The 243536-nt window shown below is 39.7% G+C and overlaps 5 protein-coding genes across 12 annotated transcripts in view; 3 read left to right on the top strand and 2 right to left on the bottom strand.

Moving 5' to 3' along the window:
* cpne7 (copine VII) overlaps positions 1-21741 on the top strand; it is a 29604-nt gene extending 7863 nt beyond the window's left edge. For all 4 annotated transcript variants that reach the window (XM_068730482.1, XM_068730483.1, XM_068730484.1 and 1 more), the window contains 12 exons: positions 1384-1458; positions 4965-5048; positions 5136-5225; positions 5428-5526; positions 5729-5815; positions 6187-6246; positions 6905-7038; positions 11195-11249; positions 14636-14687; positions 15224-15357; positions 16370-16606; positions 17876-21741. In XM_068730482.1, coding sequence (XP_068586583.1) covers positions 1384-1458; positions 4965-5048; positions 5136-5225; positions 5428-5526; positions 5729-5815; positions 6187-6246; positions 6905-7038; positions 11195-11249; positions 14636-14687; positions 15224-15357; positions 16370-16606; positions 17876-18028 — 1260 coding nt within the window. In that variant the 3' untranslated portion in view covers positions 18029-21741. The remainder of the gene's footprint in view (positions 1-1383; positions 1459-4964; positions 5049-5135; positions 5226-5427; positions 5527-5728; positions 5816-6186; positions 6247-6904; positions 7039-11194; positions 11250-14635; positions 14688-15223; positions 15358-16369; positions 16607-17875) is intronic.
* Positions 21742-55008: 33267 nt separating this feature from the next.
* Positions 55009-57490, top strand: zgc:162592 (uncharacterized protein LOC561993 homolog). Its single transcript, XM_068731107.1, has 2 exons — positions 55009-55823; positions 57195-57490. The coding sequence occupies exons 1-2, from the start codon at positions 55022-55024 to the stop codon at positions 57488-57490; spliced, it is 1098 nt and encodes a 365-aa protein (XP_068587208.1). The 5' UTR covers positions 55009-55021.
* Positions 57491-62119: 4629 nt separating this feature from the next.
* cyb5b (cytochrome b5 type B) lies at positions 62120-68142 on the bottom strand. Of its 2 annotated transcripts, none has more exons than XM_068730960.1 (5): positions 67670-68142; positions 66575-66703; positions 65543-65569; positions 65402-65433; positions 62120-63551 (listed from the first exon to the last, which is right to left on the bottom strand). In XM_068730960.1, the coding sequence occupies exons 1-5, from the start codon at positions 67865-67867 to the stop codon at positions 63458-63460; spliced, it is 480 nt and encodes a 159-aa protein (XP_068587061.1). In that variant the 5' UTR covers positions 67868-68142; the 3' UTR covers positions 62120-63457. The 2 variants fall into 2 exon arrangements, with proteins under 2 accessions (XP_068587061.1, XP_068587062.1); XM_068730961.1 differs by having other exon boundaries at positions 62120-63548.
* Positions 68143-71471: 3329 nt separating this feature from the next.
* On the top strand, positions 71472-90648 carry dhx38 (DEAH (Asp-Glu-Ala-His) box polypeptide 38). Of its 2 annotated transcripts, none has more exons than XM_068730351.1 (27): positions 71472-71746; positions 72470-72792; positions 73177-73361; positions 73715-73864; positions 73962-74124; positions 74706-74824; positions 74907-74983; positions 75084-75239; positions 75352-75513; positions 76133-76240; positions 76683-76807; positions 76942-77079; positions 77210-77396; positions 78684-78869; positions 79045-79185; positions 79610-79720; positions 79941-80057; positions 80151-80258; positions 80434-80546; positions 81802-82010; positions 83982-84136; positions 84806-84961; positions 85274-85408; positions 85834-85959; positions 86055-86150; positions 86456-86577; positions 89446-90648. In XM_068730351.1, the coding sequence occupies exons 2-27, from the start codon at positions 72473-72475 to the stop codon at positions 89525-89527; spliced, it is 3747 nt and encodes a 1248-aa protein (XP_068586452.1). In that variant the 5' UTR covers positions 71472-71746; positions 72470-72472; the 3' UTR covers positions 89528-90648. The 2 variants fall into 2 exon arrangements, with proteins under 2 accessions (XP_068586452.1, XP_068586450.1); XM_068730349.1 differs by having other exon boundaries at positions 73174-73361.
* Positions 90649-106769: 16121 nt separating this feature from the next.
* LOC137887812 (uncharacterized) lies at positions 106770-228626 on the bottom strand. Of its 3 annotated transcripts, XM_068731030.1 has the most exons (14): positions 228476-228626; positions 227560-227705; positions 203010-203113; positions 150785-150929; positions 144301-144471; positions 121217-121291; positions 120522-120583; positions 117085-117201; positions 112784-112938; positions 112007-112111; positions 110328-111282; positions 109694-109758; positions 108498-108617; positions 106770-108396 (listed from the first exon to the last, which is right to left on the bottom strand). In XM_068731030.1, exons 2-10 carry the CDS (start codon positions 227568-227570, stop codon positions 112076-112078), a joined length of 876 nt encoding a protein of 291 aa, XP_068587131.1. In that variant the 5' UTR covers positions 227571-227705; positions 228476-228626; the 3' UTR covers positions 106770-108396; positions 108498-108617; positions 109694-109758; positions 110328-111282; positions 112007-112075. The 3 variants fall into 3 exon arrangements, with proteins under 3 accessions (XP_068587131.1, XP_068587132.1, XP_068587133.1); XM_068731031.1 differs by lacking the exons at positions 106770-108396; positions 108498-108617; positions 109694-109758; ... (1 more) ...; positions 227560-227705; positions 228476-228626 and having other exon boundaries at positions 112012-112111; positions 117048-117201; positions 203010-203147; XM_068731032.1 differs by lacking the exons at positions 106770-108396; positions 108498-108617; positions 109694-109758; ... (2 more) ...; positions 227560-227705; positions 228476-228626 and having other exon boundaries at positions 112790-112938; positions 117044-117201; positions 203010-203147.
* Positions 228627-243536: the final 14910 nt, after the last annotated feature.

Here is a 243536-nt window from a genome sequence, read left to right as displayed (position 1 = left end):
GCCATGGCGCTCCATTCATGTTAAACCTGCCAATGCACACAGAGATGCAAGAGGAAATGATGCATGTATATGAAATCACATGTGTCAGATGTGGAAAGAAAAGCTGTTGGTTCATTAACCACAATCTTACAGTTAACAAGCCAGTGGTGGTAGCATATAATAAAAAAACAAGCCAAGCTAGATTGTGCAGTCTTTCACTCTACCTTGTTTGAGAAAACATAAGAGAGACAGGATGTGGACATGATAAGACGACCTACAGCACTTTTATGCAGCGCTATTATAGATAGTATTGGATCCCTGTGCTGAAGGAAAAGTTGAAGACAGACTCCTGCCAGACTTTTTTTCAAACCAACAAAGACATTAAGGTCTTTGGACAACTGTGAGAAATCTCACAAGGGGATTTCTTTTACCATTTCATCTCCAGAAATATAAATAGTTCAGTGCACCATTGTTACGTTACGTTTTTTTCCGAGCAATTATTTTACACATCAATATATTTTTTCAAACTGTTTTTGTCATGAGTTGTTTCACACAGAAAGCGAATATTATGTGGCAAAAAAGCAGAAAACCTTTTGCCCACACCTTTTATAAAGATGTTTCCCTGAACTTGGTACCTGTCAGGACAAGCTGTCTGATAAAAAGTCCAAGTTTCCTACTTTGCCAATCATCACTGTCAAGGCATGTCAGGCCATGGCTGAGCCGACACTCTGCAGCTGCAGTTCTGGCAGTTTGATGCAAAGTTTATGGCATTTTCAAAAAGAAGAATGGAGAGAGAGAAAACTTCTGTTCTCTGTGAGTGGGCCAGAGGGAGCAGCATAGGATGCTCGGTGATTCTTTGTAACTAACACACATTCATAACTAGGTCTTATACACAAAGCAGCCACTTAAAAATGTTAAAGCGCTGTTACAAGCTTTTACTGTTGTACTGTATGTGTAACTTTTATGTTCAAGTTGAGACTATAAGCTGTAACAGCGGGGGCCCATTAGCTGTAAGCTAATGGGGCTCTCTACTCTAATGTCCAGCATCCCGAGTTAAGTAAAAGCCACTTCACTTTGTTAACTGCTTACCACAGTGCAACCACTACGAAAGTCAAACTTACTTGGCGTACATAATAAAAAACTCACAAAAAAAGCAGTTTGTTTAAAATAATGGCACATAACTACCTTTACATTAATATTCTACATAATAATAATCTGACTCTGCAACCAAATGTCATTTGTCAAAAATATATATTTCTAGAGTGGAGTATCAATTCCGGTGACAACAGTATAGCTTTTATGAGATTTTTATTTCCTGAAACATAAATCATGTGGTTGGGATTTCTTGCTACAAATAAATCCCATAAGCACAAAATATTACTGACAAATCGTATTTCCTCTCAGGTGCACGCTGAGGAAATTTCTGGCAACAACGGGTATGTGGAGCTCTCCTTCTGTGCCAAGAAGCTTGATGACAAGGTGAGCGGAGCACATGGTTTTGATGGTAATACCAACACAGTTCATATTTTATTAGATATGGTTTAACAGAGATAGTAGTAGCAGTAACGTGATAATCGGGATGCTGTAGGGCAACTTCAGAAAGTACCCACAATGCATCACTGGCCTTGAAGGTATAAACATGTATGCTATTATTTTCTAAATCATTATATAATTTCATGTTAAAGTGAGAGAAAAAAACGGATAATAACACTTAACATCACATCTTTATAGAGACATAATGCTTCATGTGATATGATATCCATGTGAAATATTATTTATTTTTTGAATTCATATGGCTTTACTTGGAGTCTGGATATCACTGACCTTAACTGCTCCTGTTCTTATGCTGTCAAACTTTACTGAAGGCATATTTCAATCAAAAAGACAGCGGGAGCTTACATCCAATTACAACTCTGATGATCGGAAGTCACTCCATGTTCTTGGGAGCGAGCCTTAGGATGCCACACTCACAGTCTGCCCTTAATTCCCAGAGGTATTGGGAGAAAAATTCAAATTTTCTGCAGCATGTACATTTATTTTTGAGATTGCAGTTTGCAGTTTCCTGCTACTCTGACAGTGAAATTGAACCTGATCTTACACAAGGGAAATTATAAAAAAGTGCATCTTCCCCTGCATGTGATATTTGCTTCATCTATCCAGTGTGCTACTGGAAGTATTGAATTTCTGCCTGGAGAGTCCTCCCGCTTGCTTTGTTTAAACTGATTACAGCTGTGGGCACATCGCTGTGCAGTGCTGTGTAATCATGTACCACAGAGACACAAAAGTGTTCATGTTTTCACTCTGAACAAACATTTCAGCAGCTTATTTGGAACAGAGTTTGGTCCTTGATGCCAAATATCACACAACACTGATGTACAAAATGATAGACACTGTCTTTGTTGATGCACACAGATACTTTTTTTCTGGTTACATCCCCTCCTTAGGTGAAGGATTGCAAACAATATTTGATCAGAATAAACCATGAAAAGCTGGTTCTGGGACATCTTTTTTGGCATTCTCACTAAATTTGGGCTCATTTATGCATCATCTCTCAAAGATTTAGATGTGATCAACAAACATGGGTGTGAGCTGTGTTTGCTGTCACTCATGCAGAGTTAGAATTAAGATATAAATATATTTTGGCTACACTAATGTGATTTTTTCAGTAGATACCTCCAAACTGTAGGCGTGTTAAAGCTTAGTGTCTTGTTTTCCACTACAGGTGTTAAGGCGTTAACACACCGGGGACAGGACGAATAAATTACATAAAAACGCTCTAATGGGTTTTTGGTTAGATTTAGATTTTTTGCCACTTAATGCTACACTCACATGGAATCTGGCAGATGGCAAACCAGATATCATGTTACAGGACAAGAGCAGGACAGTACAATTAGGCGATAATACCAGCAATGGTAACGGCATGGCCGTCCAAAGTTAATGATGATGTTTTGTAGTTTAATTTAGTTACTTGTTAGCAACTGCCTTTTTAAAGAAACTTAAAAAGTCACGAGACGGGTAGCCTTTTCTACTGACGTATTTTATACCTTAAAATCTCTCAAGCGTGTGTTCACCACATACCTCCTTTCAAGTGTCCAACCAAAACCCCATTCAACCCATTGAATTTGAGATGAAGGAAAGTGCGAAAATGCTAAATAATTTCCCGGTTTTGGAGCACATTCGTGCACAACTCGATGCCATTGGAGTGTAGCTTTATCTGGTTAATTCATGCAAACAAAGATGTTGTACATGTGGGTGTCAACAGGTCACACAATAAACTTGTTTAACATTATTATGATCAAGTTCCCATTATTTGATTTCATCAGCAATCAGGTTTAAATCATGCTCATTTTCTTAACAAAGCAAATTAGAAGCCACTAATCTGGCAGGTTGATGTCGGGCGTTGCAATTTATCAAACAGATGATGACTGAGGCAGCGAACTGTTTCTAATTAGCTGCTTGTTGTCTGTATCACTTCAAACTGCTGTAGATATTGAAGGATCATATTACAGATGTTGATGAACAGGAGGACCAATGATGAGATATCATAACTGGCCCAGGATTAGATTTTGACATCTGCGTCTGTGCCGCTGATGACTCCTGGCTAGTGGTTGCCAGGACAACAGAGAGAGGATGCTACGTCCCTTTTTGTTTGACTCCCTCAGGAGATGTATCTGGCTAATGTGGCGGGAAATGCAGCATTAACTGTCTCATTTGGTGCGCACAAAGCCCCCTCATCCGCAACCCCTCCTCCCCTTCCAGCCACCACAGTCTCACACACACACACACACTCACAGGCACACACACACACACACACTCACAGGCACACACACACACACACACACACACACACACACACACACACACACACACACACACACACACACACACACACAGAGCAATCATTTGTTTTCCTCCCTGAAGAATCAATTGACCTAAATAATCAGTGTTGCTCTGCTCTCAGACGCCTGTACTTGAGACTCAAAAGGTGATTTAAGGCTAGCCCAAATAACCGTAAAGAATGCAAAATCTCATGCATGTTTTCAACTTATCACGGTATTTACTATCACTAATTATAATATGGACACAGCCACCGTTGAGTTAACTCAAATGCAAGATGTTAATAACAACTTGAAGCTGGATGATTTCAGATGCATTTTGCACATCGAAAAGTAATTGAGTGCAAAAGAAATATTAAATTCTTTGCTAGGGAGCTTCAAATATTGGTTGAAGAAACCAATAATGATATTTCAGAACTGCAATGAAGACTGTAAGGAAGGAAATAACGGGTCATTACAAGTTATTGGCTCAAGAAAAAGGTCAGTGATTGAGGAGTAACCAGGGAATGGCATGAGCTGGAATCTTATAAGATATTCTTAATCTTCCTTCTTACCAAAATGTTATAAAACACACTCTTTTTTTCTCAATCTCGATGGTGTCTCCTCCAAAAGAGCCCCCCTGCTGTGCTGTCGATTAATGCTTGCTTCTCCTTGACCTTTAATCACGGAGTTAATTACCTATGCAATCAGCAATGATAGAAATCAGTGTCAACAGCCATTTGTATAAATGTATAATTTCCTTCTATACAAACAATCCGAAAAACCCAAGAAAGATAATGAAATAACCCAAACGTAGATTTTTTTAGGTAATGCTTTTCTCAAATATTGCCTGTGTTAAAGTTCAACACAGCCCCATAACAGCCGACACATTAGCTTCAATACTGTAAATCAAACTAAGTCAAATCTTAGTGTTAAATGTGAGGCTTTATGTGTAATTTGTTCTCATTGAATAGATCTTGATCTTAATTAATGAGTACTGCTGTCTTTTCCTTATTTGATTAAAAGTGATTTCAGGAAGAAATTTGACCTGATGATACCAGAAGCAATACTTATTAATTAAACTTTCAAATCTTTCCTATAGATCAATTGTTACAGGGTCCTGTATTAACATTACGAGTCAGTAGTTTTGATATGCTGTTTTCTCTGCAGGATCTCTTCAGCAAGTCTGACCCATTTTTGGAAATATACCGAATCAATGACGATGAAACTGAACAGCTTGTGCACAGAACTGAGGTAAATTCATCATATACACTCTTCAGTTTAAGCAACAGCTTTTTTCTGCAACTTTGCTTCAAACGCAATGTGTTCCTACTCTAACAGGTGATTAAAAACAACCTGAATCCTGTGTGGGAGCCCTTCAAAGTGTCTCTCATATCTCTGTGCAGCTGTGATGAGGACCGGAAGCTCAAGGTAAGGGAACTTTAGCAACTAAGTCCTCATCAGTAAAAACCACAGGGGTCAGAAACTTTGCAACCAGGATTTAACATCAGTAGAATAAAAGACTTTCATTAAATATGTTAGGGATAATTGAATACATTTTGTGAGAATACTGTACGTAGGGGCAAACCGACAGAGAGAAAGTAGTAAACAGTATTGTCCCTCTGTGCCACAGTGCCTAGTGTGGGATTATGACTCCAGGGGGAAACACGACTTCATCGGCGAGTTCTACGCCACATTCAAGGAAATGCAGAAAATTTCCAGTGGAAATAAGGTCAGTGAATGGAGAGGCGGAGCAGAGCACAGTGGAGACAGCCGTGTAACCGTTTCATCCATTTTCAATATGCCTCTCATTTTACTCTGCTGAAATCCATCCCAGATGAAACAAATGTCATGTTGATTAAGACATATCGCCAATGTTCACAAAGCTGCTGTTTTTTGCTCCTGTTCTTAGTCTTCAACTTGCTTTGTTTAAGGTTACATGGGATTGTGTCAATCCCAAGTACAAACAGAAGAAGAGAAACTATAAAAATTCAGGAGTTGTCATCCTCACTGACATGAAGGTAGGAATCAGTTGAACCAATCAGTGTTTTATCCTTTTATTTTACATTATGAAACAGGAACAAAAACTTGTCCCAGAAGCTTTTTGTTGTAGGAAACAGTTGCTTAGAATTTGAAGAACAGTATGAATAAATTGTAATAATAAATACTTTTATGCATGTATGCTCTGTACATAGAAACAATCTTGTTTGATCTCTCGTACTGTACAGCTAAATGAGAAATTTCACAGCTACCTCAACAGAAGGCGTTTTTATATTCATATCGCTTTTTTTTTATCCTTTACTGTCAACAGATTTGTTGAGTTAATTCAGTTTTAATGACCAGATGCCTCTGGGGTTTTGCCTTAAAGAAATATGATGTGTTTTTTTTGCAGCTTCACAGAGTGTACTCCTTCTTAGATTACATCATGGGAGGATGCCAGATTCACTTTACGGTAAATTGAGCAGTCCGTGTTTAGTGATGCTGTCATTGAACTTGTAACTGCACCTGCACTGGCTGGTTATATGAATTACCTAATACTGTCAAATTGCTTATTTTTTTAAGACCATATTGCTTGTAGATAAACAGACTTTGGTATGGCTTTTTTTTGGTAGTCTGTTAGCATTTAGTATGCAGCAAATGTTACATTTTCTGATTGTGAAAGATTACACAGTAATTAAAATATGTTATCCTTGAAACATGGTGTTTTTGTCCATCAGTTAGGTTTCTTGTAGGCAGCTTCGTGGACCTTCAACTCTTGCCCTTTGGTCTGCTCTCTGTTGTGCTACCTCTCACTCTCACTGGATTACTGAAGCAATGAATATTAATTATGAGGAATTTGCTGTGGTACATGTTGTTACCCCTTGTGGAAATAGTTGTCTACTTAGATCTACAGTGTACTGGAGCTGTAGCTGTTTCCATCTATGTGGGTGTAAAAAGCGAAAGTTCTTGCCTCTGATCAGATAATTTATACTTCCATTATGCATATTTCAGGCTCGCTCATGCAGAATTATTTACAATATCATAAGCAGCCAAATAAAAATGTTAAGCAGCAAAATGAAAACTTAATTGATTCTGTCATATTGTTCTTGCTTCACATTTCTTTCTACCAGGTTGCCATTGACTTCACAGCCTCCAATGGAGACCCCAGGAACAGCTGCTCTTTGCACTACATCAACCCTTACCAGCCCAACGAGTACCTGAAGGCTCTGATAGCAGTGGGGGAGATCTGTCAAGACTACGATAGGTTTGTCAGTCTTTTGTTTCTCAGTAAAGGCTCTTTGGAGCCTACAATGATTGTCAGTGTCTCCTTTTGTAAAATAGAGATGCAGAGTGTCCCTTGCACGCCATTGTGATGGGATCGCTCACACTAAAACGAGCCACTCTATCTGAATCACAGCAAAAGGATTGGAATGGAAATCATGGAGTACTGAAACAGAATGGCAGTAAATCTCGCAAGTTATTACATTTCTGTTCACAAGTTTGGTTTAGAGCTGATGGAACTGAACTGTCCCCCATCTTCGATTCATTTTTTTACTGAAATGGATTTTGTGCAGGAAATAGCCTCTCATTGTCAAAACAGCAGCCGGTTACCTGCAGCACAAATACAGTATTGTTGATTGTCGTCATCATGTTCACATTGGCACATGTATTTTAATCTGTGTTTAACCATGGCAAAGTAATGCATGAGAAAGTGTTTGTACCTGGAAAATTAGAGCAAACTAATTTGGCCTTCACTGGCATTACTTATGCATGAGGCTAATATGGGGCTGAAGCTGGTGCTTGGTAGCAGCAGTCAAGAACACTGACACAATATACTGGACACACTTGACAAACCATTTTGTCAAAGTATCCATCACTTTACAGCTTTTAACAATCCATCAAAAAGATAACATTTTGACCTTTATAGCCACATGCATTTAAATGCTGTGCAACATCAGTTTTCTCACTGACTGACTTTTGGCAGAGACTTCTAAAAAATGTTTTTTTTATTTTTGTAATCTGTTCTTGCATAACAGTTTGAAAAATAGATAATGACAACAAACACCACATCTCTCCCGAATTGAATTTAGCAAATAAGACAACAAACCACAGTAAAAAAAGGATAGATGTCTCTGTCCTTTCCTCTTCTTTTTTCTTTTCTATATGCCCTGTGTCTTTGCTGTTTCTAAGGACAGTGCTGTTGCATGTAATTCACAGTGTCTATGCTCACAGTGGTGGCTGCATGTGCTTTCTTCTGTGGATAACTCAATGATACAGTTTTCTTTCGGCATCTGTTGCAGCTACTGGCCCCCGTTCTTAGCTTGCATGGGCTCATTACCCTGAACTACAGTCAGACACATGCAGAGACAGGGGCTAACACCAGGATAGCAAGCACTTCAACATGAAGTGGGAGGCATTATGGGTGGTGAAATAACAGCGTGGCGTAGAATCAGATGTAGGTGCAAAAGGAGGCCTGTTTAAGGAATCATTAAAGACACTGAAGCTAATAATAAATATAATAAAATTAACTGATACGTCCATGTGAGAATACCCGTTAATCTAAATATAAAAACTATAAAAGCTGATGAAAATGACTGATTGACTGTTGTTGTTGAAAACTAATATTAAGTGCAAAACATTTTTTTTATTGCAGGCAAGCTTGTAGGTATTTGGTAATTAATGGGAAATCATTTATAATATGATATGTGTCAGAAAAAGACCTTCTCATCTGTCAAAACTAAGCTAGATGAGGATTAACACTCTGACTCCTGATTTATGCAGATCCTTCTATTGAATATCAGGGGAGCACTGTCTGGCTAATTATAGCATTCAAGAGATAGCACTGGAGACACTGACAACCTGACGGAAAATGAGCAGCTCATTCTTGTAGCTTTATCATTTTCCTGTTTACTAAACAAGAGCCTCATACAAGGAAACATGCCTCTGGATGAAAAGTGACAGCAAGTGTAGGCAGCCATTCCCTCTTAAGTTGCAATTGTTATTGAGGTGTAAAACTACGTGGGCAAGCACACCTTTTAGCCTTTAGTGAATATAGGTGATGTGGGATTTTAGAGTCCTTGCAGAGGAGTGCATTATGGAGCTGGAGTGACGAGCTTTTGTCTGTGTGGGCAGAGGCTCGTTTACCTCGCTGAGAGGGCTATTATACCGGGCACATCTCCTCGTGGCTTTTCACGTGTGCTGACGAAGAAAGAAAACAAGGACCACCATGAACTTAACAGCACAATTCATGTAATGAAAATGACTTGTTAGTCTTCTCTGCCCTCTTGTCTGGGCTGCTGATACTGTATAATAACTCTACACCTGGTGAGACAGTAGGCAATTTCTTAAGAAATTTGTAAATTGCGCTTGAAAATCAATTCATTGAGGCTTCAAGAGCAAATTTATAAAAGTATGGAAAGAGTAAGAGGTCGAGATAATGAGTGCTGCACAAAACATCTCAGGATAAAATTGGCTCAGCGTGAATCACTCCTTCCCCATAAGAATATTTTCATTAAAATTCTTGCTCTACATTGGTAAAACCAATATAGTACCAAACACATAATTTCCTATTATTTTGAATCCATACAACATACCCCTGTGTGTTTGAAAGTTCACAATAGTGGGAGTAAGGCCTGTATTCAGTGGATGGAGAATGGAGATGGGAAAATGGATCAAACAGTGAATCGAAAACATGTAAATGTTGAGGTGAGTGTAGAGGAAAGACCTTTTGTATGCTGTTGTATAAGTTGCAGAGCTCATTGGACACTGAAATCTATTCATTTGTTTGGAACATTATTACTGGAGTACGTTTATATCTGGCTACAGTACAGCACATTAGCCAGGGCATGTAGAGAGGTTGCATTACAGAGAATAAAAGTTGGACTCATTCAAACATTTTTTTGGAACAGAGGATAATGATGTTAACCAAATATGTGCTCAATATGGCTGATGTAAGATATTCAGCGATGTCTTCCTAACTAAGCCTACAGGCTGTTGCTGTTACCATTTGCAGCCACTGTAAAATAAACAATTCTGCAAGGTTATGCAAAAAACACAAATTATCTTTATTTTCATCCAACGTCCTTGGATAGGAGGAGCAATAGTAATACAATTGCAATATTAATAAAACATCTCCTCATCACCTCCTAGTATTAATAAAAATGATCAATACTACTGCTTCTACTACGGCTACTACTGCTACTACTACTACTTACATTACTACTACAACTACTCATTGTAATGATAATAATAATAATAATAATAATAATAATAATAATAATAATAAATTACTCTTTTTGGTGTAAGTGTATTACTACTCTATGAGTGGACAAACAAGTCTCCAATCAACACTTGTCAACAAACCAAACAAATCAACATTTATTAACAGTGTACATTTTGCTGTGTACCCTCCCACACTATCTCCAGAGTAAATTAATCAAAAACATAATTTTGTGATTCTGTCGAGCTTGAGATGCTACTTGTGATTGCACTTGGCTGGAGATTTGGGGTTGTTTTGCCAGTCATATATATATATATATATATATATATATATATATATATATATATATATATCTCAACTACACTTCCCATAATGCAACTCTTTTTAAAGCTCCTCCTTGCCTGGTGAAAGCGTGTGTCTTTCAAAAAGGAGTAGATAAAGTAAGTGAAATGAGTACAGCAAAAATTGCTCAGAGGAATACCGAAATTAGATTTTTCTAACACATGTGAATTTTAATGTGACACATTGCATTGTGGTACTTTTAGCAGAAAGTAGTGCATATGCCATGGACAGTCCGTTTTTTGCTACATTGTGGTGATTTCTAAGGGCACTAGAGTGGTGCAGGGATGACATATTTTTGTAGACATATGTCATATTGTAGAACAAAAACGTTAAAATATCTTATTCAAAATAAACCATTGTCTTCATGACAAGGGAACCAGAAGTTCAAAAATACTAACTCATTTCCGGGTTGAAGGAGTCATTCCTGCAGCACTCTATAGTGGATATATTTCATCTCTGTTAAACAGGGAGGGTGAAACACAGCTTTTGTCTTGTTATTTACACACGTCTGTGCAGCCAGGGTATTAAAAAGGTGACCCTGGCCTTTGACAATCCAGCATAGCAGAGCCTCTTAAACTAATATCTACCCATTTATATGGTACAATGAAAAATGGAGAGTAAAGACTGTGAGAAGCTTATTGAACAGGTGCAAGCGCTGGCTGCAGGGACAGTGGGACAGATTTCATATTTTAATTTAAGCTCTTAGCATTTATGAAATGCAAACAAGCACAGGGTTTGCCATTGTAAATGTGAACATATGGATAAGCCATCAATATTTTTTTTAGATCACTGTCAAAAGCTATTCCATAATTAAACTGTAGTAACTGTTCACAACTGGTTCATTTGCTTATCTTTACAGTGACAAAAGATTTTCAGCTTTGGGGTTTGGTGCCAGAATCCCTCCAAATTATGAGGTGAGTATCTCTCTGCATATCTCTGCCCTCCTTGTTTTTCATTGATACTGAACCGCCCCTTTTTCTAATCTGTTCCATAACACTGTCCTTCCCTTCACATGAACAATATTATGCACGTATTATATGCTTTTTCCACTACCCTGGGACTTTATGTTAAGCATTTCCATGACCTGTTTTATGACTCAATTTGTCATTCTGTCAAAATTTCAAATTTAGAACTACTATACTTTATTTTTATTCATAAGCCCCATGCCTTAAAATATCAACTTGTCTTAATAAAATGACATGCTCCAAAGAAATAAAAGCCCCATAGTGTTGGTGCTCAATTTACATAAGAATTCATGAGTGCGAGAGCATTTGTTTAAGCAAATTGGACTTTGAGAACCAAAAGCCATCAGTGATTCTGACTAAAGCCCTGGGGAGACATGTGACATGTGAAGAGTGAGTGCGCACACACACACACACACACACACACACACACACACACACACATGCATGGTTGAATCACAATGCTGTTTGATATTTAATATCTAGAATGGCATATTATTATGTGAGATTGTTCTTTACTATGTGCTGATGTGAAACACTGATAATTATCATTTCAATCATGCAAAGATTTGTGGCTCAGTAAATACAAACTATTAATTTCTGAATTTACCATGACAGTGACATGCCCTGCAGCAGTCAAATTCATTTTACTTCATTCTGTTGCCACATTGTGGTTAGTGGTGCAGGTGAATGCTAATTAAGTCATTAGACTAATCATGGAATGCATCTAACTCATGTAGGCTACACCTGTGTGCAGGTTTGATGGACTGTTTCTCAGTATATGCTGCCTGTTATGCACACTAATTGCGATTTGCAAACAAATTATAAATAAAGATCCAAGATGTTCATTTGCCAGCCAAGGACGCATCAGATAGTGAGTCTTGAGAATAAATGTTAAGCCTCACATTTCATTGCAACGACTATGGCCAATTGTGTTTTTTTAATTTAATGCCTCTGAAAAATTTCACTCGTCAAAGCTAAAGTTTAGAAGAGGACATCACTTCCCATGAACTATTGTTTATCAAGAGTTTAAGGGTGCTTTCACACCTAACTTGTTTGGTTGTGTTAAGATGGACTCTAGTGCGTTTGCCTGTTTAGTGCGGTTTGTTGGTTGCTGGTGTAAAAGCTGTCCATCGAACTCTGATGCGGACTTAACAACCACATCAAGAAGGCCTCGTTCAGGCGGTCTCGGCTCAGGTTTGCTTCCATTCGGACTCTGGTTCAGTTCGTCGGTGGTTTGAAACTAAATGAGGAAGCAAACCACAGGATTCTATGATAATAAATATGTGATTTTTGCATGAATTTAAGCTACAGTCATATTCATCTGCTGGTTTCAAACTGTCCAGGAAGGGATGTATATATTTATGCAAATCATTTCGTAGCCTTGGTGACGCCCTCTCCTCTTCAAACCAGTGAGAAAAACACAAATCTCAATTGCTCATAGTAAGAAGACAATGAAGACAATAGGTTTTCAGGGTCTTTAAAAGGAGTGTTGTAGTTTCACTGGTGCTTGCTTAACCGCCAACATTTTTTTTTCATGTACTTGGGGAAAAAAGGCAAAGCTAGAAAATAAGGTTGTAATATTGAATGGCAGGAAAACATAGGTGAAACTAATAATAGTACAATTCCATTTAAGTGTCACTGTAAGCTATCCCATTAAACCACCACAATACTAGAGCTTCACGAGTGGAAAAGCTAAATGAAAGACAGACATTAACAGACATGTTATTAGTTACACCTGTGGTTTTCGTGTCAAAAAGGCCTGCTATGAAACAGGCCTGTTAAATGAGATACAAAACAAGTGGCCCAATACAGAAACCAAACCAATACAAAAACCAAATGGTGGTCTGTATGATTAATTTCTCTAGGACAACTAATATCTTTCTATACACTGTCTGAATGCAGGCTCCTAATCACATTAAAGACAAAAATGACTTAGAAGAAAGTAGCCAGCTGGAGAGGAGTCAGCTGTCACTGATCTGGCTGACAGTTGGTGCTTGCGGAAAAAAACGGTTTCTTGTGAGGGAGGTATCAAGAAGGGGATTTTATTTTTGCCAATTTAACAGCTTTGAGAAAAACAAAGTAAATATGACTTTTGGAATGGACCAGAAAAAGGAAAGGGGTGGCAATCTCTTTTCAGAAACCAGAATTTAAGCATATAGTGCATGCTAAATGCTCATTACTGTATAGTGTGATGAAGTGATGACACATAACCAGGTCTCACTGTAAAATACCCCTGAAAAGGTGAGGCATTTTTAATCAGTGATTGAAATAGACATTATTTTATTTATAATTAAATTTGGACTATCTTAGCTTAAATTATGTGCAAACCCTAAATACAGTTAACACACCTTTGCTATTAGTTCCTAATTAAATATTTTGTTTCTCTTAACATAGTATTAGCACCTGTCCTTAAGTCGGGAGGCGATCATTTGTGTGTTTCTGTGTGTATGTGAATGTGTGTGTGCATCTGTCTGTTTGTCCACAGCTAATCTTGCATACTACTGGACTCATAAGCTTAATATTTATTGTGGTCATTTATTACTGTATGCTCAAGGACCTCTTGTGGTGGTATTTTATTGACTGTTTTATGTTTTATTTAGCATTTTTTTTTTTGTCATGGCTCAAAAACTGACATCCATAGAACATTTTGGTCCCGTTGTGAGACTTGTGAGATTCAACACTTCTTGGTTTGGGAGGGGAGCTGGAGACACACCTGGATCTGCACTCTACTGAGTGGACTTTTCTAGTTAGTTTACATCCAAAACTAATCATCTGCTGAACCAATGTATCAGTCACTATTAAAATAAATATACCTTCTCTCACTTATAGCCTTATAAATGTGTTGTAACTGTATACATACATACACCTAAGGCAACAATTATGTCAGTGCTCTAGATATGCATTAATCTAGTTTTCTAATTAAAAAAATGACTGCCTAACTAATTAACCTGCTTAGTTATGATCTGACTCCCTGTATCATTTGATGGTAGTAGCACTGTTGTAGATGTCATCAGAAATTATTCCTCACTGTCAAATTCACACTCAAAAGCTGTCAAATTTTGTTGTAGGATCCCTAACATTCCACAGTTTCAGTTCAGGTCATTTTTCATTCCCTTGGTTTTGCTGAGCTCTTAGTTGTTTCAATCAAACAGTATTACAAAGATGATTTCTTCTTAACAAGATTGTAGTCAGCGATATCAGAAGAAAAAAGAAATCCAGGCCTTCACGGATTCCAAACATGGCAGCCATTTTTGAAACAACATTGAAACGTTGAGCAAAAAGTCTCCTTGCACACCTAATAAGTATTTCACAATGTCCTCTTTTTTAATCCACAGGTGTCCCATGACTTTGCCATTAATTTTAACCCAGAGGATGATGAATGTGAAGGTAAGGAAGGGCTTTGTTTCCCTTAAAAGTGCATCACCTAGTGATACTAGAGTTAACATCTGTAATTTGACAACACAGCTGCTAAAGTATCAGTATTACTCAGTTGGTCCCCCATCCCAAATGTCAGGTAAATTAATACATGACAGATCATATTCATAACATCCAATAGTAAAGAAGAAAGCCAACACAGATTTTTGTGAGCATTTCGGTGTGCATCCTTTCCTAGTTTTTGTACCAGAGTCATAGTAGTGTTTATGTTTGATTGTCTTTATGGATTTCATAATTGATTAGTACTTAAAATACACATGAACAAGCCGAAATCTGAAACTTTGCTTCTTTCAGAGTATTTAACTTCTTTAACTTGAGTGAGGCAGAAAACCTATTCAGGCCTCTTTTTTGGAGACAATAGTGATAAACAGATAATTCATCTGACTATACCTTTTTTAGTTTCCAGTGGTTTGTTTGATGACATGAATGAAGTGTTGATAACTATGTTGATGTGTCCTTCACTTTGTCCTGTGCTTTCTTTTGATCAGAGATCCAAGGAGTGGTTGAGGCATACCAGAACTGCCTTCCTAAGATCCAATTGTATGGCCCAACCAATGTTTCTCCCATCATTAACAGGATAGCCAAGCTGGCAGCAGGCGACGGCAACATTAAAGATGCTTCTGTGAGTGACTCTTTATACTTCATTAGAAATGTATGGATGTAATGCAAGCTTTGTTGTAGTGCTTCCCACTGAGTTCCCAGAGTGAGTAGCCTCTGGTTCACCTCTCCATTTCTAGTGATAATGTCCCGCGGCTCAAAAAGGAAGAACGGTCCCATTATAGAACAAATTAGTATTCTTTTAAGTTATGGAGTAGACTCATACAGTACCGTATTGCTGTTGTATATTTTATATATATTTCCATGTTACTGATCCTTTAATGTGTTACAAATTACCTCATTAACTGCTGTTGAATGTGATTTAACACGAGTGGCAAATAGTTACTATGCTCCTTATCTCTCCTTGATATCCCTTTGGGAGTAAGTCTTTTATCTATTTCTATTTCTTAAATTACCACCGGCTGCATGGACATTGTGTTCGAAACTATGACACTCTTGTAATTGCGCTGACTTTCATTTAATTATTTACTTCTCAATGTTAGTCCTTATTTTGATCAGTAAATGAGCTGCAGTCAACTATTAGACTTCCAGGGAACACACTAGAAATGCACACCCTTAGGACATTGAACACATAAACACAGTGACAACAAACTAACTACTACTCATGGGACCAATCAGAAACCATCAATGCCATGGTCATTTTCTTGTAATTCTTATATTCTCATATTATAGTGCTTAGTGGACACATACATTAATTTCACACATACTCACATTCACATACACAAGATGTCTCTTCTGTGGTTTGTGATTTGTGAGTACTCTGTCTTTTGTTTTTAATATCCTCCTTTTTTATCTGTTCTTGATCCCCTTGTTTTCTATGTAACACTTTATAAAGTGACATACACACATACCCTTATCTGCTCAGTGGAGGCTGTAAAATTACGAAAGATAGCAGGAGAGGCCTTTAGACCACAGCACACACTGAGAGGTGTTCTTGCTTATAACGACACTATGCTGTTAGAATGGGTTAATGTCCCTATGGATTAATACACACTGAAATTCTTATCTTCTTCCAGCGGTACCACATCCTGCTCATCCTCACGGATGGTGTTGTGACAGACATGGCAGACACGCGTGAAGCTATTGTGCGAGCCTCCTACCAGCCTCTCTCCATAATCATTGTTGGTGTGGGCAATGCAGACTTCACAGACATGCAGATTTTGGATGGAGATGATGGAGTTCTACGCTCACCGAAGGGCGAGCCAGTCCTGAGGGATATTGTGCAGTTTGTGCCCTTCAGAGACTTCAAAACGGTCAGTTTGTCTCTCCGTCTGTCAATCTTCACTTGTTTTCTTTCAGCTTCAACCACAGTCCTTCTGACTGCTGATGTTCATGGACATAAAATATTTTTTACATAATGCCCCCCTCACTTGTTATTCTAAAGAGCATGCGACAAGCTTTCGCTGACTTTGCCAGTAACACAGATGGACATCATGGACTGAAGGAGATCCAAAAATTATTAAAAAACACTCTTCATGTAGCTACATGGAATCTGCAACATTTCAGCTGTGCAATTATACTGTCTGTTGCAGATTTGATGTCTCAGGTTCTAAATTGCATGATAGTAGGCCTATATATTTTCTTTAAGGGTGGCAAATTTAAGAAAAAAAACTGAATAAATGAGTGGAGAAACCTAGCAAATGCAGACACCTCCATACAGGAAACAAGGTGATGAGAGGTGAGGAGACGGGTATAAAAATTATGTGAATCATATATATGTGGTCTTCACAGTCACTAGCTCTCACACCAATTAAACACCTATGGGAGATTTTGAACTGATGCATTGCACTGCTTTTTCACCACCATCATCAAAACACTATTTAGGATGTTGGTCATCCCTCCGGTAAAGTTGAGTCTTACAGAATTTATGCAATCTAGAGGCTCCTGGTGGCCCATTTTCTTAAAACACATGTTGATTTTTCCTTGAAGTTGAAACCCATCTGTAAAGTTGACCTGAATATTCTTTTATGTAAATCACCCAGAGTTTGAGGAAACACTTACATTGTATAAAATCTGCAAAATTCATAATTGCACTCCCCTTTTTCACAAAGTAGTAATTTGTTAGAATTCTAAAGTGATTTATTGCACAGAACCGTGCATGTGTAATAAATTATACCCTTATGTAATGAGTTTTTTGTACTGAAAATTGTTTTTTGAAATATGCTTTAACAACAGAAGTTTATGCAAACTGGTTTTAACAAATACATAATTAACTCTAAAACTCTGCAATGCAAACACTGCAAGACATATTATATATTTTGATGTAGCTCTTTGGAAAGAAGGAAGAAGGGACTTTTTTCAGAGTCATGAACAGAACAGTTACACTTGAATACAATATCTGACACTGACATACCTCTTTTAATTTGTTTGAAACAATAAAGGTAGTCCTGACACCGTTGGTTGTCCCTTGATCAGGAATAGAATAACTTAAAAGCTCCACATGAAAATGTTCTGTATCTCAGATTAAAACAATATTGAACAGTTGTTTTGATAACTCCAGCTGTTCTCTGTCTCTATTGCAGGCTTCCCCTGCAGCCCTGGCCAAATGTGTTCTGGCGGAGGTGCCCAAGCAAGTAGTGGAGTACTACAGCCATAAGGCCATCTCCCCTATGATTCCGATGAGGGACTTACTGACCCCCATCCTCAGCCCTGTCACCACCACCCCAACAGAATAACCATCCTTCCTGCTTTTGGGACCAAGCTTTGACCACAGCATCAGTCCAGCAAACTGAGAGGGAGAAAAGACGCATGCCTTGCGATTTTGGAGAAGGACTGGAGAGAAAATCTTTCTAAATGTGTTGTTTCTCATTTATTTAATTCTTCACACCTATCAAAGTGTTTACACAAGGACAGTACGACAGAGGCTGTGGGTTAAATTTCTCTGCTCAGTGTGCATCCAGCGCTTCTCTCTGGCTGTGCAAACCATGACCATCCAGCTGGTTCAGCATCATGAGTCCTGGAGGCTTGTGTTGTTTTCCCACCTAATTTTTATGCATGCAGGCCAATCCCTCAGGGCTGATCCATCCATCGGATGAAGGCTTATTATTCCTTACTGGCCTTAAAATTCAGCACCTCTGTTTTTTATGTTACTGTTTCCCTTATGTCATATCTTCAGATAATTTGAAGATGTACTGTATACAGCAATGAAAATTATGAGCTAAAAAATACTGACAATATTCAAACCAGATTGAATTACAGGAAGTATAAATATTGCTGGCGATGCTGCATTCAGACCTTTTATTACATTGGCCTTCCCTCATGTACCTAAGTCTGTCCATCTACAGGATTGGCTTTATTTTGGATTACAATGAGACAATATTTTCAGACACACACAGGTCACAATTTCAAATCAAACTACCATGAATTGACATTGGAATGGACTAGTGGCAAATCATGAATTAGCTACAGTATAATCGATTGCTAAAATTGGAAGCTCTGTTTCAAAGTGCACAAGCAAAACCTCAACAAACCCCAACATGTCCTGTCTGCAACAGCATGAAACATGAGTGACACCACCCCTAATACCTAGCAAATACAAAAGCAAGCAATGCTGACTGTGTTCGGCAGTTAGCAGGTGCAAGTTGCCAAGCTAGTGTATTCTATGTAAAATAATTAGCTAATCACCCAGTAATTAGGCCTTCTTAAAACCAGTTGAGAAAACCGCAGCAGTGGAAAAGTATTTGTTCAGTTCTGATGTGTCACCACTTCAGACGTGTTCAACTCATACATATGTAAAACTGCAAGTGACATAACTTCCGCAATGTGATATATTTGCTATAGCTTGAGCTCTTTATGCTTCTTTCAGTTACACCAGGGAGCTACTAAATCATAGCAAGACAGAAAATACAGTCAGGTCATCAGCTGACAAGTTAATGTAGGATATGTGTTTGGGTTTCTGCCTTTTCTGAGGTTATCGCCGAACAAAGCCCGAATAACATTTTCCTCCAAGGGAAGATGAACAACAGCACCCCATTTTTGGTCTTTTGTCAGGTGGCTATGGTATAAACTGTGAAAATCTAAATTATTTGTTATTGTTGTCATCCCTGAGCCAGCCGACACACAGGTAGCATTCTTCACGTTTCTGCAGTGTGTTTCATTATTTTTTCCTTTGAGCTGCTTTTTATATACAATATAATTCTACTCAATGTTTCATAAGGGATTTATGAGCACAGTTTAAAGCCAATGAAAGCACAAAAACGATCAGTTAGTGCTGTAAAATACGTGTTATATCAGTTACAATTATATCAGAAAATATGAAAAATGTATAATTATTACCAAAATTCCTCAGTGATCATTGAAATGTTTCTTACCATACGATAAGTATTAAGGGATTTCTCATCAATGTGCATCTCCAGAACAAACTGTTCTGTGAATCTATTCTTTTCATTTCTAAGAAGCTCTTGCCTGCAAGGACCCCTGTTTACTTGAGAGGCTGCATTTTAATTTTCTGTTTTTCTATTGAGCTTTACAATCTTCATCATATTCAACAAGATACAACCTTCACTTACCTTGAAGTGTTTTCTTTATCAAGCAAATAGTTCAAAAACACAGATTGAATTTTGCATTTATCTGACATGATATGTTTGTGCCCTGAATGACGCTGAATGGCGACTAATTCAATTGGCCAAAAGCCATTAAATGCATAGGAAGAATATCTAGTCTTCACAGCTACACTAACATGCACATATCCACCCCCCCAATTACATATATTAATCTGACTTTGATTTGTGCTCTAGAGCTTCACCATTCGTCCCCAGATACAGACTATTGACTTCTCGTGAATGCACCTAAACACAGCTCAACAGCTCTGGTGTTGGCTGCTCTCTGAATTCCTCTGAAGATCAGTTATTGAGGAGTCACAGTATGAGCCCTATTGATTCAGCAGGCCTAGATTCGGAGCCATACTCAGTCACTGGAATGTGAATCATCCTGGAGGGATTTTGGTCTCATGGTCCATCGTAGGTTGGAGTTGGAGTTATAAGTGAAAAGGTTATTTATTGAGAGACCTTGTTTTTCCTGTATGGTGAATAATTCGTTTTTGTATTTACTTACTTACTTTGTGTTGTAATTCTTTTAAAAACCAAAAATCCTTAAAAAGAATTCTTGGTTTTTAAAAGACTTACAACATAAAACGTTTTAGCAAAAAGTTACCAATCTCAAATGATAACTATCCTAGAAAACTAAAACATTTAACCAGCTTTTTGCTTTCCCACAAACCTTTAGTGGCTACCTATTCTGATTAAATGAGTCAGGATGTGCAGATATCAGCCAATATTTCTGTTCCTTGAGAGCAAACTAGCTCACATATTATCTAAAATGCATCTGCACTTCTTTTTCTCCTATTACCTGTGTCCATGTATTGCTACTTTGCCTGAAGTTACGAGCTGCACCAGCTTAAATTGTTCATTACCCTGTACTCTTAACATTTAAGATGTGATTTTACAATTGACCTGAGAAAATTCAAAATTGTAATCCTTTAAAAGTATTTTTCAAATAATTTTATTTTGTTATTAAACAACTAACACAATAGTTAATAATAGTTTGTGTTCAAACATGAATACAATAAGCCATTCAAATGTTTCATGCTCTTCTGGGGTTACCTGAATTACAAAATGTAGAAATCTTATGGTAGTACATGTTAAACAGCATGGGTCTTTAATGCCTCACCAGATTAGCCCCAAACAAATAACTCTTCAGACCTGTTTTGAAAGTTATTTTTAACTCTTTCTATTTTTCATTAAGTGACAAGTTTCAATGCAATTAATAATGTATGAAATATACAATGTCTATCATTGTGTGCTTGTGTGCAAGAGCTAGCTGGACCCAAGTGCACAGCAATTGGGTGTCTTATTTACTTTAAAATGTTTTTACAAAAACAAAACATAAAAAAAACATTCATGTTTTAATGGGAAACCCTCATTTGTACCACAGTGGTGCAACAGCAGCGAGCTGAAACGCTGGAGACATTAAGAGCACAATTCATGTGGCCATCTTGCACTGCGGATTAAAAAAAAGCTGGGAAGAATTAACTGAGCTGCTTATTTCCCCTTATCTATACTTGCACCATTGTCCGACAAAATTAACAAGTCGTAGGTTTTACACCACACTGATGGATTTGTAATTTCTCATAGACACTCTTTCTATCTCTCTCTTTTTCCCATCCACTACTAATCAGGACAAGGTTAACAGCCCATAACCATAATATGCAACTGGTATAACTGCAGGCCGTGTGGGGGAGAAGCAACCCATGCATCAATAGTAAATATTTGATTTCTTCGAAAGGAAGAAAGGGATTTTTTGCATGCTTACTTTTATTGTTAAGCTGTGCTGTTCAGTCATTCCTTTGGGTCTTATGATGTGCTTATATGCAAGCCTACTTTTACACAAACCTCTGTTCTTGTATTTTATGCTTGCAGTTAAGTAAATAAATCTCATAATTTAACTGAAACTGTATCTGTTACTTCTTATCATATTAAATTAAGTTTTGATTTTTTTTTTTTTGAGGGTCAAAAATTGTATATCACATTTTTCTGCTTTTGTCATCCAGTTTCCTATGATCCTATTCACTCATGTCACATTTTTTCATTGCTCACCGCTGTACAGGACGAATTAATAGAAATAAGAAAAAGATATTGATGTGCTTGATGAAATGCTGGTTATGCTCTCATGTATACATTTTCACTGTGTGGCTATGCTGCGGATGCTGTGAGTACCTATTACATGGGAAGAGGGTCTGAGCCTACTCTTTAATTCTATCAGACAGCTCCTTTCATTTAACTGCTATTGTTGAGAGCACTGAATAACGGTTGTTTCCATGGTGACACCTACTTATGGGGAGACATAGACCTTCATTTTTGTCAGATTCAGGGACAAAGATCCAGGATGTGTTGAGGGCTCTGGGAGGAGGCCATTCACGCATTATTATGAAAAAGATGAGGCTTTGATTGTGATGGCTGCTGTCCTTCGCAAGGCCACTAAATGTCTAGCGGGGCTATGAGCCTCAGGTGAGCTTTGTGTTCAACATAGACACTCCCTCTCTCTTACTCCCCAATAACCCCTTTTGTGCCCAACCAACTGATTTATGGCCACAATTAAAAAACACTCACCACCGCTTAACATTCACTGGCAATGAAATCAACAGAACATTTGCACACTGGGACACGGTGCTAGTGAAATCAGCTCATTGCCTCCATGTTATCAGATTACCTTTAATGCCTTTAAACACAGCTGGGCTTCCCTAACACTGGTATGCCTTGGACATCTAGCTCGAAGCACCGTAAAAGGGAAGACAGAGGATTCATTGGTTTTATTTTCAGTGGCTGGTTACCTATTGCCTGCCTGTAATGAGGGAATGACTAATAAGAGATGGAGAATGGGAAATCTCACTAGTAATTAGCTGTCTCCTCCTTCCCCCGGGGGAGCAGCACATACCTTTGAAATGCTTCCAGCTAGCTCCTCTGATGTTGACTTTCACGTGCTAGCTATCTCCCAGTTACTTTGTACATTTACTGTACATCACATACATGTATATATATATATATATATATATATATATATACACACACACAAACACACTGTGAAGAATAAAGTTGAGAATACATCTCTAATAATAAATGAGGCTTTTGTGACAAGCCCATTGCGGAGTGCATTGTGTCACATATAGAATAGCTTACTGTCTACTTTTGGCGAGCACAAGGCAGAAATGCAGCAACATTACAAAGAAGAAAATTTGCTATACATTGCAAGCATTATAATATTCTGTTATTTGCATTCAGAAAGCTGGAAGCTAGTCTATTGAAACATGTAAACAGATGAGGCATCTAGAATCAAGACTCACGCGCACACAATGCTGAGGAAGCAGACATGGCTCAACAGAGGGGACGGTAGTTGTGATTTTTAGTTGAGTTAAAATGACCTTCCGGGACCACTTAGCCCCATCAAGCAATGTCATATCACAGCCTTGCATTGTGTCTCACTTGCTGTCTCACTCTCCTGCTCCCTCATGCATTCCATTCACATCCCTTCTCTGTTCTCTCACACACACATTTCAATACTCACATTCATTTTGTGATTCAACTTCGTCATTGTCACTGCTTGAGAGTGACAATGACAAAAAAACATCTCTATCAGCATTTATTATGAGCGTTGCCATGACATGGGTTTTTAAATACATTTCCTCAACATAATATTTTAGGATATTAAAAACAAGACGTAAGAGTTTTCGGCCATGCTAGCAGCTATATGAGGCTCAGGGACGTGCAGTCAGGGGAGGCAGAGCCTCACCTGTCATCATGAAAAATAAAAAACAAATAATGCTAAAATAAAATAAATATTAATATTGCTCTACTGATCTGTGCTAGAGATGTAATTTCTGTATGATTCCAATCATTTCACGCATTTTTATAATCAAAATCACTGAATTAGCGCATGTCCTGTTCAAACAGAGTAATATTTGTAGACACTTTTATTATATGTCCTTTCTTTACATAGAATAGGTAATGTATTTCACGTCTGTGTACAACATATTTAGTATTGCTGATCTGAAATTAAACCGCAGTGAAAAAGCACAGAGGGGCAAACACTACTCTGCCTCAAAGAAGAGGGCGTGCGAGAGCCAACGGGTCGGGTTCATGCTTGTTCTGTCGTTGCTCTTCTTCTACACTTCTCTTCTTCTTCTTCTTATATTTAGCTTTGACCACAAGAATGTAAGATTAATTATCCAAGCTTAAAAATGTCTCAAAAAACAAGGAAATATGAACAAATCAACAGCAATTCAACGTCGGACAGGTAAAGTAACCATTTATGTGTTTGTTGTTCTCTTTATAAATCCGTGGCTGTTACGCAGATTATCGCGGAATCTCACGATTTTCGCGGGTGGCGCCCGCGAGCGCTCCGCTTCTGAAACGCTCCCGGTGGAATCAAATATGTACCTTACCTATGTGTGTGTAAAGAATGCTGATATGAAAAACAAGGCTGTACTTTGGCTCAGTGGTGCTTTGGAGATGAATGCTAACATCAGCGTGCTAATATGCTCGCAATGACAACGCTAACATACTGATTTTTAGCAAGTATGCTTACGATTATAACCATCATGGTTTAGTGTTCAAGCATGCTAAATATGCAAACTAACTAAACAAATAATAAGAGCAGAGGCTAATGGGAATGTCATTAGTTTTGGAGGTATTTGGTCATTCACAAAATTTGATTTGGACCTGATAATAGAGCAGGACATAATTTCATGGCAATCCATCTGACACTCAAGACATTTTACTCAAAATGGCAATGTATGGCATGTATATGCCCAGTATAATGTGCTTGCAAATTCCCCAATAACGATTATGCACCCAGCAGGAAGTCAAACTGTCTGTGTATCTGTAAACATGTATCACCATACCATTTTTTTTATTTCATTTCAAAATGTAAGCCAGACACGTTTCAAGTGGGACACAGTAGCAATGTTCAGTGTTACAAGGACGGTCTCTAAGGAAACTACATGCTCTGCTGGAAGTGGGACCACCGTGGAAGAATTAACAAGCTTCTCAGACTGCAGGACACGCTGTGACTTTGTACCTCAGCCGCAGCCTCCTCTGTCTATGTCTCTGACACCCACAGATATAGTTATTTAATTAGGCTCTATGTGTCTAGTTGACTCTCTAGAGGACAGAAATACATACAGACAGACACTCTTTCCATTTTTGTTTGATTGTTCATATTCATGTTACCAGACTAATTGCTGAGCATGACTCTCACAGCAGTGCTCATTTGCTGCTTCATGAACCTCCTTCCGTAACTGCACAACTTTGACTGTGGGCCTGTCCCACTGACAAAACCTCCCACTCTTCTCCACCTCCCCTTGTGTCCCTTGACTAATATGAAATTAGACCTTTAAATCTTTCATGCAGCAGAGCCACATAACCTGGCTGTAATTAGTATAGAAACCAAGCGGGCACCCCGGGAGTTGGATTGGACATTCATATGACAACATATTCTGAGTTGCACTTACAGCCCTAGTCCACTTCTCTGGTTTCTGATGGAACAAAGCAGGCAGAAGGTTTGTGTTTGAGAAATCATCATCATCATAATTCTTGAGGATATAAGACAATACGCCTGTTAGAGATGAAATCCATAACTTTGTAAATAATCCTCATTTCATGCCATCTTCTTTGTCGAGTTTTGTTAGATGTTAAGACATATTTACTTTCGTTTGAATTCTTTGTGATGCCTGATAATCATTGTCATGGCTCAGTGCAGCAGCTTGCTAATTTCCTCGCTGACAATACCAAGAGAGGCTGTGCAAACTAAAGCATCACACAGAAATTATGTTTAAATTGGCAAATCTGTGCATCTAATGCTGCTTTGGTGTGTTATTTCACCAATTTAGCAACAAAAAAAGGATGAGGGGTTGTGACAACATTTGTGGCAGAGGGCAAACACATTTATTACACAAATGTAGTATGTATGTGTGTATAAATAGTGTGTGTTAAATACATTTTATAATAAAAAATGGGGGGTATATCTGGCTCTTTAACTGCTAAATGCTCCACTATGTTCCCCATCAAGTCGCTAACTGTGTTGTCTTTCATTTGGTGCTGAGCATGCGTACAGTAGAGTTTTAGAGACATAACAGATAATGAAATTAATGTTGGTGGTGCAGTTAAACATTTGGGTTTCATGAATAATTTTCACTCAAGTACTCTAAATTTGTTTGTGACCTATTGAACTGAAGATTTGGGTGAAATGACAGATCTTGTGGTGTGGCAAAATAACACTTTGCAACAATGAAAAAACGACTTAATACCACTGTATATCCTCCATCTTTTAGGTCCTATGGAATAAGATAATCCATGGTAAGTGAACCTATTTATATTACCATTCCCATAAATAAATGAAAAAATAAGATTTTTATCCTTGCCATTTAAATTTCAAAGGCAATATCATGATGCAACTGAATATATACATAGGGAATTACCCACTACCCCCCCCCCCCCCCCCCCCCCCCCCCCATACACACACACACACACACACACACACACACTCTAAATAGGATAAGCATAAGCATAATGGTTGGATGGATGGATGGATGTTTTGGTGTCATCAAACGTGACATGTTGCATACCCATTCGTAACAAAAAAATAAATAACCACAACACATCACAAAATAATTCCTTGAAATGGACATGAAAATTGATAATAATAATAATAATAATAATAATAATATAGCACCTTTAAAAACAGAGTTCACAGAGTTTATAAAAATAAAAATATTAAAAAAAAAAAATATATATATATATATATATATATATATATATACACATATACACACATACATATACAAATATACACATATCCATAAATACTGCATATATACATACACACACACACATACACACATATACAGCTGCACTCAAAATGTTTCAACCCCCACCGCAAATCAGGTCCATCTGCAAAATCTACAAACCCCCAGCCACTCCTAAAAAACAACCCAAACAAGGACAACCCAAACAACTCAACACAACCAATGCCACAAGCGGTCTCCCCAAATCCAACACAAAGTGCCACCACCAATGAACACCGCAGTCCCAAAACCACTCAACCCCCCCATGACAAGCACCTTCAGTACCAGAGCACCCCTCCGCTGCTACAACCCGATGCAAACGCGACGCGTTTGATGATATGTAACAGTGTAGGATGTAGAGACTTTATTTCTTTTTCGCAGAAAAAGTAAGTAGAAGAACTGACAAAGTCACAAATAACAAACTAGTTTAATATTTTATCCCTTGCAGTCCAGTCAAAGTCCGTCTAGACAGACAGTGACATGTTTTTTTTAAAGAAGAGACAAATTTGTACATCTGCGTCAAGTAACAGTAATGTTGTGAGTAAACTCCAAAATACAGAGGTCATAAGTGTGTGATGTCATATCAGAAAATGACATCTGTTAGGGACAAAATGCTATTATGGGACTTTCAATTCAAGATAAAGGACAGTGTGCATCTGTGATTCAGCATAAATCTGCCAAAGACAATAACAAAAGCTTCTTCTTTTAAGGTTAATTTGCTATTAAAAAAAGAGCATAACATTGAACACAAGATAGAATGGAAACTTTAGAGACTTGATAATTAGACAGGTTGATGCATGCGTCAGTCTAAAAAAATACTTTAAAGTTGCATGCTATGTTAATTGAGTCCCTCCACCTCCTGATGGGCTGTATTGATCGTGAGGTCAAATTGCAATACAATATCTTACATGTTTGTTGATCCCAAGCTGTATTTACAAGAGTAAAAGTTATGCTCATGAGAAGAATCCCAAAACAACCTCAAGATGTGTTTAAATTGGATTTGTGAAGATTTTGTATTGATTAGTGATGCCATTGGTGATGTTTCCTGATGTTGTGTTGAAATGTTGTCTCACTTTCCTTTGGAGATGGTTTTCTATTGATTAGTAATACCATTTAAGATCCTAACTCTTTCCTAATGTTGCATCAGTGTTCAAGGTGGCTAAACTCCTGAGTTAGTTATCTATTGATCGGTGATGTCTTTTAAGAGACAAGACTGCCTTTGTCTGATGGTCTGTTTTTTTGTAATCAATGTAATCTCTTGCTTGTGATCTCATGTTTGCATTCTAATCTATGACATTCTAACTAGGGATGCACCGATCCACGTTTTTCACTTCCGATACCGATACAGATATCTGAGGTTTAGTATCGGCCAATACCGATCTGATACCGATCTAATAGAGAAAAACAGTGCTGAATCAATTTAAAAAACGCAGCCGACGCTACGCGCCCCCAGGTTGTCCATCGCTTTTCTCATGTTGCTGGCGTTGTCCCTCAGAATCACGTGGATTTTGCTCAACTGAATTTGCCACTTGTCAAACATTTCCTTCAGGCTAGCTGCTATCGCTTCGCTGGTGTGCGACCCACGAAAGTTTGTTGCATTTAATATTGCACTGTGTGGCACAAAAGTTTCATCCAGCCAGTGTGCTGTTAAACTTAAAAGTGACACAGGGGAAACGTCGGAGCTCCAGATGTCTGTCGTGAAACTTATCGATTTGACATCTTTTATCTCCTTCAATATGTGTTTGCACACTTTACCGTGCAGTTCAGGTAGCGCCGTCTCCGACAAATATTTTCGGCTTACCATGTCGTAGCGTGGTTCCAGGTGGTTAACTAGTAGCCGGAATCCCTTATCCCCGACAACTGAGAACGGCTGCCCGGTTCCAGATGGCTGATCCTTTAGCTCGCTCCATTTTGAAAACAATCTATGCGGCCAGTTCGCTAGCGCATGACGTTACGCAGAGCACAACGCATATAATTGGACTGAATAGATTTGCCTTTATGGATCGGTCACATTGTCACCGATACCCGATCTAGAATTTTTTCCTATATCGGGACCGATACAGATATTGATATCGGATCGGTGCATCTCTAATTCTAACTGATGCCAGTGTTTTATTTTATTCAAGCACTTTCCAATAATTCCAATTTAATACAATGTAGATGTTGTTTTTATTGTGTTAGCCATAATGTTTTACTGGTTGCTTAACCATTATACGTATTTCTACTGGTTACTATAGCATTGTACTCACCAATGTTACAGAGATCTGTGAAGCATGCGTGAAAGAAGTATTCAAGTATGAAAGGAAGGATTTCAGTGTTGTTGGTAGACAACTGCCACAGACAGTGATGTAACCTGTAGGCAGATTAGAGGTGACTCAAGAAACTAAGATTACTGTCCAGTCTTCAGTCTCTTTCAGTCAATCAGTCGATCAACTTAATCAAAACCGCAAGTCACACTTAAAAAGACATCTCAATGAATTTATGCTTCCCCCTACGGTTCTTTTCTGGGCAGTTTTATTGGTGACTTTATGTTTGTGTATTCAGTATCTTTCGTACCAATGATACAGAAGAAAGGGGTCTGGCTGCGTTTATTTTTGCTGTTTTTTAACTTTTACCAGTAAGGAAAATTAACAGATAAAAAAACGAATGTGTTGCAACTCAGTCTCTTTATTTTTTAATAAGCCAACAAAGAGAGGCACCAATGTACAGCCTCCAGTGGCTCACTGTCTCTGCAGGAGATAAATGGACTTAATTTTCTCTAGTACTCAGCCTGCATGTATCTATTGCCAAACCAACAAAAGCAAGGCACAAACTACAAGGAAACAGGTACTGATATCAGTACCTTTTTCTGAAAGGTAAAGATATAGAGTTAAATTTCCCTTTCAAAACTTTGAAGCAAGCAGTCCTATTCAGACTTAGAATGAATTTACTATGTAGCTATACAATTAATTTTATCATTCAATCCTGTTAACCTCATGTGTATTTTTCTACGTTGATTAGCTTTTTCTTTCCCCAAAATAATGTAAAGTCATAAAAGTGAGCTTTAGCAGTGGCTCAGAGACGAGATGCCCTTAACGACAGCTACATATGAGTAATGATGAGAATAATCCAAAGCCATTAATAGTTAAATAGCCTTTATTATTAACCTTGGTAGAAATCAATGTGTTCGACTGAAATACCGTCTTTGTTACTCAAATTAAAACCAATAACCATCAAGTCACATACAAGAAAGCCAACTAGTGACATAAAAAGGACCCACATCGTTGTGGTTACTTCTGTGGGTCAAAAAAAGTCTCACAGAGACAGAAACGGAAGATAAAAGCGCAGGAAAAGCATCTTTCCTCATTCAGGCCTGGAGGAGAAGTTGCCCCAGGTTTCCCACTGGAGGACACATTTGAGTTTGTCAAACCGTTTTGACAAATTTAGGTTACTTCAATCACCAGAACCTGAATATACCTGAATTTAGTTGTGTCCCTGTGGCCTGCACCTTTTGAGTGTTATGATGTGGGATAGTTGATGTCTTGAGTTGTAACTGGGCATTATATTCTGACAATTATTGGTTATATGAAAGAGGGGGGTGGTAATTGTGACACTGTAAGTGGAGGTCAAATGTACTTTTTTAACGTTATTATGAAGCAAAATATAGTCAAATGTAAAAAAAAACAAAAACAGACACCTTCAAAATATGTTATACAATAAACAACAGTATACATATATTTGACTTATTGTATAGTACAGTGCTCATCAAAGCAACTGCAACCACTGCAGGAATCTCCTCTTCTGCTACGTAGCCAAGATGGTGACCATTGATGGTGAGAAGTGTCCACATGTCAACTTTTTGACTGCTATATGTACACCCTCCGGCTACTCCCAGTGCACTGCATTTTGCCATACTTGTCGGTGTGGACGTACTTATGCACTTAAAATAACAAGTTAAAGTACAGGATTTAGACGCAGTACTAAAGACATAAAAAATGATTTGCACAGTTAAACAAACCAGAAGTCTGTTACAGTATGTGACTTGAACTCTGACCCAAATTGTTCATTCTCAAATTCTACTGGTTAGATAATCACAGGCTGAAAAGCAATTGGCTATTTCCTATTTGATGATTAACTTTTCTAAATGATTCGGCTTCACTGAAAACTGAGATTACTGTTTATTAATCTCGTTCATACTTAAGTGCTACTGCCTAGTTTCTATCCAAGCACGTAAAGAGGAAAAGCCTGCTTGATCTTGGTCATAACAGTTAAAATGTAATTGAACATTATGAGTACGGGCAGAGGTTCTTCATTGTTCTGCTGACCTTTTTTGATTAACATTACTGTATGTCTGCATTCTCTTTGGCAGCTTTTGTGTAGAGGTATAATCAACCTTTTGTCCTATTGTCTTATTGTACTAAGGATATTTTATCAACCTTTTGTCCTTATTCTACTAAGGATGTATTTTATCAACCTTTTGTCCTTATTGTACTAAGGATGTATTTTATCACTTGACTGTGTTTTTAAACGCTCTGTTTAATAAGAAGTAGAGAAATGTCAAAACACTAGGTAAATAAGATAGATAAGACTTAATTGATCACCAGGGCGAAAATTCACGTTACAGCAATGTAATGCAACTCCAGCAGCCTTGTGTGTATGTACAGTATAAGTATATCGGTTTGAGTAATAGATACAATATACACTACATAATATATATATATAAATAACAGTTAACAGGGTTCCCCTCTCAATACACTACTCAGTGTGTACATAACACACTGCTAATAAATATGTCCCGTAGATCTCAAGAGCTTGCACTCAACACTTTGTGTCCTCCACTGTGTATCGAGGGTCCTCAGCAATACACCCGCCAAGTGTGAAGTCGATTGGATGAACGACTGTCACAAAAATTGAAGGACAGAAATACATACAGACAGACACTCTTTCCATTTTTGTTTGATTGTTCATATTCATGTTACCAGACTAATTGCTGAGCATAATTATTTATAGTTGCAGTTACTATATTAGATTAGATATTGAAATGCCATAAGCTATGTACTTTGTAGTCAGACTTTTAAAAGACTTGGCACAGAGTGCGTTACTGGTGGCCCCCAACAGTAATCATTTCATCAGAGGAATAAGACTTAAAGCTGCAGATAGAAAAGAGAGAGAGACAGAAGAAGTGAGTGTTTAATTGGTTTTCATGTATATAGATTAACATGCATGTATTTAGATCCCATTGTTATCAGCCGTGAAAGAAACACTGGTATAGTTTTCACCTTGTGAGTCTGTGTCAAAATGTGGTCCTGCAGACGCCTACTGTAGCGGAAACTACCATAGAAGTAGTACTTGGCCAGGTTTTGAGACCGCCACAACCGTGCCAGAAGCAGTCACTGAACTACACTATAGGTGTGTAGTTGAGACAAAAATGAAGGTTGAGTTCAAAAATGGATGTGGTTCGAGTTGGGGGGGGGGGGGCCAAGGGCCAGGAGCCCCTCTCTTTTCTACCTAACTGTATGTCCCTGGCCCGATTTAGGGTCACGAAACATTTTGCAGATGTGTAGTTGAGATCAAAATGAAGTCTGAGTTCGAAGAAGGGTGTAGCAAGGGTGCTGGAAGTAAGGAAAGAGAGTGGTGAAGAAGGGGTCATTGACCCCCTAACTTTATGCCCCTCGTCCAATTTGGCGTCGATGCTGGCATTATTCCATCGCAAGACAGTCTCTGGTCTAGAGTTTGTCTTTGTCAGATGTCTGATTAACGGTGGACAGTTGTCGTCTGTGCTGCACTTTCTAAAACCATCAATCAGAAGGACATCAGCAAAATAACCAGAAAGAGACTAATATTTATTTTGTGCTGTCCACAAGACAGAGCAGTCTGTCATCGCCAAGCACATCCATTGTGGGAGTAATGCATTGCTAACATCTTTCCCTTAATGTCCCTGAACAATGTGCGAGGGGAACTTCAAAACAAGACATTTTATTATATTGGCCACCAATAGTATCTGCCTCTAACTGCAAACTCATGACAGAGGTGCCATCTATCAGAACTGACAAAGTGGATAAATACATCTGTCACTACGTCTCTGTGGAATTGCCACATGATTGATTAATCACAATTCTTCACTCGATCACAGAAGATGCTAGTAGTTATTGCTGCAAAAAAAATTATAAAGTACATTTGAAAAAAGATTTGGAAGAAATAATGTGTCAGCACTTCTTTTCTCACAGTCTGAAATTATCCTCAAAAGCATTTGAATAGTGGCAATAACCATTAAAACTATTTGTAAGACTATCGATTACGGCTGAGCTACTGAGTGGGCCATAACATTAAGATGATGTTGCCTATGAAGCCATTTGGGCCAGCCATGGCAGTTTAACCTCATATAATGTAGACACAAGGCTAGGGTCATGCCTCAGAGTATCTGCTCTTTACTCAGGTGAGAATAAGGTTTTAAAGGCAGCGTCAGGGAACAGTGTCACCTGTCAGAAGGCCCAGTAAATTTCTGATGGCACAGCCTGATACCCAGTGCAGGGCCTTGAAGTTAACATGAATACTTCACCCAACTTTTGACACATTTTACTGTGTATTGACAATATTAGAATTATGCTTTTTATTATGTGGATAGTGTGTTCAAGACTGAAAGTAGACTCAACATGTCACAATCTGCTTCTCTATCCCTCCTTCCAGCCACATTCCCACTTCTTCACTGTTCATGGCCATTTTCTACGTGTCCACCATATGTCCTTTGACTTTGCCTCAGCCATGTCTGACTCCAGTCACTTTCTGCTGCCCTTCAGTAGCCTATTTCCCTCCACTTCCAGTCACCTGACCTTCCCCACCCACCTGCTCACCTGCATCCCATTTTCCCTCATTGGCCCAGTAGTAAATATACCAATTCACTTCCACTTGTACCCTGACAATGCATCAAAGTTGCAATGCTACACTGTTGATTCATGTCTTTGTTTTCTGGCGACCTATACCAGGGCCTGTATCTACACCTGTCCCTGTCCGTCTCTCTGCCGCCTGTCTGTCTGTACCGACAGCTGATTTCTTCAATGAATCACTGAAAATTCGATTTTTTTTTGCCAGCACAATCTGCTTTTTGGTCCTTCCCCTGTTAACTCGCCAACATATTCTCACACCAAAGCGTCAAATAATTTGAACTTGGTCATGCAATAAGCAGTTGGCATATTCTGGCATATATGCGTACATATTCTAAATGAGCATCGACGGAGCACTGACCAAACTGCGTTACTTGACGCCTTGGGAGTGAAAACGGCTTGAAAGGGGTTTCAGTTGTAGAGGGATCTGACGTGTTTGTCTGCAGTCGGTATCGTGTGGTGTCATTGACTGAAACTATAGAGGCAATATTTCCCAGCATGCCATGTGTGCTGTGTGGCTTGTGTCCTTTCGATTTTTTGAAGGAGACCAGATGAGTGCAGGAAATAGCTAAATAGATTTTTCCTCATAATTCACTAGAGCAACTTTATGATACAAAAACCTGAAAAAGATATGCTATGTTACATTAGAAATAAAAGGTTATATAATGGAACTGTGCTTTACTTTATGCCCCTCTATTAATCTCGCTGTGACAATGACAATTGGTTGTAAAACTAGACGCTTTATAGAGATGAGATTCCTGGTATTAACATGTTTGTTTGATTAATCCCAAAAGCATGTATTTAATTAAACTGGGCCACTTTGACTGAAGATTTATCATACTAACAGTCATACATTATCTGGGGAGGAGTGGGTGATGCACAGAAACAGTTTATCGTCCATTAGGAGCTTGATAATGGTTATGTTGGCCTATTAAATATTTGCCCAGTGTGGACAAAGTCAAAGCTTCTGCTGGGACTGACTGTCTGTTATGAGTTAATGCCATTGTCCCTTCATTAGTACACCACAGTCATGTTGATCCTGTTTCAGTGTTTTGCAAGCTCAAAATTCCCTGATGGGAGTGAAGGGGTCCGAGTCCCATTTTAATTATAGATTAATCTGGAGGCCAGAATGCGCAATTTCTCTTTACCCACTGTGATGTGGATGCTAAATGTTAATGTGCCGTTATTGCCACTACGTGATAGTGCATGATTTTGTACTCTATTCTACACACACACACACACACACACACACACACGAATGCCCACAATTAGTTTTAAGAAGAGTTGAAGGACAGAGACAAACTGTCAGAGCGACTTTGCTGACTTGTGTTATTGGCAGTGAGTTAAATCTCCCCAAATCTGTTTTTGAACACCTGGTAGTGATACATTTTGGTCCTGCTCTTCAGTGTGTGTTCTTTATCAGTATACCTAAGAGATTAGTTACCAATCATCAGCACATTGTATGCTCAGCTTTCTTTCTCCATTTGGGCTGTTCCAAATGTGTTAACACGCGTATAGGTTTATGAAATGACCACCATTATTTCAGCTTTGTTTTAGACATGTTTTGTCCATCACTTTGGCATGGCGCATGGCTCTAAATACTTCTATACCCACGAGCCTCGGCCACCGTTGCCATGTAGAAGAAGACAGTCATATAGGTGAGAATAAGTGCGGTAGCAAATCAAAAAAACGCTTTGTCTGGGAAGTTGAGAAAACAACAAAGTGTCATAGTCTCTGAATTCATCAAAAATGTACCCAGGGCTTTGTCACATGGGGAAATGGTGCATAGTTACACAATCATTTTACCTCAGGTTAATAGCAGACCACATCAAGGTGTCACTCAGAGAGAACCAGGGCATTCTGATGTAGCATTTCAAAACTAAAGCCCTTCAAAATCACTATAAATCCTGTCCATGAAAATCAGAAACAGAATCGGTGACCAGGGACGACTGTGGCCAAGGCCAACACCCACTGGAAACGTGTTTCAGAAATAGAAATATTTGAAGGAATTGATATTTAATTCCATCAATACCTTTACGCAAAAGATGTCTTTAACCGAGAGAGTTTAAGCACCAGGAGCAGTAACTAATGTTACGTTATGCATCATATTTGTAATCAGTCAGGATGTCGTGATCTGTGCTGCAGTTGACATGACTAAACAACGTGGAACGCAATCTACAGGTGGATTTATAGATATGTGTCAAAGCCAACTGAGTTCAAGTAAACTGATTGTTTAATGTTTTCTCAGTATAGAATAACAAAATATTGTCAACTTTCTAAATTACTGATCACTGGAGCATATAGAAAATAAATCATATTCTAAAATCATGATTTGACATGACGAGATCAATGTTAGTGAAACAACGGGTAACTTCCAAAAAACAGACTGAAAAAAGTTAAATAATGAATGACTTTGAGAGTGAATGCGGGAGGAGACTTGAATTGGAATGAGACAGGAATGTGAGCGATAGAGCTGTCTGCCACTGACCAATGACTGCATGATGATGCAGGAACCCTAATTATCAGACAACTCATTTAGTCTGACAGAATGATTCACAGCCACTAGAAATATATGTGCTGTATCCATGGTGAAACTCAATGACACACACACACACACACACACACACACACACACACACACTCAGCACTAAGTCAAACACTGCTACTATATTGATCAATGTCTGCTCAAACATTGAGAACTAGTACATTTTCTTTTGGTTTCTTGTGTCTTTCTTTTTTATCAATTAAAGAGTCTTTCAGTAGAGATCCATAAGTTATTATACAACTAATTATATAAATATGTAAATGTTTTCAATGTTTGCTTTGTTTAGAAAATAATCAAAATTTGCAGGGGATCTTTCTTTCCCTTCATTTCACTTCATTTAGTCGTCTCTAATGTTGGCTATCTAGTAAAAGACATAATATACCCAAATAGATCCATTAACCATTTTCAAACAACAGTTTTCCAATATGTGCCTGCAATTGTGGGAAATGTCATTAACTTAGCTTGACATTTTTAATTTTGGCAGGTAATTTCATAATAGATGGTCAGTTTGGTATGCATGAGCACTCTCTGAAAGAAACATTCAAATGTCATGTGTCGTGATATTTATGTGTAAAACAGAATGTGTTTCACTTGTTTACCTGTTGTATTTGCATAAGAGAAAAGAACATGCACTGGGATATTACAAATGCTCTGTAACTGTTATTCTTACAGAATTCAGATATGTGTAAGAAGGAGGCTGTACGTTTGCTTGGTTTTTAATCAAATACAAACATAGAAATTATTGTTGAGAAAAGTCTGAAAGAGATAATTTCATAACTGGGTTTTTCAGCCAATGACAACTCAATTGTGCTAATTCAAAAAACACGGTTGTAGCACCGGCAGTGATTAATAGCAAAACGCTGCTTTTTCCTTTTTTTCTCTATCAAAGGTAAACACGGCACTGAGGAACTCGGATAACAGCACACACACACACACACACACACACACACACACACACACACACACACACACACACACACACACAGGGAGTGTGACTTGATTCTCTGCTCAGGGCTTCACTTCACTATATCTTTACATAGCAAATAGTTGTTTGCTGCTTTTAATGCTCTATATTTCAAATTTAGCACCTTTTATGTATTCATTGAAAAAGTTTATTTCATGTTAAAATGCAAACCTCTACAAACAATTGTCCTATAAGGTTTTTAAATAATATGCTCTGACTATAAACCAGCGTAAACTGATCGTGACATTGTGTTTCCTTCCTTTAATTTTTCTAGCGTCTCAGTCCAAATATAGTCCACGTCTCAGTGTCCTGACACAAGATTGGAAATTGGCATAATCTTGGCGCCATCCCTTCAGACAAAATATGTGGCAGTGATAAAGCGTCAGTCAAACATTTTAAAATGTCAGGCACATCGATACGAGGCACAGCGTAGGTGGAGGTCTGTTTGTGCCAGAGGGAGTATAAAAGAGAGAACTTCAGGGATGGATTTTTAAACTGCTGGAGACACATCACACTGCCTTTTAACACTAAACCATGGCCTGAATATCTGAAGAACAAGAAAGCAAAAGGAAAGAAATGGTATGATACATAGATAAATTGTTATTACCATTCCTTGCTTCAGCTGCCCAATCTATTGTTATATAAACTACAGGCATATTTATGAACAAAGTGAAATAGATAGGAAACAAGAATTTTGTGTTTTTGTCAAATCATTGTGATTTAAATATATACATACATTTTTCTGCCTTGAGCTGCGTTTCAAAATTGAATCTTTCGTTTCCTCGACAAAGAGCCTCATTCTTCTCTTTTCTTTGTGGAGTTCTGCTGCAAACTTTTGTTCCGGTTCTGTATACAATCTTCAGCACGTGTATATTTATTTAAGCTCTTTGCTGTTTTTCTTGTGTTTTTGTCATCGGAGCAACACGTTCTCACTCCCAACTCAAATTACTCTGCTTGGTCAGTGTCGTAAACGCCTCACTTCACACGCTTTGGGATAAGCAACCTAAAATACTGCGCTCCTGAATGAAAGTCCTGTGTTTGTTTGACCCATCCACCACCGCCCCACGCACTAAACAGACTCTTGCGCTCTTTATACTATGACACATGCTTTTATCGTCCACTAAGGCCGCAGGAGGGTTAACATTGAAGTAAATGGAAAGCCCAGCGCATCCAATCGGTAAAGAGGGCCCCCGTGTGTCGATCTCCAATGCAGAAGGGCACTGACAAAGCGGTGTTATTTGACAAGCAGGAGTGTGGAGAGGTTGATCTGGGGGCTCTGTGAGAACCTTCATTTCAAGGTGTAGTTGTTACAAGGCTTTGTCAGCTTTGTGGTTTCTTCCTTCACCTCTATTAAACATGTCTCAGCATCATCCCAGTCTCCCAGGCCTGTCTTTTCCTGGAGTGTAATCCATGTGTGCCGACGATGTTTAATATAAGGGCTTCTGTCTTCTTCCAGATATGGCCCTCTGTCTCTCTCCTGCCTTCCCAGGTCTCTTTCTGGTTTGTGGAGAAACTGTATTTCTTACTCCTGTCCCTCTGCCTTTTTTTTTTATGGCGCCATCTTTTCCACCGTAGAGTCCTTGAGCTTCCTGGCCAACTTGAAGGCACCCCACCTCTGACTATCAGCCTTGTCCTTGATGTCCTTTATGTTTGGCTGGGAGATTCAAAGTTTCTCTCTGAGGTTGCTGTCTGCAGTGGTGTGTCTTTGTTGAAAGCGTCGCCTTATTCGTCGAGCTGATGATGTTTAACCTAGTATGGTCTTGTTTTGGGAAATGGTGTTCCTTCAAGGCAACTAAAGCTGAAAAGCTTATTTGACATCATCAATATTAAATTGTGCTTTAAAAGATTACCATCCTTATCTAGACATATTGATTGATTGTCATTGTGATTTTGAGTGGGATTTTCTTGCATTTGAAGGAATTTCCAGTTTCACTTAAGCTCTCTATATCACTAAAGAATAGGTGAATGAATGGCATTAGCCAGAAAGTACAGATAAATAACAGTAACTGTTGCCCTCCTGTCAGTGTATGATGACGGGTGCACCAAAGAACAGCAGCAGACACCTTGAATACAGTTTAAACAAATGTTTTATTGAGGGTGCCTGTTCTCTATGGATTTTTGACTAACTAATTGTATATTATCGTAATGTGTGTTATAGTTAAAACGGCCAGCAGGTGTACAATCATTGTAATACCACTCTATGTATGTAGGAGTAAAAACAAACACAAAAGGTTACCAGTGTAGTTAAATGTCGAGACGAGTGGGGGAGAGTGTGAGATAAATGGATTTTTGACTAACTAATTGTATATTATTGTAATGTATGTTATAGTTAAAACGGCCAGCAGGTGTCGCCATCTCACCACTAGGGGGGTTGTCTGTGCATGGTATTCACGCTTCCTTGTAAAGTTTCGCAGAAGAAGAACAGCAAGAGAAGAGTGTAACGTAGACTACAGGCACCCCTAATAAAACATTTGTTTAAACTGTAGTCAAGGTGAGATTTCGAAAAGATTTAAAGGCACACATTGTTTAGGGAAACTGTTACGCTTGTTAGCTAAGGCTAGTAATAGATCGTAAGTCGTTGTTTAGTAGAAAACTGTTGATAAGGCCGTTATTAGCATTAGCCTAACAAGCTAACCCGTTGGTGAATGTGACCGCATGGTTATTTTGGTATTGTTTTTTAGTTTGGACATTAGTAAAGTTTCCCAGAAGAAGAACAGCAAGAGAAGAGTGTAACGTAGAGAACAGGCACCCTCAATAAAACATTTGTTTCTCTACGTTACATTCTTCTCTTGCTGTTCTTCTGCGAAACTTTACAAGGAAGCGTGAATACCATGCACAGACAACCCCCCTAGTGGTGAGATGGCGACACCTGCTGGCTGTTTTAACTTTAACACACATTACGATAATATACAATTAGTTAGTCAAAAATCCATTTATCTCACATAATACTTAATAGAATATCATGTCTTATAACAACTTTGGTGTAGAAAGATTGAAATAAACTTGTGTGCACAGAGATTAAACTCATATCAATCTGATCATCTAAGTTATATCTAACTTAAACAAGCATATTTCGCAAAATGTCAGATTGCTTCTTTAAGGTTAACAGTGTCTAATCATCCAATCAAATGTTATGCACTGTGTACTGAACATCTTCTGACAGTAAGATCCTCTGATGGCTCTATATCATTATTACTCATTACTGTATGAACGGTCAACAATGAAAGTGTTTCTTTTCAATGACATGAGTTCAAATGTTTTTTTTACTTTGATGGCAGGATGGTAAACCTCACTGAAAGTCGCTGAAGATCAAAGGTACTCATTTCAAAGTACCGCTCCCTCACTTACAGAAATGACATTTTGGAGGATTTCGCCATCTGTATTTTGAAAATTTTGACTTTATAGATGAATTAGAGGAAGGATAAAGTGTAACACATGATTGAAAGGAGTTAAAATACGATGATTTTAATATATTCCCCGGTAAACCATTGAATGTCACGGTTGTGCAGAGCTGTTGTGACTAAAGGATTTACTGAACAAACAAATACCATATGCGGTGTCTCAAAGCATATGGCCGTTGTAATTTCAAACAAACAAACAAACACATCCTGATACTCATAAGGGTGATAATGAGCATTGCACATCAGGAAATATAAACACATATTAAACTCAAGAAACTTTCCAGTGTGAAGTTTTATTATTCACAGCAGGTTGCTGAATGTTCATGCCGGTGAAAATTTCTGACCGGGGGTCAACCTTGTCCCAGCTGGCTTCTGCGTTGTTACTGTGACTCTTCCCTGACCCCAAACAACCTGCCTGTCAAATGACAAAAAAAGAAGAAAAATAGATAAATACAAGACAGCATAGTTTAATCACAAACTCTGCCGCATACCCAGTGAAAGAAGAAAAGTACGCATTTTATCTTTATCTTTAAGAAGCGCTATGTCTGCCTGATTGTTATTATCTCACTACAAAATCAGAGGTATTTTGTTATGTTTTCCAATAGGAATCTTCTAGACCATGGAGCATAAAACATGGACTCCATTCGAGACTTACATCGATTTTCTTCTTTCCACAGAGCCGTTATCCATTTCAAGACACTACAACACTAAACCAATTTGCAGAGACATGAAACTTGTCACTTTTAGCCTTTTGTTATATTACCACTAAGTGCAGGTAATTGTGTTGTCCACATGCTGTACATAAAAGCATTGTTCAAGGTAACAGACTATTATTTTGAATTCAAAGCTTCATAACAATGTAGATAAATGTGTAAAAATGTCCAAAGAATCCTCAAGAGGTTAAAAATCACCTCACAGCATGTTTCTCAACAAAACGCACATTTTCAAGGTATATTTTAATTAGCTATTTCAATAATACAACATTGTTCCTCTGCATCTGTGCGTTGATTAGATTTTTTTAAACAAGGATTTTGTACTGGAACGACACTATCTGTTATATGATCACTTTAATAAACTACTATGTTGTTTTCAAGTGAATTCATTACATTGATTCTATTGATCCGTGTAATTTGCTGGCTACAGCTCAGGAAATGGAATAATACACAGAGCACTCTTTCACAGCGACCAACAATGTCTCACATAATGGAGCTGCTTTATGCCAAATGGAGGCTGCATTCACAACCTGGCAGCTTGGTTTTTTTTTCATTGTTTTTTTCAGGGAGTGAACTGTGGAGGTCATTGACTGTTTAGACCCCTGAGGATGCCTGCTCTGTGTGAGTTCAGGTGGATGACAAAGCCTGGAGCAACCACAGCGTTCCAGCTCAAAGTCACCCATTTAAAGACTTTTTACCGTCACCAGTTTGACCAGGAGGTTTAAGATGTCTGATGCACTTTACTGACTGAGGCTGAGTGAATATTTCCTCAGTGTAGCTGAAACACGGACACTATCCAAATGCAGTGCAGTTTTCACAGTCACGTTTTTGGGTTGGACGTCAGCTTTTTTTACTCAGATTCAGTGTGCTTGCTTCCTGACAAAGAGCTCAATACAAACAACAACAACAAATATATGTAGTTGTATCAGATAGTCTGTTTGGACAGCACAGTATACATGTGGCTTTACAACCTCACACTTGCAAAGAACTGCCCAAACGTTCAATGAAGCTGGGGAATAGTGATAGCAGAGAGACACAGGAAAAGGCATAGTGTGCTCACTCCACATCTGATCTTCAGAACACAGTGGACCTGTGGAGAATCAATGGCATTGATCACAGCATTGTTGTACAGACCAGGGTTTTTAGGAGGAATCAAGAACTTGACCAATATGCTGCTCGGCTGCCAAAAAACCCAGCTTATTTAGCCCTGTAAAAGTTGCTTTCCCAAAGATAGATAGACAGACTGTGTGTGGAGGAGGCAGCCCCACATCCCTGTTAATCAAATACTCAAATTAAGTGGAGCACTTGTGAATTATGTTGGTAGGTTTTACCACTGAAAGAAAGCTGTCATGGTTCCTTTAGTTTATGAAAAAATGTGCTGAGCATTAAGTTTATGATATGCTCCTTTACAATCTCAATTATTCCCACCTTAAAGCATTTTGTGGTTGGACAATTACCCTAAAAATCATGTCTCTTTGATGTTGTGCGTATTTTGTCATCAAAACCTTTTCTTTGGGATGAGGTTTCACTACATCTACACAAAGTGTCTGATTTCATGCAAGGGCAAATGAGAGCTCTGAAAATTAAATTAAATAACAGTGGGGAAATGGGGGATGTCAGAGGCTTGTGAAGGTAGTTGTCATTCATCCGTGCAGTCTGTCGGGGAGTAAGTAAAGCACTGAGGCTTAATCCAGGAAGTGCAAAACTGCAGAAATTTCACACTTACTCTCTCAGCAATTTAGTGCTCTGACTGATTCACTATTTTTTCTTCATCTCTAAGCTTACTGAGATAAGAAGGAATGCCTTGCACCTGCTGTTAATCAATTGTCCAGAGTAAGAAGAAATTTGATCTATAAATTGTCCTCAATAAAACACAGCCAAGTGACAGCGACTGAAGGCATGAGAGTGTTAGTGATAGTTACTGGGGAACTGGTTATCTGGGGTTCTCTTCTTCTGTCTCGTTGCCATGTTGCTGGACCAGTTGACCTAAGTCACAAATGTCTAAAAATAGTTATTGCTATCAAGCAGAATTTCAAAAACGAGACCACACCTCAGCCGTGCCACTTAAATACCCATAAATATCCGCCTAACCCACTGCTCCAGTTCCTCTCTTGTATTCTGTGCCCTTCCCTCCCTCCCACCCTGTTCTTCTCATCTTCTCCTCTACGAAGGGTCCTGAGGGGGTTCGTCGTGCCCGGGTGCTATCGCGGGTTCCCTGACAAAGCTCTCCACAACTCCCTCGGCTAAGCGGATGAGTTGACGGAGATTGTGAAGGGCGTTAATTTTGAAATGCTACATCAGAATGTCCTGGTTCTGTCTGAGTGACATCTTGAGGTGGTCTGCTATTTACCTGAGGTGAAATGATTTTGTAACTATGCACCATTTCCATAATATCTCATCTAACATTAGACAAATTGTCTCACAAAAGTGATTTGAAGTTAGCTCATGCGTGCGATTTTGAATGGCTTTAATTTTCAAAAGCTACATTACAATGTCCTGGTTCTCTCTGAGTGAAACCTTGAGGTAGTCTGCTATCAACCTGAGGTGAAATGATTTTTTTAACTATGCATCATTTCCTCTAAAATATAATCTGAAATTAGACAAATTGTCTCACCAACAAGAGAGAACCAGGACATTCTGATGTAGCTTTTGAAAATGAAAGCCCTTCAAAATTGCATGCATGAGCTAACTTCAAATCACATTCATGAGACAATTTGTCTAATTTCAGATTAGATTTTAGAGGAAATGGTGCATAGTTACAAAACCATTTCACCTCAGGTTGATAGCAGACCATCTCAAGGTGTCACTCAGAGAGAACCAGGAAATTCTGATGTAGCATTTCACAATTAAAGCCATTCAAAATCACATGCATGAGCTAACTTCAAATCACATTCATGAGACAATTTGTCTAATTTCAGATTAGATTTTAGAGGAAATGGTGCATAGTTACAAAATCATTTCAGTGGTTCTGTTGGCTTAATCAGATTGTGACCTTCAGCATACGGAGCACTTTGCAGCCAAGTGTGAAGCAGTTGGGACGAGAGTCACTACTGGAAAATGGTGAATTGTGCCCTCCAGGTTGAGAGTGAGTCACTGCCCCAAGCGAGGGAATTCACGAATGAGGGTACAATAGCGTGTGAGGTGGACAGAAGGTTTGGTGCTGATGCAGGCATTGTACTGGACTGTTGTAGTAAAGAGGGCCGTGTTTGCACTCTTGATTGCTTTTCTGTTAGGAGGTAGAAAAACACATGGGAAGACAGTCAAAAATACATGATGAAGAGTTTATTTACTTTGTCAGTTTACCATTTGTCATGAGTCCACTCGTGCTCTGCAAAAAAAAAACAACACAGTAAGATATTGAGCGGACAGAGACTCTGAATATCTAATCACTCATATCTGAATCTTATAATCTCTTTCGTATTCAGGCTGCAACGACGCTTCTTTGCCCAATAGTTGGGTAATTAACTGCAATTTTCTGAATTCAGTTTGAATTAGTGAACATTAAATACTGTAGACGAGATCTGCAGACTAGAGTTTCTCCTGCCTAATTTGTGTGGAGAATTAAATTGAATAATTAAATGTGACTTGGAGAGAACACAGGGTGATTTTTCAAGGGGAGCATTCTGTTTGAGAAAGCTTTTAACTCGTTGTATTCTGCATGAGTAAAATCTATAATTTAACTGACAGTTTTGAAACCATAGTTAAGAAGTACTCATTTGCATTTGGAAAATATGGAGAAATAATTCTCACCAGGCTTTACACATTAAACATGATCTCAGAGCAAAGACTAGAAATGTGTTATTTACACACAAATGTGTGATGTTGATAAAAAACATACTGTGCTGTGATGACTTCACCTGTTGGTCTCAACCCAGTCTTTGGGAATGACAGATCCAGATTCAAGTTCAAGACTTGAAAAAACAAAAACATGAAAACCACTGAGTCTAAGCCTCAGCCAGTATGTTCTGTTCATAAATATGGAAATATGTTGTGATACAAAAATGCAAAGTGTTTGATAAAATCTGTAGCAGTTGAGCCAGTGGTTGTCTAAATATTGATATGTTGGTTTTATTCATCAACCTGGCAGAACAAATCTTGTTCTTCGCTCATTACCACCATTGTACTGGACAGCTTCCAGGTGTGAATGTGTTTAAGTGGCAGCAGGGTGGTTATGAAAAATAAAGCATTGCTGTCATTTTCCTGATTCAAATTGTAGTTGTGTAACAGATCTATTGTGAAGTAAATCTCAAATTGATTAAAAAACAACCAGGTTTGCATTACAGATATTTGACTTGTCAAAATGACATTAATGATATTCTCTACACCTGTTCTTTTATATTCAGGTGTACAGTACCAGCAAGCCACACCAGTGAGCTACCAGTCTTTCCTTTGCGTTCATCTGTTGTTGTCATATATGTCTCGGTCTGATAAGAACATTATGGATGAAATGTGGTTATTTTACAATAGCTGTTCCGTCGTCTGCTCTATTCTGCATTATTGTAGTGAAGAAATAGAAAAGAATAATTTTATTATTGTGAGCTTCACGCCATGATCTAACTCTACTTGTATTCGGTATAGTGGATATTTTCTCTTGTCTCAAACTAATCAACACATAAATGTAAACCAACATACGCAATTTTTTTTGTTTCATCTCATATTCCTTTTGGCGAGCACAAGTGGAAATGACAGTAAATCGAGGGGATGAAAGAGAGTTGTCAAGTCTGTGACACATGGGATGCAACAGCAGCCAAAAAACACATTTCTTGCTCTGTGCCAGTATGTCCATACTGAAGCCTCCATTTGACAGAAGTGATTCTGCCAACATCCATATTCATTATCACCTTGGCTGCCACAGCATTTCTGCCTTAATGATTCATAAATGGACTCATTTGTGGATTATCAACCTATATAAGGCCTGTACATTACCAGTCCATATTAAAGCTGCTAGATATAGTTGACAGCAGATAGTAGAATAGATGGGGAAAATGTATAGTATGTTGTGTTGTGTTGATGTTCGTTACTGAATTAACTGACCAAGAAGTGTATAAATGGCAGCCTTGATAAAAGAAACTAGTAGAATTCTCTACATTTTGAGAGAATCTAATTTATTTGTCCTTTGAATTTGAATAAAGATTTGGATTTGATGATAGTATGTATGTGTATTGTATGCATTCCAGCTGCATGCTCATTCAGTCAATTGCAGGAGTTTGCAGCTAATAGAACTACCAGTGCAATCAGTTACCTCTCAGATGTCTTGCATTCATTCAACCACACAATGCAGCAGTGGTTGCAGACACACCTCGAGGACATCATCGCTCTACTGAGGGCACCTTTCTAAATGGATTGACATTGTCATATTCTTTTTTAATTCACCAGAATAAAGAAAATATGTATTCAAAGAGGTTCTCTTGGGATTATTTAGTTATGTTGTAACAGTTGAGTACAATATTCCATTAGGAACACAATATACTTTGTATAACAAGCTATACAACCTCTGAGATTTGCGAAATGTATTATATGAATGTATGCAATCTCTCTACACAGTGAAATAATGTATTTACCTGTGGTTCGTTTGCATGGAATACCGCCCATGCTCTATGACTCACCAGGGTCCCAACAAACACAGGACAGCCTGTTCCCTCCACAGGTCAGACACAGACATCCTGTACTTTTGGTTTTGTGCAACCTGAAAGTGAAAGATAGTGGTTTTGAAAGAATGGTGGGGAGAGAAATAATGACAAAAACACAATAAACCCAGTCTTATTTATCAAGCAACAAGGGAGATATGGCAAAAACTGCATCATACTGACAAGCTACCTCTCAGTAATGGGCTGACAACTCCATAATATATATGTAACTGTCAACCACATGATAATGGGCCACAGTCAGTTCAGCTTTTATTCAGTGAATATGCTGCGTTTTGTAATGTTTGGATAACAGAAATCCATTTTCCGTATTTCTCCACTAGACACTAAGGCAGCAAATACACACTGATAGTGAGCATGGCATGAATGGTAAACAAGCTTCATACAAAGATGAAATCCTGGGGGATTCTTCTGCAAGCACCTGCTCCTACTTAGATAAAGAGCAGTGAACCCCCAACAGAAGGGGATGTAGATTGAGGGGGAGGGGAAGAAGAATAGCGAGAGTCGTATGCCATGAGTGCAGTGCTCTATCATTCAACAATGGCAGTTTGAAAGATGTCTATATTGTAAAATGGATAGAAAAATTAACAGCGCTCAACATCCGAATATTTTCAATTTGCCCAGCAGTGAGGAGCCAATGAAGTGGCTGTTTTCTCATTAATTTCCAGATGTGAACAAATATGGCGTGAAACGAGGTCACCAAGGTTACTAACACGTTCTCTCCCCATTGCCTCAAATAATGCAGCTTGGCTACTAAGCTTCAAACTATAATGCTCTACCTACCCCTCTAGCTTCAGTTTTGGACGTGTCAGTGATGGTGTGTCAATATACGCTTGATACATTCATAGTGTCTTTTTGAATCAAACTTACCTCGTCGCAGGAAGATAGGTTATAGCAACAAAACCACTTAGGTTTAGAAAAGAGTTAGAAAATGTTATGCAAAATTGTCGTAATTATGAATTTTAAGTTAAAATCAGATCTCGATTGTGTTTTACAATATGATGGCCACTGGCAGGAAGGATCTCCACTGCCGCTCCGTGGAATTCCTAAATCTTTGGTTGAAGACGCTTCTCTTCTCAACTAGCATGTACCAGGTTCTAACAAGCATCCTGCAGCATCTTGTTGCAGATGTTGAAGCCTCTGCGCCGCTGCAGAAATTAGAGACACCGATTATTCAGTGCTTGGATCCTCTGGCCTCTCCCTATTGACCGACAACAACCTCGCTGACTTCAGTAGATCAGCTACCTAGAAGTCTATTACATTTTTAAAGTTATGGCCACTTCATAGAATTAACTGCCTCTAGTTATTATAGTATTTTAGTCACATATACAGAAGATTTAATTAGATTAAGAGAGTCTTAATTTTCTAATGTTATCTAATTTTGATGTGGGTGACCGTGGCTAAGTGGAGAGCAGGGCCGCCTTTCAATAAGAGGGTCGGCGGTTTGATCCCCGGTTCCAGCTAGTCTCATGTCAATGTGTCCTTGAGCAAGACACTTAACCCCAAAATTGCTCCCATAGCTGCGTCTACAATAGATACTGAATTGTAAGTCGCTTTGGATAAAAGCGTCTGCTAAATGACTGTAATGTAATGTTTTACAACTCTTCAAACTTTAATTTAATGCATAGAAAAATTAGCAAACTACTCTGGGTGTAGAAATGAATGACTTCTTTTCCATTATGCCGCCACTACAGAGAATACATCAACTCTGATGGCACCGCCTGGAAAAATCTTTTAGATGCTGCTATGTGCAATAAAACCTCTGTTGTCTGACAACACCATTATTGAGTCTTGACAACGACTGGTACCATACTATCACCTAATAGAGAAAATAACGTTTTTCCTTTTGAGTCTGCAGATGAATCATGATTATGACTCTTATCACAGTCTGGTGCTAAAGACACAGGCGGCAGAGGAGCATTCTTCTGTTCCGCCAGTAGACGTTTAGACGTGTTTTTGTTTTCTCCAGCAAGATTTCATCTGTGGCAGCTATAATCAGATTTTCTGTTAGCATGGTAAATAAAGTAATTGTACCAAACAGACGGATCTAAACAATGCTCATTATTAAGCTTGACAGCTGTCCTGAGGCTTGAGATAAAAAGTTGGCGGCGTGTGCATTACATTGATCTTTTGATCTTTATTGAGGTCTTCAAAACGTGAAATAAACCATTCTGGCCCCTCCACCATCCTTTAAGTGCAGAGCTGCCTGTGAACTAGTGTGTGTGTCTGTATACAGTTACGGCATAATAGATAATGGGCATACTATTTACCGATAAAAATAAATTGTTAATTCAGCCACAATAGTGGCATGGCTCTACGGATGTCAATGTCACTCAGTTGTTCCACCACTTTGGTCCAGACTGAAACGTCTCAATGACTTTTAGATTGTCCATCGCAAAAAAGGATTCTAATTTACTTTTAAATTGGCATTGTTTTCATGACTAGAGACACAAACAAAACAGACAATTTGTGTCTCTGAACATGAAAACAATAAATTACATTTCGTGACCATTTCCCAAACTTCCATGATAACGGGCTGCTAATACCTACAACACAAAAGACATTCCCATCAGCTTCAGCTGCATTTGTTTCTAATTTGCAATTGTTAGCATGCTAACACGTACAATTAAGATGGTGAACATAATAAACATTACACCTGCTAAACATCAACATGTTGATGCACTTCAATAACTGCTGAAGTGTTTTATTTTTCCGTATAGGCTGGGACTCAGAAGTAATCAAAATGATATACCAAATACAACACAGTCATTTTGAAAACACAAATGTTTGGTGATGGCTCTCTCATGATATCATCATATTTTGTTAAAAACGTGTTATTGTGATATTATTAGGCTGTTAATAAACTGCATTTTTTTAAGGTGTGTAAAGCTGAAGGGGAAAAAACGAATGCCATAACTGTAAGCTGCAGTCCTTTCAGCCACTCAGCGGCTCATTGTCATTCTCTGCATGTTACTCAGCATCAGACCTTTGACGCACACATGGATGACGTCAAATAATAAACATTTCTCTGCACAATCAACAGAAACCAACTTTTAAAGAAAAATGCATCAGCTTTGCAGAGAGGGCAATCACAAACAAGACTTTCACTTAAGCTGTGAATTGACACAAGGTCTTAATATTGCAGTTACACAGCAGTATGTTATATTTATCACAATTTCCTCTGGAGTGGAATGAACCAGGCGGGTCGGGTTTTAGAGAAGGTACAGAACTAGACTGTAGAGCAATTGTGACCTCCGCTAGCACAGTGAAAATGGTCATCTCAAGTTATGTCCTTCTGGGGCCAAGTGTACACGTGTAAATTTCAGTGACTAAACAATGAATACTAAAAACATATGGGCATATTTTTCACTGATCTATCACCGTTCTATTATTAAAAGGAAACATATTTTATTGGCTTTTCACACAAAATTGTTGAACGTCATGTTTGCCAGTGTTGTAGACTACAGCTGCAGCTATATCTTATGTATGCAAGTTGCAACCATTGGCAAAACATTAAAGATCAAATCAATGGTTCCAGCTTTTCTGGACCCAATGATTTTATCTGTTAAACAGCTTACAATTTTCCATTTTAGAAACGTTTAAGAATTAAAACACATTACCACACACACAGATCACTAAAATCCCAGTGTTAAATGTGTAGAACATTTAATGAAGAGACACTCTGACTCACATTCACACTTTTATTATAATGCTAAATGCACAGCAGTACCAAAGCAGGATTTGCCCTGTCTGGTGGGTCACTTTTCTAGCATCAGACAAACCTTTTTCTAGGAGAAATAAGAGAATAATACCCCTGTTGCAAAATCTCACTTCAATGGTGATTCTCTGAAAAACATATTTTCAGTGGTATTCAATACCCAATGCTTTTAAATTACAGGTGAATAGCTGTTATGCAAGGCTTAAATTCTAGCCTTGGTGTAGGTCTGTACAAGGGAGAGAAGCAGAGGCACTATGACATACAAACATTGTGTAACAGGGTCAATGTGTGCTGCTTAAATTATCCAGGAGGTTTTTTTTTAGGAATTTAGAGCACCAGATTGATATTTTTCAGTCCACAGACAGCATTTAGGAAAGTAGCATGTTTCTCTGCAAAACCAAAAGCTAAGCTTGTTTTCATTGACTGAACTTAATCACTACAAGTTGTCTTGTTGCGTCTCTCTCACCTCTGGTATAAATTCTTCTAAACACAAAAGGAACCTCACACATGTTGTCCCCATTAAAAACATTAAAGATTGGGTTGGAGTCACTTCTTTTAGATTCAAGCATTTAGTCCAAGAATGGGAGGATTATACAGCAGCAGAGCCATATGAATATTGGCATATGAGTCAAATCTGAATATGATTCATCTATATTTCTTCTGTATATATTTGATGTGTAATGCAGAATTATGCATAAGCAGTCCATGTAAAGTACCCTCACCGTTCAGCTTCTGCACAATCCATGTAATTCTCTTCCTTATTTGAGTCCACAGGGAGGACACATTGGTATGCGGGCACAAAAAGAATGTATCTTAGACACCACTTTAATAACTTCCAACCTGCCAGGTTGGTTTTGTCTGCGCTGATAGCTTCCCGTTATCAGTTAGACAGACTGTCAAGACAAACATCAAGTTTTCACACAATCACCCATCAAACCCCCATGCTATACTATATCTCTTAAACATCATGCAACAACCCTCACTGGTAGAATTAGATAGTGTTGCTGCCCACACAAACACTCACACAAGCACACATGCATAGACAGATACAATCAATGGCTACCTTCCTCCACATCAGGAAGTACTGTACAGTAGCTGTCCAATGGAGGAGTCAACCCACTCACAGGATATTCAATTGCAAGCATGTACAAATTCATCCTCTCTCTATCTCACTCATGTCCGCATGGGATCAACTACATTTACACATACACCTTTGGCAAGTAGTGCTTTGTGTGCACACCCACACATGTAGACCCAAAACACACACACACACACACACACACACACTCCCTCTCTGTCACATGAAAACATCTCACGATTTGGGCCTCACAAAAATACTCAAAAGGCAGCTGTATTTATGAATGAACTGAAAGGATAAGAAAATGGCTCAGAGTGCACTTCCTTCTTTTTTTCCAAAATATGCATTAGGCTACTCTTTTAAAAACAAACACTGGCTTTAAATTGGCTGACAAACCACCTGAATGGTTGTGAATCAATTATGTAGCATCATGAGGACAAGCAGTGAATATCGTACAACTAATTCAATAAATAAATGGATCTGGTTTTAGCCTCGAGCAAAAAAAGTAGGTTGCCATTCACTCTTTGCACTTTGGTAATATATGTAGCATCTTGTGCTATATCTGTGACTGTCTGGTGCTTCCACATCCTTTCAAAATGAGTTAAGGAGCATGCAATTGACTGTTCAAAGAACATGAAGGAGTACAAATGGGGGAGGACTGAGAATATTAACCTGAGAGCCTGAGTCCACCCCCTCCCCCAGGCCTCGTGTTAGACATCACCTAGAAAAAAATCTGCTCATTAGGACAGCGAGAAACACATTTATTAAACGCAGATACCTGTCAGTTCTCCTCTGGGGCATCCAACCGTGGTAGCAGAACAGTAAAGCTGTGTGTCTTAGATCCATATACTGTGGACACATGTATATTTACGGTCAATGTGTGTGTGGGTGTGTGCTGTATACTATTTGTTGGAGAAGTTCCTCCCATGGCACACTGTAGCAGCTGCTACTCTGCTGTTACATTCTGTAACACACTGTGGGACTCTGCAGAGAGACATCTTCAGTTGAAAATATTATTTCATTACCTGAATTCTACAATACAAATATAACATTTTGTTGTTGATGTAAATGTTTTCTGCATAATGTACAACTGTGTTTGTTCATTCTAGTGATGTATAAATTAAGTAATGTTCCACAAAGGCTATTTTTCAAGGCCATAGGATGTATTTACTGTGATATCAAGGTTTAAAATATTCTTCATTTAAATGGGAGCCACTAGACTTGTAACATTGTTTGATTGTCTTTTGGGGTAACAATACATCATCGGTGGTATTACTGTTCCTGGGGATGCAGGAGAGTACTGAGCCTTGGAAGAGTGTGTTGTTTAATGAACTGACTGTCACACAGAATAATAACGCTGAAACAGATTGTTACCTGAGTGGGAAAGTCAGTCAGTGACAATCTTCCCTGCCCTTTTCTTTGCCCTTGCTTCATGTAGTTTTTTTTTTTTTGAAGGAGAGAATATGGCAGCTACCACTCAGCAGTGCAGACAAAAACTCTTCAAACAGGAGGTGAAGTAAAGCCTGACACTGATGGTGTGTGATCGGGAAAATTGGACCATGATTGGTTGTAAGATGTCAGGCTACCTCGGCTGTGACAGAGCATACATCTTCTGTGGCACCTTAACAGTGATGAATTGTTGACTGACTCATTGTTGTTGTGGGTGATCAAACCTGCCAAGGTGGGCTGCCCTGCAAACCTGAAGCTTGATGGAAGGGGTGGCTGTGGATACAGTCAACAGTGGCATTTGTATTTCCACTGGACAACTTGCAATAAACTGAATAATTTAAACAGCAATGCTGATTGTAAAAACATTAAATTAGCTCTGTTTTACAAGGTAAGTTGTACTACAATGTTTCTGTTGTATTACTTATTCATGAGACATATGATACATAGTAGTATTTACATTAGAGGCCACACACTACACTCACATCCCACCTTTATTAATTACAATTAATCAGACAACCCTACCGGATGCGATGAAAGTCCTGCAGGGCTGAAACTGTCTTGCTAATTGTATCTAATAAAGACACACAGAGAGCTTTCAGGTCAGCTTCTACTTAAGTGTGGTTAGCCCAGCACCCATGTGTATTAAGCTAATGGTCAGAAAAAAAACCTCACTGCATAGATTGCTTTAGAAAATCCTGATACCCACCATATACTGTACATCAATAGCATGTCACAGAAACAGAAGAACAGTGTGATTGTGTGCCTAAATACTACCTTAAAGGATAGGTTCAGATTTGTTCTATTAATTTTTTTTCTATTTCAATACATTAGTCACATGCTATGAGTGAAAACTGTGAACTTTGTTTCCCATCTTCCAGAGAAAAGTCACACTAGAAAGAAGAACAAGAATGATTACAGTGAACAATAACTAAACGTACTTATGGACTTATGGCTAGTGAATTTGTATTAAGATGTACCTGAAATAATACAAACCTATCCTTTACACCCATCTATCACAATATTCCTTCCTGCCCCTCCCTGAGAGAAGGCCTACTATTGGCCCCACTTGTTTTATACTTGTTTGAACCTATTTGCCATAAAGTTTCTGTAGACATATCTCGTATTGGTTGCATATCTAACTTACTGTGTATGTGTATGTGCACATACACAAAGACATGCACATATAAGCATATTAGTATATTAACATACCAATACATTGGCTGATGCGTGCCACTTCACAAATGCAGATATCAAAAAAACAGGTGCATTTTGGATCTAAGGACATAACATGAGACCAAAAAAGAGAGAGGTTAGACTTAGTACTTAGCTTTGTGATCAGTAAGTCATGACCAAAAAATACAAATGCACACTGCTTTGCAAACATTTTGCCACCATAAATAAATTAACTTCACATTTCAACTCAGTCTTCCTCATAGCATGTCACTTTTCATAAAATATAATATCTCTCAATTGCCTTTTTAAAAGCATTTTTATTATATTGTACTGAGTCAATATCATGTACAACAGCAAGATTACCTTAAAGTATCTTATTGTAGAAACAACACACAACTGCCACTAAGAGACCTATATATATATATATATATATATATATATATATATATATATATATATATATATATATATATATATATATATATATATATATATATATATATACTATACTTTCTAAAATTAGTTAAAATTACAAAGCAATTATTCTGATAGCAGTTAAAGATATGTTGATACTGTTGCAGTGGCTGTTTGGAGAAGACTGTCGCCACCCAGCCCTAATTGCACCAGGTGTGCCTCTGATTGTCGAGGTAAACGGCTACAAGCAGCTGCAGCGCTGCTTTCGAGCGTAACCCCAAACCTTTGCTTTGACTTTTGCGTCTTTCAACGGATTTGTTTGCCTCGCGTGCTTTATGTTTTGGTCGCGACCATGCCACTGTGAGAAAAAAAGATGTATTCATCGCTTAACTTCTCAACTTCTGCCGACTCCACCCTGTCAGGTGTTGACCCTCAGAGACTACAGGAGCTGACTCACCGCTCCGTCAAAGTAAGCATTATTATCGTTTTGGGCGTGATGATCACTTTGGGAAATATTGCAGTTCTCCTGGTTATTACTTCCTCCGTGGCTGGTTGGTCAAGAAACTCTCGGTACTTTCTCCTCTCTCTCACTGCTGCAGACTCTGCATTTGGACTGCTGGTCATGCCCTTGAATCTCTGGGTGAGTCTGCTAAAGGACTACACCGAAGGGCCAGATGCGCTTTGTCACGTCGTGGCCTTTTGCAATGCCACCGTCTACTCCACCTGCATGTATACACTGGCCACGATAAGCCTGGAGAGGTACGTCGCAGTGTTTTACCCGCTGCAATATTCGTCTCTGATGACAAGAAAAAGGACACTGCTCCTGATTGCCTTCGCCTGGTGCTTCCCTCCCGTTCTACTGTCGCCAATATCATTTCCAGATGGCATTATCGAGGTTCATTTTTCAACTGCATCCCTGGTCTGCAATCCGTCCTACTCCACAAATGTTGGATACTCCCTAAGCTTGACATGCTTTATATTTTTCCCCTGCTCCATCATCATGACATACGCAAACCTGAGAGTGTGGTGCGCGGCAAAGAGGCAGAGGCTGAAACTGCGCAAATACGACTGTGCGCGTCGCAGGAGACACAATGTGGCATCCAGAGTGCTTGTGCCTGTGATGGCAGCCTACTACACTTGTTGGACACCCTGCATGGCAGCTATGATCTACAATGGTAAGCAATAAATAAGCGGAAATAAACATTTTTCAGGAGGGGAATCTTGAAAAGAAAATGAAAAAGCCTGCAATGCTATCTATCTATCTATCTATCTATCTATCTATCTATCGAGAGAGAGAGAGAGAGAGAGAGAGAGAGAGAGAGAGAGAGAGAGCTTCCCTTTTCTTCCCTAATTCTGTTGATGACACTCTTATTGAAAATTGCTTTTAACATACAGCAGCCTTTTTTCTCAGTGGATATTGGTGGAATATAAATAATGGATCGATGGATGTCTGAGGCTGTCCTACAGACCAATTTGAGAACATCTTGTTAGCTCATTTTCACACATTTCATTAAATAAGTGAATTTAGCCAAAATGAACACAAAGTTGTCCAGAATCATCTGAGGGAGTCATATGTTGAAGAAAACTCTAGAATATTTGTATCTCTTTGGTGTATACTGGAGGTATTAACTGTTTTGAAATGCATGAAACATTCTGTTTAATAATACAGGGCCGTTTAGGGTTTTAGAACTAAAGCTCCTGAGGTCAGCCCAGCTGATTGTACAATGACTGAAGAAGTGTAAAATAACTGCAATGGCTACTTGGGCACATAAAGGATATGAGGTGTCATTGTGTATGTTTTGGGTCAAATGTTTGTGAATCTAAGTGACAACGTTCAGAGTCAGTCTTTGTTGATATTGCAGTATTTATGCTGAAGTCAAACATCTAGTTTCAAAGGTAGCAAAAAACTCAGAAGTAAGTGAAGATCTACTGAAAGATTATTTCACAATTAATTGAATTAAACATACATTTAATGGCTATTTCCCCTCTACTCATTTCTCCACCAATTTCAGCTGTGACTGTGCTGATAGAAATAGCTGTCAAAGTTATTTATGTAATTATGGGCATGAATATACTGACCCATGGCCAGTTTTATGACTCAGGCCTTTTTTTTTTTTTTTTTTTTTTTTTTTTTTACTTTTTCTCATTTACCCCAACCCCATGCTGTCTTGGAGTAATCGAGACTGGAAATGGAGTCAGTGAATATTTTTAGAAGTGAAGACCTTTTCCAAAGAGGGCTGTAATTCATCTGATATGGATGAAAATCCCTGCAAAATGAAGCTGACAGTCTTAACTTACACTTCAAAGTGCTCTGCTGTCCAAACGCTAGTGAGCCTCAATGTAAAGCGGTTGCCTTTACTCCACCAAATCTACCAATTCATTTTGTACTTAAGACTATAAATGTTGATGGCTTCATATCATTGCTGTCAATGGAAAGACTGTTTGTTCCTTTTGTGACCCTGTGAACTGTCAGAAGCTGCTGTCTTGTGTTGGCGGTTGCTGTGAATACTTGCTCCACTTCAATCGCCATGTTTTCTGCCCCACAGCAGTCTCTGGTAGCAGTGCACCAGAGTGGATTGAGTTCGTGGTGGTATGGCTGCCGACCTCCAATGGTTTCCTCAACTGCATCTTCTACTTCTGGGTAAACCGAAGCTTCCGCCGGAAATTCCACCTCGTCCTCCAAAGGCTGGCTTTGGCCTTCTGCCCCAAACTGGCCGACACCCTCGGATGCCGCAACACTTCAAAGACACATTTTGTGTCAGGAATTCTGGATAATAACAACAGTGTTCATGAGCGTTCTTCCAGTGTATCGTCCACCTGCACCCTGTTGAGTTTGGCTTAGGATGTCTGCACCAGAAGAGCACCACTGGCATGGTAAGAGACATCGTCGGTGACCTCTGTGCTGTCTTGTCTTGTCCGGCTGAGCAGGTCAACTGATGTCAAATTATTGACATATCTCTAAGTAAGGTATCGGGGTAAGATGTGGGTCACATGGGTTGCAATGCAGACAGATTGGCACTAAGACAGGCTATCATGACAAGTACTTGAAATAACCAGTCTACATCATTGTGATTTGAGTTATTGATCATTGTATATTTTTCTTATTTTATTTTAAACGATGTTCAGTTGAGTGGAACATAGGCTCAATTTATAACTTATTTGGATTTTTGTTTTGTTTTACCCATGCACACAGATTTGACATGCCAAGATTTGATTCACTGTCAGAGACGGCATCTTAAACCACCTTTTAGTTGTTTTATAGTTAGTTGTCAGCCTTGTCTGTGACCCAGAATTGCCTACCATTATTTTGCATATAGCTATATAACCGATCTTTTATTAGTGTCAGCTGTTGCGTATTTAGACTTGTTGCTTAGGTCAACATATTTCACCTCAGACATTTGAGGTTAGTCAATTGGATCATCACAAGAAACTGAAATTTAGACTCCTATTCATATGACAAATTTGTGAACTAACATCACTATCCAATTACAAACGCTTAGAAAGATTAAAGCCATCAAACTCTCCTTCAATTTAAACAGTGCGTCGAAGACCTTGGCATATAACAGCTGGGAGAAGTTAACCTTTAAGTCATGGCATTTCAGGGTATGCAAGGAGAAAAGTAATTATGCAGCTACACTGTAGAAAGGTCACCACATTTGTGCCGGAAAGAGATAACTTGGGTAACTTCTGAAGCTGCGGTTGTTTATTTTAAGATATTAAGTCCAAGATCATCCTCTCAGTATCTTCTAACGCAGTATGGACTCAACCTGGCAATGCCAATGACATGTTTTTCACTGAATAGAGTTAACTGTCATGGTGAAGATTGATTTAGATTTAAAGTTAATCAGGTGTAAGAGTCTTTCCAAAAACATTCAAAGAAACCGAAATTCAGAAACATTTTATGCAACTTCTTTTAGCCTTTGGTGCTGATGAATGATGTCATCAGAATGATGTCTGATGCACAAACATCATTCATGTTTGTGCATCAGAAGGTCTGTCACTAAATTATGCAAAAAGATACCCAACTTGATAATGACCTTTTGTATGTATACATTTTGTTATGTTTCTAAATTCCTAATTTTATAAAGAATGAACAAATAACAATTAATAATGTGTTGGTTTATGGATGATCTATGAAATAAAGCATTATGCCTTTTGAAGTGTCTTCACTTGGTCTGAGTTCAGTATTTACAAATACATCATTTGTAAAAAATAAATGACGTTAAAGTGAAAAGTGTTCACTATCAGCTGTATCAAAATGCTCTGCCGTTTGTTCTGCTGCTCTCCACATTACTAAATAACAAAACAGACCTGTCAAAGGAACCGTAAAGAGCAGTGTAACTTACTCATAGCAGCCAAGTCGTTCTTCAACAGTACAGCATGTTATTGCATGAGCTGCTCTGCCTTATCAGACAAAGCGTGGTTTGCTTCCAGTGAACATCTCTGCTTTAGTATGCTCTGGATATATCTGGGGGCAGGTGTGTTGTAGGTCTGCAACACTTGTAGATGCTGTGGATTTCTTTTTTCTGAAGATTGAATTGGAAAAATTCCTAGTAGTTTATGCTTGAGCAATTTAATACAGTAATATAATTCTAATATAGAAATTGAAGTTTGGTTTGTTTCACATGCCCAGGCTGTTTTATAGTAGACCACATGGTGTGTAGTAGTAGTAGTAGTAGTAGTAGTAGTAGTAGGTCAAAGCGTGTGTGTGTTTTTGGAGTAGACAGAATAATTTGATTTGAATGTAGTGCCTAGTCTGCTGTTGTTACATTTGGCATTATATATCTGAAAAGAACACATTTACAACATCATACACTACAGAGATTAGATGACCAATAAACTATTGGAACAGCGGAATGTTAATTTACATTACTAAACAATCTGGGTTTGCTATATGCTATACACTGATAAAGTGTTTTATGATGAATCACTTGAATTGGATTATGCAAATTACCGCCTACCAATGCCATGTTGGATGAAAGGTTGAGGTGTGTGTGTGTGTGTGTGTGTGTGTGTGTGTGTGTGTGTGTGTGTGTGTGTGTGTGTGTGTGTGTGTGTGTGTGTGTGTGTGTGTGTGTGTGTGTGTGTGTGTGTGTGTGTGTGTGTGTGTGCGTGCGTGCGTGCGTGCGTGCGTGCGTGCGTGTGGTTTTGCAAAGAATGAAGTTAGAAAGAAACAAACCATGACAGACACTTCCGTAATACATGTGACTACATGGTTTAATTAGTAATGAAATATTCATATAAGGCAGGTGTAAGTACATGGGCCAAGTTTAATTTGCTCAGGTGTATACATTTTAAAGCTTTACATTTGACATTACTTGTACTGATATTTAGGATATATTTTTCATTAACTCATTGATGTGGTGTGAAGCAGAGCCCCAGGCTCAGCAACGTGACTCGGCAGGAACTTTGACATTATTTTTTTCTGGAGTGAATGTATTCCTTTCACGGGTCTAAATCCTTTAGGAAAAAAAAGTAAAGTTGGGGATGTTTTTACTGTGAAAGGTGGGTGTTTTAGTGAACCTTTTAGGCAGTTGTCAACGCTGCAAAACCCTCTCAGGATTTCCTCTGCAGACAGAAAATGTGACACTGACATTGGTTGTTTCTATGTGCTGCTGTATCTCTGCTACAATATTATGTCTGCATGCATGAAAAAAAAGAAGGAATTTAATTTGAACAACATCTCAAGTAAAACAAATAACTAAGTAATCCACGTATAGGTGACTTTTTGGACTAAGTCAATCCACTAGTCAGGCATAATGTTTGTTCCTGCAGCATCCATAAGTGTTTTTCCAGCCATTGGAGATTTTTGCCGAGCAGGTCTCCCGGGACACTGGAGTGTTGTGCATTAGCAGCCTCAGCTCTCCTTGAGGATGACTGCTGATAGAAATGACAGGCGATCCAGTCATGGGGAATGATGTTTATTTGAGGACTTCATATACTCCCACAAATACAATATGCTGTCTCATAAGAGCTCATCATTTTGTCTGGTCATAACTGCTGTCACTACTGATGTAAATGTAAAGTGTCTTTAATGATTTGTAGGACACCAACTAAGAGTCCAGATATGTTTTGTCAGTATAATGTCTCTAGATATTATTTCAAATAATCTGATTGCACACAGTCTTTATCAGCCTCACACTGTCACAGTAATAATTGTTTTTTTTCATTGCATAATGTATTTGCCACCATGTGTGACAGCATTGTTTATTGAGTTTACTGCTGTTCCATGCCCATGAAAACCTGGAGATAAACATGGCAGTATTCTGAGATGAATTTATTAGAGTTTGTGCACAAGTTAGATTTGCCATGTTTATATGTTATTTTAATATATATTTTCGCTGTTTCCGGTAAAGGCCAAATTTACATACATCAACATCTTGAGGTTGTAGTGCCACCCTGTGTTCATTTTAAGTAAGGCATGACAAAATCTAATACATCAATAAATGTATAATTATTTCTGACTGGTTGTGGTTGATGCTCGGAGGAATTGCTAATTTTATTCTATTGCATGAGTGTTTTTGTTATTAAAGATTTTTCCATTTTTTTTTAGTTGCTAAAATTGAGGAGTTGATGCACATTCAAGACAAGTAAATGTAATATTGAAGCCTTTTTTTTTTTTTTTTTTTTAGATTAACTGAAACACTTTCTTTTTAAACAATTAATACATCTTTGTAACGAGAGGACATCGAGCTCTTGATACATCCCGTCTGATTACATTAGAATGCATCAATGGGTGTTGATTTGTCCTTTCTGCAGTTTGCTGTTCATGGGCACTCTGAGGGCTCTTGTGGACGATGCAGATGGGAAGTCTTTAATTTCAATCACTGCTTCCTGCTCCTCTCCACAAAACGAGTAGATGAGGGGAGCGGGCATATACGGACTCAAATCAGTGTACAAGTGCATTACCACATTATCAGATGGACTACATTAATGCCATTGTTACATTAGAATTTGGATTATTCAAATTATTGGATTATTGCTCTTTGATGCTCACCTCCCTGTAAAGCATGACAAGTGGACTGACTTTCTCTTTGCTATTATAGATGTTGCGTACCACCATGACAGTACAAATATAGAAATAACATGTGCAGCTGTTGCCCTAACTACTCTGTATTTGTGTTTTGGGCTTATTCCTTGTTCCCAGCATCACCCTGTCATTTCTTAACTTGTTTGTAAATGGCCTCAACAATAATAGAGATCAGACTTTTGTCTTTTGAGAGCCTGCTGCACAGTTCAGAAGCTTGCTACCAGCAATTAAGGTATTTCAAGATCAGAAGTTAGTCTGTCTGTCCTTTCTGGCTCGCACCTATCATTGTGTTCTAGGTTGACATTATTTTACAGGTTGTTTTTTTTCTATGTTGCATTTGTCTGACAATTGACACAAGCAGGGAGGGAATTTTTGAAAGGACAGTTAACTAAACAGACATATTGTCAAGAGTGATAACACATGTCCTTAAGTAGCACACCATTTATACATCTTTTGAAAGATTAATTTTATTCAAAGAGACTTAATGACAGGAAATGACAATTGAAATGCAAAAAGATGGCAAATATTTATTGTTAAAGCCAAACAACTAAATGTTGACATCTGCAAGTTATTTTGTAGTCACATGTAAAAATAGCAGCAAGTTCTATTCAGTGTTGAAGGTTTTTAATTGATAGGTCGTAAACGGAATTAAAATTGTTATGCTTGTTTCTATAGTCACAGTAAATACAAATCATTTTAGAAATGCTTTGCAAAGATTTTTATTTATCATTACATATTTAACATTACCAACAGCTGAACAGCAACCTCGAGAATTAAAAGATGTTGAGTAACTAAAATCGATATGTATGTAAATATATATGCTGTGGCCTGAAACACACACCAGACTTCAATACAATTCAAACCGTCTGACAGCTGCAGTACCACTCACCCAAAACATACAATTAAGATGCATTCCAATGAAACAAAGTTGTGAAAAAGCGCCAGTTAAAAACAACAAATAAATAGTTATTCTTTCAAGGGTATTCACTCATCGTTGTCAGTTATTCTATCTAGGTAATACAATATTACTGTATTACATGCATTTATATTAATATATGGTTCAGGCAGTTTAAACATTTACACAAATTCGATAACAGAACTGTAGAAAAATAGTCAGAACACATTCTAACTTAAATAATCACTGATACCATATAACTAACATAAGAGACAAAATATTTGACACTGCAATTGGAAATATAATGTATTAACAACCAAGTGATCGATGCAATCAAGCAATTTTAAACTCCTGATTCATATTGTAAGGTAGCAGTAACATTTTTCACTTTATTAAAACAAAAGTAATGCATCAGAAATGATTATTCAGTGTAAAAAGTAGAAAGGTAGCGGTCAACTATCACCCTGATTTTATCACCATTCTGCATACTAACATCTCAATGTTAAATGAATCGGTGAAATGATGGTGCAAGTATACCAGGCAGGTAAAATAACGGAGCAGACAAATGGGTAATTAAAGTATTGACAAAACTGGGTAAAATGCATATGAAAGTTTAAGTTAAGGACAGCATTAATGACAACAGGCAGTGACAAAGAAATGCAAAGAAACTGAAGGCAGACAATTTAATAAAGTCCTTGCCCAACCTCGTCTGTTTGGTGCACTCTGAGGATGGACAAGGACAAAAGTACTTTATCAAATTGCTCACCTCCTTTTCTTGTTACAGAGGATGCAGACACTCCTAATTGTGTGCGTTAGTGTGAGGAGGTTTTTGGTCAAACATTTCAAGGCCCCCAGATGAAAAGAGATGAAAACAGCATGCCAGCTCAAGAAGACTTGTGTTCAGACAAGTAGTAGCGATACATGACACCAACGACAATTGCTGCAATAGCAGGTATCAACCATGTTGTCCAGGAGCTGCTGGAAAGAAATAGAAATATATGTATATATTTAAGATTAAAATGAACAAAACTAATGAAGATGAAGATATAAACTATATATTATTATGGCCCATTGCCTCTTTTTGATTTGCAACTATCAATGTTTTTTTAATCTCCATATTTACAGGTATTCATGTACAGTGGCTTGCAAAAGTATTCATACCCCTTGAACTTTTCCACATTTTGTCACATTACACGCCCCAAACAAATATATTTTATTGGAATTTTATGTGAAAGACCAACACAAAGTGTCACACAATTGTGAAGTACAAAGAAAATTATACATGATTTTAAATTTTTTTTCACAAATAAAAAACTGAAAAGTGCAGTGTGCAAAAGTATTCAGCCCCCCTGAGTCAATACTTTGTGGAACCGCCTTTTGCTGCAATTACAGCTGCAAGTCTTTTGGGGTATGTCTCTACCAACTTTGCACATCTAGAGACTGAGATTTTTGCCCATTCTTCTTTGCAAAACAGCTCAAGCTCAGTCAGATTAGATGGAGAGCGTTTGTGAACGGCGGTTTTCAGAACTTGCCACAGATTCTCAATGGGATTTAGGTCTGGACTTTGACTGGGCCATTCTAACACATGAATGTTTTGTTTTAAACCATTCCATTGTAGCCCTGGCTTTATGTTTAGGGTCGTTGTCCTGTTGGAAGGTGAACCTCCGCCCCAGTCTCAAGTCTTTTGCAGACTCCAACAGGTTTTCTTCCAAGATTGCCCTGTATTTGGCTCCATCCATCTTCCCATCAACTCCGACCAACTTCCCTGTCCCTGCTGAAGAGAAGCACCCCCAGAGCATAATGCTACCACCACCATGTTTGACAGTGGGGATGGTGTGTTCAGGGTGATGTGCAGTGTTAGGTTTCCGCCACACATAACGTTTTGCATTTAGGCCAAAAAGTTCAATTTTGGTCTCATCTGACCAGAGCACCTTCTTCCACATGTTTGCTGTGTCCTCCACATGGTTTCTGGCAAACTGCAAACGGGACTTCTTATGGTTTTCTTTTAACAATGGCTTTCTTCTTGCCACTCTTCCATAAAGGCCAGATTTGTGGAGTGCACGCCCAATAGTTGTCCTGTGGACAGATTCCCCCACCTGAGCTGTGGATCTCTGCAGTTCGTCCAGAGTCACCATGGGCCTCTTGGCTGCATCTCTTGTCAGTGCTCTCCTTGTTCGGACTGTAAGTTTAGGTGGACGGCGGTGTCTTGGTAGGTTTGCAGTTGTGCCATACTCTTTCCATTTCCGGATAATGGATTGAACAGTGCTCCGTGAGATGTTCAAAGCTTGGGAAATCTTTTTATAGCCTAACCCTGCTTTAAACTTCTCCACAACTTTATCTCTGACCTTTCTGGTGTGTTCCTTGGACTTCATGGTCCTGTTTGCTCCCCAATATTCTCTTAACAAACCTCTGAGGCTGTCACAGAACAGCTGTATTTGTACTGAGATTAGATTACACACAGGTGGACTCTATTTAGTCATTAGGTCAACATTCAATCATTCAGCAGTCATCAGGCAACTTCTGAAGGCAATTGGTTCCACTCAGAGAAAAGGGGGCTGAATAATTTTGCACACTGCACTTTTCAGTTTTTTATTTGTGAAAAAAATTTAAAATCATGTATAATTTTCTTTGTACTTCACAATTGTGTGACACTTTGTGTTGGTCTTTCACATAAAATTCCAATAAAATATATTTATGTTTGTGGCGTGTAATGTGACAAAATGTGGAAAAGTTCAAGGGGTATGAATACTTTTGCAAGCCACTGTAAATCAGCAGAATAATTAGCATTAAACAATGAGTGACACACGATGTTCATCATGATGACTCACCTGGACTCTCCTGAGTTCGAGACATTTTCATCCTGTAGCAGAAAGATAGGACACAAATTAGAGATGTATAAATAATTTAGCCACAAACCAAGATCTTTGTATTGTCTTTGTTAATTCTGTTTCAGTGACTTTGCTGCTTACCGTTGCCTTCTCCTTTTTTCTGTCATCCTGCAAAGAAAATCCATAAATCTTAATCATAATGTGATGGCTAAGACAAATTACACTCATAACCAAGCCAAGAATTAAAAGCAAGTCAGTTTATCAGTCCATAGTTGGTCAAAAATCAGATGTATTCAAATTAATTACAAGTTTAATATTTACAACTGTTGACAAAATCTAAAAATAAAGTAGATATCGGTTCTAACTGCAGAAATCAGTCCCTGGAGAGCCAGAGCAATAATCAGACAGCAAGGAATGTTTCCACCCTCAGCAGTCTTATGAATCTTGTAGTTTATCTTATTAATCTGTATACACTGATTGTTGCAAAGCTGTGTGTTTTGAAAAAGCAAAACTAGTGATATAGCAACATGAAACTGAACTAAAACACTATTGGGGGCCATGCAAAAAAAACTATTAAATGAGAAGAAATGTGCTGCTTTCACAATTACACAGTAATTATCAAATTATTACAATTTTAACTAAAGTAAAGTTGGAAATTTAAAACTATCTTTGTCACTCTTTTTGTCTCCTCTTACTCTCTTTCCTTGGGGCTGATAGCCGTTAGGAGAGGCTCCCTTTGGATTCACTGTCAGTTAAAAAGGATCACACATTTTTAAGTCAGTCTTCAACCATTTGCTTTGTGCCCATACATACAATAAAACAGGTTGTGCTCAGCAAGCAAAACTGCCTTTTTAATATTAATATAGTCAACTGACTTTTTTAAGACAGACTTGTGAACCTTTCCTTGAGCTATGCTGCACAGTTCCCAACATTTCCATTTGATTGAATGTCATCTCCCTCAATTTGCTAATAAGCATGTGAACCCCAAACTGTTTTCACGGCACCAACTTGTGACTCCGAGCAACTTTTGTGAAACAAATGGCTTCTTTTTTTCCTGGAAGCAATTTGGTGAAGCTGATTAATTACTCTGCATGATTAATGTCAGTATTTGACCGAGGGATAAGGACACCATGAAAAGATACTACAGGCAGGGAATCAGAGACCTGATCTTACCATGTGAAGCTCCCCAACGTAGTACTGCAGGAGCATCTCCCTGGCATCGGTGGAATGACCCACATCCTCAAAGCTCTCTGTGGCGTCAGCACCCGCCTGCTCTAGCAAAACCTCCTCGCCTCCCGGATGCTGAAATACAAATACAAGTGTTGAACTTGTCAATTTACTTATATTCAACAAACTCAGAATATCATACAGGTTTTTTTTTTTTTTAATGCTTCATTAAAGAAAAAAAAAACACTTGAAATCACAGGCAAATTTATGAAATGCACCAATATGATCAATCAGTTATGGAAAGAAACTAAGTACATTCAGGTTCAAGTCTGTACTCGTGCAATTTTGAGATGTATAACTGTACTAAAGTATTTACATTGTATTCCCCTACAATAGACAGCTAAAGCTGCCAGGTACCTTACAGATTGTGATATACATACGCCCACCTTCTAAAAACTATGAATTACTTTAGTTAACATCCCAAGTGTAATACTTAAAATTAGCTCCACTGCAAGCAGCTCCAGTATTAAACTGTTGCTAATATGATGAAAAAAACGTTAATAAAATTGACATCTTATGTTAAAACTCGAGTAGCTTCCATATGAATTATGAGACAAGTAACTTTGAGTTATAGTCATATTATTGAGTTTACAACTTAAAAAGCACGTGAACGTGTGTAGTGACTCCTTAAGGATCAACTAGTATTCAGGTATGTCATGCATCTGTACTTAGAAGCAACAATAACATTATGACAAGCGTTGGCATCAATGTCAGTTGTTAGGTAACGTTAGCTACTCGTTTATGTAACGTACAAGTAATGTTGTTAGAAGTTTTCACGATAGTTTAAGCAAGAGGCAGGTATCTTGTTCAACCAGAGCTAACTTGAAACTTTTAACTTTAAATACCGGATGGCGTAGATGTTCAACACCTTGAGGGAATACGGTCAGCAAACGTCACACGTCACATTTTGGAATTCCAGGAAGTAATCTTAGCCGATATAGCTAACGTTAGGTTAACCAAAGACTTAAACTCAAAGCACAAACTTAAAATAGGACCGAAATAGTTGCTACCGGTTTGCATAAAGTGTTTCTTATTTCTTACCTCTTCAAGGAAACTTGTGATGTCATAGACTTTGTCGTGGACGATGAGCCAAGCGTCACTGCTCATGCTATGCACTCTTATTTCTTCTAACGTGTAATATTTTACACCTTCTACTGTTTCGCCGTTTTCCTCTGTATTGGTGTCATTAGCGGATACACTACCCGTGTGAGTCGGCTCGTCGCTAATTTCCTCACCCATTCTAAATAGTGTAAATAACCCTTATGTCACTCTATACCGACAAAGCTAACGTTAGCTTCCGTTTTCCGGGTGTGCACGTAACGCTAGCTAGCTAGCTAACGTTACGTCTAAAGTCAGTTTGCACCACGTTCGAATGAGGTTAGTTCTGCTCAAATAAAGCTCCTTTTGACACCGTAGAGGAGAGATGACATAAACATCAGTATTACCACACTAACTGTAAATTACGGAACAGAAAAACTCCGTAACCCGGCACATCAGCAGACATGTGAAACCGACCAATGACATGCATGTCGAGTTACTATGAGTGGTAAACACGTGAACTGACCAATGGAGTTGTGACTTTAGGAGTGTTGCCCAATCAAAATGTACCACGTGATGATCATGAGACTTGGACATTTGCAAAGGTTGTCAACTGTGCGCTCTCGTTGCGAATCTTTGTATGACATAACGTGTCTTTTTTATATCTTTTTGTTAGACAATCTTTGTTTTGACACAATATAGGATATAATGAATAACATAAGATGTATTATAATTTAAATAATATTCCTCTTTCAACTCTAGACCAACACACGAGTATGGAAAATAATATAACACAATTTAGAAATTTAAATTAAATGACAAAGTTTTGATGTTTTTTTCATTTTCTGATGCAATATTAATAACATGCTCCATTAATGTTTCATCCATTCAGAAAATGAATTAAAATGAACTAAAATGTGTTTCTTCAGTGTTCAACTATTATAGTATATATATTATATAGTATTTGTGCCCTCGGCAAAAATATTAAACTTTGGTAATTATACATTTTGAATAATGGGAACTTTATGTATTGATGTGCCTATGGCTGTGCTCATTGAAAACCTGTGAAGCATATAATACTGACCAACAGAAATATACTTTGCCAATGGTTCATCATATACTTTACATATAAAGTCTGGATTTCATCACACTCAGGTATATATAAGGCTTTCAGGAGACTTAAGTCTAATTGTCTCAGAAGACACTTAAAAAAGACAATCTTTTCAGTAAGCAGCATAAACTTTGGTCTGACAAGCCCATCAGATAAAAACATATCTCATGCAATAGCAGCAAAAACACTTGTTGGTTGTATAATGCTCAAACCCTGTCACCTGTCACCTGTATACCTTTGTACACAAGGTTACAAGGTTATTTATTGTCATTGTACAACAGGGCTGTGCAACAAAATGCAGTTTTTAATCCCATTTTGCGTCATAGGAAAAACAGCAGTGGTTGGTGTTGTCTTTTAATATAAATTTGCACTCTTCTCAGACACCTCTTGTTACTAATATCATTGATGCTTAGTAGATGGGTACTGGTGATGTTCTGGGCGGTATTAATCACCTGCTATAGAGCCCCCCTGTTCTGGGCCGTGCACATCCCATGGCAGTTTGTAATGTTTCCAGTTAGGATGGTTTCTATTGATCCCCTGTAAAAGTTAACAAGAACTTGGCATGAAAAATCCTATACCCGCTTTGCATGAGTCTTTTAATGCTGAAATAAAGAATACCAAAAACCAGGGGTTGTCTTTTGAATATTTATTCTCTGTGCAGAATCATCACAACAGAATGCGTATAGTCTCAGTGAGGAAGAACCAAGTGTAAAGTGAACGCACTTTCTTTATACAGAAGGAGCACAAAGGGTGGGGGCCAATGTTAAGACATTTTGGACTGCTAGAAACAACAATGAAAAACAAACGGCCAGCAAGCAAAACTAGCGGCCAGATGGCCTTGGTGCTGGAACATTCTCATACAACATAGTTACAGTTATCTTCGCGTGTCGGCAAGGGTGAATTCTTCTTTGCAACAGCAAGATACATTTGAGCACATATGCTAACACAAAGGGTGAAAGTCTACTGAGTTCAGAGCAAAAGTACAAGCACTTAAGCATTTACACAATATACAAAGTAGAAATGTACCATTACAGCAGTTAGCTGCATTCCAAATCAAGATTTAGCACATACTGCAGCTGCCTTTACAAAGTACATACTGTTGCATGCAGTATGCATTCAGTTGGGACACACTACTTCATTATAACTATGCACCTTGAACTTTAACCCACTTGCTTATATAGCTGCTGTGCAAAGGATTACGGGTCAGAATAGCCAGAAAAGCTGCAAAATGTGCAAAATGTGACTGGATGCAGTAGGACATATTGGTATTTTTACTACATTTCACATGAGCTGCGTTCCAAATCGCATACTTTTTCTTTTTACATTCATACTGTAGCTGTCCTTACTGCGGTTGTGGTCGAAAAGGCAAAAAATTACATCCTACATCCAATGTCTTTTTCCAACCGCTTTGGATATTTAATGGAAAATGTCATGTGGTCAAAGAAAAATGTGAAGAAGAATTCACAAGAACTTAGAAGAAGAGAATCCGACTGTACTTACAGGCAACAAAATGATGATGCGATGGCGGATGATGTTGCACTTTCTATTCATTTCTCTTGTCATTACAGTTATTGTTGTAATCATTCAGTGCACTCTATAGCTTTAAAAAGTTATATTTATTGTTCACATTTATTGCCCCTTAGTTACCTGTTTTATTAATTCTGTGTGGTTACATAGATGCTTTTTTTCACCCCTCTTCCACTATTTACATAACCTGTTGAAAAACAAGTTTATAATTGTGGGATTGTGTACAAGGGCAGCAGTGTATATACCCCATGACTATTGGCAATAGTATTGGCCCTGAAGTGGATAGAGGAGAAGGAAATGAACAACACTGTTATTGCATTAGACAGCTTTTCAACACTAAAAAGAAGAAAACAAATTGTCACTTAGAACTGATATGATCAATTACATATTATGTAAAGGATAGAGATTAAGGGCATGGGTACACACTTCTGTGAGAGCTTCCTGCTAATGTTGGTGTGGAGGAAATAAGCAGGTGGATATTATGACAAAACAGAACGGAGGAAAGTATGAGACTATAGCTCAAACGATTTTGAAGGCAGGAAGGAAATGGGACCTTGCGGTTATTCTTGGGACAGTGGGAGATGGGGTGCAGGCTACACAGAAAGGAGTTGTGGAATATTTGAAAGAGAGAATATATCAAAAGAATATATTTTTTTGTTTGTTTTTTATAGATATTTGTTTTTTAATTATCAACAGTATACTACATTAATTATTACTTTAATTACATAACTATATGAATTTATCCACGGACAATGTCACATACTACATACTTAGATACAGTGGATAGCGGTATGCACCTCATATGCAACGGTTATAACCCGCAAATAAAGTACAAGAAGAAGAAGAAGGACAGTAACAGTCCGGTCCAGGCGGGGCGGCAATGAGCCTTTACATTGGTTGGTCAACTCCCAATATACACCAAAAAAAGAAGAAGAAGAAGAATTGTGGGATTGGGGTTTAATATCCAGAATATAACTTCTATATGAAGTGTTTGTTATTTATTTATTTATTTTAAATGTGTTTTATGTATAATAATAACAATATTATTGTGTTTAAATGACAATCATCATAAAGTCGTTGTGTTACACACTCCGGCACAGTAGGTGGCGGCTTGCACCTTAAACGTTGGTTTGTAGTCCGCCAATAAACTGAAAAGAAGAAGAAGAATTGTGGGATCGCAATGGCTGCTCTCTTGTCTGTAAACATATGCGTTGTGTTTACGAAAGTCGCGGTTTAGATATTTTCCAGTGACAGCTATACATCCTCCATTCTCTGGAGTACTTACCCGTGCATCGGTTGACCTCAAATCGTTAACTTGATGTGAGAGTTTCTGCATCTCAGACACAGAAACACGCGGCATATTCCCGCAGTTTGCCGCCCGGCCTTGTCGGGACAGGACCTGATAGCTCGCAGGCTTGTTGACGCTAGCAGCTCTTTGTCAGGTAAGCAATAGTTCCACTTAATCTAATCCGTTTTTAATAAAGGGGACATATACTAATTTTACTTACAAATACACCAATGCAATACAGTTACTGCATCAACGTAGTTTAGATTCACTACACGTTTCCTCCTCTGAAACGGACCAGTGTTGACTTAGTGGCTGCGTGTCATTTGTAACGTTAAGGTTAGTTAACAACACAACAGGTCACGAAAAGCAAACGACAGGAGAGCTAGCCAGTATGAGTCTGGCCCTGTTTGTGACTTTGGATACCTTAACAAATGGGGAAACTAAAGTTGTCGCTGTCTTGATGGGTTGTTTCTGAGTAAGTAAATATGTTACTAGACGTTTTTCCTTTGAGCTGGAAGTAAAGTTTGATAGAAAACATATCTGTTCTTATGGAAGATGAAGATTAAAGCCTATCATTTTACACCCCCATTGTGTCAAGGGTCAGAAACATACACACATGTTGTTTTAGAGCTGAATTGATAGTTCAACAAATTTGACAACCCGTTAATTGTAGCAACCAAGTGTTTTATTAATAAACGATAGCAAACCTTTTCTTGTTACAGCTTCTGCACTGTAAGGATTTGCTGCTTGGGTTTTTCACTGCTGGTCAGACAATAGGAAGAGGCCACCTTTGACTCTGGGATCTTGTATTTGGTTCATTATCGCCAAGATCACATAGATCACAAGATCTTTATCACATATCATTGTTTCCCCACAGATAATGGACGACGATGTGTCCATGCATAGGCTGGAAGGGACTGACCCAGATTCTCAAGTTGGTGGACTGATGGTGAAGAAGAAGAGTGCTGCTGCAGAGCCCCATGTTTTTCGAGCACCAACTCCCCGCACCTCGCTGCTGGGCTTGGATCTGCTGGCGGCCCAGAAAAGAAAGGAGCGCGAGAGCAAGGAACAGGCAGAGGCCGATGACAGCAATAGAAAGAAGTCAAAGGTTTCCTCCTACAAGGACTGGGAGGAAGGTAAAAGTGACTCTGGGTCTGATGAAGAAGACGATGATAAGGACAAGGATGCTAAGAAGGAGAGGTAAGTGTTGGTGATAATACTTAAATTGAAAGTTATAGATAATGCATAAATAGACGGACAGCACCCATCCCTCATGTTTATTCAGATTATCATTTTATACTCCTGGACCGCACTGTTTGAGAAGTTTTAAATCACATCTTTGTGAGGACTTTAGCCCGAGTCCTTTCAAGGCAAAAGAGCAGCTCACTAAAACAGTGCAAGTATTAAAGCAGGACTGTCACTGTGAGTCATTGCAGAACATCAATGAGCGTGGAACGTTAACACCCCTTTCTTGTAATGTTCATGTATTCCTTGTATTTGTGTTGTTGACCTTTTTACTCATTGGTTATTTTACTAACTATAGTATGACTTATGTGTAATGTTTTATTTACATTTTTCTAGCAGGAAGTATCGTGTGACTGGCTCCGAGACACCCTCAAACCCCGGAGGGGTCAGTGAAGAGTTCCGACGCCGACACCAGCAGAGAGAGAAAGACAGGCGGGAGCATGGAGTCTACGCCTCCTCCAAAGAGGACAAGAACAGAGAAAGAGACAAGGAAAGGAGCCGAGATAAGGGAAGAGACCGAAGAGGTGATTCTAAAGATCGCTCATGTTACATGTAGCTTGTGTTGTTTGTTTTCTAATGCAAGTAGACTTTTGGTTGTAGTCCAGAATCATTTATCAAGGATAAATTGCAAACATTGGCTTGTAATAGCCTCTCAAATGGAAATCTTCTGCATCATATTATGGTAAATTAAATACATTTTGTTTTTTGACTGAAAAGTAAGCAATTTTATTTTGGAGTAGGACAACATGTGATGACAGGTGGTTCATTATTTGACCTGTTTTTAAAGTGGATGAACAAAATTGGTACATCATTCAATAATGAAGGCAAAATGCTAGATGTGTCAGGGCTGTTGAGATTAACTTCCTCTGTGTGTCAGATGAGCGAGAGGGCAGTCGTGGCAGCAGCAGCAGCAGCCGGTCGGAGCGCGGTGAGAGGAGTGAGCGCTCACAGAGAGATGGCTTCTCCGATCGCATCAGCAGGGGGACGAAGAGAGAAGAACCCCCGACGCCACAGCAACGCCCCAGAGGTATTGTGTTTAATTCATCTGATTTTATTTCAATGTGTTGTTCATTGTTTACCTTGTACTTAATTGGTTGACTGAACTTATTTTGTTTTCTACATAGATTCTTTCACACCCTCACGCTCCAACTGGGAGGAGGATGACAGTGGTTATTCCAGTTCACGGCATTCCCAGTGGGAATCTCCGTCCCCTGCCCTGTCTCACAAAGAGATGGATCGCTCAGAGAGAAGCCATCGCTCCGGCCGAGAGAGCGAGAGGAGAGACAGGTAGACAGCTGTCAATTGTTTTACCTCACATTTTTATCCTCCTGACCCAAAGCCTTGGTTGAAAAATGTACTTATAGTAGATAGTAAAGTGATTGTTAAAGGCACTTAAAATAATAGACTGAAAAGAAACATTCATCAGTAGGCATACAAATTGTAAAAGCAATATGTTTTAATTGTGCTTTGGATTTTTGGCAAAATGCAAATAATAGTTTCTATTGAGTGAATATATCCCTTCTTTTGCGAGACAGACACTTGCCTACATAAAACTAAGTTTAAGAAAGACGTAGGTGAGATTGTCCTCATAAAGTTAAAGACCAAATGTTTGAACATGGTTGGGCTAAAATTCTCCAAACACCTTATTTCTCCAACACAATGATAATGAAACATTGATATTTGTATGTGATATTACCACATTTCTCAGCTTTATAATCACATTATAAAGCTGACACCCTTTCATGTACTGTCACTGAGACATGTAAGAGGCTTTTATAAATCCTCACTTTTAGATCTACTCTTCATATTTGACATGAAATGCTGATGCCACGTGATCCTCGCATAACGTCTGTCTGCTGTGTGCTTAGGTCAGTCAGAGGCCGCTACCCTGATGACACACCCCTGCCTACCCCATCATACAAGTACAACGAGTGGGCCAATGACAGAAAGCATTTGGGTTCTACACCTCGTTTATCACAAGGAAAAGGTACTACTCTAAAATCAGGGCTCACATGCAGGATTTAAATACTGTATGTCCCAGAACATTTCTTAATCTGTCTCTTCTTCAGGTAAGAAAGAAGATGGCGGGGGAGGATTTATGTTTGATAACGAGGATGAGAAAGACCAGTGGGAGGAGGACCAGAAGGTGAGTGGACCACAGCTATCTCTCATTTATGCCTCATAGAAGCTGTAACTGTTTTCTGTGTTCACTTTTTGACATTCGTTATTGTTTCACGGTTTTGCAGCAAGCGGACAGAGATTGGTACATGATGGACGAAGGCTATGATGAGTTCCACAACCCTTTCACTACCACCTCTGAAGAATATGTAAAGAAGAGAGAGCAGATCCTTCAGAAGCAGACTCAAAAAAGGATATCTGCCCATAAGCGACAGATCAACGAGGTACAAACACAGTGCTTCATATCAGCCTTGAAGCACAGACGTCTACGCTGTATGTGCGTGCTATACTTGTTCGTTGGGCTGTCTTTGTAACAGGCTGTGTTTCTTGTCTCAGGATAATGAGCGGTGGGAGACCAACCGTATGCTGACCAGTGGTGTGGTGCAGAGGTTGGAGGTGGATGAAGACTTTGAGGAGGACAATGCTGCTAAGGTTCATCTGCTGGTTCATAACCTGGTTCCTCCCTTTCTGGATGGAAGAATAGTCTTTACGAAGCAGGTAAACAAGGTCTAAACAGTTCATGATCAAAGATCTCTACAGGGCTCAACAATAAGGGTCGTTCGCTTGCTCGGGTCATGAAAAATATCACGTCGGGCTAGTAAATCTAGCAGCTAATTAGCTTGATCGGTCAAGGGGTAAAAAATGACTCGAACACGTTGCTTTTTCTGTAGCTGGTAATGGTAGACTTAGCTGAGGAGTGTCGCTTCCTTCTCATCTCTGTGTAGAGAAGCACAGGAGCAGTACCAAACAGGCGCCCGCGAGAGAATGGCGGACTGGGAAGACAAAGTTTATGTGCTGAAGCGCAAGCATTTCATTTATCCTGGAAACAGGAGTTTACTTGGGTGGCCTTCGAGAATGTGGCCGAAACTCTAACTATGCATTACACAGATTGCCACATTTCATTTACTTGAATACAGACTGAACATGACAATTCAATGATATTTGATAACTGCTAATAAATAAAACGATCTGTATAGGGGCAAGCCAAAAACGTTGAACCCCCTAGTCACTGGGTTTACGGTTGAAGTTGAATAATGACTCAGATTTCAAATTTTTGCTAAAACTAAACTTGAAGAGTTTGTATCTGAATGTCCGTGTGTTTCTTTTCCTGCTACAGCCGGAGCCTGTCATCCCTGTGAAAGATGCTACCTCTGACATGGCCATCATTGCTCGTAAAGGCAGCCAGCTTGTCCGTAAACATCGTGAGCAGAAAGAACGCAAGAAGGTTGGCTGGATTAACAACTAAGACTGTTGTTGTTGTTGATGTACAGTAGATGTGTTTATAGCTAAAACCAGTGAGGACTTTAAATGAATATGTCGTTGTTATATTCATCTGAACGGAGAAATGTGGAGAAGTGCAGATATGATCTTCATACTCTGCTGTTGATAAATGTCAATGGGGTTTGTTGCCGTGCACCTGTCCGGTTGATAATGCCATCGCTGTCTAACTTCATCACTTTAGTAAATAATTTATTCATAATCACATTACCTGGTCAGCTGATGACATTTTAACTACAAACCACCATCCGTCAGGTGAAACACCAGATGCTCCGTGTGTGTGTGTGTGTGTGTGTGTGTGTGTGTGTGTGTGTGTGAGTGTGAGTGTGTGAAGTTACTGACTGAAGCTTATATCTTCTTATTCATATGATATAATTCATTGTTTTCAGGCACAGCACAAACACTGGGAATTGGCAGGCACCAAGTTGGGAGATATCATGGGCATCAAGAAGACTGAAGAGCAAGACTCCTCTGGGGGCAAACCGGTGGGAGAGGACGGCAAAGTAGACTACAGGTGACCAGACTGTCCATGCAAAGATCTAGATTACGTTTCACTTTTTCTTTTTTGATAATTCACCGGCCTGACTAGATGAACTGTAATGTCTACCATATTAATGTTTTGGTGATTCCTCTCTCTCTGCATTACAGAACAGAGCAGAAATTTGCAGACCACATGAAGGAAAAGAATGAGGCCAGCAGTGAGTTTGCTAAGAAGAAGACTCTTCTGGAACAGAGACAGTACCTGCCTATCTTTGCTGTCAGACAGCAACTTCTCAACATCATAAGGTATTTTCAGAGTGCATTGCTGTCCTCAAATACAGTTTTATTCCCAATTTTCTCCTAAAAAGTCTTTTACGTCAAAACTGTGATGAGTTCTACTTTGACTGTTTTTTAATATGTTAACTGGCATCTGCAGGGACAACAGCATTGTGATTGTTGTTGGGGAAACGGGCAGTGGGAAGACTACGCAGCTGACCCAGTACCTGCATGAGGATGGCTACACCAGCTATGGCATGGTGGGTTGTACTCAGCCCCGAAGAGTGGCAGCCATGAGTGTGGCCAAGAGAGTCAGCGAGGAGATCGGCACTAACCTAGGAGAGGAGGTGAGACGGCTGCTCAAGCAAACAATCACTACATTTGGTATTCTGTGTGCAGTTTTATTTCTGATTGGGGAAACCCTTGTGAACATCAAATGTGAATAATTAGCTTTTGATACCCTCAGTATTTAATTAGTTTAGTTCTTTATTTGTGTGTTTAGTAAAATGAAACAAAAGAAAATAAATATACATTGACATCAGAAAATGTGTATCAAAAAGAAAGAAAAGAATACAATTTCCAAACAAGAAATACTAGCGATAAAAAGACCAGGGAAGAAAACGGATTACAATAACAAGTACTTGCACTGCTGCCCCACACTGTATCATAAGTCATTTACATAGTACTGTACTCTACTCCGTCAAGATGGCTTAAGATCTTTTTTTCATATGAAAGGATAAATCAGAGTAATATAGAAATCAGAAAGCTTTTTTCTTGACAAGATTTGTCTTATGCGTAAAATACCATTAATAACGTTGTTTGACACTTGATACTTGTTTTCCAGTTAAGTTGATCAGCAGTGATTACACCTAAGAACTAAACATGGGAAATGTATTCAAGACAAAGATGATCTGACAAGGTTTTATTTTTTATGTGAGAATTATTGTTATTAATTATTATGAGAATGTATTTTATTTGAACCAGATATCCATCCTATCTACAACATTGTCCATATGAGTTATCAACCTATGTTCATCTTACTCTTCAATTTCCCCCCTAATGTATGTTGGGAACCTTGACTCTTATGTTTAGTTTAACTAATATGGTTAAACTGTGGACTTATTTGAATCCTGTCTGATCGCTCAAGTAGTTAAGTTGCCCCATGACTTCTAAGTAGAGACAGAATGAGCTTGTGTGTGTGTGTGTGTGTGTGTGTGTGTGTGTGTGTGTGTGTGTGTGTGTGTGTGCGTGTGTGCGTGTGTGTGTGCGTGTGTGCGTGTGTGTGTGAGTGTGAGAGAGAGAGAATGGTCCTTAAACTACAGTAACTTCTGTATTGTGGGTCTGAATGTTCTCTTGAACAAACTCAATAGCAAGTCATGTGCTGTGTAACAATGCCATCTAGTGGTTTAAAGGAAAACATCACGTCTGTTGCTGCCTGGGGTTTGAACTGAGGAGCAACAAACTATATACTGGAGCTGCCTAAAACTATAGATGGAGATCAGCAAAAATTGCCGTGTTGCTGCAAATATTAATATTAGGTTGTATTATAATGAGTTATGATTTTATTTGTTTTTGTAATCCCTACACATGTCATATAATAGTATTTGCTGTATGTCTTAAATTGTTGCCTGCAGGTGGGCTATGCAATCCGTTTTGAGGACTGCACATCGGAGAAGACCTTGATAAAGTACATGACAGACGGTATCCTGCTCAGGGAGTCATTGAGGGAGTCAGACCTGGACCACTACAGTGCTGTTATCATGGATGAGGCTCATGAACGCTCCCTGAATACTGACGTGCTGTTCGGCCTGCTACGTGAGGTCAGTACAGCTACCTAACACCCAATAAAGATAGATTTATTTTCAAGAGATACACACAGCTGCTTCTGCTTCTACATGATAAATTACCGTGTGAGGTTGATGTTTCCGTTACTGATTTCAGTGTAAATACACTCAACTTAAATATTCCACTCAACTGTCCACTGTCTCCCATCAGGTTGTATCTCGACGTACTGATTTGAAACTCATAGTTACCTCTGCAACTATGGACTCAGACAAGTTTGCTGCATTTTTTGGCAACGTACCCATTTTCCACATTCCAGGAAGAACATTTCCCGTGGACATCTTATTTAGCAAGGTATGTTTCTGTTCTGTGTTCATTTAGAGACACTTTCACTTTATCATAAATACATTAAATCATTGCATCCTTTTTAGTAGCTTCAGATCATTATTATTATTATTATTATTATTATTATTATTATGCCATATTTCAGGAATTACTTTTGATTTATAATGTTTCAAAGACCGTCTTAATAAGACCAACATATATTTTCTTAATCATATGAGATTGTAATGAAATCTATAAAATGCATTTATAAGAATAGTTGATACAACAGACATAAGCCCAGTAAAATGATGTATCACATTCAGTTCTATTTTGTAATACACTGTGTTAATTGACATTAACTATCTTTTGGCATATAAAAATAAAAATAGTTTTATTTTAGTTGTTGTAAGGTGGTTTTGTTTTGGACTGATTAGTTGTGGTTTGTGCTGTGTAGACTCCTCAGGAGGACTACGTGGAGGCAGCAGTGAAGCAGGCCCTTCAGATCCACCTCAGTGGGTTGATAGGAGACATCCTCATCTTTATGCCGGGGCAGGAGGATATTGAGGTGAGGGACATGGCTGCTATTATCACTCAAATGGTTGTTGCATACAATTTTGGTATAAAGGACTGATCTAAATTTCATGTATAAATGTACTGTAGAATAAAGTAGCTTTTTTCCCTTCTTTATGTATACTGTCAATATATTTTGTCAGTTGACAAGGATCAGGAGGTTCTTCACATCTTGTGTTCCCAAATCTAAGCAAGGTATATCTTTGTTCTTGCAGGTGACGTCGGATCAGATCGTGGAGCGGTTGGAGGACTTGGAGAATGCTCCTGCTCTGGCCGTGCTGCCCATCTACTCCCAGCTGCCTTCTGACCTCCAGGCCAAGATCTTCCAGAAGGTTTGTATCTGTACACTTCACATCTATGAGTCATTGTTGTTAACACGAGTGAGAAAACAAAGCTGACTGCCTTTTGAATTTATCCTCTGCTAGGCTCCAGACGGTGTGAGGAAATGCATTGTTGCTACAAACATCGCTGAGACCTCCCTCACTGTGGACGGAATCATGTTTGTCGTGGATGCAGGATACTGCAAACTTAAGGTGTGTGTGTGTGTGTGTGTGTGTGTGTGTGTGTGTGTGTGTGTGTGTGTGTGTGTGTGTGTGTGTGTGTACTGTATATATTCAAGCTGCAGTTTTAGAAAGGTCCTTTCTCAATGCTCAAGTTTAAACCAATCTGACATTGTTATATTACTAATTATTTTTTTTCTGTCAACAGGTTTTCAATCCTCGCATTGGAATGGATGCTCTACAGGTTTATCCCATCAGCCAGGCTAATGCCAACCAGCGTTCTGGCAGAGCAGGGCGTACAGGACCTGGACAGTGTTACAGGTAATGGCCCTCGTCTTCTCTCTGCATGTGTTCACAATCACACGCACATAGCCACAATCAATGTTGTGCTGGATCCGATGCATGTTGAAAGTGCCGTATTCAGATTCCTGCAATGCTGCTCCTAAACTTAGCTTTTAGCTGGCAATAAGGGGTCTACTGATTCTACAAATGGGAGGCTATTTTTATTTTGTCACTCGTTTTACATTCTCCTGGTCGCAGAAACATACATTATTTCCCAGCTATCTTAGTTCCCATTCAGAAATAAACCACCTGAATATGATATTTCTTTTCCTTTCCTGTTTTTTTCCCTGTTTCCCTGAGAGTGTAGCATCTTTTTAGTGTAACTGTTAAAGTGTGTTCTTCCTTCAGTTGTTTGATATCAGTGCTGTCCTCGGATGATTTGCTCAGGGCTCTGGATGTGTGACATGACCATGCTTTCAAGACAGTCAGAGGCAGGAAGAGGGCCAGAACCCTAATCTCCAAAGGATTTCATGCAGTTTAACTCTGTTTATGGCGAGGAAATATGCCACAAAAGACCTCGTCAGAGGTTTCACTTGACCTCTCCCACTTTGCCATATTCACTTAAGTAAAGATTGAGTGACGGTGACACACACAGGGCGATACATTATGCATTGCTAATGAGCTAGCATGCTTATGAAACCACATATTTCTGGAGTAATCCTGCCCACCTGCTCTTACACACAAGCTCACACAAATCTATGAAGAATCGGTTTTGGAGGAGCCTTACACTTAGTACTGTTAAGGTGTGTGTGTGTGTGTGTGTGTGTGTGTGTGTGTGTGCGTGCGTGCGGATGTGTTATAGAGCAGATAGAGTGAGTCACGCTGGTTCGCTCCGCTTGCGTGGAGAATTCCCCACTCAAAGACCCTTTTAGCTGCGACTGCAGGCACTCGCTCTCAAGCTCAAAACCTCCATATACATTCAAATCATTCTGTAATTATAAGCGCATATCTCAGCTGTAATTGTTGCGAGAGCTTTGTTAAGTAAGGTCCTTTACTTTAACTCAGACTCTGGATATCCCCCTTAATAAATTGTAGCTTCCTGAATTTTCCTCTGCAGCTGAATTACGTCTGGTGCTTACTGCTTATTTAGAATCCCACGGACATGTCGGCACATATTAGAGAACATAACAATTTCACTCCCAATAATTTCATTCTCTGTCCCAGAAATAATAAATGTCCAATTCATGTGTCTGTCTCTGTCCACGTCTGTCTTGGTGCCCTCCTCTCCGTCCAGGCTCTACACTCAGAGCGCCTATAAGAATGAGATGCTGACTACCACCATCCCAGAGATCCAGAGGACCAACCTGGCCAACGTAGTCCTGCTGTTGAAGTCTCTAGGTGTTCAGGATTTGCTCCTCTTCCACTTCATGGATCCCCCACCTGAAGACAACATGCTCAACTCCATGTACCAGCTGTGGATCTTGGGAGCTCTGGACAACACAGGTGTGTAGTGAACAGGAGTTGGAATAACAAAAGGCATCATGATATAATGTTGATAATATTCTTTTTTTTAAATTATTAGTTATGTATTTATGACTCTTTTAACATGCTATGAGTATTGTAACATCTTTTAATTTATTACCTCTGTGAAAGTGTATATTTAAACTCGGGCTGCAACAGTTATAGTGGAAACTTATAGTGAACACAGTTACAGTAATCAACCGCTCATACGGATGAACAGAATCATTCCTATATAGATGATGTTTGATTAATTCACTTATAGTAATCAAGTAGTTTGCTTACAGTGTTCACTGTGGGTGTTTTCATACATGACAACATAAAATATAGTAATTTTTTGTGTATATATATATATATATATATATTATTTTTTTATTTATTTATTTTTTTTACTACTATGATTCTTCCTCGCGCTAACTCGTCTGCTTCTGTCTGGCTACCTGAGGCTGCTGCTCTATGCACAGTAAAATCATGACGGGGAAGAGGAAGTCATTTTATCTGAATGACGGCTTATGCCAGCCAACGAGATGTAGCAGCGAAACTTGTTGTTCTACTCAAACAATGAGATACAGTCATGGCTGCTAGTAATGGAGACAGAAACTCAATGTTAGCGGGTAAAACACTTGTGGTTGAAGCCGTCCTCAAGTGGATTGATAATGCCGGGCCACTTAATTCCCCCTTGAGTGGACCCGTGGTGAGGGGAAAAACGGTAAAATTCTGTAAATAACAAAGCTTTCTTTCATTTCTTTATATTCATGTAATACATATGTAAATAAGATGATGTTCTGCATGAGGAATAAAGAAAATCAGGGAAAAAAAGGTTATTTTAATCATCCACTTATGATGTTACACTATGAGAGGTTTTCACTGTATTTAACTGATCTAATGATTTTTTTTTTCTCTATTGATCTGTAAAATATCCGCAAATTGAGAAAAATTTCCATCACAAGTGTCCAAAGCTCAATGTGCTGTCTTTAAAGAAATTCAGTTCACTGTCAAATATTCACATTTGAGAAGCTGGACCCTCAAAAAACTTTTGCCATTTTTTGTCAAAAAAAGATTTTATTTACTAAATGAGACAATTAGTTGTTGCAGAGCTAATTGGAACATATTTAAAGAAAAAAAGATTAATACTAGTTCATCATGTATTAATAACATTGTGCAAAGTATCCTAACTATATGTGTTGTATCAGTTCTCTTTTCCCTGCCTCTAGCTGTAGGCCCATAAAGTCCTAGACAAGTCTTGTATACAGAGGGGCCAAAGAACATCAATAATCCTCCTGTTGAGATGAAGATGATGCTGTGACGGAGAATATTGGGTATTTCAGGGTCGTATTTCCCCCTCAGCGTTGCTTTGAGCTCCTACATAGGGAAGCTGACACCACAAACACAGGCAGGAGACTATGCTGCAGTGATGATGCAGACACAGCAAACAGGCCTTGAGGAAGTAGTTGTGAAGTTTAGCCGGTGGAGTAATTGCCTAGTAACTGATCCTGTGTTTGATTTGACTGGTCGGGTCTCATTTCTGTCTCATCCTTAGCCAGATTCCAGGGGATTTAGGGATTTGGGGATGAGGAGGGACTTTTGATGATTCCCTGTATGGTGTGTTAACAGCAGATTATCTCTGATTAAGGCTTACCTGCCCCAAACTGGCTGCTCTGCCTCTCTGCTTTTCCTCCTCATAAGCTTCTTAGACTGTCGTCTAATCATTTAAATCAGAACTGGCAAAGTTTTTGATCTCACTCTTTCTTTCTTTTTTTCCCTCAACTATCAGCAGTTCATCCTCACTCACGGTGATAGACAAATAAGTGTCACATTATGCTGGCTTCTCCCTCACGCCAGCAGGCTTTTGATGGAAAAGGAGCTTATCACTCGTCTTATGTTGTTCCTCCTTAATTCTTCACATTGCATGCACTTTTATAATCTTCACGACTAACCTCGTAATTGTGTCCTCAGGTGCTTTGACACCGACGGGGCGTCTGATGGTGGAGTTTCCCCTCGACCCCGCCCTCTCCAAGATGCTGATTGTGTCCTGTGACATGGGCTGCAGTGCTGACATCCTCATCATCGTCTCCATGCTGTCTGTGCCGGCCATCTTCTACAGACCTAAGGTACATCCCATTTGATACAGTTGCTGTATAATTGAAACGCATACTGTTTAGTACAGTATTAGTACCTGGACCTACAACTGATAGATAATTAAGAATTATTAAATTTTGCTTCTACTTTTACCGGCGCAGCTTATATAACCTTTACGGTACTCGTTCAGCGGTCCAGGAAGCACACTGACCAATTGCGTGCGTTGTAAATCATTTCACGTGATGCTGCTCAGCCAATCAGATATGTATATTCTCGAGCGACATATAAAAACAGGGGGGAGAGACATTCACTTCCCAACAATGTTGACGGAGAGGGGAATAGGGCCAAAACTAGTGGTTTCCATAACCACAGATAAAGTCCCTGCACAAACAAATTTAAAGCAAAGAGATTGTTCAAAGTGGTAAACCTACAGAGAATTACCCGCTGAATCTGCAGGTCTATAACTAAAATACTTTTCCAGGCTACCCACAACCCGACTCCAAAGGAATGGTCTGTAACTGCTGGATGTGGGTATCATAGTTACCTTTTTAAGCTGAACACAAACAGTTAATCTATGTTGTGTTCACAGCTTGTTTTCAGCTGCATGGCCAAAAGATAGTTAACAATATACACTTGAAATAATTTATTGCAAAAATAAAAATCCCAGTGATGTATGTAAAACTTGATTTGTGTGTCTGCAGGGTCGTGAGGAGGAGAGTGACCAGGTGAGGGAGAAGTTCTCAGTCCCAGAGAGCGACCACCTCACCTATCTTAACGTCTACATGCAGTGGAAGAACAACAATTACTCCAGCATCTGGTGCAACGACCACTTCATCCACACCAAAGCCATGCGCAAGGTCAGACTCCCACTGCCTCACCTGTTCTCTCTATCAACACCCTCTGGCCCTGGATGGAAACCTGTCACTCAGTTTTTAATTGGATTCCAGCACATCAAGTTTAAATTGTGCATTCTTGCTTTTAATTTGGTGTTTTAATATGTATAGCACATGATTCAAGTCATTTGAGGCCTATTTACTATGCTGCTGAATTATTTTAAATGTGGTAGTTAGCCTAATAGAAATGTTCCCCTAAAACAATTGATTGCGAGCCAACAGATCGGACGTGTTTTCTATGAGGTTCCACTTCCGATACATATTGTTTTTGTGCAGGTGCGTGAGGTGCGCTCCCAGTTAAAGGACATCATGGTGCAGCAGAGGATGAACCTGATTTCCTGTGGGTCAGACTGGGACATCATCAGAAAGTGCATCTGTGCTGCATACTTCCACCAGGCTGCCAAGCTCAAGGTACTTCCTGCACTTTCCTCAGTTAATATGTTCCACCTTGTGGCAACTGGTTGTGGCAGATTTATAGCAACATAATTACAGAGTGGTGAAATATCCCTTCTGGCCTCACATTAATACAGCGCTAAGATCTAAAAGGGAATTTGAAATCATGACTGTATAATCAAGGTTCTCCGTCTGACTTATGACTATCCAGCTAACCCACGCAATTGTAGCAGTGTTGGATATGCTTCAAATGTATTTTCTTGCTGTCTAAGCCAGGTGGAGAAGCAAATTAGCTTATATGACCTGTTTTGCGGGCATGAACACACACATTTAGACCAACACACAGTTAAACTGCAGCACACTACACACAGGGTCCCATTTTCCTATCCAGAAATTCTGAGTTGCACATTTAATTTGTTATTTATGCCTGTGTTTGCTCCCAGGGCATTGGTGAATATGTGAACGTGAGGACAGGCATGCCATGTCACCTCCATCCTACCAGCTCCCTGTTTGGTATGGGCTACACCCCCGACTACATCATCTACCACGAGCTTGTCATGACCACCAAGGTAAAAAAGTGTGCCTGCTGCAGAGCCCAGCAAGCATTACAACAATTAATTATAAATGTGTTGTTCATGTGTAACCTGCTGCTTTTGTGTTGTAGGAGTACATGCAGTGTGTGACTTCAGTGGATGGAGAGTGGCTAGCAGAACTCGGACCAATGTTTTACAGCGTCAAACAGGCAGGAAAAAGCCGACAGGTAAGACCATGCTGCTACCTGCTTAATGCACATTAGTTTCATTCACAGCACAGCCAAAAGTATGTAGACAGAAATGTCCTCATATGTCTGTTTACTTTTGGTCTGGAGGTGAATTTATAATTTTTGGCTTTGTTACTAAGACCAGTGGTTCCCAAAACTTTCTGGCTTGTCATCTCTTAGAATGAAGAAATGACTACTTGTGACCTCTTGTCACTGGTTGCATATGTCTGAACATGCAACAGCCAGCAGTTTAAAGTGGCTTTTTTCCTGTATACCCGTCTCATCTGTTTCTGTTGCTTTTCCAGGAGAACCGTCGCCGGGCCAAGGAGGAGCTCACCAACATGGAGGAGGAGATGTCCATGGCTGAGGAGCAGCTGCGAGCGCGTCGAGACGAGCAGGAGAAGAAGACCAGCACTGGCATTGTTAAGTAAGTCGGCGACTATCTCTCCTCATTTTGCCTCCTCATCACACATGGGTCCTCATCTAACAATAGTTCCCCGTGGCCCTCATTTTCCATACACAGTCAAGATAGAAACATTTAATTTACCTACCTCACTGCCAATCCATATCTCCACCCCTCCTTCTCCCTCTCCTCCTCTCCCACTCTCTCTACTCCACCTCTCTCACTCTTCATGATGAGCTTTTCTCACCTCTGGTCCCTGCAGACGAGACAAAAAGAAATAATATTGACTCCTGGCTGACCCCCATTACTGCAGCAATTTAAATTGTGCCTTAGCAGAGCAGAGAAAGGAGGGGAACGTTCAATTTCAAATTAGACCAAAAAAATTAATTTCACACCCATTCGTACGCTTTACAGAGAGAAATAAGGTTATAAAGACACATTTAAAAAATAACTTTTATTGTTAATTAATCAGCTGGTTTATCTGAGTTTGCGTGACCACGTCTGTAACAGATCTGTTGAATATAATCACACTGGAGGTATAGGATTAAGAATTAGATTCAGGCAGAGGAAGCTGGATGTGTGATAATGAATGTCGTCTGCTCTCCTGGGCTCTCGGCTGCCTTTGTCCTCCGGCAGGCCTCGCAAATGTCTCCTCCATGAGTTCAGTGTGACCGAGATGAAATATTTCTTTGGGTACGCCTTCATGTGCCGGCTGCATATCACCTGTCTCCCTGCTCACCAGCACAGATCAGTGGTGTGAATTAGTAAATGACCCAGTTGGTTGTTTTGTGTTTAAAAGTGGAGGTGTGAGAGAGTGTTTTTGGAACCACATCAGTGGTAAGAGCAAGAAGTGCTTGTTTATTTTCTTATGAACCACTTAAAGGACAATACAACAAGTTTCAGCTTCTTAAGTACAATCATGTATACTTAAGGCTGGCTATCAAACTCAATACTGTTGTGGATGAGTAGAGAACTGCCAAACTTTTCTTTGGTTCCAGCTTTTCAGTTGTGAAGATTTTCTACTTCTCTTTTGTCATACATTACTGTAATTTGAATATCTTTGTGTTTTGGACAGGAGAAAACAAGACATTTTAAAAGTGAACTTCTGTATTTTTCTACCTCATCCTATTCTTTTGTGTCTAGCTAATAGGGATAACAATTTCTGAAATTGTTTCGATATTGAGTGAGAGCTCCGCAGACAGCAGCCTCTCACAGGCTGCGTTCTAATCATATTAAGACAATTTGGCACCGTAAATTTACGTCCACTAAAAGTGCTTGTTTTTGCCACTGACCCTGGTTCTGATTGTTGCTGTAAGTGTCTGACAACTTCATGGAAAGAGACTCACTCAAGAAGGCTTGCTCTAAAATTTGACGAGGTGACGAGTTGCCGGAAGACGGTGTTTTTTTGTTTTTTGAGTACAGAAATTCTCAATTTTTCAATTTCAATGTCATGGCTAAATATTTAGAATATTTCGACCACTGTGGATGAGGTCCTTGATTTCGATGGCTGCCCGTTTATATTTGAGTATACGTATGAAGAGCGAACATGTTGTGACACTACGAGGCCCACGGAGGAAGAATGATGTAAAGAGAGGGACCTTTTGCTACCCGGGACTTGGACACAATAACCAACTGATCGGATCAAGGGAAAAGTAAGGAATAACGTTTTATGTCTCCGTAGATTCCTTTCCTTAAAGTTGACAGACACTTATAATAACAATCTGAGCCAGTCAGTGACAAAAACAAGCACTTTTAGTGACATAACATTACATCCACAATTGCCCTTACAGCTTGTTTCGCAGCTGCCGGTTACAGCGTACTTCCTACTGGCTCAATTTAAAGAATTGTTGTCCCCATTGGTCACTTAGACACCAGCCTGGGAAAATAGGGTCCAGGTTGAAAAATACTGAAGTTAACGTTTAAGTCATCACTTCGGGGTTTAGGAAAGTGTGATTAGTCGATTAATCCAGAAAAAGTATGGCAGCCTTAGAAAGACATGTTTTATTCCTGATAGAGTGCATCACATGTTCCTTCATTTTTGGGAAAGTTGGGAGTACTGTTAAGGTACAGATGGATTTGCAAGTTTTGAGAATTGGAGATTTTCTTGTTCTACAGAAATGAATGAATACTAGTGGATACCTAGATTTGTAGCACAACAACATTCTGAAACGCAGCAGCATGATTTTCTGTATTGTTTAATGCAATGAATAACGAGGAATGCTCTAAAACGAGCAAAACCAATGGTATGGTTCATTTAAGGCCCTGCAGGGGAAAATCCGTTTAAATTCAAGAAACACTCCACATGTGTGCATTGTCCACCTTCTTGTATGTACAGTAACTGTCTGCATTTGTGTGCGTTGCTGATCAGAAACTACTGGCAGCTTGTGTATTGAGGGAACCACAGTTCTTTTTTTCTTCTGAAGACCGTGAGAATGGGACACAGTGACAGAAGGGGGTTATGGCCTGATTGTGTGTGTGTGTGTGTGTGTGTGTGTGTGTGTGTGTGTGTGTGTGTGTGTGTGTGTGTGTGTGTGTGTGTGTGTGTGTGTGTGTGTGTGTGTGTGTGTGTGTGTGTGTGTGTGTGTGTGTGTGTGTGAGGAAGAGCGAGAGAGATGAGGGAAGTGTGGGCAGTGTCAGGGTGTCGCACTGCTGTAATTAAAGATGATAGATTGTGCTGTCAGAGGCGTCAGGCGCTCTACGTCCCAACACTCTTCAGCTTGCCTTTTCAATCTCCTGCAGGCCTGCTCCTTTCATGCTCACATTCAGGCCAGTCTTCCCTCACCTTCAGTCTTTTTCAACCACAACTGCTTGCCTAATGTAAGGCATGTTTAGCCTAGACTGAACAGAGCAAAGAGAAATGAGGCTTAACAAAGACTTTTTTTTCTGATTCAGGGCTCCGAAAATCTGCACACCAGGGAGGAAAGAAGAGGCCCCCATGACGCCCAGACGCACCCCTGCCCGCTTTGGACTGTAGAACACCCCCATGGAGGTTAAAGCCCATCAACCTACCATGTTGGCTCCCCTAGACTCATTATCATCTTGACCTGGACCACGCCAGCACAAGCAAACAGTGTAATTCCAGCTGCCATTTGTCCCTCCCAGCATGGCCAGAATCAACTGCAGTTCATGTACAGACCACTAGAGTGAGAACTTGTATAAGGCACAAGACTCAAAGATGAGCCAGGTCCATCAGAAATCAGAAATGCCTCCCTCCACCTTTATCAGCCGCTGGCTGTTACCATGATGCATTTTAAGGGATAAAGGATTGTTTTTTTTGTATGTTTAGTATTTATATGTTGTCATTACTGAAGTGTTTTTACAGATGTCGCTATAGAGTAATGTTTTTACCTGAGCTAGAAACATTACATTTTTCTTTGTTCTTTTGCATTTCTTCAATCCTGAGTGTATTATCGGAGGGGAACTGGTGAATAGTGATCTAATTTCAATGTTACTTGTCTTTGTGTCCATGCATTTACTAGTTCTTGTACTGTCGTGGCTTGAACAGCGAGTGTGCTGCCATGAAGTGCTCCTCTACAGACTGAAGCACTATTCAAACTGTACTTGTGGCACGAGTGTCTTCAGCCTCTAGAGTTGTATTGTAATGACCCCCAATACACACACACACAACACACTCGTGCAGGCTTAGGCAATTGACCCTTTTCTACTTTCTGTTAACCTTGTTCCACCAATGTAATGTACCACAGCTTTGCTTCATACAAAACATTGTCACGCTGGATTAAACATATCAACTGTTTTATTTTCATGGTCCTTGTGTTCAAAATAGCACTCGGTTTCCTTTGTGTTTTTTCCCAAGGAAATGTTTGCAAATGTGTCTTTTAAATGGATAAATCCAGTTTGTTGATGTACGCCCTCTCCTGCCCTCTCAGCTGATCACAATACCTTGCAGCTTCAGATAGACTGGTCTATCTGTAACAAAACAGTTTAGTGAGGGCCATGTTTGGATAGTGACAGTGGATCTGTTTTGTCTTTTTTTTACTTAGATCTGAGACAGCAGAAGGACTGCTAATGGATTTTTTTTCTCTCTCTCAACATCTTTTGTAAATGAAGCAAATAAATGTTAGTTTGTTTTTTTAATCCAAGGTGATTTCATTTGATATTGTAGTCACTAATGTCACATTATGTGTCTGCACTGCAAGTGCTTAACATAATTATGTCATTTAGATGCACATTTTTAAGTAAGTTTTGCAGTGGCAATGATTTATTGCCCAATAAGGGAAAATGATGCATATTAGGTTAGGCTATAACGTCTCTATATGTGGGCATTGGTCTTCCTAACGAAACAGTGGTGAATGGATAATTTAGAACTTCTTCAGCTGTGCACATACACTATGTCTACAATTCAATCATTGTCTACACCCAGAGATTTGTAAGGCAATGGAAGTGAAACAAAACTTTAGAGGTTCAACAAATGATTATTATTATCTGCCTGGATTAATATTTTTTTCCATAATATTACAGAAACTAGTGAAATGTGCACTGTAATTTCTTAGAGCCCAAAGGGATGTTTTTAATTTAGGGATGCTAATGAATATTTTTAGTATTGATTAATCTTCTGTCAATCATTACATAGCCCAAGGTAACATCTTAAACTGGCTTGTTTTGTTAGATAAACAGCCCCATACCCAAATCTTCACGCTGAAGAAGCTTCAACCACAAAACAAAATGTTGGCTAAACAATGACTGAAATGATTATCAAAATTGTTGCAGATGAATTAGTGTTGATTGACTAATTTAGCTCTACTTCAAATTGCTATTTTTGTTTAACCAATATCCGAAGATATTATGTATGCTATTGTATGATAAAGAAAAGCAGCAAATCATGACATTATAGAAGCTGGAACCAGGTAATGTTTGACTTTTTCTTGACTGAAACAATAAATTGGTTATTAAAATATAAAAATAGTAATAGTTAACTTTTCTGTCAATCAGCAACAAAACTTGCACATCCACATAAGAATAGACGATGGAGACATTGAACACTTGGTTGGGAAACAGACTGCCGTGCATTAGATGAACTTATTCTTACAACTAGCTTGAGGTCAGTGAGGTCATGGGTCTTCATAGCCCAAAATGTAAATGTGTATATATGTATATATATATGTGTGTGTGTGTGTGTGTGTGTGTGTGTGTGTGTGTGTGTGTGTGTGTGTATATATATATATATATATGGAGCAACTCAAATGCAGCAAAGTCCTGTGAACAACATAACTGGAATGGTCTTAATGAAATTCCCAGAATGGGTGTTTTCATTGTCAGCTCCCATTTGCGAGCTGAGGCGAGGGAGACTGATCAGAGAGAAACAAAAAGCCTGGGTCTGTCCCTCCCTCACTCAGACACTCGCACCCACAGATGTCACACATCTACATGAGTGATCCCTGGGCTTTGAAACCCCTCAGCTGTAAAGACGTTGATGTGCTTTAGATGAAGAGCCAGGCTATATGTGGGTGGATTTTGTGTTTGGCTTTATTGAAGCTGTATGTAAATCTCCAGGTCACAACACTGTTGAACAAAAGCTTGGATGGTGTTCCAGTGTCTTCATCACGGTAAGGTTGACATTTCTTGATGTCTCTTAGCTGAAACTGCTCTTACTAGCTGGCATTTGGAGGGAAAAGACAAAACAGAAGCTGGCCTGCCTATGATTTCTTCAAATGTAGTGTGCAACAACTCCCAGTGTTTTTCTCCTTTCTAGTTGGTCAATGATAGTCCGTCTCACTGGAACCCTCATGCAAATAAGCATGATTATGAGCGTTCCCTCGACTCTCTCAATTCTCCAAGTCATCTTGATTGAGTGTGGCAGGCGGAGGAGGGAATGGATATAATGGACTCCACCAACTTTAATGAGACAAATCTCAGCGATGGGCTGACATTTTGAAATAGTCCTTGTGAATGACAGTGTCAGCAGTCACCTTTACCAAAGCTTTCCAGGGATTGTCCCTGTAATGATGGAGAGAATTAAAATGGCCTCCAAGGCGGTGGAGATGGGAGCCACGGGATTAGGGTGCAAAGCCACACCTCTTAAATGAGCTCTTCAACCACACCCCAAATAAAGTACAGCTCTCCTGCGACGACTACATTTCATCACCCTGAGATTTGATGGAGGGATTAGGGGGAATGTTCGTTGTTGACCACTGTGAGATTTGTTGAGATGAGCTGTCCCTCACATTAACTGCCCCGCCCTTGCCTCCCTCTGAGTCTTCCCCCTTGTTGTGCGTCTGGTGGCAGACAGGGACAAGCTCTGGTGTCATTACAAACTTAATAAGAGCAGAAGTGAGATTGATGAGAAAAACAGAGGCATCAACTGCTCTTTTAATTAACTCTTGTCCCATAATGGTGCTGGACGGAGGCACCGAGCAAAGAATGAGACATTTTCTTTCTCTTTCCATCCCTTTCTGTTTTGTTGCCTCGCTCACCCCCGATAATGAACAGCCTTCTGGGACCCAATTACATCCAAGGCTGCATTAGGAGCACAGCAGGCCCAGTGGAAACTTCAGCTGAGTTTCCCCTCATCCCCCCTTCCTCCCCTCCACTCCCTGTTACCCTGCTGGAGATGGCCTTCACTTGATTGAATTTTGAATGTTACACCCCCACGCACATACACACACCATCTTCTGTAGTCCCTTACCTTCACCAGTTCTGAACCCACATGTTGTTTATGATGGAAGCAGGAGGCCATGTATGCTTGTTGTTGTTTGTCCTTCACTTGATAACAGCTTGTGCTGATAGAGTGGCTTTGGATACAATGTGTGGCATGAATTGGTTTGTGTGTTGTGTCCCTGCAACATAGAATTGTGAAAAGAGATTAGAATCAGTTAGTTGTGGTCTTTTAAAACGGAATAAACACTGATGGGAAAGGTTTTAAAAATCTATTCAAGTTAGTATTGTAGATTATGCTGAGTCATTAAATAATCATTGTTTTTTTTTATCAAAAGCAAACTCAAACATTAACATTTTTACCTTTTTATTATATTTATATTTGCTGTGGAAATGTCAGTGTGTCAAGGACACAAAAGCATGTGCCACCATTTTAAATCACATTTAATGTAAATAATAAGTCACAACCAACACAATTTACTCCAAGGTCTAAATAGCAGTCATCAAAAATGTCTGTATAAAATGTCATGCTAATCCTTCCAAGATAATTTAGTCTGGACCTAGCGGACATTGCCACACCTATCACCACACCATTAGCGTGGCTAAAAATCTCACCAAATGTCAACTCTACAGTCATATCAGGCATCTTGGAAAAAAAATTATTATCTTATATTGGTCATCATTTTTTTTGTTAATTGAGTATTCAGACTTCACTAGAGCCTGGAAGGATATGTGATGGCTGAATGTCTGTTAGATAGGGACTGCCTCTAAATGCAATGCTTGGGGACATCCAACGCATTAATAACAATTATTGGTGTTCTTTAGTTTCCTCAGACACCTTAAGTGTGGCGTATTGACTGCTATACTGGAAAGAATGTTGCCTATTGATCCGGCCAAGGCAGAAACCGATGGTGTCTTCTTCCTGTGAGGCTTGAATTAATCCTTACATGCTGCCACTGAGTAAATAACTTACCTACTGTGACCCTGCGACTGGAGAGTCACTTTTTGTGTGAGCACACGGTATATCCTCACTGACGCCTTCTGAAAAGTCAAACCAAACAAGAGATGGGCGCAACCAAATACATGGAATGATAGGATGCTGCAAGAAAAAGTAAAACAACGATAGCTCTAACTGCTCTAACATTTACCATTCATTACAACGCCTGCGAGAGAAGAATGAATACTTCCAATATTGTTTCTTTAAATCAATAATAGGTTTTTAAACATAAACTGCCATTTTTATGAACTTTGTTTTTGGTCTGTATAAAGTCAAATGGAATTTTACTAAACAAAACAGCCACAGTTTACTTCTGTTAGTAAATGCAAGAAATGTGTTGCAGCATGCAGTAATGTTTTTACTGGTCCATTGTCTTATCCCTAACCAACACTTTGTGTATACTGTACTACCATGCTTGGTCTACCTCCCTATGGACTGTACGGTTACTAACAGCTCATCCACTATTGCTTAGGGGTCTTATTTTGTTCTAGAAGAAAGACTTTATACTGTCAAACTCAGAGATCCCATGTGATTGAAGGCCGATGGGCATGGAACTCTCAGAGCTGCCCTCAAAGCTGCAACAATGCCTGCTTTCACACAGCCAACTTGTGGTGGGTGGAGTGGAAGAACAAAGGCGGACTTGTTAGGGTTTAGATGCCTTTATTATTTTTTATTTGGCTGCAATTTCTTGTCTATCTGCCCATGTTCATTAAGATTTGGCTGCACTGGCTTGTGGGGTCTGTGGCTCTAGGAATTGTTACTGTATGTGGCTCAAAACACATCAAGCGCTTTACTTTTCTTTTGTTCAAATCAGAAACTTTAGTAAAAAATAGATCAAAATTAATTTGACCTCATCTTGTATTCAACTTGCATATGCTAAAAACTAATGAAATCAAAGCTCTGATGTGATTTAGGGCATATGGACAGAAAGCTATCTGGGTAAAGAATTTAAAGCAGTTTTCACCTATAGATAGATAAGGTCCTTTGATTATGTATGAAGCAGAAACATTTTCAATTACAACTAGTTCAAGTTTAGTTTTTTAACCTTTATTGTATACAATCTGACCGTATAATTACAGCCACATCTGGCACTTATAACAAACACATATCTTTTAAATCAAAACTTCATGCAACAAAGAAACAAAATAACAAAGCTGTACTATACACTCAACTACACACACAAGTACTTGAGTGAAAAGTACAGTAAAATACATTCTTGAAAACTTGTTGAGGTTTATACTCCTTTCTAAGTGCTTTATCATCAATAGATAAATGTCCGTCCCTGGGATTGGAAAGGTGGGGTCCACCTTATCAAAGTAACGCCCAAATTTCTTCATTATGGGAAAAGCAGGATCCAGTGTTTTTAGAGCTTAGAGACTAAAAGACTCACCTGAGTCCTCCAACTTTATGGAAGTGCAATACTAAATTGCTGAAGTTCCCCTTGATTAATCAAAAGAATAAAAAGTTCTCAAATACTAAATGTTGTCAACCAGCAACATTTAATATTTATTTCAGTATTTCAGTACCCAGTCCGATGAAGCCTCATATGTATGATGTTAGTGACATTAGCCATTCACACACTTTTTGTGCCTGTCACTATCTCAAGTCTCAGTCTGAATTGACCTACCAGTGCACTGAGCAGGTTTCCAGCAGCTGCTGTGTCACTGAGGCCTGGTCGATATACAATAGCTGGGGGGAGAAAACATCTACTGTCAGCTGGCAAAATCACAAGGGCTAAAATCCTGCCGTAACAATTCTACCCAAATCCCCCATCAGCAATTACTTGTTATGCTCTTTTCTGTGTCAAAACACCCCCTTATTACATGATTGATGGCTTTTTTATTTGTAAAACAGGTCTCTAACCAGATGTAAATTTCTAACAGAATGCAAATTTGCTCAGTTTATTCTGGCCAAGCTTCCACAGTGTCCCAATCCCTCTTAAGCTTCTTGTTGACCGCGTCTGCCAGCTTTGTGTACACAATTGGCTCCTCAGCAATTCCAACAGCATCGTTAATGTCTGCCCTTTTGTGCTGCTCAATTCCACCAGAATAAACAGAATCACACATGCAAAATTATTTTCTAACACAGATAATTAGCCGAAAGAAACAATCCAGAGTATGAATAATAATGCGCCTCTGCAACATTATAACTTTTAAGCATGGGAAAGGGAGGTATATGAATGCCAAGGGAAATGAGCTTATCAAATAAAGCTTGAAAATGTGCAGTGAATGAAATGAGTCAATCATTTTAATGTGAGATGGGAGCCCTGAGGAGAATAAATAAGCAATCGTCACATCATGCAGGGAGAACAAATGAGCATGGTATACAATTAGACAGGGTCACATTCTGCCAGAGCTGTGAGCGTGGGATGGGCTAATGAGCTGTGTGAGCAAGTGTGTGTGTGTATGTGTCTGTTTGTGAATGTGTATAGGAAGAGAAAAAGGAAGTAAGAGATGAAAAAGCTGATCTCTAAGCCCTCAAAATTCTGATGTACAGACTAAGACAGCCAGACACACAAGCAGCAAGTCGGGCGAGAAACAAAGACAAAAGTAAGAGGGCATTGGTGGAGAAGAGGTGGGCTATCAGTTGACTTGGCATCTGGAGCAGGACGTGCAGGCAGACAGGGCAATGGGCAGGTACATCAGCCAAACAGACAAAAAGAAGAGAAGTGCCTCAGAAGGACCAACGGCACAGAGCTTTCAAAGGCGACTCATAGTTATTAACTATTCAATCACATAAAGGAGAGCTGAAGGCGTGAAAGGTTGCGGACTGAAGCACTTTTGCTTCAGTGCATTAAGAGCCTGGTCCAGCACTCTTGCTGCGTGAAAGAGAAATAGATTGCCTCCCAGGAAGATGACTGCTCAAATGGGTTGGCTTTTTCCCCTTAATAACAGCAATCTGCTGTGAAAATCTAATCCCAAGTACCATTTACACTGAATCTAGATAACTTCTGCTCAGAAAAGCATACAAAATGAATATTTCATTCCCACAGCACAACAGGAAGACCAAATTGCTAATGAACATCATGCTGCTAAAAAATGCACACGTTAAAATGGCATTGTGGATATGTTTTAAAAGTGGCCCAAATGAAAATACAATTCTTCACAAAAGCGTAAAAAGTATGATCTTATAGACATGGGTGTGCATGACCCGTTCATAAAAAGGCAAATCTTCAAGTGAAACACTCACAATGTTGATAACCTGAGTGACATATAACAACAAACCAAGCATGAACACTGTCCCTCAATTGAAGTAATAGCTCCATGTTTGGCATTTAAGTCAGATATGGATGCACCCTTTAAGCCCCCCGCTCTCCTTCTCGCTGGCCTAATTCCCCCTCCTCAGTGGTGGATAAGAGGGATCAGAAATCCATCCATATGCATGGCCAACTATCTGTAGAGGGGATGTCAGGTCTCAGCCTGGCCAGCTTTCTGAAAGTACTGGTAATGACACTTAATGAAAGCTAGGGAGCTGAGCTCTGAGAGGGAAAGCCTGCACTTGTAGTCCCCCAGCCCCCACTCGGCATCCAGACCAGGCCTTCAGACGCCATAAATAAACAAACGTGCTGCGTGAGAATAGATGTGCTATTTCCCTAGCTTCTTTCATGCCATTCCATCCTCTTATTTATCTATTTATTATTATTCCCTGGATCTCTGGTTTGCTTTCAGCCCACCACTCTACTTCTGGCTCCCTGCAGGCGTTTCAACGTCCCAAAACATTAGCTGGATGTTGCTCCAGTCACCCTGCTGCCCTTAATGGGCTGAGTTTGCACCAGCTAACCAGTGGTCTCTACAAATACACACACTCTAAGAGCTGTCAGAACACGGTAAATCCAGCAAATTTTCAGACATGCCACATATCTCCTGCTATTAGCAATCACACTGCTTATTCCACTTTCCCTAATGGATTAACAAACTCCACCAAACCTCTTCTAGCCCTTGTTAAGCTGTCATCTTTTCAGTTGGAGTAGTTTGGCATACAAAGGAGCACTTGTTCCTTCGGTGATGCAGGTGATATGGCTAAGCTAAGAAGAGAAGAGTGAGGAGGGCCCTCTGGTTGCAGTGATGCCTGTGTTGAGAAGGGTGGTGGGGCTCAAAGTAAACAGAAGGAATGAGGGGATAGAGAGGCTCTTCCTAGCGCAAGCCCCTAATCAGTACAGTCAACACATGGCAGATTGGGTTCACATCTTTTCCCCCTTGCTCTCGCGCTGCCTCTGTCCCTCCACCACCACAACTTATCCATTCAATCAGCCCTATTTTCCCTGCTTTCAATCTGAGAGGATACCAGAGAGGAATGTGTTGCTGGCAAATGCCAGGTAACACAAATCTGGCTTACTTTGAGGCATGGTGGTATTGGCTGAGAAAAATGAGATGGCTTTTGCTGTGGGACACTATTCCATCAACAAATAACCCTTTCTCAAGCAACACACAATTTTCCATGGTGATGCTTGAGTGACATGTTAAGTGTCTTGTGTGGTCTTGGTGAACATTGACAGCTTACATTGTCTGCCTGGTCAGAGGAGAGAACGTTCTTGGGTCAGTCGGGTGAAAGGTTTGCTGGGGAGGAGGGACCTCTTCCTCTGCGGTACCATGTACTGATCGCCAACTCCCTTTGCCACCCTCAACATTTCCAAGCTAATCGCACAAATGTGTTAACAAGCTTTTGCCATCAGTTGGGGCGGAGACACACAGGTGGGGATGACCCAAGCCAGCCAGATTGCAGTGGAGGTCATCCTGGGTGCAGGAGGAGAGGAGTGCTAAACATGGTTGTATGTAAAGGAGAGCTTCCGCTTTGTGAGATAGAGAGACAAAATGTGCTGGGGCTGCATTAGCAGCAGGACCCAGAGGCACAACCCAGGGGGTGCGGCAGACTTCAAACACTGATGTGCAGGCTGTTCAGGGCTCTCAGGCTGCTGATTTCACAGCCAGAAAACACAGACCATTAGTCACACAAACACACTGAGGCCTATGCTAATCCCAGAACAAGCTAAATCAACATGACAGCCGATAAAATCCTGGGAGTTATGCAGCAGCTTTGCTTTTCACTGATACTGTCTGTGATGTGCTGGTGAGTGTTTGTATTGACCCGTGTTTCAGATGAGCCACTCCAGAAACACTCCCGCTCTGTCTGAAAGCTCACTGCTTTGTCACTGACACGGTCTCTGGAGTCGGCCAGAGCAAAAGCAGAGAACATGTAGTCACAGAACTTGTATAGATTTGCAGCCTCCTTTGGAGGAGAAGTGTCTTTGCCAGGACTATAATAGTTTAACAGAGTAGAATGATCAAAGACAAAGTCACTAAACCATGTACTGGCTCAGGTCAGAGTCTGCCATGTTGCACTCGATAACTTGGTCAAAGGATGCAGAGGGAGCCACACTACCAATATGGATGATTTTTTAAATTTCATCTGTAAATGGACAGTTTACAAATATAAAGGTGTAGTACTCTGTTTTAATACAATAAATCAGTTTCATGTAAGCTAACTGAAATATTTTCTGTCTGGAATTAACACCACAAACACGTGGGAGCAACCCATAATAATGCATGAATAGTGGCGGATAGTGCATGCTGTTTTCCAGACAATTAATTTATGGAAAACTTCACATAAAGCATACAAAGAAATAAATAAGATCATATTTTCAGAACAGAAAGGTATCTTGAACAGACATTAAAATGCCATTGTCATAGAACAATTAGTATTATAGGCAAAATAGATTGTTTAAGAAATATTTGATCAGTGATGTAGAGCAACTGCAAATTATTTGTTAATAATGCTAAAATATTGATTTTATGCTCAAACACTTTGTTAAGGCTTCATTGAGGCTTCTGTTTGTGTGATGGCTTATTTAAAATGAAAGCAAATGTACAAATTTGACAATGCACAACAATATTTTCTATATTTGCCCAGTGACTTTATTCTCTGTACATACCTGGATCTACTCCTCTTCCATCCTCCTCTCATCAAGCTCAGCTTTAAGTCTCCTGACCTCAATTTGCTGAGCTTCCCACCCTCCTGCAGATGGATTCATGTGTGCCTGTACATAGACACACGCACACACAAACACGCACATAAACGTAAACAAAAAATACACCGTATTTCACACACTGTTGTATTTGAGAGTAAAGCACATACATATACGTAACTCTCCTCTGTCCACTTTCTCTTTTTTGGCAGAGATGGATGATATTCATGCTTTGCTCTTTTATTTTCAGTGCCAGTTTTTCATTTGCTTGCCTGCAGCAATGTAGGGATATGATAAAATGTGTATTAGCTTTTGTTGGGATAGAAACCAATTATTGTGCAAGTGCCGAGAGACATCAGCAGTAATGTGGTGTGTGTTAAGGCCTTACTTACGTTTCAGGAGCAACTGGTTGACAGTGGAGAGCATCTTGTGGACGCAAGAGCCGTATGACCGAACACAAAACCTCCACCTTGGACTGGGACAGAGTGGGAGGAAGAGAGAGATAGGGAGTAAAGAACAGATATTCAAAATATTTATATATTAAAAATCCCATATCTACAACATACAGCTGCTGCTCTAATGTACTTCTGTTTTTACAGACTCAAGCTTAGAGTATAAAGCCTAAAAGGAGCAAGAGGACATTTACAAGACTAATTACGATGTTAGACCGATGGGGCCTATGTATGTGTTTTTGTTTCTCTGGGACTACCTTAAAAACATAGCTATCCCTGAGAGATACCACCACTACCTTTATTTATATTAGGACAATACAATCTGAGCCTTCTAGAAATGATTGTAATTCTTGATGAGAATATGATCAAATACCTACACTAATCAAAATAAAACATGTTCGTACTACATATACTACACATACTGAGATCTCTTTATGTACTTATTAGGAAGTTGCACATCTTGAAGATGTTTTGGAAGAAGTAACTTTAATTTAGCAGGGACGACAAATTTGATTGTACCACAGTTCAATCTGTCACCTGATGCTGCTACCACTACTAAGTCCTCTTGTGCACAGGGGATGCAATAAGGCAGAAACATGTCCCTCATCCAAGGGCCGTCACCTCTTCACTGCTTCCGTGCCAAGATATTGCCAATTCCATTAACACTGCCTGCCCAGCCCCACACTTTGTCAGGCGATAAAGCCATTTTTAATAAGGATTATGCATTTGCCTAACTTAGCATTCCACTCAATATCATAGTTTGCATATAGCTAGTAAAGATCTACATTATTATCTGTATCTCTCCCACTGAGGCTAACACCTTATGACACGTTGGGTGGTATTCTAAAATATAATTCTGGTGTAGTCTCACTTCATCGACTTGTTTTGAAAAAATGAATAATAGACTTTGTGATAAAACAGCCTGTCAGTTCCTACCTTGTTGTGTGCCTCATTCCTCCAGCGTCAGCCCCACAGCCATTTCCTGCTAGTCAGGGAGACGGAGGCTATGAGCACACCACCACCATCACAGTGACCTTTCCACAAGCCCAGGGAGCACGCAATGCAGAGGAGAGGCAATAAAAGTAATGAAAGAAGCAAAGGCAATTAAAGTGGTGTGTGTGAGGGGAGCGTGGCGGAGATGAGCCTAACTGGAGGCGGCCCTGGAATGCACTACAGCTCCACATCCCCCATAATCCCTGTGTGATCGCAGAGCAACCCTGGTGTGCTCCCAGTCTGATCATCCTCTCGCAGCATTCACCAGCTAATCCGTGCAAAAGGACAGCCATGCACATACATTGCACAGACACACACACACACACACACACGCACACACTCACACATGTATTAAAGACATTCAGAGATACACACATTTCTGTACTCACTGCTTTCGTAATTGTTATAGGCTGCATATCTACTGCACGACAAAATGAGGACACTACTAAAAATAAATTACCAAACACAAACACATTCAGGCACAAATACACACACGTTTAGTTCTAGAAAATGAGTTGCTCTCCTCCCGCCTTTGCAGAGCAGTGTTTTCTCGCCGCCAGTGAGAATCATTAATGCCCTTCCTCTGATGCAGCCACACAACCAACAGCAATTATTTCTAAAAGCAAAAAGTGAAAACAGACAGCGAACGCACAAATATACACGGCACATAATCATTATTTTTTGGTTAGGCTGGCTGTGTGGGGGGTGAGGAGAAGGCAGCAGCTTGGACTTCATTTTCTCTAGCGGAGTTTACTGACCGCAAAATGACAAGGATGCTTTTCCTAAACCAATTAAGAGACTGCAGTGCTGCTGTTACCATGTGACATTGACAGCACTTAAGGAGGCTGACGCCAGGCCTTAGAGATGAGCCAGAGATGTGCTTTTGGCTCAAGAGTTAGCACACACACACACACACACACACACACACACACACACACACACACATACATATATACAGAGAAATACACGTGTGTGCAATCATGCATGCACAGTCACACACATCAATTAGAGGAATGGCACAGTAGAGCAAAGAGCAAGTAACAATGTGTACACCTGGAGCTCCAGACCAAAACAAATATATAACCAAGAAAATGCTAATACATGAGGTTATAGTATTGAGGTCTGTGAGTGGCTAAAATAGAATTAAAAAACTATCCAGCTGGTATTATCAGAAAGCATTAAATACTACTGAACATCCAGGCCTTTAGTGCGGAAATATACCTAATCATCGTTAGGAATACAGAGAGAGAGGGCAAAGCAAAGTCTTCCCTTTTCTTGACAACAGAATCTGATCTTGACTGTAACGTAGAATTAGTAAACAGTGTGACCTCCGGAGGTTGAGACTCTCCCTGAGAAAAAGGTTGCGTGGTCAGTGCTAATGACCACAATGGGGGGATACTGGAAACAGTTTTGGGCAACAACAAGTGAATATTCTGAATCTGCAACTCATCATGTGACTTTCTGCTAGTGGCCTTTAGACTGATCAACTCTTTGGTGCTTAGTCCTCTCCTGCTGTTCCCTCTGTCACCTGGAAAATTGATCTTTGTTTGTTACGTTATTTATTTTCCCATGTGTTTATCTATTCTGGTGACTTTCATTCATTTTTTACATTGTATTGCTATTGTTGCTCTTTGGAGTTCAGCCTGCATCATTGTAAGAAAGGTGCTACACAATTAAAGTTGAGTTGGGTAACAGTTGGTAGACCTACACTACAGAGCCTATGCACCTACATGTCATATAAAGTAAACAGAGCAAAATAAAGTGCATATGAAACGAATAATAGCCGATGGAATAGTAGTTTTGAACTCTCCTGGCTGGTTGACCCCTTAAAATGAACCACTGCGTGCTTGCACATCATCACAGGCATGTTTAATGCAGAATGGTAAGTAGTTGTATAATTTGATATCAAAGATCAGAAAAGATTAAAAAAAAAAAATTAAAAAAAATTCACTTCAATAAATATTTGTAGTGGAAATAAGCTCTACTTTTGGCTCTTGACTGTTTTCCAGCTCTGTTTTGCAATGCTGCAGCTGAACCATACATGCCTCTGCTCTGCAGCTCCGTCACACACTCCTGGAGCCTGCTTACCGTCCTCCACCAGCTACAGAGAGAGAGAGATAATGGGCGGCTGTCAGTTACGCCCCTCTGTCCTCATCTTCCCTAATCAGCTCCCCCATCTCATGGAGCTGCATGGGTGTTGGAGTTTCACGTAGGACTAAGTTTTACAGTCACGTTCTATCCTAATTCTGTGGAGGAGATTTAAAGCACATAGGTGGGCAGATGAAAGATACCCCTTATATGCATGAAAGAGATCAAATTGGGATTAAGGAGATTAATTTCAGATGGTAATTGAGAGAGAAACTTTTCCATCAGATTGATCAAACTTTCTAAAAGATGTCATATGTGGTGTGATTTAATTTGCTAACAGATGAATGGTTGGTAAATTGCTGTGCTTCAGGCTTGCGTCCCTTTGGTTGGTGTAAATTCATAAATCGTCAAATTTCATGACTTGTGAAGATCTGACTCATTTCTTTTGGCGTCCTCTGGGGTTAAAAAATAATTACTAGTTTTGAAACACAAATTCAAACTGAAACTAATTCAATTTGTGAGCATGGCTGGAGGGTGACTCTGCATGGCGTATAAACGTTATAGCGAGGCTTCAATCAGAAGACAAGCATGGGGAAACAATCCCCCTTCAGAGATTACAAAATGACCTTGGAAATCACACAGTTCAGACTCTCATATGGGAACATGAATTCAAATCATGATGCTCATCTTACAGTCTGGTGCTGCTGGATGTTGTAAATATCAACAGATAAGCACTAACCAGAATGCTGTCTCCTTAGTAATACAAAACCTACATGTGCATTGATGTGTACATGGGTTCCCTACTATACTATGACTTTTTATATGAAATACTTTATGACATGGTCAACATGACATTGTGCCAATATGTGGCGCACCTAAGATAGTTTGAACACATTTATGTGATAAAAACCGAGAGTAATTATTGTTATGCTAATCATTTAGGGTAATGGTATGCTTTTATGTTTGTACGTTTATCTATTCTTCATTGCACTAATGGAGTGAGCAATACAATTTTGCAGTAGTAGTGAAGCGGAATGTTCGTGTTCGCTCCAGTTGCTTCGGTATACCGATACGCACCGGCACTGTGTCCTTCATGTTCCAGTCTCTACCTGCTTCATACAGGTCGGTAAATTGTAAATAAAGCCATCAACCTTATAAGGTAAAGCTTTGTGAACGTGACTGTTCAAGTGTAATGATTTTGACATGCATAAAAGCTCAAAACCTTTTTATGATATACTGTATTATGACATTTTGTATTTTCGACATACTATACTCTTTTTATGACATTTTTTTTTACATACTCTACGATGACTTTTTGATTATTTTTTCAACACGGTATACTATACATTTTTTTAACAGACTATAATTTAATTTTAGGACTTTTTTTCACTTACTATAATATTACTTTTGTATTACTTTTATCGCCATACAATAATATGCAATCCAATATACTCTACTGTAACCTTTCTTTAGACATACTATATCTTTTTTTAAAAATATGATACTATGACTTTTTGCAACATACTTAAATGCAAATTTGTTGACATACTATATTATATCTTTTTAAAGGTTTTTTTCGACCCACTATACTATGACTTTTTTCGACATATTTCACTATTTTATTCTCTGACTTATTTAGACAGAATATAACTTTTTGAGACGTACTATACGATGACTTTTTTTCCGATATACAATACTATGACAATGACTTTTTGCAACATAGTGTAATACGACTTTTTGATAACTTTTTTGCAGACTATACCATGACTTTTTTATAAAATAAAATAATCGACACACTATACTATGACTTTTTTCATAATTTTTTTTGACATACTATATTATTACTTTTTGTAACATACTATAAAACGAATATATATATATAACATATAAAAGAATAATTTTGTGAGACTATAATATGACTTTTTAAATACACTGACGTTTTGCAACAAGACTTTTTAATGACTTTTTAGACATACTATACGATGAGTTTTTGTAACATACTGTAATATCACTTTTTAATGATTTTTTTCAACATACTATACTGTGACTTTTTTTGACTTGATAGGACATACAGTACTATACTTTGACTTTTTCATTACTTTTTTAGAAATACTATACCACAACTTTTTTATTACTTTTTTCCCTCATACCACAAAATAACTTTTCTATGACTTTTTTGGCCATGCTATACTATTACTTTCTTAGGGCACATTATTCTAATGACTAAACTACTTTTTTCGACATACTGTACTGTGACTTTATTTTCGAAATATGATACTATTGTAGGAGCGCCGGAATAAACAAGTACAGCAAACTTCTCTTTTTGGCTGCACACCTCTTTATTTCCACCCCCAAAAACATGACAAACTCAATACTGACTTCCTTCTCACCTTTAACTCTCAACCTGACGTTGCATCACCATGGTTACTCTCATTCCCTTAAAGGGAACCCGTGAATTATGTCCTTAAGTCCACTACACTATCAATTTTTCATCACTTTTTTTTGCAACATACTATACTATGGCTTTTTGCAACATACTGTAGTGCAACTTTTCAACATGCTATATACTGTCTTTTTAATTGCTTTTTTTGACATACTATAATACGACTTTTTTAAAACATTTTTCAACATACTATCCTTTGAATTTCTTTCATAATACTATACCAATTTCTTTGTGACAAAAATGACATTTAGCAACATACTAATGACTTTTCCATGACACATTATACTATAACTTTTTCATGACTTTGCTTCGACATACTATACTATGACTTTTTGCCAAACACCATAATGCAACTTTTTGCAAAATACTATACTATGTCCTTTTTTCAACATATATATACTATGACTTCTTTTAGACTTAATGTACCATGACTTTTAATAACTTACTATAATTCAACATTTTTACAACTTACTGTACCATGAATGTTTTTCTACATACTGTAATGATTTTGCAACATATTATATACAATTACTTTTTTTTAACACATTATACTGTGACTTCTTGCATCTATAATATGACTTTATTTGACATATTTTATATTTTTACCACATACTATGCTATGTGTTATGAGAAGTGTAGGTCGACCCAAATGCAGACACAGACTCTAACTGGAAATTAAATAAGGATTTATTGTAAAAACAAGGGGTGAATGACTGAGCAGAGCTGATCCAGTAAGACTGATTGGAATAAAAGCTTGGCAAGAGCTCGGAGTTATGTTGTGGCAGGCAGGCTGGAGGAGGTAAATAATCCTGGAGAAACAGGGAATTATAGGTAAGTTCACAAAAAACAGGAGGAAATTGCTCTTTTTACAGAAAACAAAGCGACCCAGAGCGACTATCTACCACTGTGGTAGCAACAAGAATCTGGCGAAGAGTGACTGAAGAACTGGAGTTGATAAACTGCATGGTGATGAGCTTGATGGAAAGCAGATGTGGGTCATCAGCAGGACTGGAATCCAGGAGTGAGCCAAGAGAAGAGTGTGATGCCAACTGCACAAAGTCACAGATAGACATACACAGGAGAAGGGAAAAAACAATGGGAAGCACAGAAACCCAGAATCACAGCTGTGTCCCTGACAGTATGAATATTTCATGGCTTTTGAGTCATACTATACTCTGACTTTTTTGACGAACTATACTATAGCTTTTTCTTACATACTAGAAACGACTTTTTCATGACTAGGACTTTTTATGACATGCTGTGGCTTTTTCATTACTTTTTTTTCAACATACTATACTATGACTATGTTGACTTTTTTTGCCACACTATACTATGACTAAGAAAGTAATGAAAAAGTCAGAATATAATGTGTCGAAAAAAAAGTCATAATATAGTATGTCATAAAAAAAAGTATTTTTTTAAGACTTTTTAAAGAATTTTTTTGACAGATTTTACACATCAGGATATTGAATTTTGAATTACTTTTTTTTGACATACTGTATTGATTACATCATGACTTTTTTCAACATATCACACTATGCCTTTTTGCGACATACAATTACTTTTTTTATGACTTGTTTCGCCATACTATAATATGACTTATTTTCAATTTACTATACTATGACTTTTTCCAATGTACTACCCTAAGATTTTTTTTGACATACTATTATGACTTTTAATGACATTTTTCAACAAAATATACTATGCCTTTTCGCGACATACTATACAATTACTTTTTCAATACACTGACTTTTTCCACCACACTATACTAGACCTTTTTCAGACTCTACTATGACTCTTTCTATGACATACTATGACTTTTTTTTTCGCCATATTATACAATGACTTTCTTAGACTTGTTTCACCATATACTAGAACTTTTTGGAATAAATTATAGTTGAATTGATAATTGATTTGCTTTGACAAATTATACTGACTTTTTCTTTACTTTTTACAACATTCTATACTTTATAAAACAAATATATCATTCTATGACCGTTTAAAAATGTTTTGCCATACTATCCTATGACCTTTTGCGCCATACTGTACTTTAACTTTTTATCGACACATTATACTATAACCTTTTACATTACTTGTTTTGACATTCTATACTATGAGTGGTGTAGTTGGACCCAAATGCAGATATGGCCTCTGAGGGGAGAGTTTAGATTTATTGTAAAAACAAGACGTGAATGATTGAGCAGAGCTGATCCAGTAAAATTGATTGGAATGGAAGCGTGGCCTCGCAGAGCTCGGAGTTATGTTGTGGCAGGCAAACTGGAGGAGGTAAATGATCCTGGAGAAACAGGGAATTATAGGTAAGTTTTACAAAAATCTTACAACAACAGGAAATTACTACGTATACAGAAATCAAAGCATCCCAGAGCGACTATCTACCACTGTGGTTGCAACAACGATCTGGTGATGAGAGACTGAAGAACTGGAGTTGATGAACTTGATGGAAGGCAGATGTGGGTCATCAGCAGGACTGGAAGCAAGAGAAGAGTGCGATGCCAACTGCACAAAGTCACAGATCGACATGGGGAGGTAAGCAAAGAGAAAACCTAGAGTCACGGCTGAGACTGTGACAGTATGACTATTTTATGACTTTTAGGTCATGGACAAGGACTTTTTTCGAGAGACATTGCAATTACTTTTTTTAACATACTAAACAACAATCTTTTCGACGTATTATAATTATTACGGCCCGCTACATTATGACTATTCATGGTGCGCTGTATTATAACTTTTTTTGATATGCTATATTGTGACTTTTCTTGACATGCTATTTTATGGCTTTTTTCAACATGCTATGTCATGATTTTTTTACTGACTTTTTTATATTCTATATTCGACATGTTACACAATTATCTTTTCATTACTTTTTTCGACATACTACATGATTGTCTTTTCATTATTATATAATTTATGTTTTATATAATTATCTATGACTATTATATGACTTATTTGACATTCCATGATGTGCCTTATTTCGACATGTGACTTTTTTAGGACATTCTACTATATTATTATTTTTATTTCATTATAAGAATTTTTTGGACATTCCATTATATGACCTTTTTCGACATACAACACAATTATCTTTTTATTACTTTTGTGACATGGCTCTTTTTTCATTCCATTATGTGACTTTTTTTGTCACCCTACTAAATAATTTTTTTCGACATTCTGCTACATGACTTTTTTCGGAGATTCTATTATACTACCTTTTTTTGGACGTTCCATTAAATTACCTTTTTTCGATATGCTATTATATTACTTTTTTGACATGCTACACAATTATCTTTTTATTACTTTTTTCGACATACTATAAAATGACTTTGAATTGACTTTTCTTGACAAAACATTATACAACTTTTTTTTATTAAATATAATATACTGTCTTTTTTAAGACTACTTCTGACAGACTTTGACTTCTTAAAACTTCTGCCGACAGACTATACTATGACTCTTTTTTTGGTACCTTTTTCAACATACTATACTATTACTTTCTAATTACTTTTTTTCAACATTCTTTTGGCATGCATTACTATAACTTTTTTGACATACTGTCACTTTTTTTTTGTACTTACCATATCATGACTTTGTATGGCATAATATTGTAACAGCTGATGAAAACAGCACAAGTAGGGAGAACCTAAATGCAGAGTCAAAGACACATTAAATGTAGATATATATAATTAAAAAAAAAAATCTTACAAGTTCCCAAAAAGGCAGGCAGGTACAGCTGGCAGATTACAAGCAAACAAAACTGTGGCAACAAAGTAATTAAAACAAAATAAAGAAAAAAGGATCTGGGCTGAAATATGTAGTGAATGACTGACTGGGAAAGCGAGAACGGGTAAGAAGGAGGTCTGGTTAGTGCAGGGCTAACGAGGTACAACTCAAACTAATCTGGAGGGGCAGACATTCAAAACTGGCGGGAAAACACAACAGAAGTGAAGTGATCTGAAATGAGAGCAGAGGTGAGTAACAAACTAAAACACTAAACATGAGTTCATAACATGAAACAAACAAAACATAACCTTAGAGCAGAGCGGGACATGAGAATTATACTATAACTGTTATGTCATACTATACTCTGACTCTTTTATATGACACAAGTTTGATTATTCCAGTAAAACAGCAAAGTTGGAGGTACAGGCTAAAGTTTAAGATTATTTTTGGATCTGTTCTGACATGGCTGTGAGCTGAGTCAAAACTTACCAGTCACTCTCTATCTGCTCCCAATGAAACTTTGCTGTTGTTTCTGCTGCCTGGATTGTTGTATGTCCATGAGGCAGTCTTCAGGTTGCTTTTAAAGCTCTTAAAGGCACACAGACCAAAGGCTTCACCATTTGTGCAAACTTCTAATTCAAACTGGCTTGCAGAACCGTGAGCATTTACATTACAAGGATGGCTCAGAGCCACTAAATCAAACATATCTAATCTTTGTATGCAGAACCTTTAAACATGTGTATGAAATGGAAAACCAAAATATATTATTAACATTATGTCCTTTACATTGTTGTTATTTTTCATTAGGTTGTCAAGAATTAACCGAACAAATCAAGGTAGAGGGAGTGGAATCTTTGGCTCAAAAGCCGATAGTGCCAGGATTAAGTGAGTTGAAGATGAAAAGATTTAAACCTGATAAGATTCGAGCAGATAAAACATGCACAACTGAACGACCATGTGTTTACAGAGCAGTACACTGAGACACTTGCTTCAATCAATATATTGATGTTTTGTAATAGGCTCTAAATGACTCAGGTTAGAGACTGCTGCACAGCAAACCTTTTTTCTGCTTATGCAATTCATTTCAGCCCAAATATGAAACAACAGCTAAGATGGCAGAGACAAAGTAAACTGAGTCAACCAGAAAACATTTTAAATCCATGTTTTGTTGATCCAAATAAAATACATGCAAGTAGCCTGTGGGTTTGTTTCCACATTTGTCCTTCTACTGCCATGTGAAGCAACTAATTCAATATCAGATGGCAGGCAAGCTCTAGGACCACAGCCACGGGTTAGAGCTTACAAACTCAGGGAGGTGAAAAGAAAAAAAAAAAAAAAGCACAGTAGTGAGAAAGATGGGTCTGGGTAGAAGGTGGCACTTTATCAGTAGTAGTGAGCCATCTGGAAAGCCCTTCTTCTGCTCCCAGTTTCACCTCTGGACTGCCTAAAAGAGAATAGAGTTGGTTTACAGATATGGAGGAGGTACAGGGTAGTTTAGAGAGTGCTTTCATCACAACATGCTGTGTCACTGATACTGACTGTGCATGCGTGTCAGGAGCTGGTGGTGGTGAAGGATAATGTGGGAAAAGCCTGGAGCCTTTCCAATGCTCACCTCCCTCTTCCATTGACAAGTGAGGTGCAGTAACAGCTAATCGATGGCTAGTGAATTCCCTGTGCACCCCCTCGCCAGGCTGATCAATATTCTTGGCAATTAGAATCCCCTATCTGCATGGCTGTAGGGACCTTGGGGTGGCTTGCCAGCCCACAAACACCCAATTTAGTCCTCAGCCTATCACTTAATTACTAAATCCTCCCTAATGCCTATTGGCAGGTGGCAGGCGTACTCACAGCAGCCCCAGTGGCTGAGTGAACATGAGACCTTTGGCAAGGTGCTGGTTAAGATGCTCCTGTCCCACTTCAGATGGCCAGTTAAACATCTGATTTCACACAAGGGCCCCGACCTGTAATGATCTGCTTATTGAGCGCCTGGCCCACACACAGCCCAGATGGATGGTGCGGAATGGGAGGAATGAGAGTCACACTGTAGTTGTGTCTGTGAGCACAACAATGTTTTTAAAGCCCTAACAGTCGAATGATTTCCTCATGATAATTCATATCTTAACAGCTCTGAGAGATGCAAATATTTCATTAAAGGGAATATAGTATACCTGTAGTTTTGTGGTTACTGCTCTGGAGATGCTCCGTCTTCACCACCTCTGCTGGTGCCCACCTGCTGACTAAAAAGTCCTCTCCTCCTGCCAGCTCCTGGGCATCTAAAATGAAACATACAAAACAAAAATGTAGGGTTTTTTTTTTTTTTTTTACACATCTTTTCTCTAACTGAAACTTCACTTTTTTTTCCTGTATTTACTTTTCTGCAGATCTTGTTTCTGTGTGCATCGATATGTAAATATTATTTTGATATGCATGGTGGACTGTTTAGTGTGAGCGGGGTTTTGTAAGTGGGTATGTTGTACAGATTAATGGTGTGTATCACTCAAAAGACCGAGGGCTGTGAATTGATGGGCAATTTCCTGGCAGGTGAGTGGCTGAGGCAGCTGCCACATCACGTACTCAGGTGACCGTCTCACGCAATATATTAAAGCCAGCACTGAAGGCTAGCTGACCTGACACGAAAGCCCGTCACTGTCACTCGCACACAACCGCTGAGAGCTGTATGACAATACTTTCTCAGTCAGGTAGAGAGACCAATTTTTCTCATACCCAAGTCTTTGCAGTGGTCTTAGTCTTCCTTGAGCTCCAGTTTACGCTGCTATGCCTTCACAGCCTCTCTCCACAGAGCTTCCTGGGTTTGCTACAGATCTATCTCTGCCCTTTGCAGTAATCCATCACTTTTCTGCCCGGCTGAAGAGAATATGGGAAGACATACTGAGTATGTATGTGAGGCTTCTACCTGTAACATGGGTGCATGTCCCAGCTGGTACCTGCTTCCTTTCAGTGGTTTGGCTATGAGCAGCCTTCCGGTCTTGCTCCAGTTTGGTAACCCTCTGGTCTCGAGCTGTTATATCCTGCTGACTGCACCGGCTCCTGACAGGACCTCCGCCTGCAGCCGATCCCCTGCCTCCTGAAGGTGCAACATCTAAAGACAAGAATGCAAGCACTCAGTCAGTCAAGTTTACGGTATGTGGAGATAAAAAGTATCATTTGGAAAACGTTTTTTATTTTTTATTTTTCTGGCAAATGCCAGTCTACCAGTCAGAAAGACGCTTTTGAGCTGGTCGAGTCTGGACACCCTTACTCCGTTGACACACCTCTTCACAATGCATACTCAACTCCTGGATGCCTTGGGCACACTGAGGGAGAGCCTGCCGAAGCGCACACACACACACACCTGTCACTTTCCTGTCACATACCCATGGAAATGGCCTGAGGTGAAGTAAGGATAGGTGCCCGGAGCTTAACAAATCCTCTTGAAGGACAGAGCAGAGGAGCGCCAGCCTTCCTCCACCCCCAAGCTATCTCCACACCTGCTGCACTGCATGCACTCGGCTGCCTGCCTCTAATTTGGTATTTTCACAAAGATGACATATGTATCAGGCGGAGCGGGAAATGTCCTGGGTCGGGAGAGAACGGCTTCCTGACAGGTGCCACCTTCAATCTGCACAGGCCTGCCTCTGATGTGTTAACTATTCAATTAACCAGCATATCGCACTGAGTGGGTGCCAGCGCCTAATTACCTCTGAGACCTTGCCTGTGAATGGAGTGAAATATGTGAGTGCGTGTTGATGACAGGTCACACATCATGTTACTGTTAAGGATTCTTCTCACTCTGAACCAGCTCGACATTCACATATAGAATATGTGGTTTAGAGTTTGTGTCTGAGAGGGGTAAGGTGTTCCCTTCCATCCTCAATCACTTCTTTCCCTATTTCCATCTCTTGGGACAAACACCACAAGAAAAAGGTGTTTAGCTTTGAGTATAATGAGGGCAAACATTACATTAAAATAAAAACAGTATAATTTAGCCATGTTTGAAAATGACTCTTGCTGTGGGGCCTCTCTATCTCACACCATTAAAATAACAAGGTGTCACTGAACTCTGCTTCCATGTTGACACCCATCAAGACAAATCTATATTTCATGGCCACTTACAGATGTATAAATAGCCAAATGAGGTGCGCTAACCATCTATAAAACGGCACTAAAAGGTTGCCAGAAGATGGCGAGTGTCGTGAGCCAGTTGCGCTGGTAATCAATCTGGGGAGAGAGAAGAGGAAAGGGAGGAGTGGGGCTGCAATGCGTGGGTAAGAGGCAAGGCACAGCGCGGTGCAACAAGCAGGGCAGTAAATCACATTTGCACGGCACGCTCGCCCCACCGACACACAGCCACTTCAACTGACATGGGGCTTGCTCGACAGCCTGATGGATCACCACACTACACTCCATTAAAGGCAAACGGGCACGACAAGCACTGACATAACAAACAATTAGTCACTGCTGTGGGTATGGACTTTACATGCCGAGGGCCTGCCAGGTGATGGGCACTCACCTCCTTCCTTGGGCACTAAGGTATTTTAAGTCCCTGGTTATTTTATGATAATAAAAGGCTACGTACAGCTACAGTGTTTCTTTTTTTTAAAGTGTCAGTGGATTTCTGTTTTAACTTTCTGTCCCCAATTTGGAGTGGAGGGGTCAAGAAGAGTGGGATTTACAACTAATAATTCCTTCAAAGTGACATGAAGGAAAAATCTGAAGATTTTCATCAAAATAAAAGAAGATTCGCCTGCGTTTTATTTCTCAGTGCGATTACTTGTTTCAATGCCAATGTTTCCTTTTTCAGTGCATTACATTTGTTTTACTGTCACTATTCTATCTGATGTGCCAAGAAACACAGCAATGCCGCCGCAACAACAGCAGTGAAGAAGAAGCAAACATGGATAATAATGCAGCTTTCAAGTAATCAAAATATATTAATTATAATTTTTTATAGTGTTATTATTATTATAATAAGTATATGCATTCTTTGTTCTTTATATTGGTTAGTATATTAACTAAACTTAATAACAGGTTGTAAACTGTAGAAATATCATTGATTATCATGAGGAACACATGCTCTAAATTGATGGTTTTCAACCTTCGCTCAGACACAATTTGTTTGATGCAACTTCGGTCCTATTCTGAGAATACTCTCTAATCTTCTGACAACTTATCCTTCTTCTTCTTGCTAGTAGTACCAACGGAATTTAAAGTAGAGGCTGGTTTTAAGTTATACAGAAAAACACTTTTGGCTCTTGACCCAGAAATGGAAAAACATCAATCATTTTCATAACTTTCATAACTTTCTATTAAATTCTATAGTAAACAGCGCAAGGGTACAGGATTGCATTAAATTACAGATTGTCTTATTGACCAAACGGATTATATTGTCTCTATTACACATAACCACACTGACTCTCTCTCGACATACGGGTACTTTTATAGAGTAAACCTAAGTTCAATAACCAAGAGGACAATCACTGGACCTTTGCACTCTTGATGCTCATAACATAGATAAACACAACGCAGCAAAGAACATAAATATGTATTAAGGACTTATAGGCCATTGTGTGTAACTCATACAAGACAGAACTGGTTAACTGTCTGTGCTGTGTCTAACCCTCTGGAGGACTGTGTGTGTGAGACATGCAGATGTGTGTGTGATTAAGAGGTTTGGTATTGCTAATCGAGGTCTGGCATATGAGGGTGACATCCAGACGTTCCCATGCTTTGGATTCTTACAGGAATAGAGGCTGGGGTGGGATGAGCAGGCTTGAGCACTTGGGGATTTGTTGTGTCTGTTTACTGCGCTTATGACTGAGTAGAAAATGAGTGTGAAAGTAAGTGTGTAGGGAGCAGTACCTCCACACTTCAATCACAGACGGAGGGGAGCTCCCCATCAGACCTTTAGCCACCTCCACTACTGGTCTCCACTGGGCACCAACACCCATTATTTATCACACGCACACATCTCTTCCTCAGCTGGACTTTCCACTTTAGTCCATCAGTGCTTTGAGATGATCTGTCCTCTTTGTCTCTCCACAGGCTCTTGTATGTGCACACACTCTCTCGTAGTGGATAAATTCAGAAGCATACATATGTATGCGCGGAAAATCCTGCAGGTGCACAGTCAAGCAAGCAAGCAAGCAAGCAAGCAAGCAAGCACGCACGCACGCACGCACGCACGCACGCACGCACGCACACACACACACACACGCACACACACACACACACACACACACACACACACACACACACACACACACACACACACACACACACACCTTTACACACAAGAACATACATCAATACAGCTTGCCATTTATCAAAACATCAATTCATCTTTTCTCTGAGTAAACCATGTAGTCCTAGGCCTTTCTATAACACCAAATCTCCGCCCTGACTTTCTCTCGCTCTGAAGGACTCTCTATTGCCAGGCATGATGGCCTCTGCTCTTTTTACTGTCAAGTACTTTCTCACTATGTTACCCACTGTATGGCAGCTATGACTTCCATTAATGACAATCAGAAGTAGCATTTATTGAGGTTGTCTTTCCGATAAACGTCTGTAAAAGAGTGTTTTTTTGAAAGACAATGTAAACTGACTGAAAAAGAAGGTAAAGTGCTATAAGAATAATAGTGTGTTAACAATCACAGGGAACATCGCAAAAAAACTCCCAACAATAACATTATACTTATTACACCAAAGCTGCTATTCAGCTCTGTCTGCATTTCCCTACACTGGCTCTTAGAACACCCGACTCTCCTTCTCCTCCCTCCAGCTAATCTGCCTCACTGTTTTAACAACATTCAAACCACACCCAAACCAACCCCCTGTCTATTTAACAGCACAACTCCTAACGAACACATTTTGTTTAAGTAGGCTTCATGTATACAGGAAGAACATGGCACTGGATATTTTTCTCTTTCTCTCTCAATATGCCCATACCGACAGTGGAAAGCTAAAAGTTAAACTATTGATCATCATAGATACAATTTTACAGCATATAGATAGTAGGAGATGTATGTCATTTTTATAACAAATAGAGAATATGCTTTTAGTGAGGTGTGGAAAAAAAAAATCATGCCAAAAAGCTTCATCGCTGGCATTGTAAATTGCCTTTCGCCTTGCAGAAACACCACCTGGGCATTCAGGCGCATCAGTGGATCCTCACACACACACTAATACTTTGAGGACAAAAAGCATACTTGCGTGCATGCACTTTCAGGAAACTTGCTGTGGGAGTGACCTGTGACCTGCGATCGTTCATGTCTTTGTGTGGAGTCGGTTGAGCGCTGTCCTGCTGGGCCAGCCTGGTGCTTGTAGCTGGGAGGGATGTTGATGTGTCCCTGTCTGCCACCAGAACCTGCATATGTGAGAAGCACACAGAGGTCTTCTCTAATTAGTAGATGCATTGAATAAGGTAGATCATGATACACACTTTTGTTAAAGTCACACAGTTGTCTGTATGGGTTTATATATCGTCCACTTAGCCCTCAGCCAGTCTCTGTGTGTGCAGAGCAGTGCTATCATGGACTGTCCTCTGATGCCTGGAGCTCAGCACCTGGTCCCTTTCTCCTCTCTGCCTCGGGCTGGCTAGACCACTCCAACAGCAACAGAACTAGCTCTCTGACTGAGTGTGCAAATTTGTGTTTTGCTCTGGTATGTGTGTATTTACGTTGGGGCAGGTGGTTGGATGCAGCGCGATCACCGGTGGGGATTCAGACAGATGTGTACCTACCATCTCCCTACAGCTCCACTGGCACTTTAATGACACCCGCTCTAGTGTATATTAGATTATTAGACTCCAGAGTACAATATCCCAGACTGGATAATATTGTTTTTCCTCTGGCTGATGATGCATTACAAAAATAAGGAATGGTGTAACAGATGTCTCTCGGGGTAAAAATAATAAATCACACAGACTTGTAACATGGTTGAGAAATGTGCACCCACAAACACACCAACATCCACGAAACACTTTAGTGATTCATTTACTCTCTTTATTCCAACTGAGCAGCAAGCCAGGAGAGAGGAAATGAGACGGAGAAATGGGGAAGAAAAGCGATTCTTTTGCATTTAACTTGCAAACATCATTAAGGCCTCAGTACTAATTGTGTTGTTTTAAACGAGTGAAATCTGATAATGACTTCATTAGTGAGTCAGTATAATGATGACTCCCAGGGTTTAGAGAGAAAGAGAATAACTACAGAGAGACGAAGAGTGCATATGTGTGTGTGAAGACGGTATAACGAGACAGAGGAAAGAACACACGCTCTGGGGCTGTATGGTGAATCACTACTTAGATACACACCTAACCACACATAAAATAAAGAAAATGACACATACAGAAAAGACACTTCCAAAGGCTGCACAGGATAGATATGATAATACAAGGAGAACAGACATGGCTAAAGAGGTGTGTGTGTGTGTGTATCTGATTCTAAGTGTGTGTGTGTGTGTGTGTGTGTGTGTGTGTGTGTGTGTGTGTGTGTGTCCTCTCCAATGCGGAAGAGGACTGCTTGAGAAGGGGAGAGGTCTAATCCATAATACGGCAGCTCGCTGCATGGCTGCATACATTACTGCAGACATCACTGCATCAATCAGTGCTAAGCTGCAGTGTAATTTTCTAACTCCCTATTTCTCTCTCTACCCCATCACACAGACAACACCCCATGGCTATTTCTGATGAGATTCAGAGCTGTAGAGAGGGAATGAGGGTGAGGAGGGGGAAGGGTGTTTATGGAGCAACCTACCTTCCTCTCCTCTCTCCTCTCCTTCTATCCATCCAGCCCTCTGATTAATTTCCAACTAGATTGCTTGGCCAGCAGTATGATTAGCATAAAATGTTCATGGATCAAGCCCAGCTATGAATCCCTTTCATCAAGCTGCTTGTCAAACACAAAATTTCAAATCTCATTCTGTTTCTAATATCATTTTCATACTGGGGGAGTGATGGGGAGAGGAATCAGGGGCTACGACATGGAGAAACGGAGGGTGTCGACGAGGTGGTGGGCGGTATCAGAGGATTGTTATTCCAAAGATAAACGGAGTCATCAATCAAAATTAAAACAAGCAATAGGTTTGGAATGAGATTCTGTACTAGCAGACACACGTATGCACGCATGCTGCGGACCGAACAGCCAAGGTCAGTGCTGGGTGGATGGGTGGGGTGGCGTCTGTGAGTTTGATCTGAACACTGGGACAAAACAAAACATGTAAACTCAGTTTAATTTCTCATTCTCTGGTGTTTTAAGTCAGCAGCACTTTCACATATCTGAATCTGTCGCCACATATGGCACAATACCTCCACAAACTCATAAAATGCCTGTCAATGTGCTTCTCTTTGACAACCACCGCAATAAATTATTCTAACCATTGATTACAAAATATGTAACACTGTCACTGGTGCCTCCTCCAAAGCGGCACACAGTACCATTAATTATGAAAAATAAGGAAGGAGAGCGCTGGGGGGGTTTGTTTTAATAAGGATACAGAATCAATGCAATTTAATCAATCTGAGCTAATTAAAAAAAACTATATTGTGAAGGTGCATAAACAAGATTACAATAAATGAACCTCGCCAAGAGAAGCGTGCTATAATTAAATGATACAAATTGTCATTCCATGTCTGTGCGCTGTTGACACCTTGAAGAAGAGAGCGTGACACGCCTGACCACCCTCATGAGGCTCACTTCTGTCGCATCTTGAATAGAATTCATTAGACTGAGGTCACACGGTAAATGTTGTCCTGGCCAGACAGAAGACTGGCTCACCTTTTAGTCTCTCGGAGTGAGTTTTTTAAATCTGTAACAATAGATCAAATGACTACATGTATGGGAAAACCCATAAAGCAGCTATTCTCAACCAGTGGGCCTAAGAGCGCCATCTAGTCGGCTGTGTAGGTACTGCCAAACGGTTAGATTAATAAGAAAAATATTTATTTTGGTAATATACAAAGCTAGTTATTTAGTTTAGCTAGTTATCTAAATTTGCTCAAGAATCACGATGGAAAAAAAAAAAAGACATCATCGGGTAGAGACAAACGTTTAGCTAGCTAACCTCGGATGCACTGACACAATATGGGAACGAGAAAGTGATGTGGGAGACAACCCTGTGGCAGTAAAAGCTCCAAAGTGTGTGGTGAGGAAATATAACCCCGAATACATTAATCGGTCAAATAAAGACAGTACTTTCACCAAGGAGACTGCTGTTCGTGTGCTGTGTGAAACCAAAAGTCAACGTTGACTTATTTTGCCAGTTATTAGCGGCTTGGTAAAAACTCGCTAGTCAACGTTTAGTCAGTCAAGGTAACGTCAACCACGACCTAAGGCTGTGTTCGAAATCGCATACCAACATACTATTCATACTTTTCATTCAAAGTGTGACTTAAAATATATTATGTAGTGTGTTTGATATGTCACTTGATTACGTTTTAACATGCATTTATGCAAGAATGGAGCCATTTAGAGTCCCAATATGTGGTCAGTTTATTCAATTACCTCTTCTCCTTTGGTAGGTTATTTTGCCGATGACACACTTTTCTTGATAAAAGCAGTTTTGATATTAACAAATATTCTATACCTACACCTTATAGACATAAGGTGTGGTGACCTACGAGCAGGTGCATGTGTGCTGAAGGTTTCTAAATGTGAGTTTACGTAAGCATGTGCGAGATCACTGTACCTTTTCTGTTGGAGGCGTTATCTGCCTCTCTAGTTTCTGATCCCTCACCTCCAGCTTCAACACTGCCAGGTACACGTGCAAACAGAGAGACATGCAAACACAAGGTTCAAGGACACAACAATATCGAAATGAACAAAGTGATAAGTGATCAGTGATTATTATGGATGCACACAGACACAAAATCGTTTTCTCTTTTTACGTTCAATGCTAATTGGAATTCTATGTCCATGACCAGTTTGTGACACAAGGCTAAAGTTGTTGCCACAGAGACACAAAACACACATGCATGCTTGCCCACACACACTACACACACATTCAAAGTTCAGTGAATTGTTATCACTTATCAGGAATAATTGCTGCATGTTTGTGCAAGTGTGAAATTGAACAAAATGTCTATATAATTAAAGAAAACACAGTGAGCACACAATAACATGGAGAGGCCAGGAGTGTGAAGGCATGGATACAACCGAAGGCTACCACAGCTTATTATGTTCGTTCTCTATCTGAACGTCTGCCTCCAGTCCAACCTGTGGAATCCTGTCGGGGTGTTTGTAAAATCAGATTTTCTCATCTATCACTGCATATTGCCCTAGCTCAGCCTTGTGAACAAGCTGTAAGTTTTGAAAGAAAAAACAGAATTAGTCTCATCCGTACTTTCTCTCACATGCTCTTTCCACCTCCTAGCTTCTACTCACTTGTCTCTCTTCCTGTCTGTCTTTTTCTGTCTGCTGACCCATCTGTTTGGATTAAAATGACGTCCTCTGGTGAATCTAAGGAAACACCACATAAAGCAATTACTAACAAGCCTGATGTGCCACCCCCTCCATTCCCTTTGTGTAGGGAGAGGATAGAGTGGGGCCAAGTGCCCTTCAGCAAAAATGAATTTTCCAATTTCAGTTAGTTCTTCCATGAATAAATAAACAAATGAATAATTGAAAAGAGCAACATAAATAAATAACATCACAAACATTTCGCCGGTACTCATAAGTATTCTACAGATAACTCAGGCTGCATGCTAATGATAAAAACAGTACATGTTGCCGGTTGAGATGCATTATTCACTGCTCTGCTCTAACCAAAAATTAAATAAATAAAAATCTCTTAAGGAACTCAAAACATCCTCTTAGCATTGAAGTGACAGGCCTGTCCCATTTATAACACACAAGGACACTGTGGAAAACAAATAACTGACCAGTCAGATGCAAGAGGGAATAAATAAACCAGCAAGGAGCTGGCAGCCATTGACAGGATCTCCAAAAATTCAGCAAGTTGTTTAAAGGGAAAAAAAATGCATACCTAGTGCTAGAAAAAAACAATGTTTTCTAAGTCCTGCAGGAGGCATGGTGACAAGTTGAATTCTCATATTGAACAGTTATTAGAACATTTGGACACTACAAGAACACAGTAATTTATAGTTATAGTCAATAAAGTTTCCCTGGATTTATATCAACAGATGACAGTTCAGTTAGAGATACTTAAGGCAGACGATGTTGATTTCTAGCATAAATGGTTCTATACTCAGTTGGAAAAGGTTTTATTTTTGTGAGGGCATTCCCCAGTGAATCGAAACAGCAGCACAGGAATGGAAAGTGCAACAAATCCATTTGTGCTACACCGAGCAGACACATATCACTGAGACATAAGATACACAAAATGTATAGATGCCATAACCAGGTATGGTAATAAGGACAGGTGGGGCCGAGGGTATTAGGATGAGGTATCAATCAAAACCTACTGCAGTAGCAGCAAGGTCCTGAGTTCTTAGACACATGTTGTTAAAGGAGCATGTACACAGCTCCAAACAAATCTGTGTTGACTTTATTCGAGTTACAAATATTCCATGTTTCTTTTTTTGGTATAAATATCAGGTTTAATATTGAAATTATAAAGCTGCAAAAGTAGTTACGCTTCATATGTGTATAAAAATGATACTGATATGCAGTGAGGATAATGTTGTATAGGCGAACACCAAATGTGCACAATAAACTAAGTTTAAATCTTAGTCCAAATCTAGACAGATCTCCATTCTACGACACAACATCCTAATAAATAAAGGCCTCATTCTATAACTCATGTCCAATTCTAAAGAGACAGTGGTAGAGGTGGGGATTATGTGGAGGCATTATTGAATGAGGGGTTAAACAATGATTACTAATCTCATTGTATTAGAATAAAGAACTGCACATCAGCAAACACAGGGGGAAGTTGCCCTTTGTCCTCTGTGCGGCTTGTTTTCCACAAAGCTCATTAAGGCATACTGTTAACATGCTTCCTAAGCACAAAATGTTAATTAAAAACACAAGGCTAATATGCATTTTAACGCCTCGCTTTCGAACGCCATGGAAAAAAAAAATCTCATTTCCTCTGTGGTTCTGCTGATTGCAGTCTGATGCGGTGCTGAAGTTAATTAGAAGCCTGTGATCTGATGTGATGAGGGGGTGACCGAACGGTAAGCTGCCACCAGCTCCCCTCCCTCCCCTCCACGACTGCAATCACCCCGAGCCTACTCATTATTACTGCAGTAGACTCGGCCGTCTCATCCAGATTGAAGGTCCTGCCCTGTTTCGTCTTTTCCTCTCCCAATCTTTGTCTGTCTCTTACCTTGTCCTGCATTTCTGGGCCACCAGGCGGAGGCTTCTCTCCTCCTGCAGACCCAAGTTCTGGAAGGCCAAACAGCTTCTCTACTTCAACTTTAATCTCTATCACACAGATATCCCAGATCCATCTTCAGCTCATGTTTATTATTCTCGGCCGAGCTCTGAAGCTGGGCTAAGCAACCTGACAGCACACAGAGGACTGGGTCAGTTTGTACAAAGGTGTTTGGAGTATATGGTCCAGATTCTTAGAGGCACAACCAGGTTTCTAAACCCCAAAGTCTGATATGGACCAATATGGTCTGTGAAGTGCGTTGCCCTTTCGAGTCACAGTGTGCTCTCTCGACATTAAAACAACATGTCTGTAACAGCCCTGATAAGTTTTCACTAAAAGACACTCACAGAGAGGGACCTTTTTTATGAAGTGACAAACTCACACAGTGACAAGATTATCCCATAAAAGTCCATGCGAATGAAATGAACGAGTGTTCGCTGGATGTGAAAATATACTGCGGCACGCACCTCTGCAGACCCTTCTATTAATCAACCTGTCTGCACTTTGTTTTGAGAGTAATCTCGTCCAACCACCAGAGAAGCACTCAGCAGTAAGTGGCGCTTGGCTGTGCTTTGAAGGCCGTGGTTTATTGCCATCCCAAAGCACAGCAAGACTGCGCTGTAAAAACACATCATCTCAGCGCTCAACACACCTCACATATGGCGATCCAGCACGGGCCTGAAGCCCTCGCTAACAACTCCTGGCCTAAGCTTAGCTATCAGAGGCCTGTACAGTAACACAAAGTCTGGGTTCTTAGTGTCTCCCTTACTAATTCTAGGTCATGACAAGGTAATAAGTTAACTTTTCATAATTGAGGACAGGGTCATGTCCTTTTACATACCTCCATTGCTTACAAATGAAAAATTACAAAGTTAAGAATACCTTAAAACTCTGCATGGATGTTAACAATAAGCTACAGAGGTGATTGCTTAGAGAAGTGGTATTATGGAAAGGTCAGTCTGGTTTTATTTACCATCCTATTTTAGAAAAGTGATTAAACTGATTTCTTTTTAACTGCATATAAAGTATCAAGGTGACTGAAGTCAGTGTGTGCCTGTGCGCACGTTTGTGTTTCTGAATGCTTTGCAGTGTAGAAGTTATTCTTATGGACACATCCTGAGTTAGTCTTTCAGCTAACACCCCTTAAATCTCTCCATCTCCTAGAATGAATTACAAAGTTAGGCCAACACACAGAGACACCCTTGCAGATTTCCCATTGATATATATTTTGTATCACTAAATTGAAGTGTATCAGAGGGACAATGTGGTTAATGATGCCAAATACTATTTTTCTCAGCTATTAATTTGTTGCCATTTCATTCCAAATAAACTTGAAAAGGTTTTTTTCTGCTTTTCATGAATGGATCGGCCAAGGACACTGACCCCTCCTACGTACTCTCTGCTCTTGACTACAGAGAGAGGCATCTAAAACTTTAACAAAACAAAGTGCCTCTCCTCGTTACTTGACCTCGAGAATACCTCATTAGGACAGAGTGTGCAGGTGAAATTTAAAGTAGAAGTAAATGAAAGTGCTGAAATATTGAAGAGAAGGGTGGCCATGGGCCAAGTAATGGTGGAATGACAGTTAAGGGGGTTAAGCAGGGTGTGCAGGAGTATTGAGATGACTCTAAAATAGATTTTTCAAATCTATAGCATCCATGAGCTTAATGAAAATTAGCTACAACAAAGGCCAAATGTCTCACATATAAACTGGTATTTATAAAAGAAGAATTTGTGATGAGAATGTGCCCACCTCATGCAAACTTAGGCATACACAATGTTTTAGCTAAAATAGCTGCACATCTTTAAAATGTCAATCAAAGGTGCATTTATAAACTTAGAAAATTATTCATGAGATGAATTTCATCACATTTCATTTACATTTGATTCATCATTTCCCTGTTAATGATCGTTTAATTGTATCCTGAATTGTGACGCACTTCTTAAAGTCAGTTTCTACAGGAGCGCTGTGAATGAATCATTGATTATCCGTTTTAATGATAATGATGATTGAGAATTTACTGTGATGATGGTTTGCAGAAACATGTGATTCATTTTTGGTAAGGATGCTACAAATAACCACAGCGGTGTGTAATGACAGCTGCTCTGGCACCGCTGAGAACCTCGCTGATACGTCACAAATGGGAAAATTGGACTGTGCTGTATTTGTCAGTGACATGAGATTATATATATATATATATATATATATATATATATATATATATATATATATATATATATATATATATATATATACACACACACATACAGTAGTATTTCCTCAGGCTTCTCTCTCTCTTTTCAGTTTCAAATATATACTCACTCATACACATGTGTGCCCTATGTAACTACCCTTAGAAACTGACTGGATTACATACTTATAACAATAATATTGTTTTATTTTTGTTTATGCTTTTATTTGTCTGTCTCTTTCTGTCTATATTCCTGTGTCTGTCTAACCCTATGTAATGTTTACATGTTGTGCATTATTTTTGTATACTGCCCTTTGCACAAATAATAATTAAAGAAAAGTATTGATTTTGGAAAAGGGTGTAAAAGGAAGCTTCTACATCCATTTATTGCCGACTGTGGGTGTGAAAACGAGGCTCATGCCTCTGCGACCTACTCCACAATGATTTGAGATTTATAAAACAGAATCAGGCATACATGCAGCTTTATAAATCTGACAAAAAGAAAGCCTTTGCATATTTCTGTCTTTGTGCGTATACACTGTTTTGGTCCTGGATCTACAGTTTCATGCACGTTGTCCCTGGTCTTTCCTAACGTTTAAGGGCCACTGTGTTACGAAAAGTAAGCTCAGAAGACTGCAGGCATCAGTAGTATTCAACAGTCAACACCATAGAATACTGAATTGCCATAGAAAGTTCAATCCAATTTAAAGCTGGAAAGAGTGAAATGCATGTAGAGATGTGTTGGAGGCGGGGTAAAGCAGGTCTGAAGAAGTGATTGTTCGTCAATGGGTGACCTCCCGTCTTTCACATCCCAGAAAGAAGACATTATTGGTCCTCTATATAATGTGACCTCTGTCTAAACAATAAGTTGTATACAAATGTAACATTCATCCTTCAAGGACTCAAATATTGAATGTTTTCTTCCTCCGTCACCAATGAAAAGAGCTGCTGATCCACATCTTATAGGTAGCATATGTGGCATAGCTACAACTCCTCTTGAGGCAGGGACTTTTATTTTCTTTCAAAAGGAGACCAACAGGTCAAGGCATGAAGGCCCAACGATCTGCCAGCCTTTTTCCGCTTTCTTCTTTGAGCTCAATCAAAAGAAAGGATGAACGAAAGTCAAAGGTACACATCAGCAATTGTATGTAGTGGCAAACCCTTCACTCTTTCCAGTAGAAAAGGGTTGTGTGGATATATGAGTATTCACATATATGTGTGTGAGTGCCTTTGGTCAATAGGAAGGCCACCGACCTCTCTTTGCAGCTCTTGCCTCTTATCCTGCAGCAGTGTCTTTGACCTGTCTATCTGCACCTGTAGCTCAGAAATCTGTTCTTCGTTCTGCCTCTTCACCTCTTCCTGCTCAGCACATAGACAGGAAAAGAGGGAGCAGAGGTGAGGCGTACAGAGGATTGAAGCTGTCTGTTTTTAAAGGTGTCAGCACACCTTACTTTTGCATAATACATATCACACTTCACAGATGATCCATTAGCAGGTTACAGCAAGAGAGACTAGCAATAAGCTGATGAGATACACCTGCAGCAGACACACAAAGACAGGCAAACTGCACACAAAGACACAATTTCCTCCACTTTTAGTGCCAGATGAGAGGGTGGGATTGTCCCTGTGGGGCAGACTTGTGTGTGGCTGCATTTAAAACCACTTATACTGGACTGGATTCGGGGCCCCGACGCTAAACTGCCTCCAGAGAAAGCGCAAAAGACAAAGTGCGTGAGAGGACGAAAAAGATAGAAATAAAGCGAGAGCTGAACACAGAGAGGGAGGCAGACAGAAAAGGAGTAAAGGCAAAACGCCACACCCCCTGCACTTCCAGACACTGATTTATAATTTTAATATCTCTAATTTCCACAGCAGCGCCCATTTTCCAAATGTCATTTTCCAATTTATGTCAAAGCGTGTGACCATTTTTCTTAATACAGCTTATGACAAGCTCGGTAGCAAGGCGGATATGCAATTCAGATTGAGTGTTTTACAGGCACAGCAGCAGACACACTCGGGTGTTTGTGTGTTTATCTTTATCAGTGTCTGCTCAGTATTTTGAAGGAGAAAGACTGGGGGCATTACACACCAGGGAAAACATGTGCCCTCAGGGAACAAAACCATAATTCTGGCATAAATCTAATAATTACAGTTATCATAATAAGAATTATGATGGTGGCAATGATAATGTATTAAAATATGCATTAACATTAAGAGCTTGAAATGGAATGTGGGCTGGCTTTATGGCCATTGCATGAATATTGATGTTAATTAAAACAGAACCTCCCTTTTTATGTATCACTCTATCTTGCTGTAATGGAAAGAGTTGGACACAGTGCTGAGCCAGATGGACCAGAATTCATTACTGGTTGCTTTACCCTATTTGGCGCACTGAGGAACTCCTCTTGATTGTGCCAGGAGCTTCGCAGGTTTCCATATCTAGAGTCCACTGTGAGAGTGGACATGTGGTATTTTAGGTAAGAGAAGCATCCAGACACACTGTGAATTCGTATGTTTATGACGTGATAAGAGTTGGCTGATTTCTCTAAGAGACAATGAAAAGTGTTCAATACTTCCTATACCATCTCCTTTTGCCTGGGAAACACAGGACTACCCTTTATGTAGAAAGGTACAAGATATAATGCAAAAACAATAACATTATATTTCAAATTGAGTTAGTGACTGACACAAATAATAGATTCTAAAATATTCTTTGGAGGTCTTTACAAAAAACATTTCAGACCAATTTGTGTTATTCACCTAGTAAAACTTCAATTGGATTCTCTCAACATCACAGTAGATCATTTCATTTATTCCATTATGAATACTCCTCCTTTTATTTGACCCTGTGAGTCACGTTTTCAATTAAGAAAACATACTTCAAAGTAAGAAAAGGTCAACATCTTTTCCTCCCACGAGCTTAGTCTCCCTTTCAGATGATTAGGAGAGTGACAAAGGATGATCACCTGAACAAAAAGATTAAATATTAAGCTATCTAGTGACAGAGTTGGGAACTCTGCAGATTTAAATTACGGCATGGGAGATACCTAAACAACACAAAAATTACGTGATATTGATTATATAAAGAACCATATCAATGACTTTCCATGCTTCATCACGCTAACTTTAACGTTTAACTACTAGTGACCTTTTTCGAAAGCATGCAATCATTTTTAGATTGACTTCCTTGTTTATGCTCCAGGCACCCATCGATTCCAGTTCATGCAACTATGGTGACAAAAATCTATTTGCTAACACTTGAAACTTGCTTGCGATAGGTTATCTATTACAATGTTGTAATGCAGCTGCAAGCAGGGATCGTTTTCAACGCTTCCTGGCTTAAATATTCAGGGGCTTGGGGAGAGACGCAGACATCCAAGACATCTGAACAGTTAGTTGCTGAGCAGCAACCATTCAAGGCAAGAAAGTTCAAAATTCAAATGATCCTTTTTAGACTTATCATGTTTGCTTTCAATTTGTCCTGTGAGTTTGATAATGATCCAATAATGATGTACAGTAAATGGCAATAATTGAGGTAAGAGCAAATCAAGTTTTTCAGTTCCAATAAAGTTCACCCCAGAAAAATAAAATAAAATTCTGTAATGGGCGAAAGCAAGTGGGTCAGCAGTAAGGTTAAGTTCCCATGACTTTACATTAATGTGATAAGAGCTGCAATTCCACCCGTTACATTCAACACAGTCATTGAACTGATGATCTGCTACTGTACCTGACTCCAGGCTGGTGATTTATAATGGCTGAGATCCGTCCAAACTATAAAACTTCCACTCTGGCTACAAACATGCTCTAAAAACCATTAACGATCACTCGGGTCTAAGTGACAGAGCAAGCCCTGACTGCAGAGTGTTGTTAAGATCTTAACCAGTCTCACCTCTATCCCTCCTCTCCCCTCTGAGCCAAACACTGATCGACTCTCTGAGTGGCGGCCCGCCAGCTCCCATGTTCCCTACTATTGAAAAAAGGGTAAAAATAACAGGAACAAGTTGTCGGAAATGAAATTTCAATTCATCCAGTCCCTTTATACACTGGTGCAAGAGCCTGTCGTTGAGAGGGAGGGATCAATAGTGTTTAGACAGCAGGGCAGATTTTCTAAGCGCCGGATCAATAGGAAGGAGAGAGGAAAAAATACCCGGGCTTTTCTTTGGCTGTTGTAGTAAATACGAACAAATCAGTGGCCTTAGGCTAAATGGATTGACCAGCTGTTTCCGAGTTCTGTGTTGTAAATAAAGATCCATTCTGAGGTGTGTAACCGAGGCCCAAAGGCGAGAGTGCCACTGTTCAGGTTGGCTGTACATGGGCTGCGCTGACCCACACAAGTGTCAGGGGGCAAGGAAGGCAGGGAAACAGAGGAGGGACAGAGCGGACAGTCTGGTTGTTGTTAATTATAGAAAATGGGATATAGTTTAAGTATTGTTTCATGCAAGACACAATTATCCTTTTGATTTTTAGTTTTTTTTATAGTATGTTTGGTCAAGTTTGAAACACGTGGCTTCTGCCACAGAGTGTTAGCAGCATGATTGCAATAATTTAGCCAGCGTTATTAGATATGCTGTTTGACCTCTTTGTTAGTTTGTCAACTAGTTTTCATAGCTCTTACATACATTACACAATATTCAGATTCGTGGGATGCTCGAGCATTTTGCTTATTGTAACTGAAGGCTGTAAAGTGACAATAAAGATCCGCCTCATGACAATTATATATACACACAGTTGAATTGTATTCAATAATTGTTTCTTAATATGCTTATATATAAATAGACGACTGGAATAATCAAGTTAAAGATATTCATAATTATTATCTAATCACACAGAAAGTATCTGATTAGAGAAATTGACAAGAGGCCAGAAATACAACTTTTTAGCTGACTAAAACAAATGCTATATGACGGATAAGACTGGTTTGTGACGTAAGCAAGTGTGGCAGGTTAAATATCTCCACCAATATACTGGGCTAATCACAGGGTAAGATCCTGACAGGATGACTGATGGTCTGCTTGCTTTGCCTCACCTCTGGACTTATTAAAGAAAAACACCACAGGCTACGCTTTCACAGAACTCATTGGTCAACCACTGCGGTGAATGTGATGGGTGAAATTCATCACTAAAAACCCCTACTCCCAAACAAAACACACATGAGAGCACCAAACGACACAAGATCCTCTGGTCATTATCAATTGCCTCCAAACTCAGTGAGAAGACACTATGAATGCGTGCTGAAAAAGATGGCTGTTTATTCTCGCTGCAGGGTCGACGAGAAAAAAAGAGAAATCTTAGGCTTTACTGTGCTCGCAAACACTGTCTGGGGCTCAGAAAAAGTACACATCTGGCTGAAATCTCTTTCCTCTAAAATACTGGCTCCTGCTCGGAAGTCACAGCTAAAACAAGAACCTGACGTTACATTGGGCCTCCCTAAAAATAACAGTGAAAACAGCACAAACAGATCTTAAACCAACTGTACAATTGCAGTCACATAACAGACATAGAATCTTCACAAGAATACATAAACAGAGCAGCTAGACATGCTGCACGACTCATTTGAGAGCAATTTCACGATGTAAGTGAGGCTTTGTGTGTGTGTGTGTGTGTGTGTGTGTGTGTGTGTGTGTGTGTTTGTAAGTGCCGCCTCTCCCTGATTAAGGTGACCTAAGATTGTGCACTTACCGAATCTCAGGCTGAGCAGCAGAGGTTAGGGCACAACTCATTGGCTTCCTGAACACATTACCTTAATGATGCCATTCCTCACGCCTCCATTTCAACACATTTAGAGATGGAGCAGTTACAACGTCTATTAAGACATTCAAATGACTCCCCCAGCTATTTACCCACTGCTCTAGCACTAAAGGGTAGCCTGAATTAAGTGCGACAGCGCTGACTCGTTTTACTTTCCGAACAGACAAAATACATAGACAAAGTCATCATGCAGGAACGGTCATTAAAATTTTTGATTACAGCTTCCTTGCTTCTCTGAAAACTCTTGTCTTTTTCTCTGCTTGTTAATAGGATTGTTTCTCTTTTAATATCAAAGTGTTCATTATGACAGATTGTGGAGCCGACTCTGAAGGCAGCTTGTTCTCCTGTTCCTGGCATCTGATCAAACCTCATTTATTCGACGGGGGGATTGAATGAAATGTCTGATCATTAACCCCATGTCTGCCTCTTGAGGAGGAGTGGCTGCTTGCTTCCTACATGGTTCATTTCAGTTTAAGCAGCTGTTTTCTATGTTGTGAACATCTGTGTCACCCTATCAGAAATTGACATAGATATTTAAAAACAAAGACATTTACTAAATTGTAGAACACACATGGGGTATAAGAAGTCTCCTTGAAAGTTATTTACTTTCATTGTTAAAGAAGTCTAATCTGATTGTCCGCTTTTCTCCCTATACTCTAGGTCTATGTGCCGATGAGCTGCACATCTCAGTGAGTGGCCCTTAATGTGGTCAAGTCCCCACGGACTATATGTTCCATATTCTGGCCTATGTAAGCGGTTTTCCCCGTTTCGAGGTATTTGGGGTGTTCTTGGGAGGAGACAAGGGCTATTGAGAGTGTTTATGTTCCTGGCTTGTACAGAGGCTTCTAATGTGTAACACAGGGCACTTCAGTATTCAGACGCCTGGGGCTATTCTCTAAGTGGTCTTTACTTTGAAAACACAGGTGCCCTCCAGGGGTTGATGAGTGGTGGTTGTGTGCATGTGTGTGTATGTGTGGGGAGGCAGTAACCTGGGAGGGCAGATAAAGAAGCCGCACTGTTCTGAGGCCCATGCAATGCTCTGAATAATATATCCATACATCATGAGTCCATGTCAGACTTTGATTCAGTGTGGTGGTCTTGCAGAAACCACCATGGTATTATCTTTAATAATGCAAACTGGGATTAGGTGCTTACTCTCTTTTGATAAATATGGGTAAATCAATTAATTCCACTGACATTCCCCCCCACAGCATATATATAAACCCAACATTGTGCCTTGCCTTCTTGTTTTGCTCTCTCTAAAGCAGGGCTGAATAGTTTGCTTTTTACGTGTAGAAAAGATCAGTTATTGTTGCAGAACACTGTAAAATAACTGATATTTGAAAATCTAATGATGTTTGGAGGGAGCTCATAAATTAGGAAAAATAAAGTTGCATATCTCTCGCTGCTGGTGCATCAGAAAATAAATACTTGGTGGTTTGACATATCTCTTCCTATAATTACCTCTTAGGCAACAATGACCGAGCAAGAAAATGCATTCTATGGCCTGCTGTAACATGTAGCCGTCATGTAAATGCAGCATGACTGTACACGTTTCTTTACTGTGCCATGGTAGGAAGATAATGACAGAAAATATGAGTTTGTTATGAGTTTCACAGAGGTTATGGTGTCGGTATGGCTGGAAAGGCCTCATGGCCATTTTAAAGGCGATAGACCTTTTAGTAGATCTCAGCTGGTCCTCATGCCAGTAACCTTGGTAATGAGGAGCAGCTGGCACGATAGTCATTAGGCCTGGCTATCTCCACCTTCAGGAACCATCTTTTATTTCCATAAAACCTTTTATCCATTGTTTTCTGAGCTGCTATACACCGCCGAGGGCCATTAATGACTACAGCACTATAGCAAATGTCATTACATAGCTTGTCTTATCAATACTTCTAAAAACAGAACATCAATGGAAATAGAGGCAGAGCAGATATAATATGTTTCTGGTAGTGTCACAATCTTGTAGGTCTAATTAAGCTGGGTTCAACAGAAAGGCTGCATGGGAGGAGAGAGGAGAGGAGAGTATGACCCAATTAAAACCAAATCGAAACTCAGACTCACTCTACAGTGCGGCTCAGGCACACAATGAGCGGGAACCTGTGAAAACAAGGAACAAGCTTTATTAGTCCCTAAAAAGCCCTGTTGCTGCATTAATGTTCTAGCCTAATGAAAGCTTAGTTTTTTTCCATATTTTCCTACACTTCTTTGTCACTGTTTGGTTCACAAATATTGTCTTATTATGATGATTATGACTTTTTTTCTCCACATATGCAGAAAAATTCAGAGCCAATTACCACAATGACGGGTGAAATGGGTTTGTGTTGAGAAGAAATGAAAAGTTGCCATGGTGATACAGCCAACGAATCAGCCTGTATGTGTGATCATGTGACCAATATCTGGATGAACTGCTGCTACGCTCAGGCCCCATACACCAAAGGACATTTAACCTCAATCGCTGGCAGCAATCACAGGCCAATCCAGCTGAATTTATTAGCTATTTCTGTCCGGCTGTGTGTCTGGTGCTGCAGCGACAGCCAAACCCAGCGCATTCTCAACCCCTCTCTTCCTAATGACAGCCCCGGAGAGCTGAGCGCAGCGCTCGGCCCCGAGTGGAATATTTACAAAACTGGCACCCAAAAGTGCACCCAAAGCAGGACACTACAGAATCAGATACAGCAATAACACATTACAAAATAAGTAAAAGCTACACAGCAAAGAAACAGGAGGACTGTTCAGTATAATGGCGGTACAGTAGGGTGACATATAAGAAAGTCTCACTTGCACAAGGGTGCTGTTAAGAGTGTATTTTGTCAGTAACAGCTCTAAAAATATGCATATGATGTGATCTTTTTGCTGTTTACATGGCACCACTGCACCTATATGCGCTGTGTGAACTATGTCTCACTCTGTGATCCCCTTTAGTAAGAATACAATACCCTATGCACAGACAGGGATTAATAATTGAGAATGTGTCAAATGGAATTGGAAATGAAATGACTTGGATCAAACGTTAATTAAGAAACACCTTGCACAAATATATTCTTTTAGATTGTGCCTGCTCATTTGACAGCAAGGGGGGTTCACATCACCTGACTGAGCGAGTCAACTGCAGCCTAAAACAAATCTGCTCTCGACATGAGCAAGAAAGTGGTCTTTCAGTCTTTGTTTTTGTCTCGATCAGAAAGCAACGGCTACTTGAGGATGTACTTAAAAGCAGTGCTTGAAGTGTGCGAGTACTCAAACTTAGCAGTACCGGCACTTCTACATTTCACTCATACGGTGACTTTTTTTCTTGCACACTGGCACTTCTCAAAAGCTGCCGCTACTCTTTTCTGCCCTCTCCATATTAGCTTCTCAGGGCAATTCATAGTTTGGTGGCTGTAATTTATTGATACAATGTACACATCCTTTTTGTGAAATACTTTGTGAGAAATTATAATGAAACATTATTCAACATATTTCTGAATCAGCTCTTTTGATTTAGAGAATACAATTTGACAGAGTAAACATTTCCACAAGAATTAAATGTTCAGACAAAGGCTGTGATAAGTGTAGCATAAATAATAAAATAGGTATTTAACTACCGCACTTCGAGGCATTATGTAGCCTATAGTAAACATAATGATCCAAAAGGATGTGAAATAGCATAGTTTTAGATCAAAAGCTTTCACATTTTAGGGGGGGGAGGACCCTCGAACCAAATTTCTCCTAACAGGCTATACTTTACTACAGAATGTAACAATGATTTGCTGATACTGGCCAATACACATGCCAACACTGCTAACAAATGTTACTTTTTCTCAGTGAATTACTAAATACAAAGCTAAAGAGTGGCTCAGTGCTCAGAGCTCAGTGGCAGAGCTACAGAAATCAATCTGTATTATCATATTTAAAACTCGGGAATATGTTTATCTTCTATTATAACTGATTAAAAGACATTCAAAAGTGAAATGCAACATACAGCGATGCAGATGTGCCACTTATAATGACGCTGGAGTCAAGCGAGTGGACGGAAATTATACAAATAAATAAATAAGCTCTAACAAACAGGAAAATCATCCCACCAGAGCAATTATGGATCTAATCAGAGGTTTCTGCGTGAAGGTACAGCTCTCCTATCTCGCTCCCATTTGCATCATAACACAGTGTGCAATATTAATTTCCGAGTTTACTGCTTATTGGAAGTGCAAAGTATGAAAAGCCATTAAGGCCCCAAATAGGAAAGCAATTTGCTGTCACATGGATTCGGCTCTATTAAAAAGAAAAATCTTGTTAACCATTTGGAATTAGAGTCATTTGGCAAATGGCATTCTGCCGCACTCCAGTAAAATAAGTAATTATGCTTCTCTTCCTTCTATCCCTCTCTTTCTTTCATTTGCACAGGCGAAGTGGGGAGTGGTGGATGGGGAGAGCGACTGGATGCAAAGGTAATTAAAGTTGTTGGCTATCTGTTTGGTTAATGTGGGGATCAGGCCAGCTGAGAGCTTTGGAGGCGAAAGCAAGATGAGAAACACATCCATTTTTCTGTCTGTCTAGCAGCCCCCAGGCTAACTCTGATCTGGTCCATACATCACCTATTCCAGCCCCACAATCTACAAACCAAACAGAGAACTATCCATATGGAAAAACTCAAACTGACTATTCCTCTGAGCTTATCTCAGTTTCATTCAGGTTCCAACTGAGTAAAATCTCATTAGCACTTCTCAGTTTAAATTAAACCATCTCTGCAGGCCCTGATGTCTTCACAGAATACATACCATGTACTTTGATGTGTACTTTCATGGCATTCATCACGTCACTAAGTTTGTCACCCCCTCCCTCACTTCTTGTTGTTTACCAGTTAAGAAAAACATGTATGCCTCGAATGTGATCCTATAAATAAAAATAGTGGACACACATTCTGCTTTAAAGTGTGTGTATATATATATATATATATATATATATATATATATATATATATATATATATATATATATAAATAAAGGGACAGCTCCGAACCTGTTCCCATCCCATTCCTATGCCAACCAGACTCATTCTTGCTATGAATCTTTAGTTTAGCAGTATTTTCCGAATAGTGTCATGACCTCTTAATCATCATTATCCCGGCTCCCCTCACTCCACCAGAGGATTGAAAGCCCCCCAAAAAGTGTGATTTATGGGGTGGCATGTATGGCCTCTAAGGTGTTTTATGGTTGGACCTGCAGGGCCTATTTAGGAAGCACTGCGTGCTCCGTCCTGACCACAGGTATTGATCGTCAGGAATGGCCATGGCGTGGCTGACTAGTTTAAGCCCTGCATGTGCCCTCACAGGGAGATGAAAATGAGGCCTCTGTGTGTAATGATCTGTGTATGAGCAGGGAGAGGAGGCCACAGAGACAGAGAGGAGAAGAAATTAAATCATTCCTTTGCTCTTTCAGGAGAGGCACTGCAGCCAGCCATGCTTGGCTGCTTAATGTGGGATCTGTTTTTGAGAGGAAAATTAAAAAGAGAGAGAGTGAGAGTGAGCGTGAGAGCGAAAGCGGGGGGAAAGAGAGATAAATGGCTGGATGTGGAGGCGGTAAATGAGAGCATCCTGATGCAGAGAGCTGTGTGCGGATGTCCCTAATGGGGTAGGCTGATGTGAGCTGTCTGGTAGCTGACCACCACGGTTACTTCGCCTTCCTGCCTACCCCACACCAGGCCCTTCCAGCGCTGAGACGCTTCATGCTAATTGGCAGAAAACGATGGTGCATAACAAGTACAGAAGAGACATTGGTCTAATTTTGAGAAGGGGTGAAACGATGGATAAAATGCTTCTCGTCATGTGGGGCAATTTCTTGTCCTTGAGGCGCAGACTGCGGCTTTCTTTCCCTCCTCTAGAGAGCCTCGAGTCAAGACACACAGGGACAAAGACTGTGTGAGCAGCCGGAATGTGAATCCACACAAGCTTAAAGACAAAAAGCAAGTATCAACACCTGCAATCCACTTACTCAGGTTGGTCAGTCAGCAAACAGCCAGACTATGAACGCTGTACGACATTTTTACTTAACTGTGAAATTATTAGTTACCAAAAAGAACAAAAAACATGGCTCATTCAATTCCACTGTGAATACAACTTTTATTCATGGGCCGAAATTTGTGAGTAGTCTACAAGATGTGCGAATTGGACAATCATGTGGTGTCAAAATCACTGGAAGAATGGGCGTAGTTCAAGAATAGAGTGACACTTCCTCTACAGCAGTTGAATGAACGAGCTTAAATAGAAGTGATGGTGGGTGTGAAGATGCCAATCACTGAGAACAACTGACATCTTCTTGTATTGTTTTTGCTGGAGAAAGTCAAATAAGGCAGAGACATCCTCTGCAACACATCACAAAACAGACTGTTCCAAAAGAACTGAAAATGGTAATTTACCTCAAAAGAACCATTTCCTTTGACACATGTGAAATGCTAAAACTATCTTGGAGTAATGTAAAGACATGGCATAGGACCTTTTGCATGACCTCATCCTCAAAGCCTCTCACTTCCACCCCACAGGGGTGAGTGCATGTTCATTTCACCTCACCGGCCTCATTAACGTAGCCCTCTGCCATCATTAAGACGTTTGCAGCTAAATTAATTGAAAGACAGATTAAAAATAAATTAAGAAAAATGCGTTGCAGAATGCCTGCGTGCGCTTCATAAATCACCGAGGCAAAGCCAGGAGCTGGCTCCACATAATTAACTGCAGACTATTTATTTTATCCTGACGGTATAAATTAGAATTCAGACGCACAGATTATATTAGGGCTGTCTGCCATGCGGAACTGCTGAGGGGTGTGCAGAATATTTTAAGGATACAAAGAGGAGAACAGAGAGAGAGAGAGAGAGAGAGAGAGGGGGGGGGGACGGGGGACGGAGGGAGAGAGAGAGAGATAGTATGTAGAAAGGCAAATAATATGTAAATGCATACAAAGCAGAGATAACATTTGTGTCCCATGGAGAAAGTATTTACTCAAGCAGTGCATAAAGAAACAATAGACAAAGCAATTAACAGCAACAATCAAGTGCATGATTAAAAGAAACAACAAATGCCTGATTAAATGAACTGTGCCAATTGGTCCATCGACTCCTCGACGGTGAGAGCAGGATACCGGTTCAACTGCAGGTTAAACCGGCGTTGTTTCTATACACTAGGCCTGAGAGCAGTAATAGAGCTGGTGACATAACACTGCCCAGGAAATCTCCCCTTATTCTCTCCTGCCGCACTCCACTTTCCTGCTGTATCACAACCTGGCCACTTCACATGCAAATGCAGACTAGACCTCAGACACCCCCCACAGACACATTTATCACTCTCAGTCTCTCTCTTGCTGTCTGTGCATCTCTCTCTCTGTGTGCTACAGTCAGCGCTGGCCACACACTGCCTCCTCGTGGGCACAGTGCCCAGGCTGGCACCGAGCCAGACCTGCTCTGCCACACTGGACTGGCAAAACGCTCCTTCTCTCTCTCCACACTCCAGATTCCCTGCACATCCTTTCATCAGAATGCCTGTGGCCCTCTCCTCCTCCTTTCTCTCTCTTTATTCTGCACCACAGCTGAGATCCGCACTTTGAAAGTATGCCCTGCAACCAGCCAGAGAAAAATAATGCTATCATGACTACTGCCGGGGAACAAATAAAGCACTCACACATTTGAATGCTTGGTTATTATGCAATCACACTGAAGGCAAAACCGAGTTATCTATAAACAATGTTACATCAAGGCGCTGTACCAGGTATCAGGTGCATAGTACGGGAGCATGAACAAGCACTGTAAGCCCCGAGATGTATTCAATTTTGTACATTTCCATGAATCAACACAAAAAAGAAGGAATTTGAGCCTCCTTGTTGGCAGTCGTTACACTGACAGATATGACAATACAATATGGGACTGCCAGCAGACTCAAAGTTGTTCTTCATAGAAGATATATTATGATATGATCTGCATTGAAACCCACAGCCAGTCTCTATATATAGAAGCTGCACTATACTACAGAATACAAACAAAACCACCACAGTAAATATTTTAAATTAGAATGTCAAAATGATTAAGTAGTCTATATAAAAGATATTTGTACACTGTCATCCAGTATACTGTATAGTAATACACAAGCATAATACAGACGAACATCGAAAACAATGCACATCTACAAAGTTGGGTGTAAATTGGCAAGTGTCTTTTCATTTCGCAATGTACTGAAGTAGTGCATTAAATTAGTCTTTCATAGCAAGACAGCTGAAAACTCAAATAATCACTGACACTCACACACACTGGATCATATTTTACATCATCTCTGCAGTAGACTCCCTGATTTTGTTATAGTTGTCGCCTCCAAATTTCCTGTTCCTGTTTCCTGCTCACTGTGGATGTTTTTCAACTCATCCACAGTGAGCTGGGTGGAAATTCTAGGATTTATGGCAGCAGTGGGCACAATAGCAAAATCAGGTAGTGTATCTTGAAGTTAAAAAAAAAAAAGATTGTTGGTTATGCAACTCTGTGTCCTACAATGCCAGCTTCACAGAGGTAATCTTGTACACCGTGCTGCTCCTAGAACAGAATCCATTTAAATCGTACTGTTTCACAGGGGTTACTACTATGATGACTACAATGTCAATTCCAGCCGTGTGTGTGTGTTTGTGTGTGTGTGTGTGTGTGTGTGTGTGTGTGTTGTGTATTTGCGTTTGGACTCCCATCATGCCTGTGTTTTTGCAGGACTACCGGTGGTCAGTATGGAGAAGCAGACAGAAGGTGTTGAACAACTTGTGTTGTTGATGTCTGTATGTCTGGCTTTGTGTGTGGTGGTTTGGGGTAATTTAAGCACAAAGAATAGCCCAAATGTGTTGCCCTGTCCGATCACCTGATCACCTGTCAACATTGCTATCCCTGCAAAACTGAATCAAAACATTTTTTGTTTGTAATGCAGCAATTGCCACATACAGAAACAAAACTGTACCCAACTGGTATTAGCCAGGCTTATACCACAAAATACCAAGCAGGTTTTTCACAGTCATAGCACGAAAAACAACCAGTCTGCCTCAGATGTATAATTTTGTTTCCCCGGTGAGTAAAAAGCCTTGGAGGCGAGTGCATACGCAGCAGTCATGTTTGTTAAGATACATGGCTAGAACCGGCCTTTTTTCTCAAGCACCGGAAAAAACAGTAAATCACCAGCAAAGAAAATAAATATATACTTATTACATTCTGCACACTGCATATATTCACCTCCTTAACATATGGCACAGGCACAGTGCAAATGTGCAGCGCCTGCACACGGGCAAAACATGCCATGAAAAATGACAGCAGGGAGGGGTAACTGCGGACCTGGAATATAATGGCGCGGTGGAGCAGAGGAGAAATAATCATACCTAGTGCTGGGGGATGAGGGGAGGTGGGAGGAGCAAGAGGACGATGAGTCTGTGCCCTGTAGCAGGGAAATGGAGCTCCACTGCTCTGCTGCTGGCTGCCTGATTCCCCAATAACATTGCACAAGAGCTCCCTTCAGCAAGGGGCAACAGCAGGCAGCATCTGTACACGAGAAATACATTCCCCTGACACTCCACAGCCACAGGAGACGCACACAGATGCTGCAATATTAGACCAAGCACATTATAGTAGACGATGAAATGCTAGTTATAATCAAAAACCCACCAAAAAAAACTATTTGTGAAATAGAAAGGAAATGATCACACAAATTCCAGCAATGACACTGATGTACCAGCTGGCTTCCATCCTTCACAGAATTCTGATTAGAGCTAAAATCAGCCTGCAGTTCCCTCAGTGGCCATTGGGTGTCTCTCTTTCACTTCGCATGGCTGAGGCTCTCTCCCTCACCAAGTGGAGCTCCTCTGCTCCTGAACTCCCATCTACACATAATATATACACCATCATTTGAAAATGGCAGCTTTTTGAAAATTCACCTTGATTATCAGACATTAAAAGTGACTTCTCCAGAGCTGAGTGTCTGGCTAGGGGGATGGCTGCAGACAGCAGAACAATGCAGCAGGCTTGATATTAATGCCTGGCTGGGGTGTGCAGGGAGGAGAGAGGAGCCAGCCCTTTGTTCTCTCCTACAGCCAATTATTTTTTACGTGTGCCTCTTTTCACAACAACAAGAGAGAATTTAATTTTAATGCACTCTGGAAAAAAAGAAGAAGAAAAAAACATCTACAGTATTCTTTAACAGAGATGGGGACTAGCATCAGCGGTTAAGTATATATGCATCTCTGTATGAGGCACAGACAGATGACAGGGGCAACAAGAATGACATCAACACAAACACACCCAACAGCATGAATCCTCTCATGCAAAATGCTAAAACACATACTGTCTCACTCCCAAACTAAAGCAGAACTGCACACAGCCCTACCTTTCTGAAAGAAAGACCAACATGAGAAGAGAGACACCAAAATAAAACCACGGTTATTTCATTCTACAGCATTGTGGTGCAGTGGTGGGGTGCACATTAACATGTGCATACCCAAGACACGGTGATAAGAAAGAACACTGTAAAAATAGCAAGGATTCCAGATCAAATGGCATAAAAAATAAAAACCCAAGATTGCTGTTGGTAGGTATGTGGCCAAATATTTTTCTAATTGGAAGGGCACTTTATCTTGCTGTCAGAGAAGCAGTAAAAAGCGGTGCTGTTCCCAGAAGGAGAGGAGCACAGCTTGCTGGCCTTTTATTAGTGCTGGAGCTCTGATATATGCGTCTGGTCGAGGCTTTCATCAAGAACCTGCACCATAAACACACACAAAGAACTGCTGCAAACACGCCACACTGAAAACCATTGTTAAACAATTCATCTACTCTCTACAAATGCAATCAGCATACAGTCAACAGAAAATTACTGCCAAAAAAGTTTTCTACAACAAGCTGATGATACCAACAGTAACTGGGGGCATTTTTAGGTTTACAGGTTAACACGATGATCATCAATTGGAACACTATAATAACACATTAAGAAGCATTCAAATCCAGAAACAACAGCAGTGCACACAGCACATAACTGCCTCAGTACAAGCAGGCAGTGTAAAATGGTATTGTAGCAACCTGGCAGTGTAAAACGATTAAGTCACTAGAGAATAAGAAAGCACAAAAAACAGCATGCACACACAACCACTGCAGCACAAACTCTTACATATGCAGTTCATGCAAAGCCAGTTTCTGCACACAGAGGCACTCCAAACTGACTCATGCAGACAGACACACAGGCACAGACAAAGGCAGTGAGACTGAGGGACGCATGCGCGTACAAACACAAATATTCACACACACCCACACTCACCACACACAGGCTAAATTCAATTTCGGTCCTTGGGCAGACAACTAAACTGCCTGTGTGTGGGACCTACTCTGCAGCACAGCAGAACCAATTCTCTGACGATGGTGAAATTAAAGGGCAGAATCCAGCCCGTTTATGGTGCTCACTCTCTTCTCCTCTCAATCAATTGTTTTATTAGCAATCATTTGGTGCTAAAAGTCATGTTCTTGGGAGGTGGCTGGCATGATGACAGCAGCCGCTGGACAGATAACACCACTTCGGCACATACCACTCCCACTTATTTACACCTGGAGCTGCGGGTCTGCTTGAAGCTCAAATTAACTACAAGATAAGCATGTTGAGAAGGGGGCATGCTTACCTAAACCTTCTGCTCCATGCTTTTATAAAACTGAATGTACAAGTAAGCACATGACTGAGTGCTAAGAAGCAGCTGACAAAACGGAACATGTTTACCAGTTTGTAAAAAAGCCCAGCAAATCAGAGGGTGTGTGCTACTGGCTGAATAAATATAAAAAAAAAATTGTGATCCTACAAAGGGAATAATAATGTGAACAAAATGCAATAATAACCTGAGACTTTATGGATCTAGTATGGAGCCCTACCTTGTAAAATCACTATTTTAATTCTGTTGGCTGAGGTCTGAGCAGTCAGGAGCTCTGTACCTGCTGATTGAGGCAGCCATCTTGGACAACTCTGCATGAAGCAGCAGGAAAGCTTAGCAACGAGTAAGATTTCCAGTGTCTTACTTTTACAATGTTCTATATTCTTAACGCTTTTCATTGCACATTGTACTGGTATGACTGTTTATATGAAAAATATATTTTGAATTTAGAAAGTCAGTACATACTTTATATTTAAATGGGTAAATGAAAATGTGGTATGAAAGGAAAAGACACAAACAGATAGGGAAAAACATGTTGGTGAATGTTTCTGCTGTAAATATGTTGACATACCTGCATACGTGTGAACATTCACATGCATGTGCTGGCCCGGCTCGATCTGTCTGTATATTGTATCTCTGAGGCATCTCTTTCTACCTGTCTACCCTCCAACCCCCACCCTGCTCTGCTCTCCTCTGGTGTCTGGAAACAGTAATCTGTTCCTGAGCCAGCGCTGCTGGGATTAGGCAGTGACTGGAGATAGGATATATGCGTCATTAAAGCAGAGAGCACAGTGTTGCAGAAGGAGAGAGACAATGTCAACAAAGGTGACACAGAGACAGAGGAGACAAATACCAGAAATCCACATATGCCCACACATACATACAGGCATACATGCACATATGCATGAATAACAATTTGAAAAATGCCTGCATAAAACGCATGTCTGCCTGTGCCAACACAAACACATAAAATCCTCTCTTTTCTCACATACAATTTCGTAATCATCCAGCGAATAAGAACAATGTAGTGTTGCTGTAATGGAAGTCTGAGAGACATGCAATGCATTAAAGCTAAGGCACCAATGCAAGACAATAAATATACTGTACACTATGTAGACAGATAGTAATAACTCTGAATACTTTGTGAAGATAAGTTGGTGCAGGTGCTTGTTCACAATACTGGAGACATACCTTTCTTTCCCTATGCAATTTATCGATGAAGCCATATCATTACTTTAACAGTCAACACATTGCAGGTAAATAGTAATTATATTCTAATAATTATATATTTCCAGGCATTCATTTCAGTTACCTACATACACTATTTCACTTTGAGTAACTGACTGACATGACAGCTATAATAAATCTCACTATCATATTTAGGTTATTATTATAAGTTGTAGTTCTTATTGTAACATGCAGCAGTATTTTATCAGTCTGAGAGTTTTCTTTGATTTTCTTAATTCATAAATCCTTGCATTACTTTTTCATTATGGTCTTAGAAGCAACAATCATTACCTGTGTCTCTCTGTAGGTGGGCCTACATGGTATCTGGACAAGCAGTGGTTGTCTCCCCTAGCTCCATGTGTCCTGCTTTCCTGGCACTGTATAACCGAGGTAGGCCTCCAGGTGTTTACAGCTGTGCCCCATCTGGGCGCTCTCTGCAGCCAATCTGCCCCATGCCGCCATCTGCAAAGAGCATTTTTTTGTCATTACTGCTACACCTGAAGGATAGACACAAACAAGCATACATGCTTAAAGGAATAGTTTGACATTCTGGGAAATATGCTTGTTCGCTTTCTTGCTGACAGTTATATGAGAAGATTGAAACCACTCTGTCCATTACATATGAAGCTAAAGATGGTTAGCTTATCTATGCTTAAAGACTGTAAATGGGCGATACAGCTATCCTGGCTCTGTCAAAATGGCAAACATTGCCGAGCAGCAGCTCCAGAGCTCACTAATTAACCCCGTAAACTGTGTTTGTTTAACTCTAGTAAAAACCAACAAGTAAAAACAACAAGCGCTGGATCTTGGCCGGATGTAGTGACTTTCTGGAAGTTCCTTACTCAAAATCCCTATAACTATTCCTTTAAATACAAATGTACAAAACACACAGATGATCATCTCCCAACAAAGAAATAGGTGTTAGAGTATTGTCTTCTTCTCATACTCCTGAGAGCGATACCAGTGGTGAGCGAACATCCATCTCCAGTTCAGGAAATCCACAGAAATATGTTCAGCCATATTCTTAGCATTATACAGTACATTCATGTACTGTATAATGCCCTCGCCCAGATCTATGTTTAACTAACTATCCATCATGTATTGTCTCAAGACTTGCCAGTAAGCAATGGTTCTTCATCCAGATTAAGGGATACACTTCCTCAAAGGGAATTAAAAACTAGAAAACTCATGAGACACATATCAGCATAGATAAAGCCACAAGCACACAGTACATGGCCAAAGTATGTGGTGAAAACATTACACTCATTTATGATTTTTAAATATCTCATTACAAAACCAGGGACATTAATATGGCATTGCCCTGGTCCTTTCCTTTATGATGACATAATGTACAACTGACAGAGACAAATCTAGCAGGCCAGGAACTAAAGAAACTGACCAACGAAGTTAAATAAAGCACTGAGTGCTTTAGTATGGCTAATTTTGGTGCATTCTGCTGTTTGTCGATAGAGATCGTATGGCTGTTTGCTTGATTTTCTGAACCTTAAGTGGTAGCAATGGCTGAGGCCACAAAGGGTTTTCACAAAATACATATATGGTGTGCATGAGGGGTTTCAATCACACTTAGAAGTCCGCAATGGTTCTCCAACATTTTAAAGTATTCAGGCACAGAGCCCATGGTCAGTCGTGACTTCATTAAGTTTTCAAGTGAATATCTGACCAGCACAGTCTACAACCTCCTCATGTACAGGCTGGTTGCTGAACCTCTGTGTTGTTGAGTGGCCTTCATAGATGAAATCAATTTATTTTTTCAAAACCTTTGCTATTTAGCAATATTGAGGGTGAAATTCCAGAGTAAACTTGCATTAGCTAGCTAAGCTGTAATTAAATATTTCAGTTTGCAGTTCACAGTCTAGTCTAAGTTTCTTTTCATTTTATTTTAGTAATCTACAGTTCTTACCATTGCTAATGATTATTTACACTAACAACAAAAACAGTTTCTGACTAATTTTGCCAACACTGCCCGTAGTTCTGTTCCCAATTTAAAGCAGCATTTCTTCAGCTGACACAGGTGGAGCCAGAGGGCCCATTCTCCTGAATGCCAGATGGCGAACAAACAAAATGTAGTGTAAAATAGCAATAAAACAAAAAGCTTTACCGCCAAGATGCCATAAAACAACCTTAACAATGGCCACAAGGAATTGTAATTAACTGTAAACTCATATCTATTTTTCATGGACTACTTAATTGCCTTTAAACAAGCCCTGTAAAAACAGAAGTCAAGTATCTATTCATTAAATTTAAACAAAGGTTGAATATCCTGTAAACAATTTGATTTGGCTGGCAAAATATATGTTGAAATTTAGATTTTTGTTAATAGTGCTTTTATCAATTAAATACTTGTGACAGTCATGCCTGAAAAGCTCCCAGTGCGCTCAGCTAGCACCTAGTTACAGAAATTCACGTGAGTTACAGAAATTGACGGAGAAGCCCAGGATATCCCTGCATGTTTTAGGATATAAAACTCTCTTCGAGTGCGCCCGGGCGCACAGTAGTGTGCTGTGCCAACACTCAGAAAACTGCTGTGGTGCTGCACCATTAGAAAAATTGGGCTTTAGAGCATGCTGCCGTTGTCAATCTGTGTTGAAACGTGCTTCACTGTAGCGATATGTTAGGGCTAGAATGAGTCTTAGGGCATAGCATCTTCAGAGATATTTGGGCTATACATTTTAACTGCTGATGGGGCCAAATTGTTATCTACCAACGTTTATAGGTAGGTTAACACACGAGGCAAAGGACATGACTTGGGATCTGAGCCTCTCTCTACACACCAGCGCTACAAAGTGGACCATCTACATGCGTAACATGCTGTAGTAGAAGAGACTCTAGCCGCTCTTGCCACCACAATGACCGTTAGATTAACTTCCTGAATGCGCACTGAGAGACGAGGGATCAGCAAAACTGTGTGAAATGCGCAAAGGAGAGCTCTGTGCCACGGCAAATGAGAGAATGCATCCACTCCTAGTGAAGGTTGGTCTTGTGTGTTCATGGAGGACCACAGTGCACATTGTGCATTCTCTCGTGAGGCAAACAAATCCACCTTCGGCTTCCCAAACCTGTCCCACAGTGAGTGGAAACTCAGTCCCACACTCATTCAGGTGTCCCCCCTGTGACCCATGGACCCCCGCAACACATTTAGTCTGCAGTGCAGTGCTGTACCCCAGGTGTACAATGCTCTGATGGAGAGTAGGTGTTTGTGAGACCACAGCAAAAGGCCCCTGGCTATTTTTTAGCAGCCAGGCCGAGCTCTCGCCGTCCTGGTGGCTGATGTATACTGCAGCTGTTATGTATTTTTATTTAATTTTTTTAAACAGAGGAACAAAGTGTCCAGCACTTTCAGCACCGTGGACAGCTCCAAACAGTTTATAAGGAGGAATGGGAGATTCCCACCTTCCACTTTTCAAGTCCCAAGTTAGGTCATCTAAGTAGAACAAATCCCTGATCCTACTCCTGCGTAATGACCACTGTTTTCCATAGACTGCATAGCATAGCAGTGACAACTGTGGATTAACAAAGTTCAAGAATTAGAAGAAATCTGACTTTTAAGGACCTTAACATAAAAGAGCGGATGCATTATGTTGGATGACGGTCCCCTTTCAGGCGTGATTGCTTTTTTGTTTACCAAAGTATGTACATAGAGTTTGTGTAGCCCTGCAAATGTGAATGTAGGTTGAGCATGTCTGTGGACGTGTGTCAGGTAAGAATGTAGCTAGGCTGACACGTTGCTTTTTATTAGTGCTTCATTCTCTGCCTCCTTCTTTAACTGCAGCTGAGGAAGACGATGAAGATGATGGATGGCACACATTACAATCCAAATTATACATTTACAAAACTTTCGTCCAAGTCTTTGACTTTTGACATGTTAATCGTCCACTGTATGTTACTAAAAGAATTTAGTCTTTCAAGTACAAGTACATTTTATACAATCTGATTTGAAAACAATTGTACACTCAATTCTTATTCACACTACAAATGATAATACTGTAACTGTTAAACTAGCAATTAAATATTCAAATTACATTCCAGGCTCCAGTTGATCACATGCCAATGTAGTTCTGGTCTGAACAGTTGATGATGAGAAATGTGTCTTTTGCTGTCTAGTGTTGGCCTGTAATAGCATGTTATAGCCCAGGGTTCTTCAAAAAAAAATGAACGAGGTCCAGTTAGAGATAATTTCCTCATGCAAAGGTCCAGAACATCACAATAATGTGAAGCGTGCGCTATGATTTAGTCCCATATATACTGAAGTTGCCTAGTAGCTGTATTAACGTCTGTATGTAGTCAGCAACTGATTATAATATAATAATAAGAACTATAATAATACAATAATAATAATATCTAAACAATATTTATTGTCAGATTTCAAATTGAACTGGATGAATTATGAATAATACATACTATAATAATAAATACATGGTTTTCTCTCATTTCAAGTAAAATAAGGGCTGGATAAAAAAACAATACATAACAGAATGCTTTTGAAAAATGTTTATCTTAAAATAAAATACTTTAGTTTAGAAAAATGAATTTCACTGAATTGTCCTGCAGCTTTAAATTCAATTCATTCAGGGTGAAGTGATGTCAACCAAGAAAACCATTATATTATTCTCATCTTCTAAAAAGAGAAATTTGTCTGCAGGGCCTTTATCTGTGGTGATTGAAACCACTTGTTTCAGCTCCATTCTCCTCTCTGTTTACAGCATTGTTGGGCAGTGAATTAATGTGTTAGGATTCTGATCATATTGGACTCTTGGATGTGAGAGGGTGCATTTGCTCAAAATACTTGTCCTTTGTCTCGTAGTGGCGCTTCTTCGCTCTTTTTATAATCGCCACAGTCTCCTAGCATATGAGACATACTGGTTTTGAACTGACCGTGTGAAGAATGAAGATATGAAAGTCTGTCCATTATGGATTAAAGGCTCTGGTCTCGCCGTCCACGTTCCTTTTTTTGGAGAACGTCTTGTGAAATAACTTATCTAACTCACGTATTTCTCCTGCTGGGTCTCTGTCCTGGGTGTGTAAATCTCACTGGAGTTGCGATGCTAATCGGAATACACATATTTGATTAGCTGAATAGCATTACGTGAGATGATGTACAACACATGTAATTGGTTGGTGTGTTTCCTGGGTCACTAATCGAGTGCCGTAAAGGCTAGAAAAGCTGCGCTGGTTAAAAAAAGAAGCGCTCTGTCAAAATTCAATAACTCTCAAAATCTATCGGTTGTAGGCTCAGGATCCAGATACAACGGCGTCTGGGTCCGCCTATTAGTGACCCCTGTAGCCCAATGAAGCTAAGGATACATGTTTTATATCAATCAAAACAGGCTTTAGGAACACCATTTTTTGAAAGTATCACAACCAAAATTTTCATAAGCTATTGTAATTTTGATAATTGCAGTTTACTCCTGTAGAAAAAAAAGAAACTTCCAGCCTATTGGAGCAGGCCACAGTGGCCTATGTAGCTACAGAATTGGCCACAGCCACTGTCATTAGGTTGAACATAGGCTACAAGTGCACTTCATCAACGACTGATTTACAGTACTGACAAACAAGCTGCCACTGAGCAGAATAGTTTGGCACATACTCAATTTGACAAGAAACATTTGCATGGAAGCATTTAACTGGACTAGCACAGACCGTCTACCTAGCATATGTTTGTGAGCGATTGGCCACAAATTACAAATAAAATACTGAAAAACTTGAATGCCACAGCAGAATTTTACGGACTCAACGATTGATATTCAAAAGAAGAAAAATAAATGGGATATTTAACTTTGTACTCACTGTACAAAACCAAAAAGACCTCTGAGGATGTTCTTTAAATGTTTTATGGATATTTTGTTTTTTGGTGCTGCAGAGTCACAGTAAATAATTATCTCACTGGTATTAATGCTTCAGTACAGCAGACAGACCATACCATAATAGTGAATTGTAAATCACATGAGCTGGATGGGGATGGAGATGATGAGTTAAAGGTAACCCTTTGGAGTTCTGATTATAAATAAATTACTGGTGATCGTTACAGCCAATGACATCTGGTGGAACAGTAGGCAGACAGAAAAAATAGGCATAAATTCACAGAGTAGGGAAGGCATCACTGAGAATGTTCCAGGCAACAACACTGAGAGACACCTCAGGCTCTGACTGAACAACACAAACCAAGTCTGCCCAGAGGCTTGGCAACAGGTGACACAGACACCATCAATCATCACAGTCAGTGATTCAGATTGGTTAGTGTTATTTTCTCGAGGGAAGGTGGCAAGCAGCATTTCTTCTTTGAATATATGTCGGAAACAACAGTCATCAATCGTCAGAATCCTGGGTTTGTCTCGCCTGTCAATGTGACCAAGTGCCTGTTTGCCATACAGAACATGTTTGTCTGGTGACTCAGTGGACATACATCCCTGCCCATCTGTCTATGAGGTACACCTTTTTCCTTTCTGTGCAACATTTGTGTACATGCATCACAAATGGAAGTAAATGCCATAAAGTTAGCATTTTTCATCACCTGACCATTAGTTCTTAATATACATATATACATTTTAACTGTGACTCTACATGCTGCATTATTCTAGATCAGATGGCGCCAGCACGTCTACATTTAATTAATACGAAACAACGCAGGGATGGAAATATTTCAAAATTGGTGTTCAAATTGCTATTCTGCTCAAAATGCGTCGAAGGAATGGGCGCATGAAGCATGATGAGTCTGGGGCCTGCTGGGAAACCCCAGGCCTGGCAGGGAGCACTATACCTGACTCTGGAGCTCCTGGGCCTGCTGAGTCTGGCTCTGAAGCTGCTTTTGGTGTTGCTGCATGCGACTCTGTTCCTCCGGAGATCCAGACGGCTCTCCTGCAGTTCAGGCAGCGACTGAGAGATCCTTGCTCCTGGATGTCCAGCTATTGAACCACAAAAGGAGGCAGGGCAGCGAGAGGAGGAGAAAAATCAATCCAGTACACAGAGCCTATCCTCTCTGCGCAGCCAACCTGCTCAGTCTGAGGCTGAGACTAAGATGCACCATGGTTCCCCATCCTCAAGAGCAGATACTCAGAAATAAAGCCGGCCAAAATCCTGTCCGTCAATGGCAGGCCTCATATCTACCTTCATCTGCTAATTCTATATCAGGGGGACTGCTGAAGTTAAAGCTGATTTTTCTTGAAACCAAAGTCATAACTTATTTGAAACAAATGTTTAGACAGTGAAATCACAAACAATACACTTATTGTAATGGCTAGAATGCAGTCTTTATTGAAAGAGAAAAAAACTGTTGATAGGTAACTATGTAGATTATAACATTCAACAAGGAACTAATTAAAATGCATATCTAGAAACATTCTTTTCTAAATCTAAAGACTGTCAGGTTCCGGTAGAATTTCATAGTTCTTGTCAATAAATATTACAAATAAGTCACTTTAAAAAAAAATCTAATTACAATTATAAGAACAGGTTATCAATGAACAGAAATTTAAAAACTAAAAGTGACAAATCTGCTATTCAAATACAACAGAACATGTGCTAAACTACAAAAGTTAACTATTAATGTTTTATAGAAAAATACAGGTAATACTGAAGTAGTGCAGCAGTGGAATACACAGTGATGTAACTATATTGAGCAAACGGAGAGATAAACCGTTTTTGCAAAGCTGAAAACAAACAGTTGCCAGCCCAGTACGCGAGCCAACAATAATAAGCAGGCCACTAATTAATACTACCTCGCCGTGCTAAATCACAATAAGGGGAAGGGATGGAGGGGGAGAGAGAGAGCGAGAGAGAGAGAGAGGGAGCCAAAGCCGGTGAGAGAGAGAGGAAGAGGAGGGAGCTTTGGCAAAAGGAAAGGAGGACAGTAAGAGGAAGACAAACAGACCTAGCTCCTGGTTCACTTGGACAGAGGCTTTAATCCAGTGTGCCTGATGCAATGTCGTCGTTACAGAAGGAATTATAACCAGACAAGATGGAGACCCAGACAGGAACCAGAACAAACCATTATTTAACCATCGGCATACAGGCTGGCAAATACTCCATGAAATCAACAAAAAATTAGTAAAAAAGACAGTTATTTCCATTCTTGCTCTGTTCAAGGCGCTGTGTCATCTCCGTGTCCGTTTTTGATTCTCGGAATAAGTCAAACAAAAGAGGCTGGCGGTTATTCCTGAATTAAAAATACAGATTATGCAGAAATCCATTTCACGGAATCGCTTAAAACGTGTCTCATCCGTTAGCACTCTCTTTCTGTATGCGATCCACACCGATAACCCTGGTCTTGCTTTCTTTCCCTCACAATCGCTCCCTCTCTCTCTATTCTCCCCTCCTAAACTGATCAATACTTCATTTAAATCATGACATTAGCACACTACTACTGGAAAAGAGGGCGAGAACAAATACAAATGAGCTTCTTATGTTACACAATATCTGATATTTAATGTCCGAGGATTGTAAGATTTCTTCAAAATAAATGTGCAAGACAAAGACAGAAATATATATGCAACTGTGCAGGGGCTGTACTGCTGTTTTGTTTTGAGCTCCTGAGCCTCACACTGATCAATACAGATTTAAATCCAGGCTGCAGAGAGCTATCATAATATCTCATCTCATCAGAAAAAGGCAAACATGCTTTCCCAATTATCATCTCAAATTACTAGTGCCGAGGGAACAACAGTTGGATGCTGATAGAAGCATATTTCATATTTATTCAGCAGAATTTTTACTTTAGCACCTGAGCGCATAATTGCCTAATATATATGCACACTCACACTTTTATCTATTCACATAATTCACAATGAGCACAATCAATACTGGCCTCTCCATACTCTGCTCCACGCACATAAAGTGCGTCTGCATAGAATAAGCCGTTCAGAAAACCCCAAACCACACCAGCTAATTTCCTGGCGCTCATTGAAATTGAGAGCGAGAGTAACTGGCTAATCTTCCTGTTCGTCATTAAACCCGGATATTTACCTGAGAAGCCTGAGAATCAAGGGCCTGGTGAGGGAGCAACACATCTCGTTGGAATATCTGGATAGTCTCATCCCGCTGAGATAACTGAGGAGACGCCGATCAGGTCAGGTTTTCTCCATTCCGAACATGGGTGAACAGAGGCGAGGATAGGAGAAAAGAGAGAAGAGAGAGGGGCAGACCGTGAGCCCAACACTGGGCGGGAAGTGGTGGAAATAGAGCCGAAGTCGATCACTCGGGGGAACATGCACTTACATATAGCCTGGCGCCAATGTCAACCAATGAGCAATTAGGCAGACAAGACTTAAGTTATTGATCGGGGGTTCAGGCTCTTTTCTCAGGGCTAACTAGCCTGCCTGAGGTTGTGTGATGGCTGCTACAGCTGTGGACTGCAAGTCAAGGAAAGGCAGTACAACAGGAAGTGGGAGGAAGGGCAGGGCAGGTCTTCCTCTCCTCAGGCCTTGAGCTCTTGTGTTGGGCACTGGACATTATCATTTAGGCTGCTATTGATTGCCATAGGCTAAATAAACCTTCATATCAAGCAGTCACTCACAAAAAGAAAAGCACATGTAGAGTGCAAACATCCAATCTAATATATTATGGAAAGTAAACAATCTTGGAAAAGCATCACTGACAATATATGAGTTTTCAAATAAATTGTTTTTGTTATGTAATACCTAAAGTGCCAAAAATTTTAAATTAAGTTTACAATATAAAAGGTGCAAGATTCAAGATTGGGAACATTTTGATTGCTTTTCAGCTGCTCTCATCATGTCGATGGCAAGCCGGCGGCTTATAGCTAACAGCGCTAACAGCGCTAACAGAACAAAGTAAAGCCAAAGTGCTGACAGAGCTAGCAGTGTTTATCTGACGGGGAGCTGAAGGGTGGGCGCTACACCTCTGCTACAATGCCATCGGTTGGGATGGCAGTGCAGAGAGCAGTGCAGAGCAGCGACCAGCTAGCCAGTGGGGGGATAACATGCACAGAGAGAGAGAGAGAGAGAGACTTCATCTCTCAGGTAAACATTACTCCACTATATCCGTTACATAGCAAATACTTGTTTGATCCTATATTTAATAATACAATTGTAAATAGACATTATAATGCAGCAATTCTGTGACTCGCTAGATGGCCAGTTCTTTGTTTTCATCAATGCAACTCTTTCCCCTTGTTGCCAAAATTTAAGCTAAGCTAAGCTTAACATATTATGTGCTCAATGCAGAAAATGAAAAGAAGACAAAAGACATTACTATGAAGTTATTATCTTTCTTTCATCCATCTTTGTATTTGACTCAGCTGCAGACATCCTACAGCTCCAATATCACAAGATAGGATAGAAACACACATTGTAGCTTAGTGGAACAATGCACCCCACTGGTTTGGCTTCTTCTTGTACTGAACATTTGGCTGGTTAGAGAATGTGAGCCAAGCTGAGCTTTGTTAACAATGGCTAGGTTAGCTAGCTAATAGCTAAAACCGACACACAGCTTTTGAAAAATATATGTATTTTTTTCCCCTCTATGACTGTATTACCCACCTGAAGCACTTGATGCACTACATGCAAGTCAACCATAACCATGCTGATTTTCGGTTTTCTGGACACAGTATACTGCAGTAGCAAACAGCCTACGACATGTTTCATTTTGAAAATAACTGAGAAACAATATAGGCCTATACAGTATTGTGAGAATGCACCTGATGTGGTGCACAAAGGACACACTGCTATGCTCCAAATGCCATGTCTCCTACTGTTTCTTAAGTAGTGTTTTCTTATTCCATCATTTGTCCGTTTCCTGTTTTATTTTGTGTCGCTTACCTCTCCTCTCAGGTCACTTCACTTCTTGTCTTTGTGTGTTTTCCCGCCACTGTGATTGTCTGCCCCGCCCCTGATTGATCCCACCTGTGTCTAATCACCTACACCTCCCTAGTGTATCCCCTGTTTCTGTGCCAGTTCCAACTTTGTCCTCTGTGTCAAGCGGTCCAGCAATTTCCTTGTCTTCATGTTCCTGGTTTTTGACATCTCTGTCTGTTTTTCCTCGACTACTTCATCAAACAGAAATTCTTTATTTTTAAACACCTTCCAGAGTTGCACTGTAGCATGTATAGAAACGGAGCTCAGTCATACACAACAGTGTACTGTAGCATCTGTTCTTTCACAGCACTGATCTATGATCCACCTAATGAAAAGAACTAAACATCATTTACCCTTTAAGGGTACTTAAAGGCACTTTGACAATGTGAAGAGAAAAATAGATTTATAAATTATTTTTTTGCTAGATAAAGGATTAATATAACAGACTCGTCTGACAGAGGTTGGCCTTTTCTTGAAGGTATTTGACATTCACATTTTGTTAGATGTTCCCATTATTTGGTCTAGCTTCTGTACATGCCAAGGACATCGTTTTTAATTCAAAATCATCAAACACTAACATTACACATTAAACCTTACTTACTGCTTTCCATTGTTATTTAGCAGATACAATTAAAGTGATTTTTCATGAGGAGGCTGCAGAGAATCTTCTAAACATACATGCCCAAATGAGAAAATTAATGAACAAGCATTATATGCGGAGGCAGTGTTCTCCCCTTTTCCTTTGGCTTGTGCTTTTATATGCAGTCCTTTCTTGTGTTTTGAAAATCAATTCTGATATTTCACAGAAGGCATGATAATGAAAGGGCACATAAAAAAAAAATGCTCTCTCAGGCGATTGCTCATTCCTCACAGCTTCCATTGCCTCTGCATCAAAAGGACACCTTTAATATTTGGACTTTCCACGTCACTCTAGGCTAAATCCCTAGCAACCACCATAGCAACATACTCTGAGTCCAACGTGAAATGCATGGCAAGTTCCCTGCTGCCACCAGCCAGAGAACAAAAAGGGGAGAGGAAAAAAAAGGGAAAAGAATCAAATGAAACAGACAGAAATGCTTGAAAGGTCAAAATGAAGTGGAGCTGAGAAGACATAACGGCACACCACAGAAATGCTCATATCAATAATCACACAGTTTGTGTGTGTATGACACATGACAAACGAAGCACAGTATAAGCGATAAAAGACACACCTGAGACAACTTCTGTGTAATGCAGACAAAGAACCATAGACCAGTGGGTATCCTGTTCATAGATTTTCCTGCTGCTCTGCCTCTTTTTGATGGGAAAAACAAATCTCACCTGGGCAGATACATGACATTTTTAAATGTAGTAAATGAATAAATATCAGCGTGCGCAAACAAACAATTGTTACATAGATTTATAAATGGACCATCAGCATGGTATCAGCATGGAATAAGACGACCTTGCAATATTGCCCACCCATCTTTTCACATTTCTGTGATATTTTACAAGCTGGTGCAGTGCTTTCTCTGCCAATATGCTCCTATTTTAGATCAGCGCAGCGGCACCTGCTTCTGGCCCTGATATTAACGATGCCTTAAAATGTGCCATGTAATGTCTGGCTACATGCTCCAAAGACATAGGGGGCAGCATTTCACCTCTATAACTGTGTCAATACAATCTGAATTTACCAGCAGGGCAAGAAAAGACACAATTTGACCAAACTGCTTAAACTCTGAGAGCCGGTCGAAATAACACTGCTATCTTATAATCTTCACATGTGGCATAAGCCCTCTTTGTGTTTGCTGTGCTACTAATTGGGGGCTTTATGGTCCATCTCCTGGAGCCTCCTCGCCCCCTCATCCCGGTGAGGCAGTCTCCTGGTGGCGAGCAGGACGAAATTAAAATATGAGAAGTTTTCTCGTTGCTGCCGCTTTGGACTTAATCCAGTAAAACAAATTATCAAAACATACACGTACCCTGTACCTTCAACGAGATTGACAATCCCTCAGGGCAGATCTACTCTTTGTCCTCTCATGTTGGGCCGATGGCAGACTGAATGTAACAGTGACTCACTATCGCCTCTCCACGTACAAGACAGGACGGGCCGGGGCTAGCTGGTTAGCGCGCTCATTTCAGTAGCAAACTAAAATTCGGGCCAGATTACACATTGCATTGCATTAATGGAATATTTCATAAAAATCAGTTGAAACGCTTAGTGTTGGAAAGACATTTTCCTTTTTAGATTGTCTGGGATAATCTTCTGATGACCCTAAATTTCAAGATGCAACATGCAATTTTGTACATATGTTTGCGAGTTCCTCAAGTTTCACATAAGAAGCTTGTGAGCAGTGGACTACAGCAGGTGTAGTGCTTTTACTCCCATCAGTCTATGCTGATGTCCTGTAGTGTAATGATCCCTTTAGTAACCCTTTCCTTCTAAAACGTGGGAACGTCCACATCAGTGTTTTTAGGCTACATCCACATTACTCCGTTTTCTTTTGGAAACGGAGTTTTCAAACGAAAACGATCTCCATCCACACGGCGTTTCAGCCATCGTTTCCGAAGTGATCTCCGTCCATATTACACGCCTGGAAACGAATATCACGTGACTCTTCACGTTCACTGGACATGCGCTGATGTAAACAGGAAGTAGATTGTCGTATTTTGTAACTAAGCAACCAGAGTAATAAAGTAGTCTTTAATGATCGTAAGTATGTGTTTGATACTTAAGATCTTCTCTCAAATCTTCCTCTATAAACTCAAACAGATACAGTTCGTGGAAAGTTTAATACGTTTTATTTTTCAGACTTAACGTTAGTTACAGCGCTGCGGGTCTCTCTCTCTCTCTCTCTCTCTCTCTCTCTCTCTCTCTCTCTCTCTCTCTCTCTCTCTCTCTCTCTCTCTCTCTCTCTCCGTTTCCGTCCGTCCACACGAATACGCTACCCGGAGTTTCCAAAGTTATCCGGCTTCGGGATCGTATCTAAACTTATCCGTTTACGGTGCTCCAAAACGCCGGCGTAGTGTGGACGCTCAGTGTAACCGTAGCAAAACATATGCGTTTCCAAATGAAAACGGAGTAATGTGCATACGTTTGGAAACGATGACGTAACACCCGCGATCGACTACCAGGTTAACTGACAACTGATTACAGGCATTGCTGACCTTGTTGTCTTTACTAGCAGCTGTTGTCCAGTTAAAGTCTGCATGTCTGCGGAGGAAACAGCTGTTATTGTAGCGATCGGTGAGCGGCGTGAGAGAGAGAGAGATCAGTGAGCAGAGAGAGAGAGATCAGTGAGCAGAGAGACAGAGAGAGAGAGAGAGAGAGAGAGAGAGAGAGAGAGAGAGAGAGAGAGAGAGACCCGCAGCGCTGTAGCTAACGTTAAGTCTGAAAAATAAAACGTATTAAACTTTCCACGAACTGTATCTGTTTGAGTTTATAGAGGAAGATTTGAGAGAAGATCTTAAGTATCAAACACATACTTACGATCATTAAAGACTACTTTATTACTCTGGTTGCTTAGTTACAAAATACGACAATCTACTTCCTGTTTACATCAGCGCATGCCCAGTGAACGTGAAGAGTCACGTGATATTCGTTTCCAGGCGTGTAATATGGACGGAGATCACTTCGGAAACGATGGCTGAAACGCCGTGTGGATGGAGATCGTTTTCGTTTGAAAACTCCGTTTCCAAAAGAAAACGGAGTAATGTGGATGTAGCCTTAGTCTGCGGGGTAAATTTAGGCTCCCTGCTAGTCAAACACTTCAGTCGTTTAACTCATTTTGGTACATTTGTTTACTTTGGGATTGCAGAGGATAACAACTGCTGTCAGCTTGGATTCCAACTGTATGCTGTATGGCCCAAACACAATGGGACTAAATATGGCTAAAAATGGTGCTTCCATACTGCTTGTATTACTGACACAGTAACTGTATTTTGTCACTCAGGACCAAAGTACACAAATCTTACTTTTGTTTTTAAAGCGAACCAGTCAGAGTACCTGTTAAGTTGAAATATTTTCCTCGCTGTCTTTCTCTGCATCAAGATTATCATTAAGGAAATGCCCTGTTTGCTATTCAACAAACACTGATCATTCTTCCTAAACAGTACACCCACACACAGTGTGACAAAGATGACAATTAACAGTGGTTGCAACAAATAGAAGCAGTTTATTTGTCCATATTTTTGCAAAAATGTGAGTGTTGAAACAGATACGCTGGACAGTGGGGAAGTGGATTATACTGCAAGAATGGTTGAGATGTTTGTATGGTCATTGTAACTGTAATTCAAACTGTACAACTATACAGTACCTGTCATCCTTAGAGACACTCTTCAATAGGGCTTTGTATTGGCAAGCACCTCACTAATGATACATATTGCGATATACGTGTCACGATAAGATACATTACGATATATTGCAATACGATACAATACATATAGCAATATATTGCAATACTTTGTTTTTTTTTACTGAAAAAGTAAAAATAGAGCTAAAAACACAACTTGCTGTGTACCACCTGGATAGTCTAATACGTACATCACATACTGATAACTCAGCAGACAAATTGCATCAAAAGTACTCAAAAGGTATTTGCATTGCACATAGTCACTCAGCAGTGAACACACTTGACTTTAAAGCACCTGTCATAACAAATTATATGAAAATAAGGAGCATATTGTAATGTCATTTTGTCACTGAACACTTTTTTCTTACTAAAATGCACTTGCCACAACTTCATTTGAAAATAAAATGTTCTTATTTTGTCACTGACCACTCGGACATGTAGATGCCATAAACATCATATGAAATAAAGTGCATTAAGTAAAGTTGTCTGTCACTTTGGCTGGGTCCTTCCCATTTATGTCCCATTCCTCCATGTTCAGTTTTCAGAAGGCTCTCAAGCATTGTCCGTGTCTACAAAACACGTGAACATAGCTCCCACTCCTCAGTGATGTATGACGTAAACGTAAAATACGATTTGGTGGTCTAATCTTCTAACGTCGCACAAAAGTGCTACTCTCTCTCTGCAGGGGGTAGCGATGTTTTGACATGTACAGTTGTGGTCAAAAGTTTACATACACTTGTAAAGAACATAATGTCATGGCTCTCTTGAGTTTCCAGTTATTTCTACAACTCTGATTTTTCTCTGATAGAGTGATTGGAACAAATACTTCTTTGTCATAAAAAACATTCATGAAGTTTGGTTCTTTCATGACTTTATTATGGGTTAACAGAAAAAGTGACAAAATCTGCTGGGTCAAAAATATACATACAGCAACATGAATTAGCAATTTTGGTGACTTAGAAAGTTGTGTCAATGAAATGAGCGTCATAGCATGGCCTCTTAACTTCTTGTGAGTGATTATGAGTGACTACAGCTGGTGACTTCTCTGAGGCCATTTAGATAGGGCTCATTGGATACAAACGCCCACAAACGCTACAATGGGAAAGTCAAAGGAGCTCAGCATGGATCTGAAAAAGCGAATCATTGACTTGAACAAGTCAGGAAAGTCACTTGGAGCCATTTCAAAGCAGCTGCAGGTCCCAAGAGCAACAGTGCAAACAATTGTTTGTAAGTATAAAGTGCATGGCACTGTTTTGTCACTGCCACGATCAGGAAGAAAACGCAAGCTATCACCTGCTGCTGAGAGAAAATTGGTCAGGAGGGTGAAGAGTCAACCGAGAACCACCAAAAAGCAGATCTGCCAAGAATTAGAAGCTGCTGGAACACAGGTGTCAGTGTCCACAGTCAAGCGTGTTTTGCATCTCCATGGACTGAGAGGCTGCCGTGCAAGAAGGAAGCCCTTGCTCCAAAAGCGGCACCTTAAGGCTCGACTGAAGTTTGCTGCTGATCACATGGACAAAGATAAGACCTTCTGGAGGAAAGTTCTGTGGTCAGACGAAACAAAAATCGAGCTGTTTGGCCACAATGCCCAGCAATATGTTTGGAGGAGAAAAGGTGAGGCCTTTAACCCCAAGAACACCATGCCTACCGTCAAGCACGGTGGTGGTAGTATTATGCTGTGGGGCTGTTTTGCTGCCAATGGAACTGGTGCTTTATAGAGAGTAAATGGGATAATGAAGAAGGAGGATTACCTTCAAATTCTTCAAGATAACCTAAAATCATCAGCCCGAAGGTTGGGTCTTGGGCGCAGTTGGGTGTTCCAACAGGACAATGACCCCAAACACACATCAAAAGTGGTAATGGAATGGCTAAATCAGGCTAGAATTAGGGTTTTAGAATGGCCTTCCCAAAGTCCTGACTTAAAATCCCATTGAGAACATGTGGACAATGCTGAAGAAACAAGTCCATGTCAGAAAGCCATCAAATTTAACTGAACTGCACCAATTCTGTCAAGAGGAGTGGTCAAAGATTCAACGAGAAGCTTGCCAGAAGCTTGTGGATGGCTACCAAAAGCGCCTAATTGAAGTGAAAATGGCCAAGGGACATGTAACCAAATATTAGCACTGCTGTATGTATATTTTTGACCCAGCAGATTTGATCACTTTTTCTGTTAACCCATAATAAAGTCATGAAAGAACCAAACTTCATGAATGTTTTTTGTGACAAAGAAGTATCTGTTCCAATCACTCTATCAGAGAAAAATCAGAGTTTTAGAAATAACGGGGAAACTCAAGAGAGCCATGACATTATGTTCTTTAAAAGTGTATGTAAACTTTTGACCACAACTGTATCTTCACCTCTTCCTGGGCACTGCACTGCTACTTCCCTCATTTGTCGGCGAGTCGGGATCACATAGCGCTGCTCTGCAGCATACGGCCGCTTGCTTGTGAGACGCCATGTTGTGATATTGGCTGGATCATGTGACAGGCCAGGAGGTCACTGGCCTTAGCTTAGAATGCAATAGGCAGCGATATCTAGCATTACAGGAGCGGAGGTGGTTGTTTGACACACAGGGATTCGAGGCAATTTAAAGAACATTTTAAATCTGTTTAAAACAGGATTTAAAAAAAAATATTAATACTAGTCGCGGTTGTATCGATTCACTATTGCCCTACTTTTCAAGTCAACAGAGGTAGGGTTTTTGTGCATTATATTCCTTTCAAAATAAGGCATCCATTTAAAACACTGAGAAAAGATAAACCCTGCCCTGTCCATGAGTATTTATTGCTAGTCAGGGCAAAAACACACTCACTAAGGTGCTCTGAGTAGCTATTAAACAAGTGTGGAGGTGACCTCTGGTTTTAAGCAGCTGTATCACAGACAGTTAAAGCTGCAAAGGCCATCCAAAATGGATTTCCTAAAGTTTCATTCAGGGGAAAAAAGGGACAGTAATTTAGAGACATGGCTGTGTGAGAGAAAGCTGTGTATGGATCATACAGTGGGCTGTTTGAGTGCTTCCAAATTCCTGGTCTTTCTCTATGAGGGACCTGACCCATTCAAAAACAAGCCTGAGTAAAAAAAAATATACATTTCCAGCAGCTGGAAATACTTATTCTTTACAGTGTGGGTGTGTGTGAGTATACATTTGGTGTCGATAAGTCTAACTTAATAAATCACCTGTCCTCTTCAACAACAACTTCAACAGCAACTACAACAGATATTCAGTTACTCAAACAACACTTCGACCAGAAATGTTTGTAAATGTAACAAACGAATATGTCACAGATCCTGAATAATCTGTGTGGTAAATATGCAAACTATGCTCCACCATATGTATGACTGCGTAACCACCTCTACGAATATTCCAGTATACATCTGTAACATTCATGACATGTCATCATATAGTTAGAATATGCCCCTCAGAAAAGTGCCTGATATGTAATGTAAAATGCTGCACTTTATGAGTCAATTGTTCAAAAAAAAGCCCTCGTCTCACCAACACAAGTAGCAGTGGCTAGTAGCAGCTGCACTCTGAAAATGGCTGGCTGTTGAATTCATTTTGTTGCTGTAAACACAATGCAGTCACACTATTCTGGGTTAAAGGGATGAAAAAGCAGTGTATATTGAAATGAAAATCTGAAAACATCCTTTACCCGACCCTTTAGCCTTTGAGGCGACAGGGGCTTTGTGCAGCAGGAGCAGGGCCTGAATCAGCTAGATTGCATCCGATCTTAAATGCAATTAATGAACCTCACAAAGGAGGATTATGCTGACAGGATTATTTTCAACAACAATGCAGCACCCGCTACCAATTACAGACACACGCACACACACACACTTGCTATTCAAGCAAACGCTAGCCCTCTTTAATTCAAGCACACAACAGCTTTTGAACAAACACTATCAGCAAGAACAGTTGAGTGTCCATTGGAGTGACCACTGCAATATTCATTTTACTATCAAAGTTTCCTGTTTATTTACTTCTTAATATGTTGTGTGTTAACAATACACTAATCCATTTCTAGTGTCTCAGACTCTGTAACTCATCTCTCTATAGTCTCATCTAAAATCATCTGTAATGCACATACAGTGCAGCACCAATAACTCAATCAGCTTCTGTGAACTTTGCAGAAGAACAGAAATGTTTGCCTCGCTCCAACATTTGATCTCAACCCCTGACAAGGATCTCAAACTGTCTGCAGGCAATGAGAGCTGTCTGGTATTTCTCGGGGCAATGCTAAATCAAATTAGTGAAAGCAATGTTAATTTCAAGCAGCATTTCATTAAAAAGGAAAAGATAATAAGAAACAAAGACTCCATGTCCTTCTCACTAATCTAATAATGCTTCGTTTGTTTGCTTTAATCACATTTAACGATTAAGAAGCAGAGACGGGGCTAAGTCATGTAGACAGAGGGATCTCATAATCTGCCTGTCATGGCCACCATCTGATTTCCTGCCATTCGTCACAGTATGGATGGAGGGAGTGGCGGGTGGTGTATCAACCCTCAGCTGACGTCTTAAGAGGCGCACTAGCCTCAGGATGGGACTGCTCATCTTCAGAAGAGAGGGGAAGAGGGGGATCAGGGATCACCTTACCTTAAAGAGTTGCAGTACTGAACTGGAGCCACTGGCAGACATGGCTATTAGCTCTGAATTCTGGGGCCTGGATGCTAAAAGAATGATCTTCTTAGAACTTTAGGGCAGAGCCAGAGATCAAGGAGCATCTGTGTAATGTTAAGTTCTGTCACGTCAGTTTCCCATCTTCCGTTGTCAGTGAAATCCTGCACTGAATGACTAAAAAAACTTTTACAATAATCAGTAATGCTATACAGTAGGGCAATAACTGACCACTATCAAACATATGTTGACATTGTGTCATAAAGGTGTTAAATCAAGAGCATTGTCTACGGTGGAGTTATATTGGAAACATTGCATTGCAAGGTATTTCTAATATTTACTTCCTCCATGTATTTAAAGGGCAGACTTGAGTCAACTCCTCTATAACACAGTCTGAACAAATATCTTACATGATATTCAGCAAGATATTTGTCGTAGGGCCATTCTGTTGGATTACATGTACATGAGTTTCTATCTTTCTGGTCATCCATAACATAAGTTGTATATAAGTAAACTAATTACATAGAAAAGTATAAATGTGATTTTTTTTTGATTAATTCTGCATAATTAAAAGACTGCTTTTAGGGAATCCACAAAGTAGCCATGTTTCTAACTGTGGCGAGTTTGCTGTTTGCATTTTGCTGCATAACAGGGATTTATGGTGACTATTTATTCCTGTGGCTGGGACTGTAAATGGGAGAGTTTGCTGAATAAGGAATCGGGAATGAAAACACTTATTTTGAATTTAAAAAAAATCTCATCAGATCCTCCTCCCTCAGAAAACATTAATATAACTCATTCCTCATCAGTGGGTACGATCACTTGAATGGAATCAATCAATTGTGTTCCGCTTGGCTTTGCTCTTCGTTTCCAAATCCAATCTCTTACATGTCATCTCAGAGCACATTTATAAGGGCCAAGCCTCTTGATTATCTCCCTCCCTCGCCTCAACTCCCCCGCTGCTGCATGCTCCAATGTATTAAATTAAATGAGGTGTCTGTCCAGGTCACCCTCGCCCCAGCCTACCCCCGCTCTCACTGCTGGTAATCAAGGGAGGGGACCCCTCCCTGCTGGTTTTTGTGCCAGCCATGCTGCATAAATTTGCATTAATGAGGACTGGAAAGACCTGCAGTAAAGGAGGGAGGGAGGGACTGAAAGGAGCAAAGGAGAATGGGGGAGAGAGAACTGCAGTTACAGCTTGAAACTTAACACCGACAAAAGGTTATGTTTCTCTGTCGTCTTAATGTCTTCCTCTTTACAACTATCTTTCCATCCTGTAGCCTAGCCTCTGTCTTTCCACTGGCTATCTCCTGCAGACAGGCTCAACAAAGCTCTATGGAGTAAAACAGTGGTGGCTTGGGTTCTGGCAATAAATGAATCATAGATGAGGTTGTGTGAACACTGTTAACATAATCCCATGGCTCAAACTCAAAAATACTGCAGGGCGCTAACGTCTTTGTTGTTCATCAAATATTGATGCATACATGATTATTCGAGCATAAGTGAGCAGATGGTGAGAATATGTAGATACATTTTATTGTCAGAGGCATTTTTTGTATTGGCTTTATGAAAGTAAATTTAATTCTGGTGGATCTCATTAGACTTAATTACCTCAGGGATACATACAATTATGTTGTCATAATACAGCGTTGAACGTGTCATGGGTTTTATATTGACAGTATTTGTGTGTATTCAGCTGGCTGTGACTATGTATGAAAAACTGTCAAAGCAGCATGGAGATATACAGCATACTGTTGTTGTTTGCTCCTGTCTCCTATGCTCTCTTGTAATCATTGGTGATAGCTATGACAATTACAGGGAAAATCATCGCATCACTTCATTCTGCTGCTCCACAACTTTAATTGCTTAATGCATCCTTTACTGCTGCACCGCTCCTCTCAGTTTCCCCCTCCATCTCATCATTCCTCCCAAGTCCTCCTCCCTTTCTCATCTCCTCCACTGCCACCTCATTTACAACCACGTTCTTCCTGGTAATTCAAGTTGAACTACATGTGGACCGCTAGTCTGAGGGCGGCAAATTGGCACAATCAGCCAATAACTACCTAGAGTAGTGTTTTCTTTAAGTTTGGCAAGGGAGCTAAGTGTAACGAGATATCCCGTTGTCGCCTGTGTGTGACTGTATCCCCAAACACTCTACCATCAACACGGGCGTGGCATACCTGATCTGGGCGCGTTGTAAATATTCCGCAAACAGTGTGAAAGTTTGACAAATGCATTACCATCTGTGTTGGCCACAAACAACAAATACCTTCCTCTTTCCAGAGAACCTTTGGACAAAGCTAATTCAAAGGGGGTTGGCAAAAAACAAACCAAAAAAAAAAAAACAATAACAGAGCTGGCAGCAGGCATTTTACTGTGCTTTTCAAAATATTGGAACTGTTCCCTATTGCACAGTGTTGCAAACTGCATTTTGTTAAATGTAAGAAAGAAGGACAGAAGAACTGAAAAACTAGGCAAGACACGTTTTGCTAGATTGTGAATACGCAGAGACTTGAATGGAATGTACTTCAATGTAAAAGTTCCTCTCTGCCAAAATTTGTATTTTCCTTTTAGAGTTATAATCTTTAAGATTACAGTGCAGGCGGATTTGGCGACACTACAGTAAGTGCCGTTAAATACTACAAGTCCCATAATTCTAGAGGATGCAAACACTTCTTAAGCAGCACCTTTGCCAGAAACACAACAAAAGGAAATCCTTGGTTTGCTCCCAAACTACCTGAGTGTCTTCATCATGCAGAAACGTGTCGGACAATACTCCTTGCGTTCTCAGGACTTCTTTATGCTCACTGTCCCAAATGCCAGAACGGAAATGGGAAAAAGGGCTTTTGTGTACTCTGCACCCTCATCATGGAATATGTTGCAGAATGATTTAAAACTCAAAGAACTGATACCACTTACTGCTTTTAAATATAAAATGAATGAAATACAGGCAGGTTCCCAAAAATGTCAATGTTTTTTTAAATTAACTCGGTCACGTCACTGTCTCTTAACTTTTAGTTTCTTTTAACTTGTCTTGTTCTGTGTTTTCTGTCTGTAACTATGTGTTTCTTATGTTGCTGCCTGTCTTGGACAGGTCTCCCTTGAAAAAGAGATTTTTAATTTCAGTGGGACTCTCCTGGTTAAATAAAGGTTTAAATAAAAAAATAAATAAAAAGACAAACAAGTGTATCTATTTACAGTGCACCAAAACGAACGCACATTGTTTTAATAAAGAAGTCAGTCAATAATCTGCCTTTTTCAATTATGCCAAGAGCAACCACAAACTAATTTCATGCTGAACACAGTGCGAGTAGTTTTCCACACAACAGCAGGGCACGGTTAGGTCAGTTAGCTTTCTGAGGAGTTGGAGGAGTGCAGCCTGTCTCCTGCAGCTCTTCATCTAACAGCTCACTGTAGCTGCTCTTTCTTGTTCCATTACTACCTTCTATCTTAAAATGATCTGCGGTCAAAAAGGACTTTCCTCTTGTTTTGTAGATGCATTTCTGATGAACTCTTTTTCAGCACTAGCCTAAATGACAATTACATTGTGTTTCCTGTGACTGCTTCACAATAAAAGCCACCCTGTTTATTGCCAGCTGAATGCTTTAAATGTGAACTAGCAGCAGCAGGAAATATTCGGTTTGCAATGTAGTAACTTCATACAGTTCTTGTACAGATGTAGGAGAGTAAAAGAAAACAGCAAGGCTGATATCAATAAGAAAAAATTACAAACAGTAACGCTGGATAATGTTTCCTGGGAGTCCCGTGCAGGAATGGCAAACCACTAGCAATGAAAAGCATTGTACATTCATATTTATAGGTCTTTTTCACATTTGTTTTTGTCTTGTTTTAATACTGCATATGGTTATGTAAGGGTACATAGCTTATTCACGCATTACGTTTAATGTGTTCATAAGCCAATCCTAAAACTCAACAGTCTGACAGTACTGCACACTCACAAAGAAGCAAGCAGTTGAAGTGCTGTTTCATAGTTTTCTAAACAAGTCTTCATCTAAACGAGTCTTCATCTTTGTCACAATTCAGAAAAACTCAACTGTCAAATAATGTACACAAACACCAAAGCAGTATTAGATATAGAATAAGGATGAATATCTAGACTGGAATTCTTGAAATCATACAAACAATTACCAGACCCAGGTACTGTACACACCGACATGCTGAACACACATCTGCAGTCAGCCATTTTTCAGCTGTACAACTCTCTTGACAGCTTCAGGAGAGGCGGCTCTGAGGGCTCCAGAGGAGGCTGTTATTAAGCAGCAGCCCAGCCTGTGCTTGAGCAACCGAGCACAATAAAAATTCCTTTTCTTTAATTAACTTTTACGGCCGGCAAAGAGGACACGCTGACACTTGTGCAGTGCCACTGATTATTTCTTGCCTCCCACACCTGTGCAAGTGCTATACAGTAGGTGATGTATGCGAGTGCATGTGGTGGTTGTTTGCCTGCACTAAGACACTGCAGCAAACATCACAAAACATGGCCTTTTCCCTTTCAATGTCCCTGTGGTAAAAAAAAAAAAAACAGCAACAGTCTTAATATACAACAACAATCTATATAACTATAAGCAATATACTGTATATGGATGTGTACCATCACTGTTCCCCTATGAATGCAGAGTTGTTCTAATAACATAATACATTTTATCAGACGAACTAATCAAATGTTTCTTTCCAAATGCTTTCCCACACTTTGGAGCAAACACTTCAAAAAAAAAAAATCCAAAAATATGAATAATAATTGAACATTTGCACACACAGTTTGCCAGGGATAAGACAAATTGGATCATCTAAAAATAGAAATGCATTTCAAAAGCAAAGCAAAGTTTAGCAGCAGCTAGAAAAGTCCTGGCTCTACAGGGATTTTAATTAGTGTTTCTCAGTCAACAGCATAGCAACCTACTTCTTTCTTACTAATAAACAAAGCCAGATTTCTTTTCATCATGAACTAAAACACATAGCTGTTGCAGAGAGGAACAACTACTCTTTACTACGTTTCATCTCCTACAGCTTGTCTTGCCTGGCATGATAAAAGGAATGTCGTAGGGAAATGGAAATTAAATCAGTGACAGATTCAAAGCTGGGCCTGAAAGAAAGAAAAAATCTGCCCAGTATTTGAAGAAGGTAGAGTTTACACCAAAATGTGACATAAAACTTTTCTTGCCAGTTAATGAATTAAAAAGGATGTCCCTGTTGCTAGTCACTTGACAATTCAAAAATTGTAATTGACTGTATCAATATTGTTCTCCCCAGTTACAAAAACGATTATTTTATACATTTTACTGGCATTATTTGATACACAACATTATATACATTGGGAAGTAAATTGTATAAGGTAATGTATAATGTGTTGGCCCATTTCTTTAATGAAATGCGTTTATTGAAGTGAGGATTGTATGTTGAGATATGTGACTAGAGCCAACCAGATACTATTAAGATCTCCACAGAAGAAAAGTGCAATATGGTGAGCAAGAAGAGATGTAATCCGGGCACATCATCATGGAATGGTTTCAGTGAAAGTCCATCAAATTACCATCCTCTCTTTACTGCGCTCTACTGTGTTCAGTCCACCCCAGCCTATGGCGTTGTAGTGCTACACTTTCTCTTTTTGCAACAGCCTACAGTGCTAGCATTTAACTGCATATGCAAGAGGAAAGTGTGAGAATGTGAAATTTGGGTGCACCAGCGAGTGAGTTCAGAAACTGAGGTTGGAAAATACATGGTTTTACTTAACTCTAATGCTCACAAATCTGTTATTTCTCCTCTCTCTTTCTTCTCAGCAAAGAGTAATAGTGTCTAAAATATTCAGGCAGGAGCAGCTCATTTTTAGCCTGCGCTTACTGCTGCTTTCACCGGTAAAAATGGCATCGCCAGCAGAAAGTCACATCAGCTTTCACTAATTAATGTTGATTCCGAGAGTAACTGGATGACAGGCCAAAGTTAGACGTCAGGTTTGTGTGCGCTCAGCAACTGGTGTCTGCAGTTGGCCCAATACCATTTGTAGGGGAAGAAACACAACTCTGCAGTTTCTAACAGAGTGATACGTCTTCTCTCAAACGGATGGCATTATGTCAGTTTGAGGAGTCTCATTTTTCCCTGTTTAACTTTCATTCTTATGATTTCAATAATTTAAGTATAGAAACATAATATTTTTCAAACAAAACCTCAGGATCAAGAAGCTCATGAAGAATATGGTACGTTAGCTTTTATTTCAATGCGACAGTTGTAACACATAATCAATATTTAAGTTTTATACGTATTGGATCTGTAGATATCCCATACCAAAGAGCTCGGATCAAGACTTGATCGGACATCCCTGGTAGCATACGCTTCAACTATTGACTGAAATTGTTTCAAGTTTGGTACAGTACTAAACATCTCAACAAGATTTAATCAAAGGAAAGATTGTGGATGATAGCGGTTACCTGTATCTAACTCCAGAGTGTAGCCATGAACAGGATACATGGCATACAGTAGTAAACCTACTGTAAGTCACAGTGCACAGCATCCTGGTGGCTGAGTTGGTTCAGGAATATACTATGAGATTGGGATGTCCTAGAATTTGCCAAAAGACCCTTGTTGCAATCACTGTCAACTGTCTAATAATTCAATATTTTAAAATCAAATCAATATTAAACATACTTAAATATACATAAAGTTGGAGTTAAATATGAAATATACTTAAATAAGTATAAAACCTGAATTACAAGCTGGATGACACAAGAAATCACTCACTAAATGATGAACTTTAGTAGTAAAAAAACAAAACACTGTCGGTTCACTGCCATCATTCTGCCATTTTCCCTCATCTTTCTTTATTGCTACACTTCTATACCAAGAGCTTGACTCTCCAACGCCTGCAGTAAAATCTCTCACCTTACACACTTCTCAGCAACCTTGAGGTTACAGACAGTCACAAAACACTAGAACCTACACGTTTATAGAATTTCCCCTAACACACAACAAGAATAATGGTAAAACTATTTAACTGGGGTTGATGGTTGTAAGTGTTGTGGGAGGCCATTAAAAGTGTCCTTGTTATGTGGACTTCAGACGTTCTGCGGGGGTGGAAGGAAGAGTGGGGGCGACACCTTGATTGATGGCCAAGGATGAGCGATTAGAGCTGTGAGCTGCTATAACATCCTCCATGGCAGGACATGCTGCAGGAACCAACCACAGTGCTGTAAACATTTCACGGCACGACAACATGCTTTACTGCCTTTAAAGGAAGGGAGATGTGCATTTAATACTAAAGCAAGCTGCTGCAAAGGCTCATTACAACAGCCCTGTCCTAACACACATCTCATTCATACACCGATCAACAAACGCACACAGGTGGACCTTACCATCCCATGTTATCATATGCACACAGACCTACCCAATATATAGTCAATGAAACTGCACATGCAGAAACACAGAAACACACGCAGGACATTCTAGCCCTCTAAAAATGTATTGCATGTCACTTGACAAACATGAAGCTCTCTGAAAACTGGAACAACTAGTCCTTGAGCTCTGTCAATGTATATTTCATAATTGTGCATTCAATGTCTATTTGCTGAATGAACATTAGATTTATTTTTTTGTAATACATAAATAACACAGTGCCATTAGTAGGTAATAAGCAGGTTATGCAAACACACAAATACCAACCCCTAGATTCACTAGCAGATACTGTACATCACTGGTGCACTGGTGTATATTCAACAGATTACATGTGAACAGATCACGATAACAACGATGGAATTTACCTTAGCCTAATCCTCATTTTCACTGAACAGTGCCTGAACGTATCATGATGTAACTCAGAATCTCCGGTCTCCTGTTAATTTCTACACGGATTGGTTGTTTACAATGTAACATTATCAGAGATCGGCAACTAGAAAAGCATAAATGGTGATGCTTATTCTACTGAATATTGGCGGGTTAACGATCACCACAAAAACTTTATTTCACACTGTGATGGTTAACGTTAAAATGTGTAATCAATCCACGGTTCACATGGGTGCCGAACCACGAGGGGGAGATCCGTAAGGACCACGGATCAACAGTGGTCCGGCAGCAATATACACACACACACACACACACACACACACACACACACACACACACACACACACACAAACAAAAATAGAGCATGTACATTCTAAAATGGTTTCCTGGACCTAAATTTACCTCAACATAAGAAATATGTCTGTGCCTTAATTAGAGACAGATTTTTATTACTAATCCACCTGTACACTTTTAAATGTTAGAACAATTAAATATTTGTGTTGTTTTGGCTCTGAACTTGGAAATATTTGAATTTGGTAAATGGACTTGTATTTGTATAGCGCCTTTCTAGTCTTCCGACCAAAGCGCTTTTACACCACATGTCATTCACCCATTCACACACATTCATACACTGACGGCAGGGGCTACCATGCGAGGTGCCACCTGCCAATCAGGATGAACTAACATTCACACACATTCACAAACCATATGCACAGCTTACAGGAGCAATTTGGGGTTAAGTGTCTTGCCTAAGGACACATCCACATGGAAAAGTGGAGCCAGAGATCTTGGAAATATTTAGATTTGACGATAATAATGGATTTGAAATGAAAGAATGACTAGGAGGTTGAAGTGAATCAGAATCAGATCAGATTCTGATTTACTTTCAGAATCAGTTTAGTGCTGACTCAGTTTCAACTTATAGGGTGTTTTTGAGGGATTGTGGTAACGGTAACTCTTATACAGTATGTGCCTCAGTTTTAGGGGAAAGTAAGCAATTTGACATGCTAACACAAACTTAAATAGAGTTATAATATTTAATATTCAGCTGCAAATAATTTGCAGTTAATGACTAGCTGAAATCTAAGACACACAGACATCAGCAGATGTTTAGTATTTCCCTTGGATGTTCTACCAAGCCTGTAATAGAAAGACCTGGGCCCAAACTATGATTTCTCTAGTCTATAATAATTTGTATAATGGTTTGTTTATGGATGTTTTTTGGCTGTCAGTTGTTATTTTGGGAAACATGTAAAGATAAAACCAAGAGGCCCAGGATAGAACCCTGAGGAACGCACTTTAGTTAGACTTAAACACAACGACCAGCTTTGGAAACCTGAGCCAAGAAAGTGGTTTAGTCCGTAAAACAGGATGTCTTGTTCTTGTGAATGCTATGCAACACTCAGACTCGTCCTGGCCACAATAACAAATACTACTGCCAACTACTACTGGAATGTATTTATGTGAATGTAAACTTAAATTGGAATATTTTGTAATGGAAGGGATGATTAGGCGGGGCCAAGTCTTTTTTTCATTCTGGCATACCACTATAACATGGTCAGCCAAATGTTGGCCCCCGGGATGCCCCATGACATGATCATTTCTAATTCACAATGTATTTTGGAAAGTTCCTCTTTGTAAAAAGTTGTCTATGGAATGTCAGAGGGTTTTTTTTAAGAGAGAAATAAAACTTATTTTGGGGGGCCATATTCCGACTTATATTAACACTGATACCATATGTTAAGAAATACTGTATTCTATATAAAAAGCACAATTCTCCAACCTGCCTACAGAAAAACAGTCGAGGAAAATTGCGAGTGATACGGCATGTTTACAGGGTAAGGGAAAATGACCTGCAATTCACAGTTAATGGATCTGCAGGGTCTCACACATACAGTACGTACAGTGAGTACAGGTGTGTAGGCATGCAGACATTCATTGGAAAAACAATATGGCCTCCAGGTGCATTCACTTTCCTCATCATGTTAACGGAACATATTATGGTCTGATTTCCAGTGAGGAATGCAATGTACTGAGAAAGCGACAATGTGCAAATGGAAGTTACTGATCCATAGGTACTACATTACATCCTACATGTAATGTAGTTGGCAGAAGGAAATCATGGTATGTTGCCAAGATTATCAAGTGGGCATGATACCAATAACATGTAATCTAAATACAACAGCCTTGTTAGAATACATTATGTGTTGTGTCAATCGGGCACCTTGATCTAAAAAGATCTATCATCACAAAATGCCCCTTCACACAAGCTGTGAAAACTTATATCCATCAATTTAGAGTCTTAACTTCAGCTGAACTGCATATTTTTGGACTTTCTGCTGAAACTAAAATCAGAGCAATCAGAAGAGGTCAGTCAGGGCAAGCCACTGAGCCACTGTTTTGACTGTTACATGTAATATTAACTCCCATCAACAATAAGTGAGTACATTAACATACCTCAAAAATAAGTGTTATTACAAGACTTTTGTAACCATAATTGAGTCTATACACAAAAAAGTTATTTTTTGTATATCACAATTAGATAGATTTCTTTCAGACAGCAATTTGGTGTCAAGCACTGGACACAGTTGCCGTTTACAGCAATAAGGAACTGCGTAATGAGAGAATGTTGTGTTATTGGCATTGCTCACTCGCCAACCTACTATCCCTGAATTACTCTGGATCCAGGGACTCTTGACAGCATGCAACCATCAGGATGAAAAACTACAGCCTTAAAGGCAGGGGTTGGCACTGCTCCTGAACTCTGTGAATTGTATGAGAGCTGTTTGGAGAGACAGAAAGAAAGAAAAGGGGCAGAGCAATGACTGCGGGTAAATAGAGAGGGAGGTAGAGGAGTGGAATGAAAGCGATAGGGAGGGAAAAGGGGTGAGGGATGGAGAAGAGAAATTAGGTTGTTATGTATATTGCTAGCAATTCACACACGCACATTCCATCTGAGATCCCATCAGCTGTCAAATTGGGAAAGCGATGGGGATGTGAGAGCGGCAAGAATCTCAACAAGGCCTGAACTTGGCGCACCACTGAGACCTAATCAAAACACAATCACGTTCACTGCCAGAACAGACGCACACAGGCCCGCACCCAAACACTCATTCTCTCCACTCACATTCATACCCAAGCAAACTCCTAGTCACTCTTTTTCACACAAACACTGTTCAACAAATGTACACATAATCATGCACACACTCACAGAAAAGCATTAACTTGCAGTCACACATGGGCAAACACATTCTGTCCCATGCAATCACACTTCGGCCTATTTCAAGAGAGATGATGTATAAAACTGCCCAGTTAAATACAGGCTCTTATCTCTCGCTATGACCCGTGACTTGAGTTTATCTCCATTATGCAGTGGTTCACTTAAAAAGCTACACCTCTGTTGGGGGTTATTGGTATGGAAGACACAGACAGGAACTGTGGTTGCGTATAGGGATCAGCCCGAACGCTTCTCCAACTGAGTTTAGCCTTCCTTCCTAATGCCCTGGCCCCCTGGACGGTCTATCTGCAGCCCTAGTCAAGCCCACTCACTCAGGTGTGACGGCATCACGGCTGACCAGCTCCCAGGTCAGCATTCTCACCGTTAATCCACACAGATAGGCCAAATGCTGACCACTAGCTAATAATTGCTTGCGGTTGGCTCTGCCAAAGCCACTCTAATGTGGGAACAGGTGTCTGAATGTAAAACGAGTATTTTTTCCCCTGTGATTTGTTCAGTTCTGCTAAACTAAGAGATTCTCCTGAGTAGATGTCACTGATAAGATTAGGTCTGGTACGGTTGGTGCAGTATTTGTGATAATGCTCCAGCTTCACCACGAATATTGAATGTTTATTTGTCTATCTTATCCAGGAGTCAAATAATCTTATTGTGTGCCAAGTGCACAAATATGTCTGTTGCTTCATTGGGTAAGAAGTACTGACTTTGAAGCATTTTCCTTTACAACCTTCCATTGAATTTGGCACCCTTTCCTGAGAGAATAAAAGAGGCGAGTTTCCGAGGCTCAGCTGTGTCAAGAGCCCTATCAAATGCTCTTGACTTCAGCAGCAGGAGAGCAGACAATGGAGAAGCACGCTAAAGATAAAGTGATGACATGATAGTGATGCACAACAAACTTGACTTTATAATATAGAAACTAAATAAAACAGAATAGTTTACCCTTAAAAAGGCAAACAAATGCACCCTCTCCCTCTTCCTCTTGAAATGATTTAGATTGCTTTAGTTATACTGATAAGTGGATCTGTCAGATAGTGAAGAAAAGTCAACCCAGTTATAAAAACACTGACATCTTCTGGGAGGTTTGTGTCGAGTGTTTGGCATTTGGCAGATGGATTACATATAAATGAGACATAAGATAACACTGAAAATGTTTCACCAACCAAATCTTTGCCACTAAAAACAGGGTTAGAGCTACTGTATAAGGAATTGGTCCATTCATTAATATTGTGTCTGCCAGGCACCCAAAGGTCAACTACAAGTATAGGTTTCTACTCAAATCTAAACTAACAGGTCTTCAGTATGACATCGGGCCTCCGGGAACAGGCAGTCTGCCAAGCTAAGAGATTGAGCCCCTTCCTGGCGAGAGTCATTCCGAAGGAAAGGATAAAAGCTGGAATCACCCATAGGCTTTAGGGGGTCCTGTGGGGCCAACAAGCAGACTGGCAACACAAGGGAATGGGAAAAAAGAAGCAAGAATACTTTGTTGAGAGAAAAGAACAGTGAATCTTTAGCACATACACACTTAGCTGTCCTTTTGAGTCGGATTATGAGGCGCTACAGTGGAGCTGCAGATGTGCAAGTCCACAAACTGAGGCCCAGAGCTTGGTATCAACTTAACACTGACACACCACACCATGGCTTCAGAGATTACAGGGGGCTAGATGTGCCATTTCTGACACAAAGTGCAGTGCTGCTGACTTTAACAACCCTCTCACTCTTCATTTCTTTTCCTCTCATCCACCCTTGTCTCCTTTGCAGTCCCTTTCTGTCAAGTGGCACAGAGAAGAAAGAGCCGAACGTCTGTGTCTGCTCACTGGGGCAAGTGAACATTTGAAATGACAGAGGGTGACGTTGGCTTGAGTGCTGGAGAAGATGCCTCAGAGCTAAGTGAAGGACCATTAGGGAGACGGTGATAAGATGCATGCATGTAGACAGGGCTACATAGTGTTCACCTTGAACAGTCTGGTGTCATCTGCTGAGGAGGGCTATCACACAGTGAGAGCACAGCATCAAACTCCAATCAAACTCCATCGCAGCTGACAGCAAAATCAAACTGATGCCTACATACACGTCGAAAGGTGCTGTGACCTCCACACCCCGTTATTATTCATGCACAGGGACTAGCTATTACTTCGGTGCCATCTCACTTCGGTTGGCATTCCTGTATTGGTCAACTAAGCAAAAAGCTTTCAAGAGCTACAGTAACACTGATGAACTGAATGCTTCTTGTCAAAAGAGACACTTTAGGGTAAAGACAAAGCGTGAGAGACGAGCCATATAGTGATGAGGTAATGTAAACATCACAGCCTCACAGCTCAGGCACACAGCTGGATAGTTAACTTTCTCGTATTGTTCGACAAAGCCACTGCAACGTGGATTTTTTATAAATAATGGGGAAGAAAAGGTTCTTTTCTGTTCTTTTACGTGATATACTGTACAAGTGTACCAATGAAATCTTCACATTTAAGCAGTGAGTATGTATGTAAGTATTGTGGGGGTTGTTGTCCAAAGCATGGACTGTGTACTTTACTTCTGCACTCCAGCTACTGCATTACTGCTATTGTACAGCGTGTGCTGTGTGTAACTATGTGGTGTACTATATGTGTACGTGTTTGTCTATAGTTTCTACAATAAACGTGAATGAGGTGAACTATTGCACTGGCATGTTCCCCTTCTCCTTGGTCATGTGTAACCTTGTTATCTGCATCAGTGCAGGGATTAAGAAACGGGCTGCAAATGGCCTTAGTTTGTCCCTCATGGATCAAACACAAACACACATTCTCTCTTTCCTGCATCTTGTCTCTTCCCACCAGTGTTTGTAGAGTTGGAAATTTCTTAAATAATTTATGCTGTTAATAACCAGCTCGGTCTCTGTGGAACAGAGCAGTCCTGTTCAAACATATGCATCTGTGTGTGTGCGTGTGTGTGTGTGTGTGTGTGTGTGTGTGTGTGTGTGTGTGTGTGTAAAGCAAAGTAAAAATGGGCCAGTGTTTGAACAGCGAGGTGGAGGTGTACGTATGAATGTGTATGTGATTGCAGTGTGAGTTATCACAGACTAGGCAGAATTGACTGATGTGATAGTTGAGGCTGGGCTCCTGTGTCAACACAGGGGAAACATCAGATTTCTTCTAGCAGTGCAGGAGCTGAAGGTCACACACTCAACTATCCTCGAAAGCAGAAGGTAGAGCGAACACTGGAACATAATGTCGAAGCTTAGTATTGTTGCACCGCAACATAACAACTACTATATAGGTAAAGCCATGGTCACAAACACATACACAACCCCAGACTAACAACATACCATCAATCAGCAAAAGGCTAAATTCAAATACTGTTGGTGCAATCAACAACCATCTATAAAACAGGACAAAGAAGTGATTTTATCGGTCTCCTCATTGTCATTTTTTCAGCATCATATCATCATCATCCTGCTCCATCCAGAGTTTTAGCTCTCCTGCATTGTATCTGTCTTTATTCTCTTTGTTACTTTATTACAGTCTGTCTGCCTGTGAGCTCACCATTTTTTCAGCCCATCTATCTGTCTGTTTCTCAAGATGGGAGGTGCGAGGAAGAGGCGGGGCATGCTCTCAGCTAGGATGACCTTGGCAAAAGTCTGATGATTCGAGGCAAGCAGCAATATCAATAATAATGGAGAAATTAATAAGCTGGTGCATTGGCCTGAGGGTTAGACTACAGAAGGTGGAGGTGGTGGGCTGTAATCGGGGGTTTGGGGGGGGGGCACGGCTGGAGGATGGCAGGAGGGAGAGAAGGGACAAAGGGTGGGGGGGTTTAGGATTGTGTGGAAGAGGGGGTGGTAAGTGTACGATTTCCTTAGCAGCAGTGTGGTGCTGCAGTCCATGCTGTCACACGTCAAAGAGGGAGCAAATCAAAGGCAGCTCTTTTGATGAATATAAAACAGAGAGTCCTGCTGAGAAGCACTCTCCCTCCCTCCCTTTCTAATCACAGAGCCGCAGAGGCGGCAGGCTGCACCAATCCCCCCAGCCCAGCACAAAATGAAAGGAGAGCAGAAACAAGGAGACGGGGACAGAGAGCACACGCGATCACAACAAAGGCTGCTTTATAATAGCAATAAACATTTGTCCTCTCGAGACATCTGCACAGAATGATGGGTGCGGTGTGGCGAGATGCAAGAGAAGCTGGAATGGCATCAACACATTTCTACCCCCCACCCAGCCCTGAAAAAGGTTCACCTCCTATCTCTAAAAGTATGGTACATGCATTTTTTCTGCAAACAACAACCAGTCCACTACTAAACGACGCACTGGAGCATGTTGCTTAGCTTGCAGGGTTTTGATAAAATGTCTAATATTCCCCATAAGATGCTCAAAAACTGCATTACCTTATGGGCATAAGTCTAATCAACCCATGCTTCAGAGAAGCTGAAGTGCTGACTGTGCTTCAGTTGAATTCATAACATCCCCTTTCCCCAACTCTGAAAATGCCATTAGCTTGTTCTCTTTTACAGACTGTAACAAAGGAAAAATAGGCTTTGTACAACATTTTACATGTCGTCAGTGTCTCTTAACAAAGAGTATTAACAGTAGGGCTGAAAAATTATGAAATATAATGTACCGTCATTGAGAATTTTTTAGACCAATATGACGATTGTGATTGAGTATGAGATTTTTTCAAAAATATTTTCTGTATTATTCACTACACATAAGCAATGAATAATTCTATGGTATGACCAACACCACATTGGACACCATATTCATATAAACTGCTGAACTGAAGATCAATTGATGCATGAGTTGATATGAATAGCATATCTATAGCTATTGAATTATTAAAACAACAAAGCGCTGCAGAACAACAGGCCTGGTGAGAACATTAAAATATGAAAAATAAATATGAATCTTAATGACCTCCTAGCTGTTACAGTATAGTAAGATATCAGACTATGGCTCAATCACTCTAAAAATATTTTGGTAACTCAAAGCGTCGTAAACATATAAACCGTTCCTGCTTCAGCTTCCTTTTGCCTCCAAGGCCGACGTTATGCTCATTTTGGAGAACGGGACAAACTGAAATATATACTATAAATACAGTACATTTACAGCTACATTTCCTCTCTGCTTTGAGCCCAACCACCGTCACTCTCTCTCTCGACTACCCTACATACTGAGCTTTTCCATAAAGGAGCTACACTACTCTTACAACAATGCAATATGTAAACTGCTCCCAACGCGGTAAAACTGCAAAAAATCAAAGCTGGCACTCGGCCAGAGTTGTTTCTTCATCTACTCTCATTCGCATATGTAACGTGGAGCTCAGGCCAGCGAGTGTGTTCTATCAATAGCAGCTTTTGCAATTTGAAAATTGCGTTCTATCACATCACAATGTCAGTTTGAATGTGATTAATCGTTCAGCCCTGATTAAGAGTGAAGTCCAATAACACCTCTCTGACATAGCAGTCAGTTCAAGCAAACAAATCCAAAAAACAGGAGGCAAGTCAAAAACCAGGTAACGAAGATCACAAGGAGAAAATGGTGGAACACTGTGGTACGAAGACGAACTGGCACAGACACAAAGGGGGTACACAGAATAAATACACTAGGGAGGAGGGGTGATTGTGAACAGGTAAAGCTGATCAGGGTGGGGAAAGGTAATCACACTGGTGGGAAACACAAGGGCAGGAAGTGAAGTTATCTGAAATGAGAGGGAGAGGTGAATAACAAAACAGGAAACCTAAAATTAACATGACATGCGAAAACAAGGAAAACATAACTCAGGGAACTTGACGAGGTGTTACACACCCAGAGGCTCTCAGACAGCAGTCCAAAACAATTCACCCTCCATTCCATCATCACTTCTGCATTTATCTTTTTCATTTCTGATGCTAAATTCAGATATTTGCATTTTTTTACAGTATGGTAGTCTATCGACGATCGGTCTCCTCATCTCAGCTGGAACTCGTTGAAAAAAAGAATAATTAGACTAGACCTTTTAGAGAAGCTGACGATCCCACCTGTTTCCATCCATCTCTGCTGAATTACTTGGCTACGCAGACTGTGTAAACATTCCATGTGCATAACAGGGAAGTGAGACAAACTATTAGCCTATGCATAGATCAGTCACTGCCACCCACATGACAATGATGCGGGCTCCACTGCAGTGCAGTCCGGTTCAATCTACACAGCCTTCAAAGCTCAAGATTCGTCATCACTGTATTCAACCAGAGCTCAGCTTCTGAAGCACTGCCTGGCTCCCCCCCCCCGGGGCAGTGCTCCTCTACTGCTCCCCAGGCAGCATTAGTATATGACACCAAAACCCACTCCCACCCAAGCCCTGAGCCCCGAAAGTGACACAAGCATGGGTGTCGCTGCCGTTTCACCTCCTGCCTGCTGAAGTATGAGGCAATTTCCTGCGAGTGGTGCATGGTGAGAGAGAGCGGGAGGCGCAGCCCAGCTCTGCTTGCTCTCTTTGATACTGTCAGGGAAGAGTAATGGCTCTCTGCAGCAACAGCCAGCACCAAACTAATGTAGTGTGACTTTGGTTCTCCTTTCCAATGCATTACCACCATAGTGAGGAAGAAGGGGATGGCAAGAAGACAGCTAAACTGTTAGGCACGTGGGAGGAAGCACAGGTCTACACATGGAGAATTCTTCACAGTTAGCATTCAATTTAATTAATTACTACATAAACAAAGACATGACAGGCATGTTTCTGTAATGTAGGAGTGTGTTTCAGTTTGCATAGTTCTGTCCGAACCCGACCCGAGTCTGAGAGACTATTAAAGGAGCCTGACCCAAACCCTGTTCAAACCGACCCAAGTCAGTGTTAGGGGATGCAGTTAATGTAAGCTGAAGCACTGAGTTTGCGTTACCCTGTTGGTTACAGCTTGCATGTAATGTAAATAACAAACCCCAGCACTGAACAAGAAGTACAAACACAGACAGTAGGATGGCAGATAATTTGTATTCCCTTTTAAACTAAATTTCACTGAAAAGAACTTGAAACGACATGTCTAGTAGGCCAAACTCAAACAAAATTTGTAGATATTTGTACGAAACCAGCGCGCCACACTCTAATCAGTCTAATCAGTTACCCGGCTCAAACCAACCAGACAGAACACTACTCTCAGACTGTAGGCCTATACCAGGAAAGCCTGCACAAGCAAAAGTCAGCCCTGTTAGTCAGGACAGCTCAAACTAATCTTTACAATGATTCCAAGGTTACAGTGCTTTAGTACACAGAGAGAGAGAGAGCAGCTTATCACTAGAAGGAACTCATCTAATTGGCCAATCTACTATCTCAGCAGCTACTACTGCCTTGTTCATTGTGCCTGGCCTTGCAAATTTAATAAGCAGAGAGTAAAAAGTAGTCTCATCATTTTTGCAGATTTTCCATATTAACACAAAGAAAAGGCAAAGAAAGCTGCTCTCTTTGGAGACCTGCATACCTCTCCGGTTGAACTCTTGCCCTTCTTTCAGTAACAGATGTAATTGCAATCAAACCCATCCAGAAATTATACTTTAATTATGCAGAATGAGAAGCCGATTCAAATTGCACAATGTTATAATTCATTAGAGCTAATTGAATGCCATGGTCTTTAGGCTGACTGCCAGTTGTGTGGAGATGCCAAGAGATATTGGGTCCTCGATGAAGCCTAAGGGCTGGTTGTAGAGGAACAGACTGCTATTCTCCTTGACCTTGGCTCCCACATTGAGTCTAACATGTGCAATCATTAGAAACCCACTTAAGCAGCATTTCAAAAAGCCCCAGTACTGAGCCAGAGCAATTACATCTCTGGCCAGTAATAACATGACTGTGAGACATACAAATCAGAATCAGCTTGTGTACATAAAACAAATTTGTTTTTATGCATAAAAGTACGGATCCAGTGAACATGTAAACAATCCAATATATACATAGTATGCTTGACCACAAAGTATACTGTAATAACAAATCACAGGAAATATTCCTATAGAAATACAATACTAATAAAACTATAATTTAAAAATAGATTTTAATTTTGTATTTTTTGAAAACAACACAAACAAAGAGGCATTTCAACTGCCTGAAACAATGATCTTCAATAGTCTCTTTGGCAGTATATCAAACCCAATTAGGATCTTATGTTCTACTAACACTTGATCTGCGAGGTAAACGAGTTTCACACAAACAGAATGAATGCGCACCGATGTTAAGAGTTTCTTAATGCCAGCTGTCCATGCTGCTGAAGTATTCAATGAATTCAAATAAACTTTGACACAATAGATACATGTTAGAGACAGAATACTTTATAAAATTGAAGCTTAGACAGTTAACAGTCAGAGCTTGCAGCGTGCTATAGCTTATGTGATACATGTTGATTATTAGATGTAACTTTAAAAAGTAATCTTTGTATACAATTTAGCTGCTGCATGAGCAAGACTGCGCTCTTAAGCACAAAAGAAGCCTCAAAGCAGTGCGTTCTTTCACAGTAAGTATCTCCTTTTAATGTGTGCTGGGCCGACATCACTGTGGTGGCCGGGCCTGTATATTACTGCTGTGTAGGACAATGAAGTCCACGGAATATGGAAGCCGTGAACCAGACAAAGGGATACACGATACACAGCCGGTGTGGCGCATATCAACATTTCCATTCAAGAAGCCACAAGCCTCCCTAGCCTGCAGGGCATTGTTTGCATTGCTGTAGGTTAGGCCTTTTTATCACTTGTGCTATTGCAACACCACTTTTCAAAAGAGAGCAACAGTAGTCGTGATAAGCACCAAGACTAAAAGATAACATTAAATGAACAAAGAAAATTACACTGACTGAAATATGTAGTTCATGGTTCCTCCTTGAGGTTTTCAAGCTTTTTGGCTCTTATCTTGCAACCAGTTGGTAGGAGGCACTTTTTAACTACTACTACTACTACTACTACTACTACTACTACTACTACTACTACTGTTCCCCTATTCTAAAGCTTTCTTAAGTTAATTAAGATGCTTTTTCATGAGGGAATATCTTGACAAATATAAAAAGAATATTTCTTTCAACACTTTTAACACATACATTTGTGAAGTGACCCAGACCAAAATTGCAACGCTATGAGATTTAATAACTATATGAAGAAACATCATGTTTTTTCTGTCTAGTGGTGGTATTATTATTATTATGACCAAAGCATGTTTGTGTACATCTTGGCAGCACTATAGCTTGGTAAATAAACTACAAAATGAAAAATTACATCAGCTGTGAGCTATTATAATAATGTCCTATGATTATTAACAAAAGATATATGTTGTAGGTATGAGACAGTGCATCCAGGCTGCTCCTGCCTGTACCTTTAACTCACACACACACTCCCTTATGTCAGTATATTCCAGTACCGAAGATAAGCAAATGTACCCAATATAATAAACGTCAATCTTCATACCATGGTTTACCTTTAAACTGGTACACCCCTAACCTAAACATTGAAAAATGAAAAAGTTCTTCAAGAAGGAAACATGCATTAAATAACTTTCAAGTTTCTATTATTGATTGTCATCACAAGGACAGATGCAGCATAACTCTGTAACAAATAAATAAAATCCTGATAATGTAGTGCTGATTAATAGCTTAGAAATGTCCAACATGTTTCACCGTATGTGTTGTTTATGCCTATATACATACATACATACATACATACATACATAGATAGTTCAGGTAGTTATACAGTATGATGTTTTACTGGTCTAATCTAGTTAACTGTATGTGTATCTGTTGTAACAAGTTTACTTTAGGAGACCACTTGCCTACACAAATGGATACATCCTGAATGAGCACTCATAGACTGAATTGATTTGAATTAATGTAGAGAAGGGGAAAAAAAGAAATACAAAGAAACAGCTAGAACTAGAAAAAGTGAAGTAGATGAGGGGTATGTAACAGTCAGGGGTTGTCTGGAGTCCAAGGCCTGGGGCAGTGCATGGAGAGAGATGAGCTGGTGCGCACACTGCAGGGTATCGTCTGAGAATGGTTGGGCTCCTCTAACAACTAAGGCTCGGTTTGTAGCACAGTGGGTCACAGCCTACTATAGTGTCTGTGTTTGAATGAGGCATTTTAAAAAAAATGGTGAAGAAATGCAAGACAAGAGAAATGAAACAAAGGGACGTCTTAAGGAAAAAATGAAATACACCCAAAAGTTTTGAATGAAACACTTACTAACACACCTTTGCCAATGCTGTGTGCGTGTGTTCCTAAGATCCTTTCACTGTGAACTGTGGGGCAGATGTCTTCAGCTAAGGGCAGCCCTCCCAGTATCTTCAAACAGGCTCTTTGAACACAGAGCACTGTTTTCCCCTATGAAGCCAGTGTCTGTGTCTGCCCTCTGTCAAAGCCTCCTTCCCACCGTTTTTATTTGTTCATTGTTGACTTGTGCAGCACTGTGACCTGGCCGTATGTATACCTATGCTTCCCTTTATCTCTGGCTTCCCTGAGGAGGGCTCTGTAAAACCCAGTCTCCACTGTATAATGTCCACATTTGAGTTGTTTTGTGTTTCTAAAGGGGCCATTATACTATGCTCATTATTTCTGACCTGGTACTAGCCGTAGCAGGCCCGGGACACTGCTTGAACTGGGTGTTCTATTTTTCCTAGACCTCAGCATTAAATAGCCTCTTTGATCTCTCACCACTGTCACAAAGCAGCAGCACCAGGCCTCCTAAATGAACCACTCAGAACTCAAGCAGCAGGCAACAACATCAAGTAGAGCTGGAGAGAAAATATGCAGATCCACTAGGAACGCAACAAAAAAAATAAAAAAAAGAGGAAAAGATGAGAATATAGGGTCCTCAGTATAATTAACTACAATGAGCTGGAGGCAGATGTGTGACTCTTAGACATAAAAGAAAAGATTACTGGCAGTATTTTTCACAAATTGCTCTGAAATTTAGGAGTTTATTCAATAGAAGCAGTACATTTCATCTGTTAAAGGTTATTTGTTATCTCCAGGCACCCAGACAGTACCTCAATTGCCTTGATCTTCACAGGTTTCAGTGCCAATCATTAGCATGCTAATCACAGATGATTTTCCAGACCTACAATGAAGGAAGAAGCACATGGAGAGTCTTTGTCATCCCGGGGTCCTGAACGATCTCTCCATTGTACATGGGAAAAAATACGCTAAATTACAATACCCCCTCCAAATACGGCATCTTGAAGTAGTGCAGGTGCTCCCTGGTCTTCCACAGGCCCAAAAGTCTGCTTTGTGATGCTATAATTCATGACAGGCACCTTTTAATAAGCCCTCCAATTACAGACATGGAGTTGAATTTAGCTGCAAAACATTCTCTTTCTCTTTCCTGTCTCTAACCAATAAAGATGATAAACCATGACTCAACTTCTTGAACTCCAACAATGTTTGTGAGAGCATATGCTCTGTTTTGAAAGGTCATGAAGAATACTGCTTTTGAACGAAATCGCAACTGATTAAACAAAAAAAACAAATGGCTCACTTGACTTGAAAGACTTCTAAGGAAGCAAACATCCCATTAACTATCTCCCTACTTCTCTCACCTGTGTATCTGTATATATATATATATTTCTTTTTTTTTTTACGAAGACCAATTAGCCAAAACAGGCCTAAACAGCAGCAGAATTTCTTTTATAGAAAATCTGTGGAATTTTACCAAGAACTTATGAAGCATCACAAAAATGTTTCAACATATTGGAAAATCATTGAAATTACTATAATCATTAAGTAATATTTTATATTAAAAGAATGATATCATCTGCAATATGTGTGGGTTGGAAAACCAAAACAACAAGCGTAAAGCAGCTAAAAACGGCTAACGTCTGCATAGAGGTGAAGTGGTGGGTTACTTCTTTCTTAATACAAGTTTACGTTAACCTCATTTTCAAACTCAACAAACCGTTTTCTAACATTGCACATATCATCACCACCTCAGTTAATTCTTCCTCTAACCAGGTTGTCTAGGCTAAATGCCAGAGGTCACTCTTCTCATTCAGCAAGAAATCAAAAAGATAATGACTCCTTATTAGAATTCTATCTGGAAGTGCACACAGGAAACATCAAAAGGTGCTGACAGGGTGACTGGGGGCAACGATGGGGCTCAGTGATAATCCACATCAAAGAAGAGGCTGAGGGTGCGGGGACATCCATCAGAGCGCTAGGACTGTAACACATGTGCAGCAAAAATAAATACAGGCAGACAGCAATTCTACAATTGGGATAATTCACCGCTCTGAAATAGATATGTATTATTGGTAACCATTCCCAAAAGGAAAAGGCACTTTTTGGGGGTTGATGAGCCCAGTTGAAGGCAAGGCAGTGCCGATGGAATGATGTAGTTTGGTAAATTATGAATGATAGCCCCACGGTAAAATGACATAAAGGAAATAATAAAATAAAACATCAAGTGGAGCCATGATGAACGTACACTGGCAATGTGCACTTCAGTAAACAATCAGCCAATGTCAATTATATAAAATTGGGCTGGCTATGGAGCATTTTGGCACTGGCACAGTCAACCTTTTAATGACAGGCTGTTAGATAATAGCTATCCGTCTGTTGGCCTCCAGTTTGAGTTCCCAACAAATCCTTTTCACACAGACCTATTACAGAGGGGCTAGTTCACAGCTACCTGAGAGCAGCTTTTTTTCCAGGAAGTCTGACAAACCCATCCCTGTTTCCAGAGATTGATGTTCACAGTGTCTGTACGGCAGAGGTAGAGGTCAGTGGCACATACCTGACCTCCCCCCATCCGGCCTCCTTCTCTATCTAGCTTTGCCATCTTGACAACTGTAGCTGAGGCACAGGACAGTCCAGTGTATTGCCCATTTACAGTACAACTCGCAAAGCTAGAGACTCAGAAAATAGTTTTGACCACCTTCATTAACCAATGACCTCACCCGACTACCAGCATGGACTGACACCAAAAAACTGCAGCAATGGGGCAGTAAGACCACTGTATAGCACTCTAAAGTCCAACAGTGTCTACAAAACTCCTCATCCTGGACCCTCCACTGCTAACAAGGAAGACTTATTCTGGCTCCCATCATCATCTAGAAGTGCATGAGCATTTGTGTGTGTTTTCGAGCAGATGAAAAGGTCCTGTTGAGTAGACTTTATTTAAAACCAAAAGATAATGACTAGAACAGGAACAAATATATTAATACAAATACCTGGATACCTATATCTGGAAAAAGATATATTTTTTATGATAAGCAGGTCAGTGGTAGGGGTAGTATTTTCCATGACAGTCATTACTAGCCATTATTTTGTATAATCCCACTGGTATTGCTCACACATTATACAGCAAAAGATTAGGCAGCAGGACTGCTGACTTCTGATTTTCTTACATCCACAAGGGCATAAAATTTGCTTCAGACTGCACTTGGCTACCACATGGCTCCCACTCTCTCCTTTCATTACACAAAACCATCCATTTTCCAATTATGGAGGGATATAATTATATTACACTTTAACAACTTCCACACATGTATTTGACAGCAATATACTGTAAAGTCAGCATATCACCAAAATTGTTCTGATACAGTAATGCATACTTTATTAATGTTTCATTTAATTGTGTGCTGTATAACCCTTTGATTGAAAACAGGAAAGAAAAGATGAAGCACTTTGCTTCTTTGCTGTGTTGAGACTACTATACATTTTTCGAGTGCCAGTCCATTTTTTTGCGACTGCATCTGTGTCTGCTTCCTTATTCCAAATGCTTCTGCTGTTCTTAACTATTTCGGAAGTCATACAAGGACATTTGACACTATCAAATTCTAATCTATAAACTGGAAAGACTTCCTGAATCACTGAAAGCTACTCTTAATGTTTTCTGGGTCAGAGTGTAAGACCTAACCAAATACTATCATCAACAGCAGGAGAGCATCTGCTGTTTTGGTTGACTCATTTCATTTTGGAACATTTGACAGTTTGATTACATTTTGTACATGAAATACACAATTTGGCGTGGCAGAGTTTTACCCCGCAAGAGCAGTTTTTCTGAAAGTTTTGGTAGTAAGAAAAATGACTTACTCTTAGTCTGTAAGAGATAATAAAACCAGAATAATAAGAGATTCCTGCTCTATCCCCTGGCCTGTGTACCTGCAAAAAGAGCAAGAAAAGGCCTCCATCACGCACATTCACATTTCTTATTCTATATTCTCCCGTCTCACCTTTACTAACCCAAGCATCCACCTACAACCCCATTGTTCGACATCGCTGGGGAATTTCAATCCTACTTCATATCCTGACAAATTCCTTCCCTGATTACTGATGCATTTCAAAGCAGGCATCATTATATTTTCAGACCATTTTCTTTTAAAAATGTACTGAAAACCTTTATGATGGTTCCCAAGGGCCCCCTTCTCCTCTTCTGTTATGCTCTTATTAGGCTCTCCCGCTGCCTGCTGGGGGATCCACATTGCTATTCATTTTCTGTCTCTCTGACCCCTGTGTGGATGGAATTCATCGAACCTATTCCTTGTTCTTTACATTACTTTGGAGACAAGAAGCTACTGTCTGGTGTGGCTATTAAAACATAAACCCCATTAAATAAAAATGTGCAACAGTGATGCCTGTGGAAATATAAAGGCAGAGGGAGAAAAAAATCAACTTCATCTCCTGTGCTAATAGCCAAATTTGGAACTAATAAGTAAAGAAGCAGTGTTGTCACAAAGTGCCATAGGAGGGAGGTGAACCTATGATAATTCGTAATGCAGTCAACAGCTAGTCTAAATACATTTAACTCCCACTAGTCATATTGGCAAAATATGGTTCTGATTTACAAGTATGAGCAAAAAAGGCATATCATCAGTGTGTGTTAAAGTAATGATCTATCAATCATATTCACATGGACCATCAAGGATAAGTAAATGTGCATTGATTTCTGTATTTTATTGAGAGTATCAAATATTATTATAGTTTGATTGGTGTTTGCGAGTTCGTCATAGTTGGAGAGCTACAGTAGTTCTCAAAAACATTTCAACAAACATATGTCTCTTGCAAGACAAGAGAATTGCAGTGTTTTTCAAACAAATTACATATTGAAAGTCTCAAGACCAAACTCACAGTTAAGATCCCCCTGTTTCGCTCAATACATTGAATTAAATGCATCATAGTACTGTATAACACTGTTGAGATTTTATAGTAATGCAATTTTAATCAGGCAAGTAACTTTAGAGGAAATAAATGAAATCAGCAGAGTGAAAATACATGGAATGTATTTCCGTACTTCCTATAGGCCTTCTGTTCGCCAGAAACTGCATCGCCAAGGCTTTAAATATTTTTTGACCACAAACATTTTCACAGAAATATACAGTACGTTTGGCTTATCAAGTTGTGATATGTAATGTTCTATAAAACAACTCACACACAAACATCAACACCACACTTTTACGTCTGGTGTGGTCCACCACCTCCCAAGAAAAGAAAAGGCTTCAATTTCTTCACTAGCAGATACTCATTTAATTCGGCTTGTTGTTTAGCTCGTCTGATGGAAATATAGTAAGTGAGTTTTTATATAGTAAGGTTGCCTAAAAGCTGCATAGAGCTGCAGAATTGGATTTAGATATTTAGTGGGTTTGGTAGCACATGCAAATCTGTAAGATTACAAGGAATAATTTAATTAAAAGTTAACAAGAACCACATATAAACGCGGCTTTACAGTAAGTTTCTATGTTCCCTAAAGAGTAGGGTAAGTGAGTGAGTGTTTAATAGAAGGATTTACTGACAAAATAAATGGGTTGAGAGAAAGGGAGATGGACAGAGTATAGGAAGGGAGGGGCTTTTATGGCAGGAGTCGTTAATGTAAACCCTGAGTGGCTGGTCTGGCTAGGAAGCCTTGCAAAGAACTGTTGGAGTTGATGAGGTAGTCCAGCTGAATGATATACATCGCCGGCCACAGGCGAGAGCTGTCCATTAGTTACAGGGGTTCCTGTAATGCCCAGCTCTAGTACATTATTTCCAAATGCATCAGTCAGCGTCGTGCAGCACAGATAAATTCTAATGCTTTAGATCTGTAATGCATACTCTCACCTCTGCTATATTACGCTACAGGTTAAAAGGGCAGGAAGAGAGAGGGGGGGAAAAATGTAATTTATTTTTCACTGCAGCCAGTATTCTTCCCATTAGCTTCAAACGTGAGATAAGTTATGGACTTTAACGAGCGCCTTTAGCCACCAGAGCACGCTGCACACAAGACTGCAGGCAGAAGATGTGGGCTATGGGCTAAGGGAGGAGGAACTGGGAATGTGGATGTATGGCGCTAATGACCCAACACAAGCACCTCACTGTCCTCGGCGAGATCCAAATGCAGCTTTTACCACAGTCTTATTTGTGTGTACCACATGTGCATAAACATAACAGAAACTGGCTTAGTTATGCTCATTACAACAACCTACTCTCCAAGACAAACAATCTAAAACTGTGCCAATATGCAACTAAAGCACCCAAGGAGGCCACCCGGCAAATGCTGCAAAGCTGCAAAGAGGAGGGCTCAAAGTGGGTGGCTGCCTAAGGAAAGCGACCCTTCACCTCTTCCACTCAGATTACATTTTGAATGTAGAGGAAGCTTTGGCTTATCCCTACCACATTCACATTTCTACCTTTGCCAATCAAATGTAACGGCTGGAAAAGGCAGAGCTGTCCTGACCTTTTAAAGAGCTCTGAAATCACTTCCTGTGTTTCTGAGAGCGGAGATATGCCAGAGGAGGAGTTAGAAGAGCGCAAACACACACACACACACACACACACACACACACACACACACACACACAGCAAGATTATGCTAGAAAAGGTCATATCTTAGTGTTCTGGACTAAACCTGTAAGGCTGTTTCTCACAACCTCTTGCCAAAGCTTTGCAGTTTTTTCAAAAATGGGTCCCTGTCTGTAACACACGGAGTTTGTTATTGTTCATCTAACACACAAGGATCTACACAATATTAAGGCCGCATGGAAATGGTTGGAATGATAAAACTGACTATTTTGTGTAATTGCGCAATTTGTTGACAATTAATAACAGTGTATTTCATATCCTTTTAGGAGGAATATATAAATATATATTTTTTTAAATCCCTTATTAGTACCGCAGTGGGGAATTTTGTTCTCTGACCCATCCCTAGTATATAGGGAGCAGTGGGCTGCCCCTGAGAAGCGCCCGGGGAGCAGTTAGAGGTTCAGTGTCTTGCTCAGGGACACTTCGGCCCAGCACATGTAGTAACCGAGGATCGAACCGCCAACCTCGCGGTTATCGGACAACCCTCTCTACCCCATGTGCCACGGTCGCCCCAATCGACCCTTAGTAATAAATCATTACTAAGCCTTTTTGAAGAAACTTCCCGCATTCATTGTTCAGCTCTACATAATATATAGAATGATCATGATCTACAACTCAAATTAACAATGGAAACATAGTCCTTAGAAACCAACAGATTTAAAGCACTCTCTTATTTAGCTGATAACATCTGTCCTGAAAAATCAACAAATATTACTGGGAGGGATATATCAGATCTAGGGTTGCACCTATACCATTAACGGGTCCCGATACCTATGTGTCTGCCTTGCATTATCTATCAGGTTTTCTGCCAGTGTATTGGCCCGACGTAAGGTTAGCGAGTGTCCGATTCAAGAGAGAGTGCGTGTGTGAGTATGAGTAGGAAGTCAGAAGTAGCGTTAAGTTAAAGCTAAGTTCCTGTGTCCCGTGTCAAAGTGAAGGGAGTTAGCTCCAAAGTTAGCTACAGTTCCAGCCCATATCGGTACTTGGTATTGGCAAGTATTTAAATGTAAGTACTTGTACTTGGTCTAAAAAAAGGCTTATTGATGCCTAAACTTCTACACTTCTACTATCATCCAGTTCTTTGCTTTCTTCTTTGAACAGCCTTGAGTTGTAGCTGCATTTCCCCTGGAAAACATCTTAGCGTCAGTTATCGACAATTAGCTGTGTGCCTGTAAGCTCTTCAGCTGCATTGGAAAGATTATTAAAACATGCATGATCAGTCCTCTGTGTAAAGCCCAATTATCATCGGTTGCCATCTGATTCAATCACACACTCGTCAGTCAATCATACATTGATTTATGTTTTTTATCCAAATCACTAATAGAACTTTACAAATGTTTTGTCCGACACCATTATTAACGTATCACGGGATATTTAGACAAATGAAGCCATTCCCTTGTACTTGTTGCTCATCCAGTTTCCTATTCATAGTATCTGCAATCACTGCTAAATAGCACTAAATATCTGTATCAATATGATCTGTGACAATAAGCAAAGGGTACAGCATAATAAACTTCTGCACTGTGTTATCAAAGCTAATGAATTCATATAAAGCAAGAGATAATATTGTATGCGTGTATATTGTAATTTTGTGTGTGGTAATTGCACGGACAATACAAAAAATGGTGTTCTTATGTAAATAAAGCTTTATATAGCAGTGAATAAAAAATGTATACACAAGGTTTAGGGTCAATTGTGCAGTTTCACCAGAACCACTTACTGGTGATCGCGTGAGAGGTATGTTGGCAGAATAAAAAGATGGCTTTATATTTACTACTATTCCACCTCAACCCAAACTAGCCGCAGGCTAAATAGGAAAAGACAGCAGTTTAATGCACAAGTGCCGTGTTGTCTCATCTTACATCACATCATGTGCCAGCTCTGTTTATCCCAGCAAAACTACTGGGCCTTTAACACAGATGAATTATGAAGTGACTACAAGACTCTTAATTACCCCATCCACCCAGTCTGAATAATGCAGGATTCTGCTTACCACCATGTTAGTGCGGATTGCATGCAATAGTTAACATAACTGCTTAACACAGCCCTGGGCTCCTGAGGACTGGTGTGTATTTCAGGATTAAACTCATTAGTGATGTGTCTGCATGTGTGAGTGCAAAGATGTGTACGCTTCCATTGACTATGGCATGTGGTGCATGCTAAATGCAGCCATTCAGGAAAGAGACATGTGGCAGTGGACATGTTTACCCTCTGGCAGTTGTCTCTGGTTCATCAGGCGTGAGAGGGCAGGGGGCTTTGGAAGCATCAGCTGGTAAGAGTGGAGTTGAGTGCAGTGAGGCAGAAGACACAAGGACACAAGGACACAAGAACACAGACACATACCTGCACAGCAAGGACTGCCACTAAGAATGTGAAAATATAATTATGTTGCCAGGACAGTGAATAGATCTGCTGTGCAATGATAGACATGAGACAATGATCGCGACACAGAGCTTGGACTTCATGTTGACATAGCAATGTCTTTCTGAGCCGCTGGGTCATGAACAGACAGATGAAGGAACGTTTGGTGTACAGCTGGCTAAGAAGCAGAGATTCAAAGTTGAAGTTGGCTTCACCAAACTGTCAAACACGTTGTAATTATTTGTGTCAAGTTTGTATCCGTGCATTTGTTCTGCCAGAGCATTGTCCTCGTTGACATATTCAGAAAACAATCAAGTCAACAAACAGGTGACTACGTACTCTTGTCCAAACTAAATTCACCCTAACATAACACAATTATAGTACACACACTGACACCTCTCCAACTCCCATCGGGTCCTGAAATCTTACAACCAAAATGTTGAGTTTATTCAAAATGGAAAGGGAGCAATTATAGAATTACATAGAGCGAGCACAGGTGTTTTTGTTGTTTTGTTTTTTTTTAGCAGTATGTGCTTTTACATAGGCTGGCTCCATCATTCATGGTTGGGTTGTATTTATAGACAGACCCATTTGCGTCTCTGTGATTTCAGATGCTGTTATCGAGAATGCTAAAACCTTCATGCTCGTGGAACAAGATTGCCACTTTTATGGGAACATCCTGTGCTGAAATAAATCCTCACCTGATAATGTGTGCTGATGGGTCAAGGGGTGCAATGAATGTGAAAGGAGCTTTCAGTGAGAGTAGCAATTTAGCCATGCCTCCCATGTATGCCTTCCCTTTAAAACACAATCACTTTGTACCATCATATTTCAGCTCCATGCCTTACCCAGCTCATTAATATCCAGATTCTGATGCCTGATCAACAAGAACAACACTACCATCACACTGGTGACTTTCATTAAATGTCATGACGATATATGGATGATTTTAAAGAGATCCAGTCTATTCATAAATCTAATTTAAAGATATATTCCACTTTGTACGTGCTTCGTCCTCTAATGGGCCTCGCTATCAGTTTACCAGTTTACACTCGGCTTTGGCACCCTGAGATAGATATCTGCACTCACTGCCCAATGGTGGTGGGCAAAGTTTAGGACATGTAGCGTTTACTAATGGTTACTGTTCCTATCCAGACGGTGAAATGGCACAAGGCAAGGTATGCTCTTTTTTCACATTATCATCCTCTACCTTCACAACTGGGCTTCAACACGGGCAATTGGTGATGATTCTGTCCAGGTCCACAGTCATGGACGGTTTCATCACAGAATCATGGCCTTCATTCTCCGGTTACTTTTCTTTTATACTAGGGAGGAAGCAGACTGTAGGTGAGTCCTTTTTCCCCCGTTATTTACTTTTTGTTGTCTCTGCCATCAAAGGAACACTTCTGGACTTGTACATACATCCAGTATGGCTCTGCCTCAGAACTCAATGGTGCCAGGTGGTGCCGAGGCCTGACACACGTCTGATCCAAGACCGCTAACTTTTGAAACCATATATGGTTTATAATGGATTAAATGAGAATAAAAAGATTAGTGACATTTCCTTTTATCTTCTCTCAATGTTTATTACTGTCTCACATTATGAAACAAATGTATAGATGTAATTCCAGTACTACTGATAAAACATAAAACAACATCATGTCATTGGATGGGCAAATATGATATACATTTAAGTTCTCAGTGTGGGAAGTAATGTTACAATGCTGCAAATTTTAAGTTTTCAAATGGCTTTTTCTAACATTTAGTCCATCATGGCTCAATGAAGCGTTTACTTGATCCTTTCAGATGGAACAAAATATTCTTTCCTCAACAGATCCTGTTTATTGTTGCTTATTTTGATACATGAAACACATTCAATAGATGGAACAATCTTTTTGATTTCATTCAACCAAGGACATCAGACAAAAGGGCATCACGTTCAAACAAGATCAAAAACTCTCAAAAGTAAGTTTGTGATCAAAAACTCTCAAAAGGTTGTAATCTTTGTTCCCAGTATGAGCTAAAGTGTTTATAAGATGAACAAATCAAGTTAAGAGATCATGTATATCTAATCAGGACAGTGGTCCTGCTCATCTAGCAGAAAGCTGTACTGTACAGTTGCTGTTTGGCTCAGCCCACCGGATCAAAATGATTTCCACAGGTTGGCCTTGGATAGGTTGGCATCAGAAAACAGCCTGTATGACCTAATGATATATACACCCTGAACCACAGCAAACCATAGATATGATATAAAATAGTACAGGTGGTTCATCAGTACTCTAATCACATTGACGCATGTATTGCAATTGCAATGGCTATAAATGCCATTCAATCCTGCAGTACAATCACCGCATTTTGTGCCAGTTAGTTACATTACTAACAGGTGCATCATCTCGACGCAGGTGGTAGCTCTGTGCAGCCACTTAATGTATAAAATGAAAACAGTTCCAGTGATACCTGCATATGTACCAAAGCATTAGCCAACATTAGCTTCTTCAATATCGTTTGAGCACAGAAGTCACAGGGACCACCATGAATAGAATCCATAATAAATTGATTATTTCCCATTTTCCCGTTTGATATGAAAGCGTTGAGCTGCTTTGAATGGCAATCATCGTTCTATTTATTTCTCAAATGTATATTAATATGTTTATGACCAAAACATTTGTTCAATGGGCACAAAACGGTTACAGATTGAACCATATGCCGAGAAACCTCTCTCACAGTCGTAACAAACTGAGGTCTTACTTAAAATAACTAATATTATGATTTTAAAGGTTTAGTTAGCTAGCGATGATATTGCACATTTTGTCTTATAGGCACACTGTAGAGAATACAGGTTCTTTTTGTTAAATTAATAAATAAAAGATTGATATCGACCTTCAAAACTGTTTGACTTACTAAGGTCCATTTCTTTGGAAACTCGCTGTTTAAGGCAACTCTTATGCCAAATAGGAGTCATTACTACTTTGATCAAGCGTACAGTACATGACATCACAGAACAAGAACCAAACATGTGCACACACACACACACACACACACACACACACATACATACATATACACACATACAAATCTAAAGCTTCTTTCCTCCTTTACTGCTAACTTAAAGCAGTACAGTTTTTTTGGTGTGGCTCTGTTCTGGAGAGACTTTAATAGACACAATCAGCAGTGGGTGTCTCACAATTACAACAGAACTTCAAACTGTTGGTAAATTAGTTTAAATTGTGAAGAATGAAATAACAATTTCATCTCTGTTGAACCTAGAGGAGGGTAAGGCACCTTCCACCACTTCAAAAAGTTGTCAAAAAGAAATGCTGAACATTGATTTTTATCCTATTGTTTTTGGTGGTCTTTATTTAATTTGATGATTTGTGAAGAGGTTTGGCAACATAATGCAATCTTTCCTAATCTTACTTGTTCCCTACGAGTGTCAGTATCCTTACCCCTTGCTTTACCCCTTAACTAGGGCCCATAGCTAAGCTAGAATCATCCCAAACTTTATAATGTTCAATAAACATGTTTTTTTCTTCTTTAATTTGACATTTGCATCTTATTGCTGGATTAGTTCACAATTCTATTGCTAATATTTAGAATTATAATTATTATTATTGTTGTTGTTGCTATAATTATTGTTATTATTTGTATTAATAATATTATTTAAAGGACTGCAAGTAAAATGTAAAAGCACATATTGCAAATCACCAATTTATCCAAACATGGGCTGCAATGGTAGTGATGTTTTAATTAATTTTAACCACAGGAAATAAAGTATAATATGGAACTTTAGTTTACATATAAAAACGTAAGACAGGAGAACATATTTGAGCAATCATCACAACCTGAATGTGAAATGTCCAATGCATATTCAGACACTGCATTCAAGGCCAAATTTGCCCCATTTAAATGAGTCATTCATTAGAGATAATAAAAAGGTCTGTGCGGTATAATAAGATTCCGGTTGAGTGCTAATTCCAGAAAATAATTGCTTGCATGAATACTATCCATACAGATAATTTCACTGTCATTATACACAAAGAAAAATGTGTTAATGACAAATGCAAACTGAGAACCTTGACGACTTAAAATAGCGTCGGATAACGATCATGACATTCTAATTAAGAAAGGTCTGAGTTGGAGTTAGCGACACCAACCACATCAAGTGCGAAAGAAAATAAACCGCAGCGAAAAGGTGAAATTGCAGAACACTGGAGAAGTGTCGGTATTTCCATCGCATTGTCCTCTTTTATTCTTCCAATCCAAAGTCCTGATACAGCAACAGAGAAGGTGACACACTCCACATAGTCAAGCATGTGCGTGTGTCTGTGTGCATGTGTTGAAGAAAGGAGAGACGCATCCTGCTCACTTACATAATGCAATCTCCTTTGTCTCTTTCTGCTTCTCATAAGCACACATGCCTGTACACACACATAGACACACAAGCACACATGTCTGCTGCTATACATTCACTGTCCAACAAGGAAGGAACAGATGCCCCGTCAGGCTGAGGGGGAGGCGGGCACACTCACTGTGTTTGTGAGCAGTGGGGCGGTCTTGGCACAAACACCTTTCTACTATCAGAAGCTCTGCAGTGTCCAAGTGTGAGGAGACGTAGAAATAGTGCATTCCGACATCCAGCACAGAGGCAGTTGATGCAAAAACATGACAGCATGAAGTTGGAATTTCTGTGAGAACAGGCCTCGAGGAAAAAAACAACATTCATGTCCTCAATGAATTGGAGTGCAGTGGTCGAAGCCTTTGCAAAAAATCACAGTCCCCTGTGGCTTTTTTTTCCTCTCCGCAACAATGTAGAATTGTCCCTTTAGCCATTAGCCTCACATCAACTATGCAAAGCAGGCCAATCATCACAAACGACTCGTAATAGAATAATTGCAGCAAAACGAATCCTGCTGGGAAAAACAACTGGTGTGCAATTCACATCACACATCAGGATGTGTCTGGTCCTAGACTCCCTGGATACAGCCAGGATGCTGTGTGCTGGGCTGGGCCGGGCAGAGTGGTGGCATCCCAGGGTACTGGTGGAGACTGACTGGAGCCCACACACGTATGCCTTGTGATACAGCCTCTCTCTCCTTCTGTGTTTCTCTCTCTTCTCCATCCCACCCAGCAGTCAGCTGCCTTCATCCAACTGACTCATGAGGAAATCCTCCACAACAGGAAAAAGCTGCCAGCTCCCATGACATGAAAAAAAAATCCCAAAAGCGGGCATCAAAGAAAGGAATCAACGCTCATGCAAGACAAAAAAAAAAGTCAGAAATTGCTGACGCTCCGCCCAGTCAAAATCTTCCGCCTTTGTTTTTTGTCTCTCATTTTATTTAGTTTCGCAGTTGTTTTAGAGAATTAGCATCTGCTACTGAGCCTTTGCAGAGGATTTATGTGCCCCCCTACACATTTCTCCCATACCACCCGTCCCCGCCCCTTGCCTGCCTCCTTATCCCCCATCAGTCTGCCAGACAAGTTTTTCCCACCCAGTCACAGTACCCAGCCAGCAACCCCTTTTTGTGGGTGTGCTTGTTTAGTGTGGGTCTGGTCTGTAAGTGTGGTGCATGCCGTGCCAGCTTGGATAGGAGGAGAGATGAGGAGGAGAAAAAAAAAAAACTCTTTGTAAGTTATGGGAACACTATGAGAGAGACGCAGGCGCTCATAAATTATACGGTTCATTTGCATATCCCTGGCATAAGACATTATGCAAATGCAGGCCAATTTGCATAATGGATTCCTCTTGTTGTCTCAATTGCCCAGTTGCGGCTTTTTATTTAATAATAAGAAACAAACAAACAAAAGAGTGTGAAACACGACAAAATAGCACGTTCGAGCCCTATGGAGCCCTTTGCCACTGCTTCCCTGAAACACTAGACCGAGGAAGACTTCGAAAAGCACAATGTCTGTGTTCAGATCCTTTTGAATTATATAGCCATGCATCTGTCAAACACAAAATGTGCACAGTACATACAGACATAAGAGAAAGAATATTTAAGAATTCATGTACCATTGCATGAAGTATGTGACGCGGAATACGCGAGCGTTGGTAAATTTCTCTCTTAATTAATATATTCTATCCTCGACTATTAAAGCAAGCCGCAGCATAGCTAATTAACAGCAGTGTGCATACATTCTGCAGAGGGAGGGTGATTTTATTAAATAATAAAAAAATGTGCGTCTTCTGCTTTTAACCTCATCAGCTCCGTACCAAACGACCAAAATAAAAATCGACAAAGGAGCAAAAGCAGATGTGTCCAAGAAAATTATTTAATCAAATATGTGCTACTGACAAAACGGCTAATAATGAAGCCTCTAATGACAAAGAAAAGATAATTACCACACATATTACAGAGCCTTATAAAAAAAAGGTCTAAATAGACAGTCAATTGTTAACAACATGTGACGCTTATCCATGTCCCACAAACATAACGGCAAAGATGATGGTCACAAATGCAGCTTAAAAAGTGATCGTGATACAATTACAGGAGGGTGTAGAGAGCTGGAGGAGAGGTAGGGAAGGTAAAATAAGAGAAGTATATAAAGAAAAAAAGATTGGAAGGTGGTAGAAGGAGAACTTTGATTATTTATAAAATGCCAGGACAACATTGTGCGGTGAGATCAGCCAGCAAAACGTCAACTTAAATCAGCTCCAGTCGGATAAGCAGCTTGAGATTCTTCACTGTGTACTGTGGCACATACTGCTCACCCTGTTTTGTTGCACCACACTAAGGGTTGCTGGTTGTGGGTCGAGGCTCTATTTGTTCTCCATCTAGGACTAATGAAGAGGAAGGGCAATGCCAGGCACCGAGGTTACACGGCAGGGCGCAAAACAGTTAAGTCAGCCGGCTTATGAGAACTGTTTGACAAAATCATCAGCTTTTAAAATCAATTAAACCAAATGTTAATTAATGTCAAGCCCATAGAAGAAAAAGAGGGAGATGGAAGGCGGGTGTACTTGGCATGTGGAAGGAAAGCTAGGGAGAGGAGGAGGGTGTGTAAGAGAGGGACTGAGAGAGAAAGGGGATGGGCAAATAAGGGAAACAAGGAGCGAATGCGGTTGATGGCAGAGAGAAGTTGGCACAGTGCCATCCATTCAGTGGTAGCACCAAGGCGGACTTCTGTTCGCTCTCTAGGGTAGGTGGTTAGATGTAGCCTGGGCGACAGAAGGGTCCTGTCGTCATTTTGGTAGCATCACATGCTTTGAGTTTTTCTTTTATCTTGTTTTTTTAATTATTCTTTTTTTTTTTGGCGGACGGGGGGCTGTCTGATATTAGAAGTTACAGCGAAGATACATCTTTAGACACATGCGGGGAGGGCAAGTAAACATCTGCTGATGAAGACTTCCGGATGGGACCTACACCTGAATACATTTTGAGAGCTACCATTGAGATGGATTAGTTGCAGCATGGCACCAGGATGGAGGTACAAGGGTGGATATCCAGCACTCTTGAGAAGATGTGAGACAGGAAGTGAACCTACAGTGACGGGTATCTATACAGAGGAGTGGGAAATGGAGGAGGCATTACATGAGATTAATGAAGGAGATGGAAAATCATACAACAAAAAACAACAGAAACGTGGGACTGTTTTGTTGTTTTAGTGATAACTGGGTGGTTTGGCGGTGGCACAAAAGGAAGCTCCTCCCACTCGCTCCTTCTTGCTCTCTCTCTTACCATCTGAGGCACAGCTCTCTGTGCCAGGCAGCCAGCCAGCCATCTGGGCAGGAGACGCCATGCCAACTCATTCGTTAGCAGTAAAGGACGTACCCTTGGAAGATGCGGTCGATGACAAATGCCATTTCCATCTCACAGTTGACATTTATGGACTCTGGTAAAAGTCATTGGATTGGAGGATGCCCAAGAAGCAACAATTTGGCAAGTGCGTGTCTCAAGTGGTGTGCCAGCGGAAATGTGATGGCATCTGGCACGAAAACTGGCGAAGGACGGGGAATATATACTACAATTAGGAAAAATCGACAACGGATACCCTACACGTTTCAGTTGCCAGAAAACAAAAGAGAAAAGAACAAGCAAAGACATTACAGCACCTGATAAGACTAATTGGAGCAACATTTGCTTCGTTAATTAGGGTGACACTAAATCATAAGAACAACTTGAATTATCAACAAAAGAATCCATAATGGGGATAAAATAACAAAAACCAAGATGAAGACAAAAGCGTCAAACTGTTCAACTATTAGTAAAGGGTGTGAAGCGAGTGCCTCTTTTTATGCCAACTCCCTTTCCCCCCACATTTTCCCAAGTGTAAACTGCCATTTCTGGCAGCCACAGTGAACGTCTGCCATGGGCACTGCTACAACAGACGCTGCCAATCTGCCAATAGCTGGTGTGCCTGCCTACAAAAGGAGGAGGGGGGAAGAATGGACCTGAGGGACTGTGCCTGAAGCTCAATAGCAGCTGTTTACAATGTTACAGACACAAAGAAAAATGCAAACATGAGGATGCATACTAATGAACTGCCAAAACTAATTATAATCAGAGGATAGGGAGGAATTCATTATTTGTTTTTCTCCCCCCTCTATTCGAGCTGATCCAAAAATGTTCACACAACCTGTTTTCCTCTAGATGATTTTTTTTTCTGTGATAGGGAAAACTTCTTGGAGCACAACATTTTTAAAAGATCAGGAAGTTATACATCTGCAGCAAGCCAAGCAACAGCAGAGAAGAAATGCAGGCATTTGAGAGCTTCATCTATATTCACAGCAATCGTCATGGACTTGAATTCCGATACCTTCAATATAGTGTCCAGCAGCATGAGAGCCAAGTGGGAGAGGTGGCACAGACACAACAGGAACTCAAGAAAATGGGTACGGCAGGCACAGGAACAAGGAGGCAACCCAAGTTCAAGAGACACTGAGGGGGAGGTGCTGGCCTGCCTGTAACCAAACTGGGGGTAGTGAGGCCGTGGGAACTCATTACATCCTTCACACCCACACCCCACACCTCTACGACTTCTTTTGCCCCCTTCTTGCCAACCATCCAAAAGAAATGAACAAACTCCACCCTTTCAGGATTTTCCCTCCTGCGGTAAACTATCATAAACAGACTTACGCAGACAAACGCAGACTTACCAACTGGTTGGAGTTGCGGTTCGGGGACTCTCTGGGTCCGGAGGAACGTTTGTGGTTCCCGCGAGGTCTGCTGGCATTGGGCACGGAGCCAAGGATGGGCATCGCTGCAAAGACGCACAACGGAGGCTTTCATTAACTTCGCCGTTAATTAATATGCACGGTCGGAATTAAAACAGTAATTAGCAACGCATGGATATTCGTCCACTGGCATCCAACAATTATTGTTTTACTTTTTTTTTCTCCTGGATTTCTTTGGACAAGAGGCATGGTTGTGCAATATGAATAATTAAGGAAGTCATCTAAAGGGAGGGATTATAACATCTTTGTGCTTGCTACCCAACCTTGGCACTACCAAGATGTCTGAATCTGGTTGTACCACCACTGAGGAAGGACCGCTTGAAAGATGGCATCTTTTCGGGCATCTCAAATGCGGTAATCGTGATCGCAACAAATACGAATAACGATTAATCTAAATTTATAATTGGTGCCGCATTTTTTCCATATTGATCAAGGGGAGACACATGGATATGCTAATCTTTTGGAGCTAATGAACTTTGGATAATCACCCTTTTATTTAATTCCATGGGGGATGTTAATTGTGCAGCGTCTTCATTACACAAATGGATTACAAAAAAAAGGGCTTGGACGAGAGAGCAGCATTGAATGGGGGGGTGGAGTGTGTGTGTATGTGTGTGTGTGTGTGTGTGTGTGTGTGTATGTGTGTGTGAGAGAGAGAGCGAGAGAGAGAGAGAGAGAGAGAGAGAGAGGGAAAGCAGGATCGGGGATATTTTTCTTCCTTCGTTATATGCCAGTAGTCAAATAATGCCACAGTACTCACAAACAAGCAGAGAAAAGCTCCTGCATTGCCAGTGATGTTCAAGTGCTCCCTGTTGGAAAAACCTGGTCTCTTTGCTCTCTGCCTGCTCTCTAGAGCACCATCTCTCACATATGGAGACATCTGCCTTTCCTGGTTCTGGATCTTACAAAACTGGAGCGAGAAGACCTTCTTGGAATCTAATTTCTCTCAAATTGGACATTATTTGTGTTATTCAAATGATTAGCGCATTAGCAGCATTGATCTTTATTAGAGTGGTGTTGTTGGCGCCTGGCCGAAGCGGAATGCAGAGGAGACAGCAGACACTGTGGTGGGCACTGGCTAATGTCCTCTGTGCTTAATCATCCTACAGCAGAATGGTTTTATGCATATTTCATTTGCATATCATTAAATCGCTATGGCATACGGGCAAATGGCAGCAGAGAGCGAGGGACTGGAAACAGAAAAGCATAAAATATAAAGAGGAAAAAAAGCGACTCATTATGCGATGACAATCTTCAAAGCTGTGTGCCTGGTTTCTGGCAACCTGCCAGTTCGTTTAATTCAACATTAATTAAAAAAGTCTGTGCGCTCAATCTTTCCGACACGGACTAATTGAGCACCTTACAATCTGTACAAGGAGCTATCTCTCATACAGTGAATGTCTGTTCATGTAGAACTAATGGATGTTTGTGGATTTGTGAATGAAACAGAAAATAGATTATAATTGCGATTCCGGTCTTAATTAAATATTTGTGACCAGCTAAATTGTAAAAACAAAAAATGTGTTTCAATGAACAATTTACTGTTAACTTTGTGAGAGCTCATGTAAGTGTTTAATATGTTGCAGAACATTGCATTCAACTCTTAACAGCATGCAAGACAACAAAAACTGCTTCAAGTTATTTCTCACATAAACATGCCCCAAAATAAACCCACACCTAGTCCTCGCTTTCCAACCGGGAAATTATATTTGGATTAATTACTATTAAATGAATCCTTCCTATACACAAACACATGCAGCACATACTGTAATGAGCCATCATTTTGCACATATCATGAACTTGCAAAAAAAAAAAAAAAACAGAAGACAGAAGAATGTAGTAAGTGAGGAGAAACACACTGTGACCCACTATAGCACTTTAAGAGTCTTTTATTAAATCAATTTGATTTCAAGATTAAAATATATTAATAGTATTAAAGGAGACTGCAGCAAGACTCTTAAGAAATCTTCAATCACTACCTAAAGACGATTTAGATTACTAACTTTCAACAAAGAAGTTAAAAAAAATAATGGAGCCAAATTTATAATTCAATTCGTAATTGAATGAAATCAGTTCTCTTACAAAACAATACCGCGGAGAGCTACGACATTAACAGCACAAAAAGAAACAATTTTTGAAACCCGTGTATCTAATTGCGGATCCTCCCTTTCCCAGACGTCCTTGCTTAATTCTTCCTCTATGAAAGGCAAATCCCCCCCCCCAAGCCAGAATATTCAAATGAAGTGAGCCTCACGCCTCACACAATTAGCCATGTTTAGTAATTTGAGAAATTATTGCCGCAGGTGCGAGAAGGAGGGGCAGTACAGACAAGGCGCAGGCTGGCAGGGGAAGCCCAGTGAAGTGGGTGGGTATGAGCCCGGCGCTTTGTAACCATGGCACATGCAGATGTCGCTGTAGTTCTTCCAAAAGCCTCTACCAACCAAGTGGGAGGGAGGTAACGAGGAACTCGTTTGGCATCACACACCTCCACCATGCGTTTCTAAGCAGGAGTGTTAGTGTGCTAAACTGGTAGCGTGTGTGGGAAAGAGGCTGGCAGCAAGGGCCAGAGGAGCTGACGTGGGTGAGACCAGGGTTATGGGAGATCCCTCCCTGTATGAGGGAATGTGGATGCAAATAACCATTGTGAGCATAGTAAAGGTTAAGCAGCACCAGTGAGGTGTCTGTGTATTTCTGAGCCTGTCACAAGATGTAGATATTATGCAGAGTGCTGATATTAATATGCATGCGGGCCCTCTTTATTATGCAGCTCAGCGTGAGATAATATTGCTGGGCTGCTCTGCCTCGCTTTGGTTACTGTCTGAAAATGTTATCTCTCTCTGAACAAACAGTCTTTATTCCCTCACGCTCCTGTCAAAATGTTTAATTATCGATCATATCTACAGAGGTCAATTTCAAAAGGAAACACAGAATCTCAAGTGACCCGACTACCATTGACAGGGAGAAAAACTGACAACGGTAAATATGTCAGCTGGATGGTTCATACGTTATCAATGCCATTCAATGGCTACTTTTACTCAAAGCATCATCAATGCATATAATCAAATAGCAGACATTATTTTCTATTTGTGGAAACTTCCGCACTTAGACCAAAGACACAATATATTTTTACGATTGTACTGAACAATAAATAGAAATATTCTAGATGTTTGTTGTACAATTACTGTACCCAAAACAGTCTAATAACTTTAGGGTGTTCACTAGAATTTTAAGTTGTGTTAAATCTATTAAAATGGAACAACTACTGGGTCTGTTAGAGCTCAAGCGGTTGCATTGAATCCGTTTCTTACAGCTAGGTACATACAGTACACTATCTTCAGAGACACATTCTTCTAAAATACAACAATGCCTTTGTCAGGTCAAACATTACAAAAAACATTACATTAAAAACACATGACTAATGGAAGTAGTCCTTAGAATTAATTGACAAATATTCCCCATCAGAAAATATTAGCATATGTCTCCTCAATATCAATACATTTACGCTAAATGCCTCTTTTCCTAAACTAATAAGTCAGCTGTACGTCACGCTGGGTCAGTGCAACCTTACCCCAACTTGCACAGCCATTGACACCTCACATCTTGGCTCATCACACAGAGAATGAACCACTCCTGTGGTGAAATCCATGCACCTATGTGCGTGGACTGCCTCGGCCAAGTGAATCGCACACATGCCAACAATCACATACACACATACAGAATGTCCCTGGGCATGCAGGACTCAGGAGGGCCATGTAGTGACTACATGGGCCAAGCTGTGAAGCAGTACTATCTCTTTAACCACGGTCTTGTCTGGGGTCTGCAGATTAATTGGTTCCTGGTAATTCTATCAGATTAGAATTAATATGCTGTCACTGAGGCAAACGAGGTGACCCACTGTATCTAGCCGGCTCTTCATAAACTGGTGTGAAGGTCAACTGTCAATCAACCTACACAATATAATAATCAATCTTTAAAGTCAGAATGAGGATGCCATTAACACCAGCAGTAATGGCTGATGAAAAATCCTCCGGGGATGAATGCTTATAGACTGACTGAGAGCAGAGGGAAAGAGGGAACGGAGGAAGCTCAGCCATAGAGTGAATATGTGATTCGTGAAACCCTGTCTTTGAGACCAAAGGTACGACTGTGGCACTGCGCATCAGCAATACATTTTAGCCAAGAACACTATATAACTAGCTAGGGAATATTTAGTAGCTAATTTTTACGTCTGTATAGTACCAATATCACAATGTAATGTCAAAGCGGTAAAAGCCTTCTTTTTTCAGTGAAACTACAACGGAAAAAAGGACCTTGCACTTGACGGACATGTCCTGTAAGTTGACTGTAAAGACACTCTAACAGAGCAGTTGTTAAAGCATACTATGGCTGTCAGAGAGATACAGATGTACCATCAGAGTGTGACTATTTTGCCTGGTCTATTGAGAAGCTGCTGCTTGTTTGCCGTTTCAGTGAGGATAGACTTGCTGCCCCGGAGAAACCCTCGGTATACTGAACATAGTAGGCCATCCAATTGGGATTTAGTCACTAAATGCCCCTCCGGAATTCTGTATGCTCAGTCATATTCTGCACAGTATGTGTGTATGCGATTGTTGGCATGTGTACGATTTACTATCCGTGCAATGGAAAGAGACAAAAGATATGAGAGGCCTGCCATGGTCCCTGTCCAGGTCAGAGTTTAACAAAGGAGAGAGGGAACGGAAGTGAGGGGGGGAGGGAAGACAAGACAGAGAGGAGACAGTGTGAAAGAAATGGTGTGTCTGTGCCGAGTCCCACAGGGCCTGAACTGGGCGGCTGGCAAGGGAGCCATTACATGCGTGTCTCTGACAGCTCACTCTCTCATTACGCCAGGAGACAGTTAACACCACCACTCTTACACCACAGCTTTGTAATGCAGGCTATATCATCACCCACCACACACACTTTAATAGTTTTAGTGGATGCTTTGATATACGATACGTTAAAAGGAGCAACTTATAAAGCATGTTACTTTAAAATTGAGCTTTGTAGAGCCCCTTCTGGACCACAGTTGACGTCTCTGCCTCGATAAAATCAGGATATGACGTCTTCTGATTGACAAACTCAAAGTTAGCTTCCCTCAGGGCTCCCACAAATGATTTTGGGGTGTTATAAAGTGTTATATAAATAAAAGAAAATAAGCTCTAGAGTAAATATACATTTTGTTCATCAAAATGTGTGCGTAATGCCATTTGCCATATTTGAAACGTACATCCAATATAAAGAGAAAGCTAATACAGCTCAGCCTTCAAACAATCGTGATATACACGTAAAGTGTATTGTTGCAAATGTTACAGTATAATACTCCAAAAAGATCTGCAGCATCTTTAATTAAGACAATTTAGGAAAAGCAAATTGCATAGACCAAATGACACAGATATATGGTAACGTTTTTTTTGTGATTAGTGGCCTCTTCCTCCACCTTTCCTAACTCTTTAACCCCAGTTTTCTTCTACCCATTAATCTGTCTGTAATAGGATATGCTGATTTTACTTGGCTCCCTCCAATTACTCCCCTGGCTCTCTCTACTGTGTTAGCATCATCCTGATGCAGTATGGCTGCCAAGATGATCTCCCAGAGCTCAGCATGTTGGATAGACAGCTCAGCTCCAGTGCTACCTAGAACGGGATGTTCCATGTCCCATATGCCAGACTGAACTAATGCTAAAGTCCTGCTCAAACACTATGAGCCTGAGACAGTGAGAACCACTTGAAATTACACGTTACTCACAATTTACAGTACTGTCAGAAGACAACCTGTCTGGTTGAAATCTCCCTTGTCCCACCCACTCAAAGGGAGCTGAGGCTGGGAATGTGATGAGTAAAAGGCAAAAGGCACTCACAAGAATAGAGCTAGGCAAGCACACATGAACATGACCTCTGCTGGCTGTGGAAACAAATCTGCTACCTCCACACTTTACTGCTAAAGGGCAATGACAGACTTAATTGGACTAAAACAGACATTACTTTAAGACTTTTGGCAAATCTACCTACTAACTGTTAAAAAAAAAGGAGCCAACTTAAAGAAAAGGATTTGACATGCATCTGTAGCTGTTAATGTACTGTAGGCATTAGTCAACTCATTTATACAAAATCTTGATATAAATAAAGCAAACAATGTCTGCATAGAGCTGTCCATTCCAAAACATATTGTTAAAATGAAAGAACAAAATGTGGGAACAAATTGAAAACAATATAATCTTCTCGTATTGATGCTAGCTGAGACAGCGCAATGAAACATCCTGCTCCTGTAACACAAAATGACTGTTTGAAGACTGCTGCCATAGATTATAAGTTTACATGGCTGGTCAGAGGAGTTGGACTTCATCTTCCAAAGCCTGCACCCTACATATGTCCAGTCTTAAAAGGTTCCAAAGGGAGCACGGAGGGAACAGAATTACTGTGATTAAGGCCGTGTTTGAAAATGACTGACAGCAGAGGCTTGTAATAAGGACCTTGAGACCCATTTTCCTTTTTATTCCCACAAGCCAAAGACATTAAGCGGTGTTTTCAGTGCAAATCTGGACAATTACCTCGATCATGTCCAGAACAAAAGGAGGAAATGTGCCTTTTAGGGCTAACAGCCTTTTATGCTTTTTACTTCTTCGAATTTTTTTCTTGTGTGACGACTCTGAGAAAAAGTTTCATTAAGCACATGAATATTAGCCAATGTCTGCAAAAATTAAAAAACCAGACTTCTCATGGCCAAAGCTCTTTGGTAATGTTGGCTTTGTTAGAGCGCTATACTCTCGTCTGCATACCATCACACTAGCCACAGTGAAGAAGATGTGCTGGATCAAAAAAAAAATCCAGCACATCTGAGAAAAAGAGGGAGAAATATGAACAACAGATTACAGCGAAAGTGATTATGGGAAAGGCAAGGGTAAGAGTAGGGTAGAAGAATGTAAAACTGAAGAGTTGGTAGAAGGTGAGATGGGACTACATTGAGTAAGCTACATAGAAGACATACAATTGGTTTAAGATTAAAACTATGTAAGTCTGTGTTAAAGAGCAGAAGACTGTAAATACATTTTGCAAATGTGAGTTTTATGACACTTTGAATATGACACAAGTGATCATGTAAGCAGCATTTAACCTTTTGCAAAGAACTGTCATACAACGAAGAACAAAAGCTATTAATATAGTACTGCCAAAGAAAAATATTAAGGGGATGAGAGATCGACCGGTGGAATAACTCTAAGGAGAGCATTAATGGATGCTGAATGTGTCAAGTAAAAACATTTATTCTCATATAATTACATTTAAAAGCAAAATGCTAAACAAATGAAAGGTTGAAATTGATAAGGCCCATGTTTGTGATATAGTTTAGCCACTGTTGCTTGAAAAGATGATTTTGGCATAAAGGTGAGGTGTGGAAATCATATTGGGGCTAGGATTTGCCCACTCTGACAGGCAGAATAAAGTGGCGGCGTGGCAAAGACAGTTGTAAGGTGGACAGAGACACTGTGGCAAGGGCAGTAGAGACGAGCATTACAAATTGTGGCACATACGAGTGATGTAGACTGGAAAACCACAGAGACATATGTACCAGGATCTACTGTAATTGAAGTTGTGGTGAGGAAAGAATGAGATAAATTAACAAGACAAACATTCAGACGACAGAGACAAGGAACGGAGATAAGAAAGAGTAAACAGATATATCTTAACACTCTTGAAATAAACTAGCTGTCTTCTAGTTGGGGAGGAATGGCTCTCTCTGATGTACAGCATTGGCACTGATGTACCTGGAGGCCAAAAGACTGTGATTACTTTGAACGAGTAGATGTGTTTGACTATAAATATACTTACATGATATATTTTATTAAACAGAATAAGTAGGATGTAATGGGTGGGTAAGATGAATACCTTAAGATTCTTAACACCTGCTATTAAGTATTATGTCAACTGACCATAATGTCAATCACATAATTTAAGTTTTAGATCTTTAAAATAAGCAGAACATAAAATTGGAGGAATGCCACTTCCTCGTGTTGGAAGCACTGAGCACATCAATGACATCTTCTTACTGAATCAAAACAGTTACAATGAATTTTAATGCACAATGAAAAATAAAAATAAATCTTCAAAGAAAACATGCTTTTCAGTTGCACCACATATTCCCTAGCAGCTACAGCTTGATCGTTGAGGCACTTTGTAGAACTGGCTGGACACAAATAATTGCTACAAATCAGGCCTGAGGTATCCGAAAAATATTCACATATTAGTGTGGAAGTAGTATTCTAGTTAAAAGTAAAGTGGCATACAACACAGTGTTGTTTGTTAAGAATAAAAGCGTAATTTTTCAGTGCCTTCCTAAAAATCCCACATGACCTTCCAAAACCATTTAAAAGAGCAATGGAAGTTACAGGTGTCTTCAATTTGTTTCGTATTTAAATTGTTTACAAAACCCTTTGACCAATCCAGTTATGTGGAATACGAGTTGTGATATAATGTATGCCGATATTGAAGAAAAAAAAAGCTCAGATGTTAAAAAAAACGTATAACTAATAAATCAATGAGTAAATAAACCTAACTTCAAACTTTTTTTTAAAAAGTGGAATGTGGAACAATTTTTTGCATCTGAAGAGCAACCATAATGTGTTATGCTTGAAAGATCCATTTAAATGCAGTATACAATGTCTATTTGATACTATTCTGTTCTCATATGTTGCTCTCAAGAGCTGCTGACCTCCATTATGGCAGCATACAGTATTACATCACTGAAAGCACTATCCCCAACAGGTTTTCTAGTAACCAAAATAACCATAGTATATATTAATGACAAATTAATAGATACTATTAGTTCAATAGATAATACTATTCTCATGAATTCCTAGTCATGAACATGTGGCATTCATCAAGTTGGAACGACCAATTTAGGTCAATTTTGTGCTGTTAAGAAGGTTTGCTGAATCCAACTAGTAACACTTGTATGAGCAAACCTTTTTTCAGATACAAACATTTTCTTTTGCGAGGCGTACTGCAATATACAAACAATAGCAATAGGCGGCCCTAATGGGCAATTGAAATGTATTACTGCTCCTTTCTCTAGTCGCACATGTGCAAAACACAAACAAATAAACAATCTATCTGATGCAAAAAACACACTTATTATGAATAGGGTCTAAATCAATGTCTGGTGAGGAAAGACCACCAACAACTCCTTGCAAGATGCATTTACCGGTAGGAACTAGATGATTTGTTAAAAGCATATAAGACCCATTATCGCCTGGCACATTACATCATTCAATACAGGCCCTACTGCAAATATTAAAGCAAAACAAGGGCCTTTGATACAGAACTCCTCTTTATACTCTCCCTACAAGGCCCAGGACTAAATTGGATTTTCCCAGCACTCTTTTGTAATTTGAAACATCCATCATTTATTATTAAAGAAAGGAAAGGGAAGGACTGCCTTTGGCAGCATCAGGAAGCTCTGTGCTAAACCACCACCCACAACTTTGTGCTTCTCCACACCCTTACCCTTTCCAAGCCAGGTAACTTTTAATACTCTCTCAGATGGCAGGCCTATCTTTTGTTTTTTTTCTACAAAAAAAAAATATCACTGTCAGTTAATGCGACATTTTGCCCAGAATCAAATTTTTATTTTGTTCTGAAGTAAAGAAAAAAGGAAGAAATACAGAATTAAAAAAAATATACAATACAATACTGGCATGGAGATCTCTTTTGTTGATATTAAAATCCTTTTGTCGAACTAATATAATTTTAGTGTTGTGTTTACATTTTGAATTGTATATGCACTGACAGGATATAATATTCATTTAATTATTTTAGTTTAACAGTTTAACCATGTTTTGAGTATATTCTGTGTGACAATATCCTGTGAAAAATAGCCGTTTTGATTGTACTCTTTATTCCACTACTTTATAAACCTCTATGCCAAAAGCATCCGTCTCTTGGGGGAATTTCATTCTTTCAGGGAATGTTTGTGCACTTTTGTCAAAGGGACCTGCCTCTTTTGAAGGATTTTATAATTACAAACTGTTTAGGTTCAAATGGTAAGTATAAAAAGTAGGAATGATCTATATGTTAATGAATGCTGAGACAACAATGTTTATGCATCAGCATGATGGATATGTCATGTCAGACAGGACAAGGTGAGGGACACACTGCTTTGAATGGCCCCCACAGAAACAGAAGGTGGTGGTGCATCTCTCAGACACCCAGAAAATCCTTCTTAATAAAAGCTCCTCCATGTCCTTTTGTAATCCTGCTCTGTATTATCAATGTGTTGCAGCTAAGTGTTGCAATTAGGCCGGCCTTTTTCATGCAAATCAATTTGACAGCCCAACAATCAGTTAGTTATGCTAGCTGTTGCTCTCTCATTCTCCCCTCTCTACTCCTTCGCTCCCTTGCCCTCTCCCTCCTGTCTAACCCATTTTCTCTGGCATTTGCAGAGGTTGCTACATTTGCATTATTTATCATATAAGGTTAGAATATGCACAACTCAAGGACGAGAGTATATGGTTATAAGCACAGTATAACAAATCCTAAATACAAATGCAGTCATTTGCCTCACTCATGCTCCCCAATGCATCTCTTAAAATATAACTGGATCATACCGCACTTTAGCCATTCAAATCAAACATGGGATGATGGAGGAGGGACCTGTCCATGGCTCATGCAAAGCCAAGTAAACAGGTCTAAGTATTAGAGTTTTCCTGGTTTACATTGTGCATGCCATCACTCTCAGTGTGTGGAGTCCTGATATCGGGCATCTAGGTGTGAATTTATTCAAAATATGCAGGCAGCAAGTACACAAGTGGCACTACAGTCTGGAGCCTTAACCGTATTTTTAGCTTAACAACATGCAAACACAAACACAAACACACAAACACACACACACACAAACACACACACACACACACACACACACACACACACACACACACACACACACACACACACACACACACACACACACACACACACACACACCTACACTGCATGTCTGGCTATCGTAAATGTTCATGCTAAAGGCTACTCCGGCATTAGGTCCCTCTTACATTATGATGCATGTGTAGTTGGAAGGTTGATCATTGAGAATATTAATAGATACCATTTGTTCATAGGAGGAGTCCCATCAAAGGCCTGCATGGACTTGTGCTAGTATGATGGATAGATGTGGCTTTATTACCATTAAAAAGTAATTTACAAGACAAATAGGGACAAGCTTTTTGAATTATGGTTACTTTATAACACACACTGGATGTAGAGTCAAAATTGAAAACAAGCTGTTGGTTTGCAGTTGTGAAGACTACTGATTACTGGAGATTTCCTACAACACCTGATTGTTTGCATCGACAAGTGAACAAGTGTGGTGGACAAGTACTGTAGGCAGAGGGCAACCAGGCTGTAGCTGTGTGTGTGTGTGTGTGTGTGTGTGTGTGTGTGTGTGTGTGTGTGTGTGTGTGTGTGTGTGGTGTCTCATTAACTTGCCAGCCTACTATAAAAAAAACTATCTAAATTCATCTTTTCATCAAAGTCCTTAGTTAAGTACAGAGGCAAGAAGGGGAGACGGCCAGGCAAAATCAGAAGGAAATAACTGCATGTGATCTTTTTTCTAAGGGTCAAATAAATTAAATCTGACAGAAAAAATATCGAGGGAGAATTTAAAAGAGATTAGAAAAAAAAGAGTGGTGGGTGAGAGGTGAGAGATGAGAGAGAGAGTATGTGTGTTAGAGGGGGGGAGGGAGAGAGAGAGAGAGAGAGAGAGAGAGAGAGAGAGAGAGAAAAACATAGAAGAAGTGCTGCAGGATGGTCTGTGTGCCTTTAAACTGAACTCTCAATCTCACGTAGTTTTGTTCCTTAAAAGGAAATCAGAGGGCTTAGCTGAGGCATTGCCTTGAAAGTCATGAATAAACATCAGATTGCCTTTCTGTGCATACATCATACATCACAAGATGACACTACCTAATGGAGGAGGATTCCTCGCACTCCGACACATGAAAAGGCAGTGAAATTACCCACCAAACCATGCAGCCGCATGGTTCTAAAATGGACCGCTGAGGGAGAGAAACGGGGGGGTGTCGGGGGCTAAGGGAGAAAGGAGGAGAAGTGAAAAAAGGAATCTCTTAGTAAAATGGATCCCTGTGATAACCACACTCTCCGCGTTGGCGAGCCTATGTTCAACGCAGAAAAAAATCTAACATATGGCAAATAACCATTTACAGTTACAATGAGAATCTGGTTCTTTATGCACGTCTTCAAGTGCTATTTCTCAAATTCTGTACTCCTTTTGCCATAAATGAGACCCCTCCTGTAATTTCTGCAAGTGTTGATTTTAATAGCACATTAAGTAGTGGATGCCATTTCAGACCAAGTGAAAGAGTTACTATTCCAGGCTCTATGGGAAATAAATTGCATTTATTAGTGTGTCTCAGCTCAAAGAGTGAATATGTTACGGAGGGGCAGTGGACTGACCTCAGAAAAATATCATCTACTAGCCAGCACAGAGGGCCAACTGATAAGAACAGCCGCCTGGCTCACACCGTGTCACCTCCCAGAAAGGACAGGCAGCGAAGGTGCTGCACCTGGTGAGGAGGGCAGAGACAGACGGATGCACAATTGAGAGAAAGAACATACATAAACAGGGACACGGGGCTAGTGAACAGTGACATGAAAAGAAGGAGGAAATACAGTTCAGACAGTTCAGCATAGCTGGATGCAGTGTTGCAGTGGTAGATATCAGAAAGCCTGATAAGAGGAAATTAACTCAACCATGATTCTGCTGCAAATGTTTACCGCTGTGCTAATTGTTAAAACGGGTTTTCAAGCAGACTGGGATTCTAAATTCTTTCGATGTTTGCATTCCTCAAGAGCAAACCCCTTTTGTCATTAAAACGGCAAATATGTAAAATGAAATGCAATGAATAAACTTTGAGATAATTTCTTAATATAGCAGACGACTCCTGAAGAAAAGGTCGGATTAAAATTCAGCAGGAGAACACTTGAGGTAATATGTCCATGAATAATTTGTTGCAGGGGTATGGAGAACAGACATCATTTTCAGCTCACGCATGTCCTCCATTTCCTATCTGCAAGTGTTGGTGCATCATCTGCAGAAAGCCTAAGGCAACTATGCGCAGGACATTTCCACAGAGGATCAGTTGGAAAATATCCATCAGAAAAAGATACTAATTAGTACGAGTATATGCATGTGTATGTGTGTGCGTGCGTGTGCATGTGCGTGTGCGTGTTAGGGCAGAGGGATGTGCACCTAGCCAGGCGTGAGAGCAGTGTTGTGCAGCCGAGTGCAGTAATTTCTTTGATCATTTTTAATGGCCATTCTTTCATGTGAGGCTGCAGCTCGCACACAGCTCCCTGCAGGTGTCGTCTCATTCCTTCAGTTGTGGGATTAGCATGCGGCAGGCAATAAAAAGCCAGGCCATTACACTGTGCAGCGCACATACATAATCTCAACACAGTGGGATCATTACCTTTTGAAAAGGATGATATCAGCTCATAGTCTACAGAGAGACACAAAGAAAGCGATAGAAGCTGAGCAAAAGAGGAAAAGGAACCAAAAGAGGACAGAAATAAAAGAGGCAACAAACCACAGTTGCAGTGTGGGATGGAGGGGGTTAGAAAAAGGGCTATCAATCAGCATTGCAGATAATGGCAGGCAGGCAGGCGGTGGATGATGGTTCAGTTCCCTGAGAAAGGCTGGTATGATATGGACACAGCGGTACCTGTTGTATTCTGAAATAAAGTAAAAACATTCTCACCTCTACCATTCTATGTCCTCATATTAATTATTTAGCTGTTTCAGCCGTTCCTCGGTCTCCCACTTGCAATACGGTTGAGAATATTTCATATATTCTGACATTGTGACAAAAAAAGACCAGGCAGGTGCAACACCGAACCCTAAACTAATACTGAATGTTAAGATTCTAAACCAGTCCATCACAGAAAAAAACTAAAATCCAGCCAGCTCAGTGCTGCAAGTCAGCAAGCTGGGCATTGAAGTGCCACTCTGGCTGTGGCAGAACTTCTAACAGATCGTCTCCACAGCCCCACACATTCTGCACTCTACACACCAAACACCGGCTTCCACCAGTAACTAAAAAGCTCTCCACGAGGGCAAAGAGTGCTCCCACTGTGCCTTTCACAAACTCCTGCGCTACTGTGAACTGAGCATAGAGGTAAAAGGTCTGTAACAGCACCTAAAAAGCCATTTTCATGATATGTGAATCCGTACAAACCAGCATGTTGTTTCATTATTAATAGTTCTCAGGAGGCTCTGCTAGTTGAGAAAGACGGCTGGCATATCTCATCCACCCGCATACTGCATCTCCCATGGTGGTCCTCTGAACCCGGTGCAATTTACACACACTTTTTATCTATTCATTCACTCTTACAACCTGTTCTCCCGTCAGCCAGAAGTCTTTCATTCAGAGAAAGTGTATGTATTGTACAGTATATGCGAATGTATAAAGTCTGAAGACTGGGGAAGTTCGCTGTAGAATTCAACCAATCATTCCAATGATTAATCAAATAATTGGATCATTTAAATGGCATTTAATGGAATTTTTAAACAATACATAGGGAGATGTAAATGTATTGTATGTACTGCATTACAGCAACGGAATAGGCCAAGTCTTTTAAAAAAGTACTGGTTTCTTAGTATAAACACATTTATCTATCTACGAGGTCTGTGCCCAAAGCAGAATTTTCCATGACGCTTAGTCAATAGTCTTTAGCAAACATTCGACCGAGTAGGGTGACCGGGAATGTCTATATTTTAATTTGTTATGTTCTTGTGGCTCCAGCTGTTTTTGCGCTGCCCCCGTTTCAATCAACCTTCTCAATTTCTATTGCAGTTTTTTAGGTAGGTTATTTTAAGACATGACTCAGTTTGGTAAAGTTTATTTCCTGCGTTGCTGTTATCCTGTGTTCAATGAAGCGGGTACAGAAAAAAAAGTGCAGTGAGTTGAAAAATAGATAAAACTTGCCCTAATATAAATAAAATAAAAACAACAAACTCACACGATGACCATCATTTGTATACCACTCAAAATGGAAATATTAAAAAGAACCGCAGGAGTAAAATGTTACTTTGCTAGTAGATTCTCACTTCTTAATTTTGCCCATCTCTCTCTAGTCTCACAGCAAGCCTAACTCAACACACTAATTAGTTGACTCCAGGGAAAAACGTAATATGATTCTTGAGCTTTAAATTCAGGCAAAGCTTCTGAGCCTTGGTGTTCTTCAGTAATCCCATTAATCACCAAGATTCTGATAATATCAATTATTTGAGTAAACAAGGAAGTCTAGATCAAGTCCTTGCCCTTCACTCAATCCCTGCATTAAATCACCACACAGATAGATTTAGCAGCTAATTGGAGTAAAATGGAGCTTTGTGAGGGATAATTGAGGATTTCTATAAAGTGTGTAGTTGTATTTGTAAGGTACAGTACACAGTGTATTTACAAGAGGAATGGGGTAACAGCGAATTATGGGAGATTAATGTTCACATTGTTACTAAAATACTTATTTCTTAGTTCAGTCCACCTGTGTTCTGTGTGTTGTATTAACTTTTGATATTAAAATACTACTGTTGGTTTATAAAGCACTGAATGGTTTAGGGCCAAAATACATTTCTGACAATCTCCTAAAACATGAACCATCCAGACCTCTCAGGTCTTCTGGGACAGGTCTGCTTTCTGTCCCCAGGATCAAAACTAAACATAGAGAAACTGTGTTTTTATGTGCCATATATCTAGAACAGAATCACAGAAAAAAAAGTCAGGTCAGCTGCAACTCTTACTTCTTTTAAATCAAGGCTGAAGACTTTTTACTCACTTAAATGACTTAATGTTTTAAGTTTTTAATTGAATTTAAATGTCCTCGTATAACGCGTTTCTTTTACACTTTGTCTTTTGTTTTTTGATGGTTTATGTTAAGTGCTTTGAATTGCCTTGTTGCTGAAATGTGCAATAAATAAACTTACCTTGCATGCCCTAATAAGGGCCAGCTATGTTTTTAGCAGTTGTCCAGTTATTTAATATTTGTTTGAAAATGATATTCAATATAAAGACTTGTATTGGACATTAACACTGTCAGAGGTGATAAAAAAATCATATCATTTTCATTGGGTTCTGGCTAATCGAAAAGCGAACATAAATAATTTGAAGTAAAAACATCTCCAAGAGATGTCTTGATGACTTGTTAATAGTTAGTTTCTTAAGACCCTCTGCATACATTTTAAGACCTCATTGACACTTCAAGAACTGCATCCTCTCCTTTCTCAGACCAGGTGAGTGTTACGTATATGAAATTCACACTGTTGAGCCAATGCAACCTAAAACATGTGCTGGTAAAACTATTTGACTCCTTGGTCTCCAGGAACAGTGTTTAGGTTTTTTTTACTTGCCGTGAAAAGCATGCCCTCTTGTCTCAGTCCAGGTGAGTGTAAAATGCGTGAAATGCAAATGGCAAAGCAAAATATGTACTGTTGAAACCATTCGACTCCTAGGTCTTAAGGTTAAATTAGAGTGGATGCAAGGCTCAGCAGTTATAAAATCAACTCTGCTCAATTATGATGGCTCCAAATGTTCATAAACTATATCACATTAAGGATGAACCCCACAAAGAAGATTATATCACTTTTAAACGGTACTTTGGGTGCAGAAATCATTTAATTTGGTAGTTTTTGCTTTGGCTGTGTGCGCTTCCGGGAGGTGCGTGCACTTCTCGGTGGGCAGACAGAACTCAGCACAACACCTGACAGCGTTGATCCCCATAGAGGCTTCACTTCTCCCGACACACAGAGCAGTAACGTTCTGCCTGACGGGGATTTCCAGAGAAGGGCCTCTGCCATGGTTCAAACTCCTCGTCCTCTAACCACTCATCCGAAAACTTGCATTTCCCCATTAGCTAGGTAGCATCGGGGCATAAAATGAGCTTTGCGTAATGATATCAAGCAGCAGCATTCAGTGGGTCAGCAAGCACGCTAACCGTTGTCCTTTTCAGATGACGTCATATCTAGCAGATCCCATAAATAAACTACTGTACACAGAATCCCACTACAGGCCTACACAAGGATTCAATTCACACAAACTTTAGCACACAACCTCTTTGGGAAACAAAATTAACTGAAAATAGTTTAAAACTTTTTAAAGGCCTTAATTTACTCCAAATTGTTTTATCTACTTTTAAGACCCCAGCGGACACCTTGCTGACGGGCCTTCTGATTCCCTGACTTCATAAGAGAGGTCTCCTATCGGTTCGATAAAAGGCTAAGGTTCCTGCATGATGCCTTTCTCCAGACTTATGCCTACACTCTGCTTTTAATTGGCCTCTTCTGTAGCTGTGAACCATAATGACTTTGTTCCGGGATTAAAAGCCTCCATGTTCAGGCAAGGCGATTGTCTTAACTTTTTCTTGGCTGCTCTCTCTCTCTCCTGCTACAACCCTTCCCTTCCCCAGATTTCTCTTACTCTCCTATTCTTTTACACCCTAGTCTCTTTCCATTTTTTCACCATCCTGTTATCCACATTAACCTGTTACATGTAGGTTACATGTACGTGATACAGGTCTGCCAACCTCCCATCCACAGTCACTTCACATCAGACTTTTGTGCCAAATCATATTACTATATATCATGAAAGTCTTTGTTTCAAGTCACACAAGTAAAAACAAAATGAGAATCTAAACATGAAATAGTGCAATCTTCCTCCCCCCCCCCCACCACCCAACCCACCTCCCCTCCAAATGCCCAGACCTGGCCAGTGCTGAGTGATAGACTAATCGATGTGCAGCCTAATCAGCCAGCTTAACTCTAATACCCTGGACAGGTCCACATCATTATCATATCAGCCTCCACACGTTTCGAGGTGACATGGAAGAGGCAAAAGATTAAAGACAATCTTGTAAAGAGGCAGCACAATTTTTAATGCGCTGACCAACCAAGAGAGGTCCGTGGAAGCTGGCAGCAGCAGAAGGAGCTTAAGGTAAAAAGAGTGACGACCAAAAAAGAGGAAACCCAGACAAAGACTTAATGTCAGGTTGAAGCTGCCACATTCACTGTTTGAAGGCATCATGCAGAAAGTTGATTATTAGCATTGCTGGGATAGAACCACTTTCACAGGCACTGGTCCCTGCAGCCAGGCCAATGTATGCCCATTACTGGGTGTCTATTAAAATGAAGAGTTTGTATAACTTAAGCACATATTTAGGAGAGATCATAGAACTTGCAGAAATTATCTATAAACTGCTTTACACAAACGGTTTACAGGCAGTAAATGACGCATAAAAGAAGAAACAGGTTTGAGGTTGATGCTGGGTGCTCGGGGCATGTAGAGTCTGCACACTTAACGCAATTATCTCACACAGACACACACACACACACGCAACATGATGTGGTGTTGATTACACTTTGAAGTGGATGACTATAGACATCCACATTTCCCAAACCTCCAATTAATAATGTGGACAATGACACAACATAAACAAAAATCAAAGATTCTTAAAGCAATCTAAATAATTTTGTTTAAATGCATAAAAATGCATAGTTGCAAATCATCTGAAAAAATGTGTCAAAATTAGTCAAATTTAAGTCCTGGTAAAAAAAAAAGGCTTAAATTCAGCAAGCTAATAAATAATATTCATTTAGCGTTGTCCTATTGTAGGGATGTACCTTTAAGTGACATAACTGTGTGTGTGTGTGTGTGTGTGTGTGTGTGTGTGTGTGTGTGTGTGTGTGTGTGTGTGTGTGTGTGTACTTTTCTTTTGAGCAGAGATGTAACGAATGAGCAGACTGACGAGGTTTGGATTTCATAATAAGGAGGTCAAACTTATTAAGTTTAAAGGAAGATAAAATCCCTTTGGAGTTGTTCATTTTTAATATCATAGACACACAGTCAGCCCTCTGCTAAAATGTGTATTTACAATATTTCAGTTGTGCTCCTATATTGGTGACCAAAGAAAACACAGGCAAGTCAACAAGAGATGGCATATACTGACTTCAGGTATTGTAACGCGGTAGTACAAGTACGTGACGGATAGCTACTGGCTATTTTTTGGTCAACGTTTTTTATGTATTTCACGTCATTCAAAGTGGTACTATGTCGAAAATAAATGTCTCTTTCTCTTAGTCAGGAATGTAACTCGAGGCAACGGCTCCCCATCATCATTAATGTTTAAGATGGCTAACAACTGTGCTGTCAACAGCTTCCCAGATAATCGACATGTCAATCAATGACGGGTGTGAGGCCGGCTTTTAGAGGGTCCCTAAGGTGGCTGTTTAGAGCATGCTCAGTTTAACACAGTGGCAATGGGAGAGTGTAAACAGAGAAGAATATAGACTCCAGGATTGACTGGCTGATCAATGCCATTGATCATTTAGCCCACAGTGCCTCCACTTCTTTGCATGGGCTGCTCATTTCCCCCTCTGTCATCCCACTCGCAGGCTTCAAGCTCTGGATCACAACTACCCTCTACTCAGGAACCAACAAATGTAGCCTGCACACTAGAGGGAGACAGAGAGGGGGGCCCACAACAAATGAACGTTTGGTTAATGGATCCTGGCTAAGATATATTAAAATAAAGCATTAAATACACACACACACAGAGAATATTTATATATAAAATAGTATTAAGCTAGATTTTCTGTTTTCATGTTAGGACTATATTGACACTCAGTGATGAGATCTAAAGAGCTGGATATTTTTCTCAGGAGTTGGTGCAGACCAAAACAGAGCTAAAAGGAGCCAAATCAAATTGTATTTTCAGTTTGTTCTACTGCCCCCAAGTGGTAAAAACTAAATTATTCTAACTGACAGGGGCAATGTGGTGCACATATTTGGGATACATGAAGATCATCAGTCAAGCTGCTCTGCTACTGAGCTTCAGGCATTAAACACTGTTTTCTTATCTATGTTGTCTTATTTCTCCTTTCAAGACTATGACAACTAGATGTGATTCTTATTAAAACCTTCCAGAGTAAAATTACAATGCTTTATCCATATACCTGTTCAACATGCATAAACATGTAAACAACAGAACAGAAAATCAATTTCAATCTACTCTGTCCACAGTGGTTCATCCACTGCTGCTGTGTTTACACAAGCATGGCGCGCTAGTTTGGCTAATAGCTTGTTACAAACAAGCTAAAAAAAAGCTGCCTGTATGTAGCCTAAGGCTATGGTCAAAAAGTACAAAAATGACCTATTCCTCCTAGTCTATTCCTAACCACAAGGATTTAGGAAAGGCAACCACGGTGCTCAGACAATCAGACTCCACTTTCACTAAACTACAAAATTATGATGCGACAAAGGACGTAACTGACGTAGGCAAATTATTTGTAGCAGTTTTTGCTATTTCTATTGAAATTCTCAACATCCCGGCAGCAATCAATAAAGCCCGTCCATTTCATGTGAATGAGACATGAGGTTGTTGGATACGGTTCACGAAACGGTTAGCGATGACAACAATGCGCTGCGCTCCTCTCCCCATCGCTCTTTTTTGTCCCCCAGCTGTAGTCAGGCAGTGCGCTTTCATGCATTTTGGGGGAGTGGCTTTTGAGCAAGGCCTGAAGGGAGGGGCTGGATTTCTTTTTTGGTTGGATACCTTTAAAATATAGCTCATTGCTAATTTCTCCAAAGCTGCCTACGCCAGCTTTAATAAATAACTAAAAAATGCACACAAGATAATTAGGCTTCACAAAATAATTTAAATATTTATAGCTCTATTAACGTTAAAAGCTGCCTGTAACTAAGTACCATCTTTCACACAATGATAATGCTCTGGTGCTAATCCCTGCGCAGGATTGTCATATCTGCATGAAATGTTCACCATACTGGGTTTAGATGAAGTTAAATTTAGTGTCATAAAAATGATTGCTGCTCCGTCAACAATGAGGCAGATATTTGTGATAAATGCTCCAAGTCTGAGAGGCATTTGCTTTTCAAAGAATCTTTTAGCGTTGTAGAAATAGAGACAAACTCAAAGTGACAGTTGGCACACCTAACTTAAACACCTAGGCAAACCTATTGGTTTGATTCTGCCTTGGAGCCAGGCTGAGTCCACCACTTCAATCATTGTACAGGCTGATATGTTCTGGCAGCATTCACTCTGAACTGTGGACCCTACATAAAAAGCAACCTCAAACACAGAGCTAATTTCCCCCTTCTGATATACTGGTGGGAGTCCTCTTTGTGCCCGCAAGATGGGATAGTGCATATAAGTAGTTAGTGACACAAGAGTGACACTATCGCCAATTGTTTTTTAAGTAGACATGCCATCATTTGAGAACAGCAGGAGCATATTATTATCTGTTAGACCGTTTTATATCTGACAATGCAGCTGTGAACAATTTGACCAAACAAATCTTCTGGTCAAGGTAAAAATACTGCAAATAATGGCTCATATAATACCTATTACTAGACAATCAACTAGAACCAGGATAGTGGGTATCTGTAACTACAAAGTTTCATCAGTTCTAAATTCATGATGAATTTTTATTCATGCTCTTTTCTCAAAGCATCCATTTCAGATGAGATGAAAAAGTAATATTCCAGCAATAAAGCTTGATTTACATCCCCTTCGCTGTTCCCCCTCTTCCTTTTTTATTTGATCATTTAGCCAGGATCATATAACTGTATATCAGACACAAATGAAATCAGGTCCTATGCACATTAAGGCCATGTCTTTCTGCAGCTAACATCCCCTCCAACCCAACCACCCAGCTCCACGGCAAGCCAAGGGCAGAGTCCCATTCATTTTCAGGCCCATTTCCTCCTATGATTAGGCGATCAATCAATCCCAGCATTCAATCTCATCAGGCAGACGGGATTATCTGCCCATCTTCCCCTCTGCCTCTTTCAACTCACTCCCTCCCACACACACAGCAGCACATTAACATCAGATCAAGTATCACCCAACACAAGCAGTCTACCACATCCTCTGACCACAAACAGACAGCTTCTCATCTTAGCCATCTCTCACTCATCCATTCCATCTCCTCCAAGTGGCAGTGCACACAAATACACACACACACACACACACACACACACACACACACACACACACACACACACACACACACACACACACACACACACACACACACACACACACTTTAAGTGCTAACTATTTACCTTTTGTGTGGGTGCAAAGATTTCAGGCATCCTGCAAGATCAAATGTATCTAAAGAAGAAATGGCACTGTTCACCACCCATAAACTGGTAAGAAGTGTTAATGAAGCATGATATGTCTATTAAACCTTGTGTACATGACAACAAACACTTCCAATTGTATGATTACCATGATCTACCAATTTAAGGTGTGTTGTTGAATATCTATACATTGCTTGTTTGATAGTTTTTAAAGTCAGATTGTCTTTTTTCTACTTGCTTTGTTTACATAGCAGATCCAGCCGTGCGTACTTTTAGTGCCGTTGTTTGCACTGTTAAGGCTGTTGTCCCCGTTAGCTGTGAGCCACCTGCTTGCTGTCGCCATGTTGTGAACCATTGTATGGCAATAGAAATACTGCCAAGCTCGTATCTTTCACCTCTAGAGCAGCACATTTGCTCCGTCACACACTCAAGAGCCGTTTTAACAAATAGTCTCATGATGAGTCCACGAGTGGCGTTTCTCGTAGCGTTCTCTGTCTGCGTTCAGCGTCTCCTCTACACATCCCTCTGTGTGTGCAAAAGTGTAGATGTACCTCAAAGTCACGTTTGCGGGCCCTCCCCACCTAAAGGGCAACATTCAAAGGCTGCTGTCTACGGACATTAGGAACCACCTCTTCGACCCGGGAAGGTCTCTCCAGACAATCCTGTGCTCTTGGCTGAGATGGACGGCGTAGCGCTGCAATAGATGTCTTTCAGTTTAAAGACATTCTTAAGGATTCCGTTTTTCTACAGTATTGTTGTTTATATTGTTATTTGTTATTGAATAAGAAGCCTTTTCCAATAGAGTTGGTGTGATCTATGCATGTTTGTTATCCTGACGGGCTAAAAAAAATAGAAAAGAAAAGATAATTCACACTAAATCCATACCCAACAAACGAATAAGCTAATAGTCAAATATTCAGGTCAAGCCCTATTACTGTTACACGTAACTAATCAATGATGCAACCAACTGTTATCAAATGACTTAAGTTGATAAGTTGAATGAAGATCACTTGTCTGTAATCAATGTGTGACAATTGATTTTAGGTTAATATAATTGTGTTTGTAAGGCCAAAGTTTAGGGGAATCAATATTTTGCCACAAACTACACCATGAGGATAAAGGACCATTCCAAGCAACTCTGTGACAAATTACTCAAAATCACTACGAGTGGAAGGAAATGATAAAATAAGAGAAGGCAGCGACCCGCTTGAGGTCATAATGAGCACAACACCAAATCCTAAAGCCACCAATATCATACGCAGACTGAGAAAGTCTGCTCATCCTTTCGTTATTCTCTAGTGGAGATGATTATGGTAAAACATCATATTGTGAGATGTTGAAGAGAAAAAAATGAATTAGTAATAAATGTAGAGTGACTAAGAGCACCCACAGGAAAATGAAATTACTTTTTATCCCATCACTAATATTTAATATTTCTAGTTTTTTTTTCAGATAAGCACTCGGTAAAAGGGACATTTTCCTTGCAGCTAAAATATTTAATAATTTCTCCTTAATGGCAAAAAGCTTTTTGATGTTGAAATGCTAATTCTTGAAACAACACTGATGAAACTGTCATGCTTTCAAGACACACTACCTTTTAGTAACCATGTGTTAGGTTAATACAATTTCACGTCTGAAAGGCAGCATTTCCTTCCTTGCTCGTACCCCATGAAGGCAAAATCAAAGCGGCCACAGTCACACTGGCAAAATAACAACTCTGTAACTAAAACTGTGTCACATTGACTTTGAACAGCACAGTGGCCAAGCACAGCTTCGCACACACAACAAAAAGCTCACATAGCTTCCGTTACCACTTCCACCTACTTTACATACCAGCACCTTCTTTACTTCCGACCTTATAGCACACTTAATTAAACATCATTGGTCACGTTGGTTAAATAGCTGTAATCTTAATAATACAAAAATAGGTATAAAATGGATTCTTAAAAATAAAAAGAATGTTGTCGCAAAACTTCCCTTTTTACCTATTTTTGAGTATGTTTACTGTCACTACATTTTCTTAATGCTGCAATATGATGCGTTGGTAAAACAAATATCAAACCCTTTCGCTTTAGTCTTAATTTACATTTTTCTATTTACACCTAATCTTTTTTATTTTGTTGCTCTTAGTGGGTTTAACAATACATTTCCCCATCAGGCCATTAACGTTTCATCTTCTCTCTTATCAATATAAACAACAAAGAATCAGTATTTTCTCCCTGTGTGTTAAAAAGTCTGTGTTTCTGAACTAAGTTTGATTTCTCATCAATTTTTTTTCTTGGTGCAGTGTGGGGTCACCTGAGAAGCATCAATGTTGTGGATCATCCATGCGGTCGTTGCATAATGGTCAACATGCTAAAGACCTTCTTGGCAGAACATCTGGAACTCCTCCAGGATGTTTCATCTTTTCTAGTCACTGAGTGAGTCACGGTATCACTGATGCTCTACCAATACAAACAAAAGTGTCCATTAACATCCCATACATCTGAACATCAAGACAAAAACAAATAATGTAACAGAAGCAAAACTGAAAAAAAACACATGAATGAATTATACTAACGAAAATTGTATCCTATTGAAATGTCAATAGCAGCAATATTGTCAAACTCTCTGTGGGACTCTTCACTGTCCGGAGAAGATAAATCTGCTGCAATAAATGGCAAGAAAGTCAGACAGTGAATTTAGGTGTGCTTATGGGCATTTCTGACTGTGTGGGTCTGAGGCTGTCTACACATGATAAGCAGTCTGACCTGCACTGGCTGCTTGGTTAGGCACAGAGTCAGTGCCCACAGCTAATCTTAACAGTAATACATCATTATACAATTTATTTAAAACATGTTTTTTTTTAAATAACTGTTTAATTCAAGCTAAATCAAAACAAAAGAATGCATACAGGTTTCTAAAATAACCCTAAAATCAAATCAGCTCAAGAGATTTGCTCTCCATGTTTAAGCATCTTGGTCAGCTGTAATCTGACCCGACCTGCTTCAAGAGGTCAGTGGTGAACTGCTTCAGATTGACTTGGTTCAAATAATTGAACTTTAAACACAGTGTTCGGGTGTGAAATCAGAGTAAACCATGGCTGGTTCCTGCCAAAAAAAACTACTGCAGATGAACATGTGTATACAGGTGGGTGTGTTTATTTCCTTCAGTGTGGGTGGCTGGTGATAAAGCAGGGAGGGGTACAGGGGAGACTGTATGGAGAAAAAAAAACCTGTGTGGCTGCATCATATCCTCGTGCAGAGTAGCCTTGACCTGCTGGGTGATCTTGATAGAGCTGTCGTCCATTTAATTCATATGGATACACCAACATCCCACAGTATGCCTTATCTCAGTGAGGACCAAGTAATATATTTGGGATTGGATTAGAGTGATCCCACTGAGAGAGAGAGAGAGAGAACTGACAGACAGGAAGGTGTGCAGACCAACAATATATCAGTATTTACCCTTGAAAAAAGTAGGACCATAGTAAAGAAGCCTATACGTTTAACTTACTAGGTACAATTCTGACTGTGTAATGAATAAATCCATTTAAAAAACAATGTTGTAGGCCTAATTACAAACTGAGTGTACATAAAGGCAACAGATAGTTTGCGCTTAAGTAGTTTTACACATTGACAAAATTACTTTAACAAACGAACTTAAAACAGCACAACATTGTGCAAGGTAGTCAAAAATACTTTTCCTTGACCTTCTGCTTGCAATAATAATAATAATAATAATAATAATAATGTCTAAAATAATATTGTTTGCAGTATCACACGAAACACAGTAACGTTACAATGCACACGTTTGTTGTTACTGCAGTAAACGGTGTGAAGGAAGCCATCTTACTGATAGATATCTCTAAAAGTGTGCACACCCCGGTATCAACTCTCCCTTAGCTGCTAGCTCACGCTCACACTCACCACCAATCATCTCTGAAATAGACGTTTAATAAGCGACATGTCCTGTCTGCTGTTAACGTTGTTGCTCTGATGCCATTACATCGTCCAGCCCCGTGGCAGACTGCAACGCTGAGGTTTACACTTTCAGCTACTTTACCCACCTGTTCCTGATTGGAGCTGTAGGGATACTTGGGACAAGGGAGCAGCAGGGACATCCCATCATTGTAGGCCTTCGGTGTTGTCAAAGCTAGCGCGAGCCTTGTAACGATAGTTATAGCTTATCACCTGTAGCATCGCCCAGTAGCTAGCTGCAGAGGTCAGTAGAGGTATGCTCGTGCAGCAGAGCGATGCTTGTCCAAGGGCGTAACTTTGGTTTGAGACTTAGGGGTCCTCCCCCAGGAAGAAAGGTGCAATTTGCATCTCATTTCCTGCATTTCTATATACTTTAAGGGAGTATGGCGACCAATACAAAATCAGTTTTTCATCATCATGCTAAAATCTACCAGAAAAGTGATAAATATGCATTAAAGAAAAGCTGTCAAATATTTTTTTTATGCATCGCCCAGCAGCTATAATAAAATGCATAAAGGTGTACGACATGTGGGATGCTGTTGCTTTTGTGCAAGTTTTTGTTGATGTTTTGAATTTCGAATTTAGCACCCTTAAATTAAATTTAAAAATAATAAAATAATTTTAGCCTCACAATTGTCTTAAAACTGACAATATCTAACTTTTAGAAGAGTGTACAAGAGATGTGTTTTTCTATACTAGCTATAGAGACCAAAACTTTCTGCTGTAGAGTTGGGCATTTTAACATGGGGGTCTATAGATATATATCCCGCTTTTGGATCTAGTCTCAAGTGGCCATTTGATGAACTGTAGGTTTTATCATGTGTTGCCGCTTTGTGTGTATGAGACGTACGATATTCAGTGTTAAAGCACTGTCTCTGTTGTTCAGTTAGGATGAAATAGAACAATTGTTTCAATCCATCTATAATTTTTTTCATTAGATCATGGGAATAATTACTAGCAATTCAGTTCATTGTACAATACAAAGACTTTGGTTTCTCAAGACTCAATCATTATTCACCGTTTAATTAATTTGCATTACATAGTAATACAGGACAGCTGGTAGCAGGTTTAGACCCAATTCAGATGAAGAGTTGAGTAGGCGGCTGGTAAAGTCAACTGATTTAATGAAGGAAGTAATTTACAACTGTAAGTCCAAAAAAACAGGTCGGTAACAAGAGATAATCCCCAAAAACAACTAAGAATGCTAAACACAGAGGAACGCTAATAACAAGGCGTGAGGCTGGACCGTAACCAACGACGAGGTCAGATGACCACTAAAACAGGAAAACACACAAACTAAATACACAAGAGACTAAGTTAATCAACTAATGAAAGACAGGTGTGGTAGAAAGAAGACGATAAAAGGACAAATGCAGGAAGCAAAACCAAACATGACACATGAAGAGTGACTTTGAAAAGAAAAACAGGAAACAGGCTTAACAAACCCTAGCATCATTACAGGTTTAGCAGCATCTCTATTCAGCCTTTTCTTTGCCCTTGAATCATATGCCTAACTGAGTTTTGGGAAATGTGGTCGATTTGTCATATTTTGCAGTATATGATGAGAGGACTGGCACCAATCTCATATTTTAGGCCAGCATAGATCTGATTGGTTTAACATACATGCTTTTATGTAGATGTTTCTACATCGTAACGTGTTTTAAGCTAATAGTAAATAGACCTAAAAGACAACACATTGTCTGGAAGTTGTTTCAGTGGCAGTTATATCTTTATAGTGGGTTAAGCAGCACGGACAACGTACTATTTATAGCTGAAAGAGGAGGAAGCAGAGACAAATTAATGGAGTGGACAGTGGACACCTAATGCTTGTGCTGATTCATAGTCATGTTTAGTTATTTTTTGATCAGATATGTTCAGATTTGAATAATTCACACATTTTATATTATATCTTATATAGCTTTTTGTGGTAAGACTTCCTAAACACCTCTTTTTAGGGACGGAAATGTTTTTTTTATGGATAAGGAGTGAGGATTCTGGTCAATCAGTCCCCGTCTTTGCACTTATTAAATAGACACTGAATTATATAGTATAATATTATAGTACGATATAGCAATGAGAATGACAGTTTGATTTTAAATGTCTTATGTTTCTAGATGTTAATTAATACTGATGGGTAAAATGAAATCATCAGTTTAGTCAGAAGATCTTGTGGACAGGAGTGCATTCCTTGGGGACACTGTGAATTATCTGGTCAGTAAAAGTGTCTCTGCAAGGCTCATAATGCGACTATGACTTGGCAACATCTTTGTTACAAACTAAGATTATTAAAAAGATGTCCCTTGGCAACTCATTATGCCATCAACTCAGGCCATTTTCTCCTAAAGCCTTTAATTAAATTTGAATGATTACTAAAGTAAAGAACAGTCAACAGCTACATGACTGCGGGTGCATTATGCCAGCAGGCAGATGACTTGTTTTTTTTATTTATTTTTTTCTAAATGCTCACAGCTTCCTGGCATGCTTGTTGGTCTTCACAATGTTGACATTTATTACTGCCTGTATTCCCCTTATCGTCTATGTACTCTCCTATTCTTCTGTTTCAGCTGAGTTTATAATCCAGATCATTTGGTGACATTGAAAAGGGTAGAAGTCTTTTGAAAAATGTAATGGTTTGACAATAATCTAGTGTAGATTTTTAGACCCAGGCCATTCTTGGCATTGAACCAGGCTTTCTGTCATTTTAACATGTTCACTGTATACAATTACGTTGATTTATCAAGATGTAAAATGCAACTATGAGTCTAATTAGAAGATAAATCAGAAGACTCCATTGCCCCAGTAAGGAAAGTAATTTCACAAAGGACAAAGTTTTTGTTCTTCTTTGTTTTTCCTACTGACTTGCTCTTAATGGATGTTTACGCTGAAAAATGCAGTAATTGTGTTATCAGTTAAGTGCTAAAAGCAAGTGATGTCAAGGTAACTATTGAATGGTTGTTTTTCAATCATTTTAGGCTTGTGAGAGCTGGGAATTAAAGGAACATTATACAAACAGCACACCACAACAGTGTACTGTATGGGACTACATAATATTTTCTTAAGCGGTAGCACACTAATTAACAATTTAAATAGAAACACACTCAAACCTCAAATTTTGTATTGGGTTTTCAAGTCAGAGCGTTAAAAATAATCAGGTTCAGGAAGGTCTTTGGAAAAGCCTATTACTGTGAAGGCCTAGTCTAATAGATATGGTTCATTCGTGGGATACAATCTAACCAAGCCTGCTTTCATCCCGCCTTGTTCATTGTAAACAATTATTTTTTCAGTAAAAGTTACCTCTGAATCCTATTAAATAGAAGTCAGTTTGTCAACTCCATTGCTTCAGCAAGGAGGGGAACGTCATAAAGCACAGACGTAGACATTATTTGATTGCACTCGTTTTGTACCTAATTTGACAAACAACTCCTTACAGCCACAGTCTATATGTCTGTCCTCTGTTGAAACATGATTCCTTTCACCACTTGCTTTGTTTACATGGTGATTTATTGGTTTGAAGATATCTTTGAACATCTTTCTTCAATTCACAATACTTTTAAAACACAGTTGTCTGTCTTCCACCTCACTAGCGGAGAAGTACAGTCATATACCACACAATCATTGTATCCATCCAAAGCAGGCACTGAGAAAAGAAGGATAAGATTTGCGTGTAACATAAACCTAAGACAATATATATTGAAGCATTGGTGACATAATCGCTAGCTTTCTGAAGGCACTTGTATTGTAGCATTTACATTATGTTACGCATTGTGCATTACTGTAGTCATGAATTTAGACAGATTTTGGCAAAGGGGACGAAGTCTTAGTGGACCTGTAGTGAGATGAACAGGGACACTAAACTATGTAATTGGGTGAGAAACCCCTACAAATCAGGAACATTTTTATACCTGATATTTATTTAATGGAGCAATAAGTCTAAAATAAAAAAATAATGATTTAATTTTTTAAGAGAAATGTTTGAGGTTTTCCCTCTTGACTTTATCATAGTCACTGTTTTTGGAGAAAGCATCTAGCTGTCTTTAGAAGTATTGCCTCTTCAGGCACATATGCATTGGCTTTACTTAGTTGCGATGGTTGCTGCTTGGGCTGTACATGTAGTTATAACAAGCCAAACTCTGATATTAGTCACAGCTGTGAAGAGTGTGACATTAGCAGCAGCTGTGGTGGATGTGGCTTCAGCTGTTACAAGTGCCCATATGGCTGCAACTGTGGGTCGTGTACGGTATGTGCGCTTTGCCGACAGACTTGAAAAGTGAGAGAAAGCTGATTTATTTTCTTTCCCAAACTGTTCACATTATTGAACATTCACAATATTTCAGTTATTTGGTACTAACAATGCTAAATATAAGCTAAGTCACATTCGAATGATGTAGAGCTTTAGAGTTAGCTAGATTTAACAGATTGTAGGACTGTGTGTGAAAGAAGAGTATATTATCAATCTGCTTTATATTTGAGAGTAATTAGAATTCCTCATTTCTCTTTGAAGCCCTGCAGAAAGTCGCAGGGTGGTGGTGGTGGGGGTGACAGGTTAATTGAGGAATAATACCCTTCAGAATGATGGATTTTGGTGACTTGAGATGTCAGAATCCATTATAGGAAATTTAAATTTGCAATTAAAGTGGGAGGTTGGGTGCAGAATTCTTTCATTTTAATTCCCCCTTGCTCCCTCCCCTGTTATTATTAATGTTCTGCATTAAATGTCCAAGCCCCCTGTTCTCTGCTTTGGCACTCACCCACCATCCAACACAGTTTGCCAATATGAGGCTTAATTAATGAACTCATACATACAGTAATTCAAACCGTTTTCTTTTCAGAATAGAGATGCTGGACTATGGGGACATTTCATGAGGTAGCTGAAAATATACACGTCCTCATGTTAATCTTTTTTTATTTCCTGTGTTGAAAACTTTTTGAAATTTGATATTTAATCTTATAAGTTAAACCTTGCAGTCTTCTGCTGCATGAACTCACTTTGACGAGACAGATTTTACTGGTAAAGGACAGAGACTGTAATTTGATGCCAATAAGCAGTTGACTACTGGTTCTGCAACACTTACACAGCTCATATCCAAGGACATTTGAGCTTTAGGTGATGTATGTCAACACTTGTGTCAATACATTTCTAATGTCAAACCTTTACCACCTGCTACAGACTAAATACTGTGCACATGTCCTCTTGTGCATCTGATTCTTCTTCACAAATTGCACTTTCAATTAAAATTCTTCAATGAACACTTCAAGGTGTTATTTGTTATGCACAGCTTTATTTTTAGAGACTGCTGAGAAACAAAATTTGGTAATATAACATATATTGTATAAACAATAAGTAATAAAAAGACAGTTTACATCAAACACGAATACATAGATTCAAAAACATATAGACTTATTCAGTTGAGTTTGAAAAAATATATAATTTATAATAGAGATATGATTGAAAGTTTATCATACAATACAGATTACTGATTTTTTTCACATGTAAACTTTAGGCAGTAACCGTTGCAAAGGGAAAAAGGGACTGTTGTACACTATTTGGGAACCATTGCGGAAATTGAGGCAGTGGGTGAATAAATTCAACCTCTCTTTTTCCCTGTGAGGACTATCTGCAGCAGCAGCACATTAATGCCACTATCAGCTACTATATCACCAGTCAAAGTGACAAATGGCAGACAAGCGCCTCTCGAATATTCAGGGTGGGTGGAGTAGTGCAGGGGTGGTAATGGGTGATAGTGTTTTTCTCCATTTGGCAGGAGGACTTGATGGAAAATTGGGGGAGAGAGATGGTTGGAGTAAAAGTGAAAAAAGCAGTGTTTGGAGTCTGTACGTTTGCATGTCTACATGACAATGTTTTAGTGCGGAGAACAAATTATTGTCTTGTTGTCCTTTCCCTGCACTCCCCTCCCCCCACACCCCCCCTCATCTCCCCCATCATTCGGACAGCTGGAAACAGAATTCATCCGATTCGTTCTGCTGCTTTTCTCTCTCCCAACTGCCCCATTCCCCCCACCATTCCCCAGTCCCCCTCACTGTCGTAATAGGATCTGCAGGAATCATTCAAAGGCTAGATATAATTTACTGCTTGCCGTGCACAATACCCCCTCCCACTCTCACCCCCTTTCTCAATCGCACAAGGTGCCCTGCGGATGAACTAATCATACTTGAAATATTATTTCTGCTTCTTATTCCTCCATTTTATGAACAGCTCCTTTTTATGGTGCAATGGATTTAACCCCTGCCTAGTCACATACTCACACCAGTCTGTGCAGGAAGAAAGAGGGTGGGTGGTTTGGTGTGGGCGGAGAGAGATTGTGTTTTTAGAATAGAATAGCTCTTTATTTTTATTGTGCTTAGAACAATGAAAATCTGTTTAGTGGCTCTTCAGCAGCAGTGTGCAACATAAAAGTTCAAGTAAATAAGTACTGTATAGTAAAAAAAGTTCAAGTAAATAAGTACAGAACAAAAGCAAATAAAAATGTAAGAAACAAATATAAGCGATAAAAACGATATGACGATTTATTTTTCTTTGTTTACATTTCTCTCTTCTGTTTGTTTTAATAAATCCATATCAAACCTTAACATACAAGTAACACAGCCAGGCGCTTCACCAACAAAATTATTTAAAAAAACAACTCCACAGGGCTCTTTTACCCATAATCTCCTTGCTCTCTTTAGGCAAGCCACATATTTGGACAAGTAACTCCTCTTCATTCATAATATATACAGCACAGTAAGTCCTCTCATGCAAAACCGCTAGTATTAGCATAGGAGCTGTGCAGCTATTTAAAAAAAAAGCGCTCTCTCTCATGTTAAATATGATGTACATATAGCAAGACCTACCTTCCCTCCAATGTTGAGTTTAATCGTTTATTTGTGGCACTTGACAATATGATCTGGCTGAATACGAGACAGAGAATGACAGATCATAGGCCAACAGAGTTAGGGGAACAGTAGAAAACTGAAGGTGACTTCTATGAAAGTCTATTGATTTGGCACTTCGTCCATTCATCTTTTGTGGGACAGGAGGTCTGGATTAGGATTAATGCCCTCTAAACCTGTTTGGGATCTGACATCATGAAATATTTGCCTAAGCCTTTTTTTCCCTTTCTTCAAACTTTGTAAATTGACTTGGCAGGAATTGATTTATGACAGAAACATTATTGTAAAAAAACTAAACATCAGCATGTGAATGTATTTTCTAGAGTTCACCATGAGAGCCCAGAGAGCGTAGTCTACATGTTTTGCAAAAGGAAGCAAGTAGAGGAGGACCCAAACACAGACACACACGAGAAGCAGAGGGATGATAAAGAAAACGGAGGTGAGGCCATGAATATAAAAGAGAGCAATTGAAAATCCAAATCCAAAATCCAAAAAAAACACACAAAGACAGGAAGTGAAACATAGGACACAAGAGGCAGGACATTTCAAAGTAAAACAGAAAACAAACTAAACAAAAACAATGAACATGACACCATGTCAAACTAGCTTTTGAAATGTAAATTGTTTGTATAGACAACAGCAATGAAAATAGTTCCTTTTGTATCATAAACTATTAAATCAAAGGAGTGGTTTCAAGATTTGGGTCACCCAAAACATATTTTCCCTTCAGTTGAGAACATTTCAGAATCTTATTCTTATGAAAAAGGGCCCATAGGCAGAATATAAAGGGTACACTTAATTTTCATTTTTATTGGTTTAACAGTGGGTCATCTGTCTATGTAACCTCAAACTTGAAAGAAATTGGTCAGCAGGGATGCTGAAATTCACATCCACGTGATTTTTGGCTCTCAAATATGCTGCTGCTGCATTTTCAGTGGCAACATCAAGAAGGAATTTAAGAACATTTAGAAATGTATTTGACAATTTTTGCTTGCATGTAGGGTCAGGTATGTTTGAGGAAACTGTCTGTGGTCTGTCAGTGTAAAACCCCAAACTGTCCCTAATCTATAAGAGCTCGACCAATATGTGGGCAAATATCAATTTATCACAGCTATAGTAATACCGGTTTGTTTGTCAGGCGATAAGTAAACACAAAACGGTAGCACAGAAATGTTACAAATTTAAAACAGTCTGGCCAGTCTTGTCCACTGGAGAGCGCTGATAAGTTTATTTATGAATTATAAAGTGTTTGTCAAAAAGAGTAGAATTCTGAAAATATAGAATATTGGCTGATAAACTATAATTCGATTTTTTACAAATCTGAAACATTGGTATTGGTGTCAGCTTCAAAAATCCAGTATCTATCGAGCTTTACTATCCGAGGTACATTCGGTTTTTAAATTGCTGAGAGCTTTATAAGGCTTTTATGCCTGTTGAATAGCCAACATATTAAAGCTTCCTTTAGTAGCACCAGGTTTTTCATTGTAGTGTCAGTGATTCAGAAGTAGACAATACATAACGTTAATTACAGAAATAGTGAAGGACCTGGACATCCAAGGGAGTGATCTAGTAGCTTTAAGCCAGAAGCCATCAGGATATTGTCACAATACCCTTTTCTGGTCCTGTTTTCTCTCTGCAATGACAGTGTCCTGTGAAGGTAATTCTAGACAAAATGGTTTTTTTGTTGTTTTTTTACATTCAACACATTTCTGCCACCAGTTGTTAACTGTGTAAAGCGCAAATAACATTAACATTTTCCAAAGGGTACCTTTTAAGCACTATTTCTTTCTGCTTCATTGTATACGATTATTGACGATCAAATCATTACTGTGGAGTGAGTAGATTGGTGTCCTTCCATGACTTTTTTGTCTGTTGATGTGATTTAGATAAAGTGTGGGGAGAAGGAAGCATCTCACCAATGCATTTCAATGTCTTTAACATTGGCTACGACTACATCAACTTTTCAAGTGTTTTGTGTTCCAAACAATATCTCAGGCATATGTTTTGCACCACTTAGCCAAAAGGGAATACTGCAATTAAAGATCAAAATAATAATTGGCTATGTGAGCTGCAGCATTGTTGTATTTTTATGAGTAATTATCTGTTCTTAAGAATTACCCTGCTTGATTAAATGAAGTCTATGGATAATCAGCCAAACTGCACGTTTTTCCAATGATGGCCTACAACCTTTTCAAGGGGTCACACTAAGAAAAGTGCGACACCTTTGATGATGTTCACTTACCACTTTCTCTTTACTTTTTACACTGACCTGGCATCTACTCTAAGAACAGACAAAAGTATTGCATTGTCCACACTCCATTTGGATGCACACAAACACACCTGTTCGCAAACACATTGAGTCATTCCTTGTATGAACGTATTGGCTCAGCAGATAAAGAGAATGGGAGTGAAAGAAGAGGCAGAAAGTAAAAAGGGATAGAAACAAGTAGAGAGGAAAAGAGAGATAGAAAGGCAAAGCAAGAAAGGTAGACAGAAGGCAGCTATCAGCTGTTCACTTGTACTTAAGGAGCACATTTACTTTCCATTGATTTCCAATGCTTTAGTCAATTTCCTGCCACTTTTCATTGCAAGTACATGTGATCTCAGTTTAGCTGCTTGCAGGAAAAAGGAGAAAGTCCAAAATGGATATTTTAGAGTCTATAACAAAACTGCTACAGGCTGTGTTTCCTCTCTGCAAAATCTAATATATTCTTGGCAGGTGTATATCAAGAAAAATAGCTATTAAGCAACAAGTTATTATTATTATTGAGAAGACAACGGCATTATAAAGCAACCTGTGTAAAACTGTTTATTGTATAACCAGCAAAATGTTCCCTGCATGAAAGTGAATACAGTAAAAGTAAAACCATACTGAAAAGTTCTTACAGCAGATCGTACCAGATGAAACTCGTATATCTCCATACAAAAACTGACCAGTCAACAGACAGCTCACTAACAGATGTGGTGTCCAACAGGCCCCATGAATCACTAAACCTACTGTAGCTTTAACAAAAATAATGTGTCTACTATTTTTTTCTTTACCTTGGATTCTGCCTCTGTTTTTTTCTGAGCAGTTTCTTTCATGACTATTTTCTCAGCACACAGCATACAGGTTTGATCTGTATCCCATTCGTTTTTTCAATCTCCCACATCCCACTTTCACTGTTTTTCTTTAATGCAAATACTCATTCACCTAGTTTTTATTTTGGTCTCTTTTTCTGTTGTCTACCTTCAGAGATCATTGCCAACTTAATATTCAGTTTGAAATAGCACAACTCCAAACAAAGGGCATTTTCCCTAGCACATCTGCTTGCGTGGGAGAAAGGGCCTTAACACCTGGAAGTAATAAAAGACCAACACTGAGAGAGAAAATAAGGTAGGATTATTGTTCTGTGTGAGGAAGAGATTATGTTCAGAGAAAAGACAGTGAGGCATACGGCTACACTTTCACCTCAAACAACGGGACTAGAAAGCAGCCACTGATTAAAACTGAAATGAGGGGAGAAAGTACATCTGAAAATGAGGTGCACTTTCATGCCAAGACAACAAGTAGAAAGCTTTATCTTAAATGGAAATAAAATAGACTGGAATATTCCAAAGCTCCTGCAGTGTTATTACTCAGTTACAACGTCATTATCTTACCCTAGCTTAAAATGATGCTAGCTGAGAGAAAACTGCGTGGCATTTGATGAAACTCATTTATTCTTTTTTCTCTGCTCGGCATTGAAGATGTGCATTTGTCTGCTTTCTTTTCTTTTAACACAATCAGCCTGTAATTTCATCAGAGTTGTACAGAAAATGAGAAGCAAAGGATGTCATCCGGCTTTCCATCAAAACTATCCTAATTAACTTTTTTTAAGACGGCTATTTACTATAAACACCTTACTAAAAATGTCTCTTTGCATTTTAAAGCACACAGTGAAATACATCCAAACTTATAGGAAATGCATTTCTAATTATTTAAGAACAGAGGCACTGGACAGGACAAAACAAGTAGGAGGAATGGCTCAGGAAGGTAATTATTCTGTGACATCTCAACATCTATTTCCATTTGGAGGCCAACATCAAAGCACTGGGATTCGAGAAACATACAAAGACAACAGTAAATGGGCCTCTCCCCGGGTATATGACCTAACAATGCCCCTGCACAGAGTATGTTGGCACATAACATCCAGTACAATCCAAATAATGCACACAAAAAAGAATTCAAGCTGAGGAAAGGGAGTAAGGGATCCAACACAGTCTCGCCCTTTCTCATTGCTCTCCCTCATGTTGACTGGAATGACATTAGATGCCAGTGCTTGTTTGTGCTCTAATGACAAGTAAGAGGGGACCGCTGTCTCCATGGCAACAGCCAAGGCTCAATACATCATACCTCGTTACAGTAGTCAAGCTGGGACGTTTGGTCAAAAATGTAAGGAAGGGTAGAGGGAAAGAGTGCGTTGTGGGAAGATTGCCCAGCATTTGTTAAACAACTTTGATAACTGTAGCATTTAAATGGTGGCCTTATTAATTTCAAGCTGCAGCAGTGGGCAACAATTTGAAATGAATGTTCAGTGACCTTGGCTTGATACGTTGAGAGTACAGTATCAGGTCTACATGTGGAAGACAGGGAGAAGGATAAAAAGGCAGACCAAAGGGTAGGGTATGTGTGTATTATTTTGAGTGTGAGTGTGTGTGTGTGTGTGTGTGTGTGTGTGTGTGTGTGTGTGTGTGTGTGTGTGTGTTGGGGGTAGGGCTGGGCTTGAGGCAGTGTGCTGCAGATTAATTGCGTATGATTCACAATTGTAGGAATTGCAGCACAACAGATACTTAGTCAAACCGCAAGTGTTTGGCTGACTCCTGTTACTGTGTAGGTTGTATTATATGAGCTTAACAGTGGGCTTGGAGAATGAAGACAAAAGAAAGAGTGAATGTGTTCTCATTCACTATGTTTTCATTTCTTTTAATTGTCAGAAAGAGGCTGGTGGGAAAGACCCAACTGAAGGATGTTCCAGCTATAAGACAGAGCAAAAATAAAAGTAGCAAAAAAGAAGTATACAATATTCTCTTATTTTTATGGATTGACTACCTTTGCATGCCTGTTCATATGGCAGGCACAGTGATTGCCCTTTATTCATGTGGGAATAATTAGTAATTCACTCACTTGACAAAAAAAGGCCTCAGTGGGACCCTGTTTGATTTAATTATGTGATGATCTCAGGAAGACAATAGTCAGTGATGATAAGTGAGTCATTCCTATTTGTATGTAATCAATGTTTACTATTTATCATTCAACAAACTCTTATGGAGAAGGCTTTAATGAGGACTTATCTTCGCTTGAGTCCCTCTTCAGCATTTTCAGCTCTCTCTCCAATTGACATTTACTGACCTCCTGTAGAAGACAGAAGTGGGGAAGACTGTTTCGCCCAGAGGATCTGCATGAATCTTTGAAATATGTTCTTAAAGGGTTCTTGCAAAGGGTTAAATTGTTGATGTTAACTGGAATGTTGGATTCTGCTGGCTGCCTGCTAATTAGATTGTAATTACAGCAGAGCTTTGGGAGCCTGTCTGTTCCAATTAGAAACACTTTTGCAGCCAGTCTGCCTGACCTTTCGTTTTAAACTTCTCTACTTCAAATGAACGACCAATACAAAGGAGTAAATGCTCAAAATGTTTTGTTCTGAATGGTTGAATTAGTATGTATATGAAAACCACTGAGACAACTGTGCACACATTATTCATGCAAAATTTAGATTTTCAGCTCACATTCTGATATTTATAAATACAAGGTAGTTTTTATGAGGGGAAAAAGGCAGCACAGCACCTGTTAAGATACAGGTGAAGCACTTGGTAGGAGTCCAACTTCAACAACTTTAGCATATATATTAAAGTAATTACTATATGTTTGTATGTATATATTTTAAAGTACATATGAGTGTGTATGATACTGTATGGAGTAAGGAATAGGACTGTAAGGAATAGGACTGTGGTACTATTTTCAACAGTGGTAGTGTGCCCTCCCTCTCACTGAGAGGAGCTCTCAGACTGAGTGAGGAGTGTCTCAGGCATCCACAGCACACCTGGTCTCCATTATCTCTCCATTTCACAGGCTTGCACCCCCTAACAGGGCAGCCTGGGAATGGGCCTGGCTCTTTCATCTTCCCATCATTATAGCAGCCAGCCCAGGGTCAGGGCCCAGTCTGACAGGCATTCCAGCAGCAATACACTACAACTGATTTTGGTTATGGTTTAAAAAATACAAAACCCAAGTCAGAGAAATATTAATAAGAACAAGTCTCAAAGCAATTATTGTATTAAGAACTCTTTTCAGAGTTGACATTCTCTCCAAAGCTATGTGAAATATGAGGCTGCATCTCAAAGCTCAAACCCGTGCCTTAAACCCAAGTCTCCTTTGTGGCACATGTGCTCCGTCTAGAACACACATAGATACACAGTTGTTCTACTGTTTGCTGACAAACAAACAGGAAAGACTACAAGATAACTTTTTTTCAAACAAACTTTCCAATATGAAAGTGTGTTGAAAATGTGCAGTGATATCATGCTGAGTGTTAGGTGAGTGAAAGGTTTACTCTTTATCACTCTTAGATCTTGTCTGCAGAGGGACATTTGAAGACAGATCAAGGAGAAGCCAAATTCTCTCCCTTTTATTTTTTTCAACTGTTAAAGGGATTTAACAGACCTCTTCATACAATCTGTGAAACACATTTATGGAGAAAGGATACACCACCTGATGGTTCAGATCTGACATGGTCCACCCATTATCATTTTGCATATGAGAACAAAATGAGGTGTGATAATTGATCTCCCATGTACTTCAGCTCACTCTCTCACGACACTATCAGCGCAGCTTCGTTTAAAGGCTGAAAACACTCTCAAGCAGAGCTCACCCAAAGCCTTTTTAATGCATCATCACATTGAGGTTACAGAAATGACACCATGAGAAGCACTTTGAAGTGAAGTAAAATTATCCCTTGTTTCTACCCCCACAAATGATTTATTAAGGGGGAAAAATGTGGGGGGGGGGGGGGGGGGGGGAATCGGACAGGAAAAGGGCCGACGAAGAATAGAGAAGGACAAACACATTCCCAGCACATATTCTCTTCATTACGAGTGTGGCGCGGGGGGGGGGGGGCGATCATTCAATTACTGACTCCCGTCACAGGCTAATATTCCTGCCTGTCAGGGCCCATTCTGACTCAGTTTTGGTCAGACTTCTTCTGATGGACTTCATTTCCTGTTAAACAGAACCAGAAGGTGCTGTGAAAATGGGGAGACCTGATCCTGTGTTCAGGAGATGGGAAATACTTCGGCAAAGCCCAGAGCCTGCCAAGACAACCTCCACACCTACCCAAGCATGAATCCCACATGGGTGGAAAGTGGAGTATAGGCAGATGGGTTTATAGGCCACTCACTTAACCAGCACAG

This window comes from Cebidichthys violaceus, unplaced genomic scaffold (assembly GCF_023349555.1).
Source record: "Cebidichthys violaceus isolate CVI_PGR_0920_01 unplaced genomic scaffold, fCebVio1.0.p SCAF_5, whole genome shotgun sequence".
NCBI classification, from domain to species: Eukaryota; Metazoa; Chordata; class Actinopteri; order Perciformes; family Stichaeidae; genus Cebidichthys; species Cebidichthys violaceus.
The sequence above is the reverse complement of the archived record's forward strand: the minus strand, read 5'-3'. Positions and strand labels throughout refer to the sequence as shown.

Bases quoted from the DNA above. Each gene is read 5' to 3' on its own strand.
- zgc:162592 (XM_068731107.1), top strand. From the start codon at position 55,022: ATGTATTCATCGCTTAACTTCTCAACTTCTGCCGACTCCACCCTGTCA. The intron at 55,824-57,194 runs GTAAGCAATAAA...TCTGCCCCACAG, and splicing joins GGCAGCTATGATCTACAATG to CAGTCTCTGGTAGCAGTGCA.
- cyb5b (XM_068730960.1), bottom strand. From the start codon at position 67,867: ATGGGTGAGGAAATTAGCGACGAGCCGACTCACACGGGTAGTGTATCC. The intron at 66,704-67,669 runs GTAAGAAATAAG...TTTGTATTTCAG, and splicing joins TCACAAGTTTCCTTGAAGAG to CATCCGGGAGGCGAGGAGGT. The intron at 65,434-65,542 runs GTAAGCAGCAAA...TTTCTGCTACAG, and splicing joins GAAAAAAGGAGAAGGCAACG to GATGAAAATGTCTCGAACTC.
- dhx38 (XM_068730349.1), top strand. From the start codon at position 72,473: ATGGACGACGATGTGTCCATGCATAGGCTGGAAGGGACTGACCCAGAT. The intron at 72,793-73,173 runs GTAAGTGTTGGT...ACATTTTTCTAG, and splicing joins AAGGATGCTAAGAAGGAGAG to CAGGAAGTATCGTGTGACTG. The intron at 73,865-73,961 runs GTATTGTGTTTA...TTTTCTACATAG, and splicing joins GCCACAGCAACGCCCCAGAG to ATTCTTTCACACCCTCACGC.
- LOC137887812 (XM_068731030.1), bottom strand. The intron at 117,202-120,521 runs GTACAGTGATCT...TCACATATGCAG, and splicing joins TAACGCCTCCAACAGAAAAG to GTTCTGGTGGCAGACAGGGA. The intron at 112,112-112,783 runs GTACCAGCTGGG...GTTTCATTTTAG, and splicing joins AAACCACTGAAAGGAAGCAG to ATGCCCAGGAGCTGGCAGGA.